Here is a 283,028-nt window from a genome sequence, read left to right on the forward strand (position 1 = left end):
CTTCAAAGAAGCTCCTTGGTAACAAGAACATCTTACCCTGCAGCAGGTGGCTCTGAAAAGGCGAGACCTGATGCGCATCAGGTTTGATGTGTTAAAACGAAAGCCAGGTCTGTGGAGTTAGGTGGAAATGGCTTTGGGCTCCGGGCCCAGGGTTGCCATAGAGACAGACCATGCAGAAGACTTGTTTGGGCAAACGTAGAGCTGTGAACCTCTGCAGAAATGAACTCCAGCTGACTAGGAGATAATGGAGGCACACAACATGTAGGAGACATGTTCTCGTCCCCTTAAGGTTGCTCCATGCTGCAACATCCAAAAACATGCGAAAAAAAATGGGACAGCTATGAATGCACTCATCTGTTTTCCAAAAATAAAAATCACATAGGCAGCTGAATAGATTATATATGCTCAAACTTTTATTTATAATATAATACAGGATCATTTTGTGCAAGAGTTCTGTTGGGTAAGGACCTGTACATTATGGACACAGAATTAAACTGCAGCGACACACACTGCTGGAGCATAAAGTAGCTACACAGCTGAAGAATGATTGCATCTGAAGTCTTCTGAAAAAGTATTTCCAAACAAAGTCTCTGCTGGTATGCTCTTATCATACGAATGTATGTACGTGTATCCACGTTTGTGTATAAAGTGCAAAAAAATGTATAGGGCTGTGTAATAGAACCCGAGTACTGTGTGTATGTGTGTGAGTTCGTGTGTCTCTATATATCCGCGTATGGCCTCTTTTGTCGCACACTCGAGTATATGGCAGAAGCCTCGGCTAGACCGATTTTGCTACATTATAACCCCCAAGCTCTTTTGCAAATACAGCGTTAAATGGATTACCATATTCTGCAATAATATTTTGAGTAATACAAATATAATTATATGAACAGCTGAAATAAAGCATTTAAAAATTCCCCTTTTTACATTTAAAAATAGACATTTGTATACAGCTCCGTTTCTCCTTACTTTAGCACCACAGGGTCTCGTGTTTCAAGCCTAGAATATGAAATTACCTGAAAAAAAAACTCAACGATTTCTTACTTTGGAAGAATAAGGCATTTCGGTAAAAATATAAGAAAATATTTCAAGCAGTTATTTACTGGATTATATGCTATTTTCATAAATGTCTGCACTTTAATTCCTCCTCTTTGCTGGTTTACCCACACAATGTCTCTGTTAAGCTAACATCTTCGCTGTCACAGTAAAATCTCGTCACCCTTACAGGAGACACAAGGGCCAGGCGGTCCTGTCCTGTCCAACTGCGGCTCTGTCCAGTTCACATTTTCAGCCATCAGTTCTGCTGCGATCCCTGCAAGCAGGAAAGACGGAGGGTAAATCCCACACAGATAACACTCAAGAGAGCGACGGCCCCTATTCATCTGACAGGCAAAACACCATGAGTCGCTCCATGTGGCGATGAGCTCCTCCAGGGCTCCCCGACAGAGCAGCTCAACTCACTCACAGGCCCAGGGTGCTTTGCACCCCACAGTGAAGCTCTGCTCCTCACCGAGTTAGTTCTTTTGCGCTTCCAGCAATCAGGATTAAGGCGCTTCTGCTCCTCAGCCAGGGCTTTGGCCTCCAGGGTGTACAGCCTCCTCTCCTCATTCTTCATCTTCTTCCACTTATCGCCCAGGATCACACTGATGGCTCTGCACACAGGGGCACAGGAGACAGAGTGCGTTGCGCACACGGTAAACCGCAGACTCCCTCAGCGCTCGGTTTCTTCAACAGCGGAGTTCATTCTGAACTATTTAACCTTTATTCAGCACTAATTCATCTCTGCTGATCACAACAAAGTTTAAATGCCTCCTCCTCCTCTCTGTCAAAACAGCACTGTCCTGCTAACAGTGGGCACATTATCAATACGGCTTGATGATGTTACTCTGATAGCAAGTCTAACACCAGAGAAGCCATGAGGCCAGTTTTCACTGAAGTATTATTATTACATCATCTTTATGTAGGTGGCACCTTTCTTCGAGGCACTTTCTGATATTACAGCACAGAACTTCCTAAACATCCTACAGTTTGACCTGTGTCTCCAGGGAAAAGGTCAAAACTACTTTCTGCAGAGCACCAGTCTCTCTCAAGAGGGCCACTGTGCTTTTGTCAGAACATCCTGCTTCAACACAAACACACCTGTTGTCCTTCCCTGGGTACATCTGGGTGTATTCCACCCTGTATTTCTTGGCAAACAGCATGAAGGCATTCATTGGCCGCTTGCACTTGGTAGGCGTGGCGCTGTTGGTTGTCCCTGAGCTGTGGCTTTTGCCCGTCTTGCCATGGGAATTGTGGGAGGTACCCGAGGTCTCCAGGTCCCGGCCCTGTTTCTCACAGTCCGGGCTGACCGCGCCGCCACTGGACAGAGAGGCGCGCCGCTGACGGGCCATGCTGCTCAGCACATACACTGCCGACGAGTCCAGGGGGGTGAAGTCGTAGCTGGCGGGGGAGAGTGGGGGCAAAGCTTTTACCCAACACACACGTTGCACTTGGGCCACGAGACACCTGGACAATCCAAGAAACGCCCACATCAAGCCTCCTACCTCCTGAAGGTGTCAAAGACGACAGAATCGTCACAGTTAATGGCATCAGGGTGTCCTGGAGGTAGACAGAGGTCTCCCACCTGTATCTCGTAGCAGGGTATCCCATGCTGCACCACAGTCAGGCTCGGATAGAAAGAAGACCACCCTGATAGGAGACAGGAGGGCAGAATGGGGAAGAACACACAACCCAGTGAAAGCAATGTTAGTACCAATCAACTGGCCAGCTTCATCAGTACGTTCATTCAGTCAGGTGACATCAGCACAGTGGAGCACATAACACCCAGAAGACCTCCAGTGTTTCTTTTTCCACAACAAACATCAGCCTGTCCTAAAAAGCTGCCTCTGCTTTATGTCTGCAGTGAATCCTACAAACTATTTCTTGAACATCCACCGCTTCTTGAACCATCGAGCCTCAAGATGTCATACAAAACCTGCAGTTTTTACCTTTATTTTTCACATAAAAGGGATGATCCAAACTGCACTCGGCAGTTAAAAGGCCATCTTCCGGAGAGCCAGGGTCAAAGGTCAATTTGAGCACCGACTGGCCAAAAGACACAGTTTCCTCATGGGCCACAAGCTTCAGGCCTCCAGAACCACAGTTCTGCAAAAGGACACCCCAGAGAGGCGGCCGTTACACCTGGGCCACTGCAAAGTGCCGCAGGCCCACACACAATGCATAATAGCCCAAAAGAGAGGGCACCTTCAGGGAACGGCAAGCCAGCTCTGCCTCATCGCCGGACTCCTCATCCGAGTCAGCCAGGTCCTCAGCATCCTGCCATTCCACGTTGGGGCCCTTGTGAAAGCGCAGACGCGTTCCTAAAGGGACAGGATAGACACACACAGTGACCCAACCCCACAACCTATATCGCCACGACAATAAACATTTTTGATTTCAATTAAACTTTCTACATTGCCATTTACTGGCATCCCTGCGTTCCATGTTCTGTTTCCGTAATAAATTTGAAATTAATTCTATCGTCTAGTTTCATACATAGGCTGTACCTTCAATAGTACAGTGCTTTTTACAATAAACTCTAAAATGTCAGATAAATATGAAGCTGACCACACATGAACTGAATTAATAGATAATCATAACAGAAACATTAGTGTTTGCTGATATCAGACCTGGTTACTCAAACACACACAGCTGTGCTGTAACACCATAGCTGTGTTTGTAGGAAAAATCCCATCATGACAACTTACAAAGCAAAATCAACACTCTGAGCGTCAAAAAAGGGGGATAAGTGCAGAGCACTTCAAACACAGCAATCATCACTAAGGAAAACTCGCCTCACATCTAGCTCTAAATTAGAACATCATTAACCACAAAGAAATGATAAAGCATGTGAAAAGGCCATGTGGTTTGAACACTGTTCTTTCCTTTTTTTACATTCTAATTTTACAACTGAACTTACAGCAAAACTGACTCTTCTCAACTGTCAAAATCTGTAAAAATCTACCCTGCACAGTAGGGGGCGCCCTAACTCTTCAAACACTTTCACAGAAAGGCTGGGAACTACAGGAAATTCATTCCTTTGGCTGACACTTTTCTCCAGCTCTGGGAAGCCGCCCTCCTACGTACAGCACAAACAAAAAAAATCCTTGTGTTTTGTTTCTCCCGTTTAAAGTATCATCACAGCTCTACTAATTTACTTTTCATGGTTATCCAATCTTCATTTTCATTTCCAACTGACTCAGGAATGAAGACAGATCAGCTGTCAGATGGCATTCATGTGAACTGGTGACTCAGCATTGCCTAAAGGGTGTCTGAGTGAGTGAACGGCTGTAGCTAACTTACTCTGGACTGATGTACCATCCAAGGTGGTCCCCACCTAGCTTAGTGCCCTAAACTTCTAGATTAGGTTTTAGACCACTGCGACCCATTATTGGACAAGCAGCTATACTGATAACAAATGAATGAACGAATGAATGAAAGACTGGTTACTCTGGGTTTACTATAGCAACACTGGATTTGACTGAGGCATCACTGCTGAAATCAGAGAGCTTGTGTACAGAGCTGCCTAGTTTGTCGAGATTCTCCAGAGGAACTGAGACCTGGTGGGCTTGGTGCGTTCCTCTCCCAGTGGACCATACCTTTCAGAAAGCAGTGCCAGGCAGTTGGGGGCCAGGAGTGGGACCAGCCCAAGTCATCATCATCAGACAGGGAGGACATGCAGAAAATACCCGACTCTGACTCACTGCTTGCCTGAAGCCAGGAAGGGTAAACAAATCAGACTGGTGGTCCGTACATCATGTTCCATTCCAAGTTTATTGTGTTTATGTATTATGTTTACGTGATTCCTCAAAATCAGCACAGGAGCTAGGAAGAGGGTTCCAAAATGGTTCATACCCGGACTCGCCGGCGCTCCCGTCCGTAGCCACACGAGGGGCTTGGGCCACTACTGGGGGCACTGCTGGACGCCTGGGGCGGACGTGCATAGGAATGTAAACTGTTGCTAGTGGCAAAGATGTGGACAGGGGAAGATCTATGGAAAAGACAGGTCCACAGTAAGGGTACTGAAATCTCATTAAAAAATGTGTCAATTGCACTCATGTCCAGGGAGTTGTGTGCGTGTGTTTTTTGCTGCTGTGGAAGATATCGTATGGCAGGGTAAGGTGTGCATCGAACTTGCTCTGTTTGCCTGAAACAAAGGCTGGCATGCTGGAAAACTAGGGGCCAACCTGTTGTATGGGGTCTGGAGCAAGGGACTCTGGGGGCTAGTGGCAATATTGGCCAGTTCCGTGAGCCAGGTGGTATCGGCCGAGCCGCTGTCAGCTCCAGGGCTCCAGGCTCCGCCACGAAGCTCCTGGTGGGATACACCTGCTTCCACCTGGTACACGGCTGGGGATGTCAGGCCTTCCTGGACTTCCTGTAGCTCCGGAAGATCATCTGGTAGCAGAAAGACAGAACAGTCACCTTTTTTAAAACCATTTTCTGGCATAAAAATCTACTGCGGTATGATCTAGGATTGTGTTCAGCTTCCATAAAGTATGTCTGAGATTTGATATTGGCATTTACTCTGACATCACAGTGTTAAACATCTACAGCCATTACTATGTGGAGTTTTTAAACATTTTCCAGTTTCAGTACGTTAATTTCAATTTCATTTTTTCAATATCGTTTGCAACTCAGACATCCGTCCAAAATGAAGTGTATGTAATGCTCGAGGCGGGTTGCCTGAGGAACACGCATGAGCGCCTGTCTGTGATTACCATACTCCATGTGAGTCTCACTGGATGGGTATCCGGGTGAGGATGGCAGGTTCTCGTTGCACTTGAGCATGTCAAATGTGTCGTCCATTCCTGGGGCGTCCTGCAGCTCAACCTGGCGGGTTCTGTCGACTCTGTTGGGCACCACTTGCGTCTTCACTTCCCACACCATATTACGCCATGTCAGCTTTCCTGACTGCAGTCACAGGGTAGCAATGAATCACAAGTTACTCCTGCAATGGTACCATTCAGGCCTTGGTAGTGTGATTGCACAATCACACAATAAACAGCTTGAATATGTTTAATAAATGAAAGAAAAAACAAAAATAAGAGCAGGGGCTATATTGTCCTGTAACCTGAAGGTTGCTGGTTTGAACCCCACTCCTGCTACAGCACCCTTGATCACAGTTCTTAACACTGTAATAATACTCTACTGTACTGAAAGCCGTGTAAAATCATCATCCAACATTTTAATTCTCCTTGGCCACAGGTAAAGGTCAATGATTTTTATAGTTATTAAAAATATAAGAAGAAGGTACCAGACTGACGTCACTCAGTTTGCACAGTGGCGGGGCTCCCTAGGACTGGGCTCTTTTGTCTCTTTCCGTTTCGTAAGAGGCACCACGTGACCTTTTGCACGCGAGCCTTGTTTATAAACTTCGGGGGAACTGCGCGCATGCGCTCCAGAGTCCATTCATTCACAACTGCGTAACTGCGACTGATCAATAACACGACGTCCCCGCACCGAAAAGACTGCTTATCGATACCAGTCTCCCGAAAGACAGTCGTGGGCCATTTTTTGTTTTGCCATTTTCGTTTCATTTTACTGGATGTCGACAAAAATACAACTGTCGTTCAACGGGTGCGTGTACAAAAAGTACATAAACGCAGCCGATCTCGAAACCCACTTCTTGCAAGCAAAAAGTAGAATTAGTGCAACTACACACAATATGGAATTACAATTTTCACATGTACCGCTTTTTCAATTATCAGTGTTTATAATCAGGGTTCGCCTTCAGCGGATGTAAGACCCCTGAGGCATAAAAAATAAGCCTTGGCGAAGACACACAGACGAATGTCGAACAAAACAAAAAAGGAGAAATAAAAATATCTTACCGAGGTGAAGGAAAGAGAAAGGGCCCCGGGAAAGGGCCCGAGTTTACAGAGAAAGAGCAGAAAATGGAGCTCTTTTGTTGGTTGGCTGGTGCCCAGTCATTGTAACATGTCGATAAAGAAGTCGAGCGAAGCTCCGCAACTTTTTTAACTCTAACTGACCGAATCGATGAGCGCACCTCATCGAGCGGTCACCGAGGAGGGATCTATGAGAAATGTCAACGTCGGCGAAGAGCCGTGTGTTCGGGCACCGAGAGGCTGCGATGGAGACCAAAACAAGCGCTGTGTGTTAGTAGCTCTGGCGGACGAGCTGCCAAAACAACGGGCGTCGAAACCAAATGTTCGCTCCTCCGGGACGTGTCACTCGCTGCCGACCTGCTCCACCGTGTCCTTTCGCCCTTTCTCGCCCGCGTCCGCTCGAATGTGCGAAGTCACCTTATCGTTTCATTGTGCATTTCGGTCTTTTGTTTCGATCTCGATCGAGACGGCTAACTTTCCCACTTACCAAATCCGTCGCCATTACCGAGTTTCTCTGGCATTCACTGAATGGGGCGGGAGTGGGTGCTTTTAGATACGGCAGTCTATTGGTTATTGGAAATGTCAATCCTCTAAGTCCTTGTCGCGATTGGTTAACTACATCTGCCATGGAAAGTCCGATTGTGTATGTTTTGCTCTCTAGCTATTGGCTGAGCCGCACGTTCGTAATCGACAGTCTGCTGTTGATTGGTCAGATTTTCCCCTCGAACACCAGTTCTCTTGTTGAAAACAATTGTACATTTTAGCCATGGGCACAGAAGATGGAGTTTAAAAAAGTCGTCGTCAGGCCGCTCTCGGAATACAATAAAAAATAATTACTATTGTGCGAAAGATAATGTTTAGTTTAGCATATGATGCAGCCATGCTGTATAAATTTACACTGCATGGGAACTTTATAATTACAAAGCTCATATAATACTGAATTAGCAGTGTTCTGCTGAAATATTTTTTTTGGGTGAGATTGTGGAACATGAACTTATCCTCCCTTCATCATGCTTATATATCATATACATCTTGTCATATCTGTAACTTAGTACACATTCAGTGCATTGTTTACAAAGGAGAATATTTACCATAAATGTGCAACGATTATATAAGGACCACGTGTAAGTTAAACAAAAATGCCATGTACAGGTTATTTAATCAGAATTTAAAACAGTATATAGTGTAAAATAATAATAAATGATGCTACAAAGCAACTGGACATGAAGGCGAGAAGGAGATGGAGAAGAATCTAGACAGGAGAGGAAGAAGAGAAATAATGGGTGGAAAGAGAGATAGACACATATGAAAGAAAACTTTTTTAAAAACAAAAATGGTTTATTGGATAAAAGTTACATATATGGAAGAAAGTAAATCAATTGGATAGACAGGCAAGAGTAAGGGTCGAACGGGGTGAAAAGGGGGTGGAAAAGTTTGAATTCCGCTCAGTCTGAATTCCACAGGGTAGCAACAAGTTATACGAGTAAAATACATATTTGGTTTTGCTTTGTTTTGAAATAAAAAGTAGTCATCCTGTGGTTCAGTCACAACTTAGCCCACATTCTGTACTAAATGTAACCACCCAAACAAGTGTGAAGCTTCTGCAGGAATACATTTGAAACAGTTATGTCACACTGTGTTCGCAATACCAAACAAAAAAAGATTTGCCTTTGTTGATATTTACGCAACAACAATAATAATGTAACAATAGTTATGTTCCATAAGGGAGGTCTTCACAACGTGTTAAAGTGTACTGTTGCATTTTCCATCCATCCATCCATCCATCCATCCAATTTCAATAACCGCTTGTCCTGAGCAGGGTCGCGGTGAACCGGAGCCTATCCTGGAAGCACCGGACACGAGGCTGAAAGTGGTTCACACTGGAAAGGACATTAGTTCATTGCAGTACTATTTCATTTTGCCAGTCAAGTCCAGGAATTAATCTATTTGCTATATACTATAAACAAAAGTATGTTTTCAGTAAGTAAGTTTGTAAGTAACTGAAATGATATCTGAAGATATATGGAGTTTACAGTCTGGGGTCTAAGGAATTTTTAAAAGACACAACTTGACACATTTTTACAATAAGATTATTTGCACTTTTTTAATAGAAAATTGTACTTTATTGTAATGAAAATTCAAATATAATCAACAATATCATACTGAAAATACTCTGGCATTGAGTCTGTAGACCTTTGAACTGCATTACAGGAACATATAGCACTGCTGACACTGCGTCCGTGTCAAGGAATTGTAACTGGATTACATAGAGAAAAAAAATGGACACACTAAAAAAAATGCTACTTGCCATTAACCATATAAAGGTAATTTTTGTGACAGGTTTACACGATGAAGTTTAAAATTAAATTGAAACACAGAAATACCATTAAACAATATTCCTTATCTGTCGAGAGAGAGGAAGATGTGGATGTACACCACAAAATGTAATAATTGTCATTATCAGTGTACCGAGGTAGACAAATAATAACTCAATGGACTGTCCATGACAGTAATGACAAAAATGATAATGAATCTAATAACGTTGAGCATCTTCTCGAAAGTTTACATACACTACAAAAGCTGAATAAAAACAAAAAAACTAGGCTAGACTAAAAAAAAGACTGGATATAAACTTGCTAAGCTTATTTAAAGGCAAACCGAACACCAAGTAATTAAGACTGTTGCCTTTTTAAATTCTGAAGCAACGTTTTCACTCTTCTGCAGCAGGAATTCATACTTCCGTCACGTATCACTTGTCATCAACACTTGAGGACCGCTTTAGAGAAAAGCGGCTCTTTTTTCATGTATAGAAAACATTAATACTGTACTATGCCCTTGTACATGTAAAAAGTTGGACTAAGTAAACTTGGAAGCAAAAGCGCCTACTGGTTTTTGGCTAGAATCTGAGGTATGAAACTGTATATAAGGGATAAAAAAACATGTCATGCTCCTAAATAAATATATCATTTTCTTTTTTCAACCAGGTATTAGTGTGACACTTTACAGCTTGACATCAAGTGTTGAAATGTTTTGTTTATTTTTGACCAAATGCATTGTCCCACTCAGCACCAAGTAACTCTGCTTGACTATGGGTGTGAACTTTAAAACACCGTGGGCTATGTATGGTACATACAACCTCAATAAGTAATTGCGATCTGAATTTTGTTCAACTAAATTCAAGTATTATTAGTTATATAATCTGTGAATAACTCATCAACCAAACACCACGAAGCAGCCAAAAAGCAAGAATATAATGTAGTCATTAGGAGAAAATGTAAACGTTTCTGTGCAGTTGAATTGTACTGTCTGTTAACTCAGATATCGAACAAACGTGAAAATAAGTATTGAACACATAATACAGATAAACTTACCAAGAAAAACCAGGGGGGATAGTCTTTTAAGCCAGGCATAAGTACATGGTCATAGTGTTTGCCTGAGAAGTCCTGCACACAAATAGGATGCTAGCCTACAGCGTCTCCACAAAACTGTGTCCAGGTCAGTGACAAAATTTTAAAATGCAAGACAGCACTTTTTTAACCCCTTTGCAGAGCAGACACAGCTGAGCACGTTAAACAGGATGTGAAACTGTAATGAAAAATTTGAATCTATAAAGATATACTGAATGCTCTTTCAAAACTGTAATATTAAAGAGAGTGTTCGTGTTATTCAAAGAGACATTAACAGCATGAATATATGAATTTATTCACAGACTACCTGTTGACTAATATTATAAACTTCTCGACAAAACCAAAGAAGCAATGAAAATAAGCAAGAAAACCGGACATGTGTGCAAATAAATAAATAGTGTATCGTTGTAAAAAATACCAAATACTGGCACTCCAAAACTCCCAAGTGATTCTAAGTCATTCTCACATAAACTGTTGAAGCAGACAGTTTGTGTGCGGATGCCTCTTTCTAGAAGATCCGAATGGCTGTAATCTACATGTTGCTTAACGTTTCCGAAAGCCCAGAAATAAAAACAGCAGTTATGTAAACGCCTGGCATTGGGACAAAAGTTAATAGCTTCCTATAGCCACCTTGGCTTCTTCTCAGCAGATGCGTCTGAGTTTTTTTGTTCTTTGCGTTTTCACGCGTTCTGATCCTCGATGTCGACGTGACTTCCAAAGAGGGCCACGAGCTGCTCTTCATAGTTTGCGATGTTCCTCTTCATGATGTCCATACAGGGGCCCAGCAACCTCTCAAAGGCCTGAACATCCATGACTGTCCAAAATAAAATAAAGTGCAGCCAGTGAAATGAATCAAGAGAACTACCGTACATGTATCACATTATAATTGAATTCGTGACAATTAATAACATTATTCAAAAAATATATTTTGAAAAATAATTATTTTGAAGTATACTTTTTGTGATTTCTGTGCGTGGACTGGCTTGGAAACATTTGAAGGGTATATGCTATATTTAAATAAATTAATAATTAAAAAAATGAAACCCACAAGTACACAAGCGAGACCATAGAGTGCTGGAATGCAACTGAGAGCGTGGGTACGCAGTTCCCACAATGCAGTGCATCTCAAAGTCTCCCTCACACAGCTGCTCAGTGCAGTTTTCAAATGCAGTCTCAGTTTATCGTTCCGCACTGGATGCTGTGGGCCCGGGCTGGATGTGGCACACTGGATATATGAAAACTGGGTCCAAATAACGATGATCAAGAACGAAATAAGTGTAAAAGTAGTATCAGCAGACCAAACAGCAGGGGATGAGTGACCATGACAGCAGACAGAAGAATTAATTTAATTTTAATTATTCGGCAGAGAGATTTTTTCCAAATCAGCCGTATAATTGAGGCATTGTAGAACTGCTGGATGCAACAAAGAAAGCGGCAGTACCTAAACACTTGACGCTGCCCACAGCATAGGCCGAGGCAGCCCTTGGCTTGTTGGTGACCAATGCCAGCTCCCCAAAGTACTGGCCCCTGGAACACACGGCGATTTCCACCTCACCATTCTCCAGGTCCTTCTTCGACTGCGGAGGGGAGGGGGACACGGAGCACACAGCGACGCATATTTGTCCATTTATTAAGGTTGGGCGAGCGGAGTCATCCACAGAACGAAGCACAACTTACAGCAGAATATTATAAGCCTTCTAGAGTTTCAAAAGGGGGCGGTGCACTAAAGTGCCCGTTACCTTTCCAGGAAAAACATATCCACAGGCACAGATCTAGTTCTACTACAACAGAGTCTCAGAACAGCTTTCACCCTTCGCACCTGTTCGGTTTTGAACAGGTGGGGAGAGCCATGTGAACTCCAAGTCCCCACTATGCTCCTGCAAGTGCACGAAAGGGATTCACCTGTGTTTACCACATACTGTACGCCTCTGACAGCCGAGGATGAGGTGCTCAAACTCACCCTGCTCCGTTTCATGGTAATCCTAACTTGTCCGGATTCCACGATGTAGAAACAATCTGCCATATCCCCCTGTAACGGACGCAAAAAGCTGTAAATATTCAGCTGACATAAACAGAGTCAGCCGAATAAACTCTGTGTATAACACAACATAGAGCTTATTAAAGTGCGTAAAATACCTGAATATCGGGATCATTTAAAAGTGCAAAGATGTCCTGTGATACAAGTATATCTAGGACAGCACTCACAGCTGAAACTGCATTTAGACATAAATGTGAAATTGAGACACAGAAGCGTTTCGGTGTACATTAAAATAACTGGTCAAAGGGCACCCTCTACCCACCCCACTGGAGTACACTGATTTTTCCCCAGTGACCAATCAGTTGTCCAATCAGTTTTTTCAGAAAATTAGGCACCCGTCAGACTAATTTTTCCACGACGCTTGTGGTGAGCATGAATTATATTATCAAAAGGTTACCTGTGCAATAATCTGCTCTCCATCGCTGTAAACTTTAGAGGACAATACATCCACAACCTTCATTCTCTCTGAAGCCTGTAGCAGAAGGACAGAATGCGATTCATTAAATGTTTCCCTCTTCAAAAATTTGAAAATTAGAAACTGCAAGAGAATGGGGAGGGGGGGTGGGTGGTAATACTAACTTCAAGTGACTTTAACAGTGGAAGTGTCTCGATGAAAGCCTCGTACATTTTCCTCTTCTTGGCATTGTTCTTGACAATGATTCTCCTGAACGTTAGTCGGTCCTGTAATGTAGAATAAAGGAGTCTTTGAGAGAAATGAATGCCTTCGGGCCAAAGAAAATGACGCACTCTAACCGACCACAATTTTGGACGTCATTCAGCAGCAGTCACACTCTCTCTGTACCGCCTATCAGGATTCAAAGGTGGGCTGTCTTCAGCACATCTCCACCAGAGGGAACTGTATCTCAACCATAGATTTTTTTCATCAGCCTACTTTCCGAAAATGGCCATCTTGAAATTTCCCGAAAGCCCAAGTTTAAGACGTCTCCATGCTTCACCATAACAACCGCGACAAGATGCTCCGAGTCGGGGGCGTCGGCGCACTAACCAGGCACCACAGCGCTCCGACGGACGTGGCTATGATGGTTGCCGCCCTGGGCGTGTTGTACATGAGCGCCAGCTCCCCAAAACTCCCACGGTTGTTGTATGAGCCCACCGGCCGCTCTGTGCCGTCAGTCTTCACAAAGATGTCAAACGTCCCGCTGAAGGCGCCAATCAGCGATAGAAGGGAAAGATAAAAAACCATCGTTTTTCCAAAGGAAATGGAACACAAGGCTGAATTACTATAAACAAGCACATTTTGCCTATAAAAGTAATATATCGCTGGCCAATTATGAAAGGAAATTTATACGGATAGCTTTTAAAGTATCTTCTTAAAGCTAATATAGACAAACACGCAAACACACACATGCAGGAAGGTCACACCTTTCGATAACATAGAAGTTATCCCCATCGTCATCTTGATCAATGATATGATCACCAGACTCCACTAGCTTCTCAAACATGGCATCCAGCACTTGAGACATCTGCTCCTGTGGACACAGCGGCACAGCGGTAACTAGGGAGCTCATACACGGCCACGGCTTGGAGGACTCGAGAAAGAATCCGGCTTTTCCTCTTTCATTTTCAGATCATGACGTGTTCACCGAAAACACGCTGCTTATATTTATGGTTTCACTCTTGTGAACAAAAAAGTTCAGCAAAAAATTATAACATTGCAGTCTTCATTAAAATATATGTTCTGGACTCATCCAAGTGCAACAAATACAGGCAAAGAAAGCAGGAAGTGTCTTGAGACAATCTGCATTTTGGTGTTCCGTTGATCTGAGCACTTTGTGATAACACGCCGGGAAGATCGGGCATTAGGGTCAGAATTATAAACCATAGTCATTACTTATGATCTGAACCTTCTGTGTGACGATCTGTGGCATTTGGTCCATAAAGCACATCACATCATACTGTATATCATATCTTCAGGAATGCTGCTCCTTCTAAAAATGCTTGTTATTCCACGCAATCGTTTAACCCTAATGATCTCATTAAAAATTAATCTGCTTATTTACCTTAATTCATTTAGCATTTGACAGGAAATACAAGATTTACTGTGACAAATTATGTAATGGGAATTTATGGAGTAGACAGGAGATCGGCAGAGATATGAGTCTGAAAGAGATGTTCTGAGATCCTTCTTGAATGCTGAGAGGGATTCAACAGCTCTGAGTGACAGAGGGAAGCCATTCCACCACACTGGAACCAGAAAGGAGAACCTTTGTGCTATTGATTTTGAACTTCTTCACACAAGGCAAGCACCCGCAAGGAACCAGACCTTCATATGTGCCTCGGACTGTGTGCGAATGCAAGGTGCATGATATCAAGGATGAGCAGCAACAGAAGGAGACAGATGCCGCACCGCAGCTGCATGTAAGAAACACTCATCTTACTGGGTCCAGGTTCTTGAAGAGAAGAATATCTTTGCATGCTTCCTGCAGTCTTTGTCTCTGCTCATCTGTTTTGGGATAGGTGATCTGGAAGTAAACAGAATTAAGCATCAAGATTCGGAATTATGATGGGTGTTACTTTGGACACATTAACGTGCTGGTTATAATGTACAAGGTGGGCAGCGTCACCTTGGCTGCAGGTCTGAAATCATTGTATGGCTCATTACCTCACTCTGGTACCAGTATAATTCAGCACGCATGATCATCATCATCATCATCATCATCATCATCACGTTACCACAACACTGATCTCTTACCCTAGGTTCTTTGTCTTCCTCGTCATCATCAGGGTTGAACGCTTCAGCACATACTGCAAAATAAGCACATTCATCCATTGCTCAGTTCTGAACTGACAGGTTTCGTAAACAAATACTCTAATATTATTCTGTTAGCGTTGAATGGAGTAAGTTTTCTTTGCTGCTGAGGATTAATGATGATAAACAGGCCTCAGAAACGTGATCAGTGTCAGCCGTAAGCTGAGTTGTGTGACGTTGAATATATCTGCTGTTCATTTTAATATGCACATCTTGCAATGTACCTGGATGCCTCATCAATGATGTAAGATGGGGTCGCAGGGTGTTCCCTCAGCAATGCAATCCAAACAGGGTTGATCAGACCCCAGTGCCTCCTTGAACCCACAGCTCACCTCTCCTGATCCACAGTCACCTAGATGCCCTCGCCACAACCTCAGTAACAGTTCTGGTGGCCTTCCTCCTCCGACTGCTTGTGATTCCCTGTGATATACACTGTCGGCCCTATTCGGTGATCTTGCGGCAGACCTTCCAAAGCCTCTGCGGTGTATTACGATGGGCATGCACCCTGCCCTCCAGCCTTTTGAGCTACACTGCTCCAATAGTTCCTCACACTTCATCTTCTTCCTCTCACTCGGTTCCTCCATAAAGCCGCGAGCTCCAGCAAGAACTGTTAAAATACCATCAGAAACATCTTAACTGATGTGACAACTGCTGGGCTGTGGGTCAAATATGGGTTCAGATCTGACTCAGTCTGTGTGGAGGCTATATGTTCTCACTGTGCTTGCGTGGGTTTCCTCTAGGTGCTCTGGTTTCCTCCCACAGTCGAAACACATGTGTTTCAAGCACTGGTGATTCTAAACCGATCTGAATGTGCATAAGTGTAAGTGATTGTCCTGTACTGGACTGAAGTTCACGGTTGTGATTTCAGCTGACAGGTCACTGCAAGCAGGGTTTCTTGTTTCATGTGAAGAATAAATATTTGTTTATTAAACGCTACCTCTACACCTGACTCATTTGATTCATCTTTTGTTCCAGTCAGATTGTTAACAATCAGGTTTCCTCTAGGTGCTCTGGTTTCCATAATCCAAACACATGCTGGTCAGGCAGATTGGTGACTCTACAAGTCACCCATAGTGTGTGTGTGTTAGGGAGAAAGTGTATTTCACTGGTGTATTGATAAGACTGTAAGTAGTGTATCTAGCATGGTAAGTTACCTTGATGAATAAGGTATGTGGGCTGATAACACTACATTGTGTTCATTAGAAGTCGCTTTGGAGAAAAGTGTCTGCTAAATGAATGAACGTAAACGCAAACAGGCCTTTCATGGTCAACGCTGCTTTTTCATTAACAGGAATGTTCTGATGATCAGAACCTAGAGAACATCCTGCTCCACAAAGCCAGGATCTGGCAGCTGGTATTGCAGTGGCGAAGGACACAAACTTGAAACCTGAAGGATGGCAGTTCAAGTCCCGGGAGGAGCCCTGCTGTTGTACCCATCACTTTACTGCATTGCTCCAGTATAATGACAAGTGTCACACATAGGTGACACTAAGTGTGACATCTCTGTCCTGCCGACTTGCTGTTCCACACTTCATTTTTTAACTCTTCCTTTAGACCACGCCGTAGACTCATAAATAAATATAAACCTCACTCACCTGAAGCTCTTCTATTGAATCGGTTGATTACTGGAGCTGCAATGGAAAATTAAAAGTGGTTTCAGTCATATACAGTCCCACTCAAGTTAAACACATTGACTGATGATGAGCTGGAAGTTCTTTTCACTTAGATTAGTACATTCTGAATCTATGTAAGCTTATACTTAATAAATCCAGCTTCCAAAGTGACAAAAGAGAAGATAAGACCTGAGACACGAGAGTTCAGTTAAAGAGCACCATCCTTAACTTTTATAACTGGTTCCACAATCTTGCTGCTGCTCAGCAAGTCGTCACAGGCTTCAGCACAGATAATTTAAGTGCCCGATTTAAAATAAAATCATGATATGATACGTTAAGGTTCTTTCAGCAGTCAGTCTGGTTCTCCTCCACGTGACATGTGGCTATTTAAAGCAGCAAAGAGGTATATTCCGTGTGGCAATTATTTCTTCCACCCTTTCTGAGGACATGGGCCCTACTTTGTTGATATTCGTTGTGTCAGAATATGAGCACAGCATCAAAAAGTTGTCCTATATAAAGATATTCCTCATTTTTCATTCACTATGCAACTAGCAGGTAGCTTGAGCTCACTAAGCAAGCCAAGGCCAGGAAAGTAACTCTGTTGGAGGTGTTTTCATAGAGTGCAAAATATATCATGCTTGCTCAAACTCTAAAAATACATTCGGAACCTAACAGATATGAACAGTACAATAGATAACTAGATGACTACAACATAAGGTACTTAGTCAAACATCTGGGCAAACTGCAAGGTGGATAGATAGATAGATAGATAGATAGATAGATAGATAGATAGATAGATAGATAGATAGATAGATAGATAGATAAAGTGCCTTGCAGGAAACTTGTGAGTTGCTTTGATTTAACTCTCCTGTCCAGTCCATCCATTAAAAGTACTGTCCAGGCCCTTGTGTACTCAAATTTTTGACTGTTATTTTAGATTATTTCTGCATCCGCTGAAGCCCAGTTAAATGTAGGTCCTGTAAGAGTACATGTCAGCAGGACTGCGCTGTACCTGAGCTCTGAGCTGGGATGTGTTTTCCTGGCTACACTCTGAACACACGACAAAGGCTACCGAGTCCTTGAAAGCTTGTACTGCTTCTTGATTAAATCTAAAAAAAAAGAAAAAAATCATAAAGGTCTCGTTCTGAGTAACGAAGGCACTTAGCTGTGAAACAATAGCATCTCGTGAAAAACATATCCATTGCAGTGCCTGTGGGAGCAGTTTCTGCAGCTCATATTACTCCTGTAGCCGCTCTGCTCCGCTTGACGACAGCTCCGCGTGTTCGCCTTTCTGAACACGGCAAAAAACACTCATCGTTTCCACTTGGTTTTTAAAATAGTGACTTTTCTCTAGGAAAAACTACAAGCAAGGATTGTACGGTCTTGCACAAAATATCTATTAGCGCGTGCAGGTACGACTGATGCGGGTACAACCAGTGTATGTTACCCAAATGCAATGCAAGCATACAGTTTCCATGTGGGAATTCTGTGGGTGTGTGAAGTACTGCATAGTGAAGGATTAATCTCGTCCTGCCTCACTGGCTATTGATCCTGTACATCCGCATGTGGTCCTGTGCCATGCTCACCGTGGTAAGGAATAAGAAGGCTTAATCGAATAACATTTCTGGTAATTGATGCCGAGTATCGGATAAGGATTTTCTTTAATAGCTCTCTCCACAATCACATGGTTCGCTCCTTCTGCATTATTTCTGATTCAGCATGTGGAGCTCCCTCTGAAAAGCAACTGTGAACGAAACTGTGTTAGATTTAAGTAAAACATTTCACATGGTTCTGTTTGTGCAAAGCCTGGTGCTCTGCTACGAGCCGCAGAAAAATAAAATGTTAAAAAGCTCATGGCTACATCCAAGGATTGCCGGGTTTTTGATGTCACACCTTTTCCGGTTCAGACGCTCACATAGGTGTGAATGCAGGTGGAACTACTTGATGGGAAGGATATTCTTACACTATATCATTATGGAAACAGATGCCGAAGTTTTCGTTTTGCACTTATATTCTTCCTCAATGTGATCCTCAATCCAATAAGCCAATTGGAAAATGAATGACAAATGAATATTTAAGTGCTTCATATCCTCTTCCTGAATTACGGGACAGATCACTAAAACATGTATGTTTCTCATCCCCCTGAGTATCACTAATCATGCCTTCACAGTGTTTTTCAGACTAAAAGGATTCCAAAGCAAAATCCCGTATCGGTGAATTGGAGCCTGTCTGAGGACAGTTATCTGTCAAAGTTCGCGAACAGTAAACACCGGTGAGCCTTACCCCTTTTACACCTGGTCAGTCTTGTACAGCGCAACTTCTCTCATACATGCGGCACAAGAAAATTCACCGCCTAACTCAGCAGATGCGCTGCATTGTTCAGAAGATGACGGCAACATTCTTGCCTTAAGGTCCTCGAACCAGAGCTCACTCTGTCGGCACCTCCACCACCGTGGAAAAACATATAGGTTTACAGGGTTTTCAAATTGTACCCCGTCGAGGGGTGTATCTAGAGTCCTCGTATGTTTGTATCCCATGACCAGAAGAGAGGGTGGAACAGCTCATAGAATACCGGGGTAACTGACAGTGTAATGGTTGGAGTTGTTGCCTTCAGATCCGAAGGTCGCAGGTTTAAATCTCACCTGTTGCGGCAGTACCCTTGAGCACGGTACTTACTCTAAATCGCTCCAAGAAAGTTACCATCCTGTACAGACAGCCAAATAGTTGTATGTAGCTTAACATTGTGAGTCGCTTTGGAGAAAAGTGTCAGCACACAGGACACACACGGCTTCTGGCAGGCTGCTGCAAAATCCTCTGCCTGACATTATAAATGAGTCTTTTTTTACGTCACATTTGTGACAGCTAAAGTGTTTATAATCATTATCTTTTAGCAGTTAGCGCCGTAAGGCCCGTCATGGCTTTGAATGTACGCTGCCCGTGCCTCACGTGTGTTTAAAGCACCGCCGCCTTCACAGGCAGTACCTGTTCTGCACCCATCCCAAGTGTGGTTGCGTTCTCATCCTATCTCATCCCATCTCTTCGCTGCCCTGCCCTTCCTTTCCCTCTCCTGCCCTCCCTTCCCATCCCATCCCTGCCCTGCCCTGTCCTGGCTTCTCCTGTCCTGCCCTGCCCTTCCCTGCCCAGTCCTGCCTTCCCCCTGCCCTACCCTCCCTTCCCATCCCTGCCCTGTCCTGCCTTCCCCTCCCCTGCCCTCCCTTCCCATCGCTTCCCTGCCCTGCCCCGTCCTGCCTTCCTCTGTCCTGCCCTGCCCTTTCCTTCCCATGCCTTTGTTGCCCTACCCTGTCCTGCCCTGCCCTTCCCATCCTTTCCCTGCTCTGCCCTTCCCTTCCCATCCCTTCTCTGCCCTGTCCTGCCTTCCGCTGCCCTGCCCTCCCTTCCCATCCTTTCCCTGCCCTGTCTTGCCTTCCCCTGTCCTGCCCTTCCCTTCCCATCCTTTCCCTGTCCTGCTCTGCCCTCCCTTCCCCTGCCCTTCCCATCCCTTCCCTGTCCTGTCATCCCCTTCCCTTCCCATCCCTTCCCTGCCCTGTCCTACCCTTCCACACTGCTCCCTGCAGGCCTGTGCCGCTGAGCCTCATTGAAGCAAACGCACAGACGAGGCGGTGCAGCAGCAGCAGCAGCCTTGGGGGTCTGAGCTCTGGAAGCGAGCAGTTATCATAGGAGGATATAATTAACAACGCCTTTCATCTCCCCATCTTCCGCGCGGCCTCTTGAATCCACGCTGTGCAACGGACCGTTCCGGACAAAACGAGACGTCTCTCCGTCCTGCCACTCGAGGCCTTTGAAGTGCGGCGCGAGGACGCGCAGCGCGAGGCGCCGCTTCATTACGCACAGCCTGGGCACAGCTCGCGTCCCGCGCCGATGCTGGAGCGCGATAACGACGCGACGACGGAGCACCCGCGCGGGCCGCGCGCGATCGATCGGCGACGGCACGCAGCTCATGTCATGGGTTACCTACGAATTCCTCCTCGTCGTCGTCTTCTTCCTCATCCTCCCCGTTTTCCGAGTCGATCTGCATGGCCTCCTCGATGAAGTTGACCGCCTTGGCGGGTCGGAGCGCCGAGTGGTGCAGCTCATCATTGCTCTGGCTCTCCTTGAGCGCCGTGAAGTACTGCAGCGCGAACTCGAGCAGGTCCGCCGGCTGGTTCCTCAGCACTTCCACGGTAAAGCTCTGCAACAGCTCCGTCAGCCCTTCGGGGATTTCTATACTCATTCCTGTTGTCAGGCTCTGCGGGAAAATTAATCGGGACAAATGCAGCGAGCGACTCGAGCCTGCCTCGGCAGCGGAACGTACTGTACAATATCGACGATATATATATTACATATGTCTTCCTTTTATTTGTTTTTACGTGTAACACCTTCTAATAAATGCGATGTGGACGGGGGGGTGTTGGGGGGGCGGCGGCGACGACGACGGAATGATGCTCCGTTTGTTAGGCGCTGCGGATCTCCGTCCTCATTCCCGTGAGCTTCGTCCGCAGAAGCGAAGCATCCAGCATCCCGCTGTCTCGCGGCTCAATGAAAATGGCAGCGCGAGCCTGTAGCATCCTCCGCTGCCGGCGCTAGGCAACCCACGCATGTGACCTGAGTAACCATGGCGACCGCCCATTCAGGGATTGCGTGCGCGAGCCGCCGCAAACCAGCCGCAGTGGCGAATCGGACAATCGATGTGACGGCGCTCGGGTCCTTGTAGGAAGCGAAGGGTTTTTGTGTTCGGTTAAGCGCTCCTGTCCGACTCCAGCCCGTTGTTGTTGCTGCTCTTTTAAAATCAATTTTTTGGCATACGAAATGTGCCTCTTCTTTGGCTAAATCGCTCACGTGCCACCCGCCCCTGAATGAAGTCACTATCAATGAATCCGCCCCGTTATGCGCTGAAAATGAAAATAAGTGAAAGTGACTCGACGCGACCAATCATCTCCATCTTGTCAGTAGAATTCGGTGTTCGGTAAGTGCAATTATTAATACACACATAACTATCATCACATCAGAGACCTGGGGGGGGGGGGTTGGTGAATGACGTGTCCCCAGTGTTGAGCAAGAGCCTAATGGTCCCCATCACTACATAACTGCACTGAGCACCATTTCTGAAACTGTTTGCCCCCCCAACCTGACCAGTTCTTACATGACTATTATTAATATTAAATGTTACCATTACAGGGGGCGTGGTGGTGCTGTGGGTTGGACTGGGTCTTGCTCTCCGGTGGGTCTGGGGTTCAAGTCCTGCTTGGGGTGACTTGCGACGGACTGGCATCCCGTCCTGGGTGTGTCCCCTCCTCCTTCGGCCTTACGGCCTGAGTTGCCAGGTTAGGCTCCGGCTCCCCGCGACCCCTTATGGGACGAGGAGTTCAGAAAGTGTGTGTGTGTGTGTTACCATTACCTGTACAATGGGTGTTATTAATATTGGATGTTTCCTGTATCTCGAAATTGGTGATACAACATTTCATCTTACTCCCTTGCAAACTTGGTTTCTGCTGCTTTACTAGTCTGTACATTTTTCAACCTTTCTCTCATCTTCGGTCCAGCGCAGAAAACACACAGTGACCCAAGTGCTTTAGCCAGAGTGTTTTGTGTTAGTTGTCCTTTATGCACATTGAATTAGCAGTGAGTAGCCTGCCCTATTTCCTTAGGAAATCTGCTTTAATGGAAAACTAAATACAGTAATTGACCCTCATGAAACTAAATTAAGATTAAAACTAGGTTGAATCATGAACATCAGTGCTTAGAGAGGGAAAAGGCTGTTGAAATAACTGGTGAAAGGCACACTGAATGTGTTTAGACCAATTTCCACTATCAAAGTAATCAATTTAAGATTTTTCTAGGCAGAATTAATGTAAAAATCTGAAAATCATACTATTAAGAGTTGAATTGCAAAGTTTTACATGATTGCATTCTGCTAGTAAATATGTTCAGATACTTCAATTGTTTTATGCAGATGGGCACATTTGCTTGTTAACTCCTGTCAAACAGGATAGAAGAAATGCAATAATCTACTTATATTATACACCATTCTGTGTCACGTGGGATACTGAATACTGCAGGTCCTCACACTTTGCCAGGGCCCTCATTTACACAGGACATTATTCATTTTACACATACTGAACACACAAAAATATATGCATAATAAATTTTGTGCTCGCCTGCTAAAAATGACTGATTAAATTGCATAATTTTTCATCAAAGCACATTTTGTCTGTTTCAAAAGAAGCATGTCTTGTTTTATTTTACAGTGCGGTAAAATGAAGCCTTTCTTTAAAACTAAATGCTCACTGCAATCTGAAACACACATGAACAGTGTGTGTTATTTCAATCTGTAAACGGCCCCATTTGGAGTGTGAGAGGTGTTCGCGCCCCACTCAGAGCTAATCATCGAATCATAGTCATCCAGCCTGTCATGTTATAGTAGTTTCTGTAGAACAGCATTTTGGATCTGTGCGTGCACACAGTAAAAATGCCAAAAACAGTGCTGCACTCAATAATGTAAAAGAAAAATTCATAGTAAGAACTTTAAATCCATGTAACAGTGATGTTTCCTTGTGGATTAATTAAGTACAACTGAAAGATATACTTAAAATCACAGTCAGATACAGAATAAGACATGTAAATTATTCACCCCTTTATTAAAACTCAGCTTCCAGATGTACTTGGAATACATTTAAGTTTTGAGAAAAAAGAAGAAGCTGCCTTTGGAACCATGTCTGGGGAGGATTTTGCTGGTTGTGAGCAACACATAAATGTACAAAATAACACTACTGTACACACACACACACACACACACACACACACACACACACACACACACACACACGGAGCATTTCACCAATTCCCCAAAACACTCGACTTTGAACTGCAGGAGGAAACCAAAGCACCTGAAGGAAACCCATGCAAATACGAGGAGCACATGCACCCTCCACACAGACTGAGCAGGAATCGAACCCATGTCCAACCACTGTCCAGATGCTGTGAAGCATCGGCACTACCATAATACCCCCCCCCCCCCCCCAAATAATAACCCACCAATCATCAATCTGTGTCGCAAATCTAGAAATCTATAAAACATAAGTGATTTTACATGTATCTGATACTCCTGCTGATTTCTGCAGTGTTTCCCGCAAAGCTTTTCATCCAAGTTCAGTTAATAGCAGCAGATCATAATGTGAGAAATTCTATTTGGTCGTCAATGACATATTCGTGTCTCAAATGCATTTGTTCACAGCGCATCACATTGCAGAAATCAGCATGAGACAATTAAGAGCTGCGAAGGAACAAAATCGTGATATAAAATAGGTTCCCGGGACCACTAATGTGGGGGGGATCGGGGGCATCGGGGGCGGGGGGGGGGGGGTGAGCCAGCATAGTGTTTCTGGTAAAATACTGCCGCCTTGTGGTGGAACGGGTCGTAGGCCGAGAGGAAAGGGGAAGTAACACTCATTTTACTCCTAGTAAGCACTGGACACCGTTATTTACACATTTAAATGGGTTAAAAAAAAGACAAATATAACAAAGCCATGCTGTGTGTAAATGAGAAATACACCGCCAGTTGCGCTTAAACGAAAAAAAACAAACTGTTTAAGCGAGCGATTAAGCACCGATTGTGACCTTCCTCATCCTCCCTGTCGGTGCTACCCGTCCGTCGGTTCCAAAGGGGTTGACCGGCGCGCGGACGGACCCGTCTTCCCGCAAAGTCGTGGCTGCGTCATGGCTCCGCCCTCGTCGTCTATTGGACGGGAGAGATGCCAAAGGCCCCGCCTCCGAGCGACTCGTACAGAGCGCAGCCCGGGACTAACAATACTAGCCGACGGTGCGCGCGCCGCGGTTCAGAACCATAGGGCAAGATGGAGCATAGGCACGCGGACTTCAACATCTTGCTCGCGACGGATTCCTACAAGGTGAAGGGGGCGCGTGCACACCCGAGGGGGATTTCCGCTTTTGGGAGATCGTGACACGAAAAGGGCCGGATGGACAGACTGTCACAGAGCAGCCGCGGCGCTCTCGTCTCGCTCCTCAGGCCGTCAGACACACTGTGTCGCAAGGTCGGCTCGGGATCCACTCGGGGGACTCGTCCGTCCGGTTCTCCCGCGTTGTGGGACCGCGATCACCGGGGTGACACCGCTGCTCTGCTCTGGAGACACGCGTCCCTCCCTCGCTCGCTGTCCTCGACGCAGGCAGGGGGCTCATCGCAGTGACGGCCACAGGGTGACCCTCCCTTGCTGTCAGAGATGGCCGGCGCGACTTCGCGAGGCACTGAACCGAAAGCGGAGTGGACGGCCGGGTCTGTGTCAGTTCGGGAAACGAAACGAAACGAAACGAAACCGAAAACAGTTCACGGGCACGCGTGGGTGTGTCGTGCGTTCTTCTCCGTGTTCTGCGCACTTAACATTGCTATATTTCCCATGATCGCGATCTGTGGCTCTCTATGGATATTATTTATCGTCATTACCTGCTGTTTAGCTAATCTTTGATTTACACTGTTAGATAGGCAACTTTCACTGATTTACCCACTTCCACAGCAGGCTATTCTCATGCGTCATGGTGTTCGTTCAGGATAAGCCTAATAAGCTAAGTGCAGCGGGAGTGGACAAAAGTGTCAGGAAAATAAGGTTACATGACTTTCTTCTTTGCAACAAGTCAAGTGCACAGTGAGATAAGGCGGGTAGTGCCAGAATTAATACCGTAATCTGCGATCGTAATGTCTAAGAGGCCGTTTAAATATTAGGACCGAGATTCCAACAGGTGAAATACGCGGAATTCGGTCTGAGTGCGATGGACCTTCACTTTGTAAGGCGACACCTCTAACCACTACGCCGCCTGTTGCCCCGACATGCCTCTTTGGTCAGCTTCCGGTTATCTCCCGGGCAGCCAATGAGAGAGGGGCCCGGCGGTCACGTGATCTAAAGAAGGAACCCGGAAGCTTGCGTTGTTCCTGAGGAGCGCTTCTGGTACCTGTTGTGCAACGACAGAGAAAGGGCTGAAGAGCAAGGTGACGCCTGCCTGCCACCCGCTGTAAAACGTAGCGCGAATAATAACTGCAGTGAACTTGAACACACTGTGCAAAGAACTTTCCATCAGTTACATTACTTTGGAGCAACAGGTTAGAGCTGCTTGTACTGAAGGATTCTGGTCCAGTTCAAATCCCACCTGCTCCTATAGAGCCCTGAATTGATAGAGTAAAAATTACCCCGCTGTATAAATGGATGAATCATGTTGGGCACAAACACAAAAGAAAGTGTCACCAAATAATAATAAAAATGAGACTGAGCTGACTGAATGATAGAGGAGTTCGTGATGCATCTTGGGGGTCTTGCCCTCCAGCCGTTAAACGGAATATTCAATGATGTTAAATCGCTTGGCACCACCATGCTTTGCATCACAGCACATTTGGAAATTTTGCTTTGAGTATTGTTGCATTTTTTTTTTTTTTTTTTTTTTTTTTTTTTTTGTGGTGCTGCGATAATGGTGTCCTTGTGCATCCCAGGTAGTGTTTTACAAGTGAAGTTTGGTGGTGTCCTCCACCCTGCGTTTACCGGGTCCCATGTTCCAGTTGAGGACAGACTTTACAGCATGAGAATTTACTACGAAGGTTTACAGGTGATGTGTGGTGGGGTGAGGGGCACATCTGGACATCTAGACAGCATCATGACCCCATCATGGGGTGAGTGGAGAAACGTCTGTATGGTTAGAGCTCCACTACAAAAAGTGAGAAAGGTGCAGGTTGTTTTTGTGCTTTTTCTGTTCACACACTCTGCTGTCACCGTTTTGCTGCATTGAAGTGTTTTACCGTGCCAGTACTGTGCACATGGTTGTAAAGCAGGGTACATTGAAATGTTGCGCACTGCTTGCGGCTCTGGACTCCTCTTAAAATGTACTGGTGTTTGGTTGTGTTTTCATGCAGTAGGACCTTTTAGCTGTGTCGTAACGGTACTCAGGGCTGGACTGCAGGGGGGGTCCGGGGGGGTACTGAAACTGGAACTGACTGACCTTTAGGATCGGCAGAGCAGAATGCAGGCGGCTAAAGGTCAGAATGTCCCCTAGAGGTCGAGAATCGAATGCATAAGTGCAGTGGACTTTAACTGTGATATTTAGGTGCAAATCAGCAACCATTTAAGAAAGTTCTTGACTTATAGTTGCGGATACGTCCATTCAGGTAACAAGAGTCCAGCTTTATGAGGAGTTTCATCTTATAACCTTCCTTCAGTTTATGTGGCATTTGTTTAGATTACAAGCGCGTGGGTTCGATCCCCGCTTAGTCTGTGTGGAGTTTGCATGTTCTCCCTGTGTCTGTGTGGGTTTTCTGCGAGTGCTCCGGTTTCCTCCCACAGTCCAAAGACATGCTGTTCAGGTTCCCCCATAGTGTGTGAGTGACAGAGAGAGAGCGTGTGTGTTCCACTGATGTGTGGAAGAGTGACCCATAGTAAGTAGTGTATCTAGCAGTTTAAGTCATCTTGGTGAATAAGGTGTGTGGGCTGATAACACGACATAGAGTTCATTGGAAGTCACTTTGGAGAAAAGTGTCTGCTAAGTGAATAAATGTAAACGTACAAGGCCCGAACTTGGACTTCGTACACCTTTCTAGAGCTGAGAAGAAACCAGAGCAACCATGAGCTCCTCTTCTCAGTGATAGTTTGTGTCGTGTTGCGTTCAGTTCTCACCCCCCATCAGCCTTTGCTATGATAATGTTCATGTTGGAGTAACAGTTTATTGTAATGGGATTTGCTGATACTGGTTTTAGTAATCTGGAACAGATACTTTCAACAACAAAAAAAAAAAAAAGTAGTTATAAATTTGATTCATGAGAATTCATGTTACAAAAACTTTTCCAGGAGAGAATTACTTTCAAAATGCAGGGAAGACAGTACTTGATGGAGAAAGTTTGTGTTCTTCACTTAATGCTAGAAGAGAGCTGGAAATCATGGGGTTAGTGTTGGGTTAGGGTTTGGTTAGGGTTCTTGGAAATACTTGGCATTGCATTGGCACTGTAAGTCCCAGAAGTCATTGGTGCAAATCATTTACTGTTGAATGGGAGGGTTTTTACTCTTCAGCACATTCTCAACCAACAGCGTTGGCAGCAGTGCCGTCCGACAGCCGGGAGCAGGTGACACAGGAGGAAAAGGGCTTTCCAGCAGCGGGAGCCGTGCCAGCGAATGCCAGGGGTGCGAGTCAGAGCTCTACTAGTAGGAAAAGGCCCACAGACACCATCTGATCATGAGATCCCCGCTGCACCTGGCCAGGGATACCAGGGGCATTTCCTTGTGACTTCCAATTCTAAAAGAATAAGTAAAGAACACACACTTTTTCACTCAAGTTCTGTCTTTGCCTGTCTTATAAAAGTAATTTGTTTTTTTAAAAAAAAAAAACCTTAATAAGGTAACTTATAAAAAATTTCCACTCTTACCTTTAGTTTAAATAGGAAAAATATTTGTCACTGAGCCTCCACAATACACAAAATCACATTAAAATGGACAAAGCTAGTTCAACAGGTAGCATTAGTTATCATAGTGACATAACAGTGGATGAGTGGCGACATTTACTTCATTGATTTATTTATTTATTTTCATCTTCAGTGAAAAGAACAACACACACACACATTGACTGAAACCACTTGTCCCCAGCAGGGGCGCGGCGAACTGGAGCCTAACCCGGCAACACAGGGCGCAAGGCTGGATGGGGAGGGGACACACCCAGGACAGGATGCCAGTTTGTCACAAGGCATCCCAAGAGGGACTCAAACCCTAGACCCACCAGAGAGCAGGCACAGGCTAAACTGGCTGTGCCTCTATGCCCCCCTCTGAAAAGAACAAGGAAAAAAGAAATCAATAAAAGAGCATACAAATAAACTGACACTCAGTGGACATGTTTGAACAGTCCATGATCACTAAGATTATAACAGGTAAATCTTTAAAACAAGGGCTGATGGGGGGGTGAAAACTGAGCGCAGCACAACACAAACTGTCACTGAAAAGAAGAGCTGATGGTTGCTCTGGTTTCTGCTCAGCTGTCAGGAGGCAAAGAATCCAAATTCATTCCTCGTAAATGCGGAGAAATCCTTCGTAACCCCGCATGGGGGAATTAATTAAAACACTTTGTCAAGTCAAAGTGTCGTAACCCAAATGAACGTATCTCGGCAGGGGACCGAATGTCCCTTTCATGGGGACACAGTGCTTGGAAACATGATGACCGCAGCCATAAGTAAGAAGCTTTATTAAAAGGTTGCTGACGTGTGGCTCTTTGCCCCTGTAGGTCACTCATTACAAGCAGTACCCCCCCAACACAAGCAAGGTCTACTCCTACTTTGAGTGTCGTGAGAAGAAGACCGATTCCACCAAGGACAAGAAAGTCAAGTATGACAAAACGGTCTTTTACGGCCTGCAATACATCCTCCACAAATACTTAAAAGGTATGTTTTTTTTGGGCATTGGCAGCTCTTTGTTTGCGTTTCTTGTTCAGAATAAGAAAAGGTGATCATATGTATATTTGTTAGTTATTCAGACAGACACTGAGTAATTTAGAACAGCTTTCGAAAGACTTGTCGTGAAGACAACATGTAAAGATGGAGGCAGCAGGTGGTCTAGTGGTAATTGCCAGCTCTGGACTCAGACCCCACGGGCTCCATTTCCACCACTAGCCACAGTACCTTCGAGTGAGGGATCTACCCTGAAATAATACTGTCAACATTACTCATTTTTTATAAATGGGTAAATCAGTGTAAAGCAGCTTAACTAAAGAAAAGCATCTGCAGAATTAATAAGCGCATTTTTTTCATTTCAGTTTCTGATGTAGAGAAATGAGTTTCTGATTCCTTTTAAAAATGCTTGTTGTGCCGAGGGTGGAAATGCAGTAAAGTGTTGAAATTGCAGGGCAGTGTTCAGGGTGGCATTCAGTTGGGGGCCAAGAGCCCGTCCGCTACCATGCCCCACCCTTACTGTCATGGCAGGAAAGAGTGGCGGGCTCTCGAACCTCCAACTCTGAGAGACTGGCCTCTGCGAGCTGAATGCAGATTTAATTTCGCGGTGGAGGAGTAGCGCATTGAGTTCTGAAGCGTGACGTTGAGGAGGACACAAAGGAACATCTGCCTCCTTGCTAAGCAACACCACAAAGAACACCATACGCTGGGGACCTGCTGGGACGTGGGTGTTACCGTGGTTCCGAGGATTTAACGGTGCACACACCTCCTGATCTTGCTCTGAGTGCCACTGGTGCGCCCGTTGCCCTAACAAGGAGGCCCATGGGAGCGAGAGGTTCCAGTTTTCACTCTCCTTCGCTTACCACGCGAGACCCACATCCACCTCCCTTTTCAGAAACCTTCCTCTGTGTTTCTAGGAAAGGTGGTCACTCCAGAGAAGATCCAGGAGGCGAAGAAGGTCTACCGGGAGCATTTCCAGGATGACGTCTTTAATGAAAGTGGTTGGAACTACATCCTCCAGGTATGAAGGAGTAGCAAAGCAGGGCTGGTGAGACTCCAGGTTGGGAGTGATGGTGAAAATTGTAACAGCTCTTAAGAAGAAGTTAAAGGAGAGCAGCAGGGTGCTGTTTTTGTGGTCAGTGTGACCACAGTGTCTGGTAGTTAATCCATTTGTTGGTCTATCCATCAATGCATCTATCCTTAAGCAGTAATTACTTGTACAAGGCTGGGTTGCAGTGGTCCAGAGCCTAACTAAGAGGCACTGGACATTAGTCCATTACTGGGGAATCTCCCTCTCTCTCTCACACACACACACACACACACACTACAGGCAATCTGGAGTTGCCATGTGTTTGGACTGTAGGAGAAAACCTGGTTTGTGGTGCATTGTGGGCAGTGTGGCCATCTGGGAGGGTCTGTTGTTGGACATTGTCCACCTCTTCTCTTGTACCACTTCCAGCCCTCCCTCCATCGCTGGAGCTCAGTGGGGTTCCTGTTCCAGCTCCTCTGTGTTTACGAGCCGCTGACCTGTGTCCGTCGTTGTGCTGCAACGTTAAATTTTCGCTCGCATTGAGTTGAGAGGCTGAGCGGGCGATGAGATGTGTCAGTTGAGAGATGATGTGCGATGCCGTCGTCAGCCGCCAAAAGCCAACAGCTTGTGGACTAGACGTCTGGAGACGTGCTCTCTTTGTTCTCCAGGAGTACGATGGCCACCTCCCCATCGAGATCAAGGCAGTGCCTGAGGGCAGTGTGATCCCCCGCGGGAATGTGCTCTTCACGGTGGAGAGCACCGACCCCAAGTGCTACTGGCTCACCAACTGGGTGGAGGTGAGGAACAGGCCAGGTATGAGATAGGAGAGTCCAACTGGGCTGCTGTCCGATGCTGCCAGCCTCTAGGAATGGGTGGGCGAGACTGACTAATCGACTGCTTGAGGACGAAAGCCTTCTGGTTCACTGGTCCAGTTCTGCTGAGGACTTTGGGGTTGAGGTGGGACAGATCTGTCTGACTGACGCCTTAGGGTGACACAAGCCTGAACCTCTGGAAGCAGCGTCACAACCTCCTGCTTGTGTCCCCTGTCTGCAGACGATCCTGGTTCAGATCTGGTACCCCATCACTGTTGCCACCAACTCCAGGGAGCAGAAGAAGATCCTGGCAAAGTACCTCATGGAGACCGCGGGCAACCTGGACGGTCTGGAGTACAAGCTTCATGACTTTGGCTACAGAGGAGTCTCTTCGCAGGAGGTAACGGACGTCCTGCTTTGACCCCATCAACCATGTATCATTTCAGACAAACATGCAAATTATTAATATTATTTTCATTGTTAAAATAGTAGATGCATTTATAATAAACATCTTCTTTATGCCCATTTAAGCATATGGATATTTTTCCTGTTTAAGGGCACCACAGCAGGGCCCCTCAATGGAAATGAGTCATAAGCAATTAGGATACACTCCAGTCAAAAGTTTGAGTACACCCAGGCAATATTGTTTTCTGGGTCATCTAATATGTAACTTCCATAAACTCAGACTTGCATTCATAAAATAATACTGATGGGTCAAGGGCAGAAATTCTGAACCATTGAAAAATTTGCCTCACTGTTTACATTAGCGGGGGCCCGGTGGGTTGGACCGGTTCCTGCTCTCCAGTGGGTCTGGGGTTCGAATCCCGCTTGGGGTGCCTTGCGACGGACTGGCGTCCCGTCCTGGGTGTGTCCCCTCCCCCTCCGGCCTTACGCCCTGTGTTACCGGGTAGGCTCCGGTTCCCCGCAACCCCGTATGGGACAAGCGGTTCAGAAAATGTGTGTGTTCACATTAGCACTACAGCCACATTGCAGTGGAGTGGCTGAAATACGAAATGATCACATAAATAAGTAAATATTTTTTTCAATTGTATTTTTTGCAGCATTTTCCCCCCCCCGAAATATACATTGCTTTGGAGAAAAGCACTTCCTAAATGAATAAAGGTAAATGTGTGTATTTGTGGTGTAGTATTTATTTATCACGTATTACCGTGCATTCATTTTAAAAATATTAGCACTACATAATATACAGTGCAGTCCTGCGTATCGTACTATAATTGTTAAATGTAAGTTTCTCTGTTTCATATGAAACAAAGTGATAGAAATAATTTGAACATGGACATTATGAGAATGTGTACATATTAAGGTGTGATTGGTGGGTGAGGCAGGCTGATTTCCACCTGCATAAATTTAAACTTGAGTTTGAGTTTCCGGAAAGGAATGGGAGAGGACCCTAACCTATATCACAAACTAACAGACTGAAGAGTTAAAGCAAAGCTTCTCGTAACTGGTCTTCTGAACATCTTGGAATTCCTGCACAAATTGACATTTTCCTGACACTTTATCCAGAACAACTTACAATGTTAAGCAACTTACAACTATTTATGCATTTGTACAACTGGGTCATTTGACTGGAATTTGATTGTGGTAAGTACTTTGCTCAAGGGTACTGCTGCTGGAGGTAGGCTTCAAGCCTGCAACTTTTGGGTCCAAAGGTAGCAGCTCTAACCACTGTACTATGAGCCGCCCCTTGTCATGTGTGCTCATTTCCTGGTCAGCTTTGCTACCCAAATGCCTCATAAAAATTATATTTTTTCCATCAGTGGATGCAAACGTTTGACTGTACTATGACTGTGCCTCCGGCCACTGCAGACCATGTCGTGTGCCATCCGGAGCCTCGCAGCCCCATGAGACCAGTAACAGTGATCAGTGGTGGGACACTTTGAACACAGCCCTAGTTGGGTTTGAACTGCCTTTTAAAAGCTTGGCTCATGCTTTCAGACCGCTGGCATCGGGGCCTCGGCTCACCTGGTGAACTTCAAGGGCACGGACACGGTGGCCGGCATCGGCGTCATTAAGAAGTTCTATGGAACCAAGGACCCTGTGCCTGGGTTCTCTGTACCTGCAGCAGAACACAGGTGAGGTATCGCCACCTTTTCAACATTAGTCACCCCAGTTTCATTCTCTCTGATGAGTGAAAACATAAGTTATACAGCCGAAACTGAACGTTAATGAGCTGGACTTTATCTCAGAATAAAGTCTCTTGTCTTCATTTTCTCTGCTAAATTAATATATCACATCATTCAGGTCATTTCTTACCTGAATAGTCTCAGTTTGTATATTAAATTCCTCAAAATCCCTTATGCAGCAGTTCCTCATGGCTTATTTATTCAGGTTTGGGTTGTCTTGCAGGGACCATATGTATCCCCTAACCCTAACCCTCTACTGGCCACAGTGCGTTATTGCATTGACACTGCTGTTATTTGCTATGTTTAAAATGTACAGTATCTTTGTTCGCATATTAGTGTTTACTCTCTAGTGCTCTGTGCATATACTGTGTGTTAGGGTAGGGTTAGAATAGCTGTCACCTGAAATAGGCAAAAAATCAGTGCCTTTACTGTACTATTTACTGACCCATTTGTTGGTAACTAATGTTGATGAGCGCTGCACTGTACATACTGCCCTATTCATGAATTTAATGCAGCCACTGTCTGATTTATGAGTCTCCTACAAATACCTACTGTTATTCCAGCACAATCACAGCCTGGGGGAAGGACCATGAGAAAGATGCTTTTGAACACATAGTGAAGCAGTTTCCCTCCGTGCCCGTGTCCATCGTCAGCGACAGCTACGACATCTATAACGCCTGCGAGAAGATCTGGGGAGAAGATCTTAGGAGCCTCATCGAGTCCCGGAGTGCCGATGCCCCCTTGGTGGTCCGCCCAGACTCAGGAAACCCTCTGGATACTGTGCTGAAGGTGGGCTTCACCCAGTCTGGACATTAACCTTCAGCTGAGTGGCGCTCAGCCATGGTGACGCAGTATTAACGAAAGTCTGCTCCAAGTGTGGGCCCTCTTCCCACAGCATCTGCAGCTGGGTCTCCTGTCACTGCGCTGCACTTTTTGTTTATCGTGTGCTGAATGAGTAAATGAAGTGTTTCCTGAATTTTGGTTCCCTCTCTTCTCAGGTTCTTGACATTTTGGGCAAGAAGTTCCCTCCAAAGGAGAACAGCAGGGGCTACAAGGTCTTGCCCCCCTACATCAGGGTGATCCAGGGAGACGGAGTGGACATCAACACCCTGCAAGAGGTAGCAGCCCTCGTTCGCCCAGGCTGGCGTCCTGCGGGAGGGTGCTGTCTCATGGTGGGTGTAACCCACTCTTCCTGTGCTCACGGTGCAGATCGTGGAGGGGCTGAAGCAGCACCGATGGAGCATCGAGAACATCTCGTTTGGGTCGGGCGGCGCGCTGCTGCAAAAGCTCACCCGGGACCTGCTCAACTGCTCCTTCAAATGCAGCTACGTTGTGACCAACGGACAGGGGGTGAGTCTGGGGTGGCACTTGCAAAACATCCCGGTGAGAGTTTTCAACGCCTTCTGTCCTCCATCATTGTGATGCTCGAATTTCACAGACTGTATCTCTGTCCAGCCAGTGTTCGTTTATGAAAACTGTATTGGTGCTGAAAACTGAGTGTGTGTGCGCGCGTGTCTGTGTATACACGTCCTTGCTTACCAGTATAAAAAAAAAAGGTTCACCATAGTTTTCACATTTATCCATCTAGCTGACATGTTTGCCAAACATGATTTGCAGTGCTTTGTGTGCTGTATGTATGCACACACACGCCACTTAAAGAAGAACCTGCCAGATGGTACTAATGTCGCTTCTGTGTGACACTAAACATCATTATCAGTAGTAACTGAGAAGCCATAGAGATAGAAAAAGCATCCAGACAACTTTAACAAAGAAGATGGTTTCAAGTTGTCGCAAAACATGGACTCCACTAATCTCATCTATCTCCACCAGATACTCCACGGACCAATCATTAAACCACCTCAGAGCTGAACAGCCAATAGGCAAACTGCCCCCGGCTGGTACAGCCCCTGAGGGGAGTCTACACACTGACAATAGGACCCCTTACTACTTACGACCCCGCCCTCCGGCAGATACACGATCCAATCGTACCCCACGCTGACTATAGCCCCGCCCACCAACCACTATAAATACCCAAATTCCTCAATCAACCTAACGGACTACATCGATGATCCGTGAAGACAGGGGCTAGCGGTTTACGATGCAGAACTCTGAGGATGTTTCCAACATACGAAACGAAACGTTGGGATTAGTCTCTATGACAACGCGGTCTACTCCGGAAGATGCTAAATTCCAGTCTAAAAATAATGTTTTTAAAATGTTTTAATTTATTCAATGAAAATATATGTATATTTTTCTAGTTATTACTGTATTAACCTGTCCATCCTTATTCTAAGTCGGTTTCATAAAAAATAAGTCACTGCATCTGGGTTTTCCTTTTCTGGGATGCAGTATGAACTTTACTGTCATACAGTAGCAGCAAGAGGCAACAACAAATGGCTCTTCCCAATGCTGTAGAAAAAATATACAGTACTGTAAAAGATATGACCTGTAAGTCCCTCCCAACTAAATTTCTCTTTTTTTTGGAGAATGGGTTCTGTGTACAGTATTTTGAGGGGTTCTTTTTCATTATATGTGAAGTTTGTACTGTCCCTTTACATTTATCCATTCAGCAGATGCTTTTCTCCAAAGTGACGAACATCTCATAGAAAATACAATGTGTGCATTACATTAGGAGAAGGAAACATAGATGCAGACGCGTGATTCTTAAGTGCAGTTAGTTTTTCTTTCCACCATACAAACCGATGTTCAGCACACAAGTAGCTGCATAAAACTTTATTAGAATATTCACGATTCCTGGATCTCTGTCCTAATAATTTTTTTTTTTTTCGAGATGCATATAAACATTTGTTACATTACGTGTAACTGGGATGTATGTTTGTGAGTACGTGGCTCTCACTTGGTGCACAGGAATCACGTCTGCTAGTTGTATCGTGTAGCATCTTCAAAACCACCTTTTTCGGTTAAAAGACATTTTAAAATACAAATATAAAAACTACGCTTATTTTTTCCTCACTTTGATTTCGAACCTATCGCTGTTGATGCAGTGCTGTATCTGCTGGGTACAAAATGTTGTACAGTGGCATGTTTTTGGATAAAGATTCTGCGGAACAGGGTATAGAAAGGGTGATGTTTACACCAAAATTTGTGAAAGGCTAGCGTCCTACTGCAAGTATCCAGAGGTGCCCGGCTGAGAGAATGTTTCAACCCTGCAGGTGAACGTGTTCAAGGACCCCGTGGCAGATCCCAATAAACGATCCAAAAAAGGCCGTTTGTCACTGCACAGAAAACCCAACGGGCACTTTGTCACCCTGGAGGAGGGCAAAGGGGAACTGGAGGAGTATGGAGAGGTATGCATCGCCGAATACTGTATGTTGTTCAGGAATCTGTGTTTGTGTGTTCGCTCATTTTGTACTTTATTATATTTCCTTTTAAGGGATTGGGTGTGGTGGGACTTAAATAGAAAACACATATATAAACTGATTGCGTGTGTATGTGTGTATATATGTGTGTGTGTATATATACATATATACATGCATGTATTGGGGGTTGCACAACTTCAGATTTTTTGAAGTCGACAGTTATGTGGTGAAAGTCGAGTCGACGTCGACTAATCGCTGATGACGTCATGAATTAAAAACACAGGAGAAGGGAATGCTTTGCAACAACCGACAGTCTGTATTCTCAAACTGAATGCATATGCTCACAACAGACAGCTCATACATACGGCGGTATGGTGACACAGCGAATAGTGCTGCGTCTCACAGCACCTGGGTGGTGCGCGAGGACGTGGGTTTAATCCCCGCTCGGTCTGCGTGGAGTTTGCATCTTCTCCCCGTGTATAGCAGACACTTTTCTCCAAAGCAACTTCTCTGTGTAGTGTTACTAACCCACACACCATATTCACGAAGGTGACTTACACTGCTAGATACACTACTTACACTGGGTCATTCATTCATACATCAGTGGAACACACTCTCTCTGTCACACACACACCATCGGGGAACCTGAACAGCTTGTCTTTGGACTGTGGGAGGAAACCAGAGCACCCAGAGGAAACCCATGCAGACTCGTGGAGAACATGCAAGCTCCGCACAGCCTGAGCGGGGATTGAACCCACGTCCTCTCGCACCAACCAGGTGCTGTGAAATATTGCACACTTTAGGGAGTTCATCGTATTTGATATTGTGAGATTTTGATTTCTACACTTTGTACGATTAAACGAAAAAAGAAAATTAATAAACAAGACCTTTTCTTTTTCGTCTGTGTGCTCAGAAACAATAAAAACCATTGTTTTCTCATTTTCCTGCTAGTTAATTCAGCATTTGCTTTTCATTCTTAAAACAAAAAAACGACCGAAGGCATCGTAATTCGTGTTTTCTTTTTCAATTTCCAATAAAAAAAAAAAAAAAAGCCAATGAACGCAATGTACACGGACCAATTTGGGTCATTCGTCTGCTAGTGTTAGCAGAAACCTTTTCTTTCAGACGAGTGTGCGTTGCACTTGTACTTTCGTTGTACTTCAGGACGGACTTGCATCGTTTGCAAGTGGCAGTTGCACAGGCTTCATCTTTAATGAAGTATTTCCACACACTTGATGAACCACTGCTGGTTTGCTGCAATGAGCCACCAGGCTCCACCCGTTGTCTTTTCGGAGGCGTCCGTGTTATTAGTGTCATAATTACTCGACCAGGGACTAGTCGACGTCAAGCTTAAAGTCATCGCGGAGCAGTAAAGTCGGCAAATCGACTAGTCTGTGTAACCCCTAGTATGTATACGTGTATATATATACACACACACACACACACACACACACAGTTGTACCTTTCCAACAGGAGATGTAAGGACCCCCCCGGACTGACATACAGTACATGCAGTATGAGTTTCAGACACATGTCACCTGCACTCTAGGGGCTTTTCCTGCCTCTCTTTGTAACTTTCCAGTGTTTTCCTAGTAATACGTTCTCAGCAAATACCAGAACAGCTCACATGACTGTGAGTGCCTCTGCCTCGCTGTGTGACTGACCCCAGTTTTTGTTCAGTCATGGCTCCAGTGTGAGCTCCACATATCACGTGAGACCCAGAATTCCGGAGGAATCCTGGGAATTTCCTGGGAATTCTCTCGGATGATGTGTCTGAAGGCTGTTTCTCCATCTGCCGCCGCTACAGTCTGAGTTGGTGGCGCCGTACCGCAGCCACCGTGTTCTCCTCCGTGGGTTTCTGTAGCGTCCTCAGGTGCAGGAGGAATCATTTCTCTCGGTGTTTCCTCATGTTGGCATTTTTATTAAGCAGAAAATATGAAAACACCTGCATCTGAACATTAAATTCCACTGATTTTTCTTTTCTTCTGCACACAGTAGATGCCTGTAAATATGGGTTTGTACATGTTTCACGGGGGATACCATATTGAAATAATTGCATAAATAATCAGAAACCATTAAAATTACAGAGCAGATCGCTGTTCCTTGTTTCTGCATTTTTCCAAGTCACCCTTTAGATAGGTGTCCATACCAGAGGTGTGTCGCGTTTCGGTGAAAAGCTGATGGTCGCTCGTACCTCTCTTCCCCTCCCGCCAGGACTTGTTACACACCGTCTTCAGGAATGGGAGGATAGTGAAGACTTACACCTTTGATGAGGTCAGAGACAATGCCAAGCTGAAGGAGTACGAGTTGGAGAAGCTGCTCAACTGAACAACCCCACCCCCCAGGCGACCCAAATATTCCACCGGAGTGGAGCTATGAAGCCAAAACCCGTCCGACTTCGTAGGACCACGAACACCCAACTCATCCGTATTCTAAGCGTGGAACTGTTTTTTACCTCTGACCCCAGAATATTCTAGATTTCGTGCTTAACGGAAGAAGGCCGACTGTACAAGAGAGCACTGCAGTTAAGAGTATTATTACTCTGCACATAAAAAATCATGAGTTGAGCTGCACGCAGCTTTTGAATGGAAAATGGGGAATGTGAGCGGTAACAAGAATCTCTAAGGACTATTTTGCTGTAGTACCTTAAGATAGATGTTAATTGTTGCTTAATGTGAGCATTGTTTTTGATGACAAACTACTTGTTGAAGGTTATTATATTTCTTTATGCAAATGTTGGTAATAAGGGGGAAAAAGCATTTTTGCCTTTTTTTTTTTTGCAAACATTTTCTTTTATTGCTAAAATTGGGTCTTTGCCACACACATGACATGCCACATGAAGATCTTAACATGTCCTTTTCTGTACAGAGTCCCTGCTTCCATGGAAACGAAAACATTAAATGGTCTTTCTTTTTGTACAATTTAAATACTTGTTTAGTACATCAGTAAATCCTTTATGGCTATTTTATTAAATTATTGAAACTGATAATTTTACTGAAGCTTGATTTTACAGTTTTGATACTTAACATTATTTCACACTTAACAGAATCATTTTTAACAAAAGGTCATTATTGCTGTAAAGTTATCACATGAACTGTTTCTGACAGTGCAGCAGAACTGCCTTTTCTCTGTTTAAGTCGACTTAGTGGAAGGAACTGGCAAGGATGGAGTGATGGGCATGTATATGTATATATGTATAAAATTTTGTGTGCGTGTGTGTATATACACACACACACACACACACAAAAATTCTAAAGTCCATGTCATAGAAAATAACTTGTTCACCAAGTTGTTCTATGACCAGCCCCTGCGCGTAGGATATCGTGTGACTTGACCGAAAATGCTTATAATGAATTTCATGTTTTGTGTACCTGTCTTTTATTTTCGTAGTTTTTCTTTCCTTTCTTCATGTTTTTGAAATTTTTGAATAACATTGTGATGATACAGTTTTCAAGTGACCACCAGATCTATTTAAAATATTTCCTTTGTTGCCATTTCAAAAGGTGACTGCATTCCTTTTTCTATGTACTGAAAAAATATCTTGGAAAAACAGTAAACTAAATGCACTACCATCTAATCTAAACCCAAATCACAAACTTGAGAGAAAAATGTGTGAAAAATTTAAATAAAAAGCAATATGGAAGAGACCAGTTTGACTTTTTGTGACGAGTCGCACAGCTGTCCGAACTCGTACAGATTATGTGAGCAATTAATTTTTCACATACTTGTAACTCATTTGCACTCATGTTGGCTGTAACTTACAAAGCTACAGTTTTGAGAATCATAATGCAGATTTGGGAGACAAATCGCCCTTTTATTCACCAGCCTGGCTTCCATCATGTGTAGAATCCCTGTCCTGGAAAGATGACTTTCTCTTCACTGGCTGAAGCAGGCTACTTTTCAGTAAATACTTCACAGTACTGTGTTTTTACCCATTCTCAACTCCAGTTGCTGCTAATGAGAAGCATTCTCACACCACCAGTGTTTCCTGGTTCATGTGTTTAGTTCTTTCGGGTGTGCAGATCTGAGATCACCACACATAGATGGACATCTGCGCTTCTGTCTCGTTTGACAGGAAAACGTAGAATTACGCACCAGTACAAGTGACTTGATTGGTTTCAAAATGAATTAAACCTTTAACCAGGTTTTAAAAAAAAAAAAAACAAAACTTGTAGCTCAGTGAAATACTTTGTACACAATTTCTCATCTAATTTCTCAGACTCACAAGTTCAGTTCGTTTTGATTTTATTCCGTTTCTGTTTTGACTTCCTCCCACGCCAACTATTTATCGATTTCCCGTGTTATCTGTATAATTTTTATATTTAAGTGTCGTGTTTTATACTGTTGTCTAAAGAACTCAGGCAGTACCACTGTAATTTTGTCATATTGCACTGCACTACAATGACAATAAAGTCTTCAATCCAATTCACACACACATTGACTCATTGGGGTAATGGCGAACCGGAGCCTAACCCAGCAACACGGGGCATAGGGCTGGAAGGGGAGGGGACACACCCAGGATGGGACGCCAGTCCATCACAAGGCACCCCAAGCGGGACTCGAACTCAAGACCCACCAGAGAGTAGGTACAGGCCAAACCCTCTGCACCACCGTGCCCCCTACAGAAAGAACGGCGATAATAAAAATTCCCAAAGCAGCACTTGTCATCGAGCAACATTTGAAACGATTTCAAGGCACCAACACTCAGCATTCCTGCTTCGCCAAGCGCTGCACGTGGTGCATGAGTCTCACCCGTTGTTCCCGCGGTGAGCGCGCGGCAAGGATCGCTTCGGCCCTGCTCTGACTTAAGGACAGACAGACTGAAGGACAGAGAGACTGATGGACAGACCGGCAGCTCTTTGGCTTCATTCAGTTTCAGCGTTCAGTCTGCATCACATCACACTTTTTATGAACAACTCTGCGTTGGACTTTTACACTGGCGTTAACGGTAATCATGATAACAATAGTAATTATGGTAATTATGGTAACGACAGTAATAGTAATTATGGCCAGGACGGTAACGATGGTAACGGCTCTTTCCCACACGTGCTCTGCCGAAGGTCCAGGAACACGAAGGGGTCGCAGTCCGGCTGTCGCGTGTTTGGCCAACGGGGGGTGGGGGGGTGTGTCTCGGGTGGAGTCGTGTGGTGAGCGACTGTTCGAGTGAGTGACTGTGAGGTCGCTCTCTCCGTTCCTTCCATCGACTTCCTCCCACACGTTGAGCACACTGATGGCTGGATTCCGCCACAAGGGAACCGTTGGGTTTCATTAAGCTCTTGGAGTAGGTGGGTGGTCCAGCGGTCACTCTGGTCATTCTCTGTCCTTCTAGTCACTTTCTTTCCTTCTGGTCACTCTAGTCATTTTGTTTCCCTGCCACCCCTGGCCAAGCAGCCGTGCTCCCAACCGTTAATTTTCCTCTTTTGTTCTAGAAGACACTTGGACTGTCCCACTATGCGAGGTGTAATGTTAATGTAAAGTACCACATGTGATTATTAATATTCCTACAAGGAAAAGCATATCTTTGCTTTGTACTCCGACGCACCGAAATTTCCTGGTCTGGTGGCTTAAATAACAGATGAAGAGATTCTTCACACAGCTGTCAGCATCCTTTCATATTCCATGTTTCCTTCTGCGACATCAGCTTTATTTATCGTACTCAGCAGAATGTAGTAATTCACAGTAAATTCGAGGCTGCCGCTGTCCGTACAGCAGGACGCCCAGCTCGCACAGGTGCTCTTTGGACACTTGGGAAATGCTGCTGAGCTTTTCAGCAACAGCTCTCTCCTTCTGTGTAACTAACAGCCATTTTTACGTTTGGAAGCCGTGGTGGATCCAGCGGGACAAGTGTCATCTCGCCGTCCTGCGGCGGAGCTCAGAACGAGACCCTGTCCGCGACCTTCACCTTCCACTTCAGGCGGGTTCCAGCTCACAGCACATCTTCTGCCGCTGTTTGGGGCACAGCTCTTGAGATGGATGGACTGGCTACATCTGTCAGCCCTTTTAGAGGCAGTGTAGTAGTTAGTGTGATCACCTTCCTCTCGAAGGAGCCAGGTTCGAATCCCACCTCCTGCTGCAGTACTAACCCTGAACTGTAACAGTAAAAATGAGCCTCCTGTGTAAATGGGTGTAAGTTGTTTAACATTGTGTGTCTGTGTGGAGAAAACCCTCAGCTGAATACACACACACACACACACACATTGACTGAAACCACTTGTCCCAAGTGGGGTCACAGTGAGCCAGAGGGGACACACCCAGGATGGGACGCCAGTCCACCGCAAGGCACCCCAAGCGGGACTCGAACCCCAGACCCACCAGAGAGCAGGACCCGGCCAAACTCGCTGTACCACCGCACCCCCTTTCAGCTGGCAATAGCCATTTCTCTACGAGTGGAGGAGAAGGTGTAACATGGTATTTCGTAACAAACACACCATTCCGTGGAGCACGGCTGGTTCTTCATCTCTAGGGGCTGTGCGAGCTATTATGAGCTTTATAGACCAGCAGGTTATGAACGAATACAGCGGGAATGAAAAGAATACATATACATACATGCATTTTTTTTCTGCGTAGCATGCCCAGCTCTTGTAGAGGGTATGTGGACATCTGTGTAAAAACATTAAAGACCCTTAAGCGCTTTCAGATCTGTAGTTCATCCTGGGGTCAGAATGTCTGTAAAGAGAGTTTTTCTTTTTTGTTTGTTTGTTTTTTTCTTTTTTTTTTTTTTGCTGTCGCCAAATTGGAAAAATCCCCCCCAAAAATCCAGAGTTATGTTCTACCACAGTCAGTGATGGATGGTACGGATAACATATTTTAACTGTATATGGAATAGCACTCGGTCCACTGTCATCCATCACGTACCGTACGGAATACATTCTAAATTTACATGGTGGTCTGAACTGTGACCTTGATTTTGTGCAGCTGATTTTATCGTAACCAAATATGAACGTGCTCCATATTTGACTAAAGGCGCGGTGCAAACACTTCCTCGTTGGAGAAGTTACTGACGGCAACAAACAGGCCCATTTTTGGCCACTTTGTCTGGAATTTAACCGCATCCCGCAGATATAAAGCTGTTTCTGTTCCAACGTTTATCTTGTGACTCTGGCGGTCGTGACGGGGAACAGCGAGGATGCTCTGTGAGTTCAGAGCGAGGAGACACGCTGCCTCCCGACGGGGGGCAACAGAACACTCTTCGGTGTCGCCTTCCTGTAAATCAGAGCACGGCCGCTGTACTGGAGGTGGCATCGCCGCATCGACACCAGAGGGAGGCGAAATTCACCAAATCTCTGTTTCAATTTCTGTACTTGCCTTTCAAATGCAATGGCTCTTCGGGGCTCCAAAGCACAGCTGTCATGTGCAAAACGACTAAAGTTCCTTTTGCTTGGCACCGCATTCCAAGACCAGCGCACCATGTATCGAATTCAATAAGAGTTGACAGAAAGACTGAATAATCGTTCAGAACGGAAACTCTTAACTGGTCAAACATGTTCTCCATTGGGTAAGAAATGTAAACTCTTTGCACCCACAACAGCTGATACATATACATACACTATATTACATGGTAAAGTACTTGCAAATTACTCCAGTCTGTGAAGGCCTCCAGCAGCATTTGTCATGGTATGGTGTATATAGTATACTCATTTATGCGATATAACATCTGCAGGATCCGCCCTAATCTAACAGGTGAAATTGAGGTAAATCTCAGCGCAGGAAGCTATCATTTTTCAGACAGAAATGATGGGTTTGAAATTGGCCTTTAATCTATTTGGAGCATTTTGATCTAGATGCCATTTTTTCTGCAATTTTAAGAGCTGAACTTTTGACAATCGCTCTGTGTTGTGTGTGTGTGAAAATTTTGAGTGTGTAGGGAATACTACACACAAAACCTGAGAGCAATTTCAGGATATATCTAAATGGAATACGTGTGTTTCAGTGTGTATATATGTATATATATATGTACATATGTATATATGTATATATACACTGCTCAAAAAAATTAAAGGAACACATTAGCCAGTCCATATCAGTATAGATATCCAGCATGATTTTTTTCCCTATTGAGATCTGATGTGTTTTCAAAGTGTTCCTTTAATTTTTTTGAGCAGTGTATATATATACACACATGCTTTGTAACTTTTCAACCTTCCCCTCAGATAGTTAGACGGACAACAGAAGGCAAACTAACCTCCGAGGGTCGATTTCATGTTTGAGACAAATTTGAGACAAATTGTCCCGTTGACACAAATCTGAATAACGTTTAAAGGAGTCAACAGAGTAAAAACACATTAATGTAAAACTACTGACTTTCTTAGAGCGATTTTATCTTTTTCATGTGGTACATAGTTGACACATCTTCACTTTACCAGAGCAATTAAGGTGAAGCACATTCCTCAAGGGTTCGGCCACGTGATCGTTCCCCAGCCTTAAAATAGCAACCTTCAGGTTATAAGTGTTTCTGCAACCGTTTCTTCATCGTGTTTTCATAACCTGCAACAGAGAAGAATTTCCCTCTGGGATTAATAAATAAAAGTTTAATCAATGTGTTTAATTCATGATGCTGTATGGTGCTAGCTCAGTGACTGTACAGTAATGCAGGGTTTAAAAAAGGCTTTAAAGAAAAAGGAAATGTTTTAAGGCAAGTGCAAAGACATTATTTTTAGACATGTTGTCATGGTCAGGCATGCTTGATGGAGACTTCTCCAAGCATGCCGTCCGCAGTGGAGGACACTGAAAGTGTAACATGAGAACTACAGCACTTACTGCAGAGTCCAAGTGTCTCCTATCGTGATAAATCAGTTTATTTCAGTCAAACAGTGAATAATATTCAGTATCTTCGGAAGGGAAACACATCTCAGCTCCTTCTGTGGTCACCTTTCTCCAAGAAAATGGCCAGTTCATCCATGTGCATGTAGAGGTCCTGGAATCCATCGCTGCATCAACAGTGATTCACAGCTGCAGTGAGATGTGAGATTTGCGCTGATGGAGGAGGTCAGGTAAATTTTTATTAATGATCCCATGGAAACGATGTACGCAATGTCTGTATGTCTACGTAAATAAGATATATAAAAAATATTAAATATATAAATGTGTCCTTATTGGGGGTATGGTGGCGCAGCAGGCTTGGCCGGGTCCTGCTCTCTGGCGGGTCAGGGGTTCGAGTCCCGCTTGGGGTGCCTTGTGACGGACTGGCGTCCCGTCCTGGGTGTGTCCCCCTCCGGCCTTACACTCTGTGTTGCTGGGTTAGACTCCAGGTCGCAGCAACCCTGCTTGGGATAAGCAGTGTTAGCCTGTGTGTGCATGTAAATGTGTCTTTATGGGAACAGCCTTGATTACCCAGAGCAGGGGTGTCCAACTTTATTTTGGCCACAATCACTGCCATTCACTTGCTGCATCTGTAAAGCAAATCAGTCAGTGACAAACTGTTATACGTTTCTTAAATTGAGAAAATATTATTTATTGTGAAGTATTAAATACACACACACACACACACACACACACACACACATTTTCAGAACCGCTTGTCCCATACGGGGTCACGGGGAACCGGAGCCTACCCGGCAACACAGGGCGTAAGGCTGGAGAGAGGGAGGAGACACACCCAGGACGGGACGCCAGTCCGTCACAAGGCACCCCAAGCGGGACATGAACCCCAAACCCACCGGAGAGCAGGACTGCGGTCCAACCCACTGCGCCACCGCGCCCCTCAGTATTAAATACATTACCTGCTTTAACAAAACATAATTAAGTCATTTATTTGACATACAGATAGATGGATATACCAGGATATACCATACTTCTCTTGATAGACATAATTATTGTAAAAGTCGAAGGAGAAATGAACTTCTCCTTCACACATTGCAATAATAATAATAATAGTGTTGTAATGGACTGGCGTCCTATCCAGGGTGCACCCCATTCTTCAATAGGCTCCAGACCACTATGAGAAAACTAACAATAAATGTGAAATGAAATGTGAAATGTTGCTTTTGTAGTAATGGTGCTCTTGCAAATAGAAAGATAAATATACACTCATAAAAAGTGAAAAGAGGGGCTTCTGTTTAAACTTAAAACTAAGTTTCTAGATCAGGATGGAAGATGGCATGAAGGTCATCTCAGGTTAAATGGGGCTGAGACAATATGTACCTGTAGTATGTCTGTTAAATATTTCCACATGATTCAATAGAATTTATTGTATTTATGGCAGATATAGTATGTATTAATAATATACAAATATTCTCATGGGCTGCATGATGTGAGATGGTGGGACACTTGCAGGCTCTGCGTTGGAAATGTCTATAAAATCTGCTTTATATGATTTCATTATAATGTTATTCATTTCAAACAGCTTCTGGTTGCAAACACTGGAAGCAAGTTGAGTAAAGGTGGTCCTTCCCCTCTGCTGTGCTGTTTCTATTCCTGTTTATAATTTTCAGTCCCTCTAAAGCCTGTTAAGTTGCTGCACCCCTGATTTAATTGGTTACTTTTACTGTAATTACGCTGGTTCACTTTTCAGACAAATCATCATCAACCCCTTCCACCCCTCCCGGGGCATAGGCCGCCAACAAGGGCTCTCCAGGCTCATCCAGAGATCATCTCATAAGGCCACATTTGAAGGCACCCTGTCTAGTTGTGTAGACATTTAAAAAGAGATTTAAACACAGACACTAGTCTCACGGTAATAAAAACTTCAGAATCAGAATCAGAATGAGGTTTTATTTGCCAAGTGTGCTGATGCACACAAGGAATTTGCTTTGGTGCTTAGTGCTTTGAGTATTACAGACACAAGACAAGACAGACAGCTGACACAGAATACACACACACACACACACATTTTCAGAACCGCTTGTCCCATACGGGGTCACGGGGAACCGGAGCCTACCCGGCAACTCAGGGCGTAAGGCCAGAGGGGGAGGGGACACACCCAGGACGGGACGCCAGTCCGCCACAAGGCACCCCAAGCAGGATTCGAACCCCAGACCCACCGGAGAGCAGGACTGCGGTCCAACCCACTGCGCCACCGCACCCCCTGACACAGAATAAATAAATAAATATTTACAAAGTAAAAAGAATAAATACAAAAAAAATGTTGAAACTTGACTCTCATTCACCTTAATTGTGTGATTCAGGTATGCAATGCTCGAAATAAAATATACGAGAATGCGCGCATGTTAGTAAAAAAGTAAGGTAAGCCTAGCGACCAAGTACAGGTAAACAATGTGAGGTATACCAATTAATTGGTTTTACCCTGAAATACCCGAGTGCGCAGCTCAATGACAGTTTAACTTTGAAATTGTAACGACTTGTGTTCTGGCGACACCTAGTGGCGACTTTAAAAAAAAGTCATGATGGAAATTGTAGGACAGCCAGTACTGAGAGTAAAATAGTCATTATTTTAGAAATATCAATGGATTTCTTATGTTTAAATACTGTATAAATGAACCCTTATAAAGTACTTTCCAGAATGAAACAAGTGGATGGGAAAGGTGTGTAAAAAATGTATGTTTTAACAGTAGCATCAGATTGAGCACTGTGTACCGCAGGTGGCGGTTTTACTTATTTTCAGTCGTATTTCTAAAAGATTTCTGTTCTTGCCTCCGTTAATGTTATAATCTCTAAATGTTTCATCCTTAAATTCTTTCACTCTGCAGTCCTCCCATATGACGCGAACCTCGTGAGCGCTCGAGTACGGACGTTGCCGTCGAAGATGACGTCACCGCCAAAACCGAGGCGGGCGGTTCCGAAGGTGACGTCACTGGCCTCGCGAGCCCCTCGTCGCCGACTACGAAGGAAAAGGCGGTGGGAGGAGGGGGGTGAAGGCAGCAAGAAGGAAGAGCAATGGCGACAGTGGACCGCAAACTACCGAGTCCGGATGCGTTTCTCTACAAACCCTGGTCAGCGTACACGGACGCGGCGAGATCGTACTGCTGTGACAGTAAGCGCACGAGGCCGCTCTTGTGCTTTATGTGTGTTTTGTACTTGTGTTCGACTTGTTACACGGATTGAGTGGCTAAAGCTAAGCGAGCCGAGCGCGCCGCTGTTCGTGTTCCCCCCCCCCCCGTCTCTACGAGTATGTGAGGGAACGTGAATCCAGGTAACTGGCGAGGCGCTCAAAACTTGAGCCGCGCCGCACAGTCCGAGCGCCCCTCTCCCCTTCCACTCACTGACTCCACGTCCTGCACACACACACGACACGGCCCAGGCCAAAATGGGGCCGAAATTAGCCGCCGGAACCGCCGCGGCAGACTCAGACTCAGAGACTGGCTCTCCTCCACTCCCTGTGTGTGTGTGGCGGCGAGTGAGTGAGTCAGTCAGTCGTTCGTTGAAACGCTTGAAAGCCGATGGATGTCTGCGCTCCGCCACCCGGCAGCCCACCTTCGCGTTACTTACTGCACCTGTCCGCTGTGTCGGAGACGTGTCTGAGAGAGCGCGCCTCGCGCAGTCTGTGTAAACTGCGGTAAAAAAAAAAAAAACTCAAAACTGCCGGCGAGTTTTACTCGCTTCCTCCTCGCATCGAGGGCAACGACGGCCCTGCCTGCTGCTGCTGACGCTCACCTGCCTTTTCTCCCGCAGATGTGCGCGTCGAGGAGAATAACGCCGGCAAGGAGCTCCTGAGCGGCCGGGAAGCCATGAAACTCAGCAGAGACGGTCAGTAACGGGGTCCCGCTCCGCGCCGTTTGAACCGTCGCCGCGCGCCACCAACGGCGTCTGACGGCTCAGGAGCGAGCGAGCGCGCGCCGCCTCGGCTCGAAGAGGAGGCCCGGCGTCCTATGGGAGCGATGTCACTTTTGACGTTCGACGCGCTTCTGAGCGGAGAAGCGCCGCTTATCGGCGTCTCGGCGTTGGCCAGAGTGTCGCGTGTACTTGGGGGGAGGGATCCACATTTACCACATTTTTCACTTAACTGCTTTTTCCCCTGACGGCGTTAAGTTATCTTTGCTTGCTAAGATGATTTACCCATTTCGTACCCCTGGCTAAATGTTCCTGCGTCAATTCCCTGTCAGTACCTTCACTGGGTTGGGTTAGGGTAGGGCCTGGGCGGGTGTGTCAGGGATTCGAACCCGGGGCAAATCTGCCTCTCGCGCTCGACCCGACTGCGCTGCTCCTCTTGCGAAGTCAGTGACGCATACTTGCGTTATGCATTACGTTACTGTGGAATTGCTGCTTATGAACGTATGTCTCGCAGTAGCTGATGGTGTCCTGGGTAGAGCTGCTGCCTTTGCATCCAAAGGTTGCGGGTGCGACTCTCCCCTCCTGTCGTGGTGCCCTTCAGCAAGGTACTTACTCTGAACCGCTCCAGTGAAACTACCCAACTGTGTAAATGGATAAGTAGCTGTAAGTATCAACACTGTCACTTTGGAGAAAAGTCTGATAAATGTATATTTCATAGATCTGGGATATATGAGCTCTTTGTTGCCCGCCGCTCGCCTCATACGCCGTAGCCGCAGTCCGAGTTTGCTCCGGCTTTGACTTTCCTTCCCATTCACGTACGCAGGGAGCGCTTTAATTATGTACGTTACTCACGCCGCCTGGACTTCATCCAGTGTTCCAGTACAGTCACCAGTGAACGTGTTGGCTCATTTCAGGGACATGACTCATGCTGCAGAAGCTCTGACTACGGTAACGAGTCGCTGAGGGAGGCTTAGGAGTCCGGTCCGCCGGGACGGAGACGGATACCAGTTGCGCTGGTGCTGAGAGCAGGGCAGAAGGGAGTCACCCGCTAATAGGCAGACGCTTGTCTAAAGCAGAGCTTTGCTGGTCTTGGGGATGATGTGGGCTGGGTGGCCGCTGCAGTGACATCATAAAGGTACCGTGTGGTCTTTCGTTTTATTTTGACACCATGGGAAATATGACAGGTCGCACGCAACCTAACGTAAGGTATCTTATAAGGTAGCGTACCACCACAAGGTACCGTAGCAGCCTCAGCGCTTCGGAATACGTTCTACGAGTGTCTGGAACTGGAGCGGGTGGATGAACCCTGGTCAGAAATTCCATATGTTGGTGTTTTGCTGATGGGTGAGGACAACGCTCTCTCAGGCACTGACAAGGAATTCCTTTTAAATACATGGTTGAGTTGAGAGCTGGTGACTGGGGCAACTACGGAATGTGGTTTACAGCTCTGGTATGTTGCTCAAACTCTTCCTTGACTGCTCGTATCGTGCGGCTTGGGACATTTTATTTTTCTTTTGTGAAGATTATATTGCTGCCAAGCTATAAATCGTGCAACACAGTGCGAAAGATTGCAGCCTTTCCTCACATAATAGGGTAAACTTGTTCCAATATATCACCCCGTTAAACAAATTCCCATTCCGAGGGGGTCAGATGAAATTAAAATGCCAGAAAAGTTATGCATGATGTTAACGTCAGCATATTAAATGATGTTTATAACAGTATTGTTTCCAGCTCGTCTGTTCGCGTGTAAATATACAAATGATCAATATACAACCCAGGTTTACGAAGGCCTTTCCAATCATATATTCTTGAGTCCTGATGTGTGATTGTAACATCAGATTACAGCTACTTACCTGCTCTACGGTAACACTGGCTCATGGCACTGCTGAAGGGCGCCATATCTGTTACTGTTTGGGTGTCTAGTGGCAACTGTGTCGTCATCACAAAACTTTGATTCCATCCAGGTTACACAGGTGAGTTTTGTGAAATGAGAGCGAAAGTAATAGCGGAACATGGAAATCATAATAAAAATACTGCATGCTTAGTACTTTAAAATATGACGGCTATATTATGCAGTGTGGCATTCGTACATGTTAATTATGATCTTTATGATTTCGATTGTGGAGTTTGAGGGAATTACAACTTGCTTTTCCGTATTGGACAGGATGCCATCTTCTGTGAGGTGAAAGTGACAAAATAAAGAGATCTTGGTCAATATATATGTGCTGTGTGAGTAAGTAAACAAACTGCTGGTCCAGTTTGGCATTGCAGAAACCTGGAGCCTGTCCAGGAGGCATAGAGCACGAGACAGCGTTCACCCTAAATGGAGACACATTTTAATAGTTTGATTTGTGGATATTTGTGATGTAAAGAGAACTTAGTCTTTTACTCTACAAAGCAATTGGACGTTTTTACAGTAATGTTAACAAATGTTTAACACTGTGCAGTCTTAATTGGGAGACTTATTTTACAGTAGTACAAGGGTGTTAAACTGTTTATTGGATTTAAATTGTGGAGGTGATAGTTGCACATAGTGACGTTTGTGTATTATTGTCTTGTCCAATAGCCTTTTTCATATCGTTATATTCTTGTCCTTCAGCATCTGTGTATTGTTATACCGTGTTCCTCATTTGGGCCCGAACCACAATCTGTTCCAGTATGCTATGTACTGGTCGTAGAGTTCTGAGATGTTTGTAGTTTAGGCAAAGTCTCAAAGCCGTTTTGAGTCTCACTCCTGCTGTAGTGCAGCAGGGCAAAGTACTTATGCCGACTTGCTCCAGTAAAAATTACCCTGCTGTGTAAAGGGTAAATAACTGTAAGCAGCTTAGCAGTAAGTGTCATTGGAGAAAACTGTCAGCTAAATCTAAGAGAATTGAATTTTCTGTTTCAGTTGTGATTTATGTTTATTGTAATCAGTGGTTATGATTGGTCAAGATTGAGTGTGGCAGGATATGAGTGTATAATTGGTGTTATGTAAAAAGTGCTACCCTTTCAATGTGCTGAAGGAGCCAGTGACACCACTGACAGACAAAAACCCAATGGGTTTGAGAAACCAGCTGTGTGTTTGTCCCAAAATATCCGATACAAGCCGTTATGCAGAATGAAACGCCCGTTGTGGAAAGATGACCACATAACGTGAAAATGGGCGGCACGGTGGCACGGCGAGTAGCACCGCTGTCTCACAGCGCCTGGGTGGTGCATGAGGACAAGGGCTCAATCCCTACTCTGTGGAGTGGGGATTTTATATGTTCTCCCCATGTCTGTGTGGGTTTCCTCCCACAGTCCAAAGACATGCTGTTCAGGTTCACCCATGGTATGTGAGGGACAGAGTGTGTTTCGCTGATGTATGGATGAGTGACCCAGTGTAAGTAGTGTGTCAAGCAGTGTAAGTCACCACGGTGAATATGGTGTGTGGGCTGATAACACTACATAGTATGCATTGTAAGTCGCTTTGGAGAAAAGTGTCTAAGTGAATAAATGTAAAATGCCCCTCTAATGAATAAAAAACAAAAATATTTCCATGACTGGCAAGTCATTAAGGTGTTTTGTTATGCAGCACCCAGTTATCCAGTGAGAGGGCTGAACGGACTTGGTTGCCTTGTATTTACCTTGAAATCAGTGGACCTAAGTCACGTGAAGAAAATTGCTTCCATTGCTTTTACCAGACATTCGCCAGCAATCGTTTCCCTTGCGACTATCTTGAATTCCCTTAAGCCATGGTGGCCAACATACTGAGCGGCTAACTGGCTGTGTCAAACATTTTTATACGGGACCTCAAGTATGTGACGCTAAGAGGAAAAACCTCAGCTAAATAAATGTAAATGTGAGTATTATGCGATATTTGTTTCATTCAGTCAAAGAGCACAATATGCAACCTGTTCCAAGGATAATTTGAATTCCTTATTTACTTGAGTATGACCTTTTTCTCGCTTAGTTACATTATTTTTGCGAATCTTTGGAGCCTTATTTTTTAATCTTAAATTTTGGAATGGTGGTGGTGTTGATGGGTGTTACATTACACTGTGGCTTTGAGGTGATCACATGGGCAAGACATGGCCCCTTTTCAACCAAACTAAAACCAGCAACCACATTACCCAGAATACCGAGCGCCCGGCCCAGTCAAATACTGTATCTGGGCGCTTAATGTCTCACTGGTTCATGGTATCAGGCCTGTTTATGTCTGCCTAGGCTTCTGCCCAGCTGCCTTAATATCTTAGTTTTGATCATTGCTCTGCAGTTGGCATCTGGTACGTTAACCATCATCAGCTGGAAAAATCAGTCTATGATTAGTGTTAGTTTCTATCCATTTTTAGAGCTGAATATTTATTTACAGGAGTCCTTAAGGATAAGTAAGATACAAGTATTACAGAAAGTCATCTTGAGATTTGAGCAAGCGAACTTTAGGTGTATGTAACCACTATGCTTTATGTATTTCTTCTCCCAGTCACCATGGATCCCATGTTCCCAATATTTATCCTTCCTTTCTACAAGCTCTCTTCCTTAAATCTGCTTTCTCTCTGTCCTTCCTTCCGATACCTGATACGTTTCTGGGCATACTGTACAAATATATGGATACACAGCTGTAAAGGGCTTTTTGTTCACAAGGGCTTCTCTTTTGCTGCAGGTGTGATGTTGGTCAGTAATTTTTTTTTTTTTTCTTGATTAACCTATTTATGCCTGGTTGCATTCATAATGAATTCATAGACTGACTGTGAAAGAAATGAAGAATCCTAATTTGGTGGCCTTATGCAGCCAGAAACTCCAAATACATATTTACACTGGAATACACATAGGAAGTCACTTTGTGGCTTGATGGACACAGGTTCTGGATTGTTTTTATTTAGCTTTTACAAATACAATATGTCTAAAGTTGATGTGAGGTGGTCTTTGCCTTGGGGCATGTTTCGAATTGTTGAGGTCGACTGGTTCGGTTTTTTTGCCAGATGATTTGTATGCCCACTGCTGGATTGGAACACGAGGTTTTCACTAATGAGGGTACGTGATGGTCGAGATCAGGGTTGGCAGCAAAACGGGCCGTCGCTCTGCTACCCGCACTTGTTCCATGTAAAGTTGTAGCGTGTCCAGGACTTCAGAACTTCATGGACTGGAAGTACACAATTCAAGAAAATCCGGAAGCCAGTTATCACCTTTTTTTTTCCCCCCCCACTCAATAAAGCCTTTATGTATATTTAAGTGAAACAGGATAACATACCACAGACTCATTCCTGGTTACTGCCTCAGTCTGGTAGCAGTACACTTATTTGTAAGAATGCCTTTGGTGTAAAGTAAATTTCACACAATATTTTTGCTAATCCACAAGGCAGCTGGTGACATGTATTTTGTACGTTGTGTATCCAGTCTTCATGTCTTGTGGATACGAGCATTATATGTGTGTATATAATATTTTTTTTTTGTTTCCATTGATATCGATTTCCCAAGAACATAGTAAATGAGAAGGCAGCATGTCGGTTATTGTCACAAACACACTCTGCTTGGTACTACCCCCTATTGCACAGCATGCGTGTCCAGGTCCACCTGTCCGACTCACAGCCCTCCCGCTTGTTTCCTGCAGACATGCGTGTGTTCGGCCAGTGCCCAGCACATGATGATTTCTACCTTGTCGTATGCAATATCTGCAATCAAGTTGTCAAACCTCAGGGCTTCGAGATGCACTACGGTAAGTCTTGTGGTTTTCTGTTTCATACCCCACAGAGGTCCCCCATAAAGATTGCTCAGTGGTAACTCAAGTGAACTTAATGTAAAGCACCTTGTTCTTCTTCTTTTCCCTTGTTTTGGCTTTTATACATACCCCACATATAAGTACAGCAAATAGAGGCAGCAGGGTATTTATTCAGATCCTGTTTGTTCACCTCTTTAATAGCTTCGTGCTAAAGGAAGGCGAGGCACAGTTTGCCGAGATACACGCTTTCTTTTTTCTGGGGGGAAAAGGGGCATGGGTTCTTTGTCTATGGGTGTCGTGTATATTATAGTTTGAGTTAAATATGTTTGATCTCTGTAGCAGTCTGTCGTGATCCGATTGGATGCGACCAGGTTTCGGTTTGCTTCTCTGTACGGTGCTCGCACCATTTTCTCGCTTCTGATAGTGTTGTGATCTTCCTAGCCTTTGCCACGGACTAGCAGTGCTGGCACATGATGTTGTTTACTTTCATTTTTGCTCCAGCGGGCTGGCGCCTGCGTGTGGTCCCGCTTGGTGTGTGCGCGCACCCAGGAACGCAGCTGTGAGCTCGCAGGAATGCCTGCGTGCTTGGCTATCCACATCAGGTGGAGGCACAGGTGACCCGCTTTAGGGTGGGAGTTATGCCGCAGGGGTATGGGTTCCAGGGTGAACGAGAAGTTCCAGCCCTTTGTCTCGCTCCTTCGAGGTGGACTTTGGGCTTTACCTTGTACAGTTCCTCATGTTCACGGTTTGGCCTGTTTACACACCTGCCGAGGCTCAAGCCTGGGCTACAGTAATTGATAGGTTGAGCCACAGGATGGATGGCATTTTCACAGGTGACCGTGATGGTCTTTCCATGCGCTGCATTTAAGCCTCCTGCATCATCCTTTCTGGAATATCCTGTGAGCAGTCGGTTAGGTCTTGTTGTGGGGGAGAGAAGGACCTCGGCGTTCGGTACCGCAGCTAATGTCTTCCTTGTGCAGCGTGTGAGGGTCTTGTATGCATTGTACCTGTATGTGTGTGACTATTTGATGTCTCCTCACAACCCGCCCTGCTCGCCGGACCGCGCCCTCCTGTCTGCTTTTTTTAAAATGTGCCCCTTTGGATCTGCAGGTAGCTGGGGAGTAGTTGCACAGTGAGTAGAGAGGACAGCCCTCCCCCCACACAAAGCCATGCATTGCAGGAACCGTAAGTGGCATAGTCAATTTACTTTGCAATTCTACAGTTCAAATGTCTTTATTAATACTACCCTGCCACTGTCGTAGTTTCAACTAACGTGCTCACTACCAGTCCATCAACGTGCATGTGCATTTGTAAATATATTTCCGGTTATTGTTGAGCAGGCAGGCTGTCCAGACCATCCTAAACTCACCCATCATTCAGATGATGCAACACGTTGGGGGGGGGGAACATTATTTATAATGTAAACGAAACATTTTTCATCCGTTACATCTTACAGTTGTGTGAACAGTTTTTTCATAGTCCTTTCATCACCTCGTTGTGCTCTGGTTCTGAGGATCAGTAGGTGACAGTCCCTCAGTTGGCCGTTTCAGGTGGGCTTCAGTGTTTCAGCCTCAATGGTATTTAGATTTGATTTCCCGTTAACTGTGAAGCTCATGGTCTCCAGTATTCTGGACCGAGAGAGACCTCCTCACAAGTAGAAGCTCCTACTGAAACATCTGGATGCACTCAGCCAGCGACGGAAGGCTCCGGAGCCAAAGCGGCACCTTTTCGCGAAGTAGGAAGCGCGCCCGCTCCAGCTAGAGCCAGACGGGCTCTACCACGACATCCGTTTGCTCCGCTTCCCTGAAAAATCCTCAAGTCTCTAGCTCTTGGGTGTTTTCTAAAAGCTGCACTCAAATTTAGCTCAGTCCATATGGAGTTTGCATCCTCTTGTGTTCATGTGAGTTTCTTCTGGGTGCTGCTATTTCTTCCCACAGTCATGGTGATTCCGAATGGCCTGTTTTGTTCGTGATAGCCCTGCTCGTGTGCCAGGTGTACTCTGCCACACACAGTGCTTCAGGAATAGCCTGTGGACCACTGTGATCCTGAAGTGATAGTTATTGAAACTGGACCAATGGAATTACTTTCATTTATTGCCGTGTCATTGTGGAGTGCCCCTATTCTGCTACTTGACTTTATTAAGTATGTTCCGAGTAGCTCCAGAGTGCGCTGCTTTCTCCTGTCCCTCCTCAGCTGATGGCCTCTTTGCTCCAGGGATTTTTCTTCTTGAGATTAGACCTTACATGATGGACGTTTCTGTTGCCTGCAGAGCTTCACACGGCCTGAATCCCCAGCTTGACCTTCCTGCTGTGCTTCCAGCTTAAGGGAGTCACCTGCAGATTAGTTTTCTGCAGCTTCTGGACTGCCGCATTGGTTCTCGTTGTTTTGCAGGTTTCAGAATCATGGCTTGTACCACAGACAAATACAGCATTGCATAGCTCTGCAGCTGTTAAGGAAGTGGATACCAGTAGCAAGCTGATCAATGTTCTTTTACTTTTGAAAACGGTGAATCCATAGATATTCGTCTGTATTGAGGAGTTTTTAAAAAAAAAAAAAAAAACACACATCCCCTTTGCCAGGGTATATATAATTTGTGTTACTGTACAGCCTCAATGAGGAAGGGATGGCTGTGTGTGTGTGTGTGTGTGTGTGTGTGTGTGTGTGTGTGTGGTGGCTGCCACCATTGATCCAGGTCGGTAATTCCAGCTGGAGATGCACTGGTAAGGACTTTCTAGTTAGCCCGACTGCTGTTGTGAACCTGAGTTCTCTTTTCTTTCTTTTTTTTTTTTTTTTTTTCCCTTTTTCTTTCTGGGACATTCCCAGCTGGAAGTGCTATGGCTGAGAGCACCGATAGCCAGCGCTGGTGAGATGCAAGGTGGAGGCTTGTCCTCAAGTAGACCCCCCTCTATCCCCTCCTCATTCCAGTTTACCATTCACTCCCTTTCAGTAACAGCAATCAGTGTTTTTCTTTAAGGTATATTAATTTTTTTTTTTGTTGCCTCTTATGTACAGACCCAATCAAACTGTTTATTACTCTGTTTATACAAATGTGAAAATCAGATTTTTATGGCTCATAAATACTTTTTTGAGTGCAGTGGGAAACCAGTTCAAGGTGAAGGGTTCATTAGGCCGGCTATGATGGCAGATACCTGCGGTGTTTGTGGTGCCTTGAACTTATGCTGGTGCAAATGCCCTTCATTCCTGGCTCACCACTTCAGGGGTTGTTGCCCTGCATTTCAGAGCGGAGGCATGGGTCACCGTCCAGCCCCCGGGCCCCGGCTCTTCCTAGAAAGCCCAGAGATCCTCTTGGTGCTGGGGCTCCGGGTCCCCCGTTCAAGCCCTTCCGGGTGCCTGGCGATCCTCTGTCCAGTCCCTTTGGCAAGGCCCCGCAGGCTGCGTACCTGACCAAAGCACCCCTGGAGAAGTCATGGTAGGTGCAGGTTTCCCATCAGAGTAGAAGTCAAATTGCTGTAGTGTTGCATAAGGTGTTTCATTACTGGAAAAAATTGAAAGGAAAAACTATTAATTTTAATTCTCTCTGTCCCAGTGTGCCCATGCCTGTGGTGAGTCTGGAGAAGATGCCACACTCGGGGAAGTCCAAGGCAGCCCCAGCCAGAGCCACTGGTCCTCCCACCTCTTCCGCTATGTCTCTCAAATCTTCTGTGACACCCCCGACATCCCACAAGTCCCACGAGAGGGTTGTGAATGGCAGGTTTCCAACTGGTCCTGCCTGCCAGTTTGACAGACAGCCTGCTGCATCCCCCTCCTCCGTAGACTGGCGTCCTAGTGTCTCCCCCTCATCGCTCGATCGGCGACCAACCTCCTTCCCCTCCCCCACTTTGGCGGAGAAGCGTCCCACTGCGTCTCCCTCCTCTCTGGACAGGAGACACCCTGGCCCATCGTCACCATTGGACAGACGACCAAGTGCACCTCCCTCTCCTCTGGACAGGGACAGAAGGCACCACAATGGCGCTAAGGCTACAAAGCCGCATGGAAGATTGTCGGGTGAGCCCTGTATCTATAGTAAAGAAAGCTGCTCAGAAGTGATAGACACATACAAGTCCTTCCCCTGAAACCATACGCTATTCAGAGTAAATGGAATGTTATTTCACTGAGTATTAAAGTCCTAGGCTGATTGGAAAAAGGAATGGAGCTGTTTCCTGTTACTCTTGTAGCCTCTACATTTTGGGTTCCCATTCCGTGCCTTCTCTAGGCATGAGGTTCTTTATTTGCTGTATACATAATGAAGTAATTTTTGTCCGCACAGTATTCATACCCTGATATGTGCCTGGACTGAAATTCTAAGAAACATGGTGACTTTGTTCATATAGTTGCTGTTGTCACCCAGTGTAGTCTGGGTGTTTCCCTCCTCCTATTAACACCGTGGCTCCACGTCCAGGCCAGTTGGGGATGATTTACAGGCTACGCTGCACACAGGTTTTTCTGCCAAATCTTCTCACGGTTGTGCATCCACTCTGGCAGAAGGACCTTGTCTTGCAGACAGTGTTGTCTTTTCCAAGTGCCGCTGGAATCTGTGTTGAGGCCATTCTGCATTAATCGGGCCTTCCATTGTGGTCCGTGCATGTCGTGCGTTGTTCGAGCACTGCAGCCGCAATTAAACGCACTTTCCCAGCACTTTGATTGCAGTGCTTGCTCTGTTACCTCAGCATCTGGGTTTCCGCACCTGTAGGGATCAGAGGCCCATTGACACGTGAAACTGGTTTTCAGTAGAAAATACAGAGATTGAGTTTTCCTGATAGACATGACTTACAGCTGCTCTTAGGGAACTACTTATACAAAACTGCATGTCCTCTTTTTAAAGGAAGGGTGTTTGACCCCAACAAGCACTGTGGAGTGCTGGACCCAGAGAGCAGAAAACCATGCACACGATCACTGACCTGCAAGGTGGGTCACCTGACAGGTTCATATAGCTGACTGCCCAGCTGAGCTTTTGTTCACTTCTTATCAGTTGCTACTTAATTTGTGTATATTTGTTTTCATTAGCAGGCATTTTGATTTTTCCATTTGTATTATGAAAGTTTATGAGTTAGAGGATCACCAGGTTCGTTTATTTTTCTCTTCACATTGTGCTATTATCACTCTTTTTTTCTGTAATCCAGTGGTGTGTGTGTGTGTGTGTCTGTGCTTGTGTATTTCCCTGCGCTTTTGTTCTGGTTTATTGCAACTGGGTGTTCAACTCTGTTTTTGTGCATTTGTCCTCCCTAGACCCATTCCCTCACTCACAGGCGTGCAGTGCCAGGCCGGAAAAAACTGTTTGACTCTCTCCTCGCTGAGCACAAGGGGAGGGCAAAGGAGAAGGAGGCAGGGCGGAACCATGAGCAGTCTGGCAGGTGGGAGGCCCAGCATAGCCGCCCCGCCCCGCCGCGTGATTCTCTGAGCAGTGCGTCCACAGACTGTCAGGACAGCAGGAACACAGCTGTGCTGAAGAGCCGACTCACATTTGCACCCAGGTGGGATTTTGTACTGCTTTAAACACGAACACAGCGGCCTGTTTTTTTTTAAATATGGTTAAACTGAACAAATTCAAGTGTCTGACGATGGCTTCCTGTGACACTATAGAGTGCCGCGACAGTCAAGCTATTGATTTCAAGTTTCCCAACTTCCTTAGTGTTTCTTTGTAAACGTGAAAGAAAGAGAAAAAATCTATCCGTTTAAATCATTCCAGATCTCTGTAAACTGGCTGTCTGCCCTTGCTGGCCTCATTGGGAAATGTCAGAAGTCTTTCTGAAAGGTGGCTCTTACTTGTTTGTGTGTCTGCGTGGGTGTCTGTGACTATAGCTTGACAAATGGCCTCGGCAGCGGGCCCACCATCGATCCTGCACCCACGCGCCTGGGAGGAGATGATTGCAGCAGACTGTCCAGCGATGATGGTGAGATGGAGCTGACGGAGGACTCGGAGAGGACAGACTGCCCTTACATGTCCTGCCACCCCCAGCCCATGGCAGTACGTATATCAGCAAGCCTCATCTCCATATAGGTCATACTATGTCTTGCATCAGGTGCTATCCCACACTGATTCCATCCCTGTCTACTTCCTCTTCTTTCCTCCACTCCCTGTCCCTTATGTTCTTGAATGCCAGTGCTGCACTTTCAGAAGCAGGCTGATGGGGCGAGGCCACTACGTGTTCGACAGGCGGTGGGATCGCATGAGACTTGTGCTTCACTGCATGATAGAGAAGCATGTCAGCTCACAAATGTGGAAGTGAGTATTGCTGTGGCTCAGCATAGAAGGCTGATGCACACAGCTGCAAGAAGTCATCAATGAATTCTTTAGAGCTAACTGCGTAACTGTGGATGGACATGAGTCTTAAATTAAGAGAAAGGCACTTAATTGCTGGTAGTGATGTTTTTGTTGTTTCCTGTGAGTCACAGGAAGATCCCAATGGCTGCTGAGAGTCACCGGCTTTCCACAGGGGGTCTCCCTGCCCTGCAACCCCAGGGTGTCACTGGTTCAGCATGCCTGTCCACCACAGCAACATCTGTCCCAGCCCTTTCTGACAGTGTCTCCATGGCAACATGTTCTGCTGCCTTCCCCTTGTGTGGTAGAGGGTCACAGTTGTCAGCTGAAGACATGGACTCATTTGTGGCTCCCAGCCCGGCTCTGGCCCCTGTGTCCACTCAGGGCAAGAAGCTCCGGGCGAAATCCAGTGACCCCCAACGGTTGCGTGAACATCCATTAGAGGCATTGGCTGGATTGACGGGGGGGAAGAAAGGGAAACCCCCTTCCTCCTGTTTATCCTCCACTTATACAGAATCCCCTGTGAGGAACTTCTTCAGTCCCTACTCTACTGGCCCCCCTTCCAGTAGCAATGGGGTGTCGTCCTTCTGTGCCAAAACCCAGCTCTCAGGACGATCTGGACCCACAGACTCTGGCTTGATGTCATCTCACCTCCTCCAGGATGATCGTGGCACATCAGATCATACCCTTCTTTCTTTAATTCCTCCTGAAGGGAGGAAGCGCAAGGGCACCATCACATATGGAAAAGCCAGTAAGGTGGTGAGAACGTCAGACGTGAACAGCGTCTTCAGGAAGAGCACATCAGGCCTTCTGTCTTCTGTGAGCGAGTCACCCCACAACAGCTCCCTCTGGCAGGTAAGAGATGTATGTTGTCATTAGCAGCAGCACTAAAATGTGTAAATAGTACGATTTAAGTTCCTGCATCATGCTTGAGGGGGGCAGCAGGTAGACTAGTGGTTATGGAATTGGATTTAGGTCAAAATGACTGGAGAGGAAGAGTTAAAAGGTCTTCCTGGGATCAGCGACGAATGTTTTCCCTTAACTTTTTTTTTTCCTTGAGATTCAGAAGTTGCCTTAGTTTTTACTCTGTCTCTTTCTTATCACAGTCCAAGGTGCATCATTGAGGCTGCCAGAGTGAAGAAGTGTAACTTGGTAAGACTCCATCTTTCTCCAGCTGTGGACCTGGATAGTTCCCTGTATTTTGACAGTAGCATTCTGCAGAGTCCTTTGAGCCTGTGATGGTGACTTCAGTGTGACTTTACAGCAGGCACCATTTACAGGCCCTGGCCTGGTGCTTGAGTGTTTTGCCGCTCTGAGTTTAGCTGTAAACGCGGACAAAACCCATACCAGCCCCACTTTCCAAACCACTGTGGCCATACACTGCTCACCTCTGTTTTACTCTCTGGATACGATATTCTAAACTGTTGCAGTGGAAAAGTGTACAGGATACATTGTTGAGATCCTCACTGGCCCCTGTTGAACAGTCAAGCAAGTGAAGCTAACTTCTGAAAATGGAACATCCAGTTCTATGTGAATTGGCATCATTTTCAATTGCCTACCCATCAGCCCCAGTTTTTCTGAAATTCTGGCTCCTCAGCTTACAAACACAATTGGGACTGGAGGTCTAATTTCAAAATCACTTGTATCCCTAAGTCATAGTCAGTTACAGTCGGATGTCTTTCATGGGTTCTGTGAAAGGTAGGGGTATCCCTTGGTTTACGAAACTGATGCCTTCGCTATGCTGTCTGTGGGCTCAGGACATAGAAAAGTAGGAACGTGAGCTTTCTCTCTCTACAGCAGTGTTAAGTAGCGGTACTCGCAGAGCGCACATACTCAGTTTTTGAACACGCAGGACAACAGAGGGGCCAACAATTCCTTCATAACTGTCCCCAAAACAGTTTCCTGTTCAACAATGTATACACACAGGAACAGCACTGCATTATGAGAGCCACCGCGCCCCTGCTTCCACTACAAAAACTATGAACCCATGGAAAAAAACTTAACTTTTCCTTCTAATAGTTCTGTTGTCTCAAGTCATTCCTTTTTTGGTCCACCTCACAGAAACATTCAGCAGCTCTATACTACATCTCACATCACCTCTACACTAACATAGCTGTCTTTGGATTTGAATGTTACTGGTTCAGATCTCACCTGCTGTAGTACCCTTGAGATAAGTACTTGTTCTAAGTTGTTACAGGAATATTATCCAGCTGTATGAATGGGTAAATAGTTGTAGATAGCTTAACAGTATAAGTTGCTTTGGGGAAAAAGTGTCAGATAAATGAAGTGTAAATAACAGACACTTCTGTGGCATTTCCTACACTTCCCATAATGAAACACATTCGTAATGCACTGTGGAGAGATCTGGATGCAGACATTTGAGTCTCTTCATGACTATGAAACACGTCATGTGGTATGTTTCAGAAGCAAAATGTTTTCCTTATCCACTGGACAGTGACAACACCAACAACAGTATATTACTGCACTTTTACTTGTCACACGATGTCACTTTTAAATGTTTTTGACAGGCTTCAGATAATTCCCCCCCCCAATTAAAGATTGGGTACCAAAAGCCAAGAGAATTTGTAAACTGAGGGATGCCTGAATTGGTAACACTAATATTTTTAGCAACTTTCAGCTATTTTAAAATTGATAGTAATTGAAGAATGTCTCCACAAATTCTTATTTGGTGCTGCTTGTTGACCACTTAGTCCTGTAAGCATGAATATTTTATTTTTTTTCCCCACCTCTTGCTGTTACAGTGGAGATATTAGAATCATCTGCACTGGCAAACACAAGATGTGGGTGGATTTTACTCACATCTGTGACTGGGGTGTGTATATACAGGCCATGTTCATTTCACTGCTGGAAAAAATTGAGAAAACAGAAAAGTGGGGGGGGGGGGAGATTTAAAACAAACTGGAAAAGGGTTTCGTATCTGAACTTGACTGTTAACATGAAGAGCCAGAGTATTTCTAGATGGACTCTGTAAAGAACATCTGGACTTTGCTGGGGAGACTGCGGCTCACTTCTAGGTCAGCTGCCACCCATGAGTCTGAATTGTTGGCCTGTGTAAACGCCCAGAGCCTGGGCACCCCCCCCCCACAGGCCTTCATTCAGAACACGGCTCTGGTCCGGAGGGACTAGCTCCCCCAGCAGACCAGTGTTAGAAGTGCACTTAATTTTTCCTGGACTGATGCAGTCCTTGAAGCTTAACCAGGTACGTTGAACCAAGGGAATCTATTTACAGCGCTTTGTCCTGCAAGTTTTATTTTGATATAGGGTAAAGTCATTGTTTCCAGGAAGTTTGTATTAAATATTTCAAAGGTCTCAGATTTTAGGCTTATACCATGAAGTGTAAAATTTTATAGTGGTGGTTTTTGTATTACTATTTATCATTTCTTGTAATAACTTTCTAACTGACCAGAATGTTAGAGGTGTTGAGAGAAATTATATTTGTATTTCCTTTTTAAAATTGAAAGTATTGTTGTTTCCCTGTTGTTGAAAATGTTTCTAAATCATTATTTTTCTATTTATTATTTTCTCAGAGCTAAAAGCATTTATGGAATTTTCCTCTACAGACACATGAACATTGCTAAATTAAATAGTTTGTATGACTTCTAAAGGGCACTGCTTTGCTCACAAGGGTGTGTACTGTTGTCTTGTTCTTGTTTTATAAGATGTATATAGGAATAGGAGTCAAGTGTTTGACCTCCTGTCTTGCTAATCCCTCCCCAAAGAGAATCGGCTCTCTCCTGAACAACCTGGATTGTTAAGCTCTCTTCTGACAAAGAGACCTGTCACTGCTAAAAGAAGTACTTGTTGCTAATGTCATGAAATTGCCCTCTTTTGTTATTCCTCATTTTACTCTTGCCTAAAACAATGGCGTCTAGAGATTTCTGGCACACCCCCCCCCCCGCCCCAAAGGTTTTAAATTGACTTAAGGTGCACTAAATTCCCAAAACTCATGATATTTTGGCAGTGGTTTTCCTGTATCTGTAGCCCATCGAGCTAGACAGCAGCAATTGGAAACACACTTTGAAAGTGACTGTCCTCCTTGTGGTTGTTTGAGCAAAGCCTGACTTGGAGGGCCTTCTCATTGTTGGTCAGCACTAAGAGGCTAGAAGCCACCAGGCCCATCTCTGTCCTTGACAGACCTGGCGTATATTTTGCTTTCATGCACTTTTTGTCCTGCATAAAAAAAAAAGTTTCAGTATTTTATATTTTACCATGAGATGTGTAAAGTGAAACATTTCTGTGCTTGTTTCCCTCATAAACCGTATCCATAGGATAAAGTGTCTAACCTCAGATGAGCTGAGGAGCTACGTAGGTGTCTGATCTGGGAATTTTCATTGTCTACAGGTGTGTGAAAATGTGCACATCCTTCCAAACACACTGGCTCACAGCTACCCAAACAGGTGAATGTACTACTTTGCAGTAACATGCAATAAGCCCACAGCGCTTCTTCCCCTCCTTCATGTAGGCTTTGCTTTTCTAGTTGTCCTCACAAATGGATCTTTTTTTGGCATTTCATCGTCCCAAAGACGATACTCAAAAGACAGCACAAAAGGGGGAAAAAGTTCCCCAAAATACCTCCCTTATCTCAGAAAGCAATGCTATAAAAATTTTACAGTTAAATACAATGTGTTCAAAGCAGCTTGCGGTTTATTCAGTTATTTGAGTTTCAAATAAACCAGATCACTGGTACTTACCCACACAAAAAGTAATAACTTGTATGTTAAGCGGTGCCCCGTACAAGTGGGAACTCGCACTGTGCTGTGAGCTGTTCCGTAAACATTAGGATAAAGTGTTGCTCTTCTTTGAACATTTGACATAGTTTTATATAAAACTGAACACTTTGGCTGTGCTGTGTGGGCAAAGGGACGCAGATAGATTTGAAGCACAGTATTTATCAGGAAGTCAACCTTCTGGAAGTTTTACTCATGATGTGAGCAGGGTTGTGATTGGTCGGTCCCGAATACAGTACTGTGCGTATAAATGATGGCCTGTGACTACTTGCGGTTACTGATCAGCTCCTACTCTGGGGACCCAGTGGCCTTTTGGGGTCCCCAGCTGCGCTCTTCTAGTGGGGATCACATCTGACATAATCTCTCTTGGACCGTCCTCTGTGACGTGTTCATAGCGAGCTTGTAAGATCATTTGCCTGAAAACCCATTCGAATATTGGCTTCTTTTTCAGCTAATGACTTCCCAAAGAGGTGAACATTAGTTCTCAATGGAACGATGTGCCTTCTGTGAGTGGACACCTGACGTGCGTGTACATTCGGTAGCAACGCGTGGATCTAACTTTTAAATTTGCAAAGCCCCAGTTACTATACAAGTTACTTTGTATGTGTTGTGCCAATAGGCAACAACTGCTGATGTCCTTGAAGTCATCTGAATAATTGTTCCTTGATTGCAGGCATAGGAACACATTGCCCTTTACATCCCGTGTTAACTTCTCCTCCTCTGACTTCCAGGACCTTGTAGACTCCCAGATGAGTGCCCTGAATATTGCCTGCTGCCTACTTGATCAGCTTTGTGTTTCTAGCAGAGCTTTGTGGTGGGCATTGGTGGTTGTGGTGGTTAGGTGCCACACATGTTCCTAGAGGTCTGTGACACAGGCATGTTACAGGAGTGTGGATGAAATGCCTTATTTTTGCACCGTTTGTAATCCGCTAACAAAAATTCGTAGAGACTTGTATTTATAAGGAATTCTAACCATTTTGATCCTAGGACAAATGTGATATTTTTGCACTTTTTTTTTTGCCTGATGATTACATTTCCAACAAACAGGTGGTCATATCAGGTCTTAAGATTTTGATTGTAAGCCGTATGAATATGTATCTTCCATAGGATTTCTTATAAAATTTTTGAGAATGTCAAAGCATGAGTAAACTTCCTGTAAAATTGCAATTACCATAATGTACATATTTTACCTCTGAAGGACTGGGGACTTGGGGGAATTGACATGACAGTTTCAGAACCAACCCAGTTCTGGAGTGTTCCGTGAAGGTAGAAGAATGAGACTGAGATGCGGTGAAATGATGGCGGCGCTGTCATCAGTCTCTACCTGTTGGTCAAGGGTTTCTTAAAAAAAAATTGGGGGGTTTGTTTATTTGTGGAGTATAAGATTTTGTGAATAAAAATTATTTATGTTTGTTAAATGTCCAGTCTCTTTCATTGGTGTTGGCATGAGCAATAAAATGACCATAAACAGCAACCAGTAGACCTGTAAGCAGAAATTGGGTAATTCTTAACTCTAGCAGTAGAATGTCATATTTTACTCATATATCCAAGTGAGTTTGTGAAAGAGGGGATTAAGAAATGTGAATTACTCATTACCATCACAAGCACTGACAATTATGAACAATGATCTTTATGGCCAACCATTTAAAAAAATCTTATACTACAAAATTAAAAATCCAGGAGGCAAAATGCAAGGTAGAAATAAGAATTACTTGCCGGTAGCAGGAAAGGAATAAAACTTCATTACCGTTTAATTTAGCTCTTGCTTACAGGGCATTGTTTTACAAAGAGGAAACAAAACAACCATCCGAAGCTCCCGAGAGCCCAAATGGAGGTATGAGATGAGGATCGGTGGGTGTGTCCTTCAATGGTAGTGCCACACAGTTAAGGAATTCTGAACAGTAACAGGAAAAGTGTTACATTACTAGGGCATTATACAAAATGTCACGGCAGGACTTTCCTATATAAAATGAGTTTGGGTGGGTCTAGGGTGTAATGTTGGTAACATCTCGGTTGCATGTTTCTTCTGCTACTTCAAGCGTGAAATGAAAATTATGGACAAAAACACCCGGCGCTGCGACGAGGGCTGGATCAACGTTGCCCTGAAGAGTGTTAAGTGGGAAGGGGCCTTGGAAGTGGATGAGAAAGCAGCCCACCGCTGAGTAATCAGGCAAGTTAAACTGGGTTCGTACCGATTGGACCCTTAAGTAAAAGCATCCTAGACCCCCTTTCTGGACTTCTTCACCGGGCAGCAGGTGGGATAGCCGTTGGCGCTGACACCTCTAGACTCGGGTTGCAGGGTCGAATCCCTTGTGTTGTAGGAACCCTTGTTCAAGGAACTTGTACGTAGCTTTTGAGGAGCGGCATCAGCTCGGTGATTAATTCCCGGACGCCAGAAACCATTATTATTCAACTTTACCTACAGCACAAGTAAACGAGGCGCGCATTTTATCGACGACGCGATCTGCGAGTTCCGTGACGCCGAAGACCGTCCCGCAGCAAAGCGCAGCACGTCCTCGTTTGCCGAGATGTCTCGCACAGCGAGGGACGCCGAGGGTCCGCACTTCTTTTAAATACGTTTGAAAAGGTTCCTGTAAGGCGAGCGAAGTGTTGAGGGGACGTTGGGGTGTGAATGTACGTAAAATCAATGCCGGACACTCTTTGAGCAGAGACAAAAAGGCCGTCCTTCAGCGTGTAACAACATCTTGGACATGTCAATTAATTCAGAAAGGGATTCATTTCAGCAGCAGGTTTCTCTTCTTATGATAATGGATTAATGCTGACCCTTCGCTTAATTGTCTACACAGCAGCAGTGGCTACCTTTTGTTATGTTTTCCTAGGGGGGGGAAGGGCACGAGGAAAGGGATTAAAACTCTCGCCACAAGAGAATTCCACAAGTACCAGTAAAGGCCTATTTTTTAAAAGATTAGTTTGAAATTCATATGAGACGTGGCACAAAGGAGACGGAGAAGCCGGAGCCGCACTGCCCCGCTCTTCCAGTAACGCTCACAGTTGAGCAGGGCAAAAGTGGAAAATGATGGCGAGGTACTCAGATAGGGCAGTAACGCTTATGATGCCAAAATAAATGTGGAAAGTGCTGCGCGGGAGAGCGTACGGTTGCGTGCGTGACGTGACAAGAGTGTGTTTAGCCCACTTCACTTGGCACACGCTGCTAATTAATGTCGCCCGAACAGCGTCCCGAGCTGTTCAATAATTTGTAAAATGTCCACCGCCTCACAGCCGCCCGAGTCTGCGCTCCGCGCCGTTTTTCGGTTGCGCGCGAGCTTCCTCGACACTTGAAGGGAGCGTCGCGCGCAGGCCACAGACTGCGGTATCATAGCAACCGCATTAAACAGTACCTGTGAGCGAGACAATATGGCGACTCCCTGATACGGTAGCGATGTTACAGCAGTCGTTCGGAAGAAAACGCCTCTAAAAGTCCGCCACTGTTGTTTGTTTAAAGCAACGCACGTAGTTTCTTTTTTTTTTTTTTTTTTCAGCCTTTTACGTGAAGTCTTGATTTCCGTCAGTGAACGACGTCCACTTCGGGCGGGGCTCCACACCGAAGGACTGCACTGGATACCCTGAAATCTGGAAATGATGAAAAATAATGGATCCCACGGAGGATAAATGTGGATAAATTACTCAAGTTACTCACGGGAGACTATAAAAAGCCAGTGACAAAATACACTGATAAAATGACAGGATCCTGGTTCTGCCTACATAACATAGCACCCTTGTGACACAGTATGCCACACTGCTTTTACTGTTACCGGTGGACATATCCCTTAACAGTTCTCTCAGCATCAAGTATGGATACATGGTGTGTAGAGGGTAGTGTTAGAGGTTCCTGTATAAAAGATGGAAGTGCTTTAAAGTTGGATTTTTTTAATTTAAATTGCCCCCCCCCCCCAAAGAAAAAAAAAATCAATTTTGCTCCAGTGAAAATGAGGGTAACAAACTTAACTGAAACTTTGCAGATTTAACAGTTACGATCAGGACAGAAGTGCTGAATATAAATTAAGAATGCCCCTCAGAGGCTTACACACCAGAGTGAGATGTTAATCTAACCTGTTATAAATATTTTTTCTGCGGAACAAGAAATCTGAAAGAAATTTCAAAGTATGAAGTGTGGTTTAGTTTTAAAATAACTGTGTATTATTGAGACGGGGGCTTTCATGTCTGCTGGAAGAGGCATGATTGGGGTACCAAGGTGAAAACAGGGCCGCCGTGTTGTGCACCTGCACGCAGACACACCAACACCAGCACTGCCTGACACAGGCTTGACCTGGTCACACACAGTCAGGTGCTGGTGTCCACGTACAGTACACTCTAGTACGGTAAATTACAGTACATGTACAGTGAGGCAGTGCTCATGGGGGGCCACCTCCCCCTCACAAGCTTGCGCCTTTATGCACGAGTACATGGTGTGAATATTCACTGATTTATATCAGTTTCAGTTTGCTGAAACAACAGGGACTCGGTAACAGGAACAGCAGAAAGAAAGTGACAAAATAGTGAAGAGAAATCAACTTTTGCAGACATCGTATAGCGAAGAGCACAACTTGGACACGTGGTATGTTTTACTAAGCCCATTGTGTTTATAGTGTCCTTGGCTTTGCAGCAAGTACTTCGCTACTAGACGTACGTCGCTTTGGAGAAAAGCGTCTGCTAAACGAATGAATGGAAATGTAAATGTAAGTACCGCACAACAGCGTACGGAACACCAGATAAAGATGCAGAAATATTAATTAACGAAGACCGCGGAGAACCACCCACTCCTTTATGTAGCAAGTTAAACTGCATATTATATGGCTGATAACTTTACAACTGTACGAGACCCAGCCAAATGGAGTATTTTAATGAGGCCAGTCTGGAATCATCCATCTGGTGTAACCCAAAACGAGCGCTTTTATCGCAACTTGACAGATATATATTCCCTCAAGTGAACACGATTTGAAGAACATGTGTGGTGTAACTACTGAAGAAGGTGCATTTTGCGAACTTCGAAGCAACTTGTGGGCACCGCTGAAGTTGCTTTTATCGTCATACTCAAACTATTGTCAGTGGAATCGATGGCAAACTATAGCCAAGTTGAGCACTTTCAAACGTGGCGCGCGGAAGAGTGCTCCCCAACGAAGGCACTAACGGTAACGTAGTGAACCCGAGACGTCGCGCGCGCGCGAGCGCGCGGACATCACAGGGACGCGGCTCGCTCAAGTCTCCACTTCAGCTCCGAGTTGAGCGCCTCGGAGGCGACGCGCGCTCGCGCGTTTATGCGGGAGCGGGACGAGCGGCGTTAATAAAGGTGGGTGCGTGGGGTGCGTTTCGGGGGGGGGGGGGCTCCTTGCGACCCTCGGCCGTCCGCCCGCCCCTCCGAAGCGGAGCAGACGTCGGCATTCACAGAGCCGCGGGCTGGAACGAGCGCGGCCACCTTTGCGCAGCTGGAAGGTCTCACTGCCCGCGCACAAAGGAGGCGCAGCCGGAGAGAAGCCGCAGTCCGCGCGAGCGCTCGGCACCCAGAGCCTCGGACACGCGGGCTGCGACGGGCCGTCGCGGTGCACGCAGCGCAGGTAGGAAGTCCGCGGAAACACGCGTCGCGAAGAGGAGCAGCGCGCGGGCCCCGGCGCGAGCCGGCTCCCTCCTCCGCCTCTCGAGCGCGGTCGCTATTGGCAGAAAATGGCGTCGCCGCTCTCTCGTGCCCTGCCCGCGCGAGGCGGGGGAAACGCGCCGCTTTCTGGAGCTCAAACCGCCCCTCGGGCTCCTCGCTGAAGGCCTCCTTCACGCTCCTTGCGCCCCGAAGACGCCCCGGCGGCGGGTCGCGCTCCGCGGGGCGCTTTTGTGTGGCGCCGCGGGCGGCGGGAGCACGCGCAAAGGCGGAAGGCTCTCCGGAGCCGTGCGCCAAAGCTCCGTGTTGGAGACGTGAAGCGCAGCATCTGTCCCTCGGCACAGTCTCCCCCCGGGGAGCCGCCCGGGGCCACCGCGTACGCGCGAGTCCGCCGCACGGCCCGCCGAGTGCAGCTTGGAGAGGAAGGAGCCGCTCCGCGGCACGCTGCGTGGGTATGTCCGTGGCGTGCTCTTTGTACGTGCTGCGCGCCGCGCTCCCTGCCATGCAGCGCGCTGTGCTGTGCGAGACGAGGGGCCTCTTTTTGCGGTTTGAGAGGTGCGTTTTGTACTTGGCTCTCCCTTTGATCGAGTTAATCTGGCCCCTTTTGTGGTCCAAAATAGGGGCGTTTTTGGGGGGCTGACAATATAACCGTGTAAAGGAGATTTCGGGGGATAATGGGGGCCATGCAAATGGTGCCATGAGAACGGTAAACTGTTTTTCTTTTCTCTCTCTCCTTTTTTTTCTTTTTTTTTTTTTTTTGCTCTGGATCCGTGGCAAAGAAAGGCTCGCCATAAGATTCTCTTTCTGGGCAGCCGGAGAGCGCTGCACACAAAAAGCGGAGCGTCCCGCAGCTGCGCAACGATGGCGCCGCTTTGCGCACATTTCCCCGCGGCCGGGAGCCTCGCGCAGCGGCCTTCCCCCCCCCACCCCCGCCGGGTAACTCGCTTCTCTGGCAGCCGGAGATGCGCTTCTTCGGTCAGCGAGGAGCGCGGTCGTGTTCGCTGGGGCGCTCGAGCTAAGGCCGGCGCCGGGGCTGCTGCGTTCACGCGTCTCCAGGCGGACGTGGCCATGTGTTCTCGGGACGCCCGCGCCCGTGTGCGTGTCCCGCGCCGCGCGAGCCGGCGCGTGCAGCCTGTGCAGCCTGAGCGCGCGTCGGCACCGGCAACGTGAATGTACTTTACAAATAAGAAGGAAGGAAAAAAAAAAAAAGAAAGAAAATTAAAAAGTTGGTCCGCTTCCGCCCCGAATGGTGGGCGCGGAGGTGCGGCGATGAGTGCTCGTTCGTTGTGTGACCGCGCGCTCGCCAGGCCGTCTGGAGACACGAGCCACTTGCAGGCCGGATTGAGGCACGTGACAGCTGCGATTGACCGGCCTCGTTTCGCGGACGCAGCGCGGTTCTCCTCTGGTCGGGAAGCATGTCAAGGGTGAGACTCAGCGTGCGGTTGCCAGACACGATTTGATGACAATTCAGCACAACTTGTGACTTGTGGTGTTGTTTGTTCTAATGGAGTGCAGAACGGTGGTCTGCACCGCTAGGGGCGCTGCGGAGCACTGCCTGGACCACACTGACCACTGGTTCGTCTGACCACTGGTAATTTGACACATTATTGATCGTTGTCCTGGATGACACAGACCTCTGCTCTGTACCTCTAGGGGCATTACTGTCCACTTCCTCAGACCACACTGACCACTGTTGTGTACACCACTTAGGACATCACTGACCGCTGTCCTGGACCACACAGAGCGCTCTTTTCTACCGTTTTGGATTTTCCCGACTCCTCTTTCCATACTGGAAAAAACCACAAGCGTGACCCACGTGGGCCGTTGTTGAGCACTTCCTCGGACCACGTACACTTCTGGTTGGTGCTATTTGGGACATCACCGACTGCTGTCCCGGACCACAGAGACCTCCGTTCTGTACGTCTTAGGACATTACTGACCATTACTGACCACTGGTTCGTACTGTTTGGGACATGTCTAATTAACTGAAGCCATATAAACATTTATACAGAAATCATGTTTTCACATGAACTATGATTAATTTTTAATTTTTTTGCTTAGTTGTCTGGGAGCTTTGACCCATTTATTGAGCTGAGTGAGATCTGAGTTTTACTGGCGCAGTTCAGAGGAAGAACCTCGCTCAGCCGCTAAAGCGGTGCTAGGGAGTGTGTCTGGAACCAACATTCCTCAGTTTACAAGTTCACATGTGCTATGCTACCTGGTGCTCAAAATAGTTTATATATGTGATACATTTATGTGACTTTAAGTACAGCTAAAGCTACAAGTTAATAGCAGAAAGCGGTTATCTATGTGCAGGTCTTCATCCGCATAGAAATAAGTTGTTCTTAATGTTGGCCTACAGAAGAATGCAGCAGTTATAATTTTTGTCATGGTCAGCCACGTTGTTTCCTTTACTATGCTGGATGGTACAATTTTACCATGTTTGAAAATGCTGTCTCTTGTAGTATTGCAGTGATCAGTGGTTTGAGTTGAGGCAGTGGACTGTCAGCTGTCATGTAACTTGCTTTGCACCAGTAGTGTGTACCACTAGGGGCAGTATTGAGCACTGTCCAAGATTATGCAGATACTGCTCTGTACCACTAGGGGCACTATTGAGGACTTTTCACAGAATGGACTGTTTTGCATTTATTCATTAAGCTGATGCTTTTCTCCAAAGGGACTTAAAGTTACTTACCTATTTATAAAGTTGGGAAATTTTTACTGTAGCATTGATCAAGAGTACTTCAGCAGGAGGTGGGATTCAAGCCTGAGCATGCTCATTTTATTGGGATCATCGGTGTGGTACAACGGGTAAAGTCAGCAGAGCAGGGCGGCATTAGCCAAGTTTAAGGTAAAATTCAAATTTGGTTTTTGAAGTTGTGAGCCTCCGGGGCATGTGCTGTTCAGCACTGGTTACACAGTAGCCAGTACCATGTGTAATGTTTAATAATGCCTTATATTTATCTTTCTGTTAGAAATGATTGACATAAGTATACAAAAAATATTTGTTGCTGTTATAACTAAAGTTTATTTTTTGTAACTGTAATTTCCACTAAGCATAACATATTATTACACATAGGGAATAATTTTAGTTTAGTGAAAGAATTTTAGTGTAGTAAAATATAGCTACATATTCCCGCCATTCATTGTTCTTCACTTTTTTAGAAGATGATTTTTACTCACTCTCCTAGACTATGCATGGAACAATCCTGATGGTCTGTAAACTGGTGTAGTATTTTATTCAAAACATATTTTGACAGTTTTTAAATAAATGGACCCTTTTTTGCAGCGTATGATTGGAATTAAAACCCACCCCCCTGCAGTTCTGGTAACATATCCATGGGTTGTCTTGTAGCAAGACATTGCTACAAATAAGTAGTGACAAAAAATAAGTAGCGTTGAATAGTAGGGACCCTCTGAGGGTCTATCAAAAGTTGCGAGAATTGTTATCTTGTTGATTATCCACAATTCTGTAAATAATTTGATGTTTGCTTTTAATATTTTTCGCACAGTGCTAGGCACATTTTGAAGCACTTAGTTGTATTTTTTTAAAAAAAGTGATACGTGGTGTCGGGTACCAGTGCAGCACTAGTGCCCTTAGTGATGCACACCAGTACTGTGTGGGATCCAGTACATTTATCACTGCAGCGCCCTTAGTGTTACAGACCACTGGTCTGTTTTGCATTATGGTGGACAGTATTGTGAAAATCACACACCATTCTCTCATCTGATACGGGCTCTGTGCTTTGTCACTGACCTAGTGCCCCTTCTGTTTCTTCTCATCTTCACACTGACTTCACAATCACTAACGTGTGTGTGGTGTAAAGAAATGTACTCTTTAACTAGGGCCGCGACTATCAATTATTATAATAGAGTACTCTATTGATTACCCTGATCAGTCCAGTAGTTGGATAAGAAAAATACTTTTAGATTTTAGTAAACAGCAATAAAAATATACAGAAAAGTAAGAAAATATGGCTAGTCACTTAAAATTAACAATTTATAAAAATCAATATTTTTATTTTTTTGTAGCATAAGCAAAAGTATAATGTGAAGTGCAAACTACTTGTTTAGCCATTAAGGGCCAGCTTAATTACACTTTGAGTTAAAAAAAAAAAATGCAAAGTACTGAAATCCAATAAATGACAAAAATTCAAATTACAATTACAAATAAAAACTAAGGGATAAGTAAATGAATTTAAATAAAAATATTAACTCAAGATCGTTCTGAATGTTTTATCGTTCCAGTATTTAGATATTTACTTATGAACGTGCAGAACTGGACATTTATGGAAATTTGTCACAGGGAATGAGGCAACAAACTAATATTTTTTTCAAGCTTTTTACTTAACATTATCTGTAAATCAGTTGAGTTTTCATTAAGCTTTTATTAATTGTGTGGGAAATAAAGAAGGCGGGAGTGTCCAGGAGCACGTGAACGCTGCACGTGCAAATGGGACGAGGTGCTTAACAGCGCAGGGTGGGATGTTGTGGAGATCATTATTTTTTTTTCAGTTTTATTTTAATGTTTAGTGGTTTGAACTTTTAATGTAGTTTGAAGTTAATAAAAATAATGCATTATGCTGACGTAGTGGCATCTCATCCAGGGTGTTCCCTGCCCCGTGGGACCAGCGGTTATTGAAAATGGCTTAATGGAAGTGTGCAATGAATAATGAATGGAATGGCATACAGAGTATTTTTTAATTTATTACAGCTTTGGCTGAGGTTCTTGCACAACCTAACCCGTTAATAAGTGGAAGGATGTGTGTATTCAGCTTTTATTGCGTGTGACAGTGGCAAAGTGACTTTGGAGCGAGAAACAAATTGAATTACGAACGGCCGTACGGTATCAATTATGTTCGTAAGTCGGGAACTCTGCGCTGGGTGAAACAAGTTTTTGTTGAGCATAAGTGTGGTTCTTTACCGGAGTACTTAAAGACGGCTTGTGTTCGGCTGCGCTCCTTGGGGATTCGTATTCCCTGAACTCGAGTTCCAGGATTACGGATCGGCACCGAGATCCCTTTTAAGCAATCCTCTGTGGTTCGTTTCTTTGTGTGTGTGTGTGTGTGTGTGTGTGTGTGTGTGTGTGTGTGTGTGTGTGTGTGTGTGTTTCTCAGCTTCCCTCGGTCCTGCAGAATGAATTCCGGTGCCGGACGCTCTTTAGTCTTTCGGACACAGCACGTACAGTGCAGGAGACACGGCATAAAGTGTCCTCTGGAGTGGACAGAAATGAGCGGCTGGGTCTCGGGAAGTTACTGGTGTTGCGGACACTCTTAGACTTTGCCGTATAAATTGAACGTTTTGAAAAGCTTTAAGTTCCTCTGCCGTCGGACCGGAAGACGACACACGTTCGGCAGCGGCGGCCCGACGGCAGCTTCGATCCTACAGGAAATGTTTCTGAAAAGCGCGGTCACTTTGAGAATAAGCTTGAAAGAATAAAATTGGGGGGGCATAGTGTCTACAGCTGGTGCCTTACTCTCAAAGGTACCAGGGTTTGGATCCCGCCTGTGAAGCATGGTACTAACCCCGAACTGGTAAAGTTTAAAAAAAAAAAAAAAAAAGTTACCCAGCTGTGTATGTGGGTAAATCAATGCAAGTCACATGGGAGAAAAGCATCAGCTAAGAAAGTCAAAGTGATGTCGGTGCGGACCAGTTTGTAGGTCTGCGGTGCCCCCTGCTGGTCTCCGAGCGCCTTCCGTAGGCCGCTGTCCGCCTTAAACCGTCTGAAGGCAGAGCGGGACCCCTCCTTGAAAGACGTTCGTAAATATATCTGGAGAAAACGTTGCGCTTAAATGAATAACTTCCGCATAGAATTATGTCACGGATAGTAACGCTGGTATACAGGCAGTCCCCGGATTACGACCGAGTTCTGTGTCCTCAGTCTGTTATTTAAGCCGGATTTTGACGTAAGTCGGAACAGTCAAGTATGGTGGGTATCTGATGTCAGTTTGACAGCCGTTTGTCTTAGTATATCGTGTACCTTTCTATGCATAAAAGACATTAAAGAAACACTACTGGATACACTAAAACATCTTTAATATAACAGTACAGTAATAATAATAGGGGATGCGGTGGCGCAGTGGGTTGGACTACAGTCCTGCTCTTGGGTGGGTCTGGGGTTCGAGTCCCGCTTGGGGTACCTTGCGACGGACTGGCGTCCCGTCCTGGGTGTGTCCCCTCCCCCTCCGGCCTCTCGCCCTGTCTTGCCGGGTTAGGCTCCAATTCCCTGCGACCCCGTATGGGACAAGCAGTTTAGTCTGTGTGTGTGTAGATGGTGGTGTTTTCACAGCAGGTCTGAGCTCCGTGGGACCCCCCGACCTAGTTTCAAAACTCCCGTGGAGTTATTTTATTATGTATTTTCTTACAGTTGAGTCTCACTGGCACATTTAGGTGTAAAGACATTGTTAAAGATCAGGTGAGTTTCGATTTTTTTTGAGAATATCATGATAAAAAGAGGGTCGAATGTGAGTGTTTGGACAGACGGCAGCAGCATATTGCATCGCTGAGCACTTTGTTCCCGACAAATTTCCCTGAAAAATTGCCGCCGCTGTGGATGCATCAAGTGACAGAAAGCCCTCGTAGTCACTCCTGAAACGCTGAACACGAACAATGCGGTCAGGTTGCGGGAGCCTTTACACTTTGGTGTGATTTGACTTGGCTTTTTCAGGTGAGCTGCTACCCGGAGGTCAGCAGCAAGCAGCATGGAGAGGCCACACTCCGCTCTGAGGAAAAGTTCACACTTTGTACGGAAGCAGGTACGACACGGTCCTACACGGTCCTACACGGCCCTCTCTCCACGAGCAGAAAGCCAAGACGAATCGCATTAGAGGGTATAGTTTACAACTAGCCTCTTGTGCTCTTCCCTTAAGTGAAGAGTTATTAAGAGGAATTAGAGGGGTTAGGAGAGCTTAAGTTGTGTGTGTGTGTGTGTGTGTGTGTGTGTGTGCGTGCGTGCGTGCGTCACTGTGACACCGCTGATCTTCTCGCTGTCATTGCCATGGAAGGTGGAGGAACTCGACACCGAAGCGCAGAGGATCTCGACCAGGGACCAGTGCTGCCAGACTGAAGAGCATCGCCATGACAACTGCAGACAGGAAGCAGACGCGCCCCCTGGCTCGGACCGCACCCCCACGCCTCCGGGTACGAGACGCACCCGTGTTCTCCTTCCCGGAACCGAGAAACGGCCGACGGGCAGCCTGATGCAGCTACGTTTCAGCGTATTGTTACTGCGGTGTGTGTGTGTGTGTGTGTGTGTGTGTGTGTGTGTGTGTGTAAGAGATACTGTCTGCTCACTTGTGTTCGTCACACTTCAAGTGTGAACGAATGTGTATGTTTATTCTTTATATATTTTGTTTATATAAGGGGGTGCGGTGGCGCAGTGGGTTGGACCACAGTCCTGCTCTCCGGTGGGTCTGGGGTTCGAGTCCCGCTTGGGGTGCCTTGTGACGGACTGGCGTCCTGTCCTGGGTGTGTCCCCTCCCCCTCCGGCCTTACGCCCTGTGTTACCGGGTTGGCTCCGGTTCCCCGTGACCCCGTATGGGACAAGCGGTTCTGAAAGTGTGTGTGTGTGTGTGTGTGTGTGTGTGTGTATTTTGTTTATATTTATCTTTTATATGTTCTCGCCAAAAATGCAAAGTATTGGAAATCCTTCCGTTTAGTTCACAGTAAGAAATGTTGTCATACTACACTATCGTACTTTTCAGCTCTGTACTTTTAGGTCATTAGCGGATGTTTACATTTATCTGACGCTTTTCTGCAAAGTCGCTTGACGGCGGTGTTACTGAAAAGGCCCCCAGGAGCGCCGTCCCTAAAGCTCGCTTTAGGGAACATGGTCCTCACACGACGCGGTTGTGGAAGTGCGCTGTTGTTGACCGCCCGTGACGTCCGCGGGGCCGCGGCTGTACGTGAAGCAAGACTTTGGTCGGGAAAGTCTCCTCTCTGGAGCCGTCATTCTGCACGCGACGCAGGTGTGCTTTGTGTCGCGTCCCGGTGACCTGTAGCTCCGCCCACAGCTCCATCTCCGCTTCCTGTCTTTGTCCTTTGAGCGAATCCTCTAGGAGGGCGCCGCTCCTTCGCGGGGATCCGAGTGCCGCCCCCCCCCAACGCGCACATCCCCTGGGGACGGTCAGCCTGTGACATGTTCGCTGACCCTTTGTCACACACACACACGGAAACACAGTTAGAGGAGCTGTGCGCGCGTCTCAGATTTTTCCGCAGCTTCCGGTTCGGTGCGAGAAGGGGGTGTTCCGCCGTTCCCTCCCCAGGCTTGCCGCGGGCTGCGGTCGAGTTGAGAGGAGTGCTCTGTGCCGTGGAGCTGGAGGAGGAGGGCCGTGATCCCCGCCGTGTGTGCGGCAGCCTGCGGGACTCCCTTAATTCACCTAGAGAGGAGTGTCGCTTGGCTGTTGGGAAGCGGCGACCCCTGCAGCGACTCCGTAAGAGACCCCGGAGGACCGAAGGAGACGTCCGTTGGCCTACAACGGCGTCATCCATCGGTCGGGAATCCCTCCTGCGACTGGGCGGGTTGCCGTGTGGGCGGTGAGCGGCGTGCGAGTTCAGACTGAAAAGCAGGATGATGGACTGAAGATGTAAGTCGGCAGGGAACGACATTAATGGCGAGGAGGACGGCCGCCGCGCGTCCTCCTCCTATGTGATCTACCGCACTTCCACGTTAATTCGCAGGATTCCGTTCGCGCTGCCGGGTGTTTTTTAACTCGAACAACTGAGGGTAAGACCGGTTTTTTATGCTGTGGAGTGAGTTTTTGAACCACGCAAATCGGTCCTTATGCATTTAGCGAACAGGGAACGATGTCAGTTTACCATGGAACTCCCGATGGTTTACGCGCGACTTCAGCCCCAACACGTTGACCGTTCGTGTCGCCGAGCGAATCGGACGAACTTGAAGTAAGACGGCCGAACGCAGCGGCCCGCGGAGCAACACGCGTGACACTGTACACGTGAGACGTGCGTAACAATGTACACGTGACAGCGTACACGTGGCGCCCAGTTCTCCCACATGCTTTGTTTTGACCTGCTCATGAGGTTCTCCTCAATGTTTCTGTTTTCCCAAAGCTGTTTCTTTACCCAGGGGGTGCGGTGGCGCAGTGGGTTGGACCACAGTCCTGCTCTCTGGTGGGTCTGGGGTTCGAGTCCCGCTTGGGGTGCCTTGCGACGGACTGGCGTCCCGTCCTGGGTGTGTCCCCTCCCCCTCCAGCCTTACGCCCTGAGTTGCCGGGTTAGGCTCCGGTTCCCCGTGACCCCATATGGGACAAGCGGTTCTGAAAATGTGTGTGTGTGTGTGTGTGTGTGTGTGTGTGTTTTTCTTTACCGGAAAAAAAATGAGTAAACAAGTTACCGGAATGTGTCCATCTTCACTTTTTCCCCACAGTGAAGTCCGATATTTACAGTAGTATTTATTCTTTTGTTATGAGTTGAAGGTGGATTGTTATTAAATTTGCTTACAAACTATCTCGAATTATTAGCGTTCTGCCACAACCCCGTTTTCCCCCACAAAACTGTGTGTGTGTGTGTGTGTGTGTGTGTGTGTGTGTGTGTGTGTGTGTGTGTGAGTGAGGCCAGAGGTCAGTGACAGAACCTGCCTCAGCCACTGGGCTGCTGTGCCGTTTCCCCAAATGCACTGCAGGGGGCGCCGTCCGACCGCTGCCCTTGACCGGACACGGTTTCCATCGCATCCCAGTCCCGGGTGACTCCGAGCAACGAGTCGCAACGTTCACGGGTCCGTAGTTTCCTGCAACGTCTCTTTTGCGATAGCAGTGCAGTAGGAATGAATAAAACAGAAAAACATTACAGGTGGAACTCTGGCTCGTCGTTACGAAGCCGACGGCCCGACGGTTCCCCGTCCCTTTGTTTGACTGACGGGAGGACGGGCCGCGTCCGGCCGCTTCTCCTCCATTGCTCTTGACATGTGCCGATGTCACACGCCCACATAATGTTCCCAGTACCTCCCAAATATGTGTTTAAACCTTCTGGAGCAGTTGTGTGAAGATGTGCGGCGGTGAGGAAACGCTGATTTTGATTTCACCTTCATCGAGGTCATAACAATGGAAAGAGTCTCACTTAACGCAATATTTTACGTTAGCAGACGTTTAAAGAGCGAAGGTCACCGATGGGGAAAACCGTGAGCAGCGGGACCACACTGCTGCTGACCACACATTCCGCCGCGTTGGACTTTTCCAGCTCATGTTTACATTCATTTGACACTTTTCTCCAAAGCAACTTAAAGCGTTAAGGTACTTACAGTTATTTACCCATTCATACAGCTGGGGATTTTTACTGCAGCAATTTAGGGTAGGTACCTTGCTCAAGGGTACTAGAGCCGGAGACGAGACTGGAACTGGCTACCTTTGGGTCCAAAGGCACTACGCTACCAGCTGCCGTGTGCGTTTACGTAAAATATGGCCTTTCTCTTATTGATCTGCTCTAGAGCTTCACCGCTTCTGGAGTGCGGATTCGAATGTGTGTCGGAATGTATCTTGTTTGTTCGGGGGGTGTCTTTCCTGCCGAGCAGCAGCATTTCTCTCGCCTGGGTCTCCGGTGGCTTCAGACCTGCGGTCGCCGTCAGCTTTCAGCCGCTTCTCGTCGATGTTTTGCTCCTTCGGTCCCGGACCATCTCGCGGCGGCGGGGCGGCCGCAGGAGCGTCTTCCCACCACCCCCTGCAGCTGTCCTCGGGATCCACCCCTACCAGGTCTTTTCCTTTCCCCGTGATCGCAGAAAGTGTCTCCCTTTGTCTTCTCAGTTGCCTTCACGAACCCTGCGGTGCCCGGGTTATACCTCTCCTTACATTTATCCGGCGTGTTTCTCCGAAGCGACCTACAGTGTTAAGGTTACAGTTATTTACCCCTTTTTATAGCTGTGTAGTTTTACTGGAGCAATTTTAGGGTAAGTGCCTTGCTCAAAGGTACTACAGCTGGAGACGGGAATCGAATCTGCGACCTTTTGGATCCCAAGGCAGTAGCTCTAACCGCTACTCCGCTGGCTGTCCTCCTTAGCTCCTGCCGGAAGGTTCCGCCTCCTGCCTCCTCGGCCAGCTCTTTGGTAGCGGATTCGATCTTGACGGAGGAGGGGGTCCGATGTTCGCCGAGCACAGCCAACAGATGGGTCGAGGGCGACGTCTGTCGTCGCCATCGGTGCCGTCGTTTCAGAGGAGATGTGAAGCTGGCCGATTTTGGCGCCGTGCGGCGTGTTCCCGCACGCACGTGACTTGCGATTTGGTGATAAACCCCGCGGGTCATTGTGGATGTGGGGGGGGGAAGCTGAGCAGGGGGGACTGGTGTGGCGTTTGCTATTTCCGTCTCGTACTTTATCTGCTTGACGCAGCAGGTTGAAGAAGATGAACAGCGATTGCTGCGGCCCTTCAAACAAACTGCGTTTCGGTGGGGTCGTCTGCAGCAGCAGGAACGAGCGGCACGTGCGCTGCGGGTCATTGACTGCCAGATCCCGTCCCGTCCGGCGCTGATGTGGGTCTTTATCTCAGTGTTTCCCGACTGTCACTTTGAGGTTCGGCCAGGAGCGATCGCACAAGTCGCTGTCGTCGTCGGCAGTTGACGAACGAGCCGTACCACAGGAACGATGGATGCTGTGCGGCGGAGCGAACGGCGCAAATACCGCTGTCCGTATGTGTTGTCTTTCGTCGCCCTTCTCGCTGCGCTCTCTGACTCTGGGGATGTGGTCTCCGCATCCATTAGAGACCAAAGGGAACCAGGAAGCGTGTTTTGTTGCGATGGCTCACACCCGATGTTTTCTCTGCGAATGTATACACGTCTGGTGAGAAAAATTAACATGATCTTCAGGACCATTCGTGGGAATGCTGGAATGTCTGGAGACCCTTCCGGAACCTGTTACGCAGTGCCACGTGGTGACACCTACAAAATATTGTAACCTCATCCAGGGCCTGACTTTGTTTTTGTTTGCTTTTCCACGCTACAGATACATTTTAGTTTTTACCTGTCCCGTCCACTTGTCCACCTGTCCAGTTTGGGTACTCTCTAGCAAGGAAACAAGTGTTCAGTGAAAATACAGAAGATTGTCAATTATTGGCATTACCTGATGTCTTTATTATAACAGCAGTGATCATTTGGCATCAAATCTCTTAATATTTTACCTTTATTTATTGTGCTCCTGTCTATGGAAAGGTGTCAGGACAGCTCTACTTGTCCGAGTGTGAAAATCGGCAGAAACGACCTGTTCTGGACAATCGCGCCGCTGTCGACGTCGAGTCCCTTATACACACTTGCAGTTTCTCGGTGGCGTTTCTGTCCCCATGTAGCCTTGACGCAGCGCTGGAGGTAAAATTAACAACTAATTAACGAAACTGTGACGAGCTACTGAAGTGTGTTTTGTTGTCGTGTTACTCCAGCGTTCGCCATCGAGCCGGGGGACCCCGCTGTACTGCAGCGGCCGCTCCAGACGTCCAAGTCTGGAATACAGCAGATAATCGAGTGTTTCCGCTCAGGTATGCGCATTTCCGTGAGCCTGCCGGTGCGAGTGGTGTGTTAGCCGTGCGTCTCACCGTGGCGCCCCCTTGTGTCCGCTCCGCAGGCACAGCCCAGCTGAAACACATTCTCCTGAAAGAGGTGGACACCATCTTCGAGTGCAAGCTGTGCCGCAGCATGTTCCGCAGCCTGCCCAACCTCATCGCCCACAAGGAGTTCTACTGCTTTCCGACCCGGCTCAGGGTCCACGGTCAGTCCGGCTGCTTCCTCCCTTTTTTGGTCCCACCTCTCTGTGGATGGCGCCGTTCGGTAGTAGACCAGTGTGGGTCTCCGTTCCTTGCAGAACCACCTCCGGAGGACAGCCAGAGCCAAGCCTTGAAGGACCTGCTGGCGGCCATCTACCCTCGGAAGGATGGGCCTGAGTACGTGGTGAGGCTGGAACCCATCGAGAGCAACCAGAATGCCGTGTTCCAGTTCCTGACCACGGAGGAGGAGCAGCTGCCCCAGGAGGAGCCGGAGGCCGTCCCTCCGTCAGAGCCAGACGTCACCGACGAAGATCCCGCCGAGAGTCTGGAGGCGGCCAGGCCAGCGGAGCCCGCAGTCCAGCAGGATCCTCCGCAAGAGCAGCAGGAGGATTCGGCGCACGAGGAGCCCGAAGCGGTGCCACCGAAGGAGAGGGAGGAGCAGGAGGTGAAGCGCGAGCAGGAAGAGGAGGAGCAGAAGGAGGAGGAAGAGGAGGAGGAGGGTGCCAAGAGCTGGATGGACGATGTGACGATCTCCTGCTGTCTGTGCGGGAAGGACTTCAACTCGCGGCGTGGTGTGCGGAGGCACTGCCGCAAGATGCACAAGGCCAAGTTGGAGGAGCTGAGGAAGTTCACGGACACTCGCACGGTGCCCATCAGCCTGCTCTCCATGGTGAAGGACCGCTCGAGTTGCCCTCCGCCGGTTCCCGGCCGCAGCTGCCCCGTGTGCCAGAAGACGTTCGCCACAAAGGCCAATGTGAGACGCCACTTCGACGAGGTGCACCGGGGCCTCCGGCGCGACTACATCACGCCTGACATCGCCACGAAGCCCGGCCAGCCGCTGTCGCTGGAGCCGCCGGGCGCTGCCCGCCTCCGCAAGCAGAAGACCAAGATGGAGTACAACTTGTCGGCTTGCACTTGTCTGCTCTGCAAGAGGAAGTACAGCTCCCAGATGATGTTGAAGAGGCATCTGCACATCGTCCACAAGATCGACACGGTGGAGAACGGCACCGCGGCCAAGCGCTCCACTACCTCCTGCGCCAAAGCCAAGGGCGAAACGTGGGGCTCGGCCAAAAGCGAGGGCAAAGGCGTGCCAGCGGCGGCTTTCCCTCCCAGCGAGGAGGAGCTCAAGAGCATGAGCAAGGCCAGGCTGCGGAAGCTCAAGCTCTCCATGGGCTTCGACTTCAAGCAGCTCTACTGCAAACTGTGCAAACGGCAGTTCACCACACGGCAGAACCTCACCAAGCACATGGACCTGCACATGGACGGCAGCGAAATCTACATCAAGTTCTACCGCTGCCCCCTCTGCAGCTATGAGTCGCGGCGCAAGCGCGACGTGCTCCGCCACATGAGTGTGGTGCACAAGAAGTCGTCGCGTTACCTCGACAAGATCCTGCCCTCCTTGGAGAGCCGGGCGGTGAAGAAGCCCGTGGAACTGGTCCTCAACAACCCGTTCAGGAAGGGCCTGCAGAAGGACGTCGACGGTCAGCAGGACCCCCCCGCCGGGCCTTCGAGCGCCCAGCAGTCCGACCCGACCGGCGGTCCCATCACCCGCCAGCAGGACGCCCCTGAGACGGGCGGCTCGGTCCTGAAGGTCTCCAATAATTTTGTGCTCCACACGTGTGACGTCTGCGGCCGAGCCTTTGGCAAAAAGGTATACCTGGAGTCTCATAGGCGGACCCACAAGACGACCGGCACGCTAAAGCCGCCCGAGGAGAGTAGGAAGAAGGGGCGCAGTACACGATCGAAGTTGTTCCTCTGGTGAGTTTGCCCAAGAGGCCGCTGACGGGGTCGCTGCCACGGGCCAAACGTAGGCGCTAGACTCAACGTCAGCACTGAGGTCAACAACATTAACATTTATGTTAACTGTCCCGGGGAGGTAATTTGCTTGCATTTTCATGTTTGGAAAGATAATTGTTATGACAGCTGCCTGACGAAAGCACAATAAAAATAAAGGCAAAATATTAAGAAATGTAGTGATTCAAGAGCCCATCAGCCAAATTTTCACTTTGAAAATTATTTTCCTGCTAGAAAGCGCCAAAATTGGTCAAAAATAAAGCGGAACATCTCATGTTTTTTGCTATTTTGGGTGATTTCTTTGCAGTGGAGCCTGTTTGTAAGTGCGTTCCTTTTCAGGTTATTAAATCCAGATATCTACTTATTTTTGTCTTTCTGATATGTCCCAAAGTCAGACAAGTTCAGAAGTAGATGAGAAGGTAACATGTAAAAGGTACTGGTCCTGTGGACAACCATACGCAAGAAATAGCTGTTTGAAGCGCATTGCGTGTTTGACACGCTGGTCCCACAGTCCCTGCGGTGCTGACTAATCGACACATTGACAGTGAAAATGCACCAAAAGTTTTTTACACCGTTCATTCACATAAGACACATTCATTTGTGTGAAGCAGCCCTTTGCAGCGACACAGAGTACTGAGAATTCCAGGTCCCGTGTCCTCGGGAGGTTCCCTCCACCCTGCGAAATGAAGCACCGATGCTTGGCAGAGTCTAGGAAACGAGGTCCATTTTTCTGCACTCCGTCTCGAGGAGACCGGCGGGAGCAAGCAGGATAACGCTGGGGCGGGGAGTCGGTGGGACCTGACCTCATCGGTGATATACGTATCTTGTAGCCGCAGAAGAGCACCATGTTTGTCAAGAGTGGTGTTTGTGTTTTACCTGCAGGTACAAGGTGAATTTCGAAAAGGGGAAAACACTGAATAGGACCAAATGGAGTGATCCATTTTGACTCCAGCTGTTTGCTGTAAGGGGGTGCGGTGGCGCAGTGGGTTGGACCGGGTCCTGCTCTCCGGTGGGTCTGGGGTTCGAGTCCCGCTTGGGGTGCCTTGCGATGGACTGGCATCCCGTCCTGGGTGTGTCCCCTCCCCCTCCAGCCTTACGCCCTGTGTTGCCAGGTTAGCCTCTGGCTCCCCTTGACCCCGAATGGGACAAGCGGTTCAGAAAGTGCGTGCGTGCGTGCGTGCGTGTGTGTGTGTTTGCTGTAAATGTTCAGTTGACAATTACCACTTCTGCTGTCCCCTGTCCTCCCTCCCAGATTCCGTGCCTGTCCTCAACTCAGAGACAACACGAGAACCCCTCCGGGAACAACGCTGGAGGAGAAGTGGGACTCAAGCTCCGTTTGGGCGCAGAGGAGTTGGACGGAGACGGACAAGCGGCGCGGTCCCACACTGTAGGGTACAGACAGTACAGAAGTAGTGTTTTCACTGGCTCCCTGCACTTGGCTCCTGTCTGTCAAAAATCAAAATCAAATCACTTCGTTGTCACTCCACCATAACCACAAGCGTACAGGTCATCGTAACCCCTTGACCCCATCTGGACAGCAGCGACGCGTTCTCGCTGTAGCTCTTGATGTTTCCGTGACGGCAATGTGAGGAGATACATAGCGCAAGTGTCTCCAGGACATTTCCACTTTCCGCTGCACTCTGCGTGTCCACAGGAATCCCTCATGAGCACCCCTCACGTTTGTCACAGGCTACATGTGTTACCGTGGCTTTTTCTGCCATTGAGCCGGTAAACCATGCCCTGTGTGGTCCTGCGCACCTCATATCTCTACCTGCGAAAGACTGTTCTCGGTTGGGAACTGGGAGCACTGGGCCGCGTCGGCTGTGGTTTCGGAGGACACGTGCTACCGAGAACCGGGAAAACAAGTCAGTCACGCTTTCGCTGCAGGAGTCCACCTCCCAACAGTCCTCACATCTTCGCTTTCCCCACAAACGGTGTAGAAAGTTCTAGCAAAATGTATGGCGTGCAAGTAGCTAGCATCATAGAGCACCACATGGGTGTAAAGAGGACCGAGTGAGAAGAGTGGGTTTGAAGAGGAGCACATGGGAAGAGGGTTATTTACGTGTACAAAGAGATGGATTATTTTTTTAACAGATTTATTCTGAAGGTGAGATTTTTATGGATGTGTTAACCAGACCAGATGTGGTCAGAATGAAGTAGGTATACGAGCGGGACAAAGAAGAATCTCCAGGTTTCAAGCTGTCAGTTGTCATGCCCTGCTTTCAGTCGTATACATTGCTGCCTTTGGATGCTGTTTCATAGTTGAGCTCTAAGTTACCTTTGTGAAATGTCACATGGATTTACCGCATTCAGTTAGTATGAGTTGTACGCTTTCATCCTGCATTTTAAACTTAAACGCTTTGTTATTTTGTAGTATAAGATGCGAGGAGCCTTCACTACAGAGAGATACTTCCGAAGCCTCGGTCTCTGGTTGTGTCCTACACCGACAGCGTGGTTCTTCAGTTGCTGAAATGCTCAGCTAAGAGCTGGCTTCTTGTTGGTTTTCAGAGTCAGATTTTCTCCTCTGTGATCCCCCCCCTCCTAAAACCGAAGAGTACGGAGGCGCTACTTCAGACCCTGTGAAATGTGATGGAGCTGACATGTTTGTTTTAACTTCGCCAGTCAGCTGATGTGCACCAAGGAAGGGCTGTTCTCCTGTCATTCTACACAAGATTGATTCCTAACCCCGATCTCTATGAACACATGTATATACAAGAGCTGCACGGGTCTGTACTACAGAAACGCCGAGCTGGTCGAGCATGCCCGTAACGATGCTGATGGACGGACGGAGGCTCAGATGATCCCCCTTAAAGGCACCGCCACAGTCCGCAGAGATGTGGTCGCATCTTCAGCACATATATTTTTTCCTTGAGTAAAACATCGTCCACCAATAGCGGAATAACTCTAATCGTCCCATTGCTTCCTACTAAACTGGTGCAACTAATGGAGTGGGAGAAATAGATAGTTGGTTTTTTTTTTTTTTTTTACCACTTAGATGAATGTATCCTTTGCAGGATGCTGGCAGAATATACTGTATTTCAATAATAAACTAAATCTATGCCTGTCGCCTGTGACTTCTTCTGCTCTGGGGATTGGAATGGGGGTGATCTCCATATGGCTGGTGCTCACTGAGGATCATTGAAGGCTTGAAGAGCTAAAGGGATTATCAACTGTATCCTTAACCAAGGTGGGGTCTAAGGCTCCATAAATGTATTTTTCCTTAATAAATCCAGCCATATTAACACTAGACCTTAATCATTCAGCTGATGCTTTTCTCCAAAGCGACTTACAGCGTTGAGCTACCGGCAACTTTTTACCCATTTACACAGCTGGTTATGTTCACTGGAGCAGTTTTGGGGTAAATGCCTTGCTCACGGTGGGATTTAAACGTGGGACTTTCACATCCGAAGACAGTGGCAGCTTTAACCACTGCACTACCACCTGTCCCTGCTCACAAGGGACATAATTAAGGCCATAATTAGAAAAGACACTTGATGCACTTAAACAGGTGACATTTTACTACAAGGAAGTGCAATTTCACTGAACTGAAGGAATGGTGACATTTGAATTTAATGAATGTGCTGTGTTCAATATGCAGTGTCGTGTGTCTCCTGAGAGTGTGCACCCTGCTCTCATGCTTTGTCTTAATCACCACACATGAGCACTGGCTACTGAAACTCATATTTTGGGCGAAATTGTGCCGAGACGTTGAATCTGAAAGATGACATTGTTTTTTTTTTGTGTTGCTGCCATCTTCTCAATGGAATCCAGAACTTTTTTCTGAGGTGCATTAAAATATCTTTCCTTGATGTAATACACAGTGCAGAGTCTTGACATGGTGTAAAAATATAAACATCTATGTGTGTTGTGCAGATTTACTTCATGGTTAGTCTCCACTACATTTGGCTCAGTAGCTCGGTCCATGTGAAGTACTCTGCGTTTATGTTTTAGTATATTTTAGTAATATTTAGTACAAATATGGTACCATGCAGTTTCCATGTGTATATATTGTACCTGAGAAATTAAATGAGGCTGCAGCAAAGGGGATGAGCACAGTTAACCTAAATTCCACACCCAGAATGGCTTTGGTAACTTTCATTATATATAAAAGGCTTTACTTTTTCGATGTTTGTGATTTATGCAAATGTATTTTAACAAACAGCTGCTTGTCTAATATTTAGCCTTTATTTCTGCAACCACCATAAGTTACAGGGTTATCAGTTAATAGTAAGGAAAAAATTCAGACTGGCATATATTTAAATTGCTTGTATGTACAAGTAATGATACTATAAATACAGTTGTAAAAGTTGCATAATTCACATTTTAGGGCAAATATGTTACTCCAAAGGGGGCGCAGTGGGTTGGACGGGGTCCTGCTCTCTGGTATGTCTGGGGTTCAAGTCCCGCTTGGGGTGCCTTACGACAGACTGGCGTCCGGTCCTGGGTGTGTCCCCTCCCCCTCCAGCCTTACGCCCTGTGTTGCCGGGTTAGGCTCTGGCTCCCCGTGACCCTATATGGGACAAGCAGTTAAAGACGATGTGTGTGATGTACTTTACTCCCGCGTGGTGCAGTGAACAGCATTCAAATGTGGGCCTTTCAAGCAAGAGGAGGAAAATTTAACTGCTGTGTCACATATTGTACTATTATTATTAGCTATAGTTTTAGTTGATGCAATCAACGCTGTAGTGTTTTACCAGTTTATGCAACGTGGAGTTCTAAGTTTCTGCATCTGGTAAGCACCCAAGCCCAGGTCCTACAGCAGGAGTGGGACTTGAACCAGCAACCTTCCCACTAAGATAACGCCCGTTAGCGCTGCGCCAGCTACTGTGTCTACTGGGCGGAGTGAAGTTTTGAACTTTTACGAGCTTTACAAGCACAGCACTGCTAATTCAGACAGTGGCTTATGAAAGCAGCGCAAAAGAAGTGAAGTGCGTCACGCGCGTGAAAGCGTGCATGAGCGCCCTCCCCCCGCCCCCGCTTCTCGGACTGACCGCAAGAGCCACCCGCCGCCGCTAGATGGCGCAGCTCTACCGCGGTCCAGCAAGTGTCAGGCGCCCCCGCGCGAACGTTCGGCGCTGAAGGAGCGGCGAAACGGAGCGCAAGTTTCTCCTGTGACACGAACACGCACAGGCACTGAAGCGGCGCACGCAATCGGACGCGAGCGCGCGGTTTTAGCCGAACGCAGCCTTGGACATAAGTGCAGAGACCACACGCGCGCGCGCGCGCGCATACACACAAAGTCTGAAGCGATATGCGCTACATCTGAGAGTTCTGCTGAAATTGATCTTATTTCGATGTGATTCTGGTGTGTTGACGACGGAGTGTTAAGATGATAAATTTTTCCTCTGTCGAAGGGGGATAACATAAACTCTTTGCTCCCACCATTAACCTCCGTCGTTTCCGCGTTGTGCCTCAGCGGCTCACGCCGCATCGATAGGATACCGAACCCGAATTACACAGGAAAACACCGGTGCCGGCGCTCTGTTCGGGCCAAACTACTTGCGTTTTGGTGAAACACTTGAGCTCTGTCCGCCCGAAGATATTTTCCCGCTGCGGACGGATCCATCGCTGCGCAGCGAGGAGAGCGGTCGAGCCCGCGCGACAGTTCAGTACTCAGTGGTTCAGCCTCGCTCGCGGGCTCGCGCTGTCCCCTTCAGCACCGGCGGTCGAGGCGCGCGCAGCTTCGCGCGAACCAAGGGAGCGCGAGGAACGCGCTCCGTCAGCACCGACGCCCGACGGAGCTCGCGCAGACTGAGTGGATGGAGGGCGCGAGGAGGCGCGTCTGACCCCCCGGAGAGCAGGTAGAATCCCGCAGGAATGCGACTCTTTATTAAATATACTTTTATTGATGCAACGCGCGGTTTCTTCGCGGCTGCTCTCGCACTTCTTCAGCTGGTCATAAAATGTTTGTGTCAGAGTCGAAGAAGGGTGTTCCTGGCGCGCGCTGAGGTGCGTGAAGTTCCATCACACAGGTAACCCGTGGAATGCGCGCTCGCGGCGCCCACCGCAACTCAAACGGACCCTTCTGTTCCATATCCCGCGGTTTAAACCGACTATAGTATATCGTATCGTTTCGCATGAATAAAGTGTAGCCGCACAACCTTTGCAAGTACAATAAAATAGCGCGAGGCTCATTTTTGCGGCGGAGTAAGCAGGAAGATGATGGTTTTCCAGTTAAGTAACGTTTTCTGCTCGCACATGATTTCAGTGGCGTTTCGCGTCTCCGTGTAATTCAGATAGATTTTTACTGTTAAAAGAGACCCTCACCCTTCACACTCAGTGGAATTCAGAGGATGCGCATTATCATCCATGCCATGGTATCTTTTTTTCACCAAAAATGCTTCTTTAGAGCAATAAGCGGACAGTTTTTCGCGGTTGTGCAAAACGCAAAAAAAAAAAAAATGTAAGAATGAAGTAGTGTTATACTGCGGTTTTTTTTTTTTTTTTTTTTAACCGACGTGTCACCGGCAGCCGCGAGGCATCACGCGCCCTGCACCCGCGTTCTACTTTACCGGACGCATCTGTTATCGCCCTTATATTGAAGAACGTCGGAAACACACACAGGTGTGCATGAAACATGACCCGGTAATAGAGAGGCGTCCAGAACTTCCCTCCCTGTGCGACATCATGTAGCGCAGCGTCGGATTTCTGGGGGCATCATCGACATCGGGAGCCTTGGGTTGGGGGGCTTTTCCCACAGCGCGGGCGGGGACTGAGTGACTGACTGACTGGTAGTAGAAAAGAGCGGGAAGGTCCCCGGAGAGCTGTTACATCGAACACAAAACAATAGAATCGGCAGAAGAAGATGAAACCGCTGGACACATATCGCGATTGGTGTGAATTAAAAAGAGGAATTGGGGTGCCCCCCCACCCCCACCCCCACCCTACCGGCCCCGAGGCGCGAGGCTGCAGCCCACCCGTTTCCGCTCGACAAAACGGTCCTTTTCATCGGTGCGCGCGAATCCAGGGAATTCCGACACGTCTCCCTCAAGAGTCTCTCTCTCTCTCTCACACACACGCACATATATTAATTTTTCTTTTTTTTAAAATTATATATCTGCTCTGACTGCAGAAGTAAGGACGCTGAAGAGACACATACGACCCAGCGCTCGCGGGTTCGACATTTCTTTGTACAGCCTATATAGGCACCGGCCGAGACGCGGTTTTCCGACGTACAAAAAAAGGGAGTCGGAACACGAGAACAGGTGCGAGCCCGCAGTAAGTAAATAGAAGGACTAAGGTGCGCGTGCTGGACATGGGCCAGGGTTCCAGGTGCGCTCCAGGTGTGCTGCGCAGTGAGGCGCAGCGCCCATCCAGGTGAGGTCAGAGGACTGGCAATGAGTGAGGAGCGCTCTCTTACTCTGCTGTTTTACCATTGACTGTGCGCCTTTGACCTGGGGCCGTTGGAATTCGGAGAACCCTTGAAGACACCTGCCGTGTACTTTAGAACATTTTAAACAAGGTTACTTTTATAAGTGATGCTGCTTGTTCTTTTCATTTTTGCATGTCCAGACAAATGCAATGTAAATTTTGACAATGTGTCATACTAGCGAGGGGGGGTGTGGTGGCGCAGTGGGTTGGACCGCGGTCCTGCTCTCCGGTGGGTCTGGGGTTCGAGTCCCGCTTGGGGTGTCTTGCGACGGACTGGCGTCCCGTCCTGGGTGTGTCCCCTCCCCCCGGCCTTACGCCCTGTGTTGCCGGGTAGGCTCCGGTTCCCCGTGACCCCGTATGGGACAGGTGGTTCAGAAAATGTGTGTGTGTGTGTGTGTGTCATACTAGCGTTGAAGTCGGTAACAACCGCAGGAGGAGGAGGTCCGGTCTGGAGGGCAGAACTTCCGTGCCTGAATAAAACTGATGTAATAGACTGTTTGAGAGATCTGATGGCAGGTCTCTTACTCTGCTGCTGTAATAGTTGAAATTTGCTGGAGGGATCTGCCTAGGCCAGGTTTCAGTGTTGCATGTGAATCGCACAAAGCAGCATCGTGCCAGGGGTGTGTGTGCCAGGACAGCAGGTGGGCTTCTCGTTTGGACATTTCTGAGCCAGACACGCAGGACACATTTCTTTCAAGCTGGCTATCGCTGGCACAGCACGAATAAACATATGACTGGTCGCATATGAATCCTGCCCATTTGTGTGGCTGGACACAGCATTCCTCCTGTGTCATTTTTAGTTTATTATTTTTAAAATGCAGTTTGACACAAAAATGTGCCAAAATGGTAACGGGGCCCTTTAATTGAACTGTTGTTGAAGTGTTTGCATTCCAACTGTTAACGGAGACAGAGTTTTCGGAGGCGAACTCGGAAAGCATATGCAAACAACATGCATATAGTCATCGTAGCTCCTCATAACGCTTCTTTTTTTAGGGTCCTCAGTATGGTGTCTGGGGTCTTTGATGTCTTTGTTCGAACTGCAGGGAGAAGCTTGCCCTGGTTTTGGAGTCATAAAAAAAAGAAATTCAAATGTGTACAAACTTGAAACTGAAGACATTAATGAATTGTGATAAACAACCTCAGCACTGCTCCAGTGTCAGGTGATGTTAAAGTAAATTTTGCATGCAGATGTAACGTGAAATGTAAACTGTCGAGGGAAGGTGCTAATGACGGAGCAATACACAATGCATTTTTGTTAATTTTTATTCCTGATGGTGCAAGTAAAAATCTGGCTGCGGCTTTTTATTGCAGTGCTGTGGTTTTGTATGAAGCAAACACTTCCGTTGCAGCTCCCTGCTATGTGAAGTTATTGGGTCGATTAAGGTTGCTTGTGTACTTGCGTCACTGTGCATATTTGTTTGTGAAAGAAAGACAGCTACGAGCCGACAAAGGGAATCAAGTTAGCTGTTCTTTTCTGTCTCTTGTCAGGCTGCTCCTCCATGTGAGGTCCAAGAGTGATTCTCCACAGCTGAACCCCAAGGCACCGACACTCTTTGCCTGTCCGGTTGGCCCCAGCCCTTTGTTGCTCCGTCCTTTTCTTCTGAAATGCAAGGCACGTGTGGCTGGGATGTTACAAAATTCGTGCTGACCGGCGCAGGGGCTCAGGGCACGTGACTGGGCACCGATTTATAAAAGGGGCCTGATGGTCCACATCGCGTCCTGCGCACACTGCCGGACCATCGTCTTCTGCTCTTCTTGCTCTCCCTTTCGAAGATCTGTCTCCGAGAACGTGCGCGCAGCCTGCCCCCCGTCACCATGACGAGGGATTCCAAGCGCAGGTCCGTGTCCTGCCATTGGTTCTTTCTACTGACGGCCAACTGCTGCTGGCTGTTGGCCTCCACGCAAAAGACGGAGGCCCAGGAACATGCACATTCCATCCGGCTAGATGGCGATATCATCCTGGGCGGCCTGTTCCCTGTGCATGCCCGCGGTGACCGAGGTGTACCCTGTGGAGATTTGAAGAAGGAGAAGGGCATCCACCGCCTGGAGGCTATGCTCTTCGCCATTGACCAGATTAACAAGGACCCTGAGCTGCTGCCCAATATCACTCTGGGGGCGCGCATCCTGGACACCTGCTCACGTGACACCTATGCCCTGGAGCAGTCTCTTACCTTTGTGCAGGCCCTCATTGAGAAGGACTCCTCCGATGTGCGCTGTGCCAATGGTGACCCGCCAATCTTTACCAAACCCGACAAGATCGTGGGGGTGATCGGAGCTGCTGCCAGCTCCGTTTCTATTATGGTGGCCAACATCCTCCGACTCTTCAAGGTAAGGCTTCATTTCAGGCCTTGGCTCGACATCAGTTCTGTTGCTACAGTTGCGCAGAGCTAACAAGTAAAACTAGCAGGCCCGGGATGGTGAAACTCAGCTCTCGGAGTCCATTTAAAACCCACAGTTTGTTCTGGGATGAGCTCCGCTGTCTCACGGCGCATGCCGTTGGACATAGGAGAAATGGGTTCCTTGGTCCTGAGATTCAGCGTTTAAGCTGTATGCTGTCGGAGCAGATAAAGTTCAGTTATGACAGCCAATTAGAGCATAGTCGATCTTACTGAAAGCATGTTTCACCTTGGCTCAAACTCAGAGGCTGTTTGCTATTGTCCCCCCTCGGGGACTGACAGTGTGTCCTGTTTTGCAATTAGACAGGCCATCAGAACCACATTTAAAACCCAGATCAGACTCCGAACAAGCGGTGTCACACGTATAATGATATTACACTGTTTTTTAAATGTGCTGCGATGTTAGCGGACGCCTCTGACGTGCACCCGATGCTCCAACCATTGCAGTATTGCATGTTTTCCTAACGATCCATTCGACATTTCATCCGTGTCTTTCCGTCCCATCTTAGAATGCCAGTGAGTTTTAATTTGCTGTAGGCCTTCAACTGTCATCATTGAAAAATGTTAAAAACACTGGCTTTTCCTGCTGTTTGGCTTTTGCTCTTCTCGTTAAAACCAGAACTTGCCAAGTAAGACTTAAAACAATTCAACTGTTTATTGTGAGGAGATGATATTGCATTTGCATCCGATTAGTCTGTGCTGATGGTTTATATATTGCATCATGTTACATGAATAATTAAACATTTGTCACAGGCTACACATAGTAAGACTGATATCTGGCAGCGACAGCAATATTTCAGTAACATAATAGTGGAGTTTAGATTCCTTTTGTGGGAATTCGCAGGGGTGCAGAGGTAAACTGCCCTGTCTGAGTATTGGTGCATGAGCAGGGAACGTAAAACCTAAAATTAGCCCTCATATTGGGAAATGTTTTGTAGGATAAAATTGTGCTGGGTGTGACACCACCCAAAGAGTGGAGTTTATGAGTGACGTTTCCTTGGGGAAGCAGTGGAAGCGGATGCATTGAGGAATGAGATGGGGAAGGGGCGGTTCAAAGGCTGTGTGTTCAACGCAGGTCCAGCCAATGCAAACACCACCACTTGCCTCTGATCCGTCTGCGCTACTCCAACAGCTCCACTCTGGCATCACCAACCAGTTGCTTTCACATTAATATTCATGAGACCGCGACCACGGTTTGGTTCGGACATGAGCCGCTATGCACACATTTAATACTTTTTTATGGATTATGTTGTGAAAGTACAGGTGGTGGGCAGCTGGGAGTTTTTAATTATGACAGTATAGTCTAGATGTGCACGTGCTTATAAATATTTCAGATCGATATGAAGGAAATAAAAAAGCAACTAAGTGGCCTTGGCAAGTTGTATAGGTCATGGCTGCCGTATTTGTTGGTTTTGTGTAAATGAGCTGGCCCGGGTGCGAAGAGCACATGGAGAGTGTGTTGCAGAACGGCCCGTCGTGTCGGATGCCATGTGCACGAGCAGCCGAGACGTGTTTATGAACCTGTTGAGCGGAAATGACAAGAGGAAAGCCCTCTGGGTCACTGCAGCTTTGTCACAGGGCTTGAGCTCTGCTGTTCCACCTGTATACATCCCAGGTGCATGGAGACGGAGAACACAAACCGCAGACCGAGCATTCGCTCCTGTCAGTCGTGTACTCTTGCGGTCACTGCTCAGAGGAGATCCAAGCCACGCTCGTGCTCATGAATATTCACGAGTCGGCAGGCCTCCAACATATTTTCATTCAGAGCAATTGGCAATAGCGACCACGCTGAGCCAATCGATCGTGATTAGAATCTGAATTTTAAGAAAGCTGCTGCCATGCTACCACTGAATTTTCATAAGCAGCTGCCATTGTGGGAACTCCTCACATTCAGCAGAATGAGGCTTTTGTTTGTTTATGCAACTAATATAACCACGTTATGCCGTGTATTAAGTATAATTCATTGCAAGTTTGATGGGAACCGCAAATAAATTTTAGTCTTATTACAGCATGGTAAAGCAAACTTAGTAAAGCTTAGTAAACATCACTGCGGACGTGACATTCAACAGTCGCTGATAGACCTTTGTCTTTTCTGAGCAACAATAGCTTATTGTGATGTTGCTTTATCACAACTTTCAAATGGGTGCATCTGCCCATTTTCTCTTTCTTTGGTTAGGATACCAGCCTGCTCCATAAATTATGTATTTCCTCGCAGAAACCTTTGTATCCCTTGCCACGTCTACGTTTCTGCTCGTGTCATCTTACTGTTGATGTTACCTGTAAAAATGTTGAACGGCCCACCACTTTTGTTTTTGCTGAGATGTACGTAAGCTGGGATAAAAGCGTCTACTGAAGGAATAAATGTAAATGTTTATATGTGAGGCAACCTCCAGGTTTTACAGTACAGCATGAGGCTCACACTCAAGGAAAGGTGCAGTGAAAGGTTTATTGTTGCTTTGGCGGTGTACTGAAGCATCTTCGGGTGTCGGGGTTGTTCGTACACAAGGACAGGCTGGAGAAATGTCAACGCTGGTGCTCTGGAACTCCAGGCTGAGCTCTGGGTATGGTTGTCCGTCTCATCCTTAGAGGGAAACAGGTTAAACAGACTGTTAGAGATGAATTTCCTGGCTTTAGCTGCCCTTTAAAGCTAAACTTATTTTCAATGCTGAAGTTCATTAAGGGAACATAGACTATTTACTGTATAGACTGACAAAGTTGCAACATTTCGAAGACAGGCCACATGATGTGTCACGTGATGTTTACATTATGTATAAGGTGGCAGGTCTTCAGTTTTCAATTTTAATTATTTCAAATTTAATTATTTTTTCCTGAGATTAATTTTTTTATTTTTGCGAAAAAAATTGTCACCTCCCCAACTGTGCCCGGATTTGCCTAGTTATAAAGATGCCCTGAAAAGCACTGATACTGTATCTCACTGTGAGATGTTGAGGAAGGCCTGATATGACCAAGCAGCACACAACCTGCAGGAACTGGGAAGGTCTGCTGGCAGCGATAAAGCCGCACCAACCAGTTGAGGAACCAGGATCCACTACCTTTTCTCCTGATAAGTTGGAACATTTGTGTCTATAGTCCTAGTGCGTTTTCACCTGATTAGCAGCTTACATTTTTTCACAAAGGTAAGACTGTCATTGGAGCCAGATGTTGGAAATGTCATCACCAGCCCTGACGTGTTAGAGTAAGTATTCTTAATTGACAGGTCTGATCTGAATCCTGCTCTGCAGTGTTGCATCCTGGGCCCTGCTCTGGGTCCCGTCGTGTGCCCTGAGCTCACGGATCCGCCCGCATACATAGTGACGTGCCAGCGACAGTGGCCTGGAAGTGACCCGTAACTCCCTGTAGCTGCTGCTTGTGATGACTCATAAGCAGAGCAGAAAGGCATGAAGGTGTGGGGTCGAGCTCTGCCCCCCTCCTTCCGCCCCCACGAGTCCAATTGATTCTCTTTTTTCTGCCACAAAGGAACCAAGTCATGAGTCATCTGCAGTGAATCGGAGGCATGTAAAAACAGCATATTTGCGTTGTTATTTCGAGGAAGGGATCTCCGGTATCAGGACTGGCAGACTTTTGTGGAGCCAGCAAATGTGGACATTGATGATGAGTCGAAGTGTAACTGTCTGAGAAAACTCTTTTCATTCAGTACGTGACACTTGAAGTCAGAGGCTAACAAGGCAGCGAAGACAACATTAGCAAGAAGAATTTCTTATTAAGAGGAGGTTAAATCGCATTTTGTTCATCTTCAATCAGTGTGTCTGTCTCTGACTTTTTGACACCATACCTCCCTTGTTGGGAGAGGTGGGGGGTCACCACAGAAAGACATTTATTGTTAGATTCTATTAATTGCCAGGAGTGAAAAGCATTGATTCATGCAGCTTAACATTTGCACACAGAGTAGTTCTCGGTGCTGCTGCACAAATGGTGAGAACGATCATCTTTCCTCACTAGTACCATAAGGCAAAGAACACAGTGTGGGTAGTCTGTGAACTGGAGAGACTATTTTTTTGGGGTTTTTTTGTGTTTTCCCCTTTCATGCAGCTCTCTTGGCAGTATAAGTGCGTACGAGTCTCTTTCACTTAGAGCCTTTAGCGGACAAAGACGGTCATTCCTGGTCTTTTAGCGCTTGGGTTTAACAGCTGTCGAGGGACAAATCCTGCTCTCTATCTCTATGTATAATAGCGCCTCTCCTCAAAAAGCTTAGATCCACCGGTGCATGGGTACGGGTGCTTTGATATTGCCTCGTGTTCTGTGAAGGAGCTTTTAACAAGTTGAAAGGACTGTGGTCCTTCTTGATGACTGGCCATATCAACAGCGAGTTTGACAGCACGATTAAAGATCTGGGGTTAAATGTGGAAAAAACACGACAAGTACTTTTGAGCATGTTGTATTTAACTTTAATCCCAGTGTTCCTGAAAACGCTGATATTTCCCATAAATGGGTGTTTCGTAATAGCAGGTTTTCTGTTTGGCTGCAGCTGGGTTTGCCAGCGAGACCCATGGGCTGGAGCACCTTCCCCGTCAGGTAGTCGGAGAGATGAAGACATACTGAAGCGATCTAGTGTGGTGGCACCAGCGAGGACCTCGGCAGTGCAACATTGCGCTCCAGACGTATTCTTGGTTGCTTGCCTGCAGGGTGTCTCTGATATTCACTGTTACTGTGTGGGTTTCCGGCAGCAACGGACCCAAATGTGGTAAAATGTCAGGTCCACTAGTCAAGATTATTACCTTGTTGCATCAATCGCCAGGGGTGGTCGGATTTGACCATTTCCATCGGCTTATTGGTGAGGCACAGTTACGAGAGGCCTGCTGGATCGCTGGATTGGTACAGACTCTTTGGACTTTCGCAGTGAACAAGGGATCAACTGGCCAGTGAGCGGAGACAACATGTTACTGTGGCGTTCCAGAAGGAGTGCTCGTCTGCCACAGCCTTCAGCTGGCACAGCTGCGGCACTGAGGAAGGGAGAAGAAAAGCAAAATGTCCACGGTGTGTCCATGCAAGCAGCTGGTGGTTTAGGCCATTTCTGTGTTTCCGCAAATAAAATGCTCTGTGCACAACACTCACGCCAAACTGGTTCTTATTCCATCTGTAAAAGATGCGTCACCTCAGACGTTCACCTCACTCGGGCCTCCTAAACGTGGTGCCAGAGAGCAAACCTTTTAGACAGGTTATTCTGGGAATTCACCCTAATCGCATCGCATGCTGCGTGCTCGCCTGCCACGCTCCCCAGAGGCAACCTGCAGTACTTTACTCAGCGAGAACATCCATAAAAAGATGCAACCAACCTGGATGAAACTAAAGACAAGGCAGATGCAAAACGGAGCACCTCCGGGGGAAATGGTTGTGAATAATTCCATATGAAAGGAAGTAGGTGTAGTGTGAAGATGCGTTAATGATATAGCGTGACGAGACGTAGGTACAAGATGAAAAGGTGCGGAGATACCGTGAAGAAAAGCGGTGCAGGTACAGCATGGCGGACGGGGTGTAGGGGGTGGAAGGGAAGAATGGTGTGTGTATGTGTGTGTGTGTGTGTGTGTGTCTGCGCGTAGGCTTGGCTGTATTGTGCTGCCTGTGAGTTAGCCTAATTTTTTTTAGGAGGCTTTTTTCAAGAAAGTGCACGGTAAATAAGCATTTATGCCAAGGGAGTTCAGCGACAGTGTTTACTTATGTGGAGTACGTCTCCGCGCGGTTCTCCACAGTTCCGAACATCTCACGGTGAGAGGGAGTCTTAATCTCCCCGCTCTGTTAAAGAAGGCCCGGTGATACCCATCATTCCTGTGCTTTATCTCAGCAGTCAGGGAAAGAATAATGCGCACCGATGTCCCGATGTATTTTTAATAGGCCGTCTTTTTCCCCGAGTTAAATATCCCCCTGAATAATGCATGCGGGAGAAGTAGCCGTAAAGCATCAGAGGTAATGAGAGTGTGTGTTGGGATGGGGAGGAGGTGCAATGGTCACTATGCTCACCAGACATCCCACGGGGGGTCTCTCTGATGCCCTCCTCTGCTCCCCCAGTGGCAGTGCTGCAGGAGAAAGCTCTAGAATGCAGAACATGGGGTAGCGCAGCATCGCTCGCCAACTCAGTTTTTCCCACGTGTAGCGTTACAGCCCCCCTCTGATATGCATCAGTTAGACTAAGGGGGGGCTAAAGCATTTTGCGGAGGAGAATTTACACGCAGCCCAGCCCCCTGTCCTGGGAGAAAGGCCCCTGTTTGCCCATGTGACTGGCATCTCGCTGCCCATTCCCCAGTCCTTCACAGTAATCGGTGCTTTATTCTGATTTAACTACAGGTCTGCCCCTTCGTTTTAGGTGATCGGAGCTGTGGGGTATCTCTGTCAACTGTGTGCAGAGGGCTGAAGGGTGAAATTGACTTTGTGTCTAGGGTCCCACCACACACGTTGTGCACCGATAGAATGGGCGACCCCGAGGGTGTGGCGTGCCGAAGCAGACCGAGCGCTCGGTCGGGCATAACTCCGCACGGTGACCGCAGGGCACGGCGCGCTGTGCGACAGGTTGCTCTCTCATTCCGTGTCAGCCCTCTGTTTCACCGAAGGGGTGCATGCTAAACGAGCACCGGTTTTGTGAGACGTCGGGCTCGTTGAAACCGCGGGTCTCTTCACGGCAGCCTCCCTCCTGGCCTGCTCTGCCCAGGCTGACTGTGAAGGTTTGTGCCACTCGCTGCTACCGCCGGCTGCTCTTCCTGCGACGCTCAGCTCTGACATCACGCCGCTTTGATCGCTGCTGCCGTAGAAGCGAGGAAGAGACGGAGAGCACATGCAAGGTTTTGATCTGCCATCCTTTGAGTGGCATAAGGAGGAACCACAGCAGGAGGTAGCGGTTCAAAGCACCGATTGCTGGCGATTTAAACATGCGTTCCAATGAAATATCCATTTTTTATTTTAGTTCAACTCCAGCTACTCTCTGTGGACTGCAGGGAAACACTACGCAAATTCCACGAGAATGAAGATAAAAATGACCAATTATGATGATTTGCAGAGTCATGATCGAGGCAAAAGTTGATCTGGGAATTGAAACGGGCAGAAATTTGACGAGGATGAATTGCCTCTCCAACAGGCCAGATTGCGGAGTTTAGGAACCGGAACGAGACGAACGATGACGCATTCTGATCAACAATTTATAGCGACATCAAGTGACACTCAGCAGTGGTTTTGTGGGATTAAGGTGGATTTCAGACCCTCCAGGCAGGGTTTCCACCTGTGACCTGCGGTACAGAACCATGGTACAGGGAACAAACTCCAGGGCTAAGCTACAGCCGGAGCTTATTTTGAGGAGGATCAGCGTATCTGTGGTACAAGAGTCAGAAATCCTATTAGATTTTTAGTGCCTTTGCTCTTGAATAAAGAAAAGCGCGAAACCCTCAAGCACGTCTCTGGCAAGAACTCTTGCCCTTGCTTGCCTTTGACCTTCATCTCCCACACCTTGCGGCAGGTAGCTGCGGAGGGAGCTGTCGCTGCGCTACGTTCACCGCGTTCGGTGCTCGCGGAGGGGGTCCTCTGTACTGACACGAAATCATACGGTAAACTACGATGTAGCGCAAGCAGCGTTCTCTGGGATGGAAGATCTCAGCAGTTTTCCTCCCGGGCAAAGAGGTAAACAAGAAGGTAAGGATGCATGGAAAATGCGAGGCTCTCAATTGACTTCACAACTGGCCCGATAAGAACTTGCAGTGAAAAATGGCACACTTTGAGACCACTTAGCTGTTCCATGAAGAGGAAATTAAATTAATTATCCAGCTCATCCCGTTTGCGCAGAGTGCAGTTTCGGCTCCGAACGGGACAACCCAGCGTCACGCTAAACCCATTTACACTTATCTGTCTATGGCTTCGGGTCCTTCCTCTTCCTCGGTGTCACACGCACTGAAAGGTGCAATTTCAGGATTAGAAGTTTATCTGCTGCAAAAGAAAAGTGGCGCTTTAGCTCGGTATGTTTTTCTGATGGGAAATTTCATACCTAATCAAGTGGAACTCATTTGCCAAATCAATAGCAGAACCGAGAAACAGAAAAGCTGCGCCTTTGTGTGATTGTGCTGCTTAAGCTACATGGTACGGCGCCAGAAATGCAGGCACTCTGGTTTAGCTTGTCTCTTCATCTGGAAATTCTTCTGCGATCGTGTCATCTTTAGAATATTGCCGCTAGACACACTCTGCGGAGGAGCGATGAGTGGAATAATTAAGGATCGGACTATTCATCCGTGTCCTAAATTGTAGTAGAACTGTCGTACAATCACCGACTGAAGGCGCCTGACCCTTCCTGCGGAGCGACTGCCGTTCTTGGTTGCTCAACCATTGGTATTTACAGGTGTGCTGATGGACATTCACGGGTTCAGCAGATTCTCTGAGGCATCTAACGCTAAAATATGACCCGTCGAATTGCTTGCTGCGCATCGGAACGTAAAAGAATAAATCTGCATGCTTGCGATGTGTTTGCTCTCAGTAAAACTTTGTGTGATGTGATAAATCCATTGCACTGCTAACACCCTGTGGGGTTGTGGTGGCACAATGAGTTTGTCCTGTGCCTCTTCTCTAGTGGGTTTGGGATTCAAGCCCCACTTGGGGTGCCTTGTGATAGGCTGGTGTCCTGTCCCGGGCGTGTCCCCTCCAGCCTTGCACCCTGTATTGCTAGGTTAGGCTCCGTTTCACCGCAACCCCACTTGGGACGTGTGCGTGCTGACATCCTTCAGTTAGGCAGCCCAGCAAAGAGGAAGAGTAGTTATTCCTACCATTGTCATCTCTCCTAGCCTTTAACATCTCAGCAGATGCTTGCTGTGTTTTGCTCTTTAAAAGGTCCCTGGATGCAGCAGTATCCCAGGACATCTGCCAGTGACGTGCTTAATGAGGAGAAGACGTTTTCCGAGTGCCACCTGTCACGGAGCGTGATGAATTCCGGGCCTTTTGGAGACAACCTGTTGGGCACACTTGTTAGCGATACCCAGATGTTTTACTAACAACCAAGAGGATGACAACTGCCGCCGCCGCTGCTCGCTGGAACCTGTTTGGCCGTTTTCCCCTCGTAGTTCACTTTCTGTCTTCATAGATATAACATTACAACCTCAAAGAGTCCTAAACAGAACAGTAGCTGAGCAGGAAAAAAAAAAAACCTCTTTACCCACTCGTCTGCCCTTTGGTGTCACACTTTCTTGACACGTGTGAAATCGTATTGGCAGTTCGAAGTATCAGAAAGATACAAGTTGATGAGTTGTGCTAAAGATATGGAAAGACACACTATGTAGCTCTAGTTCACGTTTTACTCCGTAATAAGACATTTGAATCGCTGAGGATCTTGATCAGGAGGTGTGATATGTGGGAGCATCCCAGGTATATTCCAAGACTTGTGGGAGCCCAGGTTTATTTGGCTAACACTCCAGGGCTCTATACTGAGCGCAGTGTCTCTGTCCCTCCTCCCCATCACGAGTAAAACATGCACCTGTTGTCACAGTCCAGGTGCTGCTCTGCTCTTCGCGGGCAGCTCACGATATACAGTAGTGTGTATTCAGTGTTAATTATGATTTGAAACAGTCTTTTAACGGTCAAATGGTTTCCGATGCCTGTTAGGCTGATGCTAATGGCCACTGAGTGCAGTGTAATTGCATTAAATTCATGGCAATAATTGCCATAGTTGTATTATGACGGGGTGCGAACAGGCATAGTGATGCTCAGGCATGGTGCGAAGGGTTGTCCATTTCGCCCAACGGTACAGTAAATCTCATTCCCATTTCTGTAATGACAACCCCCGCAGAGAGCCGCCGTAGTCCCGCTGGGATCGCTGCCACACAGCTGTAATTTTCCTGTTGCTTCACGCTCAGGGCCGACGGGGAGTCGCAGCGCATGTGAGCAAATGTTTGCAAATGCTGCCTTGCGCATGCCCCCCATTCGAACCCCGCCTCTGCCCTTTTCGATAGGACGAGCTCTTTTTTTGTAATCTTTATCCATTTTGGGGACTGTAAGAGTATGAGTTTCATAACGTGTGATGTCTTTTCTATATTTACCGTGTCGTATGCGTGTCTCAGGTATGCATGCCTTTACAGCTTGTATCAGGTCTGTGGACCACCAGCGCTACGCTCGCCGTCAGTAACGGCTTGTTACTCGGAGTTGCAGTGGTTCGGAGCGCATCCCCGACGCACAGGGCGCTAGGCTCAACAGGGGAAACCCTGGAAGGAACGCCAGTCCATTGCAGTACCTTCACTGCAGTTAATCCCCAAATGCCGGTCTAATTCGTGCTGAGACTTATTTTGTTTACTAACAGCTGTCATACACCAGGTAAAAATGTACCGTCTGTTCTTCGGTCTGCGGGGAGACATTGCACGTAATGGAATAATAACTGAAATATTGGTTTAAAAATAGTTTGACAAATGCGGCGCAATGTAATGTTCGTTTTCGGGTTGCGAGGGAAAACTCAGAGCTGCGTAGTTTGCTCGCGTCCAAGGCCTCGCGTGTTGCCCCAAGGGGTGTGCTCTGCAGGCTCCTGCCGTCTGCGCGACGGCTCGGGGTTAAGTGGCTGCTCCTGCGCCGAAAGCTGACTTGCGCTGGGGGGGGCAGGGCTATGCACCATTTTGATTCTGCATGGGGGCATCGTAAATGGCTAATGGGGCGCTAAAATGGTGACAAATTGCAAGTTATGACAATGTTACACGATGCACAACGCCCATCTGTGCAAGGCAGTCACTAATGGCTGCAATAAACGTCCTAATACCGGTGCAATGCATTTGCAAGCACGGAACACAAACAGAACCATAAAAGCGATGCGCACCACTGGTGGCGCTCGCACGCAGCTTCCAGGCGGTCCTGCCACAAGAGGGCACTTGGTTATGAGAGCAGCGCAGAAATGTAATATTCAGCAGCACACTTGTACACGCTCGCGTATGGCTTACGATTATCCGTTGCAGCCCCGCAGCGGGGTCTGCTCGCCCTCTCAGATGCGGCACGGGGAGACGGCACCGTCTGAAATAACGCACTGTGTCCGGTTCGTTCGTAAGCGGAGGTCAAGTGTCAAAGTAGTCTGCAAAGACGGTGAAGATAATATCACGCAGGATTATTTCTGATATCCGCCACACGTTATCTCAGAGTGATTTAGAAGAGTTGGAGAGCTTTCGTTGGTCTGCTTTTCCATTATGGTGGTGGTGCGCGCACCATTGCTGTTGATGGTCTCAGTGCCCTTAGCCTTAGCGGACTGGCTTCTCCTTCTCTGCCGCTTGTGCCCCCGTCCTGCTCTTCTGATGTCATGTTCTGATACCCTCGAGCTTCATTTCTCAACTACTAGTTAATTCATTAAAAAGTCGTACGCCCGTTTATCCCGTAGAGCTGGCGAGACATCGGTTAGCCACGGAGCCGCAGAAATTGTTCAGCGTCCCACGCCACGTACTGCAGAAATTGTGGAGGCCCCTCTAGTCACTGGAAAACGGTGAAGAAGTTCAACGTGAATGAAGATCATTGGATGAAGTAGATTTCGGCCGTAGGTAACAAATGTAGGCAATGCAGTCATCTCCTGAGTTACGTCCATGCGAGTAACAACAGTTTGACTCGATGAGGAGTTTCGGCGAATATCTCCGATTTGACTTACGAGCAGTTTTTTCCGTATTTACAGGGACCGAATTTGGATTTCACGTGCCTCCCGGCACCCGAGCAGCGTGAGACATTCGCCTTCACGTTTATTCATTTTGCTGATGCTCTTTTCTAAAGCAACTCGGAGTGATTATTAACTTGTACTGAGGAAACGTTTAGCAAAGGTGGCTTACAGTGTTGTATACGCTGAACTAAACTCCCTACAATCATTCACCCATTTATACAGCAGAGTAATGTAAAACACACACACACACTACAGGCCATTTAGACATGTACCGTGGGAGTAAACCCATGCAAGATGCGGTGAATTTATTTGCAGGGGCATTTATTTGTGTATTTGTTGCCATCTTTTTTACTTTTTTTACATTTATAAGTAATTGCAATATATTTTTAATATACATTTTTACAATTTTACGGTTTATTAGTTTTTGTGAAAGCACGCATTTATTGTAACATATCCCATCAGGGTTATGCGGTGCCAGGGTCAGACACCGTTTTTGGCTTCACGCTTAGCGTCAACAGCAAAGCAGTGTAAAACAAACACACATTCGCACATTGGAGCACCTGGTGGAAATCCGTTCTTTTTTTGTTTTAAAAGAACTGTTTGTAATAGCTGTGAAAGAGTAGAACGAGCGCAGTCGTACAGTCACACAGTATTACAGAGTGATTCATGGGGGAAACTGTACTGTTATGTTGCGTTATGATAACTAACGTTAACTGCTGAAGCAACTGTCCATTTTAGTTGAATTTTGCAATATTTTAGTATCAATGAGTGTCAGTTTTGGGGCTCAGGAAAACAAAGATTTTTACCACTGAAACTAATGGCAGTTAAACATCTTTGAGTTATGAAAATTCATCTTATGAGAATTGCAATACAGTCATAACATAAGACTAGTTTTAAGCTGAATCTTTTCAGTTTCTTTAAACCCTTAATGTACACATCACTTAATCGCTTTCGGACTGAAATGGAAAAACTGTAAATGAGCCAAGGTGCGAACTGGTACGGTGGAAAAGGGTTGGCTAACGTCATGATATTATTTAATCGCTACATTATGGTAATGCGTGTAGAAGTACAGTTAAATCACCGGAGTCGTCGTCACCTTCAGAAATCGAATCCAGGCGCTGTGTGACGGGGTGAGAGCCACTCGCTTGAAAGTCCATGCAAGTCCAGGGAGCGCAAGCTGTACCTTAAATCAATACTGTTCCATCGCTCACTTGGCTACTGTGAAAGCCAGTCAATTAGAGTTTTCATTTGGTAAACATTGACTTTTAATGTTGCATGTAAAAGTGTTGCAGGAATAAAACGGAATGAGCGTCCCAAGGGGTCTGTCGCAGCAGAGACGAGTAATTCAGAAGCAGGATGGCTTAGTCTCCCAGCCGAGGGGGTCTCGGCCTTGTTTGCCCCCCGTGGTGCCGGGACCGGATGTTAAAGAGGACAGTTTCCCCGCCGCCTACAGGCCCAGATGCATTCCGTGTAGCACCATTAGGCCCATTTGTTAGAAAGTCATGATCTGATGTCTATTAATGATTAAAAATTAATTGTTCCCCCAGGCGATCTCTCCTGGTCCAGCCCTCTAAGAGGATCCCCTACAGGACTCGGCCGTAGCCGTCGGGGAGCAAAATGCCTAAGGTTGGGGGGGTGATGATATATGGATCCCGCTGCCCCCCCCCCCCCCCCCCACCACCCAACAACTCATTCTGCCCCCTGCTGGCTGATTGCTCAATTGTAAAGTTTGAAGTATGAATATATGAATACAATAGCTGTTCCTTATAAAGTCGATGCAGCGCTTTCGCACTGGTGTTCACAGATAAGCCTGCGCTGCCAGCATTAATATTCAATTCAGCTTTTTTTTCCCCTGAAGCCATCAATAGGAGTGACAGCTTATATAAAATGAAAACAAAGATTGCACATCTACTTTTGCCCTACAATACTGCTGTGGCAGCAGAAAATAAATAAAGGAAGAGCCCGACATGCCCCTCCCCGCCGCTGCAGGGACACCCGCAGTGAAAATTGAATGTTGCGGAGCAGAACATGTCGGAATGCACACTTTCCGTTGAAGGCTGGTGTTATTATGTATGCAAATGGGCCAGGAGCCTGTCAGCATTCTGACAACCTGCTCGCCCTCATGCAGCACTACGGTATTTGGCCTCGGTGACCCGGTGCTCTCCGCAGCTGGCCCGCAGCTGGCCCGCAGCTGGTGGCTCTGCCGCTGACATTATTTCGCCATTCAGGTGATTATGATAGAACATAAGTTTCAAATAGAAATTTTACAGATATTGTGTAGCAGGAAGTTGGGTATCCTCTACGACCAATTCCCTTAAAGTACGCTATTAATTGGCTTCTTTGTTTATTGTGCCAGGCAGGTGCTCATGAATAAATATGCGTTTTTAAATCATGACTTCTTATCACAGGCCCACACCACATCTGCCTTTACTCTGTCTTTACTTTGCTCATGGACGGCAGTTGGATTGCAACCGCTGTGCGCCGTGATAAAATAGTACGGTGGAGAGAGATCTACCGTAGCCATGTACCATGGTGTCGGTAGGTAGGCCTCAAGACTGAAAGCCGCTTGACATGATCCTCGGTCGAAACAAGGGGACAGGGCCCTATAATGTGCTTTCATTTCTCCGTGCCGTCACCCAGCTGGCAAACGTGATCTGGGAAATTACTTTCTGTTTTTTGCACCTATCGACTTTTTTGTATATGCCAAGAGGAGTCAAATCAAATATTTATACTGCAAAAAGGCAGATGTGAAAGTGGTGCTTCCCATGAGTAGAGCTGAAGAACCAATAGCTGCTCCAGATGCTCCTCTTCGGATTCGCACAAACAGCTCATCGCAGCAATTGCTTTATTTTTTTATGAATAATGCAGCGGGCAGAACGGAATTTTGGAAGGCAAGGCCATTCTGTGAGGTTTTCTTTTGCTTGGATGTCACGTGGAAGCAGATAAAGACCCGGTGCATTTGAACAGAAAAAAAACGCTTTTTATTAGATGGCTGAAGGAGCGGAGGTTTTAGGTCATACTAACACCTTTCGGGTGAGCGCGCGTTCAGTATGAGTTCCGAGCTCACAGAAAGAACTCCCACCTTGTATCCACACGTGTGGGGTGGAAATTGAAGGAAAAATTTCTGTTGTCAGTGACCTGGTATCAGTATTTGCCCGATAGAAGGCCTACAATAATAATAATAATAATAATAATAATAGTAGTGGGCAGTGTTACCTCTCTGCATGTCTCATGCTTCCTCCACAAGCGATCGTCAGGAAGATGAGTGTCTTTCTTTGCAAAGCGTGCCAGCTTCTTATGCCATCATCTTCGATGTGTCTCACCCCCTGGACAGGATTGTATTGTTTGCATAGAGGCAGCAGGGTATGAACAGTGAATTCTGGAGCTACAAGACAAGCTTGGTATTTGTTTTTGAAGAACATGAAATGTTTTTTTGTGGCTGCTGCTTTTAAATGATACCTTTGCTCTGGCGACCGTAACGTGCTGTGAATAGCGGCGGTTTTGCTTGAGCTTCTCGGTGCTGTTTGAACAATTAATCATCGCCGGGCAGCGACGTCGAGGAGAGATTTCACCCATACAAAATGTGCTCCTGAACCGTTTTCGTCAGCCAAACTGCTAATGCTGACCATTCGCCCGAAATTGCTTCGGTTGCGACGGCTAACGCGACTCGGAGCGAGACGCATGACGGACGGTTACCTTGACGTGAAGACGCTTCCAACAGGAAATGTGAGGAAGCACTCGAATTATCCTGGACCAACAGAGGCACTGGAGTGTGTCCATCTTCTTTAGATGTAGGCAGACTTACATCGCAGCGCAGAGTAATAGAATATTATGCGCTCTGTGATTCTAACAATGTGGGAAATGGCAGAGGAGTTTTCTTCTTTAAACACGATCGCTGTCGCCGAGCGAGTCGGCTTGCTGAAAGGCTCATAATCTCATCACGCAAGACAATGGCCTGGCCTCAAGAAACTGTCAAAGGGGAAATGAAGCGAGCACAATGCAAATGTCTCGGGGTAACATTACTATTAGCTGCGAAACCAAGACGAATGATAATGGATTTGACAATACTCCATACAAATAAAGTATATTGGACAATGCAGCGGCGTCTGCGTCTGCGATGTAACAGAAAATCCTCCTGCTGTAGAAAGTAGTCCGGAAAGTCATTTCCTGAGTTCGGCGGGGTTAGGGTCGCTCATATTCGACCTGCACTGTAGCGTGCTTTCTACCTTATCGCCACAGACTTGTGTAGCTACTGTTTTCAGTCTGACACAATTGGCCACCGTAGTAAAAGTCGCAGTCGTCGTGAACTGCAGCGTGGCTTTCGGATGAGCGGATGCGGATGCGGAGTCCGTGGCAGGCGTTTCCTTGCGTCCTCGGGACCGGATGATCGCCGGTCTTGCCGTCGGCTTTCTGCAGGAGGGAGGAGGTTCTGGCCGAGTTTGGGCCCGATCCCATCGCGAAGCGGAACTCAAGGAGATGCTGGATAATCCCCTCCAGCTGAGAAATCATCAGTACCATCTGATAACCGCAGGCTTGCTGTTAGTGGCCCACAGTGGTCTGCTCTGAGCGCGGTCGATTCCGCTTGTGCTCCTTAAAGCGAAGGTGATGTGTAAGTAACCGAACATGTGGGCAGAGACTGGGAGGTTTCGTGTGTTTGTGTCGAGTACAAAGCCAGGTGTGCCAGGTAAGGGATGTGGCGGACCGAGGGATTCAAAAATCAGGACACCTTCTTCCGCTGCTCCCGCTTCTGTCTGTGACCTGTCGGATGATCGAACCATGGAATATCTCCTGGAATATCGGTTCTTAGGTGTTCATTCATTTCTCCCACTGGCCTTCTTTCCTGGAGGCAGCTGAGGGGAAAATGTAAAGAACCTTCTGGGCAGGACTTGCTGGGTAATGCTTAAGATTATTTGTCTGGCCAATGCTCACATTTTGATTACAGTTGAATATATTAGCGCATGAGTGTTTGGTTTTCTTAAAAAAAAAAAAAAAAAAATTATACTATATCAACAGAGAAAAAACAAACAGACCCATGAAGACAGGTGGAGATGAGATGATGACGCTAAGATGTACAAATCCCTGTGAGGGATACATGGCTGCAAAGACGTGTCTTTATGATGAGAACGGACTAATAATAATGCGAGGAGCTGAAGTGACTTGACTTGAGGTGCACTGACTGCTCCAGGGTTCGGTCGGTCCCGAGTGAAGCTCAACCACTTCTTTTCATTAGAGCAAAATCTGATGAAAGTGTCTTTCCACAGACGGTGGAGGGTGTTCCTTTTAACCCCACACCCGTACCCTAGTATACGTGGGGCATCGATCAGATGTCACGCTTTGCTGCTGCAAACTGTGTTGCGCTCAACTGCGGCTGCAGCACACGCTTCACGCCGAGTTATTTCTGCACAGACTTGGCCGTGTGGTCAAAAGCGTTAACCGCAGGCCTTCGGAGTGGAGAGGTGAGACCCGTGGCCGTGGTGCTCTGAATCACTCCTCTCCTGAGACCTGAATGACAAGGCTGCGACTATGTCCTGTGTGCAGAGACGGCTGAGTCTTTGCTCCTGATCACAGCGGGTCATTGGCTCAGACTCCACTAAGTACGCTGCTGGGAATATTATAACATTGTCCTTTAGCATAAATCCAATATGAAAGGGAGCCAGACGTTGTGAAAGATTTAGGCCCTTGGCTGACTAAGAGGGGATGGAAATTGAGGCTGGTAATTGGCGGGCACCGCTGTTCTGTTTTGCAGGGTTTTTACTATGAATAATTAGATAAATGATCACAGGCTCAACTTCATATGAATATTTCCAGTGCCACCTGAGACTCCTGTTCCATAGTAGAAACACTGAAAACCTCGATAAATCGTATCTGGTTCTTCACTTGCAACAAGTCAGTGGATCATTTCAACCCACTATTTTGCATCAGACAGCGGGACTCCTATATAAGCATTCTGGATGAATGAAAAGGTGCAGAATGGCTAAATATCCATTTAAAAAGTCATGCTGTATATGTTAAACCAGTTTTCATCAAATCGGCTTTTACTTTATAAACATAGAGAAACTTTGGTCACGCGGTGTGTGTATTGCTGTCTCCCAGAACCGGGGCTGTTCTCATATAGGTTCGAATACTGTGTTTGTGTGGGTTTCCTCCAGGTGCTCTGGTTTCCTCCTGCACTCCAAAGACATTTGGTTGAGGGTTTCTGGTGACTCTGAGCTGCCCAAGGTGTGTGTGTGTGTGTGTGTGTGTGATGGACTGGTGTCCCATCTGGGGACTGGTGAGTCTGGGGCCTTGTGCTTCTGGAATAGGCTCTAGACCACCGTGACTCTGACTGGGACAAGCGGTTACTGGAAGGGTGAAAATGACGATGACAATGCAGTAACTCCAAAACCAAGAAATCCACACACACACACATTTTGTGAACCGCTTGTCAAATACAGGATCACAGGGAACTGGAACCTAACCCAGCAACTCAGGGCATAGGGCTGGAGAGGGAGGAGACACACCCAGGACGGGACGCCAGTCAGTCACAAGGTACCCCAAGCGGGACTCGAACCCCAGACCCGGTCCAACACACTGTGCCCCCCCCCAAGAAATCCAGTTATCTTAGAAATAGATGGAAGAAACTACACATTATCGCAGCAGCAAACACACAATTTAGTTTATGTTTTGCACTTTTAGGTGCAATTTGCTTACCAGTTTGAAGCTATTTGTTGCTGAGTCCAGCAGGTAGCATGTACCTTGACACAGGGATAACACTACAGACTGTAGGTAATGTAAGTTGGATTAGTCTTCATTTTTTTGCACATAAGAAAAGAACGTTGTGGACTAAAGCAGGAAACGACCCCATGGCGTGTCCGACTCAGCACCTTTAGTTGTATTCTCAACGTTTTCAGATGGTCTGCAGTATTAAAGTCTGGACAGGGGTCAGAGAACACTGATACAAGAGAAAACTCCGGTCAGAAGGTAGCAGAAAATCATAAACAAGTTTAGGACTTACTGTCTGAGTGGATCTGACCTGGTATAAAGCCTCACTAGCCTCACTAAGATATTGCTTGAGTTCATGAAGGGCAGGAGACTGAATCACCGTTTCCAGAACATCTGATAACGTAGCAAAGAAAAGTAGCGGTCTCAACTTTTTCTTCTTTTTCTTTTGAAATGGGTTGCATTGCAGCTAATTCAACAGAGCTGGGCACAAAGCCTAATGTGAGAAATGTCTTAGCGCTAACTAATGTAAACTACTGAAGTAACTCTTTGGAGACGAGCGTGCTGCAGATCTTGTTACCAACAAACATTTGCTCGGCCTGAATCGGGTGTGGAATTTACTTGAGAGAAACTGATCAACATGTGTCGGGGGTGTGGTGGCGCAGTGGGTTGGACTAGAGTCCTGCTCTTCGGTGGGTCTGGGGTTCGAGTCCTGCTTGGGGTGCCTTGCGGCAGACTGGCGTCCCGTCCTGGGTGTGTCCCCTTGCGCCCTGTGTTACCGGGTAGGCTCCGGTTCCCCGTGACCCCATATGGGACAAGCGGTTCTGAAAGTGTGTGTGAGATCAACACGTGACCGTCACGAGTCAGATGTGACTTATTCCATGGAAAATTTGGCAATTTACTCTTTTGCCACTAAAGACACAAAGATGGGACGGAGGTTTACGGTTGACGCTTGATGGCGAGGCCTATCCTGGAGAAATAAAGAATTGATGAGGAAACCCCATCTTCATCCCTTCTTTCTTCTCCTTGACACGTACGGCCTCTATTGCGCACAAAGGTTTAATTTAAGGCACTTTGCGGAATTCCTCAAACTCCGAGACACAGCCGTTTAATCTCAAAGTTCTCTTCTCAATAACGATAATGTTCTCTCTTCTCTTATTCCAGCTTTCCTGTGCTCATTGCAAAAAAAAGAGAGGAGTCAGAGCAAGGCTTCTGAAAAGGGGAAGGGAAAAAAACAGTGATTTCAGATCAGCTCCATTTGTCTCACAGAGGTCAACAAACCTTTCTCCTCTTATTTATTTTTATTGCTTCCAAGAGGCCTTCAGGAGAGATAAGTCAGACATTAGAGACTTCTCTGTAATTCAAAAACGAGACGCCGCCCTTTTCGCATAAAGCCGAGAAAACATCGCGGTTTGCGAATCCATCGAACAAAAAAGCTTCTTAATCTTTTGCGGTGCGTCTCTGCTCCCCTGTTCACTTCCTCCTGGCGCATTCCTTCTTTGTGACTCAGGTCTGCTAAGAAAGGAGACTCGGCGTTGCATCATTTTCCTCTGTGCGGCTCCTGCCGCTCACAGTTTGACCTCCGCGTCTAATCGCTAACTCTACGTGCGTGAGAGGAGGTGCGGGGGGCTCTCTGCTCGGCCCCCGGGGGAGGGGGGGCGCGTTATTGTGCGGGAAGCGGCGATGTCAGATGGGCGCTGTTACTGCATCCGAATAGAGCTCCCTTCGTGTCCCCGGAGCCGATAGGGCGCGCGGCATCTGTGTGGACCGAAGGCTAGAATATTAATGAGCGTTCGGCAAAATAAATACGATCCCCCCTGCGCTTTCTGGCGCCCGCAGAGAGGATGTGGCCATTCGCACAGTGGTACACAAAATACATATTTGTGCCGCTCATCCCTTGCGCGCGAGGAAATGTGTTTTACCCCGCGTTTCCCCAGCCGCTTGTTAATCGGCGGAGCCGAACGTCCGGTTAATGACGCCGTCCGCAATGCTGAGTTACTCCTTTTAACCAAAGCATTTTTTCTAGCAGCACGTTCAGACACCAGCAGTTTGCAGAAACAGGGTTTGTGCTGTGAACACGTGTGGGTTTTATTACACATGTGTGTGTGTGTGTGTGAGTGAGCACACCGGGGCCCAAGAGAACAGCACATTTTAAACGAAGGTGTGAAACTATAATGAAAAGCTCCAGGGTCGAGTCGCACTTGATTGCCGTGATGCCTGTGGACACGGCGTGGTGTGGAGACCGGCGATAAGCAGCCCTTAGCTCTCTTTTCAGAGGCGGCTGGCCTTCCGCGCTGCGTGGCGTGCGATTTGCAGCAGTCGCCCGTAAGCCGTCATTATCGCTCGCTTGACATCGGCTCTCTCGTTTATTCCTTATTTTCGCTTGCGCTATTGTGCTCGGGTGTTCAGCATCTCGTGTGTCGGCTAAGCGATGAGACTCGACACTTGATGGTTGCTGGTTTGAATCCCACTTTATCTTCAGTATCTTTGAGCGAAGAATTAGCTCTGAGTTACTCCAGTAGGGGCACCAGCTGTACCGATGGAGAAAACGCTTCCAATGCTTTGGTCAAAAACAGCACGTAACTGGTAAATAATATTAAAGGAAAATGAAATGGATATTTGGGGTAAGTGTGTAGGTCTGTTCATTACAGGATGCATACGCTGACATAGACTTCTGTACCTTGTATTTCCGAGCAGATTTAATTAACGTGATCACTAATGAAACAATATTACATCCTCACGGCATTTACCGCAGTAGAGGGAAGTTGGTTTAGCAACAAATCCTTAGAGTTAAAAATAATGTGTTGAATTTGACAGGTGCAATATTCTGCAGATTCGCTGGTGGAGTCACACATCCCAACGTGCGAAGAATGAATCGTCACTCCAAATGTCTGCTGAATTTGCACGAGGCTGCTGTTTTTAGCTCATTGAAAGGTAGCAGTGGGCAGGCAAATATTAGGCAGCAAATGCCGATTGAATCATTATTCTTCTGAAAAAATTCTCCGGAATTTGAGCATATTTCTTGTGTCAAAATATTCCTAATTGTGTGGCTGTCACGCTCACTCCGGACGACCGCACCTGCGGCCGATCCGGGGAACGGGTTACATAAGGACCGCTCCGATGCATCGGTTTGCGGGACCTCGTTCGAGCAACCGCAAACACCCTGCGAACCGCGACCATACCTCCTTGCCTTCCTGAATCCCGTGCCCCGTGCTTACCCTGTATGTCGCTTGTTTTGCTCTCCCGGCTTCTGACCTTCTGCATCATTTCTTGGACCCCGTCTTCTGGCTATTCCCCTGTTCTGACGTATGCACCTCGGAGACCCCCTGCCTGTTCCGGACCACGACTCTGCCTGCCCCTGTATCACCAGCACTAGATAGACAGATCTTGCACTTGGATCTGGCGTCCCTGTTCCTTGCTGGCGGCATGCTTAAAAAAAAATCTGTTGATTTAAAAAGAAAAAAAAAACACACACACAACTAGAATCTAGATACTTCCTGCATAACGTGGCATTCAACATGTGTTTGCAAAAGCGTCCCAAGGCATTTGTGCAGGGTGGCCCCACACCTGGGGATTCAACGGCTGTCAGTGCCCTGTCCACCTGAAGAGCGGTGCCCTAAATCCCCCAGAATGCACCTGTGCCCTCGGCAGTCCTTCCCTAGGAAGTGCCTCAGTGGCACCCCTGCGTAGAGGCTGGATGTTGCTGGAGCCACAGGGATGCTTTTTAACTCCGGCATGCCCGACGCACCCCTCTCCCGCTTCCTACCGGTGACCGTATTAGAGCTGCTGGCCGGGACAGGCTGAGCGCGTGACTGACGGCTGCGGAAGTCGGTCGCATGGCAGAGCCGGGCCTGCCGAGAAGGAGCGAAGAACACCTGCCGTTCACAAGATGCGCTCTCATCATGGGCTGTGCGCGGTTACCGTTTTATCCCTGGGTTCCATTCACCGTGTTCTCCCCTCGCAACATCTCCCTGGAGCCTCCGAAGAAGATCCTCCAAGGAGCACACAGCAGGGTCTCCATTTGCAGCTCCGGTCACATACCGGGAGTTGACTGGAGGCCTTAGTCGATGAGAAAATGAAACAGTCTGAAAGAAACCCTTTTTGAGGGCTGCTAGCTCCCAGAATATGCAAACCTTCCTCAGACCTGGTCAGTCCATCGGTCAAGATCGCAGCCTCTGTACTCAGTTTCGAAACCGGCCACGGGTTTCCGTGAGAGGCGATATTCCTCGCGCGTTTCACTTATTTCTTGACATACTGCCTCCCTAGGAACTGACAGCTGCCTACTGTGACATCTTTTGATTGCAGTTATTATTAAATGTATTCTCAGCGTGACATTTACCTTTGTTACACAACAGCGGCAGGAGCGAAGACGGGAACGGGCGAGGAAGAGAGGGGGATCGAGGAGTGGGTGGTCACCGTCTCCGGCACGTGGACTGGCACGCAACCGGCCCGAAAAGCACGATGTTCGTGCAGCTTTGTGGTGGGAAAGGAAGGCAGTGATCCTCGTGGTGTTTTCCCACAGGTTTATACAGCTGCACTCTGTTTTTGTATTAGTGCTGGTGGAAAAAAACAGTTCTGTAGGCTTTGAAAGTGAAGAACAAAAGGACTCCTTTAGAAGTGTTGTTTTATTCTGGCAAACAAAATGATTGTTTTGCTTGGAGAACTTTTGGGTTTCATTTTTTGTGTCGAGAGGAATTTGAATTGTCAGAGGGGGTGGATATGATACAGTCTCTCAGGGGCAGTCAGCATCTCTCGGCGGTGCTCCGTCGAACCTTCCTGGCCACAGTCACTTGGCCGCGTGTAAGAACGACCAGGTACCGGCACACCGCATCAGCGCGTAGGCAAAGCACGGTTTTATGCTCTTTCCAGCAAAGATGGTACATTTGGAGGGAGCAGTGTAAAAAAACAGAATATCATAACATGTGCAGGGTCAGCCCATATTTCGTAAGTCTCTCTGCCCAGCTTCTGGTCCAGGCCATGGTGAGATCCCACCTGAACTTCTGCAGCTCTCTCCTGTCTGCGTCTTCTAACCACCTCCATCAAACCTCTCCAGCTGATAGGAATACCGCAGTATGAGTGGTGCTTGTCCTGCCAAAGCATTCCCATGTGTCTCCCCTCCTCACCTCTCCCCATTGGCTTCCTGTGACTGCCCGTATCAGGTTCGGCTCTCTGTTTAAGGCCTACAAAGCAGTCAAAGGATCTGCACCCTGATTCACACAGGGCCTGACCAATTTCCGAGAGCGCTCCGCCCCTCACCCTCTGCTGACTTGGTAGTCGACACTCAAGGGGTCAAAATTCAAAGCGTTTTGGGTCTCGGTTTTGGCTCTAATGCGGTGGAGTGAGCTCTCGCTGCCCTTCGGAGCTGCTGCATCCCTTTTGACACTCAAGAAGAGTCTCTTTCGGACTCCCTTCTCTCAGAATCTCTTAACTGCTCCACGCACTTCTGCTACATCGTCGGTCACAATCACCTCTGCATTTTGCATCAATTCTGTTGGCAGCTACTCGTGTAACGTGTGCCGCCGTATTGGTGGCGCTAGACAAACTGACCGTGCATTTGCATCGAATACTCTGTTGTTGATGCGTTTCTGTTTACTCTTAGTTTTATGTCGCTTTGGAGAAAAGCACACACACAGACTGAAACCGCTTGCCCCAAGCGGGGTCACGGTGAACCGAAGCCTAACCCGGCGGCACAGGGCAAAAGGCTGGAGGGGGAGGGGACACACCCTGGATGGGACGCCAGTCCATCACAAGGCACCCCTCGCAGGACTCAAACCCCAGACTTGCCAGAGAGCAGGACCCGGCCAAACCCGCCACGCCACCGCGTCCCCTGCTGGAGAGAAGCATCTGCATAATAAATGTGAACGGAAACATCGAGTTTGATACTTCACTGGCTGGGCTGAAATAGACGGACAGTTTGTCTGTACTGCAGGTGTAGTGTGTACCGTCACTCTGGGCAGACAGCGGTGGTACTCTTCTTCATGGAAACAGAAAAGGGAAGCCACGCGCAGACTGAAACCTGTTGCAGACGCCTGCGGTGAGTGTTTTTGGATGGCTTGCGCTTGCGATTTCTATCGCCGCACTCTCCTGTCACGGAAGCAGCCATTAATAAGCAAGAAATATTACACTGTCGCGAACTTATTCATAGACTATGGCACCTCTCTGATTTAGGCATCCTTCAGCAGATATAAATGGAAATATTCCCTATATAACATGCAGAGACATGAAGAGAAACAGCCATAATCAGCAAGTGATTGTGCCCATCCAGCACCGCAGAAAGTCTCCGGCTCTTTTTTATGGCTCGGCTGTTAGCATTTTCCTATAAGCGGCGTGTCGGCTTGATGGCGTCCGCTGAGACGACACGGGCGTCCGAGCTGTGACACGCTGCGTGGCCCTTGCTGAGGGGAAGCACGGCTGCGATGCTTCCCTTCAATACGACGCAATAAAACACAGGATGTGTGCCTGGCTTACTCAGACGCGGTTACCCAAGCAGCCCATTCGTGGCCGAGAGGCGCTACGAGGACCCCCTTGCTTCCCAACCCCAGACTGCACTCGGCAAGGAATAAGGATGCCACCCCTTGGCAGCTTTACACTGCCCCGCTGCCAGGCTTAGACTTTATAGGGCTGTCCCAGTGGGCAGCTGACAGCATGACGGCTCGAGCTGCTGCCTTTAACCCTGAAGGTTGTAGGCTCAAATCCCCCCTCCTGTTGTAATGTGCCCGAGCAAGGTACCTACTCTATGTTGCTCCAGTGAAGTTATCTGCCTGTGTAACCGAATGAATCGTTAGAGGTCACTGTGGAGAAAAGTGTCACCTAAATGAGGAAATGTCATATAAATTAATTCACTCACTGATGTTTATTTCAACTGGAAGAGCTGTCACATGTGTGCCTTCTAAAACCATGTACTATGTGTACATGGGGATTTGTATCTTAATACAGAAATAATGCGTTACTTACTCATAAATGTATCCATATTACTCCTTTTTAACATTTTATTATTTTCTTTCCTTTCTGAAGGTAATTTGTTCCTGAAAACCCGCCGTAAGGTGAATTGTCATAAAGATAGAATTACCATTAGTATAGTACACACACACACATTTTCAGAACCGCTTGTCCCATACAGGGTCACGGAGCCTACCCAGTAACACAGGGCGTAAGGGGGCACACCCAGGATGGGATGCCAGTCCATCACAAGGCACCCCAAGCAGGACTTGAACCCCAGACCCACCGGAGAGCAGGACTGTGCTCCAACCCACAGCACCACCGCGCCTCCTAGTATAGTATAGTAATATTTTTATGTGTTCTTGAGCCATAAGAATGGACAGACACACACACTTTCTGAACTGCTTGTCCCATGCAGGGTTGCAGGGAACCAGAGCCTATCCAGCAACACAGGGCATAAGGCCAGAGGGGACACACCCAGGACAGGACACCAGTCCCTCACAAGGCACCCCACGCGGGACTCGAACCCCAGACCCACTGGAGAGCAGGACCCAGTCCAACCCACTGTGCCACCAGGCCCCTGTGGACACAGTTACTTCAGTAGCAAGCATTAGTTATCATAACATAAAAGTGCAGTTTCCTTCATTAATTACTCTATAATACTTTGTGACCGTTTTCCTTCAGCTCTACCTATTATATGTACCGTGCACTTAATAAACACTCACAGAGAAAACACACATATACATGTACATCCCAATCATATGTATTTGATACGCAGTGATTCTGAATTAATTCAACATTTAATTCAAAAAGAATGGGAGAGTAAAGACAAAAAAATCAAAGAAAACGGTGTAAATTAATTGACCCTCAGTGGACAAGTGGACATTGTTGGACAGTCCAAACGGTGCATGATCACTGAGATTATAACAGGTGAAAGTATCAAACAAGGACTGAAGGGGGGTGAGAACTGAACGCAGCACGTAGCAAACTATCATGGAGAAGAAGAGCTCATGGTTGCTCTGGTTTCCACTCAGCCATTTGGGAGGCGTGTTCAAAATACAAATTTGATCTTTTTAAGCTGAAGTGGGAATGTTACTTGAAACCATTTGTAACCTTATTATCTTGTACCCCGAATGCTCGTATCTCAGGTGACGGCTGTACTAGTGGCTCTAGTAGTGACCAGTCAACGTGGACCACCAGGGATTTCTTGACCATATACGTAGCCACATGAATTATGCATACTGAAAAAAAAAGGTTACAAGCTCAAAGGGTAGTTATGCGTGTTACTTTTTTGTTATTCTCAAAGTTGTTGTCGGCTTTCCTGGGAGCGGTGTGTATTTCGCCATCCTACTGTGTCTGCTGGTGTGTCGTGCGGTCTCTGCACAAGATGATCTAACGTACCCTGACAGCTTCCTCTTGGCACTCAAGGAGGACTTTTAGTTTAAAACCCCTCCTGGGTCAAGTCTCCCTCCTGCTCATTGCTGTCTTGCGTGTTTTCTGGTCCTCTCCACCCATCTCATGGTGTCCTCATGGTAGCAAAATCGATGTCCTGCAAAAGCAGCGCGTCACCGCTTGTCGGTTTCTTTTAAGAAGAAAGAACGTTGCAGGTGAGAGTCTTGTTTTGGGTTCTCCGTGCAGCTGAGCGTGACACGGTGCTGGGCGCGCCTGTCCATGGAAAACGTAGGCCTGTCCCTGGACCGACTGTCCAAGGCTTCTTAAAGGTGGGACGGGGGTTATTCTGTCAGTGCCACTCAGCCGTTTGCCCTTTCTCGTGGCTTCTGACACCTCTTCTCCTGGCCCTCAGACACCGTTCTAGGGCTTGGATCGGAGGGAGGGCGGGATTTCGTGACTCTCTTGCTGTCAGTCCTTCTCCAAGGCTCCGGTGTCACGTGCGCAGAGTCCAGCTTTACGTCCTCGAGTGCGGGGGCTTCAAGGAGCCGCGAGAGGAACGGAGGTGATTTATCTGCGCAGGGCCCGCAAATGCAGGACGAAGGCGTTTCTCCCAGGAGATGACTCGCGCCCGCTGATGCCTTCCAGCCCACTGAACTTGCCTCGCTCTGAGTGACAGCGGAGATGCAGCGGAGAGAAGGAGACATGACTCATCATTGCCCTGATCCCCCGCCCACACACGCACCCTGAATGTGCATCATTTAGAACTGCCCCGATCCTGTTTAATCGGGGCGAACCGGGACTACGTTACCCCAGGCCGAAGGACTTAATTTAAGTGGCAGGGACAGCTCAAGTCCCGAGGAGTCTTGTCTGGGCTTCATTCCACCTCCCACTAACTTGGCTAATTAAATATACATACAGTTCGGAATTTGTTTGACTCGGTGACAATTGCGCATGAGAACCCCTGCGACGGTGCCCTCACAAGGAGCTCAGAGAGAGGAATACCCTGCGCCTTGGTGGAGAAGCAGGGAAAATAAAGACGACATCATTTCTGACGTTGACAAAGAAGATGTATGTCTAGAATGGTGCTCATGCAGGTGGTCTTACTGGGAGCATGGAGATGGTGTCGTGCTGCGTGGTCTCTGGCAGAACATGAACCGGACTTGGTGGTGGCAATGCTCACTGTCCACACCGGTTTCCTCTGTCTGCAAATCCACTCTCACAAACTTCCTCTCATTTCTTTTCTCTGCCCAAAGCCTGGAGACCTGCATTGGACCCTGCTGCGCTCTGCTCGTTCTCTTCACGCCTTTTAAAGGCAGAAATTGGACGGATACCTTCACCTTACGTTTCGCCAAAAAGAGAAGGAAAAAACTTGATGTTGGGCTCTATTGAGTTATATGTGCCTGCTCAGGGCTGCCCATTTCCTCCGGTCTGAAGGAGCAACTGATAATAAGGCTTCACCGAGTTCACGTTTCCAGTCATTTGTGTTCCTTTGATGGAATGAGCTTTTATTTGAACGTTGATTTAATTCCTCAGTCTTTAGTAGGAAATTCACTCTGATAGGTGCCATGGCCTTGTCTCTTCCACTTCCACATTTTTGATTAATATGATCACCCGCACTTCTGCTTCTCACGAAGGCCTCTTTTGATGAAAGACGAGCTGTAGAGTCTCCTTAATTGTGCCGCGGTGTGACTGCACCTCACAGCCTTGCAGGAGTGCTTAAAAATGCCAGCAGATCCCTGCAAAACCGCGCTCGGTACGGGATGGCCCTTCCTCCGGCACGAGAAACACTCTGTCAAGTAAAGGTCTTAGAGTGTTCATTATCAGTTTTATTAGTCCCTGTGCTCAAACTTATATATCACACACGTTTCTTATTCTGTTTGCTCAGCTGCATTTTCGTACAGCTTTTCGCTGGAACCTCTAGAGTACAACGGAAGTGCTCCGTCAGAGATCGCCGTCCAGAATCCGGTTCCCTAAACGGCTTTTGCATTGACCCGCTAGGCTGTTCGTCACATCGTAGGAAGTCCAGCTGTCTGAGACGTTTCCCGCCGACAGGATTTCACAGGCTATTGGTGTGCTCTTTCAGTGGCAGTGTCAAGTTAGCCTGCATCCACTGTGTGAATTTTTCACACTGATGTATCACGGAGAAGCACGCGCAGTGTGTTAAAGAGCACGTTTCTCTCCATCCGTGCTCTTTCATTATCCAGATCTGATATCTACTGTTCAGTTTCATTTGTTATTTGTGCATCAGCCGCCTACGTCGTACCTGCTGGACATCACTCTTTTGCTGTTACCCGTGAGTCTGCCGGGTGTGGTGTTTATACCTTGTTTGACCCTCACTGGAGGTGTTAAAGGGCACCACGGCCCTGTCTCAACCTGCGCTTTATAAAGGTCACCGTATTTCAACTGGGGCAGCGTTCCACGCAGGTTGCCTTGACCTTCTCCTTGCTCTCATAATTAGAAAGTGTTTTGAAGGAAGCGTGGTGGTATTTACTGTGTGTACAGTGGAGTACAGCTCCCGGTGGAAATGGTGCCAGATTTTAGAAACCTGTTAAGTGCATAGAAATATTAGCACAGGATGACATCTTGCACACAAGCACAGCTCCTTTGGGGTCAGGAGGCACGTGGCAGATATTAGATCACCTTTCACATGGCGTTGGAGAGACTCAACTCGCCTTTGTCTCAGAAATACTGCTGCACAACCTTTGCTGTCCTTTGGGCAGCCGAGACAGAAGGACCGGTCTGAAGAGCGGTGGAAACCGGTGGTACATGACTGTGATTCTAGATTTTCTTTTATGAAAACTGTTGGTTGAAGTTTGATGTGATTCGATGTGAATCCGGTACCAGTTCCAGTTGGTTTGCACGGAATACAAAGCACACCGCAAGGTGCTGTCGTGGTGAAAACGACGTTTCAATACGTGCTGAAATGTACACGAAAGTGACTTCGGTACGCGTGAGTGAGCCTGCAAAACAATGTTTTAAAATCTATCTATCTATCTATCTATCTATCTATCTATCTATCTATCCATCTAAATTTTCATGCTTACAGTTTTACAGGTGTGAGTCTTTGTAGACCCTATTTCAGAAATTGGACAAGGACCTTCCAGTTATACAACCAGAAAGCAACAGATGCCTCTTCTTGCACAATGAAAACAGTAATTCTCTTTGGACAAGAAAAAAAAACAGCCCAAATGATGTTTTTTGCTTTATTTTCCCAACTGCTGGTTTAATTTTTCGCCTTTTCCTTCGGGTTGCTTATTCAGCGGCTAACCGCGATTGACTGGCACGCCTCACCTCTCACGGACGCATACCGCGGGAACGCACCTGGCCTGTCGCGCTCCCCTGGCGGCGTAGGCCACCGGACTCCGTGAGATTCCCTCTTTGGCGAGCGGTCGGATGGCACAGCGTGGCAGAAACGCCAGAAACACTCGTGCTCCCTGCGCCCCAGTGTGTGTCAAGGCTTGGCACACTGTGAGTGACAGACAGTGTGTAGCAAAGCCTCTCTGGGAGATGGAGAAAACAACAATTCCAGTTGAAACCGATAAAGGATACGCAGCACTTTAAACGTGAAAGCTCTCCTCAAGTCGCACGCCGCTGTGCGATGAAGGGAACGTTAGCGCTCCTTTGACTCACAGACACGGCTGCCAAAGGGAAGCCTCTGTTGAGACGCACAAAAGAGAAGACATTGAATCAGTTCTTCTCAGACGACATGTGCAAAATCCTCCAAACATCTCTGCGTCGTTGCGTAGAGAGGGTCGCGGTGCCTAAACATCACGACGTTGTCATGGGCTTTACGCTAGACATATCCACACAGGGGGTGGGTAGAACGCCTGATTATTTTTATACTCAAGTACTCTACCGAATATCCTGACGATTAGCCGAAAAATTAGATTAGGTAAGAAAAAAACTAACATTTCACAGAACGATAGAAAATATGATCGAGAGGAAAAAAACTATGGCAAGTCTCTGAAAACAAATACTTTGTTCCATTTTGTAAAAATCAACATTTTTATTGTTTAAGTGGCACATGTTTAAGCAAAACAGAAATATAGTCTAAACTGCACACTAAACCTGTTTAGCCATTAAGGACCACATTAATTACAGCTTGAGTTCCAAAGAAAAGCAATGTACTAAAATCCAATAAATAACACACACACACACATCTGAACCACTTGTCCCATTCGGGTTTGCAGGGAGCCAGAGCCTAACCCAGCCACATAGGGCACAAGGCTGGAGGGGGAGGGGACACACCCAGGACAGGGCGCCAGTCCATTGCAAGGCACCCCAAGCGGGACTTGAACTCCAGACCCACCAGAGAGCAGGACCCGGTCCAACCCACTGCTCCATCGCACCCCCCGCAATAAATAACCAAAAATTTATTTCAAATTACAATTACAAAGAAAAAGTAAGACACAAGTAAACTTAATAAATAAATCAACATGGCATATTTTATCATTCTAATTTCCACTTAGAGTGAAAATTAGTTCCACAAATTTCACAACTAGAAGTTATAATTTAAGCAGAGCTTATACTGTAAGTAATGTTCGTTTTACAGGAGCATGTGGTTTCAGTGAATAATAAAGTATGTTTTCTTGGAAGGCTTTTTGGTGTTTGTAGGAAGGCAGAAACCAATGCCCAAGAAGGTTGAACAACACCGGGAGAGAACACGAGACAACGAAAGGTGCATCACCACCACCAACTAGGCTGGAGGGTGAAGTGGAGAAAGTGGGGGGAGCGAACACCTTGATAATGAAAAATGTTTATATAGATTGAACGAGTCCTTGAGGATGAAAATTTGAAGTGCAGAATTGTTCCAGCTGCAGTGGGCAGCCCTTGATACTTGGACCCCCAGAGGTTTGTTTTTCTTCCCTTCTTCGCAGCTGGGAGATTTTTGTTTTCCTCTCCGCAGTTGCCGGCTAGCTTATCCTGATAGTTATTTATATCTGTCACCTTAGAAAGGAACATCTATATTGTACCACTTCTTGGGATTGTGTTCGGCGTGCTCTAGAAGAGTTCTTTTTGGAAATAAACTAAAATGAACTGAACGGAGGGGTGCGGTGGCGCAGTGGGTTGGACCACGGTCCTGCTTTCTGGTGGGTCTGGGGTTCGAGTCCCGCTTGGGGTGCCTTGCGATGGATCTGGCGTCCCGTCCTAGGTGTCTCCCCTCCCCCTTCAGCCTTACGCCCTGTGTTGCCGGGTTAGGTTCCGGCTCCCCGCAACCCTGTATGGGACAAGCGGTTCAGATGATGATGAAATGAATGGGTCATGTCAGAGTGCTCAGCGTGTGAATTGTTTGGTTCATATTATGGAAAGTGACAAACTAACTGTACTTTAGAATCACGTGTCTGCATCTAAGCCTCTGCTTCTTGCTAATGTAATGCGCATATTGTATTTTTTATGAGATGTACATCGCTTTGAAGAAAAGCGTCTGCTAAATGAATAAATATAAATGTAAATGAATGAGCTCATATCTTGGGACCCATTTCACAGCAGGCCAGGGAACTTGACGTCTCGTTTGCGGGGGCTTCCGGGTAGATTCACCAGTTCGCAAGTCATGATGAAGACTGCCACTTGTCTACAGCATCAGACACTAGAGGGTCCACCCGGAGACCTTCGTGGTGATGTTTGACATGAGCTGGAGTGGAGCTCTGCAGACCTGAGCTTGAGTCCTGGCCAAAAAAGACATACAGAGTGGCAGCGGTGTTCACAGGCACCTCCACCAACAGGTGGAGAGACATTCGAGGTTTAAAGGTGCATGCGGATGATAAGGAAAGATGAGTAGCACGGTGTAATGACCTTCCACCAAGACACGCAGCCGTGACTGTAGCTCAGCGGGAAAAAAATGACGTTGCATTTTTGAAGGGCTTTTTTATCTAAACTTTTGCATGCGCAGGGTAGCTTACATGTTATTTATGAGGAAACCGCAGTGAAGACAAACTTCTCCGATAAGCGAAAACATGCAGGAATTGCACTTTAGCAAACATTACACGGTAAACTGTGGCTAAACATTGTTTCCATAGGAAAAAAAAATGAAAGGTGAAAACAAAAAAAGAGTAACAGTGAAATATTAATCTCATGAAATAATGTTTTGAGGACCTGCCAGAGGTCGCACGTTCTTGTGGACTTTGCCGAGAACCTCAGGGTTGCAAGTTATTCTTGCTCGGCGATACACCTTTTACCCGTGACCACAAGTCAGGCGCCGTGCCAACCTGGTGCAGGGAAAACAAGGAGCTCAGGCCCGATGCCTTCTGTCACACAGGCACTTTATTTTGCGAGTCGTTCAGAATTTGTTGTACAGATTGGGGGCCCGTTTTGGAGACAGCCGAGGCATTTGGGGCCCCTTTGTGAGGAGTTTTGCACATAAGTGGCAGAAATATCTGTGATTTCTGTGTGTATATATATATGCGTATGTGTGTATATAAATATATATATACACACGCACTGCATATATACTGTATATATATATATGTGTGTGTGTATATATATATATATACATACATACAAGGCAGTTACGAGAAGTTTTGCTTGATAGGTGAACCAATAAATCCCAGCTGGGAACGCCACGGAATCTCACGACGTTGTGTGTAAGGTGCCAGAAATGGAACCAGGACTCGGACTGGCAGCATCACAAGGAAACGTTTGCAGAGCCGAGATGGTGGCAGACACCGTTGACTGGTCTTGTTGCACCAACTGAAGCATCAATTTCACTCCGAGTGCTACCGGCGAACAGATGGAAGCTAAAATTAAGAATATGTGTTGATTCTCTGGTGGTCTGTTGGGTGGTTTACTCTGGTCCTGGATAAAATCACTGTCACGTGGAAGAACCGCAGAAAAGAAAATTTAAAACATAAAAAATCCACGGAAATAAGTGCACCGTGCTCCATACAAATGAACTTCCTTTAATTTTAGTGCATAATTACTGTGTATGAAGAACCCCTCAAAAATACAATTTTGAAATACTATTTATATACACGCACACACACACACACACACACACACACACACACACATATATATGTATGAAGGCTTGTTGCTTATGAAATATGAATCTGTTGTTCTCTTAGGAAGTTCCTTTGTAATTACAGAATTATTCAGATCACACCCTAGAGCTAATCTTTTCTTTGGCAATACTTTGCACAAGTTTTTGTTTCTCTTAGAACCGTATTACCTCCGGACCCCGAGGACCTGTAAGTTTTATATATTGCCTGATCAAAATCTTACGCTTCTTGTCTGTGGTTGGCTGTTAATTAACTTTGACAATTGTAGCTAAGCAGGCAACTCCCAGGATACCAGCAAGACGACTTAGCCCGTGTTAATTATATCTCTGAATATCATTATCCTTGAGGCTGTCAAAACCGCTTCTGCCTACTCCTCCTTTGGACGCACCGGCACATGCGGAATGCTGATTGTGTGATCTGAGTTTTTTTAGCCTCTCAACGGTTTAACCAATTAAGCAATCGGACCGTAAACGTCACTCGGTGCAGCGTGGCGATCTGAGTACGGGACAGTTCGGAACGTCTCTGGGAGGCCCGTCTTTCGATTGCATTTATTCATATAGCTGATGCTTTTTTTTCCAGAGCAAGACTTGAACCTGTGACCATTAGTTCCAAAAGATACATGTGTAACTGCTATGCCGCCAGCCGTCCCCTTTACGGCTCATGCTTTTTTTTCAGCAGTTATGTTTAACAGTGAGTCTGGTGAAAGTACAATGAGGCGGGTCGATGCTCTCTCGAGCACAGCGCGTTGGAACGCGGTCGAGTGCGTCGGACCTGACTGGAAGATGAACGCGCTTGCGGAGGCTCTTTGCTTCGCCCAAAGTCCGTTTCTGTTCTTAAACCGCGGTGCCAGATAGCGAGCGGCCCTGCTATCACATGGGCTCTCTCATATTCCTGCAAGAATGATGAGCTGGTACTTTCCATGTCTATTTTCGGACAAAAACGCTGGACACAACTGAAGGAGATACGTTCCGTACTGGGACAAAGAATTTTGCCGCAGTGTTATTGAATATAACTTTGTTGCCGAGGGTCAAACTTCAGGGTCCGTGAAACAAATATTATTATTATTATTATTATTAAGTAGTAGTAATAATTCTGAGGGGTGATGGTCACTATGTTTTTTCAAGTTAATACGGTTAATTATATTTACAACTGTGCATTGGGGGTCTTCTGCTTTAACCTGAGTCACAGATTATACGTACAGCAAGTCTGTACTATAAAAGAGCTTTTCTAATTGAATGTTTGTCACTGTAATCTGGAAGTGCGCTTTGAAAACCCTGTCCTACGGCCACAGACTGAAAGACTAGAGCAAACTGGGATTTTACACATAATTTAATTTCACAAGTATGCATTGCAAGTTACAAAATGTGCGCTTTACACGCGGTCTTATTTCTGAATGCCGATTGCAATCCACAAATGTAAAATCTTACTGCGCTTTTTAAAGTGCATAATCTTTGTTCTTCAGCACAGAAAGGCATAAAAATAACATCATCGCAATTTGATAGCCTCCGATAGCTGGCGTCTTTATGTAAGATACAAAGAATCTGTAGAAAGTGCAGCGTATTGTAGGATTTCGCATGAACTGGGCCCTGTGGTAGCTTTCTCTTAGACAGACCTGAGACCCTTGAATGTTCAGCTCATAGCTGGATTGTCAGTAAAAGTCCAGATGCCCTTCAGAGCCTGTCTCTAAAAGAAAGCACTGCAGGGTTATTTGGGAATTCATTCGTCCTGATGCTCACGAGCAAAGACCATTATGTCAAGGATTATTAATTTAGGAGGTAGGAGAAAGGTCCTGGCTTCTATGTTGCGAAGCATTCCCTTGAAATGTTTGACCAGGATGATATGTACCACATTATATACGTGGTATGTACTGCATTGTATGTCTGATACGTGCATATATGTAGTGATACATGCGTGACCTGGAACACAAGCGGCCTCAAGTCATCCACCTCACGATACAGTCCAAAGCTCGTAGGTGCGCTCGTGCATTTTATTGTGAGCAGAGTGTTTTTTGACAGGCAGTTGGCAAGTTGGATTGTCACTTCCCTGCAAAAGAAGAACAGATGGCATCTGGGCCCACCACGCGAGGGCTTGAGGCTCCCCTTCGCATCTTTAACATGGTGCGCGACTCTCGCACCATCAGCCATTTCTCACAGCCTCTGCTTAAAATATACAACAGGGGGCAAGAAGAAGCATCAGCATTATGTAATGCTAATTAAGTCGTAGGCAACGCTGGATGTGCACGTTGCTGCCGCTATAGTTGGTGCATCCTCTCCATTGGTGGTCCAAAACGCAGGTGGTGCTGTGAAGCAGATTGACGTGCACTTTATACGTCTTTAGAGAGCAGATTAAATGGGGGAGGGCGTTTCATCCAAAGTAATGATGCTGGGCACGTGGCAGAGAGAAATGTTCCATTTACCTGGCTCTGGAGAGGCAGTGGTGCTCGGGACTCTGGGAGAGCGAATAATGTGTTGCTCGAGGGGCCGGCACTAAAGAGATTGTGAGGTGAGCAATAAAATCCCTTTAAATGGATGGGCTTTGGAGTCAGACTGAAGGAGGGATGTTTTCCATCAACAGTGGGTTGAGGGGAGAGTATGGAGGGGACAGGGGCGGCGAGGGGGGGTGCTGGATGGGTGATGTGTGTGCCACCCGTGTCCCAGGGGAGTCCCTATTAGGTATGTCCAAAGCTATGCTCAAAATGAGCCAGATATGTGGTGTAGAGAACCGGCGCAGGGATCGGGAAGCTCGGGTGGGAGAGAGAGGCAAGGGGGGAGGCATGGAAGGAAGCGAGGTGGAAGGAGATGAGTTGGGGGATGGAGAGGAATTGCAAAAGACCCAGGAAATAAGATATGCACGTAGGAAGAGATCATAAACCCCCGACACTGAGAGAAATTGGGAGAAATGTATGAGGAGAGCAGTGTGTGAGTAGTGAGTCGTGGGACCATCACGTACCCCATTCCTTTCCATACCCAGGGTCATCAGCGCAAGGCCTGGGCGCTCTGCCTTCGGGAAGCCTCAGGGAGGTAGGAACGCGTAAGGGTGCGAGAGCTCGTGCGGCCGATTGGCCCGGAGAACCCCGTCCCCATGCGATCGCGAGAACAGACACACAGATGCAACGTGCTCCGTTCCAAGCCGAAATGACAAAATTATAAATAGTGCCGTAAGGGAGGAGAGTTAAACTGAGCTATTTGTTTTCTATTAGCATACTTCTTGCACGTTGCTACCTTGCTCCGGTCGAGTCTCAAAATGAGTTTAAACGGCCAACATGCACTCGATATGCTTGATAGACCCGTATGAATAGGTTATTTAATATGTTACTGGCTATTGTATCCTGGTTGAAGGCAGAGCACATTAATAATAGTATTTCAGAATTGTTGCGCTGGCCTTGAAACAATAAGATGCTGATTGAAGAAGACACACTTTCAGTCCCACATTGTTTAGAAGACTCCCGCTTTCATTATAGTTTCTCGTGCCGATGCCGTATTCAGGCGATGGTAATTTTCCTTTGTTTGTGCAGAGCGCTACCCGAGCTAACGGGAAACAGAGTAAGTGGGAAGCCAGGCTGTTTAAACTCCGTTGCCTGCTGTTTAAACGAGCGTGTCACCTAGGGGAGCCGTTTGATGGCGGGAATATGTTTGCGTTGAAATGAAACAGTGCCATCGGTGCGTTCAGAGAGTGCAGGGACTACGCAGAGGCAAGCGCCAATTAGTCAGAGCTGGCTGCTCACTAATTACTGCAGCGTGCAACCGTTTTGTAGCTCCGCCCCCACATTGAGGCATGTGAGGAATGACCTGTCATTTGCCTGCCATCAACAGGGGAGACCCTATGCTTTTTCCCCCTTTACACGCACCATAAGAACCAGCTCCAACTTAGCCGGTCTTCTCCTCGAGGATCTGAAAGTCCCCAGTGCAGAGCAGCTTCAACGTCCAGATGTGTTGTGTTGTACATTGTTTTGTTGGCGGCCTTGTGCATCACATATACGGAAAAACACCCGAGCTGAAGCGAGCCGCTCGTCCTTCCCCCTATGATGTGTATTACTTAGAAAGAGCCTTTGGCAGCTTTGACATAATGGCAACTTTCCATTTGGAAGGAGACAGCTGTGATGTACGTTCGCTCTCCATCGGCTAACACCCAGCAGCGTAAATGTACCTTAGCACAGTGATTCAGGGTCCACGGGGGTAGGCTCGGTTTGCCCGTATCTTTGGGCGAGGTGCTCCTCATAAACAGGCTTCTTTTAGCAGTTTGCTTCCGCGTCTCCGAACCAGCAGCCTGTGGGACGACGATGGGTTGCGCTTCTGCTTGTCAGATGTCCATGAGCTGGTGGTTGTCCCTCTCTGATGGGCACGGCGGAACGAGCCTCTAGCTTTTCGGATCCAGCGCCCGGACGGGGTTGTCGGCCCGGAAGTTCCGAACTGAGCGTTGTCTGGAGGAAACACCCATGCCAAGGGCTGAGGCTGTGCAGATTTCTGTTACGGTAACACCTGATCACCCCTCTCGAAGGAATGGAGACTGGTGGTGCTTTGTCGTCATGGCATCTGGAGCGGCACTTGGCACTGGGTGCGAGGGACAGGACTGTTTGACGAGAGGCGCCCTGCAATAGAATTGCATTCTGCAGTTCTGGTGCTGAGTGAATGACTCACCTCTACTAAGAGAAAATTACCAGCAGCCTGGGGGTATTTACAGCCAAAAACAGACATTCAAATTTCTCACACGGCCCCATGGACACGCCAGCGCTGGCAGCGTTTGTAACTCGTTTTTGGGAATTCACTTTTGGCGACCATTCGCAGTTATGCCCCGATGGCCCAGTGTTTAGCAGCCCAGGAATGCTGGCTGGACCCCGTCCCCCGAACGATACCACTGTCACCACATTGGCCTCAAACGTAGCGAGACATCTTTCACCAAACACCTCTGATTTTACTGGGCGAAAGACAAGGACAGCGGTATGGCAAAGAAAGCTCACGGTCTGTGCAGACCAATAGCGGTAAAAGGTTGGGGTTTCCAGAGAAAGGGATAGATCGAGCTTTGTTTTTCTACTGGCGTTCGTGGGGGTAAAAATGCTTTGAAACCGTACTTCTTATCCTCTAATGGAATCATATTGTAATTTGGTGCCTCTGAAGTTCTGTGGATATTTCTGTCTTGGCTCATACCTGCTCCATATTACATTTCGCCCACCTCTGATCCTTTTAATTTTTTCCCCTGGATAAGAAAGGCTGCATTTCCTCTTGCAAAAGCCGATGAGTCAGGATTCGGGGAGGAGGCTGCAAGGACTCGGCGCTGCTGACGCGTCGTCCGCGAGACCCCGTGCCTTCGTCAAGCCCCCATCTGCGCAGAGCGAGTCCGCTTGTTTGCCGTATAAACTAAGAGGGACGCTTTAGACTCAGGCTGACTTCAGTTGTTGAAACTCTGTTTACCTCAACACAGCTTATGGATTTTTGTCCAAGGTTTTTCTCTTTCTAGAAGTTATATTTGATCCACAGATGGTGTGATCAATAGGGGACTGAATTACCAGGCTGCTGTTGGCATATGAATATAGAGATGTCTTCACCAGGTGGACATTCACGGCTGTTGACCTTACGATGATGAAGCTCAAGGCAGTAATCCGTCCCTTACTATGGGGCTATGGGACTGACTTGGCTATTAACAAAGGAATAGTTGTCACCTTAATTTCTGGTTAATGTCAGCCTAACAGTTATGCACATAGGAGGACCGAACCACTCTTGTAACTCGCTGAACAAACAAGTTTTCCTGGAGGAGCAGCGGTTCAGCTCGCGTCTCACATTAGGATTTTATGAAACCAAAATTGACCTCTGTTGTAATGGTGAGCTGTGAGAAACTGAACAGGCTGCTCTGGATAATTTCGAACGCTGACAAAAAGCCCAGCTCTGGCATCATGGCATTGCTCCTTTGATAGGAGTCACATGAGGGTCGCAATGGTGAAGACATGTAAAGACCTACAATTTGAACCGTACCATCTCGGATACGAAACCTTATCATAGTGCTGCATTTTGAGCGTCGTCTTCGTTTTCTTGGAATGACACCTCATCGATCTCTGTATTAGTTTGAAAAAACCAGGGTCTGGGGTTCAGCGTTCGAAAAGTCAGCCCTCAGCATATTGACAAAAACATGGTGCCAGCTGTGATCTTCAGATGTGTCTGTAGGTTGCACTTTGTGTACTTTAGCTACAGTTGACTTCAGGTGTCAGATCACATGATATGCTTCTGGAGGCTGTATATATATATATATATAACTGAATATGCACTGCAACATATGTCTGTTTATTCAATATTATGTTGTTCCACATTACTCATAAAAATTGTCAATCAGCTGTAGACAGCTGAAAATTAATTGCCAGGGATCTAGTTCACAAAGGGTGATGATATTGTATGTGTCATTTACCAGCCAATTGAGTGTGCCTAATAACTAAAGGGTTAGGTACAGCAGTTTGCAACCAAGGTCGATTCACTGCCGGAGCTCTGCAGCAGCAGCAGCAGCAGCAGTTCCTGCATCTTCTGTTGTTGGTGCTTAACCCTGTTTGATGGAGATGTTTGGAACAGGGCTAGTTTGGCTGTGCCAGCTAGTACCCGAGAGCTGGCAGCGCGAGAGTGCTGTTTGAAAGTGATTTCCAGTGGCACGTTTCTATGAGCCACTGGTGAGTCTTGCTCATCCACGGCAGTCCATCGCACGGGGAAGGGGACCAGATGACCACTCCACTTCAGGGTCTGCTTCATAAGGGCCTTCTCGGTGGGGCGGGGGCCTCGACTCAGACAGGTTGTACTTACCTGGGTAGTACCCTCGTCTATTTCCGGTGATGCATGAGTGTGGCATCCAGAATTTACGCAGACACACACACTAAGGCCTATGCCTGCTTACCATGCTGATTACCCTGCTACCGTGACATACAGCTAGTTTCCTTTAACAAACTCCCAGTTGCCATGACTCCCCTATTTAACAAGGACTCTGGAATCTGGAAATCCAGACTCAATGTCCCCTTGTCCCATGAACCACCAACTGACTGAAAGGGCCTCACTCTTTCTTGTTAGTCATCTTTTTAACTGTGACTTGTTATACATTTTAATTGTTATTGATTTATGTTTAATTAACATTTCATATCCCATATAAATTCTTTGGTTACAGGATATGAATGAGTTTATCAAATCTCAACTTCTGCTCATCCTGTGATCCAGGGTGATTCCCTGAGAAAAAATCCACAGTCCATGGACAGTCTTCCCAGTTCATTTGTTTTATATATAATACAGGTAGTTTTCAAATTACGACATACCAACTTACCATGGCCATCCCATCGACTTTATTATATTTTTTCATGTCCCAGTACTTTGTTGTAATATCTAATAACAACAACTGCTACACCTGCTGTATGATAACATTGATTGACCGCGCTGCGACAAGTACCATATTTTTTACTGACTCAAGTCAATGTGTCTATGAGCGACTGGAAAAAAGGCATTTAGAAGTGAAAATGAAAATAACAGTACAACATGGAAATGTAATACTGTACTGCATTTATATTATTGTTATTGTTATTGTATATTAGTATTACACTATTTTAGTATGGATAATGCAAAAGGACAGGGGGTGCGGTGGCGCAGTGGGTTGGACCACAGTCCTGCTGTCCGGTGGGTCTGGGGTTCGAGTCCCGCTTGGGGTGCCTTGCGACGGACTGGCGTCCCGTCCTGGGTGTGTCCCCTCCCCCTCTGGCCTTATGCCCTGTGTTGCCGGGTAGGCTCTGGTTCCCCGTGACCCCGTATGGGACAAGCGGTTCTGAAAATGTGTGTGTGTGTGTGTGTGTGTGTGTGTGTGTGTGTGTGTGTGTGTGTGTGTGTGTGTGTGTGTGTGTGTGTGTGTGTGTGTGTGTGTAATGCAAAAGGTAGTGGAAAAAATACAACAATTTGAGACTGATGATGAAGTGAACTTGCAGCGAGGTCATCGGAACGAAACTCCCTTGCGAGTCCGGGACCGCCTGCGTCGGATTTGTGAATCGCTGCAAAAGAGCACAGTGGGAAATGGAGACGGATGAGGAACCAGCGATGGGGAGGCGGAGCTAAAGCAGAGTGATAGAGAGAGGGAAAAGCTGCCGAGTCTCATCTAGTGTCAGTGGGCATCGAACACGAAGTGAGCGAAACCAGTGTAATAACCGCTGTCGCTGGCCGTCCGGGGACAGAGTGCGCAAGTCAGTGCCTGCGGCGATCCGTCGCGTGCCTCCCCGAATTAGGGCTCTGAGCGCATCTGTCTCAGTGCTGCGGCGCTCATTACTACGCGCAAGGCTCCCTCCCCTGTCGCGGTGTTTCACAGCGTGGGTCCGACACGGGGTTAATTACCATCGTCGGAGTGCCATCTATCACTGTGACAGCGATGCTCCTGCACGTGATGGCAGCAGCGGCGCGGTGGGGACAGACCCACTCGCTGGCCGCGCTCCTCAGGGGACAGGCCGGACGCCGCTTCTCTATAGAGGATTTCCGCCCGGCTCCTCCCGGCGGTCCTGCAAGATGTCGACGGACTCGGAGAACCGCAGTGTCCGGGAGGAGTTTTCAGCCCCTCGCTAGCGACCTGGCGTGAAGACATCTGGACGTCCGCCGTGGTTCGAACGGTTCCGGATCGGCGAATCATTTGCCGCACTTGTCGTTGCCCAGAAGTGCGGGAACCATCCCGCCGTAGCCCTGTGCCAGCTGCTCCAGTTTGAGCCCATCGCCGTCCGCCGTGCGGTAATCCTGCATCTTACCCAGAAGCTCCGCTCCCTGTCATCAGTCGATTTTGAAAAGGCGGCGCGCAGAGGAAGAGAACACAGCAGCACGCAGATCGATATCAGCTCAACAGTTTGAGTGCACGCATAATCGATTCGCCATGTCGCAATGTGTAGGTTCCCAGATGGAAAATAAAACTTCACAGGAAATTAATCTAATTGAAAATTGTTAAGGAGGCCTGTAAGCTCCCCATACAAAGCGAATGTAATTTTATTATTGTACTAAAAGGATAATTTTGCCAATATGTTGCTCTCAGAATATAATTGTGATATTTATGTTTATGTTTTTGTAGATCTCAGCAGCCACATAATATTGACCATCTTTTTGTCAGTTCCATTAACTGAGTGGCATTTTCTCATATGAGGAATCCAATAAGCCGTGCTGACGTTATTGATAAATAAATGTTATCTAGCAGATAAATTTAGATATGAGGCATCTTCTCATTTCAGTGTAAATATTTGGGTGAGAGAGTTACAGTGTACTTATCAGCAGTGTTATTCAACATTATTGACATCTCACGAAAGTGGTATTTTCTGTTGAGATGGTAAACTGAGAGAAGCAGCCCATTGGATGTTGAGTCAGTCTGCCTTGGTTGTGACCGTCGATCATCTTTAATTCCGTTGCACTTTCTTAATCTGCGTGTTTGAAGCTTTAAAAATAGTCTGTGACCACCTCCACTCTGCCCTGTTAGCAAGATGATTTCACAATAGGACCTTAGAATTTCATTTTTTTTTTACCTGATTTATTTGCCCCCCGCCAGTTTCATCTGTGATTTTTCCAAATGCTAAATTGTGATGGTATAGATCCTATCCATCATGTTCAGGGTATGGAGACACCTTGGGCGGGGCACCAGTGCATTGCAGTGCAATCACACACACACACACACACACACACACACAATGTGGAGTCACCAGTTCACCTTAGACACATCTTTGAGAGGAAACCTACGTGAACACGGGCAGAACATGCAAACCGCACCCACTGAGCCAAGTGTGAACCTATGTCTAGATCCACAGTAGAGGATCTGTGAGGCTCCTGCTGCTCTCGCTGCACCCACAGCACTACGGTGCCCCAAAACCTTGTTTTTCCTATTGGAAAAATGGCCGCGTTTCCCTGTTGCCCCCTTGCAAAATATGGGCAAAATAAATCATGTGGGTCGTTATGTGTTTTTGTGCTTTTCATGCCGGTCTGTTTTTCTCGCCTTGGATGAAACAGCTAATAGAAATGATAAAAATGAAAAAAAAAAAAAAAACAGGCTTCACTGATTGTGTCGTGTTGAGGCATCAGGAGCGTTTGTATTTACAAATGTGCAATTTATGGGCTGTCTCCGAATGCGCCAGGAGCTGCCTCAGCTGGCAGGCCGTGAGTGGCATTTATATCGGCGGTCGTCTCTCGGTCTGTCCCAGAATGCCAATGAGGCGGCGGGGTGGCCTCCGAGGATGCCCTGGCCTTTTCCCGCCGAGAGATCAATCCGTCAGTCACTTGCTGGCGAGAATCATTATCCGGCCAGCCAGCCCGTTCGCCTCGCTGTCTGTAAAGCTTCCCGCTTCTCATCGCGGGACGGCCGTGTAACCCGTCGATGCTTCCTGTCTTGTTCTTGTCTCAGTTCGAACCCGCCGTTGCACCGGCACCGTAAATGCAAAATCACGAGCCGGAACAGACACCGTAACGACAATGACAGCAAAAAGAGCCGCAAAAAGCAGTTTTGGTAACACGGCACTTGAGGTGAGACGGTGCCTTATTACGGAACTATATTGCGTGGCTCTCCATCTGCGTTAACCCCCCACCCCCGCTGGAGGCTCTTTACTCCACCACCTGTTGTTGTTCTGCTCACTGAACAGGCTTTGTGGGTTATTGTGGGTTATTGCGGGTTATTATCTCCTGTCCTTCCTTCACGTCCTCGAGCTCTTCTCATGTCTGTAGGGTGACGTCTCGCCTTACGCTCTGTCCGTGTTGCCCCTACAGATACCTCAGATCAGCTACGCCTCCACGGCACCTGAGCTGAGCGACAACACCCGCTACGACTTCTTCTCCCGCGTGGTGCCGCCTGACTCCTACCAGGCGCAGGCCATGCTCGACATTGTTCTCGCCATGGGCTGGAACTACGTCTCCACCCTGGCGTCAGAGGGCAACTATGGCGAGAGTGGAGTGGAGGCCTTTGTCCAGATCTCCCGGGAGGCAGGTGGGTGGTCGCGGGTTCTACACTGTTCACATACGAAGCAGCGGACACATCCAGCATCCCTTGCGTTTCCTGTGACGCATCTACACATTTGTCATTGTTGCTTGTTGGATGCTTCTCGGGCGAGGGCACTACGAGGGATGAAGGAGAGGCGATTGTACGCAGTAGAGCCCGACACAAAGTTCACGAGCGACTGTCTGGTCACGTGTTCCACCACTGCCACCGCCACCCCCCCGCCAGCACCCTTGCTTCCCGAGGAGTCAGACGTCATGTCGAAGCATGTCTTATGTCCTGCTGTCTGCAGAGCTCCTCGAGGGAAACGTCAGAGATGCGGGGCACTGGAACCAAGGGGGGTAGATGCAAATCAAGAGTGACTGTCCTTTACTTGCGCTTTCACCGTGACTGCTGTTTTTGTCGCATTTTTTTTTTTTTTTTTTTACACTCTCTGTTCCTCTGTTTAATTTTTGCCACACCATTCACTCAGCAAAATGTGTTCAGCAATTATTAATGAGAGTTTCTCTCAACTGCGTCCTCAAAATTATTTATTGATATGAAATTCAAATGAGTGTGTCTGCTTGCAATTACACTGCAGTGCTACCAATTAAGTGTGGCTTAAAGACCAAGAGGGAGCTTTTTGGAGGGTGTTGGGGGTGCAGTACCTTGCCTTGTGTCGGATGACAAGATTGTGAAAGTTATATATATATAGACACGCACATATATACACACACACACACACACACACATTTTCAGAACCGCTTGTCCCATACGGGGTCACGGGGGACCGGAGCCTACCCGGTAACACAGGGCGTAAGGCCGGAGGGGGAAGGGGACACACCCAGGACGGGACGCCAGTCCGTCGCAAGGCACCCCAAGCGGGACTTGAACCCCAGACCCACCGGAGAGCAGGACTGTGGTCCAACCCACTGCGCCACCGCACCCCCGCACATATATATATATATATATATATACACATATTGTATATTTATATTATATGTATTCACACATACACATACATGTCTATATATTTATATAGTGATAAATCCTCAGTCATTGGGCATTAGTGACTGAACTATCACTTGCAACTTTGCGGCATGTAGATATGACACAGCTGCATTAATCACGTTATAATTGTGGAATTTGTATTCATAAGCCATATCACGTATGCACAAAATAATCTGCATGAGTGAGGCATCTTGGGACTCATTATGAAAGTGTATTTATATTCGGCATCTCACAAAGCGGTGTCAGTCTCTCCTCATGGAAGTTTACCCTCCCATATCAGAGGACACGGAGCGTCTGTCTCCATCCAGAGCGCCAGCGCTATCGGGGAGGGGGGGGTGCCGTCTGCCCTTTGAAGGAGCGGGGGGATGCAGTGCTAGGAGATGGACAGAAGCGGTGAAGGACCAGCAAGGGGTGGGGAGGGGGCTAAATCCAACTCGCAGAGAGGCAGGAAGGCTTACAACTAGCTGGGTCGCCACAGTCCCCAGCCAGCCTCTGCTCGGTGGCACGGAAATGGATTGAAGAGATTTCTCAGTTCTAAAATCTCCCCTGAGACAACTGACAGTTCAGAGCTGTCTTCACATCCGCGGCATCAGGGGGGATGATGGGATAGAAACACAGAATATTAACGTGATCCAATTAGCGGCTAGCCAAGCATACGTCACACGGCATGGAAGTAAAAGGGGTCGAAAATGTGCTACGGTGAGGATTTTTACTCTTTCGTCTCTCAGATAGCCCTAGCAGTAGCACTGACATGGCACTGACTGGTCTTTCTCGAGTTAACTGCACATATGTGACAGGCTCATATGTGTCCGTTATGGCTTTGATATTTCTGTTTGGCTGCATTGGATTGTTTTAATGTCCATTCTACTGTAATCCTAATAATTAAAATTATTTCAAACATACACATATATTTAAAGAATAATTAGAATAAGAGAGTTGTGTGCCTGGCATAAGAATAAAAATGAGGTCTTGTAAAAAAGAATTCCCAAAACGTTTGGCTGGGTTAGTGAGCAGAAAATATTGTACATGTATTTTGTTAAATTACCTGCTCCGTGTGTGTGACTCCGGCGAATGCGCTTATGAAACCGTTCGTATGGTTGCTTTATTCAGTTCTGCGCTGCAATTTGTATGCAAATGGTTTGCAGTAGTACCGATCGTGAAAAATGACGTGTTTAATGGGAGACTGAGCAGGCGACGTGACTCGGCTGCGGGCAAATCGTCCCGAAAGAAGGGCGTTCAGAGACGTCGCGGAGCTCCGCGGGTTCTGTGTGACCGTGGAGTCGGGAGTTCGGTCCTGTCACTCGTGATCCCAAAATGATACCGCGCTCTGACAACTGTACCTTTTCAGCACGTTGACTGGACATTCCCTGCCGCCTAAAGCCCGTGGTTATTTGTAGCACAGTGACCAGGGTGGTTGACCTCTGGGCAAAAATATTGAATGTTAAGCTTCTCAGCCTGAATTTCTTCCCTGAAATTAACATCCAGCTCTACTCTGTTAAGCGTAAAAGTGCAAACTTTTTAAGCCTTCAACACACTCAAGGCATGTTAATACTATCTCCCACCGAGCCAAAAATACATGTTGGTTGGTCTGAGCTTGAAGAGACATTGATCAAGGTTCCACCACTGATGTGTTGCTCCCCAGTACGCACGTGAAAGGACACTGTAGCCTTTCCAGCCGGAATGCGGGGTCTTTCTCGTCAAGAACCCGTGACTACAAGGGGTTCGATGGCAGCAGGTGCCGTCCTACGTCATTCTGTGGCTTTTCACCGGGGGTTCAAATGACACATCGTGCTACTCCTACTGGATGTCTACGCTTATTAAAGACAGAAAACCTACAGCAGCTTCACATTTCACACTCCTCAGTTGCTGTACCTGCTCACTCCTCATTTGCATATTCATATACTGTGTGCTTTTACAGCAGGTACCTCACATTCTTCCTCTGCACAAGGAGAGCGGGTGCAGATGCGACGAACTTCATTAAAAGTGCGCCTCACTTTTACAGCAGTTATATACACAGCCTTTGTTTCTGCAGTTTCCGCTTCGGGAAGTCTGTAACCGATCGTACCTGTGGGTTTTACCGCAATCGGTCAGATCTCCTTGAGAAGCCTTCCTCGATGAAGAGCATGACTTCTGAACGAAACACAGGTTGTTCCACTTTTCTATTGCTCCCTCTGCTCTTGAGCCAACATAGACCGAGTTCCGACTTCAGGAGCCCTTCAATCCACGTTGCGAAAGATCCGGAATGCTACAGGGCACGCATGGCTGAATGCGTCTCCCGCAAAGCAGAGCAGAGCCCGGGTCTGTCCGCAGTAAACCGCGGTAAGACGTCCGGCAGGGGCTGCCCACGCCAAACCTGCTGCTCACAGGTGTCCCTGGTCCTCGCTGCAGCAGGTGCCGGTCCAAGGGAATCCCTGCCATCCTGATAAGAGGTCTCTCAAAAGCTCGAGATTTGACTTGATCAAGTGCTCTCATCATTTCTGGCGTACGGTTCCTGAAGCACAATTCCTCTTGATGCTTATTTTGGTCACTGGCCGGCCGTTTCAAGCATGTTTTGGTAGACGACAGACACTCTGCAGCTCCTTTGAGTGCCGTTTCAGCTCAGTGCCAATTATCTATAAACTAATATTGCACAGGTTTCCTGACATTTTGCAGGTAAGTGATTACATAAGAAAGCACCAGTGAATTAAGGACCCAAACAATAAACAAACAAATAAATAAATGAGCCGTCCTACACTGTACAGCTACTCCTCTGAGGCTTTTGTTCAGATTCACTTTTGCCACCTGGTTTTTGGAAGTGGAGACAAACAGCGTTTCCTCGACGCTCTTTTGGACGGTGTAAATTGGTTAAACTATTTTTAGTTTCTCACTTGGAGGAAACAGATCAACAGTGCAACTCTTGTGCTGTCGAGATTTTGGGACATTCACAGCACAGGGGAAAATGGGGGATGTTGGGGCTTGAACCCCCCACCCCCAGCGTTCAAGAACGTGTCCCTTCTGTGTTTGTGTGTAACTCCACTTAGTACAGCCGTTAATGTTTTCTGGTCTCCTGTACGAAACACGTTACACTACTGCTCTCTAGGCCTGGGAAGGCGGAGAGGGTGTGGTGGAGGCATCGTTGCGGTTTGTGGGCCATGATGTTCCTGTTTTACATGAGTGTCAAAAGGGTGTAATTAACATTCCAAATTCACATCTAATATGAATCTTTTTTTTTCTTGATATATGGAGGAATATTCTCAGCTTTTTATCTTCTGTGATTTTTCCTCTATCAAGACACCTTTAATTACTGTACATAAGTGCCGTGAAGGTGTCTGGGTTATCATCACAGTTACAGTATTTTGCAGATAGACAATGGTGGGTAGAAACAAATGAAACACCCGCTTTTGTTACCAATTAACAAAATGTCTCTCCATCCTTCTTGAAAATGACTGTTCTTCTCGTACTGCATGGTTTTTTTCGTCTTTGCATCTTTCCAGACTAAATGTGTGAAGGCAATTTTCACCTGGTTTGTCATGTCCTTCAGATGTTATTTGCTTCATCTAAAGGGAGTTCAGCCAGCGCTACGACGACTCGAATCCCGTGGCCTGGCGTGTTTTGTAAACTCCGTTTCTGCAGCGAAAACACGTTATTAACTTTTCTTTGCAAGGTCTGCACTCTGACTGACAGAAAAGCATTGCTCTTTTGACTTCCTTCCTCCAATATGCATCATTAAACTCCTACATGAGTGGTCCATTCACCATTGATACAAGTGTATCTATCCTATGTCTTATCACTAGGCGTGCTTGAAGTGCTTCAGGAGCAACGGCAACGACAACAACATCAATAATAATAATAATAACAACAAGACTGAATTCCAGATGAAGATCATCACATGTCTTGCCAGAATATCCTGTATTTTCCAGAGAAAGAGTTTTCTGACATTTGAAGACAGTCATGTGCTCAGGAAAGCAAAGAGCTGGAATGACACCCTGATGATAACATTCGCAGAATCGCTTGTTTCATCGTGACTTCTGTCAAAGAGCACGGCCGATGCAGACTCAGACGGAGAGCCTTTCTTCTCGTAACGTGACGCTTCGCTGCACACCTTACGCGGAAAATGGCTCTCTGCTCTGCATAAGATGTGCTGGGTGATGCAAACAAATGAACGCTTCGCCGTAACACTCCTTCGCACGCAGTTTAACTTTGGCAATCGGTCTACGCATGATAATGTTGCATTGAGTCATATTGGACCACATTTTGATGCATCGTCCCCCTCAGTACTACGGGGAGCTCAAATCCGCGTACGGATCTGAATCCAGTAGGACCGGTTCTGTAGCCCGGAAGAGCCTGTGTGACCACCGTGCTGTTGACCATTTCCCCGGGCCTGTTTAAACTTACATCGGTCCCACCTGAAGTGAAACATGAACATGACATCATGCAGGAGAGTCGAAGCATAAAGCTGCAGATATGAGTATAGACCATCATGAACTGCCCATGTTGATTTTATCAGACCCTTCAAAACTGCTTTGCACACCTTTACGGTCACCTGGCCAAACAAGGACCCTTTGACAGCCATGCAGAAGAAATACGTGGCTTGAATAAGGCAGCATTTACCGGAGAGCACTGGCTCCAGCTATTTTTACACTTGAGTGACTTATAGCTTCTGGGGAGCATCTTTAAAATGGGGTGAGGGATGTCAAAGCTGAAGTAAATTACAACACCAGTGCTTGTATTATTGTGCGATAACGAGCACACAAGTTACATAATGAGTTTTGGAAACTGGGAGACTTTTTTTTATTCTACTTGTTATTGCATGAATTTGCTGTTGACTGGATTGCCAGTGTGTACCGGGGTTGCGTAACATTAAGGATCGTGAGATGAAAAATGGATGCGTAGATAAAACAACCGGTAAGGACACAATTTAATGGAGTTCTGGCATCCTTCGCGTTCTCTATACACAGGAGATAAAAGAGTCGAAAACTGACCTTCATTGTGAGATAATGAATAATCAATATACACATCTAACACCTTTAAGCCTCAATTCTGCTGATGTTCTTTGTTTGCCTTACTCTTTCAGGATTTGTTACACATTTTTATTCAGCATAATATCCTTCCTGTGATTCAGGCAATGCATGGAATTTTCATACCAAGAAGATTTAGCTCCTAGAATAACACGGCTCTGGGATATGAGTACAGTAATCTAATGAATTCCTTTAAATCACATTTTCACTTGGCTGTGAATCTTCCAGAAATAACATTCATAGGTGCAAGCAAATAATGTATTCATAACCCCAATATGCTTTAGTACACTGGCTTAGAAGGAATGCATTAAACAGTGTTTTCTGCAATTTATAGTTAAGGTTTTTATTTAGTATTTTTCTCACTGCATACAGTTTATACTACATTTGGCTCTAAAAAATGTTTATTCTCACAATTATAAACATGCAACATGCAGTAATTGTGGTGCTTCTGGGTCCCAAATCTCAAATATTCGGTGTGTGGCATTGTGAGTACTAATAAAAAAAAACATAAACACATTAATGTGAAAATGAACATGATGCCCATTTCTTGTTTGTAGCCTGCAAAAGTCAGAGATCTGCCTCTGGGAGCCTGTAGTTTAAATTGGAACTCAGACCTGAGTGCAGTGGCTATAGGTTCAAGGCTGCACTCCTTGAAGAGTTGAGCTGTTTGCCCAACTATTTGCTGCTCGCTACTGAACAAACTCTGGCTCAGTCGATGTCCACAGTGCTGAGTTGAGGAATCTGCTCAGAGAGTTGGTTGGCGCTCAGAGCGAAGCTTTGTGGTTTATAATGAGTCTGATGCCGGTTGATTGCAACCCTGCCATTTGGTGAACTGAGACCCGTCTTGTGTTCATTAGCCAGGTCTGAGTTCCTGAGAATTTATTATAGTTTTGTCTGCATAGTGACTGGAACAACAGTCTCTGCCTGCCTTTAGCTCAAAGAAGGTAATTTATAGCCATTTTCTTCCTTTCCTATGTTTTTCTCTCTGCCTCTACGTCCTTGTTAAACAAAAGTGAAATAGCCAGCTCGGTTGTGATCTGGTGTTTGACATCTACAGACTAAAGGGGGCAAAGCCAGCAGTTGGCTGAGATTCTCAGACTGCGCTTGTTAGACCAACTACACGAACTCTGTGTGATTCTTATGCTTTTGGAGCTCAGTAATTTGACTCTCCCGGCTTTTGGAACGAGCAAAACCCACAGAGACACACCACATTAATATTGGGCACGGTGGCTGGGAAGAAGAGGGAAGCTGAATTGATCAGCCCTTTACATCCCTTCAAATCCAGCGCCCCTAAGGCCCAGTGGGTCGCTTGTGCACTGGAGCAGTCGGGCCTTCCGGAGAACACAAAGAGCCCATCCCCGCTCTTGCACTTCTGGAGATCCATCTAAGAATGACTGACATCCAATTGAAGCTCTTTTGGATGTGTTCTGAGGAAGGCCATGCCCATGGCCAGAGATCCAGATTTCTGTTGCTGAGTCCTAATGATCCAAGAAATACCCTTTATATCGACTAGAACAAAACAGTTCTGCTTTGAAAAAAAGAGAAATGCTTAATTTTTTTGTCCGATTACTAGTTGCTTCCTGTTCTTATCATTCTGTATTGTGGGTGACGTGGTGAGCAGAGGTCTTGTGAACACAGAGTCGGTGAACAACCTGGCTTAGGGATTAGTGACTCCAGAAGATACACTGAAATCTGCTCATGGTAAATTTGTAATAACAAAACCATGCCTCAGCGGCCAACATGTAAAACTGGAATAATACTGCCATCCTCCCAGATACAAATGTTTGACTTAACGAAAATTTGTGTTTTCAAAGAACGTCATTTAACACTGCTTTTTCTGTAAAAATTTTTGCATTTATGAAAAGTACCGTTGTACATTAGCAACTCCGTGTCAAAAAATAGACTATTTCACTCTTCAAAGGCTCCTTTATGCTCATAGGTGAGGCTCCACACCGTAGCGCACCAGGCGGTCATCTCAGCACATGCGGTGTGGGCACGTGTTTGGTCAGCATTGTCCCGTTCTTTAATTTTTTAGTGCATCATGGCTACAGCAAGTGAAAAATCTATGAAAAAAGTGTTAAGAACGTGGAAACACGCACAAACATATTCACACATACACAAGATCTCACACACTCTAACACACAGAGGCGCGCGCAAACTACAGACAATTCAAGGTCACCAGTTCACCTGAAACATGTCTCTGGGAGGAAACCCCTGCTAACTTGGCAAGAACAAGCAAACTCCTCACAGAGTGAGTGGAGATCCAATCCATGTCCAGTCATACATCCCAAGTGCTGTAAGACACCATGTCAGTTATCATGCCTCACCGCCGTAAGGTGGGGAACCACTGCAATCCAAACGAAACGAAAGAAACCGCTCTGAGACAGTCAAAAGAGCATGTATTCGCTCCTGGTTGCTATAGTTCCTCTGATGCAGAAAAGTGCAGACGTAAGTATTTCCGTCCTTGCAGGTGTTCACCGTAGGTTCACGAATTTGTTGGTACTTTTGTTGTCTGAGCAAAAGAAGAGAGCTGTTGCTGGCTGTTATACCATTCCAGACATGGGTGCTGGCATTTCCCCACACGCTTCCTCTCATCGCACTGCTAACAGTGAATTTGCAGGCAGGAGTCTGTGAGTGGGACAGCCCCATAGCTGTCTGACATTTCTGGAGCTATTTGAGGCCTGTTGTCTTGCACTCAGGAACCTGCACTAATACTGCTGCCCAATTCTCAATGCATTCTCATCTGAAATGAAAATAAGTGATTTTGGGGCAAGAAGCAATGAGATGCTGTGCTCTTTTGGAGTTATCTGACTTCTGACACCACGTCGAGGGAGCACGACAGCCACAACAGAACGTTGGCCATCAGAAAGCAATGAGTTTCTGGGAGCACCATCAATCTCTGAAATACACATCCAGCTCAAAAGATGTGCAGATGGGCAAGCTGGTGTTATTTTGTGACATTAGGGCGAAATCCTACACCTTGGAGCTCCACAGATTTATGTGCATGATTGAAGGCGATGATGATGATCCAATGTGGGTCACCAGTGAATGGATTAGATGAAACCGGTACAGCCAAATTTATGATCTTAATGTTATCTTGGGCCTAGTCTTGTATTCATCTCGTACATGACTCAAGTAAACCTGTAAGAGCTAGTGTATATTCATCAGACACACATTGTGTGCTCTGGTTTGGGTCATAATGCTGGCCTGTTTTTTTCAAGGTTTATGATTAATGGAGTAAAACTTTTCATTTGTGTCAAATAAATACTCATCTCAAGGCAGAATACTTAACTGTTGGTAATGCAAGCGATTGCAGCGCATTTTTACCATGCAGCGTCTGAATTCACTGCACTGTTAGAACCTGCTTCCCCAGCTGTTTGACGCGTTTAACAAAAACGAATTAATTAAATCAACGTGCTTTCAGCGTACTGTTAAAACTCAATCCGTGGTGTCAAATGGCTGGGCCTCTGCCTCCATCTGTTTTAAAAAGTTTGGCACGGAATGAGCAATTAGTCTTAGAGTGCCTTGTATTAGCATCAATATGTAGGTGTGTTCTTCTGGCTATAAATCATGTTTTCATTTCTCTCCTGGAGACAAAAAAGAAACTTGTTTTAAATGCACGCGTATACTGGCAGAGCCAATAAACCTTGTGAGTCAGCTGATCACTGCATAATATGTCCTACTCATCATCAGACATCTGCTTATTTGTTATCATTTCTGGAATCCTTTTTAAATACATTGCGATAGCAGCCGAAACATTTTAGATTAATATAATTATGTAGTTTTAATACAAATTTAACTATGAACAAACTCATTTACATTTACTGAAATTATTTACTCACCAAGTAAAGTATACGCTCTTTGAGAGTGTTTTGCGTGGCCTGCTCAGCTTTATAAATGGTATTTCCATATAACCAGTCCCTGGCATGTAATTTACCCATTCACAGCTGACATTATGAAGTCATAATTTAAAAGTACAATGTAGCTTTTAGAAACAAACAAACAAGCAAAATGAACAAAGCTTTGAATTTATGGATGATTTAGTGATGCTGCTTACATCTCTTGCAGTTGTTTTTTTTTTGTACTTTTTGATCAAATAAGTAATATATTTTTCGGAATCGGGTTTATGCAGAACACACGAAAGACTGAGTGGCTGAAAGAGTTTTTCTGTCCCAGTTCGTACCATTTGTAATATTTAATGTATTTTTTTAAAATTTACCTTTGTCCAAGCCAGCTTACAATGTTAGGTTTGCATGCAAAGCTGTCCGACTGGAGTACTTTGCTATAGTCAACAATGGCACTATTCCACCTTTAATTCAGTAGCCTTGTCTCTGACATTTCTTAATTCTGCTAACCACACATTCCCCCCTGTGGTAGTTCAGCTTTTGTACTTAGCCCAAGCCCTCGCTGTGGTTTCAGGGGTATTAAAAACAAGGTATTACCAAGTCCAATCACTGTTAATAGTCCTTCAGTGCCATATAGTGTCATGTTCCACCAGTCACCTCCAGACAATGTGTGCTTTGGTCTTGGATTAGAAGGAACTAATTCCTGCGATTGCAGCCATAACGTGGCATTGTGGTGAACTTCTTTCTCTGGCTCTGAGTGGAGAATGGAGCAGTCGAACAGATATGATCTCAGTAAAATGTGATAAAAATCAATGTAGTGTCGGTCTACCTTGCTTGTTTGTGTGCTAACACTGGTCAGCAGCTTCAAAAGTTGCTCCAGTGTTGTGGGATCCAGAGGCCAGCTGAGTATGACGGTCTTCATTCATTTTACCACCACATATCCTAACATATTTTGGATTTTGGTCTAGTTCAGGTTTGAAAGAACTCTCAGAAGCTGAGGTTTGTATGTGACCATAGTTTGACTGGTCTCCTGATCTTGGTACTAAGTAGTGATTCCCCTGCTGGTGCAACAGGTAGTGCCGGCACCACACAATGACAGAATATGGCTCGATCCAAAGACTTATGCAGAAGAAGTCAATGGTAAATCACTTTCATACCTCCCTACTGTGAAAACCACTTGAGTGGTTTGCCATGACTTGAATGGAAGTTGCTGGCCTTTACCTTACTTGATGAGTGCCTTTACCCAGCAATGGTGTAATTTTTTTGTCTGCTTTGTAGCTGTTTCTGACATGATTTACAAGCAATTTTGCCTCTTATGCTTATTAAAATGTGCTTAATGAGTTGCAGAGGTATACGTTTTTCAGCTGTCAGTAGAATTCTTTAGGATGGTCAAAGTGCTGGAGATCATCAGTGAAACAGGTACAACTGTCTAACTGCTCAGCTGATGATTCATGACTGACTTCATTAATAGTTGTAACAGCAAACCACGGGCGGCAATAATTGACAAAACACCTTTCATGAGAAAAGAGACACTACACAACTGCTAAAGAGAACGTCTGAGTGGGTGATGCTGCCAAAGGGTGAGAATCGGTATTTGACCGGCAAAGGGTTTACCAGAGTGAAGTCAGAGTGAAATGGGTATCAGACCGGAAAGATGGCGTTGATCTCCAGGTGCCCACAGAGGTCAGGTCCTGTATTTAGCGGCGGTGCCCTCTGTCCTTAGAAGGATCAGAGGTGTTATAAATGGCCAGTGAATGAAAGTGACCCTAAGCTCCATTCAGCTTTGTGCTGAATTCCGATAAATTGGTTATTTCACTGGACTGAAACAGGCCCCTTGACCAAGACAGACGTCCTGTGTGCTGTTTGCAGAAACACTCATCTGCTCGTTTTGTTTGTGAAGAACGTTTTTGGAAAACTGTTGACTGATAGTAATAGTAACACATAGTACCTTTTATTACTCTCCAAGTTCGCGTGTGCATTACTGCATGAAGATATTGGCTTAATGCCATTAAATAGTGACAATCATAATACTGCAATATTGACATAAATAACGGTATCTGTCGAGTGCAGGACATTTCACTTTGAGCTAGATATGGAATATGCACATGACACTTACGGAACCCACTTCTCCTTCTTCCGTGGTAATTTAAAAGATAATTTTGTGTGTGTAACTTCTCAGTCTGTGGTTCCATACTCAAAATGCTCTTCCTAAGCCAGTGTGTCACTTATGGTACTACTACCCTACTATACCCCGATATACCTACCGACATGCAAATACTTAAGACGCATTGAGTGACCAAACTGGAAACGTCCAGTGAGATAATGAAAGACTCTTCAATCTGCGTACAATTGGCCAGTGTTTGACGTCAGCATTGCACACCGTGTCCTGGACGTTCTTCCTCCCCTCTGTTGTCAGCAGCACAGCCATCTGTTTCACGTCGTGTCGGGTTCTCTCTTTCCTTTGGGAAATGGGGAAACAAATTTTGCACGGTGGCATTACTGCGATATTGGCCATTCTCTCGAGTTTCCAAGCGGTTGATGTCGGTCGTGTTTGGTGGAACCTTGAAGAGGCCGGCAGGCCCAGCGGTATAATCATGCTGATGAAAGACTTGCATCTGGGGGTCCTTTGAGGCTCGTGCGGCTGGCTGGCGGAACGCTCAGGTGTCGCAGCCACCCCGGACGTCACTGCGAGCGCGCTCGGCCCAAAGAGCGCTTTGTGTTGTAACAAACACAAGAGAGCCCTTTTTCCTCTGTTGCTCAGCGTAAACAAGAGCAGTCAATTCAGACGAGCTGAGCATCATCAGTGAGCCGCCGCGTTTTGTTTAGCGTAACACTTTTCTAAAAACAAAACACTGGACGCGCAGATTTCCTCAGAGAATTGAGAAGCAGAAAGCGCTTTCTAGTCGTAAGGCGGGAAAACCCTGAAATAGTTTCCTGACCATGAGAGTAACTTCAAGAAAACCTCGCAAGAACGTCAGTGCGGAAGGAATACGTTTATATGTGAGCGGAGGGAAAGTACCACGTAGGACTGCTAGTGGTGGGAAATGATGATGATGCCGGAGATGGTGATGATGACGACGACGGTTGCTCGTCCGATGCCGCTTAACACGTCATATTAAGTTGCCAGAATTGTCAGAAGTCTTTATCTGTTTGTGATCCATATCTTCAGTGGACAATGTTTGCGCTTCATCTGAAAGCGACATAAACGGCTCACGCAACAGGCGATTTTTTTAGAAACACTCGGATCGTGCATAGCTCATATGTGCTCCAGTGTATATTCGTTTTTTTAAAGGGAATGAGATGTTTAGCTGTACTGTTCATCAGGCCGTGCTTCACTGTGAGCAAGACTGTCCACGCATGCTAATTTGTGATTAGAGGTGACCTCTCGTCTCTCCGTGGGCCTCGATACGATGTTGTTATCTTGTTGGAGGGAGAACAATGACGGACTGAGAGAGCTTTCAAGAGCATGGTCAAGCGCTCTGTCGCGAGTCAAGCACGGTCTGCCTGAATTGGTAGCTTTCATCAAAAGCCGCTCTTCCTCGGCTCGAATAATGGAGAGGCACGCGAACGAACCTGCACGTCGGGTTACAGAACTGTGGTTTTTTCTTTGTGCGTCTCAACCATGTCTTTCTGTAGACGACGTCTGAGGTTATTTAAGGGTGTCCCTCACAAACTTTCATTTTCCAAAGCTGAGATTTTGCAGTTTTTGTGTCTTTATGGCAATGGTATGTTTCAAAGTCACACAGGAATACAGCTGCTAGTGTAGTAGTTTTGCTGCCTCTGGACCCAGAGGTCGCAGGTTCGAATCTCCCCTGCAGCTGTAGTGCCCTTGTGTAAGGTTCATTTTCATTTATTCATTTAGCAGATGCTTTTTTCCAAAGTGACATACATCTCACAGATAATTACAATTCTGTTTTAACTAAGGTGCTATTTAGGTCCTATTCTAAATTGCTCCAGTAAAATTACCCAGCTGTATAAATGGTTAAATAACCTGGTAATTTAACATGGTAAGTTGCTTTGGAGAAAAGTGTCACTTAAACGAATAAATCCATTGTAGCATAATTCCTTTGATTATTTCTGTGTCTCAGTTTTAGTTCAACGATGCAACGATGCTTTAGAACCAGTACAGTGTGTATATTTTTATACACATAAATTGTCTAAATATAGGCGATGCTGTCATGAGGGACTGAGAATCGAGGGGTGTGATGGCGATGATGCTCAGTACAGGTTTTTGTGTTGAATTCGACAGTTGAAATAAGTGTCAGAAAGGAGTACCTTAGTGGATATGGTGCGACTGACTGGTTGTCTATGCAGGGTATCGCAGCGCGTGCCCGAACAGGGAACATCACATTCATTAAAATCCTGGCTCCATTATAATTAATACTTATCTGTCTGTGGTCGCGGAGAAGGGGATCACCGAACTCCAGGGGAATGTTCCTCAAGCTGGAATTGTCAGGCAGCTTTTGAATCCGCACACTTTTACTGGACTGGGATATCATGACCAAACCCCCCCCCTTCCTTCTCCCATGTGCACATTTAAGGAAGGATAAGGTGGGTGTATCATTGCTGTGTGTGGAAAAACTGGTTGTGTTCCACTGCTGTATGTAACAGGTCCCTGATTTTTGATACTTTTTTTAGAAAAGGCAAAATCAGAACAATTTTACATTTCTGTTTCTCCCAATAATGAGACTTTGAAAGCAGTATTTACAGTAACATCTTAATGAATGATTTTTGGGTGCTTTTTAATCCTCTGTAAAAAGTTGCTTGCGACACTGAGCGATTCGGTTAATGAAATGACCTTGGTGGTTCCTAAAGGAGCAGGAACAAACTATTGATGCAAGTAAATGCATTTCCCACGATGCCTTCATCTCTGCTGACATTTTCCACTCAAATGTGCGTATTAATTCTGCTTATATTTAGTCAGTGTTTTTAATGCAGAAGTGTCTCAGCTCCTGAGGGGCCCTGTCATCTTGCATCCGCTGTTGTTGAGTCATTGTCTGATGGCAGGGAGGGGGCTCGTCGGGCCCAGTTCTCCACGCTGCAGAGCCAACCCTCGCCACGGGGAGGAAGAAACTGCACGGAGCGATGCTAATGGCGCTTCCGTTTGCTAAGCGGCGGTCCCGCTCACGCCTGCCCACGCTGCTTTTCCGCATGATGGGTTTGTTTTTTTGGTTAAGTGCGGCTACCTCCGCAGGCCGAAGTTTTAGGAATATGATTTTTACAAATATCCGCATTGAAAAGGAAGCTCAAGGCAGTCTGGGCTCAGATGTGCCTTTATAGAAAGTAACGCTCTGCTGCCCGTTACGGGGAGACCCTGAATCTCATAGCTATGACTTTCTTGAGCTAAACCCTAACCCTAACTCCTAACTCCTAACCCCATCCCCCCAGGAAACCTAGTCAAACCTCTGTGGTCCTGGTCCTTAACTCTTAACTGGCATGTCAATTCACTGTGATGTGAATTTAGTCAAATAACAGAGTAGACATCATTGTGGTTTCATTGAACCCCCCCTATGAAAATAATTTTTATGAGGAAAAAAAACTGTTTTGTAATGGAAAAGTACAGAATGATGAGCCAAAGCACGGGACTTCAGAGAGGGGACACTTATTGACTCCTATCTCCACTGACCTCTGCAGTGCAGACATCTCAGTTACACAACGGGACCGTCGGTGTGTAATGTTTTATTTTAACCATCAGGTGCAATATTCTCCTCTGCAGCTCCTTTTGTTTCAGTATGGTGGGGCAGGCAGCGGCTCTCCGGCCGTAACGCTAACGGCACGGCGTGCAGACGCTTCTCTTCGGACAGACATTGATTTACAGGCCCAAGATGCCCTGCCAAGGCAACGTTCATGTCCCTCGGTACAAGAACCGCGATGCTCCCAGTGAAAATATTGGCCGAGGGCGCTGAACTGGGACTCCATACTGCCCGAGGACCAAGGCCTGCTGCACAAGGGAGAGGAACCCGGCGACGTCAGTGCTAACCCCACTGAGCGGCGGTCAAGCTTTTGGCGCTGGACCACATGACAGTGCTAATGATCCCCGCTGTAACTAATTTGAGAAGAGAAGCCGGTGTGGACGGAATGTAGATCGGCAGGGCTTCCTCTTGCTCCTCATTTTGAGGACTTCTTTTCAGCAAAGCTCAGAGCAAGGATATGTGAGGAATACAGAGCGCTGCTTTAACTTAATTAGAGCTGCTGCCGCAGTCTAAATTTGCCCACAATGAGAAAAACAAGTGGTTTGCTGTCTGACAGCATTGGCCTAATGTTCCTCTTTCTCGCATCCTCCCTCACTCACTTCATGTGGAAGTGGCTTCCCCTCTTGATGAAGTCAGAGGGCAGAACGGCAATGCAGCGAGATGGGCCGAAACTGCTGCCTTGTAAAAATGAAATAATGAAATGAAGTAAAATAACACACTTGAAAATTTAATGTTTGGTATTAGCGCTGCTGCACACAAAGTTCAACCCCAAGTGATTTTGTCCACAGACGGAGTGGGTGGAGCAGTTATGGCCAGAGCAGCGCGGTCGAACCCGCTTCTTCGCACCGCTCCATCTCTGCTGCAGCGTTTACCGGCTGGGCTTTTTTGAGCGGCTCGGTTCGGTTCTCGTCAACCAACTGCTGAAGTTCAGCTCTGTTGAGTTTGCCGGAAGGGACGTTCCTACCTGCGCCGGCACACGTCACAGTCTTTCCACTGAAGGTACTGGAGTGGAGCGCGGATCTCATCGCAAATCTGGACGTAATCTGTGTGAATCACTCTTGCTCTGTGGTCAGCAAATAATGCTCCCTCCAGGGACCGTGCTATCGTATTCGACCGTACCGTGTGCCCTTTATAGGTTGCACTCTTTTCAGTTTTAACAATTAGAGAGAATAAGAGATAAATATATTAGGAAATACAGTATATACACATATTGATGATAGTGGGGGAAAGAATGGAAGATTTACGATGAGCCTAAATTTTATTTGATCTCCATTTTTTAAATGCTTCTGCGATTTGCAGCTTTTTCAAGTGAATTAAAAAGGAAGTTAAGAATTCGGCGGTTATGGAAATGGTGGTATTTCGAGAGCTTTTCCGAAAATGACTTTGATGTGAAATTATCAAAGCAATTAAATTCTGCATGGATGAGGATATATGTGCTTAGCCAGTAATACATTTCTATCAGGTTTTTGTTTAAGAAAAACTTTCAATGTGGGGCAGTAAGTATGGAGATAAATTAGTCATGGTGTGGAAAAGACAAAATCACTCTGCAATAAAGTATTTTTTCATGAGCTACAATCATTATTATTCCATAAATCATCCTGCAGTTTCTCTTCATGTCGGTCAGCTGTTGTGTAGCAGTTTAAAAGTAAAATTATTCTTTATCAAGTAGCAGCTGTTGAACATGATCTACACCCACTACTTCTAATGGCATTTATAAAATATGTTTACAGTGTGCTCACACCGTTCTTGATGATTCTACATGTTGACTAATAAGCGTCTCTTCTGTGTTGGTGTCAGAGCTTCACTCTGCTGTCAGAACTTGTTCATTTTCTCACTCTCTTCAGTTTGCCGATGTTTTTGCTGATGATTTTTTTGTCTGTTTGTTCTTTGCGGTTTCCAGGAGATGGCTGTGCAGAGACAACAAGAAGCGCACAGCGGTTGCCGCTGCAGAAGGATTGGTTGCTAGAATTAATCAGGCAGCAAACGGTGTTTTTAGGAGCCACTTCAGAAGCGTAATTGAGGTTAAACAACTGACAAAACACTTTGGAGTTTCAACACAACAGCCATAAGAAGCATCTTTAATTACAGAGTCTTATTACTGTAGTGCTGTCACTCCTTGAGAACTGTTCGGCATCACGCTGTCAACACGCGGCTTGTACAGCCGGCTGAAAGTGTGTTTGCCGGAAGTGTGTCTCGTAACAAATGACAAAGCTTTGCGTAAATATTACTGCTCATTCGGCGTGTGCAGCGTTCACAGGATGCAGTGAGCATTGTTGTCACACAGTTCATGGACTCGAAGAGCATGCGATGACTGTTATAGGCTCCTTTATATGCAGATTTTGCGAAAAGCACAAAACTAATCAGGCGCTCATATAAATAGTGAACTTTTACAGCAATTACTGTCTGCAACAAAAAAGCTGCCTCAGTTAGCACTCGCATTAAAATGGTATGAATGTGTTATTACAATGATTAGGCTTGGCTTTGTGTAGCTTTTAGACAATGGTATTTCAGCATGTCGAAAGAGTTCTTTTAGTTTCAGACAATTCGATGCTATCTGTTAATGCGCTACGAGACAGACAAAAGACAGACAAAAGGCAATCGGCCGATGGCAGGAGGCGCGGTCACGGAGCAGGAGCCTGTTTACGTCCATCCGCCACTTCCCATTGCTTCCCTTCCCTTTCCTTTAATTTAACTTGTCGGGGCCTCGCAGTGCACCATTCGTGATGACGCTGGTACAATCTCAAGGAGAAGGTTATGAATGGGCCACCAGCTGATATTCCCGCTACAGTGATCCATCCTGGCAGTTGTTTCTCCCGCTCGTTGTGGCTTTTCTCGCGTGCGTTTTTCACTCTTTGCAATGTTTTTCTGTTTTCAAAAGAATGTAACTTGCTAGTTCTTCCTGTCTACTGTGAGATATTAGAACTTCAGCAACATCAGCAACATCAGAGCCTGTGAGCTTCTGAGGTTTCATGTTAGAAATGGAGGCCTGACAGATGGCCATTGTGTCTTCCACATTGGATCTGCCTCAACATGTGGATGTTATCAAGCTTATCCATGCATGGGTCCTCAGAAAACAGACCTTTTCCTTTTTGGCCAGATCGTGCTTAATTTCTTCTCGTCTGCACTCCAGCATTTGTAATAATGCTTTTTACATCTGGGTGGCCTGTACCTACCGGGAGTGACGAGCAGGACAAACTGTCCACCTTAGTATCTTCATCTAGGATTGACCACCTTTCCTCGGTTGGATTTTTACCGTATTCTCCAGAAACTGGATTACCAGAATGAGATGATTTAACTTGTTATTTTCTCTCGTCACGGTCATCAACAGTGACAAAATCCACCATGCTGTCACAGCATGAAAAGTCAATTCGCCCTTTGAATTATAAGCCAAAATGTTCTATCAGACAATGTGACAAGCATTAATTTGAGAGGTGGTAAATGTCACAAGGTTTCATATTCAATGGATATGAGAGAAGCCAAAATTATAATGTGTAATGAATGCCATAAGGGGAAAAACAATTCCGATAAGTATGATTGTCTGACAGAAATTTGTTCCAAAGCTTTGGGTTAAAGCCCAATCTTGGACCCATCACCTCATTATGCATGTTAATGACTGTGTTGTGGAGCTAAATATCTCAATGAGGACATGATAGTAGAGGCTAAAGGATGCCTAAGAAGCTGCAAAAAGGTTTAATAAAAACTGAAATCCCTGTTGGCATTTTACTTATTAATGTGTGGCACGTCTGTGTACCCTTCGCCTGTCCGCAGCGTAAATGACGTGTACTGATTGGATGGAAAACTCTCATGCCTGTCAGAGCGTTAAATAAGAGAGGGACGGTAGGAGATCCTGTTTCCAGTGGAGGATTAGTGGAAGACGGCTCTTGTGTCGAATGGCTGAATGGAAGTTTCGGAATGAGAAGTGTGTGTAATGTCATAAAAAAGTATTCCCCCCTTCTTGATTTCCTCTATTACCCATTTTTCACACTGGATGTTTTCAGGTTGCAGACCTAAACCAAAAAGAGGTCTGCTAATGTTCCTTCATAGGGATGTAAAGGACTCATTGAAATAAAGGAAGTATTTGGTTACAGGGGTGTGGTGGTGCAGTGGGTTGGACCAGGTCCTGCTCTCTGGTGGGTCTGGGGTTCAAGTCCCACTTGGGGTGCCTTGTGGTGGACTGGTGTCCCGTCCTGGGTGTGTCCCCTCCCCCTCCGGCCCTACACCCTGTGTTGCCGGGTTAGACTCTGGTTCCCCGTGACCCCATATGGGACATGCGGTTCAGAAAATGTGTGTGTGTTTGGGTACAGCTAAAGGTGGAGCAACCAGGAACTAAGTGTAAGGAAGCAGTATTTTTTGCTTGGTGTTAAACACGTTTGTTCATTGAAATGAAATGTTAAAATGTATTTGTTAATTCATTTAGCCTTTATCTAATATTAGATGATGGCTAAATACCTGAAGACATTTAATGTCAAAAATTTGCAATAATAGAGGAAATCAGGTAGATAGTTTTTCACAGCCCTGTGCGTGAGGAGTGTGCCTTGACTGTTGTGTACCTGTGGGTGGTATTGTTCCCTCAGAAGGTTTATGGACATCTTTGAGTCCATGTCATGAGTGCAGTTAAAGCTCTGTAAATACGTTAGAAGTTCTGATGAAGCTCTCTTTGCCTCATGATGAGGACACCAGGGTGCTTGATGCACCATTGCTCATATTGCACAATATTGTCTGAAGCTGTGGAATAATTCACGTGTAGAAGTGAAACAGGTGTAGGGTCTTTGTCAAACCACATTTAGCCATTTTAAAAATATTTTAAACTCCACCGGGCTTCTAGACACTGAGATGCCTTCAGACCAGTGACAAATTTATGGACATCCCCCATTTTCATTTTTTCATTGACATAAATATGTCACTGGTCTGAAGGCATCTTAACTTGAATGACTCCCCAGCTTTCAGACAATTAGTCCACAGCTTTCATTTGTCAGCACTTGAATTTCATTGACTCTGTCTCTATTTATACACACACACACACACATTTTCAGAACCGCTTGTCCCTTATCTCTATTTATATTTTTCCTTAAACTATGCTGTGATTTTTATTATTTTCTTTAATGTTTTCTGTGTCATAGCCTGCTGGAAATTTAAACCCAGGGGTCAATGTGCATGGCAATTAACCACCGTAACATCTTGGACCTGAACGGCTTGAATTTAATTTTTTTAATTAATTTTGTTTTACTGTAGTTACCAGTTATTTAAATGTGCTGTTAGATTAATGCTAGTGGCAAAAGTGTTAATGGTCCAAGCTGAAATGGTTGAAAACCATAAAGCGAGATGTTATAATTAACTGTGCACTTTTAAAAGCAAATTAAATTCTCATTCAACAGAGACAGACAGCTTTATTTCTCAAATGCTGGTGGGTGTGTTGAGTTTCTGTGTTCTTATATATTCTTACTGACACTTCTTCAGTGAAAAATGCTGGAAGAAGATGAAAAAAGATGCAATTTGCCCATTTATATTTTTATGATTTTAAGACGGGGGGGTGCGGTGACGCAGTGGGTTGGACCACAGTCCTGCTCTCCGGTGGGTCTGGGGTTCGAGTCCCGCTTGGGGTGCCTTGTGATGGACTGGTGTCCCGTCCTGGGTGTGTCCCCTCCCCCTCCGGCCCTACGCCCTGTGTTACCGGGTAGGCTCCGGTTCCCCGTATGGGACAAGCGGTTCTGACAGTGTGTGTGTGTGATTTTAAGACAAATGTTAAATATTTTACAGATTGTAAAATATTTCTCTTAAGACACAAAATATTCATTACATTTTTCATAGGAATTTGTGCACTTAAGTTTACGTATTTGATATTTATTAGAAACGCATAGAAATCTGTTAACAGCTGTACCAGCACACAGCATTGGGATTAAATCACAGTTTAATTTTTTCCTAAGATTCTCATTTTCTTTGCTTTTTGACTTTTCACCACCGTGCATTACCATGCTGTTGACACTTTTCTAGTAACTTCTGAATGCAGGTCAGCTTTCCACCTTCCACTTTTTGACATTTGAGCGATATGTAAGATATCTTCCCAATATATTCTGCAGCCTTATTTCTGTGAGCAAACATATTAATGCCAGGCAGAACCCCAGTGAATCTGATTATCTTCTTTGGAGTTCAAATGTTTTGTCATCATTTACTTGTTTGTTACTCTGATGGAGAGTCAGCAGGAATTCTTGTATTTATAGGACTGTGTGGTTGGTGTAGATAACATGTCATAAATGGGGCAGCAAAACAAAGTGGAATTGAAACTGATGAACAGCAAGTTTCGGATGACAGCCTCTCCGAGACTGAGGCTTCTGACATAAGCAGTGCAAAGCTCCTGGTAGTCGGCAAACAAATCCCCAGCCAACAAAAAAACCTGCAGTACAAAAATGTAGTGTTAGTCATAGGAATGGGCATCACTAGTTCACTATTCCTCTCCACGCAGATTTTTTATGAGTTTCTTCAAAATGACATAGTGGCTTTGAACACTTCAAATCGCTAAGCAAAAAACCGCTGGAATGCATGTACGATTTTATTTTAGCTGGAGATCATATTGAATTATGCTGAGTTCATGAAGCTGAGCAGTGGAGAAGATGTTGCAGCTAAGTATGTGCCTTCAAAACAGATATGAATTCCCACAGATCAAGGGACACTAGCTGCAGCAACTGTGAATCCATTAGCAGGCGAGCCCAGTTCATCACTTCCAAAAGAACAGAAACTTATTAAGATAAGAGGTAATTAAGGGAAACAGAGCGCACTGGAAAATGCTAATGAACCCACATTAAGGCGGTTCTTGCCGGTGCTCCTGCTGCACACGTATGTGTTAAAAGCAGCTCTTTATTCAGAAGTATTTCACGGATGACGATGGGGTTTAGTGACTCTCAATCCATGTTTCTTGTGAAGGAAGCAGCGGTTTGCTTATCGAGTGTGTTTCCCACCCAGATTGTGTCTCAGACTGTCTGCAGATAGTGGTATATGGATTCGAGTGCTTGGAGAGCTAAAGACCTGAGCAGCACCCAAGTACCTGCAGGTGATGGGAGACATGTGGTGACCTATGAACATTATTCTTTCGAATAGATACAATAACTATTTAGGAGATTTCAGCATGTCTTAATGATTTACATAACGTTTACATGTTTTCATTTGGCAAATGCTTGTCTGCTGATTTAGAACTCAGAGTAAACAAAAGTAACTTTCACAAAAGAAGGTGAGATACAGATGCCGAAGTGCGATTCTCAAAGCACGGTCAGTAAATCCAATACTGCTGTTTTTTCCAGCACATGTTATGCAAGTAGCTGCTTATAATGATAAGGGGTTATTAAAAAATAATAATGATAATAGTGAGAGATTATGGAACAGCTAGGAGATCAGGAGAAAAGTGGGTTCGAAGGAGAAGGGTTTTGAGACCCTTATTGAAGCGCCTGGTGACTCGCTAATGTTGGCGATAAGAACCTGAACATAACAAGTAGTAGAAACTCCACTCTTTTGATGGGGGCAAGACCCAAAACCAGTTAGGCAAAAACTCATTTTGTAAGAAGTGGCCAGTGCTGTTGAACAAAGTCAGAGGTGTAGCACGAGGAGCGACGCAAACAAGGGTTTTTATCATCTAATCTTATTATTCCAGTGTTTCTCAGAAATGACTAAGAACATTTTCTCATCTCAGCGAGTCGATAAAGTGAGACAGTTTGCCATGTGCTTGTGTCATGACCAGAGTGTTCTTCTTTGGTTGTTGGGACCGAGTCACAAAAAGATTTTATGTTGCCAAGTGCTTGGAGACCAGGAGACACTCAACCTGTCTCGGCCCTGGTCGGTGCATCTGTACCCCGAAGTTCTGGCCCTCATGTACCCGTGTCTCGAGAAAACGAATTGCTCATTGATTTTCTAATGGACAAACTGCAGCTTGTACTGTGCACTTATCTTGCCAAGAACACCGTTACATTTTACTGTCATTTACTCCTTTGCCGTCAGATACACATTTATTCTCACCGTGGACATCTCCCTTGGAGCGATTCTTTTATTAACACTCATATTGTCCTACGTCAAATAATAAGAAGTGCAATATTTAGGAAGTTTAAATGCAGCAGTTTTCAATTACAGAGGATGAAGAGATGAAAGCAGTCAACTTTAAAACCTTTGCATTGAAGAACTGCTGCCATCTCAACTCCTTTTCCTTGGTGCTTTTCCAATACAAAGAATTTATTACACTGTGCTGAAAAATAACATTTAGCTTAGTGTACGTACTGCAGCGCCGCTGCCAGGCTGGCCTGGGTCGATCTCATAAAGCGTTGATGTTGACCAACAACTGCTACAGCTTGTTCAGTTTCCCATGCTCCTGAATAGGGAAGAAAAAACCTGTTGTGGGCAATAGAGTGACACAGCAGGTTGTGCTGGTGCCCAGTATGTATGGGGTTCCTCTACTCCTCTCTTAAAAGTGTTGCTGTTGAGAGTGGAGAGTTTCTTTGTTCACGTCATTGTCTCTGTGCTGAAATGCCGCAGCACCGGGCCCGATGTGTCACTGTGTTGCATGTGTCAGTGCTGCGTAATACTGCCATGCATGGGCTTATGTCGCTCCATTCACACACTCCCAGTTTTCAAAACACATTTTGGGTACTGCTTGCACATGTGCCTTTGCTGATCCTTGTTACGTGCTGCGATTTGGTGAAATTCTGTTTACATCTGGTGGAATAAACTGTCTGGTGAGGTGGGATTGGGAATGGAAACATACTTCAAGGGCTGTGCCAAGCAGAGAAATCCACTCCATCAATGAAAGTAACACCTGAGCAATATTCCATCAAACAGCGAGATGACCAGAATGCTGGGACCTAATGTCTGCTGGAAGTCCTGTTCATTGCTTGCTGCCAAAAGTGGTCTAGACAGGGTAATGCTCCACAAAGGACGCAACTATATTAATGATAATGGCACTTTTTTTCCAGCTGAAACTAATTTCACATGTCTTCAGGCCATGGCGGAGCACTGGCTGTGTGCGGGTTTCAGTAGAAATGAAAAGGTGGTTTGAGGTTCTTAGGTTTGTAAGGCGTTTCATTGTGTTAACAAGAGCTGTGTTTCCATTAAAGTTACAACAGGTTTACACGGAGCTCCGCGGAGAGGAATGCAGAAATAATCCAGGATTGTGTGCCGCAACCAGTTTAAACCTCTCTCGGGCACTGGCCTTTCTGGTAAAGCAAATGTCAAAGAGGCACCGACAGGTCACATGTTTGAGAATTACAGGTCACATGCTATAAGAGCAGCACTGTCAGGGAAAGACAAGGAAAATGCGGTGACTCAAAAACAATGCCGTACGTACACCATTCCATCATGTTAAGTGCATATGCCGCGTGTGCACACAGCACTGAGCAATTTCAGCTGTCAGGCAGCACAGTGATGTTGATAGGAGGCAATGGGAAAGGGGTCTTTAAAAGTGCAAGCAGGGGGTTACTGAAGTGAAGCGCTGAGCTGTAAGAACATATGTGACTGAGATGCCAGGGAGACTCCATGGACTGGACAAGGCAAAAATGTTAGTGCGCTAAGCTCTGAGATGCCAACTCCATCGAAGGGGAGCTACTGAGCTAATTGAAGCATCCTCTGTCCCCAGTGGGTCCTATTACTGGGCCCCAAAAGAGCTGTCTTTTCTGGGAGGGAGAGAGAGCTGTAAGTTCGGGCTATGGATCTCATGAGTAAGAGGGCTGGGGCAGTGGCCAAGAGCCATGAGGCTGATCTGAAACCAAGAGGATCTGAGAGAGACAGAAAAGACTACACTACAGCCCACGAATCAGGCCAAGGACAAACACCATGAAGAAGCAAAACAAAATGAACAAAGAAACTTATTCGTACTGTTTCTGTGGACCTTCTTTGTGAATGTTGAGAGCTTTGACTGTACAGTTTGAAACAGAGAGCTGCCATGCAGAAAGTTATCATTATCAACAACTCTATACGATAACCCTCTACGATAGCTGTTGCCCTGTTATACTATCTGTGCTCTATTTATCGAAAGTGTTCATTTGTTAATTAGGGAAAGACATAGATCCCTAAAGCCACTTTTTTATAGCGCTTCCACAGAATTACCTGTTCTGTAGCCCTTGGCAAGTTCAGGCGACTGCAGACAGAGCTTATCAGTCACCAGGATAGACTCTGGACAAACGTGCTCTGGCTTTTTTCAAGCCTCCGCTCCACACAGGTCAAATACTCTGGTCCAGCCTTTTTCTTGTTCCTTGAGCAAGTGTTGGATTCCACTGAAAACCTTCAGAGAACCTGGAGGAACTCCAAAAGTGAACCCGGCTACAGAAAAAGCACGACAGACCTGCTGCATCGTGTTCTTTGAGGCTTGTCGGTCAGTACCTACGTCAGAGTTTCTCAAACCTTTTTTCTCAGGTGATCTGTTGAAATGCTGCAAGTCGACATGAGGTCTCCATGCAACCCCAAGACAGCTCTTTCTCCTGATTAAGTCACTGCATTTTAGGATGCGTCTTTCACCAAACTTATGACATGGATCGTAATTGGAGGACTCAAACAGGTCGCTGTTGTCCTCACTTTGTGGCCCCCTGCGGAGGTTTCCACCAAGTGCTGGATTTTTCAATCTGCAGAAGCCATTATTGTGCGGTTCCTTTCCTGGCATGACCAAGTGTTTGTCCTCCAAACTCTCCGCATGCATCCAGATTAAACTAAACACAGCAGCTCTCCATTGAATTAGATAAGGGCTTTACAAATGAATTTTAAATGGAAAGACTCACAGCAATGTGGCATTCCCATCCCTTCCTCATCTGTCACCCAGGTAAGGTCACCTACACAAGGTAAAGCTGCAGCCTCATTTGTGTGCAAATGGGAAAAAGTTAGAGAATGAAACACAACATTTAAGACTTCAATATACACACTGTCCTAAGTACTTTATAGTCCAGAGACACACGAAATGCATGATTACATGTAATTTGAACATTAACCTGGTTACAGTAATAAAACCTCAGGTCCTTCTGTTGATGTAATGCACTTTTTGTATTGCTCTCTGAGATGTACGTTCCTTTGGAGGAAAGTGTCTGCTAAATGAATGAATGTAAATGTAAAAGCACTTTTAAGGATGAATCTGCAGAATACAGTTTTCGAATGTATTTTACAGCAGAACGTACTATTAGGAAATATGGAAAGGGGTCTCCACAGCGGCGCATCAGTAAATCACAGCTCAATGGCACGGCGTGACAGAAATGGAGTTCCAGATCTGCACCACGCCACACTCGCCATCTCTGGCAGAGGCCTTGGGAGCACATAGTCACCCATTTCCCTTGGGTGGCGAAAATGGATGGGCTACAACTGGGCAAATAGCTCTTTTCTTCAAGCAGTGAAACCTGGAGCCCATAGAGTGAGAAGACAGGGAACACAAATAGCATGTGTATCATAGGAGGTGTTCGCCTCTCCTCCGTTGGCTTGGGTACCATGCGTTGGATGTGAGACGTCACGAAAGTATAACTGCTTACAGCTAAATTGTGGAAAAGAGGGTAAAATGTATTGGAAAGCAGAGTTCTTACATTTAGATTCTGATAATTGTTTGGACACTTAGATTTAATGTTCCTAGGTGCCTAGGTGCTCTTTCTTATTAATAGGTTGGTGTACTAGATGCAGTGAGTTGTAGGATATCTGCTGACATGGATGTGCTGCATCGATAAAGTGGCTGGACACGGAAGCGGGAAGCTCCAAGCATCGGGCTGAAGAAGCAGTGACTTCTGCAGTCGTACGTGTCAATTCTAAAATCCAGCTGGACCTTTTGCAGAAGATGATTTAGAGATGTTTTAAGATGTCTCTGTTTGGTCTGGTCATGTTGTAAAGGTAGAGAACTCTGTGCTGTGTAAAGCCACTTAGAGGGGAAGAAAGACTTTTGGCCAAATGACCTTTGGCTTAATGGCCACTCCTGTTCTGTATTCCTTGGACTCTCTATGGTACGCTTCTCCCAGATTAAATAGCAAGAACACCTCAGGAGCATTATAGGACTGTATGGGTGAATGATGGTTATGATGTTCGTAATGTTTAGCGGTGCAGTCTGAACATCGCACATAACCATTGAACCGCAGTCTACTAATTCCCGTAGACCCGGGCGCTTAATTTCACACAAAAGCAGGACTGACTGATTTTATTGCACTTTAGTTTATCTGCCGCTCAGGGAGGTGAGGAGAATGTCTGCGAGCACTGAGAAGTGAAAAGCTCCCGGCCCCATCCCCAAAGGAATCCATCACACGCAAAGAGACACGGCACGCGGGCCCATTTGTGGGGTGAAACTCATCAGACAGGAATAGGGCTGAAACTGCAGGAACCAAGTGAAAACACTTTCCTGCCTCTTTTCAAAAGTGCAGCGTGACCTTCAGCACAGGAACCGATTTAGATGTTTCTTGCTCACACGCACATCCGATACCCCTGCTTAGCCTGCGCTACGGTTAACGACGCCAGCAAGGATTGATTAGCCGTTCAGACGTAGGCGGGACGGGCACGTCGTCCGCGTCCGTGATGTGGCTTCCAAAATGTTGCCAATCGCCATTTGGCACGCAGGGCAGTCAAGAGCCTGTGGCAAGCCCTGAGCGGAGCGATTGAGGCCTGCAGCTGGATTTCCTGCCAGATGCTGAATTACCCCCACGCAGGTCCGAGGCCCTGAACAAAAGAGGTGCTCCTTCTGGGCTGAGAGCCGTCATTCCTCCACAGTTAAATGTTAACGCCCGTTCTCAGGCAGCAGCAGTACTACAGACATCTCTTTGCACGGGGCGGAACCGGGCCGGTACGGCTCTTACGGCGCAGTTCGGAACCCAAGTCCAGCGTCGGTGGAACCCTGTCGGTGTTAAACCCATATGTGTCTTTAGTGATGAAGCTTATCACAAGGGCGCGAGCTCCGCTGCATAAGAGCCGCCCAGTGCCATTGCTGCATTATTCTAACTGTTCCATAACTGCTGCTTAAAGAAGCGCTGAAGAACTACGGCTACCTGGAGCCCTCGCGTTACATAACGTGTCGGATCTATGGAAGCCGTGTCTTGTGATGAAACATTCATCAAGGGCACCTACCTAGTTCTTGCTCTGTTATCAGTGTGACGATACGTTGTTTTAGCGCCCCGTTGCGCTTTGAAGCCGCTTTTCGACTCACTTAATGATTTTTAATGAGTGCTGAGGCCCGTCAGGTGCCTCACAGTGGGCGTTGGGAGCGCCGCATGTGGAACGAGGCAGTGTACCGCACAGTCGGGGCGATGTTCTGTCACTCATTCACAGATGTCCTGAGAATTTTTTACTCTTCCCAGGACACAGCTACAGTATAGCACAGTACTCTACAGTCTGTAAATAAGTGACAGTGTCCTCAAGAAAGCAGTGATGTGTCACAGCAGCATCAGTTTGCATTCATATTTTGAGTGTGGGTTGTACATAGGTGCAGGAGGAAGTTAGAAAAAAGTCACTTTTGCCAAGGAATTCATAGTCGCACTAGAAAGTGTTTCATTTTGCACCTTTTGTGAGGAAATCTTCATCCCGACAGACCCTCCTGCTGTGCTGTCTCATTGTCGTGGTTTTGGCAGACATGGCTGTTGATGTCCAGTAATTCCTATTTTGTAGAAGACTGGAAAATGAAGTAATGGAAAATTTAACGGGCTAATCAAAGCATGACCACAGCGGCGTGTGCCGATAAGCGCAGGCGAATTGTTCCACGCATTGTGCAATCTGCGCATTAATTACAAGGCAGTTAATCTAGTTTGTAATAGGACAGGCTTAAAGATGTGTACACTAATCACCTCTGTGCGCGTGCAGGTCGCGTGAAGCGAAAATCAAACTAGCAATTACAGCGTGTTGCGATTATGCACGCTGTGTTCCGAACGTGTTCTTTTGATATGTGTAATTGTTGAGATGTGGTCCTTGCTGTTGTACGGAATGAGGAAGATGAGTACGGGAGCAGAGCAATGAGAGGCAGTGAAGCTGTAGGAGAACACCACTGGCACGTTACTTTGGATCTCTCGCTACCCCATTTTACATATTTGCATTCTCTCCATGGAGCACTTTGTAGAAATCTGAGTAAATATTTATCATAAACACACAAAGATTTAGGATGATGTGAAGCCAAGTGCGAATTTTATTGAACAGTGACCCGGTGGGGGCTTGAGGAGGCGTGCTCGTGTTGATGTAGGACTACGAACTGGAGCTTACAACGAGGAGAAGGACTGATATGAGGTAGGAGAGTTTGCCGAGTATATGCCGCTGGTCACGAGTGTCACGTCCATGCCCGCATCGCACTCGACAACACCTGACACCGTTCGAGCACCAGACACCAATCAATACACGTACCCTTAAAAGACCATCCTCAGCTCCCGTACAATGGCGGAATCTCACTGAGACAACCGTCCCTCCGGCGCTATGTCTAGTTCTCCCTCGTTCCTTGCTTCCTATCTCCGATTCCCGGCTTTCGCTTCGTCCCCTGACATCGTCCTTGGATCCTCGCTCTCACCCTGACCGCCGATCGACCGACTCTTCGCCCGTCCCCGACAACGAGAACTTGCCTGATCCCTCGGTTCCTGACGACCGATCCTGCACTTGGATCCAGCTGCCCCCCGCGTCCTCGGTTCCATGCGACAACGAGTATTACTTTTGGTCGTAATCATTAGACGAGGTCATGGGGTAACTGTTGGTAGGGCATGTTTTCTCTAGCAGGATTTCAGAGCTCCACTGGGGTACTGTGGCTTCTTTATACTCACTATTACGACTGGATGCGGGTGCAGAGGGCCGAGCTTCGAAATGTGCCCTTGGATTGTGTGACGAAAATCCGGTGTGCTTAAAAAAAAGACATGTTCTTTAAGATAACATGAAAATAAAAGTGTACAAAAATGCACAAAGATTTCAAGTACCACTTTTTCTGGTCCTGTTGGGCCGAAGTTGTCAGTAGCAGCAGTGGTTCAGTTCAGTACCACACTGTAGTATTTATAATCCAAATGTTGACAATAATATTATTAAGGAGGAAAAGCAATATACACAAAATCTATTACGATTAATACAGAGAAGGTAATTTAGGACGACGGCTTGTTTTCCTTAGTATAACAGTGTTTAAAGAAGCCACCCCGTGATCAAGTACCAGTCACATAAAGGAGATGAAGACAGCGCAGATGTTCATTAAATGGACTGTAACAGAAAGAGATTGGATCGGGAGGAAGATCATCGTTTATGGTGGGATGGAAAGTTAATAACATAAGTTAATAACATAATAGAGTGGTCTGAAAATGATGGAGGGCCATTATGTCTCATTAAATGCAAGATTGTTGTGTTCGGCTCAGATAGCTTATCAAATCGCGTTTGTTTAAACGCCACGCTGACATTATCTAACGGGGGCGACATAATGGGCTGGAAAGTGTTCGTGAGGCTACGGCTGCTCCGTGGAAGAAGTTTACACCTTTGCATTGACCACATTTACTGCATGCTGTGCATAAGCTGTCCAAATGATACCTGGGGGGGCGGAGTATTCAGCTAAAGGTTTAAATAGACTCCTAATATTATAGGCGACGTGAAATCCTTCTAATCTAAATCTGCTTTTATCTAGAAAACTGACATGGATCCCGATGACTCTGTCTGCTCACCACCTCTCCCCACATGCACCGATTTTGATACCCGGCCCCCTCCTTCCCACAGGTGGGGTATGCATCGCACAGTCTTTGAAAATCCCCAGGGAGCCGAAGGCAGGAGAATTTGACAAGATAATCCTGCGACTGCTGGAGACCTCCAACGCCCGGGCCGTGATCATGTTTGCAAATGAGGACGACATAAGGTGAGCGCACACCCGCATCTTCGATGCCACCAGATGGGGACGCTTTGTCCTCCTTCACCTAATCCACCGGCGCTCAGTGTGAGAGCGCAGCGTTTTGATTAACTTGAGCGAGGGGGGTAAGGCCGTTTTGACTCACGCGATGCTCTTCAGCGCAAATTACCGAAATATAATTTCCCTAATCAGAATTAAATTATAAACATGACTGTGGAGCGATAAAACAGCGTCTAATTCCGCAGTCAAAATTTCTCGAGCCGAAAGGAAAGGGATGTTCTAATTTTTTGAGCAAACTGCTGTCTTGATATGGTCCTGCATTTCTTTTCCAGCTGGTTATATAACCCTGTTGGTGGTGATGGGCTCTTGTACCACTGTGGGTTCGTTCTTCCCCAAGCTACTCCTCTCTCCCAGGCGGATCCTGGATGCTGCGAAACGGAACAACCAGACGGGCCACTTCCTGTGGGTGGGCTCGGACAGCTGGGGCTCGAAGATCGCTCCGGTGATTCACCAGGAGAGGGTGGCAGAAGGTGCTGTCACCATTCTGCCCAAGAGAGCTTCAGTGGACGGTATGAGAAAGGATCCAAGGCGAGAGTGGTGGAAGTGGACAGGGGGAAGGCAAGAAGGATTGAGAGGAGCTGTGTATACTGTGAGCCCAAAACACTGTAACACCCCACCAGGAACTCTGAGGGGATGCCAGGATGATGGCTGAATTCTGACTCTGCCATCTTCCGTATTCACAAAGCCGTAAGCCATAAGATCCGTTAGCCGCCATCCTTCCTCTGCCTCTGGGTAGCGCAGCAATAAGCATCAAAGGGGATTGGTTGTGTACCATCCGTTCGTGCCTTGACAAACACACACACACACACACACAAAGGGGAAAGAGAGAAAGTTTTGGGCTCTCCAGTGTGAGTCCGAGCTGTAGTCAAGAGCATGCTGGGGTCCACGTGACCCCTCCGTGCCCCCAGTGCCATTTTTCCACGTGCCAAAACAATTACTGGGAAGGGGTGGAGAGTCTTACTCCAACCAACATCTATTTAATCTAATACTGTCTACAGCTTTGCACTTGAGGCAAATCAACAGATAAATGGAATATGGGAAAATGAGGCAGAGCTAAATTGGGAAGTGCTGCGCCTGTGAACGGTGGTGGTAGGGTGAGGGATGCTCCTGCATCTGAGTAAGCAAAGTGAGTCCTGGCTTTCCTTATCGCTCTCACCCCCAGCCTTCGACAGATACTTCCGGAGTCGGTCCCTCTCCAACAACAGGAGGAACGTGTGGTTTGCGGAGTTCTGGGAGGAGAACTTTGGCTGCAAACTGGGATCCCACGGCAAGCGCCCGGGAAGCCTTAAGAAATGTACAGGTATGGTGCTCTAATAATATGACATATCTGAGAGTGACAGTCAAGTTTGGGCCATTCACCAAGTCACTCAGGGGTCCTGTTAGTTTGTGTCTAAATTGGCTCTTCAGTCCTCCTCGTTAGGTTATGGTTGTCAGGTTCTAGAAAAGTGCCATAAAAATTTTGGACAGTGAGATGAATATCCCTGCTAACACTACATGGTGTAAAGATCATTGATCATAGTCCAAACACCTTGTACTACGCTGACCCTTCTATGAAGATGTGTGGTCTTCAGTACGCTACATCTTCAAGAAACTCTTTTTGTCTATGTCCACCTCCTCTACACTGGTGAAGATATTTTCTTGGTTCTTGTTCATTGTGACCTGTATGCGTTACTAAAACATTTGCTTAAAAACTCCAGCAGTTACATTTTCATTTCCGCTCATTCATTTTGCAGAAACTTCTCTCCAAAGTGAGAAACGTGATTATTAACAAGTATTTACCGGATACCTTTATCTAGGATAGACTGCACTAAACTCCCAACAGTCATTCACTCATCAATACATGTTCCAAAGACATGCTCTTCAGGTTCCCCCATAATGTGTGAGTGTCACAGAGAGAGTGTGTTCCACTGATGTATGGATGAGCGACCCAGAGTAAGTAGTTTATCTAGCAGTGTAAGTCACTGCGGTGAATGTGGTGTGTGGGCTGATAACACTACATAGTATCCATTGTAAGTCGTTTTGGAGAAAAGCGTCTGCTAAGTAAATAAGTGTTAATGTAAATGTAAATAGGGGGGTGCGGTGGCGCAGTGGGTTGGACCACAGTCCTGCTCTCCAGTGGGTCTGGGGTTCGAATCCTGCTTGGGGTGCCTTGCGGCGGACTGGCGTCCTGTCCTGGGTGTGTCCCCTTCCCCCTCTGGCCTTACGCCCTGTGTTGCCGGGTAGGCTCCGGTTCCCCGTGACCCTGTATGGGACAAGCGGTTCTGAAAATGTGTGTGTGTGTGTGTAAATGTAAATACAGCGGAGCAGTGTAACACACTCTCTAGTGGTAATTCAGAGTCACCAGTCCACCTGGAACACATCTTTGGGCTGCTGGAGGAAACCAGAGCGCTCAGAGGAAACCCATGCGAACACGAAGAGATTGTGAAAACTCCACACACGCAGAGTCGGATTTGAACCCATGTCGAAATGCACAGCTCAGGTGGACACAGAGATGTATGCACAAGGGGCGGTTTGAGATGGGGCTGCGTGTGTGTGCTCAGAGAAGATTAGGCAATTGGGCCATTGAATTCAGTGTATATACATAATGGTTTTACCGCAGAAACTGTCATATTCTACACAGCTCGGGGGGATGTCCTACAAAAGAGTGTTGGCCATATTCTGCGTGCATATGTCCATTTAAGAAGGGACCGCATGCGTTCTCCTGCGGACGGAGCCCATCCCTTTGCAGCTGATGAGAAGCGACTGCTTGTGATGCATTATTAAAAGGATTATGGCATCGGCTCGCTTGCCCTGTCCGCAGTCATGGAGCCCGGTGCGCGCGAGGGCCGTTCGCTGACCGACTCCCAGGACAGCGGGCTGCCAGTCGCGGCGAGATTACGGCGTGATGAATGAACTTGTCTGGTGTGAGTACCAAACGGAGGTGCACTGATCCAGCAGCAAGTTATCAGGTCTACTTTGTGTCCTCCAACAGAAAAAAAAGAATAAAAAAAGGAAAATATCACTATGCTTGAGACCAGTTGTTTAGAGAATGGGTTTTCTGACGACTTACACGTCCCTTACTGTAGTAAAGTCGCTGGGGTGGGAGAGTGCGGTGTGCTGACTGCGGATGCTCATTGTTAGTGGAAATGTACACAGCTGCGCATTTTATAGGTTGCACCAGTGCTGAGAAACTTGCGAAACCATACTGTATGGAAGCATTCTTGGGAAATAAAAGTGGGTTTAACTCTTTTCTGAATGATGCAACACTGAACCTCCAAGACCAAACCAGCTCAGGTATTCGTAAATATTACACATCGTGTTCCCATATTATGAAACTCGGGTAATTTTGATTCGGTGCAGCGCACAAAGCTGTGTGATAGCAGTTTGCTGCTGTCAGGATTACCCATGGTGTTGCAGTGTATTCTTTTCTAAGGGCGACACGGTTCGAATTGATTTTGTTATGAACCCGAGTTAGAGTTTCAGTACCATAACAAGACAAGCTGTATGAGCATATTTTCCCCACTTGTGGTTGTCTGCAGAGTAATCATGCAGTGAGACAAACAGCTGAGTCAGCAGCATGTCTGGTCATTGCCCATATGTGTGGGAGCGCGCGCTTGCGTGTGTGTGTGTGTGTGTGTGTGTGTGTGTGTCTTGAATGGTTTTGCTGCATGATAAAGTTGCCTCTGTCAACAGATCTCCTTACAGGCTGGTCCCTCTTCACACGATCATGCGGTCGGAGTCCTTGTGCTTTGCCAGAAGGTGAAGGACATATCTTTCAGGACATCGCCGCCTGTTCGTCCCCACGGAGGAAACATAGAGGACAGAAAGAGTGTCCCGATACAGGTGCTCTATAAGAAGGGAGCTCACTTTCCGGTCGCTGCCACTTCTGTTAAGTGTGGTTAGAGGGGCTCACGTCGCAGCCCGCTGCTAGAGAACACGTTGTTACCTTGCCCCCCTCTCCATGCTGTTCCTCACACCCAAACACGCAAGGCGTGGACGTACCGCACTTCTCGGCACCAATCGGTCCTCTTCGCCGCCAGTTTGAGGACTTGCTAGATGATCTGGCCGTTCTTCCAACGCTGCTAGGGAACATAGCGACACGTTCCTTCAGTAAGCGTCACTCGTACATTGGCCAAGGTTTATCTCCTTCTCTCTGGAATTTCTCTTAAACGTGATTATCTAATATGGTATGAATTGTGCTGATTAATTTCAGAACTGTGCTGCTTGTGTTCCATTCTTTCATGAGTGTAAATAGAGAAAGAACCTTAAATTAAGACATGATATTAACATTTTTTTAGGAAGAAATTAATTATTTTATGTGCAGATGTGATCTTAAGATTCTTTTTGTACTTTTTTGCGTCAGTCACATCCTTCCCCATGCTTGGCCCATGCGAACTTGAATAAATAAAGCCAGCTATGTATTGATTTCATTTGATATCGAAAAGAGAAAGGCCATAGCCAGGAGGGAAAAAATGCAGGTGCCCACAGTTTCCAAGCCACGGTTACAGTTTGGGCCATCGATCTTTAATTGCAATTAATTGTGATAATTACATTTCCAGCAGAATGGAAGAAGGCAGGCTGAGAGGTGCCCCGGGTCTGCGCTCATTCATCGTTGGCTGCGCAGGTGCAGTGGTGCGGTCGGCCTCTGCTGAGCTGCGAGCGGGGCTGCCTTTCTCTAAGGGCTCATTTGCCAGCAGGGTTAACGTAAGCGTGCCCTTTTTTGAAGAGCAATCAAACGTTCTAATTGCGTTCTGCTGTGCTGCAGAAATGAGACCAAATGAGGAGATCGATGAACAGGCAGCGGACCTTTTTTCTCCACGTTAATATTGTTAATGTCATAATCTTCCCCTCTCTGAATTAACTGACTTTGACAGGGTGACGTTCAATAAGCATCAAGAGTAAATAAATGCCCGAATGTCTGGTTTCATTTTTGATCCAAGCAGGAAGGTGTGCTTCCATACTGTAGACGGGCCCTGTCCCCATGTAGGGAACTGAATCGTTCAGGACCCAGAGTTCTTCCTTACTGTAGTTCTACAATCACGCGGTTGCCTTGCGAGGACTATGAAACGACGCGCGTTAGTTACTGCTCTCTCCGCTTCTGTTCTGCTTCCACCTCAACAGGGGAAGTCGACCGTTTGGCTTTCCTCTGTTTTGAGCCCGTGGCTGATGTCCGTATCTCGAGCAGCCGAACCATTGGTGCAAAATATTGTTCATGTATAAAATGCCTCTCAAGTAACATCCTCCAGCGATAGGATTGCCAGTGTGATCCTTACAACATTTTCCCGTTTGTGTTTGGCATTACGTTTCTTTCACGAAATCTTTTTTGATTATTTTCCTTCGTTGCCACCTTCTCATCAGCCGTGTATCCTGCATCAAATGGCACGCTTCCCTCATGGTTTGTGCTAACGGACCGAGTTTCTCATTCTCGCTGGACAGCCGATGGTTTCAAAGTAGAGGCTTCATGAAGTACCATGACGGCTGTGATGGTGCCTTTTAGTTCTCGTTTAAAAAGCTTGCTAATCAGTTTTAAGATTCCAGATGAGACCTCATTGGCCAAAACTCGGTAGCCATAGGGTAGAGAACAAACTTGAATCAAAGCCAAGCATTTTTAGCAGCTCAGCTCTTTGTGGTTCATGCTGAGCGATGGGTAAATGGCTAGAGCGGTGGGAGTGGTCACCGTGTCTGATTTCACATCCCGTTGGAGAAGTGATGGCTTAACGGTGACCTCCGTCACCTCACCGTGGTGACCTGTAACCCACAGCAGGGGGAGAAATGGCTTAAAGGATGAAGGCATCAGTTCAGGTGATGGCTGCCGCTCACCAATCTGTCTGTCTTGCCTTTTGTTGTCTCGCATTTTTACTGTGGATTCTGCAGAGTGCAGGTCTAAAATGATCTGGTCTCTTTGCGAATGGGATTATTTCTCAGAGATGCAATAAAACAGGGACTCGCATCTTGGACCCATAGACAGGCAGAGCAGGTTTTTTCAGGAGAGATTTAGAGCTGTATGCCAATGTAAGATAAGTGCTTTAGGGAACAGATAGCTGTCTGCTCTCAGACGAAAATACCCAAAGCACTTTGAAAAGTAGCAGTCTCCCGATTTGGTGTTTTCCATTCTTGTCCTGATTTCTATTGTCAAACTTGTGGATATTAATTTGTTCTCTGATTGTCGTAGTATTGTTGGTATCCCTGCATGGCATCAGATCAGAGTCAAAAGATTCAGAATTTAAAAAAACCATTGAATTCACCTCTCAGAAATTCAGCAAAAAATCCAAATAGTAGAATCTGGATGCGACATTTGGATGTCCGAATTCAATGGAACACTGAGGGGTACTCAGGGAAGAGCAAACAAGCCTGGATCAATCAATCAAATGCTCTCTGACCAATCATGAAGCAGCTCTTAGGTCAGAGGGAGGGGTTTGTAGATTTGGCATCACATATTGAAATGAGAAACTGATTTCAGAGATGGGAAAAGAAAAAAGTCTTAGCTGTGTAATGTAATAAATATTATATAATATTAAGAATGGAATAAATTGAAATAATATATAATTATTTGAAATGATATTAAATTGTTTTCTTTATAATTTAATCAACCAATCAATCAATCAACGAAATTTTAAGTTTATTTCATGCGGGGAGGGCCACTTCCTGGAAGAACATAAATTACTAGCCGGAGTCATGGAGGAGACTCGCTGTATTTCGTGATGTCCACATCCTCGTTCCAGCAGCATAACACCCCTGGGTTAAATGAATTCAAGTAGCAGAATTAGTCCCTGCAGAGACTAATGAAGTACCTGTCCAATATTAAGGTACTTACGATGATTTACCATTTATGCATGTTTTTAATTATTACTGCAGCATATTTTTTAGGAGAAATACCTTACTCAAGGTTCTCTAGCAGTGGGCTGCAGTTCGAAAGGCCGCAGTGTGACCTACCGCACTACCTGCCGTCTCTGCCTCCTGTGTTGACAGTCCCTTGACCTTGCTCCGTGGCTCCCAGCCAGGTGTGAGTCAGTGTAGTCATGATGACAACATAAGAAAGAGCACATAAACAGCAGTTTTTCTCTGATTTATCATGGATACCTGTATGAATACTGTTCCAGCAGTAAACTTGGGGTAAACTTTCCAGTTACGAGATGGTTTGCCTTTACTGAGTTTGTCTTGATATTCCCTGTTAGCCATAAACTTTAATTAAACGCTGCCTGCTCCACCAAAACAGGAGCTTTCATATCCACCAGGAGCCAAGCTGAGAACTGTTGTTCAACTAAATTAAAGAAATGGGGAAAAAAAGCTGATTTGCATGCCTGTTTCTACTCCTATCCATCCATTTATTTGCTTACATCTGGAGGTGTGTGTTAGTAGCTCCTCCTGGGGAGTGTTGTGCTCTTTGTGGAGTTGCTGCTGTTCAGGGTCTCAAGGTCTGCATCACGTTCCTGCGCAGGAGGTGATGGGAAGCCAAGGAGAGCGGCCGCCACGCAGTTAATGCGATTTCACGCACCATTTTGTTTCCAACAAAAGGGAAATCTCTCAGGTGGAGCTTTTAATTTCTTAGTGTTGTCCCTCGGGTGACTCAACGTCTTACTGACGAAGTAAATCTCAGAGTACGTTCGGAGCAGAGAGGGTCACATGGGAGGGTGCGAGAGAATGAGAAAATGGGATGTTTTCTTGTAAATGCAAATGTATCCCAGGCTGAAAGTGAGCCAGGTGAAGTCTGAGAAATCTGTCTGACCAAAAATGAGCCGCAAAGGGGTTGGCAGGTGGAAGCGCAGAGCTGTAATATGATGGGAAGGTTCGCACAGCACCGCATCCCTTAGTCCAATAGAGGAACGTTTGCATGGATTGGAAATACGTTCGGGGGGATAGGCAACATAGTGCTTAGAGCTGCAGTTCTTGGGCTCCAAGGACCCGGGTTGAAATCCAATCTCCTTCTACAATATACCTGGTCTAGGTACTTACCCTGAATTGCTGTAGTCAAAACTCGCAAGCTGCATAAATTGTAAAATAAGGGTAGTTCATTTTAGTGGGGAGTGTCAGATCAGTGCAGCTATAATGAAAGCAGAAATAGTACAGTGCACACCTCCACCTGACTCCTCTTCATGGTCTTACATCAACTTAGGGTTGAGCACCTGGAAAGCAGCGTCCTCTGACAGAGCGCAGGAAAAAGGCTATGTGGGTAAGGGCTTTTGTGGAAAGTGATTAGAAGGTCTTACTCAGATTTTTACCAGGCCTAACGTATGTTTGGTGAAACCTGACTCCATAATAGATGGACCCATAGTGTTCGTCTCTCCTGCTATCAAATTCCAGCGATTCCAATAATTCGGTCCCTCGTCCCTTACTTCTCCTTAAAAGGTCTTTGGAACCAACACCATGTTTTTTTGCAATCCGACAGCTGATGTGTAAAGTCAATCGAGGGTGAAAACGTGCTACGCGAAGGATCTGTCGTGGGTATTCTTCCAAATGTTCATTTGTAGTAGCTGATCTTGTCTAGAAACCGTGTCTCACGTGTGGAATAGCTGTCTTTGTACTAAAGAGAGTTCAGTGCAAATTAAGTGAGTTAAAGCAAAAGTCACATGTTGGATGTGGCAATAAAAGGAGCTTCTCTGTGGCCTTGAGGGACTGAGGCGGGAGCCCTCTGTGTAGTGTAAAACAGAGTGCTCTTACCACACTGTTTCCTCCATTTGATACCAACACACACTGTGGAGTTCTTCGTCTGTCGCTGTCAGCAGCCTCAGATGGGGCTGGGTACATCCCATCATTAATGCATCGAAGCGCTTTGACAAATCTGGGACTTTCATAATAAACTCAGGGACGATAATAATCTGTCATTAATGTAAATGGATTCTGCGATTTCAAACACATGTAGGATTTTACTTTAAAAAGCTGCCTACCTTAATGGCTTTGATATTTATGCATTCTTATCTTGAGATACAATGGCGCCTCATTGCTCACCAGAATGGTAAAATATAAACTGGCCCAAATTGTTGCAGGGAATTGAATTTGCATACTTAAATGATGTTTATCCACAGTGTTTATTCACATGATTGTCTGTCAACCACGTTGCTATTCATCATCCTTTAAGGTGCAATAATTTTTCTTTTTTCCATCAGATGTTCCCCTGCAATCAACCATAACTGTCCCCTTCCTGTGCCTTGTCCACATTTACAGTTTCGTCGTCCTCCTCGCTTGCTGGCTACATCTAGTTTGATTTTGTGGCTTTGAGGATGAGCGCAGCTGTCCCACGTCGTGTGAGATTGTCAGTACACTTTGGGATGACCTCTGACACTGTTCTTTGTACGCACAGTTCAATTCAGTTTTATTTTGACAGAGCGCTCTTCTCACACAGCGACAAAGGGCACCGAACAAAGGATCAAGAAACAGAGTAGAAACAGGTATAGCAGATATAACGTAAGACTATACAGAAAAGGTTAGCTATACATTTAAAGACTATAGAGACTATACTAGCTAGTAAAGCTATAGAGCAAACCAGCTGGCGACTGAGGAAAGGAAAACAAAAACTCCAAACTAGGAAAGGAAGAAGAATAAACCTCTGGGGGTCCAAGTGCCAGTGGCTGACCCCTTCCTGGGCATTGTAGACAGAAAAAGAGTGTGAGTACTGAGTATGAGTTACAGCTACAGCTACAGTAATACAACTGTTGATGACACTGGTACAGTCCCTAGCAATGCATTGTAAAGTTTACTGGTTTCAGATTTTTCCTCAGACAGACGGGGGAAAACTGCAGATGCATAGAGACTGTTTCCCAGGCGTGCTGTAACACATCACAAAGGCAAGGCTACAGCTTAGATTTAGCTATTTCAGTGGGTGTTTTCATGCAGCACCAGGCCTGCAATTTTGTGACATGGGAGTAGCCATTACAAAAATGCCATGTATCTATAGCATACTCTGTATTGAGCCGTTCTAGAAAATGTCAGCGCACCGTATTCATGTAATCTATTGATAAGGATTGTTTAATGATAAATATCTTATGCAGTTTACTTTGATGAGTAAATGCAAATTATGTACTGCCCACTGTGGATTTTTTTTTTTTAAAGAAACGGCTATGACAAATCAATCACCACAATACGGGGCATAAATAAATCACAGGGGGACGAAAGAAATAACATATTTGAGTTATTTAGTTATCACAGACTTAGTATCTATTCCCTACACTCTTTGCTTTCAGTCATATTGTACAGAGATTCTTCACGAATTATTCAATTAATGCTCTTTGCTCTCACTGAGAGATTGTAAAGGGACATTTTAATCTAATCAGTATTGCCCTGCAGCTCAGAGGAAAAAATAAATTCTAAATTAAAAACAACAACGCAATAAAATCCTCCTTAGTGTACTCAAGTAAGAGAGAGAGCATATAGTATTGAATTATGCTGAATATAGTATAGGCTACATTAGTACAGTGTCGTAGGTGTATTACATTTTGATATATTATGGGGTACGGTGTGTAGCCCGTCTATTGGATTTTGAATTAAGTGGTGCACCAGGCAGCACTAATGCCACACGGCTTCTGGCATCTGGTTTGGTATATGGGGTTCCGTCCCTGCTCGGTCTCTATGGAGTTTCCGTGTTCTACCAATGTTCACGTGGGTTTCCTCCCACAATTCTAACATACGCTCATTTGACTTTAAAATTAGAACAGCTGATGCTGTTATTGCTCAGTATTGCTGTGCACAGTGCCGTGGGTTTGGATGGGGCAAAGAGGGACGCAGAGACAGCGTTTGTGACAAACAGTTTATTAGAACACCAGCACCAGGGGGGGGAAAAAATGCTTCTGGTCCAAGGACCCACTTTCCTTCAGAACCTGCACCTACAACCAACCTGCCTAATCCCCTAGGCTTTCTCTTAACACACTCGTAGACACGGTCACCCCATCATTTTCCCCCTAAGTGCCCCCAGTGGTTGCACACCCATATTTCACATTATTCCCCAGAATGCAACTATTTACATTTAGGAGTTTCCCTCCTAAAACAGTAACGCGGGGTCGTTACAGTATGTATGAACATTAAATTTTGCCAGATCATTCTGTTCATACAATATGTCTGTTGTGTATTTCTTCATCCTGTTAACCTTTGCAATAACAAATGTCTGATTACAATAAAAATATATATATATGTATGTATGTGTGAGTTTCTGTACTTGTGTTGCTATTTAATTTTTTTCTGGAATGTTTCAGTTTTGTGCGAGTGCATTAAAGGGAACCGTTCAGCTTTCTTCACACAGACAGTTCTGCATTCAGACATTCAGGTTGATAAATTCAGAGAGAAATGTGCTATTCGGGCTTTTCTGTGCCAGCTGAAGCTGAGTTTAAAATGTGTAACTTTAGAGAAAATTCCCGCATAAACGTCTGGCCTTTTTGACAGGAAGGTACATGCAGTTAAGTTAGAAGGCACCTCTTCTGGCTCAGTATGGTACAGAGTGCATGTTATAACCCAACTAAACATATTGATACAGATATCTGCCATTATGAGTTATGTGCTGAAGTAATGCAATGGATTAAAAAAAAACTACCAGAACTCTACAGTAGTTTGTGGCTCCTAACTTTGCGTTTTCTGTTAAAAGAGCGCAGACCCAGCACTTCATATAACAGGATTTCCTGTAACATATAAAAATAATAGGTTAAAAGCGACGAACTGGGACTGTGTTCTGTCCCAAGTTACTGGTTAAAGTAACTCAACGAGCCGTTTCTTTCACCTGTCCCAGGGTTGGAGAAGGTGGGGAGAGACTCCATCTACGAGCAGGAGGGGAAGGTGCAGTTTGTGATCGACGCTGTGTACGCCATGGCCCACGCCTTGCACCGCATGCACCGGGACCTGTGCTCCGGCTACCCAGGGCTGTGCTACCGCATGGCCAACATCGACGGCAAGGAGCTTCTCGCCTACATTCGCACCGTGAGGTTCAATGGTGGGTGGCCAGACCTGCTCGATAACTCCTCGATCCCATCAGAGTCAAGCTTTAGGGAAGGGCTCTATACAAACCCAGCCTTTGCATTAAAGGTTTGTGTCCTTAACCTCTAAGCTCTCCTAGTAAATGTGATTCTGCTTATTGTACGATAACAATAAGCAGTGTTGAACTGCCGTAAAGCTGCCGAAGAGCCAAAACAATCCATCCGCAGCCCTTTGCTTCCCCATGCTGAGTGTCTCCGGAAAGCGGCCCATGGGGGAGCAGTTCTAAGAAGGCATGGCGGTGGGTTCCGGACTGATAATGGTTCTGCCAACATTGCTCACATGCTGCTTAATCTGTTGTCTATATTTACACTTCAAAAGAGCACCAAAAAAGACAATTATTCATTTTTACTCACTGGTTTTATTTAGCTTCGGTTGCATTCATTTGCATATTTTCTGCATTTTTTTATTTTTGCTGTATTGCTGTGCCCTGGACTTAAATTAGAAGACATGGCAAGTAAGAGTATTTATAAAAAGGTGAGTCTGTGGTTCGTGATCAAGCGCATGTTAAGAGTTCCCATTTTCTTACAGTTTTCTTTTACATTGTAGGTTTTGACTGAGATTGGATCATTTCACAGTAGGTGTCGTTTCCTTTTTGAACCCAGGAGGGATTTGGACTACACTCCACAAAAGACCCAGGAAACTCAGAGGTCCCTGTTTCCTATCTTTTATGACCAGGTCCTCCTGTCACCATCCTGCCTTATCTCACAGAGCCCTGACTTTGGCATTCTGAATACTAACCACAGAGAGACAACTCGCACCAGTCCGTGAGAACGATGAGTACGGCTCCTGTGACCTCAGTGTCCTCGAGCAGCTCAGAGATCATATTAATGGGGACTAATTTCTCGGCATGATAACAACCCCTATAGGCTAGGTATGGAGGTTCTATCAGAGCAGATGGTTCCAGGTACGGTAGCGTGTGGCGCCGAACCCATTGTGTTTCACTCGGCTTTTCTGTGTCATTTCTTTCCCATTCCTACTTCTGCCGTAGCTTTTTTTTAATTCTCTGGAGCTTCGACAATGCAGTGCCAAAAAGTTTCTTTCCTGCTTTGCACTCTCTCCTGAGATCAATTTGTGCAGAGAAATTAATATTTAAGTGTGCCACACAAACCGGAGGGAACACAGGTTTATGTGTGCGTGCATGCGTGCGTGCGTGTGTGCATGTGCGTGTGTGTGTTTGTTTTGAGCTCATTAGCCCATCGGTGGGATTCCACTACTCCGTGCTCAGCAGCAATGAAACAGCACCAGAAATCCATGGCAGTCAACAAAGTACCAAACCACAACAAAATTTCAAGAGAGGGAGAGGGGACAGGCAGAGTGGGGGTTATCCCGTAGCTTTGTGGCAAGGGATCACTAACTGTGTAGCTGCGAGCAGCCTGATTGCCTTTCTTGGGCCCTCCCAAACTGCCCCCGGTGACACCAGTGACACAACGTGCTCAGATAGCCGGACTTGGCAACCTGCTGACATGTGAAGGAACGACAGGACTCCTTCTCAGGAGGCTTTTCCAGGTACAGTATAAATCAGTCAAACACAAAGTTTCACACCCTGTTTTAGAGGCTCCTCTCATGGATACGTTCCCCATATGTGTTGCCATACAGGTTCCTTCCTCTGCGTTTCGACAGGCCATCTGCTTGCGCTTTGTTCTTGCTGCATTCAAAGGTGCTCCACTGGACGGCATCTGCAATTATGTCATTATGTGTTCTCTATTATGTGATTAGCCTCGCCATTAGTCAAAGTGAGAAGCTGCACTTTCCTCCCAAGCTCAAAATGAATCCATTCAAGAGAAGGAGGCTAATCCAATTTAGACAGTAATAAAAATATCATTAAATAATTTTCTGCTTTTACCTAACATCCTGGCTTTGTGTTGCTCAAGGCAGAGTGTACCCCTCATCCACTTTTTCCGCTTTCATGTGAAATATATCACCTTGAATGACATATTGTCCAGCACTGCCAGTTTTAGATATTCCTCCTTCATTTAGTCCTGCAATCAATAAAAAGTACAACCTTGCTGCTTATCACATCTTCATGAATGTGTTTTATTTCATCAAGAAACCATGGATTTATATCATGTTGTTAGAAGGGGAGGCACTTCAAGTACTTAATATACCATATAACTGTGAAGTAACAAAGCCTAACATACAAAAGACAATTTCCTTCCCGTTGAGTGCAGGTATTTATTGGCGAAAAAGCTATTAATGTTGTGTTATCATGATGAACAGAATGTAGACAACTGACCATTAAGAAAGAAATAGGAATGAGATAATGTCCACCTTCTGAAATTGATTAATTGTCTGAATATGTTTCACAATGGTGTGTGGAAATCTTCTGCCGCTTACTCCGTTTAATTTAACCTGTTTCATTGCTGCTGATGTTGACGATATGAGATTCCTTTGACTCTCCATTATACAGTATACCAGTGCGCTGCAAACTAAGCACTAGCTACACACTAATTAAGAGGATTCTTGTTGAAGGCAGAAGTCCTCCTTGTCTCTCTGATAGCAGCCCAAAGCATCCACGTGACAATATGGTGCCGCAATTCTGCTGGAATGTGCCCAGCGTGGTTGCTATGCAACAGTGCTCCTGCAGCGGAACGTTGGTTCGTGTGGAAGCGGTGGATGAGGTAGACGCAGTTGCGTTTTGCTCACATCCGTAAGAACAGCTCCACTTCCACAAAGGGGCAAAAGTGTAATGCTGAGGATGTATGGAAGCTCTCTATTGGTGTTCTGATGAAAATCTTCAGAAGGTTAGATGAAAGCCTTGAGAAAATGAAAAACAAGCTGCACACATCTTCTCGTGCCTTTCACTTTGGAGCAGATGTTCAAGGTTCCCTTTGAACGTCCCCAATGAAACTCATAATATAAAAACTGAGATAAACACACACTTCCGAACTGCTCATAATGTTGAATACATAAGGAATGAATGCTCCTTTGTCAATGAAGGCCATTAAATTGCCCATTTTTTCATCCTGCTGGGTAAGCTAATGAATGTTCCCGGTATCCCTGTATCTTGCGGCTTGATCTGTGCCATGGTTTCATGGTCCAGTAGCAGATGCTCGAGTATATCTCCTCCCGGCATTAGATCAGGTGTAAATTAATCTCCCGTTTCTTCTTGTGCTGTTCAGAGAGACAGGTAGACCTTCTCTGGAAAGGGTGCTCTTGCAGCACTAGTAATACGTATTTCATGTACTGTGTATTTACTAATATCAATAAAACGTGAGTGTCAACATTGATCAAAGAGTAATTCAAGCAATACTTGACCCCAAAATGGATGTGCAGCCAGTTCCCTTGCAAAATTTGCAGCCTGAATAGCACAGCATTACCGCCATCCCCTGGTGGACAGCAGGTGCCGTTTACCGTGGTTTCACAGCTGCTGGAGCGCACACTACCATTTGTAATTCATCAAGCTAACAAGCATCCTTCTCCACAGTAATTCCGTAGAACCCAAGGCGAGCACCTTCCCCTGCCTCAGCATAAATACTTAACACCATATGGGTAGAGCACATTTTTAACAGGCACTTAGTAAAGCAAGTAAATCCTTAGATAATTTCACTAAATATTTGTAAATGGAGGGAACATTAGATGATTAGCTAGATGTAAATACTCTTACAATCTGCTCAATGTTCGTTGTCAGTGGGCCGTGTATGGCGGCGACTGAAGGAAACGGTTGAAGTAGAAGAAAGAAAACCGGCCTTTCCATCCTTATCTCAAAGTAGTGAGTGAATTTTGGTGCTAAAGGAACTCTAACGAAGAGATGCGATGCACTGGGCTACTGCTCAGCATCAGTCGTGACTGAGTGCTTCCAGGAGGGTAATGGCCAACTCATATTATGTTCACCTGAAGAGATTCTAGCAGTGCTTATTTTTATAGAAAGATCACCTATTTACCAAAAACGTGTAGACTGAGTGATGATGGATTTCATATAGCACGTGCACTTCATCTTTTGAAAAACTATTGCCATTAATGGATCTTCAGTGATTTTTTAATTTTTTGTTCTGACTGTTGCAAAAAAGCAATGTAATGTTAAAATGAGATATTTTTACACTCCCCCAACAAGTTATGATTATTTACCCAGCATCATAATTTTTACTATAGTAGTTTTAAGGTAAGTACTTTTCTCAGCAGTCCCACAGCTGGAGGTTGGATTCCAACCCACAACTTTTGGGGTAGAAGGCAGCAGCCCTAACCACTATGCTACCAGCTTACCCTTCTTGTTTTCTTTATTTAATCTTTTTCTTTGGGTTTTCTGATGCGCATTGTTACTACAGTGTACTGCAGTGTACACGGCCGCAAGGAGTCTGTGTTTTCTGAGCCGGAAAGTTTCCCGGAAACTTAGGTTTCTGCAGCGTAGGTACTTATTCCATCAAACAGGTATAGGAGAAAGTAGCGCAGCTGCTGTAATTTAATTTTTAGAGGTGAACTCAAGCAGGATGACAGTGATTTGTGCTAAGCGCCACCCCTCACGATTTTATGGTGAGCCCACTGATTGGCTGACAGTCAGAATGACTGTGCGGTCCAGCCTGTGGTTGGCCAAGAGCCAAAATCTGGTTGCACTGGGACAGCTTGCCATTGGTCGGGAAAGAAAGGTGGGAGGGCGGGTTAATTAGGCATCCATCCTGGCGAGCGCCTGATTTGTAATCACACATTATTAGATGAGCAGACTGTGACCCGCAATCAACGCAACAAAGACTCCGTCCTCTGATCCTGTCTATCGACGCCAAAATAACAATGCCGGTCTCCCTCTCAATCATTATCACTTGTTCAAATCAACCTTGTTACCTACATTGTCCTTAAAAATATGTGGTGTGGAAATAAATGGAGGCTGTAGATGCAGAATGAGCACAGTCTGATTAGATGTCATTCTGGCCATCAGTCCTGTCTGGGCGTTCTAAACCACCACTTCACACCCCGACACCACCTCCGACATGAGTGAACCACGGTGATAACAGGCCACCTTCGTTACAACGGCACCTTATCTGGGGGGGCACCTTCTTTCAAGAAAAGGCTTACATTATCACAGAGAATACAATTGTATGCTTTAGACGAATATTATATGCATAAATATATTGTGCAGAATAAGATAAAATGCCACAGAGAATAGCGGAGAGACATTGTAGGGGAATATCGATGAGGAACCCGATGCATAAATGGGAGGAATCTTTTGTTGCAGAACGTGGAAATGATTCTTTGTTGCCGATCCAGTTAGATTATACTAAGATGTAAAACAGCAATCGATACGTGAGAATGAATTCAATAAGCTGGAGATCTCAGGCTGCTGCTTTTTAATGCGCACTATCTCTCATTATCTAAGTGTACCCACAAGCTATTAAACTGCGATTAGCAAATTAATAGAACATTAAGCTCCTGGACAATGGTTGTACATGCCTCGTTTGTTGACGGAAATGCTGGCACCAATAACCTAAACCATGAACCTGTGACCATCGGTACTCGGAACTGGTGGCAGAACTGCCAATATAGACACATCAGCGGTTGCAGTAGTAGTTCAGGGCCTGTTCAGTGTTGTTATGTGGATGCAGTTTACACACAAACTTTTGCTTAGGGTGTTGGGTTGAGCACCTACTTTCTACATTGTTTAACAGTCACCCACCTAAGAGAATATCCGAGATTGTTGGACACCGGAGCCCCATCCAGTTTTTTCATATCACTGGTTAAATGGGCATTGGGAAGCTCACCGTGTTACATTCCCGACAGAACACTAACTCTGTACCCAAGAAGAGAAGGTGCAGCAAGTGCGGAACTTTGTGCCGATGCTTTCTTTCTTTCGGGCTCTTGATGAATTTTGACTTCCATGTCAGGGTACAGCATTTCACTCACTTTTACACTACAGTCCTTCCTCTCTCCACATGACGTAATGAGGACACTTAGGCAGCTGCTGGGCAGGGACAAGGTACTGCGGAGCCAAGAGGCGGTGATTACACAGAGATTCAAGGTGCAACATTGAATAGAGATCTCACATTATACCAAACCGTGATTCACCCTGAGAGCACTCTATCCCTATGGGGTAAACCTTTGATATAGGGATATAACTATTTTTAAAATAGGACTCTGTTTTCACAAGACCCTGCTCCACTTTAAATTGAAACAATCCCTGAAGCTCTGGAAAAATGAGAAGAATAGCAAGTGCCCTGAAGAAGTACGGGTAATAGGGGTTTGTAGCTAGACTATTTTTTTCATTCCTCCATCCGTCCGTCCATCCATCCATTCATCTGTCCACCTACACTTATATCAAAGTAATTTTTTTGGCATTAGCATAAGGTTCTTGTAGGCCATCCATTGAAACTGGGGCTGCTCATTATAGGGGGATTGCTCAGTAGCTTTGCAGAGTGAGGGGTATGGGGGTAGTTTGGATGGCTGGAGACAGAGGTATGGCATTCCCCTTGTTCTCCAAGGTGCTGTTATGTTGTCTGTGAGAAGATACATGGCTTTGATTAGATGCATGAAATACCAACAATACGAAAAATCCCACCAAATGCCCCTTACCCACTGATCTATTTGTTCTATACCAATACTTGGAAAATTAATTGACAATATATTAAAAACATAGCAATACCTTAACATAATGTTAAAAATAGAGCAAGTACAGGAGCTAAAGAAACCATCAAAATACTAACCCTTATTGCTCCTATTGTGCCAGTTTCCTTCATAACATACATGTCCTTTGACTCTTATGTCATTGAGATCAGCGAGTTATGTGGTTTTATATATCAAAGCTCGTGTCCACTTTTTAATCACCATTTTCCAGAGGTGGCTTGATCTCCTTAATCTGAGACGTTAAATCCCTCCTTTTGTCTAATATGTAGCTGGAGAACAGGTACACCTCTGATTGCGCCTTGGGCTGAGAGCAATCAAACTCTTGCCCTCACCCACCACTTAATTAGATATTCGAAATACTGTCAACTCTTTACAGGTAAAGCAGAGTGCAGCCTTGCACTTTGGAATTCTGAATGGCACGAGTTTTTGGTCCAGGAGAAGTCACCAGCCTCTGCTTGACTTCACATACAGTATCATCACAGGGTTAAAGCATGCTATGTTAACAGCAAAGATTTATAGATTTTGTTTACCACTGACTTTATTGGTTGCATAATTCACATTCATCTGACTTTATTGATTACTGGGCATGCAGTTGATAGCTCCTTTGTGCAGGTCCCAGTCCTAAAAAAGTTGCTACAAATATTTTTTACACAACCGTATTTCAGTTTACACAGCTTTAATTTTGTAGCGTGCTATATATATGTATATAAGTATATTTACTGGAGACAGAGCTTGTGGGTGGTACTGTCCCATGGCTGAAGTGATGGATAACCCGCTCCCCACTGTCCGCCCCTACCAAAGGTTTAATGAAGACAAGCAGCTGCGAATTCAGAGGTAATCAGCACGGACTTTTAAAGGCAGTTGGTCTGAGGAAATAGGAGGACGGCTTAAGGAAATGTGGTTAGCGGTTGTTGCTGATTTGCCTGAATGGGGTCTGCTTCGCTTGTTTTGGTTTACAATAAACTTTATTTTTTAGAAAAACCTGCATTCCTGTCCTATATATATACATAGGAATAGATTTCAGTGTGAGTTAATATATAGAATGAACACACTTTAGATGCCCTTAGATATTTTACTGTGGACTCCGGTATAATGACTACAGAATCTCTTTTTATGTGGTTGCTGCAGAAAGAGACTGAGTGGTTTGCATATCCAAAAAAAAGATCTTCCTTTTAATTTGTGGCTCGCTGCCTTGTTGCAGCCACACTGTAAATTAAAGTGTGGGAGATAATAGGCTTCCTCAGACGGCCATGTGTGTCGGTTAATTTATTACCAACAACAACGGAAAGTGGGCTCTCCCCCAGCTTCACCGCCCAGCACACCAACCACTACGATAAACAGCAACACACTTTCACATCTTGGACAATCCCCCGCCCCTGCAGCGATGGGCCGCATTGTTCTGTCGGAGTCTCTCTGCTGGGGAGAGCCAGCGGAGGGAATCCAGGTGCCACAGAGAATATTATGGTGCAGCATAGCCACACGTGTCACCTGTGACCATCCAGTGTGTCTTTCCCATTGTTCTCTCCTGCTATGCACAATCTGCCGTTTCCTGTATTACAGGAAGTGCTGGGACCCCCGTTGTGTTCAACGAGAACGGGGATGCTCCGGGGCGATACGACATCTTCCAGTACCAGATCACGAACAAATCAACGGCAGAGTACAAAGTCATCGGCCAGTGGACCAACGAGCTGCACTTAAACGTGAGGAAAAAGTCTTTATCCTTTCTGATTAAACTGCTAACAACCCTTAAAAAACTGATGACTGTGAATCCACACACCCCATGCAGTTCACCTGTCACTTGCGTATACGCACACACACGTAAATAACACATATGCATATACTAAATATATAAAAGTTTGCCTTACTCGGGAATATGAGTAAGGGTAAACAGCTGTGTCTCAAATAAACATGCATCATATCGTATGACTGACTGCAAAAACAAGTTTGATGAACATCTTGCATGTTCCTGTGGGTATTTTTGTGCTCCTCTGTGATGTTCCCAGGGATTCGCTATCATTTGCTGTAACTCTTGGTCTAGAACATCAGTTCCCCCATGCTGCTCTATACCTCTCTTTACTGCTCCGTAACTGAGTTCACAGTTCCACTGATGGCATTAAGTGAAGGCACAAACAAAAAATGACAGAAGTAAAAGTACGCCCATAAAATCAGATTTTGCGCGTGCAGTAATTTAAGTGTGTGAGCAGTGATTTGAAACTTTTAAATCTCTACTATCCATCATTACTGCCATTTCAGCTAGTATTCATTTGTCTGCTCAAACTTTTCTGTTAAACCGTTGCTCTGTAAATCTGAGATATCTATAAATGAGTATTAATTTATTTTTTTTTAATCACAGCTTGACCGGTGTGAATAAAGATAAATAAATGAAATGTGCAGTTTCTCAGGATTATAATTATGCAAGCTGTCACACGCTGAAATAGTAATCTTCTTGATTTGGGCTTGAAAATTCGGTGAGAAAATGTAAAAGATGGCCTGGAGTTTTTAATTAAAACATGGATTAAAAAGCATCAATGATAAACCCGATTACTGAACATTGTTGAAGCTGTTGCTGGTATGTAGCTTTCTGGACAAAAAAAAAATTGGCTCTGCGTTCCTGTTTTCTTGTCCTCGTAAGTGCATGTTTTATGAGATAAGTCTAATTAGAGTGCAATTCATTTGCAAGTTGTTTTCTCAATAATTGCAATAAAAAAGTTCATGACTTGACATCATTCCTTTGAAGTATGAATAATTCATGCCTGTCCAATGCTTTCCTGCATGAAAACGACGAGGATAATAGATGCACCCCGTTGCATCCTCTCTGGCCATGTGGAGGGCATGCGAATCAAAGGCCTCCTCATCCCTCCGATTTCCTGTCCCCTGCGACTGGGCTCAGCATGGGGAGGCACGTGTCCTCCGTTCCGCCCGAAATGGAACGTGTTCACTGGCTTGGGCTCTGATGCGAGGGTGAGGGAGGCTGTGACAGGGCGACCTCCCGGGAAACCCCCCAGGGAGCCGTATGACGTGACGGAGTAGGAGCTCACAGCTCCATGAAACGAAAAAGCAAATCACAGCAGAGCCCTTGTTAAAACCTCACACTGTTTACACTCTGGTGTGGAAGCAAACAGTTATTGTGTAACATAAACATGACAGAAAGGATGTATTTTATTCATATTCTAAAGATTCGTGCGCATTTTCTTCTCTCGCTGTGAAAGTATGTCATTCCGTTTTATGGACGGTTAGGGAAACTTCTGCAAAGCAGCTGTTCTAAAGCTTAGCTGATAAAGACCTGCTATGATGAAGTCCCTCGGTGAGTTATTCACTGATACATGTATGTGAACATAATCAGAGGGATGCTGCAGGAAGGGACTTTGAGAGTCACTTATGGCCAAAGTCTGTGATCTATTATCAAAGTTTTTTTTTTTTTTTTTTCCTTTCCGTTTGCCTGCTCTTTTATGCATTTATGAATTAAATGATTTGGTACTCTCTGGGTGTCTGGCAGTTGCCGTGTCAGTATAAGCACAGCGAGTGGTGTGGAGCTGCTCTACAGTTACTGCAAAGCATAGTTGGCACTGCCAGGTTCTCCTTTTAAAGGCTGTGCTATTGATTTTACAATAGAAATTTGAAAAAAGCCCATTACAAACAATTTAAGGTATTACCCTCATAAGAGCTGTTAAATGCAAGAGAGTGCAGGATGAGGCCAACATTAAACCGCCATTTTTCCTCCCTTTGAGTTGACGTCCTTCTCCTGTCTTAAGGCTCGTGAGTAAGAGGGGTGGTTTCCCTTGAGCCGGTCCCTCACGTGGTTCTGTCCTGTCTCACCGCGCAGATGGACGCGATGCGGTGGGCGCGGGGCAACCCCGCCGTGCCTGCTTCCGTGTGCAGCCTGCCTTGCAAGGCAGGTGAGCGGAAGAAGATCGTCAAGGGTGTGCCGTGCTGCTGGCACTGCGAGCGCTGCGAGGGATACCACTACCAGGCCACTGAGTTCAGCTGCGAGCTCTGCCCCTACGAGCAACGGCCTGACCGCAACCGCACCGGCTGCCAGCCCATCCCCATCATCAAGCTGGAGTGGCACTCGCCTTGGGCCGTCGTGCCTGTCTTTGTCTCCATGCTGGGCATCGTCGCCACCACCTTTGTCATTGTCACCTTTGTGCGCTACAATGACACACCCATTGTGCGCGCCTCTGGTCGGGAGGTGAGCTACGTGCTGCTCACGGGCATCTTCCTGTGCTACGCCATCACTTTCCTGATGATCGCCACCCCGGACGTGGCCGTGTGCTCCTTCCGCCGCATCTTCCTGGGGCTGGGAATGTGCTTCAGCTACGCTGCCCTGCTGACCAAGACCAATCGCATCCACCGCATCTTTGAGCAGGGCAAGCGGTCGGTGACGGCGCCCCGTTTCATCAGTCCTGCTTCGCAGCTGGTCATCACCTTTAGTCTCATCTCTGTGCAGCTGCTGGGGGTCTTTGTGTGGTTTGCCGTTGACCCGCCGCACACCGTCGTTGACTTCGGGGAACAACGCACTCAAGACCCTGACAATGCCCGCGGGGTCCTCAAGTGCGACATCTCAGACCTGTCGCTCATCTGCTCCCTCGGATACAGTATTCTGTTGATGGTCACATGCACTGTTTATGCCATTAAAACAAGGGGCGTACCGGAGACATTCAATGAGGCCAAACCCATTGGATTTACCATGTACACTACCTGCATCATCTGGTTGGCATTTATACCAATATTCTTCGGGACTGCACAGTCAGCAGAGAGGGTAAGTTTTAAAGTACCACATCGGTGTTCAACTGCCTTCACAATCAATGTTCTATCTATCTATCTATCTATCTATCTATCTATCTATCTATCTATACTCTTGAGCACAGTATGTAACTTGAATTGCCATCCATCCATCCATCCATCCATCCAACATGGAAACCTCCCAGGATTAAAATAAAACGTAGGCGATTCGCAAAGGGCTTTCATAATGTGTCTAAAAAATTACTTCCATGACACTTCAGCCAGTTTCTATAAAGTGTATCAGCTTCCTTTTGATCTAAGATGCCTGAGCAGGTTGACAGTGTCGGCAGCTCAGGTTTGGGTGCCGCTGGAGGAGTGCTTGTGGTCTGGGAGGACTGTGCACAATGTTCCCCTCCACGGTTCGGTTCTCCGCACACATTCCCTTGGGCTTCTGCATGACAGAGACAGAGCTCCTCTCTCAAAGAAAGACTGTGGTCGCTGCTGTGTAGAGCGCATTTTATCATGCTGGAATCTCTGGTTTTAGCCAGGTAACTCCCTCGAAGTGTGGTGTTCCAGGTGCTATTGTGTGTAAGATAAGGCATTTGGGTTGGATCACGTGATGACACTTATGAGTAATTATGCACCAGAGTGTGTAGAAATGAACTCCTGATTAGCCGTAGCACCACGTGTCTCAGTTTTGTGCTTTAGGCCTACTGGGTTCTTGTTTGCCTGTTTTGGAGCATGCCACTTCTGAGTCATGGAAAGGACAGCTCTGTCGGTAACCTTCAGCGTGAGCTCGGTGGCTCCAAGGATGATGAAAGCCCCAAAACCAGAGCACATGTATTTTGTTTCATACCAAATTATTTGAAGAAATGTGGCATTTCAGCTAGCGGGGGACACCCGGTATTTCAAATCAAGTCCATAAAATGCAGTTATATGGTTGCCCCACAGAGCTTCTGTGGCTGAAGATTCAATTGAGCAGATTGTTCTCATGTTGTAGCAAAGTGGCATCACTTCAAGGCTTTCCACATTTTCATTCTGCACTTCTGCTCTCTTTCTACTGTTTCCCATGAAGGTCTTCGTAAAGAGGCCGGTGATCAGTGAACAGGCTTTATGGTGTGAAAGGAGACGGAAATAGTCCACTTTAGCCGGTTCTCTGCTTCTTCTGCATTTCATTTCTGCCTGTAGACCATCGCTGGAGCTCTTCCAGGGTCTGGAGCAATTCCACAGACATCCTGGCTGGATTTCTGTCACGGTGCTGTTTACCATCTTGCGCTGTCACCTGTGCAGCATGTGCGTAATGGGGGGGGGGGGGGGGGGGATCTTGGTCTCTGACCATGGCTATTTCTTTGGTCATCTCCTCTGCAGTTTCAGAATTGGGCGAAAAGGACTTCAGTAAAATATGGCTTTTTAAATGGGAAGAGTAGCAGAAAGAAAAGGGACAGCAAGAGCACTTTCTTCTCACATGTGTTACCTGTGGCTTGACAGACTTGTGCCAGTTCTCGATGGGATTAATCATCCTCTGTTAAACTCCGGAACAAAAAATAAATAAACAAACAAACGAAGAACTGAAATGAAAAGTAAACTTGCCTTCAGATCTAGAAATGACTGGCACACACACACACACACACACACACTGTCCAACGCAGAGCCAATGAGCAGAACCGAAATGGTGCCAATGGGAAAACTGGATTGCTTCCTTCGAACCGTCGGTCTCATCCCGACTCCCTGGGAGAGGCGAGCTTCCCCGGAGACACCGTGTGGCCCGAAAGATGCTGCCAGATCCAAGGCCTCAATAACAAGACGCCGCCTCTCGCTCTCACGCATCACGCGGCGTCCGTCTGGCAGAGCCGGCGTTGCGTTTCTCCTGGAGCAACCGTGAAACTGGAGCGCGATGTGGCACAGCGAGCGTGCGCGTCCCACAGACCCAAGAGCCCCATCGAGAGCGCACAACTTCTCCATGGGGAGCGCTTCCCGCGGTTTACTCGCAGAATTGCCTCCGCACCCCTGGGGAAAGAGCTCCCTCCCTGGGTCCTGGGGACCCCCTGTGTACTCCGTGTTCGTTTTTCCCCAGTCAACTCCTCATTAAGTCCAGCTTAAGCTGTTACAAAATTCCAATATAGTTCAGGCGTTTATTAATTGTTAAAAGAGGCACATACTTTTGGATAATTGTTATGTGCATTTGCGTTTGTACGAGTTAAAAGAACAACAGTTTTGTTCCCTTCGTTGAGTTCATTTGTGACCGTCAAGCAAGATAGTGCAAGTAAGTATTGAGGCAAATTAAAACAATTAATCATTAAGTTAATTTAATTGTTCAGGGTTAGGCGATTTAAAGCAATCTTATATTAATAGAAGGGTTAGAGAACGGAGCGCGAGTTTACCGTGATAAAGAGACGCGTTCAGTGGGAAACACATATTCAAACCAAATCAGATATGGCTTTGATTTTTTTTATTTAAATTAGCACTGTGTTTTCCGGCACAGAATCATTTAGGAGAAATATTTCAAGGAAGTGAGAAATGTCACGATATGTCAAGTGCCTGCAGGGTTTATCCAGGGATGGAAGGAAAGGGCTTCTTAAAGATGTTTCTCTTTCATGCAAATTTCACTTCATCAGACGTCAGTGGCCTTTCAGAGAGGGTTCTGGGAAAGCAAGTTCGCAGTTATCGTGTCATCATGTGCCAGTTGTGCGGAATTATTAATGTCAAGGATGTGAAAGAGAGCTTTTTTGCAGGGAACTGCTGGTGGTAGTGAGAAGGAAGGCTTTGGAGCAACGTGTTGTCAGACTTTGTCTGTTTTGCGCTACAGGAAACGTCTCCGAAAAGTCGAGCGAAAGGCCTTGATGAAGTATTGCCGGAGGGGGGCTGGGCAGTGAATTCTAGAAGTCCTGAAAATGATCGCATCACACACGTTTCAGAAATTATTAATGAGCACCCGCCAGAGTACAATATCACAGAGAATCACAAGGGGGGGGTCTGGATTTCTCCCTTTACTACAGGTGTCTGTCGACATATTCGACTTAGAACGATCCCCACAGCAAATGACTTTTTATTTGAAATGGCTGGGAAGTAAAAAAGTGAGTGTTCTGACAACACTAGAAATAGCGAAAAAGACAATAGATTTAGAAATGAAAATGAGAAGGAGTGAAAATCATAGTGTAACACACACACACACACATTTTCAGAACCGCTTGTCCCAGACGGGGTCACGGGGAACCGGAGCCTACCCGGCAACACAGGGCGTAAGGCCAGAGGGGGAAGGGGACATACCCAGGACGGGACGCCAGTCCGCCGCAAGGCACCCCAAGCGGGACTCGAACCCCAGACCCACTGGAGAGCAGGACTGTGGTCCAACCCACTGCGCCACCGCACCCCTGTTAGTGTAACATTAAAATGTAATTATAATACTCTTTTTGTATTACTATTCTATATTAGCATCATTTTAACACATGTAATGTGCGAAATTAGCGAAAAATATGACAAAGCCCTGTTACACAATGCAGCAATCATACGTGTTAATTGCTCGTGTATCTTAATAATACTATAAGACAGCGTAAGGGGATTTTCAACATGTACAAGTCCGCTTGCGGCGCAGTCATCGGGATGGAACTCGAGAGAACGCCGAGGACCGCCCGTGAATTGGAAACGCCCTGTTATGGAGGTTTATTTTGGCTTTTGCTCAATATTTGCTTTTAGACCCCGACCCATTGTTCATTCCGGAAAAATACAAATACAATATCGACGTTATAAAATAGCTGCTTTAGATAACCAGGTGCAGGTAGTTTTATAGAAGCACTGGTTCCTCAGCACACGGTGTCAAGTTTATGCCATCCTGCGGCGCTTAGAAGCTCCAACACTTTATTAGCGGTCCCTGCCGTCTCACTAATGCACTAGGCATTATATCGGACAAATATAACATTATTTTAGCCAAATCTGGCCTGTGGATAAAGTGACCGTCTAGGTATTTAACCGTGTGCAGGTGCCTGTGGTAAAACTGTGTAATCCGCAGTGATTGATCTGTAAAGCAGAACCCTTATACTTTCACCGACCGGGACGTAACATGAGGCTGAGGGTCAGGGTTTCGGCCGGGACGTGCACATCTCGCTGAGGCGCGTCTCTCTTTTTTAAACGAAGCGCGCGTTCGCTGTCCGCCCCGTTCTCCTTCGCTCCGAAACAGGTAAACAAGTTGTGTTTTTATTCCAGTATACTGTACAACTATTGATGTTGCCGTCAAAAAGTGAGACCGGCTGGTTGTCTTTTTTGTGTCATGCAGAAAATAGAGAAGAAGAATCCGGCGTTGATGTATCTGTTTTTTTTCTCAGCTTGTCTCCTCATTGTGGCTCCAGTCCATGTCCACAGCAAACACGGAATCAGCATCTGCTTATATTGTTTGTACAGTATTGCTCCAGGTCAGGGGGGCATGGTGGCGCAGCAGGTTTGACTGGGTCCTGCTCGCTGGCGGCTCTGGGGTTCAAGGGCTGCTTCGGGTGCCTTGTGACGGACTGGCGTCCCCTCTTGGGTGCATCCCCTCTCCCTCCGGCCTTATGCCCCGTGTTGCCGGGTTAAGCTCTGGTTCACCGTAACCCTGCTTGGTAAAGCAGTTTCAGCTAGTGTATGTATGTCTGTCTGTTCCAGGTCAAAGTCTTTAAGTCCACCGCAAAGAGCCAGATGTCCTCACAACATGGTGAACCCCTACGCGGGACGCGGTTCCAAGAGGCCATAACGCAAGCTATGAAATGCCGAGCGTGAACAGCGTTCGAAAGAAGTGGCATTAAGTGAACTCAAGGAGTTTATATGAGTCCAAAGTGACTTTGCTCGCAGTTGTTCTAACATTTCTTATTTTAATGTGTTGTTTTTTTGTTCTTCTCTGCAACCGGCGGACGCTCACGTCCAAGGTGGCCAAGGAGATGCCGAGGCTGCGTGTTCTCAAAGGGCTTCCGGTCTGAGCCCCACAGCTTCGGGCCACGGCTGAATATATTGGTCATTTGTTCTCAACGCCACACCTCGAGTGCACCGAGGTGCTACCCTGTGATCCCCTCTAGCACAGAGGGCCAAGGAGACTCACAGGGGAGCCTCTCCTTCTTTCGGAGGATCAGGAAGGAGCTCAGCACGTATTTGACCTCACGCGATGCAGCGGCTCTGCCGAGCACCTTTGCGCCGCTCCGCATTTGCTGTCCTCGCGCCGCCTAATTGGTGCTTTAAAATACGCGAGTTTGCTCATTCGGGAGACAGACGGATGTCATATTCACTCACGTCACAGCTATGATGCACCTGAGAGTGACTCACGCTGCTCACTGTATAACCGCAAATGCGGGACCGTTTACAGCAGTTTTGTACCCTTTATAGGTCTGTGTGCAGTACAGTCCCTACTTTTCACTTGAGAAACAACGGTTCAAATGGGGGCGTGATGGTGCAGCAGGTTTGGCCGGGGCCCGCCGTGCGATAGGCGCGGGGTTCGAGTCCCGCCTTGTGGCAGGCTGGCGTCCCATCCGCTGTGCGCCCCCTCCCCGTTCGGCCCCGTGCCCCGTGTTGCCGGGTTAGGCTTTGGTTTGCACCCCCCCCCAGGACAAGCAGTTGCCTAGAGACATAGAGCCTGATCTTGTTAATGGTGTTTTGTGTGATTTTCAGCCACTTTAAAAACATTTAAGAACATTGAACACAACCGAAAGGAAAATTTTGTGTTTTGGTTACGACCTCACAGTCTGTGCCCTAACAGTTTGGTATAAAGAAGACAACTAAATAAATAAATCCATAAACTCAATTCATTGAAAATTGTTCAAACTATACATGTCTCTAAAGGCATATGTTTAACATATTCAGTTATTTTTAATTACACACCATTTTGTATTTCTCTGAAATTATAATAATTTAAGTACGAAAGTCTGTTTTTGCACCATTTATTATAAACGGGATCATGACTGCGGCAAATTGCCCTTACGTACTCTTGCCAGTGTTAAAGACAGTTGCTGTTTGGTGGTGAAAAATGACCTAGTAATAAAACCATACCATGGTAATGAACGAATGACTCAATAAGTAAATAAAATAAGTATATATGTAATTAATAATATATACAATGATATCTTTAATAAATGTATGTGAAATAAGCATATAATTAAGCGAAAAAGCACAAATCAAATTGCATAGAGTAGGTGTTTTTTTAACCTCAGTGCTTTTTCAAAGTTAAAAAAAAATAGGACACTCAATATGGTGGAAAAGCAGTTTCCAGGCAGGGTTTTTTTAAAACCTTAAACCTCAGTAAAATTACACTGGCAGGATGTTAAATTATAAATTCCCTGCGAATTAGTTTTCGAGCGCTGGAGAATTGCGGTATTCCGTCATGAATGTCGGAGTAATTCTGTACTCGTGAGCGGGGCTGTGCAGTGATGCTACGCCGAGGTGCAGAAATGCTCATTTTTCTCAAGCGGGCCTCACCGGAGATGTTCTCCTGACTGCAAATGCAGGACCCGTTGGTCGCTCTGTATGTATAATCGAGTGCCGTTTCAGCTGCAGCTCTTTTTTCGTGAGACGACTAAGAACGTGCTCGTACTTTTGTTGGCGAGATGACAGTTGGTGTAATGTTTCTCTGCGGAGCTCTACACTCTCGGCTCTGTCTGGCTTTCAGAACTCTCTCATGTGGCTTCCCTTTGACCAGCGAAGCCCTAGGAGATACGCAGGCAATGACTGCCGCTGCCCGACTGCTGTTCCTCGTTCGGACCCTACTAATATTTCACATGCTGGAGCATTACCATTAAAGAAGCCGTTTGGCTGCTGTGGACTGTTAATCGTGTTAACGTAACATCTGCAGAAATGAGATTCCTCAGGCTCTGAATTTGCATACTCAGCCTTCACAAGGCTTCCCGGCATCCCACATGAGATAGGCTACACCTCGTTATGAAAGCACTGCCCGCAAAGGGAGCTCTCTGACTCCTGCCTTGACGCCCGTCAAGCCGAGAACCTCATACGGATCTCCCCTTTAAACTCATTTACTTCGCGAACTTCATAAACAACTGTAACCAACCATAACTCAGAGTGCAGACCGACAAAGCACTGGACCCCATGAGCCCTTCCGCTTGGAGACGTGGTGTGGGAACTTCACAGAAATCAGCCATCAAGTCAATGGCCGACACGTAAGGCACCAGACTGAAGGAAGAAAGTTCATTCGAATGACGTTTTTTGCGTGACCCAAGTCCATGTTATTAGTTAGAAAACCTTGGGAATGAGCGGTGGGAGACCTCAAGTGTGTGAAAAGCAGGGAAAAGGAACACACGTAGCAAGAAGCCCAGCTTTGTACCTGTGCTCCTCTCCAACTCTGCACCCTAATATATTACAGCGCTTTATCACTGGTGTCTTTCGGTGAACCATTTCCCTGGAGAAAATAAAGCCAAGGCTTAAATGATAGTTATGGATGGCAGCAATAACAAAGTGCTCTGTATCGACTTTTTAAACACAAGTTTTCGCTCTGTGAGAATCACAGCAGAAATAAATGCCTATTTCATGTGACTTTGGAAGAGTCCAGAAAAATGTTCAAAAGAGAAATATAATAAAAGTTCAACAAGCTAAACCATTTTAAATATATAGCCTGTCTTCACAGCAGATTTCCTATTTACAGCTCCTATGTTAGTCTTTTGCTTAGCAAAAGTGATCTGGATCTCCTTCTAAATAGGGTACGTTTTGCTAAAAGAATTCATAGAGCAGTGGTTATTATACATGTGCTCAGAGGAGATGCGCTTTTTTGAATGAGAACTCCTCAGTGACCTTGATGCTCATAAGACGTTCCAAAGAGAGGAAAAATATGTGTGTTTGAGACATAAATCATGACTGTAATAAAATTATTTTAGAGAACTTCAAACAACTGTGTTTTACAAAAAGCTACTGATTTGCCTAATTCTTGTCAGTCCTTTATAATACCTGACCACCAGTGGAAAGTCTTCTTCCTAGAGTACTTTTCTTCCACTTTCACTTCCATTTCCAGTTTCATTCATGCTTGACCATTTCTTCATATTTTTTAATGATCTATTTTTTCATTATGATGATAGTTTCATTCATCAAGGACACCTTTTTTATTACTTATTGCTTCAATTGCAGATCTTATGAGGAACCTGAATATTTTTAAGGGCACTTTATTTTAACTCAAGTGATGATCATTGTCTACAATGCACACATTGCACACAAGTCTTGGACATGTTTTCTTCGCTTCTAACTCTTCGGTTTTGGTATCTTTAGGCTTCTCATTAAAAACCATCTGTTACCAGTCATTCATTGGGCTGTTACATGCACATAAACATCAGACATGGATGAGTGGTTGTGCTTTGAGGATTTCCACTGCCAGTCAAAGCCACTGTTATTATTTGGTAAACCCAGTTATTAATACCATCTGATTTTTGGATCACAGGCACCATTTTTGATGAAACTGTGCTTCCAAACTGCCAACCTAAGCAATCCACGTGTTACCTTTATAATACTGATAATATGGTGAACTCTGGAAGGGTCGCGGTGGCGCAGTGGGTTGAACCTGGTCCTCCTCTCCGGTGGGTCTGGAGTTTGAGTCCCGCTTGGGGTGCCTTGCGATGGACTGGCGTCCCGTCCTGGGTGTGTCCCTTCCCTCTCCGGCCTTACGCCCTGTGTTACCGGGTAGGCTCCGGTTCCCCGTGACCCCGTATGGGACAGGCGGTTCCGGAAATGTGTGTGTGTGTGTGTGGTGAACTCTGGTTTCCACAATACAAAGTTTCATAAAGATATTACTGTTGGTCTTGTAAATATTATTAAGAGGTAATTGTCTTAAAAATTAGTAGTTTGATCACTCACACTCACACACAAATGCAGTGATTAGTCACCTGGTAGTTTTATGTGCACATTCCTCTTTTTTGGTCTAAAATAGGTCTTCCTTGACCATCATATATTCAGGGATGCAGTCTGGGTTTAAAGATAATTTGTTCAAAATAACAAAACAGTGGTCTCACAACAGAAAACACTTTTACCGTTTCATGTTGGCAGAATTGTCATGGTGATTCTTCATTTGTTTCCGGTCTAAAAGTAGGTAATTGTGTTTTCCAAATACACAAGTAAATCAAAATGAATTTTCCATTTTAGCATCTCTTTGCTGAGGTTTTGAAGTGTGGAAGGTGCATGTTCAAACTCAAATGGCATTACTCTTAACCACCAAGGCCCATCTGATTTAGTGAGATGACTATTTATGGTGGATATTCCTGCTGAATTATCCATATTAGGTTGAAATGATGTTTCGGAATCATTCTGTAACTCTCTGAAGTGCCGTAATGTGTCTCTCTCTTGTTAGATGTACATCCAGACCACAACTCTCACCATCTCGCTGAGCCTGAGCGCCTCCGTGTCCCTGGGGATGCTTTACATGCCCAAGGTTTACATTATCATCTTCCACCCAGAGCAGAACGTACCCAAGCGTAAGCGCAGCTTCAAGGCCATCGTCACTGCCGCCACAATGTCCAGCAAGCTGACGCAGAAGGCTACTGACAGACCCAATGGAGAGGTCAAGACTGAACTCTGTGAGAGCATGGAGACCAACAGTGAGTATGGTGCGTGTCTTTTTCTTACCCTTCATTGCTACTTTTATTGTATTTAGAAGACATGGGATTTGATGAGTTTCCTAAAAAAAATGCTGTTAACCTGATGGTAACCAACTTTTTACCCCAAAAAAACTGAACTTGTTCATTCTGTAGAATTTTTGTGCTCATTCTGGAAACTACTGAGAAAACGGAAATTTTATTAGTTTTCGTAAAATTATTCAAGATACATGCAGACACTTTTGTTTGCCCTGCAGGTGTGGTTCTGTCACATTTGTAAATAAACATCTTATGAATACAAGGTCAATTCAAAATGTTTAAATACCTTGCAGAAATGATGTGCCTCATTAAAAAATAGGAGAAAAATGAAAGAGCAAGGTGTTCAACACTATTAATTTGAACAAAAGTTAATGTTGCCAAAATGTATCATGTTCTCATAAAGACTTCGTGTGAGCCACACAGCATATTTCTTTGTTCAAAGTAAAAAAAAAAAATTATATTTTGTGGTATAGTTGCCCTTTTCCACTCATCTCAACAGATTTTGCCTCTGCCAATTTCAGGGTTTCACTTTCTAGGGCTAAGAGTGCATTTACTCACTTGTTGTCTTACCATATTTCTCAAAACTTTGTTCAGGTGAAGATAATTTATGCCCTTGCAAATATTCAAGTATGTGGGTTCTTTCTTGTCTTTGGGGACATATTCCTGATCAAAACATTCTGACCAAACCTGGGTTTCTGCCTGTTTTATTTCTAAAGGAATATCCAAACATAGCCGATTTGCTACGGCTTCAAGCAACTGTACCCAAGGGGACATTATTTCCCTCCTTTATTGACTGAAATCAGCCCTTGACTTGCACTTTAACTGCAGCTTGGAACTACATACATCCCCAGATAGGTCCTGACCTTACTTTGGTTTTTGAACTTCCTTCAACAGATCTGGACTGCAATCGATACAGAGAAAAGTATTGTCATGCAATATTCAGTGAAGCTCCTTCTACAAAGCAGACCCCAGAAGCATAGCGCAAGTCTATGTGTGCTTTGGGTATTGGATTTCCTATCATTGTGTCCGTGAACAGAGTTAACGGATGGTGGACATCAGTGTTGCACATGCCAAGTGGCAGTATTATTGTAATAATACATGTAAAACGTACAGTGACAAGGCAGATATTAATAGCTACTTAGCTAAATGACCTCACACATGTATTGGTCCACATACATGCGTTCCATCTGACCTGAATGCGACTGCTGTGGTCCTCATAGAAGAAGAGAAGAATGGAGGCAACAGGCAAAGCAACTGACTTTTAGACCTTTCACGGAAAAACAAAATTCCTTTTAAGTCAAACTGTTGTTGTATTTTGGACAATCATTGTGGTTTAAACAAAAATGGACGCAGAGGAAACAATTGGGAGTTTCAGGAGTGTCATGGTCCTTGTAGAATGAAGACACTTGTGCTGTAGGTTCAATGGGTCTTTGAGAACAAAGTGTAACACCCAGCCTCCCTCATCTCCTCCACAGCATCATCGACAAAAACAACTTACGTCAGCTATAGCAACCATGCCAACTGAAGGGAGCTGCCGGAGGGAAGACGCCCAAGGTGCACCAGACCAGGCCCCGATGTGAGTCACCGATGATGGGAATCACCTGCCGGCACCCAAGCATGAGCTGTTTTCGCTGTTCGGCTTCAAACTGACCACTGAGTGAGGGAGGGACAGGGACTCGGCTGAGCGAGTGCTTTTCTGCATTCAGACCTAATGGCTCCGGTTCAAACAAAACAAAACAGAGAGAAAATAAAACCGCAGGCTGAAACAAAAAAATAAAGTCAGCGCTGAGCTGAAACAAGCAGCCAAAAAAAGAATTTGTAAGCTTAAATGAAAAAAGCGATGGCAGGAAAGAACCGTTTCAAAAATGTTTTAAAAAAGTTGCGTCAGCCATGTTTGTTGTTATTCTACTCGTATTTTTGTGGTTGTGAAGATTTTTCATTCTTGTCTCACTTTGTCAAACATGCATAATGAGATGAGTTTGTCTGTTGTATTGGCTAACTGGATCGTAGCCCCGGGTTGTGAATCTGTAAATGCGATGGTTGAAGCATGCCAATTTTTATATAAATAATTTATTTATAATAAAGGAATGTTTTGCAAATGTTTAGCATTGTTGGCTGTCCTTTAAAAGACCACATCTGAGCTCAGAATACAGCATAAACGTTGACGGTATGAGCGGAGCTTTTTTGGTGAGATCACTCATACACGTTTACGTTCACACCTCATATCACACATCACACAAAGGCTGTCAATAGAAAGGAGGCAAAATCAATGAAAGTGGAAACGAACGCCCTTGGGCCACACAGAGTAAACAGCTGCTTTTTTGTAGGACAACCAAGTTTAGAGGGAGGTTTAAAAGTTACACGCCATTAACACTTGCGCTGTCTCTGTGTATTTGTCCCACACTTGCAGTGTATTTGACAGTACTTACCCTTCAGACACAGTAGCTCTATAATCATCCCCTGCATTCAGTGAAAACTGCATGAAATAATATGATTATATATACAGACAGCACAGTGGTTATACCTCTTGGCTTGTAGCTGAAGGACTTGCATTCATATCCCACCTGCTGTTGTGCCCTTCATCCAAGGATCAGAGCCTGAGTTGCACCAGTAAAAATTACCCTGCTGTAAATGGGTAAATCATTGTAAGGAGCTTAGGGTACAGCGTAAGCTGCCTTCAAGAAGTGTCAGCTAAATTAAATAATAATAATAATAGGAGATCACAAGTTTTGTGCTCATCATTTACATTTACATTTATTCATTTAGCGGACGCTTTTATCCAAAGTGATGTACATCTCAGCAAAAGTACATTTATGCATTACGTTAAGAGAATAAGACATAGCTGCAGACATGAAAGTCTCAAGCAAACCTAGTTTGTTCCCTACCACTTGCTGCACTGAGGTTTGTCGTTTGAGTCTGTCCGTCTGAATCACTCGCCCCATACGGGACATGGGGAACCGGAGCCTATCCCGGCACACAGGGCGTAAGGCCAGAGGGGGAGGGGACACACCCAGGATGGGATACCAGTCCATCACAAGGCACCCCAAGCGGGACTTGAACCCCAGACCCACCGAAGAGCAAGAGCAAGACCAGGACCAACCCACTGCGCCACCGCACCCCCTACCATTGTTCGGGTAGGTGTGTAAAAATCACGATAGACAAATCCCGATACCCTCCGACCAATTTTTTTTTTTTTTTTAAATTAGAAGATACACAAACAATCACTTACAATGTCGGAGTAGCAGCTGAATAAACGCTTATCTGGGGATGCTCATAAAGTTACTGTGCATGAACATTGACACCGTACATGAGCTGGAGAGATCCTGGGCGAAATGGGTCTGGAAAAGGTGAGTTTTCAGACCCTTCTTGAAAACAGACAGAGTTTCCGCAGTTCTGAGTGACGGGAAGGTCATTCCACCACAACGGAGCCAGAACCGAGAACCTCCGTGCTTTGCCTTTCGTGCGCGGGGCCACCAAGCGAGCAGAAGTAGACGAGCAAAGGGGCCTGGCTGGGGTGTAGCAGTTCATCAAGTCATTTATTTGTTAATATTAAAAACTGTAGTGTGCTATATCCATAATGCCAGCAACACTCATTAGTATAAATGTGTTTTTCAGTTACTTCCAAATTTTGTGATATTGTTCTTTTGCTATTCAAAAATTGTCCGCTAACTGGTATTTACCAGAACATTAATGTGGTGTCAAGTTATTTTTTTGTGTTTACTGTTCCGCACACATCAGCAATGGATGGTATTTATACTGTAACTCTTCCAAAAATCAGTACATACTGTATGCTTAGGGAATATTGAAATAACTGCCAACGTGAACTACTTTCCATCTCCAAATGTTGTGACCCACTTTTTGTTTGACAAATAATTTATCAATTAAATGAACGCTTAACAATCGCTCAAATTAGGTTCAGGGAGCTAGAGCTTTGAAAGCAAAAAAAACCACTGCGAAATTTTGAACTCGTTTGGCTTCCAACTATTTGCCAGCGAGCTAACGGTTATTTTTAAGTCACGTATGCAGCATTAACGTTTCAGCTTTTTTAGGTCAAAAATTTCCCGGAGACTATTAGTTCAGGATGCTTAAAACATCAAATTCTCTATTGCTGTGTGTGTTTAGACACTGAGGGCAAGGAATTTGAGCAATTTCAGCAGTACTACAGCTACAAATGACACCGATGGGAGTGATGCTCCTAGAATCCCGCCGACACGTCAAGCCGCCAACACGCCAATGCCACGTGCCTCATGTTACTTGTCCTCGTGCTGCTTTTTCTCTGTTATTCATTAACAGTCCAGACCTGGAACACAAACTAAATGGAAATTGTTCCTCCTGCTGCTCATCTCAGACAGCAAATGAAATTATTCACACTATGGGAAGAACCACTCTTATGTGAAGGACTCTCTCGATTTCCAAGCTGGTGTTCAAAAATGTTGTACCGTTTTTGATCTTTCACAAGAAATGGCAGCATCATGGTTGCTATGACAGTGGCCCTGGTGTTTACATTGAGGAATATTTCAACATATATATTTTAAAATATTTGGTGTACCGTAGCAATTCGTGAGGTTTGAAATTATGTGTTTATCAAATGTTCACTGTTTGATATTGTATCTGCATTGCTTCCCTCGGCTTGGTCTTTGCCTTCCACGCCTTCCCTTATCAGTACTGTGCAGACGATACACGGCTCTTCCTATCTTCTCCTCGAGCCGAAACAGAGACATCCTCAGACGTCCGCTTGAATGACCAATGTCGACCTGCGACTCAAGCTCTCCAGTACCTACTTACTTACTTTGCCTGTATTGACCCTCAGTATCTTGCAAAGACTTTGAGTGGCAGCTAAATTTAGACTTTACATCTTCCAACGAATGAAAGCCATAACCCAAACCTGCAGATATCTCTTGTGTAATATCCCCAGGATCCACCCATATCTCACAACACGTTACACAGCTCGTGATCTAGACAACGATGATGCCCCAGTCTTCAGGTTCAGCCTTCGGACCTCTCCGGCTGATCCAGATAGCTGCGACACTATTTGCTCATGACCTTCCAACATGCTTCCATGTAGCTTCTCTCCTTGTTTCTCTCCACTGGTTTCCTGTAACTGCCGTATCAAGTTCAACATTCTGATTATTTACTACGGGACCATCAATGGATCTCCATCCCAACACTTGCAGAACCTGATCATGAACTCCCTGCATGCCAAATTTAAAACCCACTGGTTCTCAGTCTTAGCCTCAACACAATGAAATGAGAAACCTCTGCCCTCAGATCTGCTGAATCCCTTCTAGCATTCAAGATGGGTCTTAACACTCATCTCTTCTTGAGCCATTTCTCTTCCAGGCTCCCGACACCTTTGTAAGTCAGACCTTCACCACCTGCTAGGTTTTACCTACTTGTTTTCCTATTTGTAGCTCATTTTAACAGGCAGCTACTGGGATATGTGTGCCATGATGACGGTGGTATCAAACAAGCGAAATGCTTCGACAGTTGTGTGTCTGTAAGCCATCTCTCTGTTGTTGATGCACTTCTTACTCTGAGCCGTTTGTTGCTTTGAAGAAAAGTGTGTCAAATGCATAAGTTTTAATGCAAATGCACAGTTTCAAGGGTATCAAGTATGCAGCGGCACTAAAGTTCAGGTTTTATCCAATCTAGTGCAGCTGAAGCCATTCAAGCGGAACTTTTCTCTGGACGTGGGGATGGGTTTAGGGAAGCTTCAAAGGGTTTTTTTAGAATAATTATTGAAATGGTATTTGTGAAATATACTACCTTACTGTATATGTTCTGTTATCCTGAATGATGTTTGTTACATTGTCTTGAACACCTTTCATTAAATGCAAAAGCGTTATATAAGCGTTGGGGGTCGAGAATAAACTGCGTAGCTAAGTTTGTTTGACAAATGTATGTTTCTTTGGAAAAACTTGAAGGAAAGTAGCACAAAGCACATCCCGAAGACTCCCGCATGCTGTTCCAGCTCTGCGAGAGATTTCGGGGATGATCACTCTCAAGCCCTCTGGAAGACTTGTTTTTACCGTGTCTCAGAGTAAAATTCACCATGACTTGAAATATAAATAATTTTGCTCAGAATCAACATGCTTCTGCGCTCCGCAGAATGGACCAAAGAATACGAATCCCCGAAAGACGAAAGAAGAACGAGTTTTATTTTAAGCGCTGTCACTTGAACAAAATAATACAAGTGAGAAATTATCTTGTTTTGTTTAAAAATGTATTCAGTTTTCTTAGAGGCGGTTTTGGTAGAAGTTTTCTTACTGGCAGAAATATAGTTTGAATGAAAGAAAACATGCTGTACTGTAGAGCTAGGATTTCTTCAGCCTTGGTGACTTGGTGCATTTAAATATTCAGTGATACAACATATTTGACATAGTTTTAGGTTTAGTACATCAGAACCTAAACTTTGTAAAGCAAACTAAATAAATGAAATGGGAATATTTAATTTGCTTTTGAAAACAGAAAGAATACTGGCTTCCCCGGAAAGCAGCACTGCCAGCCTTTGAGCAGGTGGCTTGTGGGACCACCGTGCTGTCAGAGATGTGATTATTGTCCCTCATCACTCATCCCTTGTAATTTGTCACTTATTGCTCATCACTCATCACTCATCATTTGCTCTTCGTCACTCATGACCCCCTGCCCTGAAGACAGTGAGACACCTGTGGTTCACACAGCGAATCTGCTCCTCTCAGTGTTTAATTGGAGGGACTACGCTGAACACAGGGACATGATCCACTAGCTGGTTCCGCATATTAGCTTTAAAAAGTCCAGTTTGTTGGGTTTATGTGCAGAAGAAACAGTTCGCTAGGAGATCGCTGTTTCTGGATTTGTCTCCAACCCCATTGTGTCTCCACTACTGACATCAGAGCCCACCCTGCTTGGCGTAATACAGCCACACACACATTACCCCTCACAACAGCAGTGTGATGGGACACAAAGCAGCCCCAACCCCCTCGAGACTCCAAGCCCTGGCAGATCTCCTCTGTGGTCCAACATCAGCAACCCAGGATCTTCACACATACATTTATTCACTTGGCTGACACTTTCCTCCAAAGTGAATTGCAATAATAAGCAACATCATAGTTATTTACCCACTTATACAGCTGGTTAATGTTACTGGAGTAATTTTAGAGTAAGTACCTTGCTCTAGGGTACTACAGCTGGAGGTGAGATTTCAACCTGCAACTTCCAGGTGCAAAGGCAGCAGCGCTAACCATTACACACCAACTGTCCCATACGTCCATGAATGACGTCCAGGAGGAGCAACGCTGGAGGGACGGTCCAGGTGGCCAGGCTGGCAGGCTGCCAAGCACTGTGACAGTTCCACTCGGAGCATCTTCTTCATGGGCGCCTGATCATCCGCCTGATCATCAGCATCCACCTAAGGCAATGCCATGCTAATGAGCTCCTTTATTCTCATGCTCTTCTGGGTACATTTACAGCATTTTATGTGAGAAGGATTGCGAGTAAACACCGTTTTTGCAGGGACAGTAATAGTGTAGAACCCCACACATACATGTACCGTTAGAAAAGCAAGTCACATTTATTTACCTGCTTTTTGTAATAATAAAATAACCCAGAACTTCTAAAACAAACATAATATTTAGGAAAGTCTTTCCATTTGATAAAGATAAAAATTCAGGTAAATCAATAGTTCTGCAGTATTTTGAGTTTGATATCAAATCTGATGTGATTCCAGATCACATTTGCCACATTTTTACAGCACACTGAAGTAACTGAAGGGAAGTGCAGACGACTTCACGAAGACCCCGGTGACCTCGATGAGAAGGTGCACGTCAACTAGGTGCTACATGAGGGATCACTTGGCTCCTGCTTATACTGTAGTACAAGAGCTGTACCGTAGTACATTCATCAGCAGGTGGGAAACTAGGGGGGGCTGTCCCTTCTGGACCCACCGTCATCTCCTCCCTCCCTGGACGTGGGGAACGGCGACACGTGAAGCCTCTCCTTGCCAATGATCTCAATATACAGACACAGTGTCTGACTCCTCTTTCTCTTGGCGTCTGTGTTGTGTTTTGTGTTTGTTCAGGGCAGATGAATTATTTAAAGGTATGTCACAACTGCGACTGCAAAGCAGATCGTTTAATCGAAACGGAGGCTTTCCGGCGAGGAGAAGCGATAAATAAACTCAATTAATATTTTGTGTGGAAGAACGCGGCGCCTTGTGAGAGACCCGTCAACAGCACACATCGCTCATCCCCATTCCTCCGTGCTCGGGGTGCAACAGAGAGGGGAGAAAGGGTTCTGCGGGGGGCAAGATCTTGTTCACTAGGCAGAATATTTGGCTGGTGCATCCTTGGGGGACAAGGGTGCTGGGAAACCTGTGCGACCTGTTAGCAAAGTGGGGGGCGACGCTATCGATTGCCGCAGCTTTACAACATTTTTTATTTCCAATCTCATCGTGGTGCCTGAACTTCAACTCCTTTATCACCTGGATCCAGCTGAGGGGTGAATGCGTCCTTCAGTAGTTTCCCCAGGTTGTCGATACCTGCGTATTCGAGCTCGGGGTAAACGCCTTTGTGTTAGCAGGCCGTACTTCATGCACTCGAGTGTCGAGAGACCTGTTCCGGGTGGCAACATCTGCAGGAAAAGTCCTGCACGGTCCTCGTTTTGTCGTTGTTGGTGCGTCACGATTTTTCAGTGCGCTTTGAAAGAAGCCGCTGTCGCCATGGCAACACATCCTCAGAGTCATTTACAAAACCCAAAATGCATTTCTTGGGCATTAGCAGTTGGGCGTGTTGCACACAGGACAGGACCGCAGCGCTGCTCACGGTCCAGGTTTCAACGGTCAGACTGCAGGGGACACTGCAACGTGGGAGCCTCTGGAAATAGCTTTGGCCCTGGGTGCGATGGTCCCCGGTGATGTGGAGCAGGAGCATTTTATCCAGCGCTGATGGCATCAAGTCTCCTTTAATGTCACTGCAGTCCAACCCTTTGCTGTCCTCGGCCGCCAGACCGCTTCGGCTCAGCCGACTCCCGGCGCTTTCGGAGTGGAGCAGAATGGAGCGGAATGGAGCGGAATGGAGCGGAATGGAGCCCTGTGAGGCAGAGTCCGGAGAAGCATGTGGGTTATTGGGAGGGACAAAGATGTAGGACTCAGAGCACAATTTAAAGACTGACTGCTTTATCACTGTACAGGAAGTTCTCGGTCCAGTTTCCTGTGTGTCGGTGGAACTTCACACACTCCACCCACTTCTCCTGGTTCCCGGTGGAGCTGAAAGGCCTTTCAGTCACGGCCGGTGAGAAGGTGCCCCATGTCACCTGTCATTCCCACCCCGTGGGTATATTATTGACCCTCCTCATGTTCAGTGTCAGTACTTTACCCTGTTTTTACAGACATGTGGTAAGGTGATTTGAACAATCAGTTTTGGGCTGAAGACTCAGTATACAGCTGTTATAACATCAGGCCTTAAAGTTGGGTGCACGGGGAACAGTTCCTTATGTTTAAGGGCAACATTCCCCCGGAGCGCTGAGGAATCCTGTGTGACCTCAGTGACTAATGGGGGGACATGGGGACCGTTCGTCTGAACCAGGATGACTCCTGACATTTCACACATTGTTTTTCTACTTTTCTTTGCAAAAAAAGGAGCTGATTTCCCTCGAGGAGCAAACTACACGTGACTGGGAGGGCGTTACACACCACAGTTCACTGGTGTCCCTTCGCTTGTATGTGTGTGTGGGGGGGGTATGCACCACTCTCATTTCTACAAGCTTTTGGGACACCATGTGTCACATTAATTGTTCATATTCAGATTTTAAATAATATCTTTGATGTGTTAATGACATTACACACATTAACCGAAACCACTCATCCCAAGCTGGGTTGCTGTGAGCAGGAGCCTAACCCAGCAAGAGAGGGTACAAGGCTGGAGGGAGAGGGGACACACCCAGGATGGGACACCAGTCCATCGCCAGGCACCCCAAGCGGGACTCGAACCCCAGAACCACCGGAGAGCAGGACCCGGTCAAACCCGCTGTGCCCCCATGCCCTCTTTGCATTAACGACATGTACTGTGTAATATGTGTATGATTTTATTACCAGCTAATACTGAATGTAGACGTGTGGAAATGTTAAAATATGCTATTATATTGATTATTTTGCCCATTTGTCATTAGAACTGCAAAACAATAATTGGTGTCCGTGCGAAAGAGGAGGGAAAGCAGTGGCAGAGAACGAAGGCACAGGAAGCTGTGGTGGAGCTGGGGACAGGATGGCAGGTGTCCGTGCGCTTAACAACACTGAAATGACACTGCTTTCAGGCCAAAATCTGTTTGTAAGGGTGACATCGGTGTGTTTGTAGGCTCCACAATTCACAGGCACAACACATCGTGCATTTACTTCTCCAGAAAGGAGAAAGCGATTCTATAAAGTTGTTCTTCCCCAGAGCACATCAACTTCTGAAAGCATCGTAGCTACTGCAGTGTAGCAGAACACGCCATCTCTCACTAGCGTTAACCACTTTGTCCAGTCCAGAGTCACCGTCCTCCAGAGCCTGTCCCAGAAACGCAGAGTGGATGGCCACGTAGGGTACACACTGGATGGGTTGCCAGTATAGCCCCAGGCACACACACACACACACACACACACACACACACAGAGCAGGCATTTACAGTCACCAGTGTCCACCTGAAACCTGTCTTTGGACTGTGGGAGGAAACCAGAGCACCTGGAGGAAAACTATGCAAAGATGGGGAGAACATGCAAACTGCACACAGACTGAGTTAGGTTCAAACCCACACCCAAGCACACCATGTGCTCTCAGATAGCAGTGCTACCTGCTGCACCTCAAGAGCAAAGATATATTTTGCCAATGAGAAATTTTCCAGTCTATGTTTGAAATCAGGACTCCCTTCGAACCGTCTTATATTTCCAGTTTACATGCCAAACATTTGTGAATCGCTCTCAGCATAAATGTTAAAAGACTTGCTCTACACACTCGACCGTGGTGCTATATTATTAAAAGAAAATGTTTTCAAGTCCCGATTTGATGGCAGCTGAACAGGAGTAGTGCTAACTGCTGTTGGGAAACACATGGAAAATATGTAAGAAATGCGTGCAACATATTTTTTAAAAATGTTTTTTGGCTCATTTTCTTAAAATACGTTCGAAGTCTCCTGTTTCTAATTATTCCAAGGCCCGGAAACAGACACCTGGTGTTCGCAAACACCGTATCCCAAGGAGTCTCCACCTTCCGTTAACGGGGCACAGAGGAGTACAAGTGAAGTAGAGTGAGTGCAGCACTGGGAATACAGGGTGCCCCAAAAAGAGAAGAACGACGACCTCGGTTGCGGAAACGGCTCCATCCGCGCCGGATCAGCAGCGTATAATTATGTTGGAAATATGGCATATCACAAGCGATGATGTGTTTTTCATAAGGCTCAACACGGGTCAATTAGGCACCTTTTCGAGGGTGCTTTGCAACGCAATTGAGGGTAACATCAATAATAGAGACACGTTAAAGTTTAAAAGTCTCTCGTACATCTGTGTCACTGTGTTATTTACATGTCTAATGATGCTACGATCCCAGCGCTGTCGTACTGCGGGTTAGGGAAATATTAATATGTTGCCAGCAGGCAGACCGTCTCGACGCAGGTGAGAACCCCGCACTGTTAAGTACCTGAAGCACGCCGCAAAAAATTCATGCAGCTTTTTCATGGGGCCTCCCAGACAGAAATGTTTGTCAGGTTGTCTCTCATTGTTATTGTTATAATTTCATATTTTTGCTGGCACTTCCACAGCAACGAAACTGAACCATCACAATGAGACTGCACCTTGGCGCGGTGTGATGGCTTGCGCGCCTCCGTGACCCAATGAGCTATACGGGTTGGTCCTTTCGGACCTGCAGATCCAATCATACCTGGAAGGTCAAAGGGTAGAGGCCAGACAAAGTCCAGTCTCCTGTCTAGGCTCGGGCAACCTGACAGTATCCAGCCCACACGCTCATCCATGATTAACGAAGTTCACCCTTGTTTGTTGGCCAGACGGCACACCTTTCGTGATACATGTTTAAGTCCCACCCCCTACCCGTTTATAATCAATTTGTGATCGCACTCACTTACGGAAGGTGTGGCAGTTAGCGGAGGTTTTTTCTTTTATGCCTTTGTAACGCTGATGGATGATGGTGATGATGGCACTTCCATTCAGCGTGTGCAGTTTCGCTGTATCAATCGGGCCGAGTGCCGCCGTTGAGCTCCTAGCAACTTTACCTACCGGCCCTACGTCGCACAGCCGACATTTTGAATTTGAATTAGAAGTTTAATGAAGAGAAAATCTGAATTAAATAATGAAAGGAATGTGACACTTTGGTACCATTTACCATAGCGATTCTATTAGAACAACTTTCTGGAGGTGGGAACTCTTCTGGAGGGATGCTGCCGGAGCTCCCGCTCCCTTTTGGAAGTCCTGTCGCCCAGTTCACAGAGCCTGTCGATCATTTCTGTGGCTCCACTCCTGCAGAGCATTATGGGAATGTAGGGTGCAGTGAGGATGACCTCCACCCCCTTACGATGCTCTACGTTACAGCTGCACTCCATTTCTTGACTGGGATTCTCATGAACCGTGCGGCGCAATTCAAATCAGCCCGTGTCGCACGACAATGATTTTATCACAATTTAACAATTTTAGATCACTTCTGTGGTTTTCAGATTATATCCTTATTTTTACTTGATTCCAACACTCCAGCAGCATGCGAGGACTACGGTATGTTACCCAGTACCCGCTGAATGGGGTTTTCATCCTATTCCAGATGACGTCGTAATGAGTTATTGAATCTGAAGAAAGATGTGGCCATTGACCCCTTGAAATACCATATGAAAAAAGACATTGAAATACTAAAGGTGGAAAATGCAAATCCAGAAGTTTAATTTGAATGAACCAGTAGTTTCTTCTTGTTTATCAGGCTAAAATAAGTTATTCAGTGTTCCCTGTTCCAGGGGGTGTGGTGGCGCAGTGTGTTTGACTGGGTCCTCCTCCCTGGTAGGTGGGGGGTTCGAGCCCTGCTTGAGGTGCCCTATGACAGACTGGCATCCCGTCCTGGGTGTGCCCCCTTTCCCTTTGACCTTGTGCCCTGTGTTGCCAGGTTAGGCTCCATGACCCCACTTGGGACTTTCAGACTGTGTGTGAGTTAGTGTTGTTCTTAGTGTATTAAATCAACTGGAAATTTGATATGGTGCAGTTGTGCCCCTGGTCCACTGTTTCATGAGCTCTGGGAACAATTCTGTACTCTTTTATTTGTGTCCAAAGCAGCTGGGAACTTCCTTCCGCTCACCTGACTGATAGTCCAGCTTTACACACTTTACTGGTACCAGTACGGCCTGCTGGGCTGTTTCAGTGAGGTCTCAGGGGTCAAGGATCATCCCTGGCGAACAGGGCAAACTTAGAGGTACCGCAGGGTTTCTCGGTGAGCCCTTCCTGAAGCGCTGACACGCTGAGTGACACACTAACGCTCCTTGGTGAGTGTTGGTGCCAAAAAAGAGAGTGTTGGGCCCACAGAACAGTACAGGAGCACAGCAACAGCTGAGGATTTTAATGTTCTTATACAAAGTACAAGATATTTACAAGTCCGAACAGACGACCTAAAACATAGTAATGTGCCATAATGTACAGGGGCTGTACTTCTACCTGCCTTCACCATCAAAGCCTCACCTCTCTGGCCTCTTTCATTGCACTCAGGGCCACTCTGTATGCTACAAGCACCACCTCTCCTAGGCCATAATATAATATCATAGCAATAAAAAACATAGAATAAAATAAACAATAAAAAAGCACGATACATGTAGACATTCATTTGACACATATAACTTATTCGAAAACAGATAAATAAACATGTATTTCACACTCTCAATTGGTATAAACATTTCCCAGCACATGTGAACCCCCTGCCGTAATGGAATATTACCGAAGAAGGGTGTGGACATCCCATGATATACTATAAAGCCAGTCCAAATGATTTGCTTCTGTTTGGTAGTGAGGAAACAATATCTAATAGGGAGAAAAGGTGGTTTAACAAAACCAGGAGAAGAACAAAATAAAGGTTAGAGTTGCGGTAGTGCAAATGTACATGGTTGTTGAAACACTGATTGAACTTTTTACCTGAAGCAATGAATAATGGAATAAGTGAATCTCTTAACGTTAGCAACATGATCTAACACCGGGTGTATGTTTGCATGTGTGTGTGTGCATGTTGTCTCTCTGTGATGAGAATTATTTTGTGTTCCTAGAAGGGTCTGTAAATGGTCATACTGGAACGGCTGTCTGTCACATGACGCCTGTTTCAAGATGTAAATGACACCTTTCCATTTCTAACACAGGTACTGTAAAATCAAAAATGTACATCTATATTTGACTTTTATTTAGTAGATGTCCAAAGCTACTTGCAATACAGGCATTTAGTAATCAGGCATGGTAAAAAGTACCCATAAAAAATTAATCTGAGCAGTGGAAAACAAGAAAATTGACAACAAACCCACATAGTCAGAGATGCTAATTAACCGCAGAGTGCAATACACAAGTAAAATTCCACGGCTAAGGACTGTTACCATGGCGACAGCAACTAGACAACATCAACAATGTAACGATCCCATGTTGAGCATTTAGCCACAAAGAGGACAATAGTTACATGTGAATAACAAACATGTTTAACTTGTAGATCACCTTTAAAACTGAAAATCTCATTTGTCATTTTGTTTTGTGTGGTTCCAATAGTTTCTTGGAGTGCTACAATAGTCATCTTGGTTTGGATGAGTTTGAATCAAAATAACCACTAGAATAAAATACTTAAAAATAAGAACTACATGCCTTAGGATTAAATGGGCTTTTCAGCTGGAGAAAAATATCCTGATAGAAAAGTACAAAGCTGGTGGAAAAATTGCCTTCAGAAATCACCACGCAAATCTGCTGACCTCAAATAAACAACCTGTGAAAGTTAACAGTAAACACAGTACAAAACGGAGCAGTGTTTCTATTGAAGAGAATGAAATCTGTTTGCTCTTATGTACATAATAGAAAGTGTATAAATATGATTGAACAGGTTAGTCACCATTAATACAGTAAAATCTATAAATAAAAGCTCTCTTATGGCATCTTGCCACAGTATCCTGTGCTACATTTATATTAAGCTCTTCCCCTGTTGCTTGGTTTACCAAAATCTGGCTTTTCATTTATCCAATCTTATATCATTAAAGCTGAGATGCAAAGCATTGTGGGAACCATGTACCCATGCTCTCACTTGGGTTCTGGCACTTTATGGCACTTTTTTGTGTATTCGCGTGTCTGTGTTCACACATCCTGTTCTGCACCAATGTGCTCTAATTTTCTAATTATTCAGTTGTTTAAATGTGATACACAGCCTTTGTCTTCCCCAAGCTAGTCCACACACACACAACCACATGGTAATTTTTATTCTTTTAGAATTTATTTCACATATAGTGTTATTTGCTATTCACACACATACATACATACAGATATTTTCTGAACTGCTTGTCCCATACAGGGTCACGGGGAACCAGAGCCTAACCCAGACACACCCAGGATGGGACACCAGTCCGTCGCAAGGCACCCCAAGCGGGATTTGAACCCCAGACCCCCCGGAGAGCAGGACCCAGTCCAACCCACTGCACCACCAGGCCCCCTCATTGCTATTAATTTCACTATAATGTATGACATATCTTTTTACCTGTGATATTAAGCACGATTAAAGGTGGTCATGGAATGGGCTTGGGATGAATTGAAATTCTGGATATCTGGCCTGATTTCAAGACCAAATTCGGAGCAAATATTGGGGAAAAAGTATATATTTGGACGAGTTCTGCGCATGCCTCTTCAGCTGGTATTGCTGCCGTGCTTCTGTTCTTTGAAGCGAGTCATATATTGTGTTTCGGGCCACAAGCCCTGGCCTGGTCTGTGGTTCCAGCGTGAGACCAGCGTGCTTTTGGCAGAACACGCTGTTCGGTGCATATGGTTGCCCGGAAGCACTGAGGACTTCCTCTCTCTGCACAGCACTAACTGCTAGGACTAGGTTGTCCCCGCTGACTCCTCTCTTGAGTGTCACATTTTGTTTGACAACCTGGGTAAGATAGTAACATATCTACTGCAGGAACACACACACACACACACACACATTTTCAGAACCGCTTGTCCCTTACGGGGTCACGGGGAACCGGAGCCTACCCGGCAACACAGGGCGTAAGGCCGGAGGGGGAGGGGACACACCCAGGACGGGACGCCAGTCCGCCGCAAGGCACCCCAAGCGGGACTCGAACCCCAGACCCACTGGAGAGTAGGACCTGGTCCAACCCACTGCGCCACCACGCCCCCGCTCACTGCAGGAACAGATCCCTTTTAATTGCATTAGGTGTTTTTATATTTCTTCCTCTGCATCATCAAGGTGAGCATAAATATTGCTTTTTACATTTAAGTAGTGGGACAAACCAGCAGTGACCTCCAGTGATGTATCTGTGTGGACTCCTTGAGAACCCAGACACTCAGCAGGAAGTGAAGTGGAAATGAGCCAAAAAAAAGCATTTTAACAGAGCAAAACTGGACACTCCTTCAGATGACACCATAAAAAACAACCTAGTATCCCAGTCCTCCTACGTGTGCCAGGCTGTCGGCATGAAGTCCCTCGGCTGTTTTCGTGAGCTTCCAGTAGTCCTGTTTTTTTTTTTACTCTTTTTGGTTCTTGAAATAATTAACTACCCAGAAGCAAATGAATTCAGATATCTGCTCTGTAAAAAAGGCGTGTGGAAAATAATCCATGTGGAAAGGAGTGTGAAACAGTAGTCAAGAACAATACTCAAGTAAAATGACTGCAGAACATTAAGTGCTAATGCAAAACGAAAGGGCTTGGCCAGAACTTTACTCTGCTAAAGTATCAGGTAAAACAACTATTCAAGTATCAAGTTTCTTTAAGTCAGTTGAGGCTTTTTAATGTTCAAAACCTCTGTCTTAAAGTTCTAAGTCATGAAAAATATGTATCTCTACACTGCTGGTTGAAAATATGTGAACCATATAGGGATGGTCATAACTCCCGTATAAAAAATATGAAAATAAACCTATAAAATTTAAAACTTGAATAAATGACCATGATTTACACCCCTGACTCTACTTACCTATTTGGTTTAACCAATGCAACTTGGGCTTCACTTGTTTTAGCACCTGCACTGTCTGTGTTTTTGCTACACACACAATTTCCTCTAAAGCTACATATAGAACTGGTCATTGCACACCTATTATATCAAAGGTCCTATTAATTATTTTTGTTATTACAAAGTTATTATGTCAGATGAGAAAGACTGCTTCTCAGTAAATAACCATTTTGTGGTAAAACTAAGGGATACAAGGGTTTCATCTACTTTCAGCCAACACTATACATCTTTTCAAAAAAAATGAACCTGCTGTTCCAAAAAAATCTGATATTGTAAACTGCTGTTTGCCATTGAGTCAATGGTGACATTTTAGCATAAACTCAGGAACTCATAAAAATGTTTACCATTGAACCTAATGGCAAGCAAGACTATTACCTACAATTCAGCTTATGAAAAGTTTTGATTTTATTGTTACCTGACTGAGGGGGTGTGGTGGGACGGTGGGTTGGACCAGTTCCTGCTCTCCAGTGGGTCTGGGGTTCCAGTCCCTCTTGGGGTGCCTTGCGATGGACTGGCGTCCCCTCTGGCCCTACGCCCTGAGTTGCCGGGTGAGGCTCTGGTTCCCCGCAACCCTGTATGGGACAAGCGGTTCAGAAAATGTGTGTGTGTGTGTTACCTGACTAGTGGATTTTTCACTAAAATTCCTTGTTCAATAGTAACAAGCACTAATAAAAAACCAAATGCTAAACTGTTATTGGTAAAAAGTGATTTTAGAGAAAAATCCTGTATGGTATTAATGCTGCTCTTATGTCAATTTTGCATGACACGTGATGGTAACAGTCAAGTGATGCTCTTGAGCAATAGGAAATCTGAGTGCAGAGGTTAGGAATAACAGGTTCTTGGTTCAACTGCGGTTTCTGCCATTCCTGCATCGTCTTTAAATACTATGTTGTATAAACTGGCAAATAGTTCTAATTCAGGGGGGCGCGGTAGCACAGTGGGTTGGACCGGGTCCTGCTCTCTAGTGGGTCTGGGGTTTGAATCCTGCTTGGGGTGCCTTGCGATGGACTGGCGTCCCGTCCTGGGTGTGTCCCCTCCCCCTCCGGCCTTACGCCCTGTTTTGCCGGGTTAGGCTCCGGTTCCCCGCGACCCCGTACGTGACAAGCGGTTCAGAAAATGTGTGTGTGTGTGTGTGTGTGTGTGTGTGTGTGTGAGTGAGTGAGTTCTAAGTCACTTGAATATGTGTCATCTAAACCACAGAAGAATAGTATAACTATGTAAAATAGTAAGTTTGAGGCTGTGGATTTTCACTCTAAAATAAATTGGTCAACAACTCTTCTGACAGTCAAGAGTGGTCAACGAAACCCAGAGATGACAGTGTTTACCAGATTGTGCTCACATCTAATCAGTGACACCGCAAATAAAAGCTCCGCATTTGGGTTCCGCTTCTGCATGGCCATGTCCTTGACTCCTGTACTTGCGCAAAAGCAAAAAGCACGGCTATCAGAAACTAATCAAAAAGTTGATTTCTCCACATGTTCACTTAAGCAATGGAAAAAGTTACTGCCAACCTCTGCATAGGGGACCAGACATGTTACAGCCCAATCTATTTCACTGGGATACAGAGAAGATTCCTGCCATTGTGTTGTGAGCCATAAAAAGGCTGAAAAACTGCAGTGATTTGTATAATCTAGTTGTGGAAAAACTGTAGGAACAGTGTCAGAAGTTTGGAAAGGCACCTAATGGTAAACACACTTAGTGATAATGGGCTGAAACTAGGCAATGATTGCTTGAACAACCAAAAATGTGATACATCCCACACTGACCGAGCTCTGGTTTACTTTGAACCCAGCAATATTTCAGAATGCGAGAGGAACAATTTAATCCCTCTCTCAGGAAAACATCAGCATGGATGAATAATTAATGTGTCTCTCCTCTGCCTGGGTACGGCACCTGTAAATGTAGGAGAATTTAGAAAACTCAACCGTAGCCATATCTGAGCTCACGGTGGATTGATTCTTTACTTAGCTACTCCCCTCTCGCTGAAATCACATTTTGTAGCAGTGAACCGGCAGAATGGGAAATGATACGATTACTTCCTCTGGAGGAGATTGTTATTGCAAGGCCTGCAGTCAGTTGCTGTGCAAAGAAGAATCTTTGAATGCGTTGGTGAATCACCCAGTGGGATATGTAGGACGCTTCCACAAAATAAAAAAAAAAAAACCCTTGTAAAGACATTAAAAAGTGCTTACTGTTGATTTTAGCTTAAGGCTTCATTCCTGATTTTTTGACACTGTCAGTAATTCAGCGGTTCTGCAAATGCGGTTCCTTCTTTAGTTCGTCCTCAGCACTAGTGGGTCCTCGGTTCTTTAAGAAATTTTGTCATAACTTAAATGGATCTTCCATTGTGAAATATTTCGCCTCGCAGCGATGGAATCATGAGTAGAAGCAAAAAGAGATTCACTTCTCTGGTGTGAATTGTTCAAAATTATGTAGGTAAAAACTGGGGGTTAAACCGAACAATAATGTCATTCCCTTGCACTTGTGAAATGACTTAAGGAGGAATACATTCATAAATACAAATTAAAAAAGATTAAATAAAAAATCCAATCCCGCTCCCTTTCAATGTATTCCATCTGAATACCTGTTGTTGAATCACAGCTCGAGACACAACAATGTTTATTTCCTCGGGCACAACAAGCCTGCGATAATCCTGAATAAATGCACATAGTAATTGCTGAATATGATATTGCACGACTCTCCGCGGTAAACACTGTCCCCGTCTTGTATCTTCAGGACTCCTAGGTGTAAAATGTTTCCTGAAAACTGTAAAGTGAGGGGGAAAAAACTATTTTCATTGTCTCTCATCCCACACCCTTCCATGCTCTTTTTGAGAATTGTTCAGACTGCCCTTAAATCCAATTTTAGGTCCTTTTTGATGAGAATATCTGATGAGCAGATTGGAGTTTGGATAAGAACTTGTACCAGTTTAAACATTTCTTGGTACTGTACTGCTTTTATTTACTCATACAATACTTTGAAACATGGTCACACCTCCTGGGAGAACTGGAATGGTGCAGCACTGCAGACCTGCTCCTCCAACCCTACGGGGTGGAAAGTAGCGTAGTGGTTAGTGGGTCTTCCTTTGCACTCAAAGGCTACAGACTCACATCCCTCCTCCAGCTGTAGCACCCTTGAGTAAGGTGCTTACCCAAAATTGCTCCATTAAAATTACCAGGCTGTCAAAACGGGGAAAAGATAAATGAACATCGGAAGTTATTTTCGAGAAACATCAGAAACGAGTAGCAGCAGGGCAAAACTGGGGCCTCCATGACTCTCCATTTTCCCGTCAATGTGTTTTTTTGGACATAACTCCAAACTGTTAGCCATGCTTTTCTTGTTCAAACCCGCTTTTATTTCCATTGTCTGTGGGGTTGGTGTCGTAATGCATGTGAAATACAGTATGTGGTTGGGTCAAATTTAAATGAAACCATCCCCCTCTCCTTACCCATGCACCTGTCTGGGAATACCAGTGCTCTTTAATGAGGTGCAGGAGCCGAAATCTTCCCTACCTCCCTCTTCAACTCCCTGGAGCCCGGCAACGCAGTAACCCCCATCCCCACCCAACACCCCCGACCCAGCGGATATATCTCCCGGCTGCCCAGGGGATGTTAAAAATACTTTCGGTGGAAATCTGCTGATGCCAACTGGAAGACTGCAGTCACAGCAATGTTCATCACAGTGCCAGCTGAGAATTATTATATTTATATAATATATAATTCATATAGAAATAAAATAAAATCTGTCTGTGCTGCAGAATAAATAAGGTGCCACAATGTTCGTGTGGCTGACTTGATGGAGGAGACAAGGGCACCATTCTTCTCCGTCATGTTCTCGCTCTCCTGTAGACCGAACATTTGTCAGGCCCGATAATTTTGCACAGCGTGAGCAGCAGCGCTTCTGACTTGACCGTGTCAGCAGCTGTATCTGCTCTGAAAAGTGTCATATCTTGCCCTGGAGAGCTCTTGCATCCAGTGGATGCAAAGCCATGGCTTCCATTCAGGAGTAGGTGCCTCATGGTCAGTCCTTATTTGCAGAGACACTTTAGGTCATGAGCCTGGACATGGAAGTCGAGCTCGCACCGTGGCTCTGTGCCAGATCTGTTGCATGCTGGACCTGTTGGACTGACATGATCATGGCCTCGGCTAGTAGAGACGGCTAAAGAAAAGCCCGAATCGGGGAAAAAAATCACTCCCTTCAGTTTGGTTTCTACTGATTATGAAGCAAAGTGGTCAAATCAAGCAAAATGTATCCATATGAAAAGTTCGATTTTTCCTTCATAAGTGATGATTTTCATGTAATTTGTGATATTGTGAAGTTTGATATAAAGAAGTAGATGCTCAGGTTTAAAATGTCCTCATTGTTAGAATGGTTTGCTTTCATTTCACACAGTTTGTTGCGTTTTTGCACATCTCAAGTGTGTTCTGGTTTCCATGGCAGAAGCAATGAGGTCGGGGGCGGTTAAGCAGTAACAGAAAAACAAAGATGGGGGTGACGATGTGTGTGAACTTCAGTGATTTGGAAGCAGGTGCTGGAGAGCTGAAGGGTTGCGGGTCACATCAAATTGCCTTGTGGAGTTTAAATGCAAGACCGTGAAGCACTGCTGTTGTTTTTGGTCTGAGCTCCTGAAAGAGGGGCTTCGGTGAAATGTGAAATAGGCCCCACGCGGACCTGGTCAGCTCCAGCCTGGCCAAGTGTGACAGGTAATAGCTCCAGATGGGTTTGTCTGCCGTGAGCAACACTCGAGGAATTGCCCTTATGGGAGACCCTTTATCCAGAGGTAAATAGGGTCTGCTTTTTTATCTAATCCTTTTGATCAAAGTGTAAATTTTACCCTGCCTCAGCTCTTTCCGTTAAATTGTCAATAAGACCCCAGTTGACTCAGCTTTCCTGTCTGTGTTTGTGCTGCCCAACCCTGGAACAAGCAACCATTTGGGATGTTCCGTCTCCGCTTTCCTTGTCCTGGTCCTTCTAAATGTTTCAATTCAATTTCATTCTGCCATTCTTTTGTCTTAATCTGATTTCAACATATTTCTAAGAATTTCATAACTGAATTTTCTGTATATTACATTTATTTAGGGGGGGCGCAGTGGTGCGGCGGGCTTGCCTGGGTCCCGCTCTCTCACGGGTCTGGGGTTCAAATCCTGCTTGGGGTGCCTTGCGACAGACTGGCGTCCCATCCTGGGTGCGTCCCCTCCCCCTCCAGCCTTGCGCCTTGTGTTGCTGGGTTAGGCTCCGGTTTGCTGCAACCCCACTGAGGACAAGTGGTTTCAGACAGTGTGTGTGTGTGTGTGTGTGTGTGTGTGTGCGTGCGTGCATTTAATTATGCACGGAGTTAGAAAATCACCTGCAAGCACTGAGCACACAATGTGATGTTATGGTGGATGCTGTGGACTAGATGCCCCCCAACTCATCTTTAGTATGTTCACACTATTCAGCTGTGTGCCGTGTCTAGTGCTGGGGTGCCCTGGGGAGTCAAATACGTCCATAGAGCCTTGGCTAGAGAAAGGAAAATTCACTATATTCCCCCTTTAACAGATGTGTAGGAGCACAGCAGGAGTGGTGTCCTCCTTTGCAGAATGTCGCCATTGCGTTTTACCCAACAACAGCAGAACTATTTGTGCATCTTATAAACTCCCATCATCTACCAGCGTCAGGGAGACACTTTGACATCTGGGTCTTTCCTCCTGTGTACAGCTTTCTAGCAATGCTGGAACATGATTGTCGGACTATGTCTAAATTGAACACCTGTCTATAGGTGTGTTCTTCTCGTAACAAAATGTCAGCTACTGTGCTGTTTTATACATTTATATTTCATGTAGATCCACAATGAGTAGAAACCACAAGGAAAAAATGGCAATTTGTATTAAATGAAGAATGTCTTTTGGCATAGCGGGGGTGCGGTGGCGCAGTGGATTGGACCGGGTCCTGCTCTACAGTGGGTCTGGGGTTCGAGTCCCGCTTGGGGTGACTGGCATCCCGTCTTGGGTGTGCCCCCTCCCCCTCTGGCCTTACTCCCTGTGTTGCTGGGTTCAGCTCCGGCTCCTGGCGACCCTGAATAGGACAAGCGGTTCAGAAAGTGTGTGTGTGTGTGTGTGTGTGTGTGTTTGTTTGTTTTGGAATTTTTTTTTGTATTTATTGACCTGATTGTGTAATACTGAGAGAGCTGTAGTGCTGTACAGTATGTCCTTTGTTTGCCATCTTAATGATGCTGAAATGTAATTTATGAATAGAAAAGAACCCTTGAAGATAGGATTTCATAGCCTGTAGTGTATTACGGAAAATCTGGCTTAGGATTTAACTCTTCCAAAATGCAAGTCACATGAAGTGCTATGGATAATTGTGCCTAGAAGTGTCTTCGCTCAATGAGCTGAACATAAAGATCAGCTTGTTTGTAAATCTACCGTCGAAGCTAATAGTTGACATCGCCCTCAGACCTCAGATGTACATGTACAGTACGTGAGCAGCTTGCTGATTATATGTGAGCACTATATCAATTAAAATAAACCACAGCTTTCAGTGGTTTTTTTTTTACGTTGCAGGTGATCAACTGGTCACTGAGCACGGTCACCACTCGCAAAACCCACACGGTCACAACGGACATGGTCGTGGACCACCTGGAAAATGATGCGCAGTTCAGTGCTTCACATGGAGAGACTTTGAGATCAGCTGCTCCTTGAGGTTTTCTTGAAGGACAAATGCGTTGTCCTGCCAGGCATCTTTCAAAGTTGCTTGGTCAATATGAAAGCGAGAGCACCACAAACACTACCGCAAACAACGTGGCCTCGATCCACTCTCAGTTCCAAGCCTGCTTTAGACGAGATGTCTCAGCAGTTCTCGTGCATCCTTCACCAAGCTGGCCCACCTGCATCACGATAGCACTGCCGGTGCTCATATTGATTTCTCGCCACAAAAAAACTGAAGGGGCTGTTTCAGATTTTTAATCCCTGAAACGGGAAAGTCAATAGCCCCGTTTTGCAGAAATGTTTTTTTTTTTGATTACACAAAAAATGTGAAAATGAAACGCACAAGTTTTCCAGTACAAAACAATGCGTAAGGTGATGCAGAACAAATGTTGGAAGAATCCATCAGATGAACACATGGTGATGCTGCTCTTGTAAGGTGTATGTGCTAATGTGGAAGTGGTACCTTCTGAAATGGTCAAAACTGATTTATGAGGCAAAGTAATGCGGCCAGTGAGCTTCACCAGGTCATCATTAATGAAAGATAATCTTTAGGTTGGGTGACAGTGAAGGTTCTGGCTCTCACCACAATTTAAAAAAATAGTGCAATGTATTATTTAAGAATAGTGATCGTAACGGCAATGAATTGCTAACAGCTGAACAAGATAACCTTGCACATAACTCACTAAAGAATGCAACAGTTTGCAAACCCTGGCTTTTCTCTACTCGTTTCACTGGGAGGTCGGAAGTCTCAGGGCGGAGAATCTGAAAAAAAAAAATCAGGAGCAGAGAAAAAAAATCACTGTAATCACCACTTAATTAGGATACAACTAAGAGTACTTAGAGATATTTATGTAAGTGCTGCATTTTGACAAATTCTCTACATCTGTTCATATTAAACTGACATTATAATAAAGATTTAACAATATTGCTAAAATACTGTTATAGTAAATGTACTGTGCTATTTTACTTTGTCCAGATTTTTGGACCTCTTTTTCAGATTTAGTGCACCGTAAATTATGTAATCAAGACAAAGTTGTGGATAGAAATAAATTCAAGGCCATGTGTCTTTATCTTTCCATGTGTACATTGATTCCAGCATGTTTCTCCCTCCCTGAAAATAATCAGCAAGGAGTGCCAGTGAACAGAGAAGTGGATATTTAATACGCTTTAATCAATGTGACTGTGTATTAGTGTGATTTTATTGTGCTGCACTGAACCTGCAGCAGAAGTATAAAGCAGAGCAAATGTAGGTCCAACCTCTGGACCATCATGTCCTTGTGAGACATGCAACTCTCACCTGCTGCTGGGCAATGACCTAAAAAACAAGTGATTTTTAGTGATTGTTACCAACTTTCTTGAAATTAATTAATGAGAAAAGTCAGATTAGTCAGATGCAGACCACACCTCAGGACTGGCGAGGTTCCACCCTCTTGTAAAGAAAGATCGGAAAGAACTTCATTGTGCGGCCATTAACTGAATGCTGCTGAGCCTCTTAAACATGGGAGGCAACCTGCTTTTTTCAGAGGTCAACATGATTTTATTACTTTCATTTTTATCGTGATCACATTTAAAACAACAAAGGCTGCAAAAAAAAACATTCCAAACTTAAAAGTATGATCTTGCTATCCATCAGTTTTGGTATTACAAATATCTACTCGTTCTCTGCATTCTGCAGAAATGTACAGAACCATCAAAGAATGAAGCAGGGAACTATTATTTAAATTCAGAAAGTCTGGGTTCAATAGGGGACAAAGCTGAGAAGAGGCAGGATGAGTTGCGGTGGACACCAGGAGCTGAGGAGGTCACCAAGATCCCTCCTTGAAGGCGTGTCCTGACAAGTCACCCGAGGCCTCCTGTGCAAATGAGAACATCAGCAATAACCTTAATCCTACCCCCCCCGCCCCCTCGTTTTCCCATGTTACAGTTTATCTCCCTCGCAAAGAAAATGTAACTTGGACAAGCAATTCTGGTCACTCCATTTGAAATTATCATCCCTGGTTCCTATGGCACCACAGGGGTGGGAGAGTGGCAGCTCGGGCAGCTTCACCCAGTTGGACCAACAGACAGAGTAACCGGTGCTGGTCCAGACCCAGAACCCCAGGAACTGAATCTGCTGGAGACCCAGCCACACCGGCAAGTTCAGGGAATCGTTTTCCATGGAATAGTTTATCAGCTTCCACCGAACCATCTCCTGGTCTGCCTCGGACTCTATGCGCAACATGCCACCGGAGAAGTTTGCCTTGCAGTAGATTAGAGCCTCTTCCCAAGTTATTCTGGACTTGATGAGGTGGATCTGCTCTGGAAGCAAAAAACAGGGTCCAAGGATTAGACAGGACAGTACAAGAGCAAGGCCTGGCGTGTCATCGGTGTGCCAGTGTGCAGTCCTTCCTTCAGTTTCTCTCTAAGCACGACTTCTTGTATAATTATTCTGAACAAAAGTCAATGTTCAGTATTTTTAAAACAGATAATGTATCTAGCAGTGTAAGTTACCTTGGTGAATAAGGTGTGTGGGCTGATAACACTACATAGAGTCCATTGGAAGTCGCTTAGGAGAAAAGCGTCTGCTAAGTAAATGTAAATGTAGATAAGTGAAGAAAATGCTGTTAAAAATTTCATAAAATCCAATAAAACTCGTAACTGAAACGCTGAGAACACAAGGAGTGGTGTGCGAAAGGCTTTTCCTCAATTTGTACACCTGACCACTTCGGTTGTGCGCTTTGAAAGAATAGATATTTGATCTATTGATAATTCCAACATTCCTTCCACTTTACTTGCTCCGTTCTTCGTATTGTTTCTCTGATTTCTGTGTGTGACGCGTCTGCAGGTCTCCGCTAAACCCCACTGCCCACGAGCCCTACCGGCCATACAATACAGCGCTGAAAACGTAGATCGTCCTGACATCTCCAGACAAAGTGTTCAGAATGACATGGGGTTCAAACCAGCAGCTTTCTGGCAGGAATTTATTGTATTTGTTTTGAACTCAGTGCACGTAACCTTTGTTTTGTGTGGCAATTTTAACTGCTGAACAACGAGCAGGAAAGATGTTAGCTGTAGTTCATGTTCCAAAGATCAGGCAAACAACTTATTCCTTGGTTCAAGTCTGAATTCCTAGAAACTGCAGGGTTTTATAAACTTGTTCTTGTTTTCTTCTGCTGAGGTCAGCGCTTAGAGCCGCACTGTCGAATAACAGTCATATTTTCGGCGGTGTTTCGTTGTCCGATCAAATTTTTTTGTGACAAGAAGCATTCTTACCTTTGTAACAGACGAAATGCCTAAGATGAACTTTTGCTGTACAGTTCCATTTCGGTGAGCAAATATTGACCACTAAAGCTAATTTGGGTTTTTGAAACACATCTTGAAAACCTCCAGGAAACGTTGGCTCGTATCTTAAGGCCGCCCTTGCCCCATCAGACCACTCCATGTCATCGTGGATCAGCCTAATCCAGAATCCCGATTGCTGAGCCTCCTGTTTCAGGTGATCGTTTTGTTCTTGAGACTCAATGGTGACCAAGTCTGTGAATTGTTCTCTACAGTGTCTCTGAGTCTCGTACCAGGTTTTGTTCTCCGAGATGAGATTATATGTCGGGGGACCACCGGACGCTGCAAGGACACAAAGGACAAGATGACATTAGACATTACTTGCATTGTAGCACATGAAAGGTTTAGTTGCTGTGCATGATGTGCTGTTCCACAGTCCCTCCTGGTCCATGAAGGCACAGTATGTCTCGTTGTCCTCTTCGCTGATATTCCAGTTGCGGAAATCAACACGTTCTCCATTTGACCACTTATCGCTGCTGTTTCCCACGTGCAAACCAACCCAAACACCTTTGTGAGGACTGCAATCTGACGCACGTCTCATTTATTTCATTAAGATCCCTTTGACTGTACAGAGTGACCAGGTCGGTGTGGTGGGCTCTGCAGAGCTCTTTTGCATTTTCCCAGCACATCCGTAAAGAATTCGGATGGTTCGTAATGTTTAGAGCGAAGAATTTCGTCAGGCGGCTCCGTTCAGTCGCTCCGAGCTCGCGGTACCTAGAGAAATAAACTGAGACACATGGCGCAGAGAGATCCTGTCCATTGCTGCACAAACATCAGTCGATTCAAACTAACTCAACTGGACTTACGAAACTTTTTGTTCAAACCCAAAAGTACAAAGTGGGTTGTAGCTGAGCGGAAAAGTTAAATGATAGAGTGGAAAAGAACAAAGCATGGAGGGTCGACACAGATTAATCCATCCGTGCTGAGTATCTTTTTCATGTTTTAAAACAAATGTAAATCCTTTGAAAATGCAATTATAAACACAAACACACACTGAAACTTCTTCTCCCAAGCAGGGTTGTGGCAAACCAGAGCCCACCCCAGCAACACAAAGTGCAAAGCTGGGGGGGAGGGGGACACACCCAGGACTGGATGCCAATCCACCACAAGGCACCCTAAGTGGAACTTGAACCCTAGACCTAGCAGAGAGCAGGGAGAGGCCAAATCCACTGCACCACCACACCACCCACTTACAAGCAAAACTGGAAATTTCTAATTAATTCACCTGTGACCTGAGAACTTTGGAATAAATTCACCAGAAACTTTAAAACAAGAAGTTTTGTAGCTCGAGTCACATTTTTTGGGTTTTTCTTGTAAATACTTTGGTTAGTAGGATGGATATTTTCAAACTTCATGGTTTTTGTCTCTGAGTTTTGTTTTCTTGTTTTACATGTTTGAGCAAAACTTTTGTTGCTGCTATGGACTCCAGTGAGTAATACAATCGAGTCCTAAACAGCAACAGCAAACAAGAATAAATTCGAAACATTTAACGTAAAGTGAATCAAATACCACAAACCTGCAGAGAGCAGCAGGATCTCGGCTCCGCATCTCTATGGTGAAGATAAGTACCAGGACCAAGGCTGAGCTTTGGGTCCAAAGGTTACCTAAGTCACATTTGGGTTTGTGAGTACGACTGATGACTGACATCTGCATGAGAAGGGTAAGAGTAGTGCCGAACATGGGTTCGATCCCTGCTCAGTCTGTGTGGAGTTTGCCTGTTCTCTTGTCTAAGTGGGTTTCCTCCCACAGTCTGAAGACATGCTGTTCAAGTTCACCCCTACTGTGTGAGTGACAGAGTGAGTGTGTTCCATTGATGTATGGATGAGTGACCCAGAGTAAGTAGTGTATCTAGCAGTGTAAGTCTTTGGGTGCTCTGGTTTCCTCCCACAGCCCAAAGACATGCTGTTTAGGTTCCCCCCTAGTGTGTGAGTGACAGAGTGAGTGTGTTCCACTGATGTGTGGAAGAGTGACCCATAGTAAGTAGTGTGTCTAGCAGTGTAAGTCACCACAGTGAATAAGGTGTGTGGGCTAATAACACTACATAGAGTTCATTGGAAGTGGCTTTGGAGAAAAGTGTCTGCTCAATAAATAAATGTAAGATGGGTGTTCAGGTGAACATCAGGTGAGGGGACCAACAGCCCCGTCATGCTTTAGTGCGGGTCATTCAGCCACAGGGGGACAGCCTAGAGACTTCCCCTGGATAATGAGAGAGCCTCATGTTTGACCAGTCCTCAACATGTGGAGTTCCATCTATGAGCAGCTGTATAGACACCCCCACAGTTCAGCAGTCATCTTTTTTGTGTTTTTTGTTGTCCACAGGACAAGTACTTATCACATTTTACCTCTCCCATCAACATTTTGCACCTGTCCAATTTTGAAACATACCAGGAAGACAAAAATAAGCAAATATCTAGGTTTAAAATAATCTTTTAAATTGAAATCTGTGAGAGGGTCAGGGCATCATTTGAAGGAGGAACACTTGCACAACATAATCGACCAGAAATAGTAACATATTGGGGCTGTTTTGCTTAATTTTTGACAGGTATGGGCCCTTTCTAGCAAGAAAATGATTTTGAACCAGAAATGCAGATGCACTTAATTTTGTCTCAGTCTTTCTTTAATATGATTTTTAAACATTTTTACTTTTTTTTTTTTTTTTTGAGTTGTAGGTACGTCTAGTGGTTAAAACTGTTGCACTTAGACCTAAAGGTTGCAGGTTCAAATTCTATCTCCAGCTGTAATACCCTTAAGCAGGGTGCTTATGTTAAAAATTGCTCCAGTAACATTACCTACACATAGAAAAGAGTAAATAACTGTATTGACACTGTAAGTTGCTTTGGAGAAAAACATTAGCTAAATGAATGAAGGTATATTAAATTGCTTCATAATTTACTTTCATTTATTGTCCACCTGACCATTTCACAAAACTATCGTACCTGTGTGACGATTAAAATTTAAGCTAGTTACTCGTCCGATACTGTCAGAGAGCTGTTAATGTCCAGCCCTGAGCCCTCAATACTGAACATCAATTTGAACTATCTGAAGGATTGCTTAATAAACTTGTGGCTGTAACTTGCTGAATAGGTCATATTGCTAATATATGTTAACAGGCAACAACAGAAAACACCATCATTTTACTCTGATCTCAAAACAAGAAAAAATGAATTAGGTAAAAACACTTTCCTACCTCATAAGTTGAGTAAAATGGCAAAGTGCTCCTCTGTCCAGACACTGGAAAAGGGCAGTATGAGATCACTTATATAGCAGTTCAGCTGAGGGAGATGTCAGTGTTAATGATCACTCACATTTTTGTTTTGCTGATGCCAAGTGTACATATTCAAAGCATCAGGCAATGTGAATGCCATACATTAGCAGAACTGTAACTACAGGAGGGGAGGTTAATAGAGGCTTATTGTTATTTGCTCTTCCCTCCTTCAGCATCAGAAAAGATGATGGACAAATTAATGTAAGCAGCTTTGGAGAAAAGTGTCAGCTAAATGAATAAATGTCAAATTAATAAATGTAAATTACATTTTTAGATCCTCTGGGGAAGCATGCTGTGGTATCCTTGAGGTTTTTTTTTTTTCTAGTGGTTCTGGAGAAAATCTGCCTCCATGGGGCACGGTATAGCATAAAGCTCTGAAAGATCACTTGCTCAACAGGAAGTGATTTACTAGGGGAAATATATGCATGTCCTTTTAGGACATCCAAGTTATGTAAACCATTCAGCGAAATTGCCACCTGCTCCTGTTAGTAGGACAGTATTACAGCATGCAGTATCAGGCATTTGAATAGGATAAAGAAAGATACATAAGCAGTGTTCATGTTGAACATTTATTTGAACACTGGAATGCAGAGGAATAATGTTCTTGATTCAAGGACCCCACTTTTTCCAGGACTTGTGCTTCTAGTCAGCCTTCCCAGTTTTTCCAGCTTTCCCAATCTGCTTAGCACCCCAGGCTCTCCCTTCTTCCACTTCCAAACACAGTCACCCCATCATTTCCCCCTAGAAGCACCCCCAGTGGTTGCACACTTACATTCCACATTTTTCCCATAATGCAACTAATTACAATAAACAAATCTTGCCGCTCAAACACCAGTAACGTGGGTTGTTACAGTATAGTCAAAAGTAGGTATGGTGTCCTCTGCCATCGAATGGTCTATAATGTAGGTTATAATGTGTCCAAATGCTCCTCTAGTATATTTATGAGTTAATTCCTCAGAGCTGGATCCCTGCTGGACAGGAGAAATGGAAGGAGTGATTGTTTCCTCATGGGTGTTTCTGTTGCTGCGGGTCCCTTGGGTAAATAAGCGCCATATAAAACAATATTGTCGAAATTTAGTGTCATTACACCTGCAGTGAATCCTGAGGGCCAATGAACACTATGCTGCCTTTTCTTACCTTGACGTACAATATATTATAGTATTGAACAATAAAAACCATACCAGCCTTGACTTTTACACCTGCTTTTTGAACCTTGAATCAAGCAAGGACATGTCTTAGAAAGTTTTTAATTTAATCTGATTCAAACTTGTATGGCTATTGTTGTGCTATTAATGCTCCGCTGTTTTAAATTGTTATATTGAGTGTTTTTACCCAAAACGGCTTAAAATTGTTTGAAACTGCTCCCATTTTACTGGTCCAATTCAAGCCTGGCTCCATTCTCAGAAGCTCTTCAAACCCTTTCTTGAGATTTGGTCAGGAACCACCGGTTAGAGCTTTCGGGAACCGATGCCATTCGGTGACGATTTCCAGAACCTTCCACAGGAAGCGTGTCACTGATTGTCACACACAATGCAGCCTGTGCCCATGCTGAGGGATTATAACATCGCGATGCCTTCCCACAATGAGCCCTGTCATGTCCGTCACGCTCAGGACGTGGTGCTTAGCCTGTTTGTCCCTGGGTTCGATACAGTGAGCGCTGCCATCCTTCATCCTTCATCCTCTGCGCACAGCAGCCTGTTCCATTGGCCCATTTGTCTTAGCAAATCGCTCCCTCTCTCTCCAAGTGTTTCTAATTACATCCCCCACAAACAAGAATGTCTTGTGTGTGTTTATCTGCCTCCGACCGCTCTGGCTGCAGCTCGTTGTTCTTAATCTCTTCGGTGCCCCAAGGAAGATTTTGAAATCGTTTGATCACCACAGCACGCATGACGGCTGCCACGTGGCTGCTCCGTTTCACCGTTCACATGGAGCTCGACACCAGCGATCTGCGTTTGCCCTCTGTCCCGGGGCAACGGGAGGCCATGGCTCCAGTGTGGCACGCACACACACACACACACAAACACACACACACACACATCACTGTGTCGCTTCGAGAGGCGAAACATCTGCTATGTGGACAATGATGAGGGATTTCAGGGGTAAAAGCATTCACTCTATTTCTGATGTGTTACAGTTAAATGCTGCCCCTGAGTAGCTGCTTAATAACACAAAGGTATGTTATTTATGGCACAAAATAAAAGTAAAGTAATAAATGCTGCCTTACTGCAGTTTGGCTTCATTGCTGCACATCACCGGGGATTTAGAACCGTTACGGGGGCTTCAGTAATTACCTTCTACTACATTTACTCCAGTTCTTGCACTGTGCTCTTCCAGTCTCTTCTTTGACTCTCTGCAGAACCCACATCAGCACATTTTGCATTTTGTCCCCATCCATTTGCTTTTTTTATTTATTTTTGGAAAGTGAGTGCAGTCACTTGAGTTTCGTGTGCACCGATCATCAGTTAAACGTGCAGTATTTAGATCTTCATATTCTTAATTATATTGACGCCCCAGGGGGTCCTTTTAAATGAAATGTGACATAACTTCATTGCTAAATAATGGTGTGGCCCCAGTAATGTCTGTCTTAAACAGCAACATGTAACCCAGCGAGGTTGAAATCAAGAAGAGAAAGGAGAATCAAAACCCAAAACCTAAAAACACATTTCTGAACCGCTTGTCCCATACGGGGTCGCGGGGAACCGGAGCCTAACCCGGCAACTCAGGGCAGAAGGCTGGATGGGGAGGGGACCGAAAAACAGCCAAGTTATAAAAAATAACTCCCAGGAAAACCCCCCCACCACCATATCATTCCCTTTCATTACAAAAGGTCTCGTGCAATAGCAATAAGAGATGATATTTGCAAACAGAGTCATTTTAATTAACAAAGACATATGGAAAGTGAACCCCCCACACTTATGTGACATTTGAACGTTATCGTTCTGAGAACACGTGACCGAGCACCTTTATCGTGTCATCGAACACATTAACAGTTCTTTAATCTCTTATTTGGCGGTGAAATGAACCATACTGCGGAGATGAATATCCAAGCAGGAAGAAGGAACAAAATGAACAAAAGGAATCAAGGTCAGTCAAACTTTTAATTCCCAAAAAGAACATACACTCTTTTATAAAATATACAAATGTCTTTGTACAGGACAGATTTGTGCTGTAAAATCACTGTTCCGAATCATTTCGAGACTGCCTAGGGCCTGCCGAGCGAACATTAAGTCTGGGGTATTTGTCACACAGACAGCCAGGGTCATTGCCAACTTTGCTCAAAGTAATCAGGTTGTTTCAAATGGCAGTGATTGCGGCCCGAGGATTTTTCCCACTTTACTCTGCTTCCCTTACCTTCTCATGTTGTCGTCTTTCTTCTTTTCCTCCTGGACCACAGTGATTGTCTTCCATCAGCCTCTCGAGTTTTCGCCCACGCACTTCGATGCCTCTGCCTCAAGGGGTGGGCTTGGGTGGTCTTGTCGGAGTGCTAGTGCAAACACCCCATCATGCCTCATTTCAGTCACACGAGGTAGTAAAAACCAGACCGTCCACCTGAGGCCCCTTCAGTGCCACACGGTAATGGACTCCATTTGTGGGACATTGGACACTGGAATTTTTCTATTTTCATACAGTCACCCCCTTGAGATCCGAGGATTGGGTTTACAACAACTTGAGGTTACAAATGGGTTCATTTAAAACCCCCCTCGGTTTGGAGAACGTTTTTCATAGTTACGAAGAATTAGCTGAGCGGAAACCAGAGCGACCATGAGCTCTTCTCCTCCGTGATAGTTTGTTACCTGCTGCGTTCAGTTCTCACCCCCTTTCAGCCTTTGTTTGCTACTTTCACCTGTTATAATCTCAGTGATCATGGACCATTTGGACTCTAAACCATGTCCATTTGTCCACTAAGTGTCACTTTATTTACACTGTTTTCATAGATTTTTTTTCTCTTCACTTCACTGTTCTTCTTTGATTAAATATTCACTGTGTTTTGTCTGAGTCTTACGTAATAGATACTCCACTATTGCCCAAATAATTCAGTACAGTAATTCAGAGCAGAGGAACATACAGTAGGAACCCTATGGGTGTCGAGGCCTGATGTGTTCACGTCATTATTTGTCACCTCTCTTGGCCTCGGGACACGTTTCCTGTCACTTTGTCGGCAACTGCTCAAAAAACCTTGTAACATCTCATCACACAAATAAAGGGGATTTGCCGTGAATTTGTGTCATCAGACCACTATATGAGCATTTGGGTTGAACAAGAGAGGCGTGTGTACGTGCGTCCAGCTCTTCACCCCTCCCAACCGAACAACTTGAAGAACTGCTTGTCCCAAGCGGGGTTGCGGCAAGTCGGAGCCTATCCTGAAGACGTTGGGCATAAGGCTGAAGGGGGGGCACACTCTGGATAGGACGCCAGTCCAATGCAGGGCCACAAATACGCACCCAGCTGGGTGAACGTACTGGAGCAATTGCAGGGCAAGCACCTTGCTCAAGGGCACTACAGCCGGGGGTGGGGATCAAATCGGGAACCTTCGGAGCCAAAGGCAGCTGCTCCATCCACAACGCCGCCTGCCACCAGCCACCCCTTTTGTCTCGCCTCCCGCCAGTGAATATTTTTCTTTTGGTACTCATGCGAATGTACAGCGTGTTTGTGCTTGTTTTGTTTAGAGATGTCTCAGGCAGGGAACTTTATGGCCTGTTGAGTTTTTATTGTCCTACTTGACTGTCAAACAAGGGAAAGAAAGAAGCACAAAAAGCCCTTTCGGGTACCAAAGAACCGTCCCTTTCAGGTCTGCAGCGTTGAGCTTCAGCAGAGTAGACCAGCTTCACATATTTCTGTGTGTGTGTGTGTGTGTGTGTGTGTGTGTGTGTGAGAGAGAGAGAGAGAGAGAGAGAGACAGCACAGGGCCATGCTTAGAGCATCTCTTACATAATTTTAATCATGCATTTTTAGGGTTTGCATTGCCACTCAAATTTCACTTTGGCCTTCAAAAAAAAACTTGTTTTGCGGCTGCACAAGTTTACAGTTTTGCTTTTTCACGCCGTTTGTGTCTGATGAGCAAACGAGAGAAACGAAAACAAAACAGTGATTTGGTCACAGGGCTCATCCAGGGTGCTCTGAACAAGGCAAGTCACTAAACACAGCAAAGCACATAAAATGATCATGTATAATTTTTTTGAGTCTGTTTCCAAGTCCTGTTTTCTGTAAACCATGATAAAAATGAAAATGGTTTGTCCAACCATTAACCATGTCAGCTGTGTTCATTATTTTATTTGCGTCAGCTGTGGATTTTATTAGGTTTTTTACACTGATAAACAGATAATAATCCATTGCAAGGTCCATGGCATGGTACACCGGTATATTTGCACAAGTGATACATGGGAATGGGTCGGAAATGTGGCGCAGTGTTTCCCATGAAATTTAAATATCAGAAAATAGTACAAATTCCACAGAGCATCACTGAGAATCACGTAACATTTGAGCCACGACTTGATATGCAGAATTTAAAAACAGAAGTGTCGTACAGTGAGGACAAAGCGGTTTTATGACTGTTCACATCTTTTGCTTGGAACGAAGGAGGAAAGCAGTGTTTGGATGCCCGTGTGCGGACTAACTGATCACACGCGCGAGAAGGGTTCGTTGTTTTCTTCTTCCTTCTTAACGGCTCAGAGGATGAGTCAGTTAGCCTCTGCAGCAGGTGACAGGTGAGGTGAAAGGAGACCATGTGGGGACATGTGAGAGGACTATGCAAGGTGTGTGTGTGTGTAGATCATATACAGCTGCAGCAATGACAACGGACACTATGACATGAGCAAGGTCTAAAAATTGCATAAGATAATTAGATGTTTAAACCCTTGAAATCTTTTTGCCCTCATGTGGGACGTGTCGCTATAATGAGGTTTTTGTTCACCGCGGACGCTAATCTTTCCTTCAAGACCCATACTCGGTGAATAATTCCACGTGACTTGAAAGCACACTTTTTCCACCAATTAAACAGAATAGATTAATTGCATTAAGGGGAAACATATTAGTGGATGCAGGCTGAAAGCTGTTGATTCACATGGAAGCATGTGGATGGAAAAAAGCCCAGTTCACGCCTACACACACACTGGATTGTAACATGGAACATCCGAGTTTGACGCAAGTTGTCGAGGCTGCAACGTGTTGACGTCTGGAAGATGACAGTATAGGTGCTGTCGCTAAATATACTAGTATAAAGAAAGTTGTGACACGACCTCCCAAGTATGAAGCATGAAAATAATGAATGCTTTGTATAAGAAATTATTTTAAGATGATAAACACTCTTGCTTTTCTATTATGCAAATGCTTGTGCTTAAAAAACAAATGGCAATTCTCTCAGCCTGTGTATGTTTGTTACAAGAAAGATACAGGAACACCTGTATATTTATGACCAAATCAATAGTAATCATATAGTAATAGAGCAGATAATATCATGTCATCTTCAATATATCATTATGATATAAAGACATTCATTCATTTTCATTAACTGGGTGTCCAAGTTGGGGTCATAGAGGTCCAGAGCCTGCCCTCGAATCACTGGGCATCAGACTGGACTGGGGGACCCTGGATGGGATGCCAGTTTGCCATAGGGTAGTCACACAAACACATGGCCATTCACACACTAAGGACAATTTTGTTACTCCAAATCACCTGGATCATGGGAAGAAACCAGAGCACTTGGCAGAAACCCACACAGAGATGGAGAGAACATGCAAACTCCACACAGACCGAGCTGGATTCAAACCCATGCCTGAGCAACCCAGGTGTTGTGAGGTGGCAGAGCTACCCGTTGTGCCACCTGATATGAAGACATATTGACCCAAACTTTTGACTTTTTAAACCGCGAGTTTCAGAGGATATTTACATTCCTTAATCCTTTTCAGCGTTAACCGGAATTTATTTCGTTGCATCGCGCAGGTCGAGTTCTAGCTGGACAGCAGAATTTCACACCCTACCCATGTGAAGGGGGGTATTTATAGTGAGGAGACCTCACTCGTCACAGCACCCATGTCATTACAGCGCCACCAACAGTCCTGAGAAGGCACAGCTTTTTGGAAGAAGGCCCCCAACCCCGGTGGTACTTTTTAGGTTGATGGTCCCCAAGCAGGTGCCTGAGGGTGGGCCAAGGGGAACCCAGTTGGCCCCGGAGAGCAGCCGAAGGATGAAAGCCCATACTTGTGAGATGGGCAGTAAAACAAGTGAGGAATGGAGCGAGAACAAACGGCCCCATCTGGTACTTGTCCTTCTGAGGGATCGCTGCAGAAGGACGTCTCCGCCGCAGCGCCGAATGTTCTTCTGGAGAGTTCTGCGATGCGCTTTTAAAAATGCATAAGTCACCCGTGTTGCGGTGCTCATCCGTCTGCATTCTTCCTGCGGGCTGACGGCCGTTCCTGAAGCCATTCTAGGGCTACAACGAGCTGGAGGTGCCGGGGCAAAGCGTGCGCACAGCGTGCTGGAGGCTGTGGAAAAGGCCACGGCGAGGAGCTGCCTGCATAGTGCAAGAGCCGCTCGCTTTTTGCTCGGAATTTTAAAGCTTCACATGAGTGCTTAGTGAGGAAAATGTGGGGCAGAATACTTTGGTCAAATGTACTTTTAATTATAATAATTAAGCTGGTTGGCCACATTAAATAATAGATCTGAACACTTTCTGAATAATTTAATGTTTATCTCTGTGGATAACACGCGTGCAAGTTCCTCATGTTTACATGATTTTAGAGTCGTTTCTTGTTTCTGTGTGCTCAGGTGCAGAGATATCAGGAGCGGGTCCTGATGAAATGTTTTGAGACCAGTCTTGAGTGTTGGTGGGATTCGGCAGTCCTGAGCGAGACAGAGAGATGATTTCACCCCTCTGGAGGCAGATCCGAGAACCCGTCGACTTCCGATTGTGGGCCTCTTGTGCGTTGGGTCACCAAGGGTCCGGAGGTGGGGGAGCGTAGCCGTCTGGTTGGGGTGTAGCGAGCGATCAGGTTCCGTAGGTATCGGGGAGCAATGGGATTCATCCCATACCTCCGCATTTCACATCACACAGAGACTCCTCACCTGATATCGGCAACCAGGAGATCACACCGTAAGCCACGGCACGAACCCCTTGAAGGACAATGGAAGAGTAATGGAGAAAAAGGAGAGAGACCATCGTCAAAGGTGCATCTGGTGCAGATACCTGTGTCACGCAGGTAAGCCCACCTGATGTGTGGTGCAGCTGAGTACATATGTTTATAGAGTAAACAGTGTTCCAATGCTCAGGTTTGACACACTGCATTTTGGGTATCAAGAGCGAGAGGGCTGAAGGAGGTGTAGGCCAGGCAAAATAATTCTGTTAGCGCAGAATTAATGGAGTATCGAAAACTTGGGGGGGGGGGGGGGGTCAGTATAATTACGCCAAGTAAATTGCTATATAGAGAAAGCATGCCGAAAGAAGATTGGATTACCATGGTCTGGACCTCATGTGAACCACATAAGCAGCAGAACCACATCAAAGAAGCTGTTTTTGTTCACTTTGTTTGAAACAGGAAAGGAGAATTGGAAAATATCTGAAAATTGCAATTAAGGCTCATACAGTTATTTTCAAATTTTCCAGCCACGTAAATATTTTGTGCACCTTTTCTTGCCGTTTAAATATGAAAACAGTTACCAGACACGCTGGATTTACACTCGTGTGTTCAGAGCTCCAGCAACCCTGTTCAAGACGGTTCAAACTGTTGCTGTCGGGATGTTTGCCGTGGTACTGACCCAACCGGACTTCTTTGGACCTGAAGCTCACGAAGGTGGATTCAGTACCGGTGCAAAGACCGTTGTGCTGTGCTGGGGTTCGAACGGAAGGAGAGTTAAAGCCCGTACGACTCCATGCTCAGAGACCATATCGTTTCAACGGTAAACGATGATCCAGATGTATGGCTGCTTTCAGGTGACAGCTGCTGGGACTGGTGCATTCTGGGAGGTCCATGATAAGAAAGTGATTTGGCTCGTTTTACTGCGGTCCTCAGGAATCATGGGTCGGGTGTGACCGCAACCCCAAATCACTGGTTTGGAAGAGACTAAAGCTGAGCTCTGAGAGGTCCACACTGGGGTCCCTGCAATCCTGGACTTTGTCAGTTTTCAGATCATAACAGCTGGAACTAGCAAACAAGGGCTGATGGGGGTGAGAGCTGAACGCAGCATGAGACAAACCATAACTACGAAGAAGAGCTTGTGGTCGCTCTGGTTTCCACTCAGCTTTGGGGGTTGTGCAAAAGTCAAATTCTTGTAACCTCAGTGGATGTGTCTCAGAGGATGATCGTGGCCTTGCATGAATCGGGACTGAGAGGGATTTGAACAGAGTACTTGGGAAATCGTGTGCGTGTGTTTGCCCAAGTCTCATATACAGGTATCTAATTGTCCAGGTGTGTTTGTTTCCATCTAACGAGTTTTTAATAGGTGAAAGGCAACGCTGTGGCTCTAAGGTAGAGACCGACGGTAATTAATTGAAGTAAATTGATGGTGTTGTGAGGGACGTGCCGAGGGATTACCTTAAACAGGCACGAGAGCACTTAAAATAGAGACGGGAAATGAATGCTGCAGATAACAGGGTGATAGCGCACATCTTTGAACTTGCAGTCTCTTTGAAAAATAAGCCTTATCGCAGTCAAAGTGAAATATTAGCAGCATAACTGATACTAATTTCTTCAATTTGCATACATAATTAGGATATTTTGCTTAAAAATGTCAATATAAAGACTATTCATAATTCATATAGATTTTTTTTTTCTCACGCGGAGAAGGTAAACAGTCGTAATGTTTGGCATGCCCTCAATTTAAATGAAGGAAATTGGTTTACTCTGTGCAGCTTCTTATCCTCGACTATAGATGTTGACAGACTGATGAGAGAGCTGTGCTCTTAGTAGATGTAAAGTGCCGATGAATTCCAGATTAGTTACAAAGGAAACGCTAATAGATTTTTTAACAGCATTTTTTTTCCCAGTACAAGTCGACATTGTGTGCGACCTGCAGCCCCCTTTTATTATCGAACTCGGACCAGAAACAGAAAAACCTGTGAGCTGTAAGCAACCATCATGTCTCCCATGTGGAAAGCGACCTTTAGTTAACCTGTTCTAGTAAGCGAGTCGCGTCTGCATTCTTTCTCCTCTCTCGGGGGATGTTTTCCTTTCCAAAAGCCTGTTTATGGTCCATGTAAGTACCCTCTGCCCCTTCACACCTGTAAACATGCTTAAATGTGCTTACGTGTGGCGAGGCTGCCTCCGTTGCCATGGCAACGGCCACGCCGTGGCTTAGGGAAGAAACTGAAACGTGAACCTATTGGTTTCAATGACGCATCCCGCATTTTTGTATTCTGTTGTTAAAGATTTTTTTTACAAGTCGTAGCAATGTTCTGATTTCTTAAGGGAAGTGATCTACATAGAAACTTGCTCCATCCTTAGCTAAAGGGAACAAGCAAAAGTGCAGCAGTTAAAACAGGTACATTAAATCTACTCAGCAATAGCTGTGGCATGTTGATGTATCATGGTGTTTAGTAACTATGGAAGGATTGTTTCTTCATTCATACATATAGCTGATGCTTTTTTCCAAAGTGACTTACGATGTTAGGGTTACAATTATTACAGTTACTGACCCCTTTTTAAAGCTGGGTAATTTTATGGGAGCAATTTAAGGTAAGTTCCTTGGGCAAAGGTGCTACAGCTGGAAGGAGGGATTGAACCTGCAACCTTTGGGGCCAAAAGCAGTAACTCACTCACTCACCCACCCATGGAGTAAGTGACTAACATACCTGTGAAATTGTCACACCAGATTACTATGCAGAACAGTCTGAAACGCCTTTACTATAAAGTGCAGTGTTTACCTGGTACACCGGTTGGCACCATGTAAAAAGTGTAAATGTAAATGTAAGACGGTCCCCTCCAGTCGGCTGCTGACCCTGCATTCACGGACGTCCAAGAGCATCACTTTGCCAGGACCCCTCCCCGGCTCTGTTCTCCAAAAGCCTGTCTGAGACGTGGGCTGCATTCGGACTGATGGACAACACCCCCCCCCCCCCCCCCCGTAGACGATGGGATTGTTGCCCTGAAGCTCCATTCAGGATGGGAAAAGAATGCTGAACGTACGGTAAAAGACTAATTTAAACCATCTCCTTTCACTTTTGTTGGTGTTTCGGTTCAACTTCCTTTTCTGCAACATTATCACAACAATACTCAGCATCCATATGAAAGAGGCATACATGAGTGACCGTGTCCCGTTTCCAGTGAAAATCTTTCTCTCAACAAATAATCCGGGAAGCCGTCCAAGTGTGCAGAATTTAAAAAGCCGAACACGTTTATTAATTACTTCCCTTAAATAGTTTCCGAGCTAACCAGCTGGATAGGAGAGCACAAATGAAATGTTTCCAACGGCTGCGGTCCAGCCGTTGCCGGGAGGGGGCTCCAAGTCAACTGCAATCTCCTCCACGTGCCTCCCTCCTGGTGACAAATTGAAATGGCTCGACTCCAATTGCGCCTCCTGGCTCTCGCTTCTCTGCGCTCCACACTCGTCCCGCTCATGCTGACATTTAACTTCTCGTCGGTCACGGCGCTCCGACGCCACGCAGGCCGCTGGAGTCGCATTCTTACTTTTAATTGTATAGCCCAGAGGAGTCCGGCGCGGAACCTGTCGGAAACATAAGCAGCCCCATAGTTTTATGCAATCGATAGTATGGAAATAATTTATGTCACGCCTGCCTCGTTTTGTTGTATTTCAGTGGGCCAAGTTTCTCCAGCAGCTCAGTAAATAAAGACTCAATAAAAAACACAACTGACACCTGGGTCTTCAGTGAATATGTACAGGTATTCAGCATTGGGAAAATCACAGTTGTTCACTTATCTGACACTTTTTTCCAAAGCAACTTAAAGCATGAAAGTATTTCATAGTTATTTACCTATTTATCCAGCTGGCTACTTTCACCAGAGCAGTTTAGGATAAGCACTTTGCTTAAAGTGAGATTCAAACCTGCAACCGGGGGGGGGTCCAAGGGCAGCGGCTTTAACCACTATGCTACTAGATGCTCTCCTACCTACAGGAAAGCATTTTTTTTTTTACTTTGAGTTTCCAAAAGCTGCCGGTGTTGTTGAACACACACACACACACACACACACAGAGACACACACACACACACACACACACACTTTATGTTAAAGCTTTACCTGAAACTGTAAGTGTTCAAAGAGGTGCCGTTTCGATATTAGTTTCCCCCAACTGCATTTTCTCCAATCCAGACACATCAGTTCCTTTCACACACGGTGTCAGTATTCTGCAGATTGAGATGTTTCATTTGCTGCAGGGTGTCTATCAATTTCTCTCATCACAGTGATTCAAATTGATTAGGAAAGAGGAATGTGTGTACGGTATCCGAATAAGCCAGGCAGAGTGGTGCACCTGTTTTGATGAGGGCACGCAAGCAACCTGGCAGGTTGAGGTCCTTTGTGTCCCATCAGTCCACCATGCCATGGACTCAAACCCTCTGCTCCTCTCCAAACTGCACAACTGTGCGATAAAGCCTAAGGGCACCATTAGTCTGGCGGGCAGAAATCCATCTTTCTAGGTGCTTTTCGATTTATGATGCCAAGTTACGCATCACACGATATTCTTCACCAAAACCGAGTCTGGGTTATGTAACACCTACCGCCTGCCTGTTCCACTCACCAGTGTTGGGGAAAAGAAGATTGGAACAGCGCTGCACAGCACCCTGTCAGAGCACGGTCTTAAAAACATGGAAATGGAAATGTTTCCTATGCTTACATACTCTGTGACACCATGGTAAAAATACATTAAAGAAGCCAAACAAGAGTTTATGAATTGTATCAAATTGGTAGAATAGTTGATACTGGAACTGGGTGAAAAAGCACTATATTTCACTGAGGACAGCATCTCTGTGGCCCTCTTTACATAATTAAGATTATATGATAAAAGGATTCAAAATAACCTAATATGGAAGCAGGTGCCTGGGGGATGCAGTGGCACAGCGGATTTGGCTGAGTCCTCCACGCTGGTGGGTCTGGGGTTTGAGTCCTGTGTGGGGTGCCTTGTGATGGACTGGTGTCCTGCCCTGGGTGTGTCCCCTTACACCCTGCGTTGCCAAGTTAGGCTCCAGCTCACTGTGACCCTGCTTGGGAAAATCAGTTTCAGCCATGTCATTTGGCACTACCTTTTCATCAAAACAATACATTGCCCACATTATTGTTGAAAATGATTTATTCCTAGTAATAAACACTATGCAGGAGGTGTGGTGGTGCAGCGGGTTGGTCCTGGTCCTGCTCTTCGGTGGGTTTGGGGTTCAAGTCCTGCTTGGGGTGCCTTGCGATGGACTGGCATCCCCTCCTGGGTGTGTCCCCTCCCCCTCCAGCCTTACGCCCTGTGTGCCGGGTTAGGCTCCAGTTCCCCGTGTCCCATGTGGAGCAAGTGGTTAGTTAGGATGGATGATGGAATAAACACTATGAATGGTTTAACTATAGAGATGGTGGCATTTGCCTGTCTAATAGTACCATGACAGATAACATCAAAATATACTACAGTAAATGCTGAGCATTTGCCTCTACTCCATACACCAGATTGAGCATTTCAGAGCGGTCTTGGTCTCTTGACCATTTTTCCCGAGATTTACTCAATGTACAATCTGAGATTTTTCAATACACGGTTGAAAAGCCATCGCTCAGAACCGCCATCACAATATAGGGGTTGATGCGTTCGTTGGCTGTGGCAGCGGTAGCACACATGGGACACGTGCAGTGCGGTCGACCTCAAAACTTTTCGAAAAACGTTCTTAGTGTGGGCTTCTCAAAAAGATTCCAAAAAAGTACAGTAATAGAGTTCAGTCATTTTGCAAAAGCAATAGAGTACAATGTGTACAGTTACCTCAGAGTAAATGTACCGCAAAGTCACACCTGCAGAGGGATCATCTGAAGTTGTGTTTCAAAAAGTGCAAGGTAAAGTACCGCACTGTACTCTCTGATGAGCGGGATCTTTTTCGGCTGTACGGCCTCGGTGGTAACTTTCAACAGAACCTTTTTCATTTCTGCGGCCCATGGTGAGGAAGACCCCAATGAGACGCCTTCTTTTTGTTTTAAGCGAGTCCTTGGCCTCGGAGCGCTTCCCCTTGCTGTGTTCAGGTGCGCTGTCTGTGATTTGCACACGGTTGTTTAACGCACTAACAATGCGCACCCCTGCGGTCAGAAGTTTCTGTTCAATTGGATGGTGGTCAAGAAGCTGACAAAGACATTGTGGCTCGGAGGTTTTTTTGTACGTTCGGCTCTGAATTAATTTCCCCCCTCGTCAGATTTCCAATTAAACGCACACAGCAGCGCTATGGGCCTCTCCATCCTGTAATTTGGCCTGCAGGCAGTCTTGCTGGAATTTCCACGGCTCTAAATGTCACCGTCAAGGAACTTCTTTAAAAACTGAAAAAGACCCTATTAGAGGTGACATTTCATCTTCCGTGCACAACAGACTCGAACGCAATGTCTTCCGTCGGCATACAAACGCTGTGAATTCAGCACTCTGTGTTTCGGCTATTAATTTTCATTGGAAAAATTTATGAGTATGAATATGACTGTGATTATGAATGACACTGGAATTGTGATTATTGTGATTTTTATGGGGGTGCGGTGGCGCAGTGGGTTGGACCGCAGTCCTGCTGTCCGGTGGGTCTGGGGTTCGAGTCCCGCTTGGGGTACCTTGCGACGGACTGGCGTCCCGTCCTGGGTGTGTCCCCTTCCCCCTCAGGCCTTACGCCCTGTGTTGCCGGGTAGGCTCCGGTTCCCCGTGACCCCGTACGGGACAAGCGGTTCTGAAAATGTGTGTGTGTGTGTGTGTGTGTGTGATTTTTATGATCGCGATGATGATGATTGTTATTGGTTATGGTACATGGTGACGCAGTGGGTAGTCCAGCGGCCTCACAGTGCCTGGGTGGTGCAAGAGAACGTGACGTTGATCCCTGCTCAGACTGTGTGGAGTTTGCATGCTCTCCCCATGTCTGCGTGTGTTTCCCACAAGTGCTCTGGTTTCCTCGCACAGTCCAAACGCATGCAGTTCAGGTGATGCTACGTTGCCTGTGATGTGTGAATATGTGTGCGGCTACCCTGTAATGAAGTGACATCCTGTCCAGGGTGTACCCCTCCCCCAGCCCTTTGCCCAGTGGTTTTTGGGACAGTTCTGATCCATCACAACCATGACCAGAACAAGCAGTTACAGAAAGCTGGTGAGTGAGTGAGTGAATAATAATAATAATATTTAAAAATAATGTAAGTTTAATAAATAATTTATGATTATAATTTGTGGAAATAAATTCTAAATACATGATATACCTTTACTCCAGACACTCTGCATTTTAGCGTCAACAGCATTTTTAACCTACTTTTCATTAATTACCTTGTTTTCATTCAAGTAATACTGCCCAGATACTCTAAATACTGTTCCTTCCAGCAAACCTGGAAACAAGTGTCTGGCGTAGGTGTCAAAGCCCCTTTCTAAACGCTGCGTGTTATTATTGTTAAGCCACACACGGTAGTACTGGCGCACAGTTAAGATCAGCCTCTTGAAATGTGCGGTTCAGGTAAGTTACAGCCGCAGGGATTTTCTTTTGTGACACGATCATCATCGTCACCCTCCGCTTTCATCTGTAAGCAATTGTTATCCAATTACTGAAATCCAGATATAATCTGAGTGACACAATAGTTCTTCTATATGGGAACAGCCATCAGCTCGATGCTTCCAGCTTTCTGCTATAATTACTGTTATCTTTAGCTGCAGAAGACGTGATTGCGCTCTGCTAATTAACAGAGCCCATGTTGCATTTATTTAATTATCTTTCCTCATCTGAATAAAGTGCACGGAGAAGTAACGATGATCAAGAAAGGAAAAGTGACAACCGGAGTGTTTGGCATCGATAAGCCACAATTAAAGGGAAAAACGCCCGGACGAAAGCACCGAGATGTGTGCGTACGCGCGCTTGCCGAGTGACAACGAGTAAACGCGTCTGTGACGGCGGCGATCCATAGTAAGGGTAATTTCCGGGAAACCGCCAAGCCGGCCCTTGGCTAGCCCGTCAGCTTCTTCCTCAGCCGTTTGACCTTCGGTTGCTTTTCGACCTCTCATCGGTGCAATAGTTCAACACCAGTTGTGGGCCGGGCGAGTCTGTCAGCCACCGAGTTTCCTCCCTGTACGAGAACCCTTATGGCTAACTACCGAAAAGTGGCAAGATATCTATATTACCATCATCTCTACATTACTGCTCCGCCGATCGCTCTGTCATGCAAATGAGGGCGTATGCAAGCCTGGAATATTATTCATGAAATTTGCCGGACGATTTATGACACTAAATCGCTGATGTGATATCAAATCATTACACTTTCAATCTGCTGAAGACAGATGTATATTTCTTATGAGAGCGTTAATAGTTTTGGCAATGCAAGAAAAAACTGGTGTCATGATGGCCCAACAGACCTTGACTTTCCATCAAGACACAGTACCAGCTAAGTCACCTGTACAATTGAAATATTGATCATTATGTGTCAATATAGAGCAAGCAAACACATATACACACACACTGTCTGAAGCTGCTTCTGGCGAACTAGTCCGTCACAGGGCACCCCAAGCAGGACTCGAACCCCAAACACACCAGGGAGCAGGACCCGGCCAAACCCACTGTGCCACCACACCCCCATAAAGAACAGAATTCTTGTTAATTATTGGCCAATATTTGGTGTCCCTATGGCCACATTGGGCTTATTTGTGTTCACCATTATTAATCAGAATAACTGCTAAATAATGCACTGCTGATTTTAGAATGACATCCTTTTGATCATCAGCATGACCATTCAGGTCACATCTGTTGTTCTGGCACAAATGAACAGATCATACTTTCAGTTCAGTTCCAATCAGTTTATTTTTATAGCACACTCTTCTCTCCAGAGTGACACATAGTGCTTAACAAGGTTAGACTGATTCGAGGTTAGCTGTAATATATATATATATATATATATATGAATAACAATAGAATAAACCAGCTGGCAACAGCGGAGAGGAAAACAAGAAGCTCCAGATCACTCCACAAAGGGAGGTAAATGAACTCTGAGGGTCCAAGTACCACTTTTGCCCACCCTGCCTGGGTCTTTTAATGTGGTGACAGAGGACTTACTGTATGTTGTTGTATCTAAGACAAAAAAGAGTGGTACAGCTGTAAAGAATAAATTACAGTCCACAGAGGTTATAATGTCTTGGACGCAAAGGTTGCAGGTTCAAATCCCAGCTGCAGTGGCATTGAGCAAGGTACTTACCCTAAATTGCTCTTGTATAAAATTACCCAGCTGACACTTTCTTGACCTATCATAGTCTTCAGGTTAGACTGTTGGAAAGTGCAGGAGTTCAAGGTTATAAGCCTCCCATTACAATACACTGTCACACAATACTGGACAGGCTGGTCTTCTTATTTTATAATTAGTCTGCATTCAGTATTAATTGACATATGTACTGGTAGAAAGGTGTGAGGCAGATGAAACGTGGGCTACAGCAGAAGCAGTGGGTGGTAAAATGTGCAGCTGTGTATTGTTTCCAGCAGCGTGCGGAACTCCTCTGTTGTGCAGGTGCCGGACGTCTCCGGGAGCACAATTTTAAATCGATGAGCTCGGCAATCAATCAGAGCGCAGACAGCGTGGGGCCTCAAGATCCGCTACGGCAGTTGATTCCCATCAGGACGTTATACTGCTCAGCAGAGCCCTTGTTTGAAGGAAACTATTCATGGAAGTAACGCAGGTGACCTGCAGGTCACAAAACCTGCATGGCTGGAGTCATATGGCCGGAGGTGCCGGCAAGGCCCGTGCCCCACACTCAGTAATACCAATACTGACAAGATGTTCTGTGGTTGCAAAATCTGTTAAATGCTGTCGGCAAAAAAATGAACACAACGAAATTGCAAAATAACCTTGAAATACGCTGTATTTTTTCAACTTTCTGGGGAAGCTGTTTTTGCAATCACAGGAAATGTAAAAATGAAAAATATACAGTGTCATTAAAGGAATAGGCTACAAGACTCTGGCGCCACTAAGTATGTAACGCTACTGTTTTATGTCACTCTGCCACTATTGTGATTAATTCTTTAATACATGTAATTTCCCAGTCTGTTTCTCCGTGTGGTTTCGGCTCTGTATCTAATGATTTGTCCCTTGTGCTCCAAAGCACTGGATCCACTGTACCGTGTTTCTCTGTGGTATTACTGGTATTTATGATACTGCCAGGTGTTTGTTTTTTGGCCAGACTCTTTTCTGTTGTTCTCCAGCGCTGCGTTCCGTGCTCACAATGGTACAGAATCGTCCTCCCGCATGTTCTTCAGCAGCGGGTTACTCTACTGTAAAGCACTTTTTTAAAGGCTGAACAAAATTTTAAATGCATGAAAATATGTTAACAGCCAATTTGCCCAGAAAGTATACACCATTAATGAATCAAGATTTTGAATGAGTGTTTATGCAAATTTTTGGCATGAGCGCCATCCCTGAAATCTATTATGAATTTTTTCTCTTTTGGCCAGGAATATATGACAAAAAAATTGTTTGTTTTCCTTTCCGTAACAACCAATTTGAAAACTGCCATTTTTCGACATTACAGACTATGCAAAAATTCACCTTTTGGTTTCCACAAAATGTTTATTTCTCTTACAAATGCTGAAATCCACTTATCTAAAAAACACAGAATATTGCATCTAGAAGTTCCAAGTCCTTTCTTACAGTGATTCAAGTTATGAATTTCCACTGCTTAATTTTTTATGAAGAGTAATACCTTAGATTAAGGTTTGTTGTGCCTTAATAATACTCTGCTCTCTGGCTGCAGGAAAATGTCTTACAAGCATTCAAGTAAGGAGGAAGATCTGTGACCATTTCAAGCACAAATTAGTGCACTGGGACAAACTTGACATTGCCTCGATAAAAAATGGCCCATAACATTAGGGACGTCAATGTGCCATCTGCCGCTGAAAACTCACATAAGCAGAGACATAACTAAGCACCTGACATCATCCCAGTAACCAATTGGACAAATTAATCTTGTTCTTAATGAGTCAGCTTTAAACAAATACAGTACAGGGACAGGCACATTTTGTACTCTGTGCTGGTTCATCTCCTGCGTGAGAAAAGCATGGTGTTCAGAGTGGGAGTATCGATTAAGGGGTTGTAAGAACCCAACCTCGTTCCCAGCAACAATCTCCTTTCGGGGCGTTCCCAGACCAGCCGAACGATACAGTATAATACTGTATCTCCATCATGTTCTAGGTCTGCCCTGGGGTCTCCTCTAGTGGAATATGCCTGGCATAACTCCAGCAGGAGCCAACTAGGGCCATTTTTAGAACATACCCAAACCAACCAAACCTGGCTCTCACAGATCACTGACCTCTTCACCCTATTATGGGTGATACCAAAAGCCCATTTCCCATTACTTTAAATGAGAAAAATAATAATGGGTCCTTTACCCATCTAAAAACCCCAGACCAATTTTCCCAGATATCACTAATACATTGTAATACAATTATATGACTATGAACCCATGATTTCATCACAATATGAAACACTTCATGATCATGAAACACTTAATGAGGTCATTAATATGTCTGTTTCTAGGCAGTACATTTAGGAAGCTAATTGTGTTTTCATTATATCCAGTAGACAACAATGAACATTCAATAATGAAATTTATGTTAAGAAAATAAGTGCAGACAATTTAAAATAAACAAGACAATTTACTGCAATGAACTGTTACTGTACTCAGAGAGGGAAGAAAAGAACAGTTGATTGTGAATCGTGGTGGGTGGAGTAGAGAGGTGTCACGTCCACGCCCACAACTCAACCGACAACACCTGACTCTGCTCCAGCACCTGTTTAACCGCTCACCCTTTAAAAGACCCTCCTCAGCTCCCATACCTTTCCGGAATCTCGTCAGGGACAACCGCCCTTCCTTGTGACTCCTCGCTCATACGCATCTCCAGTTCTCAGTTCACGTTCTCCAGTTATGACCCCTAGCTCTGTTTCTCGACCACGTTCACAGAGCTTCGATTCAACTCCGTTTGCCATCCGACCGACTCTTCGCCTCACCTCCTGACTTCGCCCACGGATTCCCGTTCTGACCCCGACCGCCGATCGACCGACCCTTTGCCTGTCCCCAATACAGAGAACTTGCCTGATCCCCTGACTCCAGATGAACGACTCCACACTTGGGTCTTTCTGTCCCGGTTCTCTCGGCCTGGCGTGACAGGAGGAGGCTCGGCAGTCATTCTTGCACTACAACTGGAACACATGGAAACAAAGTGAACACAAGACTGGAAACCAACATGAAAAATCTCAGTACACTAGCACCAATTAGACTGCATTACTTCACTTTCCCACTTTTGGGGTTTATTTGGACATGGTTTGGATAAATATCATTGTACTGATTTTTCATTCGTAATTAAAATAGCAAAAGGCATTATGCCGAAATTTTGGATAAAAAGTTTGCAAATTGAGGAATCCTTGATTTCCAAACTAAAACATTTAGCACACAGTCAGTTTTGAATCTCTAAGCTACTCGTTGAACTTGCAGTTGAATTTTTCTTTTTTTGTACAGTGATCAGTTCTTTCAGATTGTTCTTATCTCCCACCATGCCAGCATCAGTTCTTTCTTACCATTCAGCACAATTTCCTTATGAAACTGAGATGATTTCAGAACTGCTATAATTTTCTTGCTATTACAGCTCCATTTGTATATTAAAAAAATTATTTTTAAAACATTAATTTTTTTCTGATTCCTGCTTCCCTGTGGTTATTTCTGAATCAAGTGTGGTATTTTAAAGCAGCATCTTTGCCAGTGTATAAATAAGTATTCTCTGAATGTTTAAACTGGAAAATGATGAATAATTTTAATTCGGGAGGATTTGCAGAGCTCGGCTTGATCTCTTGAAATATGTACCATTCTGCTTTGCTGAGCTTCTGCAAGGAGCAGAATACAGAAAACAGAATCCTCCTCATGTTCTCTGTGATGGCAGTTAATCTGTTTACCATGACATGATGCCCATCAACCGGTGACATTTTTCAGTCCTATAGGGAAGTCAGGGCACAAAAGAGAGATTTGAAATGAACAAAAAAAAGCTGTGAGCATAGCACAATTAAAAATTATGCAATTGTGTTACTATGTAGTCCAAGGATGAAATGAGAAAATGAGAAATTGAATAAAACTTCCAAAGGAGAAGGGCTCCTCTTAATAGACATACCTTTTAAAGTTAATTAAGAGCCCACATGAGGTGTCAGACTGGGGACTGACGCAGCCCAGTGTGTGTGTGTCGCCGGATATTGCCAACGCCACGGCTGGCTGTTTAAAGTCCTGTCCCTTTTTTTTGGAATGTGTCTTCTCCGCACAAAGCGCACTGCCACACAAAAGCTTTCATAATTAACTGTCATAGTGTTTTAGACAAGCAAACGTAGATTGGGCCACAGCCGCACCATTAATATTTGCTCTTATTGTCTGTCTCAGCCGCCTCTGTTAGCAGCAAATTGATATTCACATCTGAGCCCTCTGATAGTGTAAGAAATCTGCTACGAGTTTGTCTGCTGATTTACAAATTACAAAATAAAACATACTGTATATATGCTAGTAAACAAAAATTATTTAAATTTACCCAATAATTAGTAATTGTTAAACTGATAATCTTGTTTTGGTGCCTTTTGTGAGAATTTCAGTACACAGGTATGCAATTTAAATCTCTTTTCAGTTGGCAGAAGTTTATTGTACACAGAGGAATGGTGGATTTTTTCTGTCAACATGTGATTATAAAAACCTGAGATTCAAAAAGAGATAAATGGTGACATAGCAAAATGTGAAGCAAAATTGAGCGGCACAGCGGTGCAGCTCATGGGCTGTGGGTGCCGCTGTGGGTTTGAATCTGGCTTGGTCTGTGTGGTGTTTGCATGACCTTGCCATGTGTTAGTATGTTTCCTCTGGGTGCTCTGGTTTCCTCCCACAGTCAAAAGATATGTGTTTCAGGCGAACTGGTGCCCTTGGTGTGTGACTGAAAGAATGTATGCTGGCTCTTCCTGTTCAGTGAGATAATTTCAGCGTGGTTCAATTAAATTATAATTAAATTATAATATGTATATATGTTATAATGGATAGATAGTACCCTCCTTCCAAACCAATCAGCCCAGTGCTGCTTGCACAGCAAAACCTGAGATTATAACACAAAATATTCCCTGAAAGTTGTCCCCCTGCATTTTTCTTTCAAAACAGCATGCTATACCTCACCGCTTTTAAAAAAGTGACGGGAAGATATTAACTTCTCCCTAGTTAGCTGGGTTCTTAAGCAGGGAACGTCTTAGTGTCTCCTCCACATCAAGACCACAAGGAGCTACTTCTTTTTTTGTTTTTGTGAAGGCAGCACTCGGGAAAATAAGTAATTCCAGAGACTCAATAAATACACCTGTGAGCACGTAACTCTCAGTTATTTGTACTTTTTATAGCACTCCTTCTTATGGATCTTCAAGCCCACGATGTGGAAGATGGAAGAAAAGATGCTGCCTGAATATCAATTTGATCAGAAATCCACGTGGATGGAATAAACAGGGGAACATATGCAAAAAACAAGAATATCACATCACCTGAGAAACCTCTTGCATATTTTGAGCCTCCTCTGACAAGATTAATTTGACACAAGCTCAGAAACCAGTAAAGCTTGAGAGAGCGAAGAGGGCTGAATTCACTTTGCAGGCTATGCCAGTAAATTACAAAAAAATGGGAGGAATAGTTCTGATAAGAGGAACTGAAATCCTGGGAAAAAGCGAGGCTTTCCTGACATTCACAGTGCGCTTTGGGGGCTTCATTTTCATGCATTCGTTAGTCTAATTGTTGAGTAGTTGAGCAATAAGGAGGTATAGAGTATTGACCTGTGTGCCAGAATGCTTTTGTTGGGAATTTTTGTTATGGTGCTGAGGTACATATAGTCCTGTACCATACAAGAACTGCTTAAGTGCTCAAGCGTCATTCTTGAAGTCAACAGGGTGTCATCATTTTGACTCAATTTAAGCTCTTAAGTGCATTTTTCAAGGAATTGTTTGGATTGAATGTCTCCTCACTGGTGGTCTCAGACGCAAATGAAGTGTGAATTAAGATGCATTCCAAAGTGTGATGTGCCCCAATAACAGCCCAGCATTTCTGTGCACTTTTACCCAAATTCTGAAGCTGATGGGGCAAATCGAACAATAAACCAAGAATACTGTGACAAGTACATATTGATGTGCAAAGGATATAACATTGCGATGACTTGGGTGTCACTGACAAGACGTGAGGCGTGGTTCTTGTATGAAACTGACAGCCAACCTGTATGAAATCGTATTTTAAAGACCAGAGTAGATCAAAATTACAGTTATTACTGAGTTATTAGTTTGTCTTACAGTTATAATTGTGTAGGCCCTGAAGCAACCTTGCACACAAGCACTTCTTAGTGGGTTTCTGTTGCCATGGAAACACATATGAATGTAAACACTACCTCCGAGGCATTTCCCCCAATCGCAGCCAGCTAGAAATTATTGACTCTAGATGTGGTGGGAAGCACAATGTGTCATGTGAGATTTACTTTCTCCCTCAGGGCACATATATTTCTGATAGATGCTAATGTGCCCTATTAGAAGAGAAAACATTTTCCCTGTTTATTGATTAATAAGGAATCCTGCCATAGTGCATCATTCGACAGACAGGTGCCAGGCGATGACTCTGCCGCCGTCATTTGGACGAGTCTTTGTATTCCGCTCAGAAAGCTGCTTAGAAGATAAGTGATGGAAGGGTGTTTGTACTCCCCAGGGTAAAGTGGTAAATAAATAATAGATTTAATGTAAACACCCTTCTGGGTGTGATGGAACGCAGACTGATGTAAAGTGAGTCTTGTCTATGTTAATACTACTCCGAGACAGCTAAATCAAGTGTTGGGGGAGGGGGCCATGTTTCAAAAGAGATGGTTTAACTCTGTTGATGTCAACGTGCATTCCCATGTACAGTCATCAACTGTGTGCACACGTATAACACTCTTGGAATACAATTAGAGAATACCTCCGTTACTGTTATTTCCTGTGTTTGGTCAGCTGTGCCTGTTCTTTGGAAGTCAGTTAACGGCCAATAGTCGCAGCCAGAAAGAATCTCCATGTAGTGTAGTAGAGAATTCAGGTCAAAGGCCAAGAGCTTTTTTGCCTCTGCACTTGATCGGTATCGTAGTATCCAAAACGTGAGCTCACGTATTCTCAAAAAAAGGTGTCTGAAGTAATTTTTCAGCTTTACAGTTAAATGCCAGCAGTGCAAATGTAAATGGCTGCAAATAGCATTTACTGGAAATATTGATGAGATAAACTGATTTACAACGAGTTTCTGAAAAGAGAAAACAGACTCAAATATAATGAGTTTTGTTTAATAATGTAGATCCGGTTCTTGGAAATGTAGCCGTTAGCTGCTGATCTTTTCTCAGCTAGCGTTATCGGTTTCTCTAGCGGAAGGTGGAGAGGACGATGGTGTCCTCTCACTGCTGAACAGAGCTTACCGCTTGCTTGGACAAGGCGGGTAACACTTTGAGGACCAATCAGTCAATGCAGGTGGACCTATTGTGTCCTGGACTCTGGACTGGTAGCCCTACTGGTTGTTCACAGCGTGTGAGAACGCAGGGCGCTGTGTTTGAAATAACTGTGAGCAGAACAGCAACCCATCGAGAGACAGTCTTGACTCCCTTGCTCTTCACCCTGTGTACATCAGACTTTAGATATACAACCAAATAGTGTCATCTGCACAAGTTTTAAGATGATACCGCTATAGTTGGGTATGTCTGGGATGGGTGGGTATGGAGCTCTTGAGTTCAGTTGAGTACAGAGTTGTTGAGTTGCAGCGCAGTACTGCAGATAAAACCAGCTGCATCATAACACTGGAAAGACTACAGGGAGGGTGGCGGAGGTGGTGAGGAAACATGAGTATGTGTGTGTAGGTGCACCTAGACAACAGGTGGGAGTGGACCTGGGACATGGAGGCTCTGAACAAGGAAGGCAATGGTCACCTTTACTTTCTGTGGAGGTTGAGGTGCTTCGGAGTGCACAGGTCACTGTTGCAGACGTTCTACCAGACTATGGTAGTGAGTACAATCCTTTGGCTGTTTTCTGGGTCAATGGTGTTTCTACAGATGATGGAGGCAGACTGAGTACTCTAATGAGGAAGACTAGCTTGGCCCATGCTGGTCTCATACCAGCATTTTCTGTTTAATATATGCTCTTCTTTTTGCTAGTGTGGTCTGTGAATTTCCCTGAAATAATAAGTAAAGTATTATCCTATCCTATCCTATCCTATCCTATCTTATCCTATCCTGTCTTGTCCTCTCCTTTCCTGTCTTGTCCCATTACACAGCAGCCAATGAATGGGATACAAAAAACTTTTTTTAGATTGGAAAAAAACACAGCAGCAAAATGTTCTTTTGTGTTGCAGATGTATTCAGATTTATTCAAATTTTATTTTATTCGGTCCTTCATAAACTGCAGCTGACATTTCATTTTCAGCTGCAGTGGAAGATGATTCATTTTTTGTCTAATGAGGCTCCCTTCCACTACTGCTGCGATCATTATTGGAGAGAACTCAAACATGACAGAAATTGTTTAATGTATTTCAGAACCAAAAGCATTGTTCTGAAACCAATGTTCTCCAACAGTTCTTGATTCATTCCTGCTTTGGCTCTTTGTCCTTGCTGGTAATGTATGCACCGTTCAGCTGGGTGACGGCCTGCACTAAGTCCATGGGAAAGGCTGCCGACTTTCCCAACTGCTCAGCTGTTTCCTACCAAACGGCCCATGAATGATGCAGGACAAAGCAAGTACATCAACATTTCCGCTTGCGTGGAAAAATGCAGGTACATTCTCCAAGTCCGCGACTTCCCCAATGATCGTCAACTGGGCGCAGATTGCGAACAACAAGGCAGCATTTTCAGGATAACATCTGGTAATAGATTTAATGCACATTCCAGGCTTTGGTCCAACTCACATTTACTGGGGTGGCACGTAATAAATACTATAGAACTGGGCTTCTTGTCAACGTGTTGTAGGCTAACTCCACACAGGGGCTCTTCTGCTGCACCGGCAGACAGGTTGCTTAAACTGGTGCGATGAAAATATATCATCACCATAATGCACAAAATGCCAAACCAGGCAATCTGCTTCGGGAAAAAGTGCTCTGCTGAATAACTAATGATGGTGATAATTTCTGGTGCTGACAATAGTAGTGATGCTGTATTTCCGGGCTAAGTCCGTGACAAGTGCGCTGTGGAACGAGGCAGGCAGTCGAGGGTCCGGCTGCATTAGTCACTGTGAAAGACTCCGAAAGGGGTTTTCATGCTCGAGCTGCTGTTATCGCCACCACAGCGCTCCTAAACAGGCCTGAAGTGACCCGTGCCGACCGTTATCGCACAGTCGGTGAACAATGTTTTGAAAAGCAGAAAGAGCGCTGTAATCTGGCCAGAGGTGCATGTGCGGGAAGGGCTCGAGGACGCTTCTCTTTGGTTCGCTAATAGTCCCCTTTGGCCACCGTCAAGCGAGCGAGTCTCGAGAGACGCCTGTTGAGGGGGGACCGCGCCGTCGGACATTATGGCGCGGTAGCACGGCGAGCGCAGCCGCTAAGGACGCGTCCGAAGGCTGACGCCCGTGACCCGAGATGTCAAGCGTGGTCGAGGCAGAGCCTTGAGCAGGGCCGCCTCGGGTTCGGAAACCCACTTCGCGTAAAAGAAACAGGCCTGAACCGAAGCTGGTGATAACAACGGTCATAACAATCTCTCGCTGCTCCGCTTGCGGGAAGCTTTCGGTGATTTTGCAGCCATAAATTACTGAAAACCGGGGTTGTTTAACCTTTTACAATGTGTCGCTGTGAATATTCGCACATCAGCGTTCCGCTTCCGCCGCTTCTGTAACCATTGTAAGTGCAGCTATTCTTCTGCAGGGTGAATTGGTTAAATAATGCATTTTCTCCAGCTGAGAGAATAAAGCCGTCCGAGCAGAGTCCTTTCCTCCGTCGCCTCTCAGAGAGGCCCTCGTATAAAAGTTTACTGTGTGTGCTTTCCAACTGTTTTCACAGCGTCCCTCTTCATTTTAAGTGCAGCTTTTTATTGACTCGCTTGTATTATATTTATCTATCTGGCAATAAATCTCAGCTGAGAGAAGTGACTGTTTTTGCCAGCGTCTGTTTATTTAGCGTGAATATTGATCCTTTTCGGCGTCTGACTATTCGCCACTCAGTATTCTGCACTTCCCGTGAATATATTTCCAGGAGTACAAAGAATGCCACAGGGCCTGCCAGAACACGGCTCATAATATCCTCGCAACGTGTCAGACGGTTACGCCTCACCACTAACCCTAACCCTAAACACTAACCCTAACCCTAAATGCATTCTTCACTCTGTTTCAGGCTATGTGTCAGACACGTACTGGGATGGAAAGATTAATAAAACATCAGCGCTGCTGTTGGAACTTGAAAACTGTCAGAATTAAAATTTCAAAGGGGTAAATTCTCATTTCGTGCTAAAAAATAGCTCTGTTTTTATGTAGCATGATGAATTTATTATTTTCCTCAAATATCCCTTGTGTTGCTGAGCTGCTGGAGAGCACCGGACTCGTGACTCATGGCTGCGTTGTTTGCCGTTTGTTTGTTCGCGTTCGCAGCCGCTAATGCCGACGTGTGCCGAGTTTGAGTGAGGAAAAAGTGCGGCCTTGAAAAGCATAGCATAGCAAAGCAAATAGATGTTTTCTGACTTCCTTTTGGAATAGTGCCTTAGCCACCCCAGCCCCCCACCAGCATTACCGCCACCGTCACTGAGACACATCTGTGTACATAAGCTGCGTCTCCTGAGATCCCCTTGAGTTACTCAGACTCCGAGGTTTGAACACGGCTGCATTTCAGTCCTTAGTGGTGCTGGTAAAATATTAACTGAGATGTCTTTGAATATTTCCCCTATTAATTTCAGCAAAATGCAGTCCTGGCCTTGCCAACTGAGGGCTTTTTAACTCCCACCAGGAGAGTGAGTCAAAGAAATAAATTTCAAACACAAGTGTAATAGTCCTCCTTGTTCAACAGCACGCTACAGTAATAGTGTAACTCCTTGTTTGGCTGATACTTTTTACCCAAAGCAGCATTTTACCCATTTCTGCATTTGAATATTTCTACCAGATCACAGTACTTACTGCAGAAGGACTTGAACTGGCAGCTCTCAGGAGATGGTAGCGATGCAGTCAGCGCTGTACAGTGCAATGTCATTGTCTCGTCATATCCTCGTCTCTCCATTGGGGTCCTGTAGCTGTCCACATCAAGTTCAAGGCTCTGGTGATGCTGCACAAGGTGGTCAAAGAATTTCCATCTCAACACCAACAGGACCTGGTTTGCTGACTCTCTATACCCCAGCCAGACTCCTGCACTCCTCCACCTCTTTCCGCCTGGTAGTCCCCCAAAAAAGGGGTCAAAAACCTAAAGTTTCTGTTTACTTTCTAATATATTGAATCGAGCCCCCTCTGTGCCTTAGAGCTGCTGAATCCCTTTAAATATTCAAGAAGGATCTCAAAACCTATTTCTTTTCGACTAACTTCTGTGCTGATTTCCTGTGTGCTCCATGAACTTGCACTGCATTATCTCATTATCTTTCAGAATTTAATTAAAACTTTGTATGCCCTATCAATTCCGTATGCAGCTACTTCTTTAATGTGTGCTGGAAAAAAATCAGTTTTTTTGGACAAATTAAGTATTTTAAGAATTGCATGTCTCTCAGTATCTCCCCTTCTGTTGGTGAAATGTGTGGCATATGGCATATGTCCTGTGATTTAATTTCCAAACGTTTTTTCCCACAATGTATTGTTTATAATATTCATCATCAAGTCTCTCTGAGAGCTTGTATCGTAATTGTGATGAATTACGGCGCCTCAGTCATTGTTTACCCTTTGAAGTACTTCTGATCCTTATGCTTGTAAATTTTTAAGCAGCAATAAGCAACATGCACACACCCCCCACCCACAAACACACACACACAAGTCAAGATGAATAGCAGAGAACCTCTTAATTCCTTGCATGTAAAAATAAACCATAATGTGTGTTGTGGCCACACACTGAGCATTGATAATATAATGGTCTTTAAGGCAAGGGTGGCTGGTAGCATAGGGGTTAGTGTTACTGCCTTTGGACCTGAAGGTTGCAGGTTTGAATCTCACTTCTAGCTGTAGTACCCTTCAACGTAGTATTTACCCTAAAATTACTCAGCTTTATAAATGGGTAAATAATACTGTCAGTTGCTTTGGAAAAAATGTCTGCGGTGGGATGCTTTTAATTAAGAAACTTGCAGTTTAACAGTCTGATAAAAGATCTCCGTACATCAAGGGGCATAATGCCACGCGTGTCTCTGTGTGTGTGTGCATCGTGTCGATCAAAAACACTGGGTTGATTTCACTTTCAAATTGAATTTTACATACACCACTAAGCGTTAATACTAATTAGTTACTTCAAAACCATAATTAGCATTTTGTGGTATTAATATGGAATTGGGCCATATTGTTGCCTAAATAAATTCCTTGTTTACGTCCTTCAGCTCTTTCGACTGTGACTTTAGGATTTCAGAGCAGAAATCCTCAGAACTGTACCATCACAGTATTTTGCAGGCATTTACCTGAGTATCTGCGGGCCATAGCTCTTGACATTCAGGGCCTCATGACATATAGGCAGTTGGAAGATCATTTCAAAAGCCCCTTAAATCATTGCCATTAGCGTCTTTCCTATTATGCTGTTTGTTGAGTTTAAACCTGATACTTACAGCCAGTGCAGTTTAGTAGATTTCTAAGTATCACTGTAATTAAACCAATCAGTTCAATTTGTGTTTACCTTATCAAAAGATAATCATGTTAAAATGGACTGCAGTAATAAGGGGGATGTGGTGGTGCAGTGGGTCTTGCTCTTCAGTAGGTCGGGGGTTCGAGTCCCGGTTGGGGTGCCTTGCGATGGACTGGCATCCCGTCCTGGGTGTGTCCTCTCACTCTCCAGCCTTATGCCCTGAGTTGCTGGGTTAGGCTCTGGTTCCCTGCAACCTCATATGGGCTAAGCGGTTTAGAAAATGTGTGTGGAGAGCAGCACTGAGAAATACACTGAACTTAGCCAATGAGAGATATAAGGTCTCTGAGATGCTTTTCATTTTAATGCCCACGCTGTCATTTCAAAGTCAGTCTGTACTTGTGTTCCTGCACCGCCTGCCTTCCCTGCTTTAGGAACCAGTGTGACAATTTCAGAGGTGTCCAACACCCGCTTCCTGCATCCAGCTGTGTCATCATCGTATTTCTATTTCCACTGTGTGTAATGTGTTAACTGCAAGCTGATTTTCTCTGTGCCAAACCAACTTATGTTATTTTCTGCCCAAATCGGTTCAGTAGCTGGACGCTGTTTGGCCACCGCTCATGCAGAGCCAAGACGCAGGACGAGAAAGGACGATGCGCCGTGCTCACGGGGACAGACTGCAGACAGGGAACCAGTTTGAGAGACTTGGATCTTGCGACATGAGCCGACCCCTTCGCAGGCAGAAATAAGAGCAGAATTTTGTTTTCTGCAGCCGAGGGAATTTACCGTAGGGCTGTATGTACCGACAGAACACTGTGTAAAAGTACTACAGTAATGAACAACTTACCGCCAATGTGAATCACTGTGTGTCTGTCCACCACGAGAGCAGAGGACCATGTTCTGCAATAGACCTCCTCAGCGGAAATGTTGGTTGGTGACTGATGTGTCCCTCAGCAAACTTTTCTGGGAGACGCAACCAGTACAATGACAAATGTATAAATAAACAACGGTTGCCATGGAAATGTCGAGGATCCCCGGGGTGCTCATTGAAATACACAATGTCGACAGTGTCTTTCGAGTTGGTCTGGGCCAAACGGAATTGATACGAAAAGCGTGTGAAACCGGAGTAAGGATGAGCGGACGGGCCACAGCTGGACACATTCGGCAGGAACAGATTTAGTTTGTGGTGCTCGAGTGCATTTCAGCGAAGCTCTCTGTGACTCCGCCTTTCATCTTAAAAGAGGTAAATTAAAATCATAAGCCTGGACACTTCTCCGTCATAATTATGCAATGAAAATGTTTGTGGCGAAAAGGACTGTTGAGCTTGTTGGATGTCCGTTATTGGAGTTTACATCTGATAGCGCTTTGACAGCATAATTAAAATGTAATATTAGCATACACATTTAAAAAAAAAAAGTGCCCAGATTATTATTTATTTCCTGTAACGCTTTTCTGCATTTCAAATATCCTCTTGTTTTTCTTCACAATAATCGAAATGGTTGTTCTCCACTGGCGAAACCTCACAATGCGCTCGCCCCTTTCAAGAGAAGTTTTCCTCGCATTGAACAAATGCAAATGATGCGTTCGTTCTTTTTGCGAGGGGCGGCACGACGGCCCCCGGGCCGCGTCTGCAGCTGTGGACCTGCGCTCATTGTTTTGGCGCACAAAGGAGTTGCCTACGCCCCCCCCCCCCCCCTTGCAAGCCGCTGGAAAACGGCCCGAGGCCCTTCTAGCCCACAGCACCAGGGAAATAATAAAGCAGCTGCCGGTGGGGCTGGGGAGTCGGTAGGTCCAGCTCCGCACCTCTGCTCCCGTTATGAAATTTCGGGCTCACTGCAGTTCTTTACAGCACAGCCTGGTGCCGTGGGCCTCCCGAAATGCTCGCATATGAAATAAAAGCCACGTTGCACCCGCTGTAGTGCGCATCCGTGCAGGTGAGCGGAGCAGCTCCTTTGTAGCTCCTCTTTCGGGATGCAATTTTCTTTCCCGCAGAACTGGTGAAAGATGGTTTTGGGGGGATTCCTAAGCTTCTTCATCAGTCTCACCCCCTATTAAAATGTCACTGCTGAGTATAAGGGCAGACAGACAGACCCTGATTGGTAGATACCAGGTCAGGGTTTTATAGGTTTTTATAAAGCGCTGGTTTGAGAAGATTGCTACCTGACAGCTGCATAAATCATCTCTTTTCAAACATTGACGCTGACAGAACACCCTATACCCTGTACGTATCTGGTTCGCATTTGTACCCTAACATTTGAGCTGTTTGGCTGCCTTTTAGTCAGCTCTTCATATACTGTACAGCCTTTAATGGTCCTTTGCAAACTCGACCGATGGATTGTTTTTGTGTGTGTGTGTGTGTGTGTGTGGTTTTGTCACAGTTTTTCATCCTCACTTTTAAAATGAAATCGGGAAAACTGCGGTAAACAGTTCCCTCACCCGGCGTGGATTATGTGAATTCACCCGTCAGAGTTTCAGCTTTTCCTTCGGTCTGCTGACAACACACATGAAAGAAAAATAATAACCAGGCCCCTATTACCAAGGACAGAGAGGGAGAGGAACTGATAGAGGACAGACCTGCCCCCCCAACCCCACTCCACCCCACCGACCACGGTACTAAAGGTACTGGGGATCTGCAGAGCATCCTGACTTCAGCTGTAAAGCAGGACCTGCCAGGATTTACAGCCTGCAAGAGAGTTACATGAGATAAAAAATACATCCAGTGCCAAAGCTTCATCTGGCCGTCCTTAATACTCCTGCCATATCATTTAGCCTTAAACTGGGCCAACATGGATATATTGGGTTCAGCCAATATATGAGTACAGGGCACATTAAATGGAACCAGGGGCAGCACTGAACGTTAAATAGATTCCCAGAGATTCCCTGGTCCAGCTGAACTGCGCACCGTCCCCTGTAAAATAGAAACAGATAAAACGAACGGTATAAATCAGGGCGCGAGCAGAAGCATCTCCCCTCGGGCTTTCTTGTGGATGCGGTTCAGAGAGATGCGGTCGGGCGCTGCTCTCTATGGTCTGCGAATGCTCTTTCCGTCCACAGTGCCTTCATTGGCTAACACCGTCGTATCCCTGACCACCATAAACTGCACTTGGTTAGCACGGTCAGGGTTATGTTTCCATACACTGTGGTTCAAGTAGTAGTGGAAAATATTTGATTTACCTTTTGAGGACTTACAATAGTGATTCAGCCCCTTCTTTTATATTTCAGGTATGTTTTTTCTTCTTTTTCCTTTTAAAATGAGACGTCCCTACATTTGAAACGGACCGATGAGACCTTAGCCTTCCACTGGCGGTCAATAGTTTGCCGGTGACCTCAGCATGTGATACTACAGCGAAGGACTTTGAAGCAAAAAGGCCACTTTATAATGAAAATACGCAGTAATAAGGCCTTCACTCTAATTCTTACATGCCGGACTCAGGGCAGTTGCGCTACTTCATTGAGTTTGTCACTCAAGCACATTTACTCTGGGGTAAGTATAAAAGCAGCCCTTTACGTTGGCCATTCTGCAGGTACATCACACTGTGATCAAACTACGTGCAAGTGTGTCTCTATGAATAGGCTGCGCATGTGGAGGAAAATTTACGCGCAATTCCCACGTCACTTGAAGGAAACAAAGAATGACCTGGGAAGTTATTCACATGACCAATATTACTCATTTCTTTCTGCTTTTACCGCTGTGGTGGCGTGAGCCGCAGGCAACGGGCTCAACACACCCGTCTGCTGCTGGATTACCCTCAGTCAAGGTGCTTACAGTAAAAAGTGCTGTATACACAGGGAAAGAGTTTCAAGGAGATCAACACTTTAAGTCACTTTGGCGAAAAGCAACATCTAATGTGTAAATGTGTACCGTCCAGTCTGAGTGCAGTCGGTGTGAAGCAGTGCCAAAGACATTTAAAGAGTCCCGAAGGCGTTGGGTCGGCGGGGCCATGTCCGAAAAAAGCTGAAATAGCTCCACATGACAGCACCTCCTCTTATCAACGTAAGATACTAACACCTGCGTTTGAACCGACGGTGAAACCGAAGCCGACGGGAGAGGGACTTCCCAAGCACCGATAATTTGCCAGGAAGATGAATGTCCAAGTGCTTAAAATGTTAACCGCGCTTCTTCTGCTCAGAGCATGGTATTTTATCTAAATTCAGACTAAATATTCCCGAAGCGTAGCACTGCAGCACATGGGTGACTGTGAGGCGAAGCACAGAGAAGGTAAATTCTTGCTTCTCCACTAGCTGAGCTGAGGGAACATCCATTTTTGGCCTTTCAGCAGGAGGACCATCTCTACAGCTGTCTTTTCTATCCCTTCCCTTAACGCTCTCGTTCCCTCCCTCCCTCGCCCTCTTTCTCTTTTTCAGCCGGAGACAAAAGGGAAGGTGCGGCACTCGGCACTCTCCAGGCTCGTGAAGCAATAAACAATTTAATTTGCGCCGAACACGGACGCGTTCCTTGGGACTTGGACTACTCAAGTTGTCAAGAAGCGACGGTGACAGACACACACGTTTGCTACAGAGGGAGGCCTGCTGTGTCCACTTCTGTAAACGCCGTATCGCTGACTTCTTGAGTGAGGACATACTTTATGTTCTCATCTTTTTTGTAATTTTTTTCCTTTAATTTTCTTCTATCGTTTCATCTACTGGCATTATTGTGTTCATACACGTACTGATATTGGTTCCTATGATTTATGTCTGCCGTTCAGTTACTAACAATAAAATAACCAGTCATATGCATTATACAATGCGCACGTCTCTCTTTACGTAATGTTCGCACACCCTGAGGAAGGCATTTAGCCGAAACACATGTGTGTTTTGTGCAAATTGAGTCGTGCCTGTCACATTGCAAGGAATAGTTCTGCGACGGGGGGGCGCGGTGGCGCAGTGGGTCGGGCCGGGTCCTGCTCTCCCGTGGGTCTGGGATTCAAGACCCCCTTGGGGTGCCTTGTGATGGACTGGTGTCCCGTCCTGGGTGTGTCCCCTCCCCCTTTGGCCTTGCGCCCTGTGCTACCAGGTAAGGCTCCAGCTCCCCGCGACCCCGTACGGGACAAGCGGTTTCAGATGTTGTGTGTGTACGTGTGTGTGTGTGTGTGTGTATCTGTTCTGTGGCTGATCAGCAGCGGTCCTCATGCAAAAGGAGTCAGCAGGACCCAGCACACCTGTGCTTCATCTTCCTATCATACAAGTCTTTAAAAGAGTCTAGCAGAATTACGGACCTTGCGGATTGTCGTGGAAATAGTATGCTGCTCAAAGTGCTTCTCCTTACTCATCGACCACAACCACAACCTTGGCTCTTCTCTACGACCACGACATTGGCCCCTACCTTGTCTTTGTCCTCCTCAGTATCTGACTTTCCAGAACCCTATCCTACATCTTCACGTCCCAGTCTTCGCACGACCTGCTTCGGCTCCCCACGCATGTCACCCCACCTCACCAAAAAACCTTGGGTTCGCATCATCACCAGTCTCCATGTGAGTGTAACACTGGCCCTTCCTTTTTTCTAATAGACTGCGTACAGTTGGGATTCCAGCACCAAGATCGTTCTTTAATTTTGTTGAGTCGAGTGCGTCTTTGAAATTTTTCCTCGCCCTTTCTTTTGAATCCTACACAGCCTGTCAGAGAGTAATAGCTGGCATGCAGGGTACGGAAGATCAAATGAAAAAGCAGCCCATTACTCACATTAGAGTAAAGGAGGTTGGATCTCGTCGAGTCGATAGACAGTTTATGGAAACCTTAAAGCAAAAAGCTACATTTCACATACAGATTTCAATCTTCCTCTTAAAATTGTCTTTCGGGAGGATTGTTTTGGGGGCACGGTGGAGCAGCGTGTTTGGCCAGGTCCTGCTGTCTTGTCGGTCGGGGGTTTGAGTCCTGCTTGGGGTGCCTTGTGATGGACCGGAATCCCACCCTGGATGTGTCTCCTCCCCTCCAGTCTCATGCCCTATATTGCCGAGTTAGGCTTCGGATTGACGTAACCCTGCGTGGGACAAACGGGGTGTGCGAGTTTTATTTTAGTGACTCAACCTTGTAGCAAGGGGTACCGTCTAGAAAATGTACTGGTGTTGCCAGGATTAAATTTCAGTGCTTTTTTCCAGCTCCATTATGAGTCTGTGTGGGGAATTCACAGTGACTGTTTATTTGACACGCAAGTTCAAGACGAAGAAAGACCGATTAAGTTGATTTGCTAAGCTCAAGTGAAAATCTGATTTTTGTTCTATTTGAAAATATTTACCCCTAATATCAGCACTTGGATTCGTTGTTTTGCTGTGTCTCAGGGCCCGGTATTCACTCGGGTGATTTCATATCACCTTCAGCTGCTCTTTACGCCTGTGTCTTATTTATGTTTATCCATTTACGAGACAGTTTTCTTGAAGGTGACATACCAGAATTATTGACTGGTATTCAGCCGACATCCTTATCCAGGGAGACTTAGTGTGTTCTCTTGTACAGATGGGTCACCGATTGTAGGGAGAATAGTTTAGTACATTGAACACTAACTGTCACATACTGTGGGCTCTTCGGAGTCAACAAGAGTCACACTTTGGACTGTGGGAGGAAACTGACGCAAAAAGGGGGGAACACGCAAGCTCCAAACAGACTTCAAAAAGGTTTGAACCCACATCCAACTGCACAGGCCAGGCACTGGGAGGCACCAGCACTACCCACTGCTCTTTTGTGCCACTCAATATGGCTCGTCTCTCTTTTGTAAGTATACTCGACCCTTCAGTCCACCAGGAAGTGGACACATTAACCGTCTCTTCTTTAAATCGATGACTTCTGTGATCTTGAGGCTGATGGAACCGACTTGGTCGAGGGTCAGAGGAAGAGCAGCACTCCGTTGAATTTGTAGCAGACTAGCTGCCATCTTCATAGCTGAGACACCGGGTTTGACACCACGCTGAACTTCCACCGCCCTGGAAAGACTTATTTAAGGCAGCTGAAGAGATCAATCAGCAGCTGAGTCCAATTAAAAACGTAATGCGCTAATGACACTTTCTGAATTTCAGACTAATTAACCAGACGAACGTTTCAAACGCTATCTGCGGGAAATGATCCGACTGATGTATGCAACAGATGCACTGGTGATTACGTGGGATTAAGGTATACGCAGACACTGGATGAGTGTTTCCCTTGCTCCCCGTCAGCATCCCGCTCTACCTGCACAACATATTCATCACAATTAAGATGCCAGCCAAGACACGGAAGGCACATGAGGCCCTCCTTGGTCCTGAATGCCTAGCGTGCTTTTGAACGCCATCCCGGCGGAGTCTCGGAGGCAGTCAGACTGCCACGCACCAGGGCGCGTCGTCGTATTTGCGAGACATTAATGAGGCGTCCCCGTCAGCAGGGAAGTGGGGGCGGAGCCTTCGCCGTGAAGATCACCACATTCGTCCTGGCACACGATGGTGACACTTTGGAGACACCTGGCTTGCACGCTGCTTTTCCCATCACTGTGAGCGAGCCGAGCTCTCGCTGACGTGAACAGATTTCACACAGGGCGTCTCGGAGGCAGCCCCGGCGCTTCAATTCTAACAAGTATTTTATATTCTGCTTATTTATATGTGCCGCATGCCATAACACCCACGGGAAATATATTTAACCCGCAGCTCACAAATGCTTTAATGCTGCATTTGAGGACTTTCTTTTCGTAACGCCCTACAGCCACTGGAAAGGCAAAGTTTCTATTGGTTTTCTCTGAGCTCCATTCTGCCTTTCTGATTCCACACCGAACAGCACCGCTCGCAGAGCACAGCAGGGTAACTCTTGGAGCGGTGTGGTGCCCTTCAGCACTGAATTTACCCCCTGTCTCCTCATCCAGTGGGGCCAGAGGTGGTTGTTTGTCCCCACCTGTGGTCCCTACCTCCCCGAGCTACGTCCAAGGCATAGACCTGCTGCTCATCTTTCTTAACAGGCATCCACCGCTACCCATGCTTCCCCAGGCCTCCCCGAGACGAGCAAGACAAAGACGTCTACAAAATGTTCACGGACACAGCCGACTGGGGGATAATTCCCCTGCAGAATTAATTTGTTTTGGTCAGATGTGTCAAACTGCATTATTATTCTGCCTTTTGAAATCCCTCTGCTTCTCCTGTGAGCTGAGAAGGGAATGCGGGGACACATATGACACAGGTAGTTGCTGATATTCTTTTTTCCTAGGTTTTGAAAGTCTGTCTGTTGACTTCATAGGCGTCCCCTCATTGAATCTAATAGGTCTTAATGATAACAGGGAAGGAAATAAGGGAATTTCCTTCGCACTAACAAACACAGATACGTAAATAATAAATTGGGCAGCTCCCTTAGAAGAATTTGTTGGAAATACATCATTGATTGTTCATTATAGCCTTTTTCAGCAGTTTGGATTTTACAGTGCTTGAAGGCTTGAACCCTCGGATATAAGTTGGGCTCACAGTCTGAACGCAGCTTTCCGGGTGGACAGCTCTGAGATCAGTCATGAGCACACCTAGCTTATGCTCTGTTTACCGGTATCTTTTACTGGCCTAATGGATCTGTCAGCCTGCTGGGAGCAGAAGTAAATATTTCTGCCTTTGAAGTTACGTTGTTCCCTTGTATAACAAGGTGCCATATAATGAAAAACTGCTACAACAGCTTCTGAAAATACATACGATTTTTTCATCGAACGGGGCGATTATGGGATACAACAGCATTTTCCCCCAGTGACACAGTAATTTTGCGGTCACAGCAGGTATATTATTCACTGGCCACTGTGTTTTTCACTCTGTAAAGCACACGGACGCTGCTTTCATAACAAAACACACTTCTCTGTGTACCCACATCACATGACAGTATCAACCAATCACAGTATCAGTTACGGCAAATATAACTCTAACTTTTAGAAATAAACTGTATAAGTACGTAAATATTAACTCAATTATTTCCATCACATAAACAGGTTTTACAACACTGGCATCCTTAAAATTATTGTAAATTGAGCTTTTGTCTAGGGGGCATGGTGGCGCAGCGGGTTCAGCTCAGTTCTGCTTGTTGGTGGGTAGAGGGTTCGAATCCTGCTTGGGGTGCCTTGCGACGGCCTGGCGTCCCATCTTGGGTGTGTCCCTTCCACTCCAGCCTTGCGCCCTGTGTTGCCAGGTTAGGCTCTGGTTTGCTGTGACCCCATTTGGGACAAGCTGTGTGTGTCTGTAAGTTCTTTGCCTTGTGTGGTTTATAAATGTGTCACTCTCCTCCAACATATGGTACAAGTTTTAATGTTGAGAATTCAATAATACTTACAAACATAAAATATGCAGGTGTTACCATCGCCGCACATAAAAACATCACATTTATTTTCATTAACTTCTACTCTTAGCAGACATATTTTTGTCCACAAACTGATTACATTTTTTCCATATTAAATAATTGTAGTTTGATCCCCTCGCAATGGAACTTTGCTTAATGGGGTGATTTCACAGGACAAATTAATCCCTTTAAGGGAAGGATGGGTGTATGCTCATCCAGAGCAACTATTTCTACACTTGCACTCACAATTGCCAAATGCCACCTTGGTACTAAAAAGCAACAACTGAAAATCAACTGCCCAACACCAGGACCAAAATATGAATTATTGTTACAGCCATATCCCAAATCCCATCGCAGGTCCCCACGTTGCTCCCTTGCTCAACCACGCAAGCACCAGTGAGCGTCCTACAACCTTTCCAGTAGAAGAAAAAGGGCTTCCATAAACCCTACCAATGCTGTCATGAAAAGACAAGAGTGTGCTGCTGTTTTACCCAAAATCTACTTCTTTTTTGAGAATTTAGCTGAGGGTAGGGGTGTAAATTACTGCAAATGTCATCCAGCTGAAATGACTCAACATGCTACTTGTTTGCTGTGAATCTTTTGGCAGAAATGCAAAAAAATGACGTGTGTCTCATACTGTTATAGCTATATCCGTGGTGCATGAAATCACAGCAACACATTTCATAATGACGCATTTTAATGTTCTTTTAATTGAGTCCCATGCCAATTAATTGACCAAAGTTAAACCCCCAGTGCTGAACTTGTTGTTCCAGCAAAGACAATATAATAATGACTTTACAACAAATTAACTACAACTTTCACATTCAAGTCCAACAGAGGCAGTCAAACTATTCTTCAGTATGTAAATCAAAGAAGCAAATAAATAAAGCAATTAAAATAAAAATGAAAATTAACAGATTTTCACTAGGTACACCTGAGAAAATAAGCGAGCAGGCCTCCATGATCAGTCCTTTTCTGCAGGTTAAATATTTTTGCAAGTAATAAAACAGTTTTAGCCAGCGATATGTACTTCTAAGGTGGTAATTTTGACAACAAAACACTTCCTGTAAAACTTGCTGAAATACCTTATTAAGATTATAAACTCTGAGTAATTTTGCCTTTTGCTTTTGGTACAGATGATACCTGATAGAATTTCTTTGATGACCCCCCCATCCGAACCACCATTAAGTGGTGATTTAATGAAAATTCATTTAAATACTTTTAATGTTCTAATTGAAGATATATCATTAATCCATTACAAAGTTTGTTTAATATCAAAAGTTTGCTCTTGACTGAACTGTTTTTGAAGTGCTTGGTCAACAATCAAATTTCTTTTGAGTCAGTCTTCAAAAATCATCACTTCATAATGTGGAAACTGTGAAATTGACTGAAGTTTTTTGTTATAATTTGAAAGGTGGAGGGTGACTGCAGTTAATCGTTTGCAGCACTGTTCAGCTGTGAAAGCTTTTCGAAAGACTTGCTCCCTCCATGTACACAACCTCCGTTATAGTAACGCGGTAGCGATGTCAGGTGAAGGACATGTGAAAGGATACGGCAGTACGCTGCTGATCTACTCTCCACTGAGATCCTTCATCCCGGACTGGTTTAGTTAAAACGTAGTATAAATTTACTTCATAAAACTGAAAGCTATGCAAGACTCTTTAAATAAGCATTCCACTGTGAAAATAGCATGTAATCTGGCTCATGGTAGGTCTCGGTCTGGTAGGTATTTGGAAGAATAGCTCTTACATAACATATTGCACTGTGAACGATGTTTTCTTTTGTAACATGACTTTATATAGAAATTTGTGTGGTTTGCAAGAAACATTCCTTCCTGAATTTTAAAAAATTTAATCACTCAGGCTGTTTCAGACTGCTCCTTGTAAATCTTTTGGATGCAATAATGCTAGAAAAGGTTGCAGACCATTAATCAAACTAATGTTTAAATGAACTCAAAGCAGGACTGTAATTTTGTCCGAAAAAAAATCCCTTCATAATTACATATGGCATTAGAACAGAACAGCACTAATGCAACTGATAATTTGTTCACCCTACAAAGCGCTTTCCGCAATGAGGACAATAAATAGGTCCAAGACAGTTTCTCTTTAGGGTGCCCCTTTCCGCACATAAATGGGAGGAAAATTACTTGGGTGGACACAGATCCTGCACACTTTTTTCAGGAGCAGTAAATCACTTGGTCACTGATCCACACCAGCAGTAGTTCTCTCATCATTTTTTGATGCATTCGTATGCAAGTATTTGCTCTTTAAAAACCCTTTTCATTTCACATTGTATGTGCAGAAAATCATCCATTGATTGCCTTCATACTGATGGTTTCCTTCAGGCTATTTTTCATATTCCAAATGGGTGTAAGTGGCCACGCCCACTTCCCACCTGAACTGACGGCCACACCTGCGAGTGACTTGTTGACAAGCAACAAACAGAAGGGTCAGTCAACAGGAAAAATGAACAGTGTCTTACAGTCAAAGACTGGGAGAGAGACTTTGGTTGTCCTGCCTGTGATCTATAGTCCGGGATATTATTTTTTCTTTTATGAAATGCTGGATTTCCGTGAAAAAAATAATTTTAGTTTTTATTTTTGCTACTGTTAGAGTGATTTTTTTTCATTGTGATTTTCTAAACTTTGGTTGTGGGGAAAGAAATAAGTTCCCATGTCCACCCCGTTTCTCCCTGCCTGGTCATCCCCCTGCGAACCACAATGTACAGCACTATTCGGAAATCAAATTTCTAACTGCAAGATATTACTTGGATATCACAAGTAAAATCATTGTGCACATTTATACTCATGCTTTATGTCACTATGAGTGCCTGAATTGCCCGTAGCCTTGCATGGTCACATTTGTTCAGGTGTTACTAATTTAGGTTAACAAACTTGTTAATGAGAAGTCCCACTTTATATGACAGTGTCCAGGCTTTTTTTCAGGATGATTTGATGATTTTTTATATTGTACTGATTAGAGCTACTGCCTTTGAATCCAAAGGTTGCCAGTTCAAATTTCACCTACTGCTGTAGTACTTTAGCAAGGTACTTACCCTAAATTGCTCCAGTGGAACTAGCCAACTGTATAAATGGGTAAATTGGTATAGAGAGGGGGTGCGGTGGCGCAGTGGGTTGGACCACAGTCCTGCTCTCCGGTGGGTCTGGGGTTCGAGTCCTGCTTGGGGTGCCTTGCGGCGGACTGGTGTCCCGTCCTGGGTGCGTCCCCTCCCCCTCCGGCCTTACGCCCTGTGTTACCGGGTAGGCTCCGGTTCTCCGTGACCCCGTATGGGACAAGCGGTTCTGAAAATGTGTGTGTGTTATAGATAGCTTTGCATTCTAAGTTGCTTGGGAGAAAAGCCTCAGCTAAATGAATCAATGTAAATGTATAGGTAGATGATAAGCTTTAAGGAGTTAAGAGAATCTTGTGTGTTATTTGTGCTCACTGTTTGACAACTGCACTTTTACTAAGCACAAATCAAACATCTCAGCGGATATCACATTGTTTTGTCTGAATCCTGTAGTTTTGTTAAAATGCTTCTTTTTTCAGTCCTGCAGAACACAAGTCTGCATTCCTTCCGACGTGTAAGGGACAACAGCGGAGGTGTGCTTGTATTTGTTGCATGATTTGGTATTGTTCAGCACCCAGTATCCCTGTTCTATAATAACAGAGAACAAATTATCCTCACAGTTCTTCACACACCTTCTCTCTACATTTGACTGTGTCCAAAATGCTTTTTGGGAAATAATTACATACCAAATAACTACTCATTACCATGTCATAATCAGAATCCTATTATAACTAATTTTGGACTGTGATCAAGAGTATAAAGAACAATTCACATAAAACAATGAAGATGATACAGACAGTCATCTATTGTTAAGCTATTAATCTATGCTAATTTTAGAGTAGAAGAACAAAAATTAAATCCCGCAACCTTTAGATTACTTACTGACTTACAAGATACATAAATATTGAGATATATTTTTTACCATACATAGATTTCATCTTTGTAAGTTTGGGTTCTATTCATAATGTTGAGTTACAACTTCATAAAGTTTTAAATTACATTTATTCATTTAGGTGACACTTCTCTCCAAAGCAACTTACAATGTTAAGGTTACAATTATTTACCCAGTTAGACAGCTAGGTAATTTTACTGGAGCAATTCAGGATAAATACCTTGCTCAAGGGTAATACAGACAGAGGTGAGGCTCAAACCTGTGAGTCCTAAGGCAGTTGCTCTAACCACTACGCTACCAGTTGTCTCACAAACTCTGTAAGAGAGATATTTTTTTTCCCATTCTAAAATATTAACGATTGATTAATTCTGGAAATAATTAATGTACCATAGGATTTACTCCACATCAATAAACAAGAGGTTGAAGAAGCTAATTTAGTCTCTTGGCAAAACAGGGCTGATGCTCATACAGAGAAATATAATGAGGATATAATGGCAGTTTTATTTCCAAATATGTTTATGAAGTCCAGAATGAAAGTCTTTTTACCATGAGAAGTCATAAGGTGATAAAATGTGAGACAGCAGGGACTGTGGCAGAGAAATCAAGCTGTTTGCTGAATGGTAACAGCAGAGATCATTCAAAATGCAGACAATATGACAATTCTACATTGAAAAAAATAGTTTGTTGAATTTACTCAAATGAATTATGGACATTGGTTCCACATAATTAGTTTGGGTTCACAGTATCCTACACATTCACATGGTTTCAATATAATAATTTTATGTTAATCAGATGTATTTTAAGAAATTAAAATGTACATGCTGTAATTAAGTTATCCTGACATAATTCAGTCATGTTGACATCATTCTTTTACATTCAGATACATGTTTGAATCATGTTATTTTTATGTAATCTAATCACGTCATCTTTACATCATTATCTTTGTTCAGTTTTAATGGTTTATGCTGTTACTCAATATGTTCCATTTCATTTTCAGTAAAACAAACGGCTTTAGATTCAAAGGCTTTATTTCATTAAGTGATCCATCTGTCCTTTAATAGCAATATGAACAATACTCTTAAATGCATTGCAATGTGAAATACAGAGATTAGCTCTTAAAGGATCATGCTTATCAAAACTTAGCTTAAATTACATCCCTTTAACAGGTCAATTGGCAACAGGGTGACTTAAAAGCAACTTGTATCTGAAAATATGTAAAAAATGTGCCTATGTATACATACACAACCATTTTACAGCTTGACATATTAACTATTCCGTCATGAAGGCCGCAAACATAAGAAACATTTTGTTAACAAAACCATAAGTAACATAAAAGTTACACCTCACATTTCTGCATAAACATTAAATTGCATGTCTCTATAAACAAACAGAACATAACAGCACTAATCATTTTACTTAATAAAATAACTTTGTCCTCTCAGACGTTTCTATACAACTTGAAACCTCAAAAGTGTAGCACAACTTTGTAGGGAACTTCAGGTTGAGAGCATAAATGAGACCAAACAACACTGCAGTTGCAAAAGCCACATTCTTGAGGTCCTGAAGCACAATCACACCCTCAAAGAAAAGAGAGCAGCAATTAGTCATCAATAACATGAACAACAATAAAATAAGTTTAACTATTACTAATAATTTAGCATCGCAGTTACATTAACTTGTGTCAGTATTGACAGTGAAGCAAGTGAAGTAATGGAGCTACGGACAGGGATGGCTATCGCGAGAACTGTCGCGACTATCGCGATCGCTAGCAACTGTTGCGACTATCGCGGCCACTGTCGCAACTATCACGCGCAACTGTCACGATCGCGATCAACTGTCGGGACTATCACACGCGAATGTCGCGACTATCGCGATCGACTGTCGCGACTATCACGCGACTGTCGCGATCCCGATCCCGAACGGAGAGACACATGTGGAAACGTGCGGCGCAATTATAAATAAATGAGCTGTGACTGTTTTACCCAAATCATTACGGTACATATTGATGATATTGAATCCATATAAAAATGCAAACCACTGACTGACTTGCTGGTTTGGTAGCGTATACAGGCCAATAATAAAAAAAAAGTTTTATGAAGAGGAGTGGTCTTATTCAATATTGTATCAAGAGCTTGTGACATTTCACCACCAGAACATGATCTTAAAACCGCTCTCATAAATTTTTAGATTCGCTTTGAATATTTGAATAAACCACGACTCGTACGATGTAATATTTATTTCAACAATAGTTCCGCGTTCGCAACAGTTATATAGCAAGCTATCAGATAGTCTCAGGCGAGAGTCACTCAGCGAAACTAAAGGCCTATCTGTAACGGTCGACAACGACATGATTTTAAAAAAAGTGTAGGGTTTTCTTAAAACATAATTTCTTGTATTTAACGTTAGGTGGATAGCTATTATCAGATTACTGTCAGATTTTCATTGCAATTCTTACCTTCTGCTGAACTACCAGGTCCCCCAGGTGTCGCTCTCCAGACCAACGGTCGTCCTTTGCAAAGGGCACGCGCGCTCGCTCACTTTGAAGTTGTTCCCGCGCAAACGAAAAAAAAACAACTCACAGAAGGCGAGACAAAAATATGTGAGGAATAAACTTGATATTTCTTGAATACAGCGTTTCAACAGAAGTCCATCTAAGTTTTTCCCATAGAAATTAAGCTGTGATAAACCTTAGTGGAAACATGCGTCAAAGTTGAGACTCGGAACATGACATGATTGATACTGAAGCCAACATTTTCTGTCTTGTTTTTATCATCTCGAAAAGAAGAAGCTTGAGGTTTTCTCCTTTCTTTCGAGAAAACAAGACAGAAAAAACAGGTATTCCTACTATGTCATCTGCATAACATTATGAATTATATTTCTTATTAATTACGTGTCATTCATATAGTTAATAAAGTGATAGTGTTATATATATTTATAATTTATTATATAGTTTAATACAATATACTGTATAAATATTGTATTATATTTATATAAATAAATATATAAAAATGTGTGTGTGTGTGTGTGTGTATATATATATATATTTTAATAGAGCCTCCCTTTTTCAGTTCAGTTTCAGCAATACACTGACCCAACAAATATTATTCCCATAGTCCCAACACAACTTCATTGAGTAAACGTAGATGGATTGTACACAATGAAATTTAGTTGAGACAAAATGCAAAAGAATTGTGTTGCATCAACTAATTTTAATTGAACAAGCAGTAAAAATCCTGTTGAGTGAACACCGTCTGTTAGAAGTCTAAATAGATTGGAACATTTTTTTGCAGCGTGATCATATCACTTTTTGATAACTGTGCTGAATTTCACTTGGACTTCATGCAATATAATAATGTTCTCGTCTCAAACAAACATGTATTAAGTTGATTGTAAATGTATTGTTTTAGTATTTTCAGTAGAGCTAGTTTCCATTTTTTTTAGTGCATGAGGATTATCCAAACTAAAGCAAACACGACTATACATATACACTGTATGCGTGTAAAATGTATACAATACAGTTGAATACAATACAGACAATTTTAGAACACAGCGCAACACTGGATCTGCACTGCTGGATGCCTTGTAAAAGAAATTTCATGTTGTCAGAAACAATTCTGAACAAAAAACCATTTATCATTTTTCAAAGAGTGTATTCCCACTGTACAGTGACATGAATGTTAAGTATTACTGTCCTATTCTAATACCTTTCTAGTTCATGTTCTGCTGTAGTTCTGTTATCACATTAGATAACCAACTGTTGTATAACCTACTGTTGGATGAAGAGCTGTAACTTGCAGAACAAGGCAACACTGTCAGAAGGAGAGCAGTAAAGCTTCTTGAACTGCACCCCTAGTACGAGGACTCTTTTTTCCCTGTGGATTTTCGGACCTAGCGAGACCCTGATAAACTCTGTAAAAAATGCGTTTTAAAACTGAGTATCCTTGAAAGCATTGTCCTGTGCTGTGAATTAAGAGCAGGATACAGGGGGCAACAGTATGTTTTAGAAAGAAAAAGAAAAAGAAAATAAAATGTTCTGCTTCATGACGGCCAACCAGAGACTCCAGTAAGAATCCAGAAACTGAAGCCAAATTCTTTTCTCGGCCCCTAATGTGTTTCCTAGTCTGTGATAAGGTGTGATGAAGTTCAAGAACAAGATGGAGGTTTTAAATCATTTTTTTTTATACGAACAATCGATGAGTTCACTGATGCATCATCAGTACGAACTCATCGCATTACAGTAAAGCCGATATGGAGATGTTTCAGCCCTCTGTAATTCCCATGCGTTCTCCTCCAGTGTCCTTTTTATTACACTGCCATGAAGAGCTGGAGGCAAACACATCTCCACAGTTAGACGTCGACGTCCAGAATGTTCACTTTTCATGAAAACACCCATGTTCAGTTTATTGTTTTCAATTCCCGTTACAGCATGTACAGGGATTTAGGAGGGAATGAACTTTACTTCCAGAAACTTGTTATTCATAGCTGTGGTAACAATGTCAGATGGAGATTGAGATTCGAAAAGGACAGATGACTGGACTGCAAAGATTAAACCAAAGAAAACTACACAAAAGGAGAGAGAAGAAGAGGGAGACAGTTGTTTTGAGCTAAATTATACGCTGCCGGGCTTCTGATGTCTCCCTCCTGCTTGGGATGTGCTATCTTTTGAAGCAGATAGCGGAGCGTCAAGAACATCCTCTATCAGCTGAGAGCAAGAGCACAAGGATGTGATCACTGCTGCACACTGAACACTCAAGAGACAGGAAAGTTTTACAGCAACACAAGTAATGGTGTTCGCTTTTATGGGCCCACAAAAAACGAGAGCCAAAGGCTTTGTGGCGGAAAACTGCTTTATGGGCATCGTGCTTTTCAGAGAACTAGATTTGGGAGAACAAGAAACCTCGTAGCATAAGTCTTTATCACAATAGACTCATTTTATTTCTTATTACATTCAGACTATTGCACTGGATTGTTAATCACATCAATTATTGATTTACACTGTAATTTTCAGTTTTTCATTTTTGTTCATCCATCCATTATTTTCTTCTTTTTTATTAGTTCAGAACTATTAGACAATTAAGAAAACATACTCAGTTAGTTCTAAGTTTTGGTTTTAGTTTATAAAGCTATATTTAGTGGTATTTAAAAATTACAGAAGAATTCACTTCGGCTGTA

At 45.5% G+C, this 283,028-nt stretch overlaps 6 protein-coding genes across 24 annotated transcripts; 4 read left to right on the forward strand and 2 right to left on the reverse strand.

Annotated features, from left to right (window-relative positions):
- Positions 1–391: 391 nt before the first annotated feature.
- Positions 392–7,417, reverse strand: hbp1 (HMG-box transcription factor 1). Of its 3 annotated transcripts, none has more exons than XM_018747022.1 (11): positions 7,372–7,417; positions 5,778–5,949; positions 5,226–5,433; positions 4,894–5,029; positions 4,638–4,749; positions 3,244–3,359; positions 2,988–3,144; positions 2,544–2,688; positions 2,140–2,439; positions 1,511–1,652; positions 392–1,312 (listed from the first exon to the last, which is right to left on the reverse strand). In XM_018747022.1, the coding sequence occupies exons 1-11, from the start codon at positions 7,384–7,386 to the stop codon at positions 1,295–1,297; spliced, it is 1,521 nt and encodes a 506-aa protein (XP_018602538.1). In that variant the 5' UTR covers positions 7,387–7,417; the 3' UTR covers positions 392–1,294. The 3 variants fall into 3 exon arrangements, with proteins under 3 accessions (XP_018602538.1, XP_018602537.1, XP_018602539.1); XM_018747021.1 differs by having other exon boundaries at positions 5,757–5,949; XM_018747023.2 differs by lacking the exon at positions 7,372–7,417 and adding an exon at positions 6,870–7,365 and having other exon boundaries at positions 5,757–5,949.
- A 1,645-nt stretch (positions 7,418–9,062) lies between these two features.
- On the reverse strand, positions 9,063–21,703 carry prkar2b (protein kinase cAMP-dependent type II regulatory subunit beta). 3 transcript variants are annotated; one of them, XM_018747457.2, is made up of 12 exons: positions 21,089–21,703; positions 20,685–20,958; positions 16,695–16,730; positions 15,043–15,095; positions 14,729–14,812; positions 13,713–13,819; positions 13,336–13,489; positions 12,909–13,010; positions 12,727–12,801; positions 12,252–12,320; positions 11,733–11,868; positions 9,063–11,105 (listed from the first exon to the last, which is right to left on the reverse strand). In XM_018747457.2, exons 2-12 carry the CDS (start codon positions 20,941–20,943, stop codon positions 10,972–10,974), a joined length of 1,209 nt encoding a protein of 402 aa, XP_018602973.1. In that variant the 5' UTR covers positions 20,944–20,958; positions 21,089–21,703; the 3' UTR covers positions 9,063–10,971. The 3 variants fall into 3 exon arrangements, 2 of the variants coding, with proteins under 2 accessions (XP_018602973.1, XP_018602972.1); XM_018747456.2 differs by having other exon boundaries at positions 20,685–21,703; XR_001965925.2 differs by having other exon boundaries at positions 11,045–11,105; positions 11,340–11,868; positions 20,685–21,703.
- Positions 21,704–24,502: 2,799 nt separating this feature from the next.
- LOC108931584 (nicotinamide phosphoribosyltransferase-like) lies at positions 24,503–40,083 on the forward strand. Its single transcript, XM_018747455.2, has 11 exons — positions 24,503–24,616; positions 28,965–29,121; positions 30,045–30,148; positions 30,826–30,954; positions 31,211–31,369; positions 32,929–33,065; positions 33,680–33,905; positions 34,115–34,234; positions 34,326–34,466; positions 36,290–36,424; positions 38,651–40,083. The coding sequence occupies exons 1-11, from the start codon at positions 24,563–24,565 to the stop codon at positions 38,762–38,764; spliced, it is 1,476 nt and encodes a 491-aa protein (XP_018602971.1). The 5' UTR covers positions 24,503–24,562; the 3' UTR covers positions 38,765–40,083.
- A 7,848-nt stretch (positions 40,084–47,931) lies between these two features.
- LOC108931576 (ataxin-7-like protein 1) lies at positions 47,932–67,159 on the forward strand. 5 transcript variants are annotated; one of them, XM_018747436.2, is made up of 11 exons: positions 47,932–48,365; positions 49,004–49,078; positions 54,675–54,779; positions 58,023–58,212; positions 58,330–58,787; positions 59,605–59,687; positions 60,009–60,253; positions 60,582–60,747; positions 60,884–61,005; positions 61,176–61,896; positions 62,148–67,159. In XM_018747436.2, the coding sequence occupies exons 1-11, from the start codon at positions 48,269–48,271 to the stop codon at positions 62,163–62,165; spliced, it is 2,280 nt and encodes a 759-aa protein (XP_018602952.2). In that variant the 5' UTR covers positions 47,932–48,268; the 3' UTR covers positions 62,166–67,159. The 5 variants fall into 5 exon arrangements, with proteins under 5 accessions (XP_018602952.2, XP_018602951.2, XP_018602953.2 ...); XM_018747435.2 differs by having other exon boundaries at positions 61,176–67,159; XM_018747437.2 differs by lacking the exon at positions 54,675–54,779 and having other exon boundaries at positions 61,176–67,159.
- Positions 67,160–70,347: 3,188 nt separating this feature from the next.
- znf800a (zinc finger protein 800a) lies at positions 70,348–87,388 on the forward strand. 7 transcript variants are annotated; one of them, XM_018747576.2, is made up of 7 exons: positions 70,999–71,097; positions 78,065–78,152; positions 78,402–78,537; positions 83,772–83,867; positions 83,954–84,097; positions 84,191–85,850; positions 87,139–87,388. In XM_018747576.2, coding segments are annotated over exons 2-7 (2,091 nt in total). In that variant the 5' UTR covers positions 70,999–71,097; positions 78,065–78,098; the 3' UTR covers positions 87,140–87,388. The 7 variants fall into 7 exon arrangements, with proteins under 7 accessions (XP_018603091.2, XP_018603088.2, XP_018603092.2 ...); XM_018747575.2 differs by lacking the exons at positions 70,999–71,097; positions 87,139–87,388 and adding an exon at positions 70,348–70,365 and having other exon boundaries at positions 84,191–86,074; XM_018747572.2 differs by lacking the exons at positions 70,999–71,097; positions 87,139–87,388 and adding an exon at positions 70,466–70,486 and having other exon boundaries at positions 84,191–86,074.
- Positions 87,389–90,964: 3,576 nt separating this feature from the next.
- On the forward strand, positions 90,965–206,403 carry LOC108931525 (metabotropic glutamate receptor 8-like). Of its 5 annotated transcripts, none has more exons than XM_018747306.2 (11): positions 90,965–91,687; positions 94,746–95,585; positions 139,993–140,209; positions 171,380–171,515; positions 171,921–172,075; positions 172,729–172,866; positions 183,256–183,456; positions 191,607–191,746; positions 193,870–194,805; positions 204,061–204,316; positions 205,819–206,403. In XM_018747306.2, the coding sequence occupies exons 2-11, from the start codon at positions 95,073–95,075 to the stop codon at positions 205,866–205,868; spliced, it is 2,742 nt and encodes a 913-aa protein (XP_018602822.1). In that variant the 5' UTR covers positions 90,965–91,687; positions 94,746–95,072; the 3' UTR covers positions 205,869–206,403. The 5 variants fall into 5 exon arrangements, with proteins under 5 accessions (XP_018602822.1, XP_018602823.1, XP_029105671.1 ...); XM_018747307.1 differs by lacking the exon at positions 90,965–91,687 and adding an exon at positions 91,707–91,858; XM_029249838.1 differs by lacking the exon at positions 90,965–91,687 and adding an exon at positions 92,787–93,091.
- The last annotated feature ends 76,625 nt before the right edge of the window (positions 206,404–283,028 follow it).

Source organism: Scleropages formosus, chromosome 2 (assembly GCF_900964775.1).
Source record: "Scleropages formosus chromosome 2, fSclFor1.1, whole genome shotgun sequence".
In the NCBI taxonomy this organism is placed as follows: Eukaryota; Metazoa; Chordata; class Actinopteri; order Osteoglossiformes; family Osteoglossidae; genus Scleropages; species Scleropages formosus.

Bases quoted from the DNA above. Each gene is read 5' to 3' on its own strand.
- hbp1 (XM_018747021.1), bottom strand. The intron at 5,030-5,225 runs GTTGGCCCCTAG...TCTTTTCCATAG, and splicing joins CTCCAGACCCCATACAACAG to ATCTTCCCCTGTCCACATCT. The intron at 3,145-3,243 runs GTGCCCTCTCTT...GTCCTTTTGCAG, and splicing joins TGGCTTGCCGTTCCCTGAAG to AACTGTGGTTCTGGAGGCCT.
- prkar2b (XM_018747457.2), bottom strand. From the start codon at position 20,943: ATGAGTATAGAAATCCCCGAAGGGCTGACGGAGCTGTTGCAGAGCTTT. The intron at 16,731-20,684 runs GTAACCCATGAC...TTTCCATTGCAG, and splicing joins CGACGAGGAGGAATTCGTAG to CTCCAGTAATCAACCGATTC. The intron at 13,490-13,712 runs GTGTGACCTTCC...TGGCGCCTTCAG, and splicing joins AACTTCTATGTTATCGAAAG to CGGGACGTTTGACATCTTTG.
- LOC108931584 (XM_018747455.2), top strand. From the start codon at position 24,563: ATGGAGCATAGGCACGCGGACTTCAACATCTTGCTCGCGACGGATTCC. The intron at 34,235-34,325 runs GTAGCAGCCCTC...CTCACGGTGCAG, and splicing joins ACATCAACACCCTGCAAGAG to ATCGTGGAGGGGCTGAAGCA. The intron at 34,467-36,289 runs GTGAGTCTGGGG...TCAACCCTGCAG, and splicing joins TTGTGACCAACGGACAGGGG to GTGAACGTGTTCAAGGACCC.
- LOC108931576 (XM_018747435.2), top strand. From the start codon at position 48,269: ATGGCGACAGTGGACCGCAAACTACCGAGTCCGGATGCGTTTCTCTAC. The intron at 49,079-54,674 runs GTCAGTAACGGG...TGTTTCCTGCAG, and splicing joins CATGAAACTCAGCAGAGACG to ACATGCGTGTGTTCGGCCAG. The intron at 58,213-58,329 runs GTAGGTGCAGGT...TCTCTGTCCCAG, and splicing joins GCACCCCTGGAGAAGTCATG to TGTGCCCATGCCTGTGGTGA.
- znf800a (XM_018747575.2), top strand. From the start codon at position 78,099: ATGGAGAGGCCACACTCCGCTCTGAGGAAAAGTTCACACTTTGTACGG. The intron at 78,538-83,771 runs GTACGAGACGCA...GTGTTACTCCAG, and splicing joins CCGCACCCCCACGCCTCCGG to CGTTCGCCATCGAGCCGGGG. The intron at 84,098-84,190 runs GTCAGTCCGGCT...CGTTCCTTGCAG, and splicing joins GACCCGGCTCAGGGTCCACG to AACCACCTCCGGAGGACAGC.
- LOC108931525 (XM_018747306.2), top strand. From the start codon at position 95,073: ATGACGAGGGATTCCAAGCGCAGGTCCGTGTCCTGCCATTGGTTCTTT. The intron at 183,457-191,606 runs GTGGGTGGCCAG...CCTGTATTACAG, and splicing joins TCGCACCGTGAGGTTCAATG to GAAGTGCTGGGACCCCCGTT. The intron at 191,747-193,869 runs GTGAGGAAAAAG...CTCACCGCGCAG, and splicing joins CCAACGAGCTGCACTTAAAC to ATGGACGCGATGCGGTGGGC.